The sequence below is a fragment of the Pinus tabuliformis genome, chromosome J, assembly GCF_031772625.1.
Source record: "Pinus tabuliformis cultivar Carrire ecotype Pingquan chromosome J, CPIR1, whole genome shotgun sequence".
Classification (NCBI taxonomy): domain Eukaryota; kingdom Viridiplantae; phylum Streptophyta; class Pinopsida; order Pinales; family Pinaceae; genus Pinus; species Pinus tabuliformis.
Genome location: NC_142295.1, coordinates 1076360562 through 1076648919, shown reverse-complemented (window position 1 = coordinate 1076648919; position 288358 = coordinate 1076360562). Strand labels below are relative to the sequence as shown.

Sequence of the window (288358 nt, the reverse complement as noted above, 5' to 3'; positions counted from 1 at the left end):
ATAGAAATCGTAGTTAAGACTAAACAAGCCAATCCAACAACAATAGAAATCGTCAGGGTATAAACCTTGCAAAATATTGGGGAAATGATTTTTGAAATGATGGATGAGATCAAACAACATAAAGAGCATAATGCTAATCTCAAATATCGATTATCTTATTAAAAGGCCTCTCAACTACCCCATTCTGCTGTGGATTTTGGGTTTTTGTCAGCTCTCGTCGAATGCCTTCTTTCACATAGAAATATTTGAATTCATTAGAAATATAGTCACCTCCATTGTCACTCCTGAGAACCTTCAACTTCTTGTTGGTATCTTTCTCAACTAGTGCCTTCTATTCTACAAACTTTGAGAATGTCTCATCCTTCTTTCGCATGAAGAAGGTCCAACATTTCCTTGAGAAATCAACATTAAAAATAACAAAATATTTATGTCTAGTAGTGGAGGCTATCGAGATACGTCCACAAACATCAGAACAGACTCTTTCCAATAATACATGTGCTTTTCTATCTCGATCATGGAATGTGGATTTTACATACTTCCCCAAGGTACAACCTTTGTAAAATCATGTTGATCAAGCACTCCTTTAGGGAGGCCAGTGGTTATTTGCTGCATAATCTTTAAGGTGGCCTGATACAAATGGTACAATCTCCTGTGCCAAAGTTCACTTACATCACAACTTTTCACTTTCTCTTCTTTACTGCTTAATGTATCACAATATTCCACATCAATTTTATACAGGTTCTTCACATGAGCTTAGATCTTCTTCACCTGTCCAATGGCTATGTGTCTCATTAATTCTTTCCCTTTGTTGAAGATCACATCATAACCACGGTCGTCCAAAACTGCTAAAAACATGTGATTCTTCTTTAGGCCTGGAACAAACATGACATATTTAAGGCGAAGAGGGGATCGCGACTCCCTCTTAAAGCTTACTATACCAATCCTGGTAGCATTGTACCTTCTACCGTTCCTAAGCTCAATATGCATAAGGATATCTTTCTCCTCTAGGTCATTGAAAATCTCTCTACACCTTATCATGTGGAACGACACACCAGAGTCCAAGTACCACACACTCCTGTTGTGGGGAAAAATGCCTATGCAGGACGATCCTATCCACCTAAGGTGTGACAGTGCCTTAGCAACAAACAAAGCCAGCTATTCTGGTATTCTTCCTTTATGAAATGTGAAAGAAGAGAGATAAATAGACTTACCGGTGTCTTCCGTTTGTCCCTCGATCCGGTCTCTCTTCTCTTTGGGAGTTCACAGCTACTTGCCTTCTTGCTCGTCCAGCTTCAACAGGTTCCTGCAAGATCACAAGAGAACAGCTACTTGCGACAAGAGAACAACTACTTGCGACAAGAGAAGAACACTACTCAAAGACAGATATTCACATTCATAACTGATTCAGGATTAGAAATAAACCAAATACACTAATGCAATCATACATCAAAGATACATCAGTATATAGGAGAAACCAAGATAGCTTTATTGATGAATAACAAGGTTCAGGAAGAGATACAACCCAGAGAGGTCCAATCCAGCATCTCCTTCCCAGCAAATGGAATTCCTATCTTTACCTCCTTTCAAAGCATTAAGCACCCAATGATCTCAGTCTCAAACCAGCAGCAATTCTTTGCAATAACAAAATTCCAGCCTCTAGATCTCATGGAGGAGAGATCCATATATAGATGTTTGGAGCGAGGATGAGTCAGCTTGAGATCTGACTAGTGTCCTCTCCCTCTGTCAGTTCTTGATTCCACTTGGAGGTTCTTGCTTCCACTTGGAGATTTGGAACCTCTTACTCATCACCAGTCGAATTCCCTGAGGCAAGTGTCATTGAGGAAGATTCTGGAAGCTTCCTGGGTTTTGACACCTTGTGGAATGAACTTGCCACATGTCAACTCTCGCTCAGCGCAGGTAGCCAGTGTTGGCTTTGAAATTCAGCGCAGACAGCTAGTGGAGCCACTGAATTGATCCTGAATTGACTTGTTTTTGAGCAGTTTCTGGTGGAGAACTTCTGTGAATTGTTGTGGTTTGTTAGCCTTGTTCCTCTAGGGGTAGAAACAACATGTTTAGGGACTTTGGATCCCTTAGATTATGGACATTTCATGCTCAATGCTGTAAGGCACAAAAATGTCTATAACAGTTTCCCCCTAAAGTATGAGGCCGTTTATCGGGTGAAATGCTTTATCAGGAGGATCCGAAGTTCATCCAATGCTGGGAGGAGACCTGTAATAAGATACAATACAATACATTATTTTTCATACTGCTTTCATGATCTAGCTGAGGCGGGCATTCCCATGCTCAGCTTTATAAATTCATTTTTCTGTACATAGAACAGACAATCGTTTGATGGTAGACTGATAATTTTGATGAAATTATCATCCTTTGGGTAGGATGATTATCTGCTGCAATGATGTACATGTCAATGTCTTTATCTTTCCTGAATATATATCGCAGCCCGGATGGATGAAACTAGATCCGGGGTCTTCAAACTCGTTCGTCTTCACTCTAAGTACAAGTCGATCCATGTGAGAAATGTTCTGAAGTCGAACATGGAAAGACATCGCTTGATTACCGGTCAATGAGGTAAACCGTTAACAAGCGCGAGAGGAATCACCGATAATGATAATGACCCTCAAGGTACTGCAGTACAATTCACGTGGTGTGAATAAAGGACTTGGCGTCGAACACCACGCAAAATCTTTCGGTCGAAGGTCATTGATGTATACCTGTCGCCGGAAGTGAGAAACTTGCCATTGAGGCATGCAAGCTTCAAAGTACTGAAGGGGTTGTTCCTAGATCAACTTCTTGGATAATGAGCTGATGTCGACAAGAAGCGATCCGTCAAAGGAGGGCCTTAATGAATCCCACATCAATGACACGGAACGGAGCTAATGATTTTGATGGAGGTGAAAACGATCTGTGACATATGATTCAGGGTGGCGGTCATGAAAGGATGAAGGATAATGTACGGCAGTGGATGGGACACGGTTGACTTCTCTGAATGACTTCTCTTGAACATATGGCGACACTGATGCGATGGATCGGTAGAATTACCCCAAATATGGATGGTATGGCGAGACCATGGTGATGTAACCGGTGAATGAAACAACCCAACCCGATTGTGGTACGGAGGAAAAGTGTCATGTTCAAGAGCGACTTGCTACCATCAAAGTTCTCTTTAGTTTCTCCCAATTTTTCCCCAGTCATTGCTGACCAGTACCTCTTTATTTTTGTCAAGCTTGAGGAGGATAACATATGCTTGTTCTATAACCTGCCCTTCGGGCAAGCCCATCGCTATGTTTTAACGAGCCTAGCGATAGGGAAACTCGTTCTCGTCTAAAGACAAGTTTGTCGCTATTTAATGATTTTAACGAGTCTAACGACAAAGATAACTCGGTCCTTTTCATTTTTAGAGAGTCTGAAAAGGTACATAAAGTTAACTCCAAAAAGTCCTTTTTCGTCATCTAATCCCTTAAGTCCGAAAAAGTATAAAACAATACAGAAGGGATGAGTTTTCGATAGTTTTAACGAGCCGAACAAAACAAGCGCTCAATCTTTTTGTGCAATAATCCCTCAGGTCCAAAAAGATTAAAATCTAGAGGAGGGATAGCACTTCCGGTCGCTTTAACGAGCTGGAAGGCCAAAACTCGGCAATCTTTTCATATTTTACGAGTCAGATGAAAAGAGCTTAAAGAAGACTCGTCTTTTGAGGAACGAGTGATAAAACGGGTTAGCAGCTGATTCCAGGTACAGGTTGGAATTTTCCAATCACGGCAGTGTCACAAGGATGGCTAGTGTAATCACTCTTCGCAGCTGTTCCTAAAAATGGGTAAACAATCATATGGAGGTGAACGATCGGCCAAATGAAAAGTGGAGGTGATGGTGCAAACACGACCAAGGCTTTTAATGGCTGATAAATTACATTCACAGTGGTTATTTACCGGAATAGTTCATTTTTTAACGAGCTTAAACGCGGGTTGAAACACTTGCTCGATCTTATGTTTATTTTTTAACGAGCATGAACTATGTGCTAAAACTGCTCGGATCTTGCGTTTATTTTTTAACGAGCATGAACTGTGTGCTAAAACTGCTCGAATAACCCAGTCATATGATAAGAGTGTCTCATTAAGATTCTATTTTTTATGGAGCTTCATCTCACAAAGCTTTGCTCCGCATCCTTTCTTTATGCAAGTTAGGAAACGGCTAACCCAAAAAACAGATAAATAACCGCTCTTTGCTTGCACTCCAAAAGGTTTGCATGCCCCCAGGTATAAAGTACGATTTCAAGGTTACCCCTACTTCTTTTCCGTCAAAACATTTGTTTTAACGAGAGAGGCTTACCTCTTTCAGGTTACCCAAAGATTGTTCCATTAATAGTTTAAACAGAACACTTCTTCGGCAATGTCTACCGAGATAAACAAGGGTGAACGACGATGCCCGCCAACTCACATAACTTTGACAAAAGAATCTTATTCTAGAATAACCCCTCTTCCTAGACGGACGGGGTACAGACTAGTCATATTCTCCCGCGGAAACCTACCTTATACCCAAAGTTTTCCTGCCGAAGCAGACCAGGACGCATGCCCCCTGGGTTCCAGTCATATCCTCCCGGATTACTCGCGCTCATCAGGAGGACGGACCGTGGGTTGAGACACTTCTTGCATGAAGAGACCATTTAGGGATGGTACATGACTATTTGCGATGCGTGATCCGGGAAATGAAAGTTGGTCCACGAGCTTGACCACTCTTCCTTCATGCGGAAAACACATTACTCTAAAGAGTGAGGAGACGATGGCTCCCATGCAATATATATAGTCTCATCTAAGGAGTAGGTTATAATCCAAGGGTCCTTGAACGACCTCACGTTCATTTGAACGGTCTTCCCTTTCAATGTTATGGGCACATTGGGGAGGATCCCTAAAGGTCGACTGGTTCCTTTATCGAAGCCTGTCAGATTTCTCATTTCAGGCAAAAGCGCTGGTGAACCAAGTGCTTTCCAAGCGATAGAGGAAAGGATACTCACAGATGCCCCTTCATCAATGATAGTGCCAGCCATTACCATTCTGTATATTTGGACAATAATTCTGAATGGAATGCTGGCTGGTAACCGGGGTCTGCCTAGTTGGTTCCAGTCGAAGGACACAACCAGGTTGCTTGGTGGTGGGACCGAATACACGGCCGGGTATGACCCTGACGAAGTTCCTTCCTGCGATAAAGGAATGGGCACATTGCCCCCATGCTCGTCGGAGTCTGTGTTGATGAAAAGAATCTGGATGGTGTCATCCTTATTCTCTTCTGTGATGGTATCATTCGAGGATAGAGCCTCTGAAGGCAAAACCGGGTCAACTGCCGCCTCAACCTTTTGACTTTTGTCAGGTATGGATTCAGACGGTTCATCCTCAATGATAGGTGCTTCGGCTGACCACCTGGGTGGGCCAGCCGGATTCTCAACTGGTGAAGGACTTGGCAGGAGTTTTTGATATCCAGGAGGAAGTTGCGCTCGTAAAATCGGGCGATCTTCCAAAACTCTTTTAGCCTCGTCTAAGAAGGGACAACGGTGGATGGCATGGTCGCCTTCACACAGTTTGCAGGGAAATCTAGCTTTCCCTCTCTGTCCTGTGGCTTCACTTTCACTAGTTGACGGTGTGCTGTCAACATGGCTATCAGAGGTTGACACCACCGAATTGTGCAAACGGGGAGACCAGTCCCTTAGGATCCGAGGGATGCAGGGACAATCTCTGTGGAAGTGGTCTCCCTTGCATATGACACATGGCGATTTAGGCCTAGTCAGTGCTATGTGTGGATTCTTGTCAGACGACACTTGTTTGCCCCCAGTCGCTTTTGGCTCCTTCTTCTTCTTCTCTTTCCTCTTCTTTTCCTTCTTCTCCTTAGGAACTTGGTTTTTTGTTTTACCAGTTCCGTCAAGCGAAGAGGAAGGAGGAGAGGAAGAATCATATGAAGTAGAAGGCTGGTGGGTAACTCTGGTCTGGTCTAACTGTTGACTCGACTGTTCAGGAATAGTGGTGTTCTGAACGACATTGGTTGAAAAGAGCCAGACTGGCAGGCCAATTGTCAGTCCTGGAAGCGACAATGTGGCCATGTGGGGCGCACCAACATCTCCCCAAGAGGAGAAGGGACTAGGATTTCCACCAAGGGGAATTCCTTGGTTGGTGTGCTCCATTTTTTCAACCTAAAGATCAACGCAGGAATAGAGGGTGATTGTTCCGTTTAAAATAAATTTTTAACGACGCTTAGACACAACTTGCTTTTTCAATTTTAAAGAGTCGAGAAAAAGCTAAAGATGACTCTAGTCTCCTTCGATGTTTTAACGAGCCCGAAGTGACAAATGCTCGGATGGACTTTTTTTGTTATAGAGTCTGAAAAAGGCCAAAAGGAACTGCTCTGGAGTTCTAGGCAGAGGGTGTGCCAAACTTTTCGCAAAACCGCAGAATACTTTTTAGGGTACGGGCGGTCGATCTTCCTGAATGCTGTGTTCAGTGCATTGCGATCAGTAGGGCGGCCGACACGGCTTCCTAAGGATAAAGGGTATATGCCTATAGGGGTCCCCTAATATATACACGACGGTACGTGGGAGCACAATCCGTACTGGCGCTATCATCCCTCAGGAGGAATCACCCACCATCAACGAGATCGACAGTCACCAGGCTTTACGACGCCGAAACACGTCTCTAGCCTAGACCTCTATGTTGTGCGTTATGTTGCAAAGCGTTGTTAAGTTCATTCAATTTATTTAGGTTGATCTTTTTTTTAGAAGTTTGCCTTTTTGGATCACCACGAGATGTATGATACAATTCCTAAATGCAGTCTAAAGATGATAAGCAAGCTTTATATCTTTTCCCTAGCTACTAAGGGAAAAGAAAGACACCATCTTTTCTCAAAGAGCAATCAGCACACTCTAATGCACTTTTCCTAAATCAAGCATGCAAACTATCAAGATGCAAATGCACAATGCAAATGTTTGTTTTCCGCTTTCTTAGTATTGATGCCTACAAAGAAAGCTTTTTGCACAACTTTGAATTTGCTTTTAAATGATCACTACAAACAAGTTTACTTTTTCGAAATCAGAAAGGGTAGAAGAGATTACAATACTTAACGATTTTCGAAATGAACTACTTGTTTTGACACTTAAAAGAGACAAACTCAAACCGAAAGCAAAAATGAATGTATAACCAATCTGTAAACAGCCAATGAACTCTCTCCTAAGATCACAATCGACAGATCTGAATCAAGGGCTACAGGATGACTATTTCACTCTTGCAAAAGGAGACTGTAAATGACGCCACAAACAAATAAAAACACTCACAGTATTTTGTACAAAAGGAGGCAGAATTTAAGCAGAGAAAAGGAGTTATCAGACTGGTACCTATGCTGGTTACAGGCTGCAAAAATCAGAGATCAAAACAAGGCAAAACAGAGCAGAGAACCCCAGCTGCACAAGGCCTAACTGGATCAGCGCAACCTCAACACAGGGGTTTTGAAATTCAGCGCAGGTAGCCTTCACGGGACCTGCGTTGAAATGCAGAACCTCTTCACAGGGGTCGCGTTGAAGGAGAAACGAGAGTTTCTCACTGGGTTCTGGGTCACAGATTGCTGATTAATCTACGGTTTCAGGCCAAATAAAAGCAACAAGCAAGGTACAATCAAAGGGATGCTTTGAGGGATGACTAAGATCTATCACAAAGGATCATCAAATCATTTGTGAGTCTATTGTTCAGATCATAGACAAATCCAGTGATTGGATCAAAGCAGCAGCTGCCTACTTTGCATCTGAGCCAAGCAGATGCAGTTCGATTGCTGCTGTTGAGTCTATGAAATAAACAATGATAGAGACACAAATAAAATGACTAAACAGATCTCCCCAGTGGAGTCGCCAATTTGTTGTGGGGAAAAATGCCTATGCAGGACGATCCTATCCACCTAAGGTGTGACAGTGCCTTAGCAACAAACAAAGCCAGCTATTCTGGTATTCTTCCTTTATGAAATGTGAAAGAAGAGAGATAAATAGACTTACCGGTGTCTTCCGTTTGTCCCTCGATCCGGTCTCTCTTCTCTTTGGGAGTTCACAGCTACTTGCCTTCTTGCTCGTCCAGCTTCAACAGGTTCCTGCAAGATCACAAGAGAACAGCTACTTGCGACAAGAGAACAGCTACTTGCGACAAGAGAAGAACACTACTCAAAGACAGATATTCACATTCATAACTGATTCAGGATTAGAAATAAACCAAATACACTAATGCAATCATACATCAAAGATACATCAGTATATAGGAGAAACCAAGATAGCTTTATTGATGAATAACAAGGTTCAGGAAGAGATACAACCCAGAGAGGTCCAATCCAGCATCTCCTTCCCAGCAAATGGAATTCCTATCTTCACCTCCCTTCAAAGCATTAAGCACCCAATGATCTCAGTCTCAAACCAGCAGCAATTCTTTGCAATAACAAAATTCCAGCCTCCAGATCTCATGGAGGAGAGATCCATATATAGATGTTTGGAGCGAGGATGAGTCAGCTTGAGATCTGACTAGTGTCATCTCCCTCTGTCAGTTCTTGATTCCACTTGGAGGTTCTTGCTTCCACTTGGAGATTTGGAACCTCTTACTCATCACCAGTCGAATTCCCTGAGGCAAGTGTCATTGAGGAAGATTCTAGAAGCTTCCTGGGTTTTGACACCTTGTGGAATGAACTTGCCACATGTCAACTCTCGCTCAGCGCAGGTAGCCAGTGTTGGCTTTGACATTCAGCGCAGGTAGCCAGTGTTGGCTTTGACATTCAGCGCAGACAGCTAGTGGAGCCACTGAATTGATCCTGAATTGACTTGTTTTTGAGCAGTTTCTGGTGGAGAAATTCTGTGAATTGTTGTGGTTTGTTAGCCTTGTTCCTCTAGGGGTAGAAACAACATGTTTAGGGACTTTGGATCCCTTAGATTATGGACATTTCATGCTCAATGTTGTAAGGCACAAAAATGTCTATAACAACTCCCCATCATAGTGTTGGCCATGCATACGATAAGGGTGAAGTCAAGCTAGAACTATGAAGCCAAAGCTTCACCTGCTACTCCTATTGAGTTCTTCTTGCTAGACTTTTTGTGTGGACACTTCGTGGCATAGTACCTGAATTCATGACAATTGAAGCATTTTATTTTGGACAAGTCTTTCTTCTTACACCCTTGGTTAGATTTTTGTTTGGTTTGAGATTTCTTCCCTTTTCCCTTCTTTCCTTTCCAACCAATGCAAAAGTTTCTTCATCCTTACCCTTGGATGAACTTCCATCTTCAATATTCTGCCTAATCTCTTCTTGTACCAAATCATACCACAAGCGTTCCCAATTTGGTAATTTCTCCCTCCCATTCATCGAGTCCTCATAGCTATGCCAACTTTTGGGAAGGACTAGAAGAGTTAGACTCATCAGGTCATCTTCCGCGACATTCACACCAACCCATCCAAGCTTGTCTCGAACTTGTGTAAATCTGGTGAGATACTATAGAATAGTATCATTCTTCTACATCTTGATGTTTCGAAGTTTGTCTTTGAGGGCTAGTTTTCGATGATCACTACTATTCTAAAAAAAAATTGTCACTGCATTACACATTGTAAAAGGAGTTTCTCTCCCATGGATATTTGAGACCATGTGGTCTCGCACTCCTTCCAAGATTATTCTCCTCACTTGGCTCCATCTTTATTCCATTGGGTTAGGTTCTAGGCATCAGATTCTGTTGGTTTTGCAACATCTGTCTTGATGTATTCTAGCAAGCCATTGTCATCAAGCACCACCTCCATGTGATCCTTCCATGCAATGAAATTCAAGATGCCTACCAAGGAATACTCTAGCCTCAGTCCATTGAAGGCCATTCTCCCAACTCTAAAGAGATCCTGCTACACTTATGCTACAATTTTGAACCTCCTAAGAAACAACTTCAAAATTCCTATTCCAATGTGAATCTTGCTTTGATACCATGTAGAAATTTGGTGATAGAATGGCAATTGCTCAAGAAATTATAATCTAAGTCAAGAGACACAATTCTACTCTACTGCTCTGTGGAATTCAATTCACAATTTAGAACAACAATTGTAAACATGCAATAATAAATAATGCACATGCACAATATTTTTTTTGGAGGAACCCAACTGGGAAAAACCCCTCAAGTCTCTTTGCATTAATCAGATGAATAAAGATGTATTAAAATTGCTATCTCTGCCTAAGCTCAACCTGTAACATAATAAGATATCTCTCTACTCAATGAGAAGCTATGCCCTAGACGTGAATTTATGCCTCTGCTTGAGCCCCTGTTTCCTTGCGCAAATCTTAGAGAATTAGCTCTTATTTTTAAGTAATTTTCCTACAATTGATTGTGCAATTCTCAAGGTTTGATCATATGACTCCATGCAACACATGTTGTTAAAATTGGAAACTAGGGCCAAACTCCATGTGGGTCACCTTATTTATGGCTGTGATATTTTTCTTAGATTCCTCTCGTCGAGAGGTGTAGGATTGATCTAAAGATCTTCCGATTCCGATAAGTATTTATGAAGATATGAATTTATTTTGATTATGGACAAATTATCAAGTCGACCAACAACTTATGTAGGCTCAGAAGCCCAATAGTCATGTCTATTCAACCTCAACGTTTTGCATATAAATACAAGGAGCATTCTCTTCATTTGGACACTTCACACTCACACACATCTCTCTCTCTCTCTCTTGCGCAGAAAGAGTCTCTTGCTCTTTCTCACACATGTGGCTGAAAGGAAGACGTCCTAGGGCAAAGAGGACGCAGAAACAGGACAGCAAGTCATCTTTGACCAACATTGACCTTTCAAGAAGTGTGGATTTGGTGTGGTTGCCTCTCCTAGGCAAGCCGCAATTTTTGGCACAAAAATCGAGGTGATCTGACCTTTGGTTTGACCAGTATTGACTACCCTAGTTTAGGGCTGTAGTTAACTTTAGAAATCTGCACTTTGACAGAACTTTTGGGGCTGTTCTAGGGTTGTTTCTTCGGGCCGTTTGAGGACAAGTTGACCAGAAATTGACCAAATATTTTAGAGGTCAATTTCATCTAGTTCGACCAAGTTTGAATTTGTTGATCTAGGGTTTGTTGTTGCTGATATAAAATTACAGAATTCAGATTTTGTATTATTTCTCTCTGTTGAACTATTGAAGATAAAAGAAGATTTGATCAAAGGGTTTCCCCAAATTGGGGTTTGTCCCTGGCTAGCTTCCACATCTTGTGTCTCTTGTCTTGACTTGTTTTCGATTGATCATTTAATGTTCTATCTGCACTTTACTTAATGTATCTATGATTGCTAATCTGTGGCTAATAAAAAGAAAAATAAGTAAATTTCTCTAAGCATAGAACATACCATAACTTAACATGGTATCAGAGTTGAGGTGAAGACAAAGCCCAAGCAAAAGCAAGAGCAATCACCAAAGAGAAGGATTGGCAAACAATCTTAAAACATGGGGTCCTCAACACACTTCCCTGCTGAAGACAAACTCAGTGATAATTCTGACTATCACAGATGGAATACGTCTCTCGATCTAACATTAGAAGAGTAGGAAGTATTGGACCATGTGAGAGGCGGAATTGTTGAGCCTCCATCAAATGCATCCACTGCTGCTAGGAACAAATGGACCAAGGGAGTAGTCAAAGCAAGGAAGATCATCTGAGACTCTATCAACAAACGTTTAGTGGCCTATGTTTATGAGTTGAACACCTCCAAGGAAATCTACGATCGACACGTGAGTTTATTTAAAGTTAATGATGCAAATCAGGTCTTGTTTCTTAGAAATAAACTGAAGGAAATTAAGAAGGGCAAAGGTGAAAGTATGCAAGCATATTTCTTAAGGATCACCAAGATCAAGAACGATCTCCTATCTATTAGGGAAGTAATTCCTGACAGGGAAATGACACTCACAACTCTTGGAGGACTACAGTCCGAATGGTATATGTTCAGGACTACTCTTCTGGACAATAATGTAATTCTTAGATTTGAGGAATTAATGGCGAGATGCATTCAAGAAGAAACAAGGATGGAAGAGCAAGAAATTCCCATACTTAAAGGTCATCTTGCTACCTTTACTTCTCATGCTAAAAGAAGAAACAATTTCGGGGCTAAATTCAAAGGAAAGGTTGAATCAAAAGGTGGAAGAAAAGGACAATGTTACAATTGCAATAAAACATGTCGCAATGCAAGGGAGTGCCCTGATAAAAGGGACTCACACCAAGATGATGATCAAAAGCCCTCTCATGGCAATCAAAGGAATGGCAGGTATAATGGCAAAGGCAAAAGAAGTGTCGGAAATCAAGGAAGAGGACAACCATTCAAGAAGGCAAGAAATTCCAAGTATGAATCTAACACCGTTAACAATAAGCAAGATGAATATTATCTACCGGCAGCTCTATCTACCTCTGCTCCCTCGGACTCGCTGGGAAATTGGCTTATTGATAGTGGTGCCTTAAGGTACTTCACTAGTTACAAAGAAGTTCTCTATAATCTAATAGAGAAGGAAACCAACCTGAAAATTGTTCTTGGAGATCATTCAAAATATCTCGTGAAAGGTGTAGGAAATGTCACTCTTAAATTGAATCAGGGTAATACAATCCACCTACAAGATGTATTATATGTACTTGATCTCAAAAAGAACCCAGTGTCCATTTCGGCTATGAAAGACAAAGGCTACAAGGTGGCCTTCAGTGATGGCAAGGTACGTGTATGGAAAAATAATATTAAAGATGCCTTCACTCTTCAGTTTCGAGTTGATTCATTATATCAGATCGGAGGAAGTCCGCTAGTTGTCATGTCTTGTGGCACATCTCTTCAGTCCGAACTATGGCATCAGAGGTTTGCTCACCTTCATTATAAAGCTCTACCCAATGTGAGACAAATGGTGACAGGGATGCCCGAATTCCAAGTAGAACAAGAAGGTGTATGTCCAGGATGTGCCAAAGGAAAGCTCAAAAGGGGACCATTACCCTCAAGCCAAAGCAAGACCTCCGACATATTGCAATTGGTCAACTTACACATATCTGGTATGATGCCTGTGAAATCCTTGGGAGGATATTCATATTACCTCACTTTTACAGATGATTATTCTCGCAAGAATTCGATATAATTCTTGAAAAAGAAGGATGAAGTGTTCTCCTGGTTTCGACACTTCAAAGCCTTGATCGAGAATCAAACTGAGAAGAAGATCAAGACCTTAAGGACTGATAATGGGACTGAATATGAATCCAATGAGTTTCATGACTTTTGTAATGAGGCTAGCATTAAGAGGGAGACTACTACACCATATACTCCTGAGTAGAATGGTATGGCAAAAAGGAAGAACCGTACGATTGTAGAAGTTGTCCGTGATATGCTCCATGATTAAAGACTTCTGAAGTTCTTATGGACCGAAGCTGCCAACACCGCCATATATGTACAAAACAAATGCCCTCATCAAGCATTGGGTTCCAAGACTCCCGAAGAGATGTTCACTGGTAAGAAATCTGACGTATATCATTTTAGAATTTTTGGAAGCCCTGTATATTTTCATGTGCCGAAGGAGAAAAGGAATAAATTGGGTGCATCTGGAAAGAAAGGAATCTTCGTGGGCTATAGCAAAAATACTAAGGGCTATACAATCTATGTGACTGGTCAAAGAGAAGTCGAGATCAACCATGATGTCACTTTTGACGAAGATATGGCTCTTAGAAAAGTAGACAATCTTCCTACTCTAAGGGGATCTAAAGATGCTGGCACCAGGGAACCGAAAGAAAAAGAAGATGAGATGATGCCTGATGTGGAAGAACCTATGGATCCTACTGATCCTCCTCCATCTGAGCCTTCTTATTCTAGAAAGAGGCCTTCATGGCTTAGGGGGACACTTGATGATGCTGAAGGACACATTGCACCCCGAGGAACCTTCCGTGAAAGTAAGAAGCCGAACAATTATTAGGGATAGCTGACCATCATGAGCACGATCATCCAAAATGAGCCTTCATCATTCACAGATGCTGTCAAGCATCAAGTATGGAAGGATGCTATGACCAAGGAATATGAGTCCATTATGAAGAACGATGTCTAGGATGTGGTCCCTAGACCCCAGGACAAAGCAGTTGTCACTTCAAAAGGGCTTTACAAGATAAAGCATGCAGTTGATGGAAGTACGGAAAAATATAAGGCTTGTTTTGTCACTCGTGGCTTCTCCCAGAAGGAAGGTATAGACTATGATGAGATATTTGCGCCTGTTGGTCGATATACCACCATCCGCTCGATCATACCCCTTGTTGCTTCGCAAGGATGGAACCTACATCAGATGGATGTAAAGACGGCGTTCTTACATGGTTCGATTAAAGAATAGGTCTATGTGGAGCAACCCGAAGGCTTAGAGATTTATGATCGAGAATCTCATGTGTGCAGGTTGAATAAGGCCCTCTATGGGCTAAAGCAAACACCCCGAGCATAGTATGAGAGGATTGATAACTACTTGATGAAGCTGGAATTCACTAGGAGTGAAGCCGACCCTAACCTTTACTTTAAGGTTATAGATGACAAGCCTCTCATACTGGTGCTCTATGTTGACGACCTCTTTCTAACAGGTGCAGACCCTCTCATTCACAAATGTAAGAGGGATTTGGCTTCTGAGTTCAAGATGAAAGACCTAGGACTTATGCACTACTTCCTAGGACTGGAAATCTGGCAGAAACCAGGGGAGATTTTCCTATCTCAAGGAAAATATGTGGTGAAGATATTGGAAAGATTCGGCATGGTGGACTGCAAGCCCATAACTACCCCGATGGAGCTTGACTTCAAGAAGTTAAGTGGTAGCGCTGTCAGACTTGTTTTACGAAATTCTACTAAGTATCGTCAACTCCTCGGAGCATTAATGTACTTGGTGAAATCCCGTCGAGATATATGCTTTGCAGTCAACACATTGAGTTAACATATGGTTGAGCCTCACCACTTACATTGGATTGGTGCCAAGAACCTGCTGAGATATCTTCATGGCACAATCACTCATGGGTTGAGATACATTGCTAGAGATGTGAGACTACTTGGGTATACTGATGTTGATTGGGCAGGCAGTGTAGTGGACCGAAAGAGCACTTCTGGGTGATATTTCTCTTTGGGATCTACCTCAATATCCTGGATGAGCAAGAAGCAAAAGTCAGTGGCTTTGAGCACTAGGGAGGCAAAGTACATTGTTGCTAGCATGGCCTCCTATGAGGAAGTCTGGTTGCGAAAGCTCTTTAGTGAGTTGTTTGGATTTACGTTGGATACCACTGTGATTCTATGTGACAACCAAAGCGAGATCCGTTTATCAGAAAACCCATATTTCATGATCACTCCAAGCATATCAATATCAGGTACCACTATATTCGAGATATGGTGCAGCAAGGAGCAATAAGGCTCCAACATATTGGCACAGATGAACAGGTCGCCGACATTCTAACAAAGCCCCTAGGAAAGGTCAAATTCCTGACTTTCCGAGAACGACTTGGCGTTGTTCAGAGACCCTCTTATGAGGCTCGAGTATGATGTATTAAGCTCTGAGAGCTCCAGGGGGGCACGGGGTACTTCTTGGAGTGACATGAGACCACAGGGCGACTCACCATCCCCTTGCGGTGCACTATGTATAGGGTAAAAGTTTAACCTTCCCCTATGACACCCCATGGCGACTATGGAACAGGATGATTAGTTCTCCTATGGGCCAAGATGATTCGTTCTCCGTGGCGACTATGGAGCAGGATGATTAGTTCTCCTATAGGCCAGGATGATTAGTTCTCCATGGCATCCATTGGACAGGATGATTCATTCTCCTGTGGACAGGATGATTAGTTCTCCTGTCGAGGCATCCTACCCATGCAGTATGCGACTCATGGGAAGTACCTCTCATCTAATCAATGAGAAGGGAAATGAGGATAGGGACCATAGTAGTTCTATCAGTGGACACATCGTTGTATCTACCATACTCCCTATGCTAGGATGACCTCCATTGATCTGGGATCAGTGATACTGATCTGGGATCAGTGAGAGTGGTACACACTCTGAGACTGACTTCGGGTCAATGGAGGATGGTATGATACATCCTCGATCATTTCTTCTTCATAGCTCGAGCAGAACAAAGCAGAGAAGAGCAGAGTGGGGTCAAGTTGTACAGGACAATGCATTTGATGGATGGAGAGTAGTGATGGTCTGACAGATTGTATATGAAGTTCTCCCTAATTGAGAGGGAGTGTTAAAAATGGCAACTAGGGCCAAACTCCATGTGGGTCACCTTATTTATGGTTGTTGATATTTTTCTTAGATTCCTCTCGTCGAGAGGTGTAGGATTGATCTAAAGATCGTTCGATTCCGATAAGTATTTATGAAGATATGTATTTATTTTGATTATGGACAAATTATCAAGTCGGCCAGCAACTTATGTAGGCTCAGAAGCCCAATAGTCATGTCTATTCAACCTCAATATTTTGCATATAAATACGAGAATTCTCTTCATTCGGACACTTCACACTCACACACATCTCTCTCTTTCTCTCCTGCGCAGAAAGAGTCTCTCTCTCTTTCTCATGCGTGTGGCTGAAAGGAAGACGTCCTAGGGCAAAGAGGACGTAGAAACGGGACAACAAGTCATCTTTGACCAGCATTGACCAGTGTTGACCTTTCAAAAAGTGTGGATTGGGTGTGGTTTCCTCTCCTAGACAGGTTGCAATTTTTGGCACAAAAATCGAGGTGATCTGACCTCTGGTTTGACCGGTATTGACTACCCTAGTTTAGGGTTGCAGTTAACTTCAAAAATATGCACTTTGACTAAACTTTTGGGGTTGTTCTAGGGCTATTTCTTCAGGCTGTTCGAGGACAAGTTGACCAGAAATTGACCAAATATTTTAGAGGTCAATTTCAGCTAGTTTGACGAAGTTTGACTTTGTTGATCTAGGGTTTGCTGTTGCTGATATAAAACTACAGAATTCAGATTTTGTACTATTTCTCTCTGCTGAACTATTGAAGATAAAAGAAGATTTGATCAAAGGGTTTCCCCAAATTGGAGTTTGTCCCTGGCTAGCTGCCACATCTTGTGTCTCTTGTCTTGGCTTGTTTTCTGTTGATCATTTAATGTTCTATTTGCACTTTACTTAATGTATTTGTGATTGCTAATATCTGGCTAATAAAAAGAAAAATAAGTAAATTGTTCTAAGCATAGAACATACCATAACTTAACACATGTACACTCAAACTAGTTTACAATTGCTTGTTACATTGCCTTAAAATCTCCACCATAGTTGGGAACTCGAATTCTCTGCATGCACTAGTTATTTTAGGCTTATTGATAAGTTAATTGGATGATCGTTGAGTTAGATTGTTGTCCCACTGCAAAATTGACCTTCCACTAGTTCCTCCAAATGCTAGAACTAGTTTAACTGAACTCAAATAGATACAACTGAAGTGGATTACTAAAATTTAGCAATCATGCATGCTTAATTGAACTCCAATCCCTCTAACTTTACTGAGCTAACTGAGTGATAAGATCCATGTCACACATGTTAATTGCCTCCAAGTTGTCTGTTGATGTGGAAACTCAATTTTTTTCAATTTCACTAGGGCAAAGTCAAATTGAGACTTTATTGCTACACTATTCAAGATTTACTACATATCATGTAATTATTTGTAAATAGATGATATACCAAATAGAGAATATGATCATTAGCTCACGTAGTCTTCAGAATTACAAAATTTCGCTTTATAACAATGCAAAGTCTTCTTCTCGAAAAATTGTAATCCTTTTTAGCATATCCTTTGTCTTTTAAATAGTTCCACATAATGAAAGTAAATTACATATTTTATGCAACTACATATTTATTTTGGCATCATCCTATTGGTTAAGTTGTTTGTTATCTCTATATGGATGGCTTGTGTTAGATGACACTTTTTGAACATTGGCTTCCATCGAGTGCTTAATTTTCGATGGAAGGCTTTGGAATTTAATTAATTATTTTTAAGTAGCTTTTAAGATAGTCTTCTTGAGGTGACCACATTTATTCCCTTGCTTGTAAGACTTTTTCTCATATGGAAATTGTTCTTTTATTTCTCTCTGAACATTAACTTACTATATATATGAGCTAAGTAAACAAAAATATGAGATTAAAACTTTTACTTTAGACATACATATTTCTTGAAAGAAATTTTGGAGCTATCGTCACACCATCCCATAATGCGTTACCTTTTATTTTTGCTAGCTTTGAGTATTGGATAAGATATAATCATAGTCACATACCTCTTTTCCTATTTGATTACATAGGTCTCTCAGCTTCTTTGTCATCCTCACTCACAATAAGTTGATGACTAAGAAGATAAGATGGAGTATCTTAAATTCTCTTGCCATAAAGTGTAATCTATAAGCTATGTGTTTCTCACGATTGTCAATTGACATGTTTATTTCATACCCTTTTGTGTGTTAAACTTGGGCCTTTGGTGTCGTAGTGATTCTTGGTTTATTTCTTGATGTAGGTTGTCCAATGCTTCTTATTGTAGCACTGAAACAATAATACTTAGGCTTCATCTTCCATTTCAATTTTGGATTCTGAACAAGAGTACAAATTTCATTAGCTTGTGTTCTCTCATTCATTTTGACTTGGAGAGCATTTAAATGAGAAGAACCCACTACAATTTCTTCTTACTACCGATTGTTGCTTTCAATACAAAAGTAACAATAAAACAACTTGCATTGGATTATTGTTCTTTGTATCTTCTGCAGCTTTGAGCTTATTTAGCCTATATATTTCTGTGTCTTTGGCCTAAACAATGTAACAATGCGAGAACTATGAAGCATGAATAAAAAGGAATCATTATCAAAATTTAATAAGTTTTCATTTGCTTAAGCTATAAATACATGATCATTTCGCCATTACTTTGGTACAAATGTTTATGACATGTCAATAAGGTCTGAGAATATGTCTAACACCTAACTTTTCGTTGTAAAGATGTGATAGTTAATTCCATTTAAATGTTAAATGATCTTCAATATACACATTAACCATAATAAATTTGATTACCCTTAATTATTGATGTTAATACTTAAAGTGCATGGATTAATTCTTTAATTATAAGGATTAACATTAATGTTGTGCCATGACGGGAAGTCACTTTCATTATATAAAATAAGACATTTATTTTTTTTGTTACTACTTGAATTTAACACTCTATGATGAGTTTTTCTAGCTGCTAACATGGACAGATGATATGGACCACACAGTGACGTGTTAATTGGAAAAGGACTAGCATTAATGCTTATGTTAAATGACATAAAGATCCTCATCTCGCAACTTCTATTAGGCCATGCTCCCCACCAATTCTAAATGATACACTATGAATTCGCGTCGAGAAACAAATCACTAAGATTGATGTGGGTACTATACTCTACTCGACACCTCAAGCTTTGTACTACCACATGTCACCTATTTTGGCCATATCAAAATGTATAAATAATTTATTGCAACTACCATGTTTCCTTATTTTGGAGTGATATGTCATCACTCTACACACTATGCTTGCCAAAATGGCTACTGCTAACTTAGGTTAATTAAAAAGTTTAAACTGTCAACTTTCATGTTAGTTGACACATATATTTTACTGTTTTGTGGCAATTATTTGTCGTAATGTCACATAAACTCAATCAACCTCCCATGACGTGGATTAATGCATATTAACAAATTGATTAAAGGCTTAATCCTATGATTAATAAAATCTCCCCTAGCGTTAAATATAAGTTTTTTCGACATTTATTGGGCTAATGGACATGTAATCAAGATATTGTTTGAGTGCTTAATATCCTTTACTCTAAAGCATTATGTAATAATTACTAGTTGTAAACAAATGAAGAAGGTGTAGAGGGCTCCGCAATCAACATTTGTCATAGCAAATTGCGGAAACAGGAGGTGCACCATGTAAAAAATGCATCTTCAAATAAGTACAAAACATGGACCCTGCACTTCCTCAGTCGCGCTATCATACTGATAACTACCAAAATAGGCAGGGACTATGTTGCTATGTAGTTATCCCACTTGTTTAATTGATTGTGTAGAGTTTTGTTTTATTTGAAAATGTGACAGACCTGTCTATATTACTTTTTTTTTTCTTTTTTCTAATAATGTTAATAATTTTTTATGTTTTGAAGATCCTGCTCCTATAGCCTCTGTGTTTGATGAGAAGAATGAGAAGAAAGACTAGATTCCTTATGCTTAGTTTTTGTTTATGTCGGTAGTGTTTAAATTTCATGTTGCATATGTTAGTTATTACAGTTATGTAGTATTTGGACATGGGATTGAGACTTATCTAGCTTTGCTAGAAAGACTTAAGCAATTTTGTTTTTGTATGGCGTATAATGCTGACCGGTGGCCAATAGACTTGGTTTCCCCTTGGGGCAAGTTGAGGCCACTCGGTCAATCTGTGTGGTGTAAATTTGCCTAATATATAATAGAAAATGGATGGACCTGCCAAGTGTAACAAAAAAAAAAGAAAAAATTATGTTTTGAATTATGATTTTTTATTATTATTAAAATTAACTAATAAAAAAGAAAAGAAAAATAAAATAATGTGTAAAGTAACATTTTATTAAAAAATCAATTAATATGAATAAATGAACTAATGTAGTCATAGAAAATATCACTTCATGGAATTGTTTATATATTTAGAGAGAGAGAGAGAGAGAGAGAGAGAGAGAGAGATAATTGCATAAAATTATATATTATTTTCAAATAAAAATATAGTCTTATCATCATTGTTTTGTTGACTTTCGAAATCTTTCGACATAGCTCCTCAAGACAAGCTATGGTAAAGACTCGAATAGATAATGGTTCCTCTCGAGTTGAGGGTTGTTGTGATTTGGCTATACGAGAATGTTGTCGCTAATCTTAAGACCACCAAGGGTTGGTCTAAAGAAATTAAATGCAATATCGGTGTTACACAAGGTTGCCTCCTATCCCATACCCTTTTTGGCATTTACATTGATAAGCTAGAAGAGTGTTTGGAAGATATGGGATGCAATGGCCCCAAGCTTGCTAGTATGGGCATTACTCTTCTCCTTTATGTTCACGATATTGTCCTCCTAGCCAGAAATCATCATGATCTCGACAAGCAACATAAAATCCTCCACGACCATTGCTCCAGGATGGGTATGACTATTAATACGGACAAGACTAAAGTCATGATAATTAAATCCAAAAATATCAACCATCATAATTTCATTTGTGATAACAATTACTTGGATAAGTTTTCTTCATACAAATATTTATTTTTTGACACTAATCATCAACTCAAATGGAATTATAACATTGATAAAAAGATTATTGGAGGATGGAAAACTTATTATGAGCTTGAAAACAATTGTAAGTTGATTGACCTTTAGGTTTGGAGCAAAAAAGAACTCCTCTTTGAGACTCTTGTCAACTCTATTATTTTATATGGTTCTGAGGTTTGGGGTTGTAGTATATCTAGAGAATCATGAAGGAAGATTGAATTAAGAAATTTATAACCTACAGCCTTAAGATTAAAGGAAATACTCCCTATCCTATCATCTTGATTGAAGCTAGCCTTTAGCCCATTGAAAACATGGTTATGTTTAAGTATTTGTTATATAAGAAGTTTTACAACATGGAAGCCAAGAAGTTCCCCAAATTGCTTCTAACTCTAGTCAAAACCCCCACCTCCAGTTCAAGCGAGAATGGCACAAGGATGCCCAGGCTTGGCTCGACCATTATTGAATAAAGGAGGACATCATCTTGGAGAATAAGGATAATATTAAAAATACTATTACTTCCAAATTTAAAGATAAGTTGTGGGATGATAAGGAGCTAGAGGGGCAAAAGAAGTTGAGATATCATAATGAGGCAATCAACGCCACTCTTGCTAACTAGAATTATGTGTCTTAACCAATCCTAATAAGAAAATGAACAGTGCGAAGATCAGAACCAATTATCATGAGTTTTGAAGTGAAACCAAGCGTTGGATTATTTCCATAACACCTATCAACCTTCTTGACTTGTTAAGTCAGCAAAATTATAGTAATTTAGAAACATTTCTTCCCCTTCTTTTTTATCGTAGAAATAAAATATTAAAAAATTAGAATTAATATCTTACTTTTTAAAGATCTAATAAACCACATTAGTTTTAATAGAAGTTAATTATCATCATATGATATATTTAAAAATAAAAAATAAAATATTATTAAATTAAAAAAACAATAATATTAATTAATAATAAATTTAATATGAATTATGAAATGATGTATAGAAATAAAAATAAACTAATCTTTTATAACTTAACATTTTTTCATAAATTAAATTGAAAGTATTATAATAAAGCAAAAAATGCTATATACCATTTAAAATACCATTCAATTTACGATTTAATATTTTATTTTATTTATTTTTATTTATAAATTTAAAATAAAATTAAAATAATAATAATAATAATAATTCGCGATAACAGTTTTCTGCCTTAAAAAAAAGCAAATTCAACCTAGGATTCAATATTTTATTTTATTTATAAATTTAAAATAAAATTAGAAAATAAAAAATAAAAATTTGTGATAACAAGTTTTCTGCCTTAAAAGAAGCAAATTCAATCGACGATTCAATATTTTATTTTATTTATTTTTATTTATAAATTTAAAATAAAATAAAAAATAATAATTCGGGTTAACAGGTTTGCTGCAATAAAAAGAAGCAAGTTACAATAATTAGCTGTCTCTCATACTTCAACGGGGAAATAATTCGTGGGCTCCATTAATTCATAGTCCATAGCACTTACATCTAATCTGCAAAATAGGATGCCAGCGACGGCCAGCTGGTGGGCACACAATGGGAATTTGTAAAGTAATGATTCCTCTGCCACCTGTCCCTCTTCTAGTAAAGTAATGATTCCTCTGCCAGGATGCCAGCCACGGCCAACAGGTTGCTCCTTCCTTCCTCACAGATCTCCCCGCAACTTGCATGTGAATGGGTCCCTTGAAAAGAAAAGCAGGCCCTAAAGTTAGGGGTTGCGTGGAAAATTCCCCATCTCAACGACTTGTGTTTAAATTGCGTGGATAAGAGCAGAGTGAACCAAACCTAATTATGAAAGAAGTGATTATTATTATTTTATTTATTTATTTTTCATTGTTCAATGTATTCCCTTGAAAAGAAAGGCGTGTGATAAAGTGAAGGTGTCGCCTGGAAAATTCCCCATCTAGACCACTAGTGTATAAAATTCAATTATTTAATGTTTGAGCAGTGGGACGAGAACACTAAGAGCTGTGAAAGTATTAATATTTTAATAATACCCCAACGTCTGTCTATGTAAATGGAGGCGAAGAGGTGGGCCCTTCAGGACAAGGGTTGCCTTACATCTAGCCCGCAAAACACGATGGCAGCGACGGCCAGCGGGTGGGCACACAATGGGAATTTGTAAAGTAATGATTTCTCTGCCACCTGTCCCTCTTCTTGTAAAGTAATGATTCCTCTGTCAGGATGCCAGCGACTGGTGTTTAAAATTGCGTGGATAAGAGCATAGTGAACTCAATCTACTTATGAAAGAAGTAGATTATTATTATTTTATTTATTTATTGAAAGAAGTAGATTTATTTATTTTTCATCGTTCAATGTATTCCCTTGAAAATAAAGGCGGGTAATAAAGTCAAGGTGTCGATGGAAAATTCCCCATCTCAACCATTAGTGTTTAAAAATTCAAGTATTTAAAGTTTGGGCAGTGGGACGAGACCAATAAGAGCATAGTGAAGAGGATTAATTGTGATGTAGATTTTATTGTTTTAAAAATTCAATTATTTAAAGTATGGGCGGTTGGACAGGACGAATAAGAGCATAGTGAAGAGAATCTAATTGCAGTGTAGATTTTTTATTTTATTTTTTTTCATGGTGTTGATGACTTTTTCTTTTGAAGTTCAAAAATTTTGTGGAAAACATGAATCATGGTTATCATAATTTTTTTTTCTTTATCATTGGGAAAACTAAAATAGCTTTAGAAAAATAATGATTTTGTTTGCTAGATGGTAAATTCAATATATATATATATATATATATATATATAGAAAATAGGCAATCAAATTTTGTTAGCATTAGTATTGTTATATGCCTAAATTGGTTCCTATCAAGTTCCATAGTGCTGGGTTGATCCTCCTTTTGTTGGCTTTTATCAGGTCTTTCCTCCATGTTGTCATCCTTTTCCTTCTCTACAAGATTGTCCTTCATTACTTGATTTGCTCTTTCATCCCCCTCTTCTTCTTCTAATATCTTGAACCTATTATGACTAGGCTGCTTTTCCTCATAGATTTTTTTTTGGTTCTTTCTCCCTCCTTTTCCTCTGCCTCCCACTTTGGTAAAGCTTTCAGTCTCTTTACCTAAGGTTGCTTTGATACTGCTCTCCATTTTATTTAAAGGGAAGTCTATGAAGAGGTGCCCGTGTTCATGGCATTTGCGACATCTGAAGGGTACATGCTCATAGGCCACCGCCTGCACCCATTCTTCATCATATACTTCTAGAATTATTTCATCCAGCAAAGCCCCAGAAAGGTCCATTTCTACGCATATTCTGGCAAAGGAGGTATATTTTCCGCGCAGTGTGGCCTCTGATATTTTTAAAAAATGCCCTAGTTTATTACCTATGGCTTTTAATGATTTTGGCAGCCAATAATCTAGAGGTAGGGAATATAGTCTTATCCATACCGGCACCGATGTAAATGTTTCTCGCTCCGGGACAAAGTTCATCACCCATGGCTACATATAGAGGCCTGCAACCGCATAGAAGTAAGGTCCTCCTTCAAACACCCTGTCTTTATCCTCTAGGTTTGCAAACACAACTGTGAAGAAACCCTTGGATCCAAGGTGCATATCTATTTCTTCCTTCGGTTTCCAATGGTTCTTTATCCATGTGTGTAGAGCCTTCTCCGTTGGCCATAACCCCATGAATTTGCATATCACTGCATAAGTCGCCATGTGCTCCCTGTGCGCTTGTAGCGCTGGATCACTTAACACCACTTAGGGTGTGATGGATGCCCTAGGTTTACATGGTCCTGTCCGAATTCTGGGGTCAGCTTTCTGACTGTCTACTCCTATACACTTCTCTCTTCTGACTTCCTCCTGTGTTTCTGCTTGCCTCTGTGCTCTGCTGTTTTCCTGTTTTCCTCTTTCTGTACACCAGGTTTCCACTTCCATGGGCTTCTTGAGGTGGTTTGAGACTACATGATTGTAGGAGGGAGTGGAACTCCCCCCTTCTCGCCCCTCCATGGTGCCCAACATTGAAATCCTGCTGCAAACCCTAGTTCTGCGCGTTTTTTCTCCTCTTCAACTCCCTCGTAACATCTGCGTTTAACACATAGTTAACTGTGGTTGTACTAGTGTTATTTTGTTATTTTATTTTATTTTGATTGAGTTAAGATATTTACATAACATTACATTAATATTTTTATTTTATTTTATTTATTTATGTAATTTGATTTAGTCAAAGCGTTAAACATTATATTACAACATCTCTACCATACTGGCTGGAGAGCCTCTTGGTGCAACAACTCTTTGATAATGAGTTGTAATATCAACGGAGCCAACATTGATGTTTTCAAATATTTTCAATTAAAACTAGCTAAGCATATATTCATTTTTGTTTTTTATTATATCCTACATTTTTTTTATTAATTTAGAAAATATTGAATTTTTATTTTAAAAGAAACACGTATCAACTCTAAGTTGAACATAAACGAAATCACACATCACCCTTATATTGGATTGAACAATATACCTGTCGTTACAATCCTAATTTTATGGTATGATAATGCCTCACAATAGCTGTGGTGTTATTGATGTTACAATCATAATTTTATAGTATGACAGTGCCTCACAATAAATGTGGTGTTAGTTGAACATAAATGAAATCACACATAACCCTTATATTGGATTGAACAATATACCTGTCGTTACAATCCTAATTTTATGATATGATAGTGCCTCACAATAGCTGTGGTGTTATTGATGTTACAATCATAATTTTATAGTATGACAGTGCCTCACAATAAATGTGGTGTTAGTGATGTTCGAAATACAATTTATCCATTCAATTTTAGGACTGACATCCTAACTCAAGCTCATAGATTGAGAATTTTTTTAATACACATTTTTTAAATAATATATATTTTTAATAAAAAATTATCAATTACACAATTCTATCACATTGTTGCAAAAGTTTATATTAAAATAACTAACCTAAATACGAAGAAAACTTTATATATGTCTATAATTTTTTTTGGAAACATCCATTTATACAACCAAAAAATAAAAACTAGAACGTTCAAACTAGAGTGTTAAACTACATAAAAATTAAGAAAACTCAAATCATATTATTAAATTTTAACCAACTCACATCAACTTCGATGTGAAACACGACTGTGGAAAAGACCTAAAGAAGCTTGGGAAAAACGAGTGTGTATATTTTGCATGTCTGGGGCTGTGGAATCAGAAAAACATTTCATTTGGAATGTGATGCATTCAAAGACATCACAGAAAGTTATGAGAACATGTTAGCATCAATTTCTTGGCATTGTCTTTTTAGTGAGAGGATTGTTGGAAGGTTGGGTCAACGCATCATCAATTTGAATCGGAAAAGCACTGAATTGCAAAAAGCGAAAAACAGGGAACTAATGGTCTAATAGACTATTTTTAATTTCATGAACCATTTCATTTAACATAAAAAATACTATACTACTTTCGATTAAAAAAAAAAATAAAAAATTTTAAGCCAATAAAATATTACATATATTTACATAAAATTTAAACTTAAAACCTCGAAACCAAAATCCTGGCTCACTCAGCCATCTTAGTAAAAATGCGAACCATCCAGCCTCACGTAGGCTAAAATCAAAGTTCTCTTAAATTCATTTCCAAATTGACGTTGCCAAACAATTTTTGTATGAAGGCACTATATCATCACTATTATGCACACAATATTATTTGCAGCGTATAGAGAGAGCAAAAGTAAAATAACTATTAAAAATAAAATAGGATTATAAAACCAGAATTTCGCTCTTGTCCGGTGGGAGGTTGACTCTGAAGGTTTCGACAAGGATAAACAAAATTTATTTTTATTTAATAAAATTACAATTTTAAATAGGTAAGTTGTGACAAAAATTTTGGAATTTTTTAACAATTAAATTTATATAAATATTAAAAAAAATAAAATAATTATAAAAATTAATAAGTTTATTTTATATAAAAAATATTAATTAAAATTAAATATACCATCATATCTATAAATATTTTATATTAATTTCGGATACCAAATTCCGATTAAAAAATTTAAAAACTTAATAAACCCTTAGCTGACACAGTATCGAGCTCCTAGGGAATGTTCAGCGAATGATTGAGTTTCCACATAAATTTAAAAACTTAATAAACCCTTAGCTCACCCATGAGCCAACTCCTAGGAAAATGTTTAGCGAATGATTGAGCTTCCACATACGAACGGATTAATAAATGCCCCTATTTTACTGGAAGGATAGGAATTTCATATCTGAACCCCTGATAGTTTCTGCCATTCTAGTACCATTTTGATTATTTAACCAACAATGTTGACTAACAGAACAATACTGGACAGACAAATCCCGTCGTGACAGGCAATTTACCCGTCAAATTCCATCCTGCAGCTGACCACCTAAGAACACACGTGACCGTAGTGTCATCCAGTACCCAGTGTCTCCGTATCTTTTGGCCTAAACCTCGAACACTACCTCCGCCAGGATCCTCCTCGGCTGTATAGAGAAGCAGCTCAATGGCTTCCTTATTTCGTCTCGTATCTTCTTTTAAATCCGAGTCGCGTATTCGGATCCTATGCCGTTCTCTGCAAGCTCGGCGTTGTTCGTCGCGTTCTTGTCAGAATGAGCCACAAGTTTCTACTGCGGAGCCAAAATATGCACTCGGGAGGATCGGAAATTTCTCGCAATCAACACAATGGCGATGGCTGTGCGCGTTACCTTTCGCCATGGCTGTCTCTGCCGGAGCCTGTCTGGTTGGATTCGAACCCCAGACATCCGGTTGCGAAGCAAATGAAACTCTGAGGTACACAACTTTGAGCTTAGTCTTATGGTAAAGGACGGATTTCCATTGTCTTAGATGCTGCGCTGTTCATGATTTGCATTCTTTTGTTTTGGTCCAATGCTTTGCTGTTAATAATTTAAATTCGCTGCGCAGAGTTGGCGGCAAAGGCAGCACTGAGCTTGTGGTCAAAGGCTCCCACAAGGAACTTCCTGAAGGCTTTCTTGATGAATTGAAGGCAGTATGCGGGGTATGTCGTCGTTTAACTTCTTTAAAGAAACGATTCCGTGGTGGGAAAATCTACATAATGTTTCTTTTGTTGGCCTGTATTAATATTTCCGGCATTTTGCATAATACCTTGATCCGATTGAAGACATAAAACGATTTGTGTCTTCAAACGATTCTTCTGATCGAATCGTCTCTGTATTGTTGTATTTGTCGATGTATTTGTCATCATCCCTAAAATTAGTAGAATATGTTCAATTGAAAAGCTATTGGCCGTTCCTGGTCCGAATTTTATCAATTGTGAAGACGGGCATCTTTAATTGGCGGAGGAACATTACTGACGTCGGTAGTTTCGCTGGTTAACTAGACTAGTAGCCATATTTCAAGGGAAAAAGCAACAATCAGAAAATTGGTAAATTACAGGGCAGTTTATAAAGGTTTGAAAATACGGTGAAGGTACTCGTACTGCAGAGCAAGATGATCTAGGAAAATCCAGCTTGAAATAATGAATGGCCATCGCTGCATGTTGCATACTACAAGCTGACAGGAATTTTTGTTAGAAGCCTTGATTGCGATTGATACCATCAACATTGATCATTACTGACTATCACGGTATAAACGATTCCTTTTCTAAATCTTTAAATGTTCTCTTTTGCTTAATAGGGCCATGTTAAATTATAGTTACAAGTACAACTTTCAAATACAGAAAAACAACGTGAACATATGCCAGAAAAAGGAAACGAAAGGGAAACTATACAATTTAAAAACCTATAATATCTCACCAATAATTTTAGATCTCCTCAAAAAAAACACATGTTAACAACAAAATTTTAATGTTTAGCATTCCCAAAACTGTATGGCATAAGAAAAAAAATCAAATGTTTTGAACTTTAGTTCGTAGTCCAGTCTGGTCAACAGAATTGTTGACTGAGTTGGCCATCTCCATACAATTTAAAATTATAAAACTCTCTAATTATTTTGCCAATAATTTTAAAAATCGTCATAAGAAACACATGTTTGCAACAAGATATATGCACCAACATATCCATGCCTTGAACAATATCCGTTCTAGATGAAATACTCCATTGTATGCCTCTTACTTGTGTTGCTAGGTTCTTGCACATCTCTGCGATCTGTCCAAAGTCTCTGTCACGCTTGAATGCAAGTCCTTGATCTGCTAGAGGCCAATTGTCTCATTACTGGCACCATCATCAATGTTTCATTGCGCATCATATCTGTTGGGCATGGAATCCCCCCACGACATGTTTTGGGGCTCAAATCCCAAGTTTTGAGTTGACATTGTTGTAAAGACTCCGTGAATTGTGGGCACGGAGCGCGAAATGTATGTTAGAGTCATAGGGGTGTCCGCCCTAAGTTTTGAAGGTAGTGTCGGCCTACCCTAGAGTGAGGCTCTGAGTTGTAAAGACATCATAGAATCTAATGGATAGAATGAGATAGCAAAGCATAAAAGAAGGGTTTAAGTGTGTCTTGGGTCGTAGTAGTAGGAAGAGGCTTTGCAGCTGAGTGCGTAGAGGCCTAGTAGAGTCCGCAAGTGAGTGCGCGGACCCCTGCATTTGAGTGCGCAAGGTAGATTTGAGTCTGTAACCGGAGAATAAATTAATAAAGAAAGGTTTTGTTACCAATTCTGTGCATTTGTTCTGAGTTATTACATGTTTGATATCATTTGCAATTATACTGTTTATTTACTACACGCACTTGTATGAATTGTGAATATTGTTAAGTATAACTGAAAGCATACAAATAAGTTAAGTTAATAAACTAATATTGGATGATTAGTAAGGACTTGGGTAATAACATTGTTCAGCCCCCGAGTAGCGCTGCGCGAAGGCAGTATCTCAGGTTGCGAGGTATAGGAAAGTGCGCGTAGCAACGTGCGCAACCGCGGACCACTTGAAACCATCAGACCCAAAAACTTTTCTATTTGGATTTGAAATAATTTGTAGATCTTATGGCTACGTATTACACATTCAAAAGTTGAATTTGTTTCCAGCAACATTGAAGGATAGAGCTCTTAAATGGTTCATCACTGTAGGAACAAATTCTAAGGACATGGGATGATATGAAAAGAGTATTTTTGGAAAAATACAAAGATTATTGTATAAACCATGACCTTAGAAATCAAGTCTTTAAGATGAACCAAAAAGAGGATGAAAGCTTAGAAGATTTAGTGGAGAGATTTACATGTCATGTCAAAAGAGCTAAATTGCATAATTTGGGATCAGACACATTAAAAAATCTCCTCATAAATGCTATAAGGGATGAATGGATTGATATAGTTAACCTGGTGGGAAAAGGAGATGTTTCACAATTCTCATTTCAAGAGATTTATGAATTATGTAAGAACATATCAAGAGGAAAAGCAAAATATGAAAGATCCACTCAGGATCCTGTTATGGAAAGAATAGGTAAGTCGACAGTATTGGCAAGTCAAATTGAACTTAACAATTTTCTATACATTTTTGGTAATTTAAAAGAACAAATCGATATGCTAAGAATGGAAAACAAGCAAATAGTTGAGAATGTTGTTTCATTTATGTTTTCCGTAAATGAAAAAAAAAAAAAACATGCTTTGCATGAATGTCCACTCAATAACATTAAAATGTATGAAATTTGTGTAGGATCACATACTACTAAAGATTGTCCATCATTACCAGGGTTAAAGGCTGTTTACCAAGGAGCAAATCAAACGTTGGAACAATCTTGTTATCGGTCTCCAAAAAGATCATGGAAACCTCATCAACCTGGCATGATGCAAGATCTTACTTCTCAATTTCAAGGTTATGGACAACAATATCAAAGTAATTGGCAAACACCCTTGCCTTGGCAACCTTGGCCATCTCAATCCCAACCTCAAAACCAATCTTGGAAACAAGGTTGGCAAGGGCCTCACAGAAGAAATCCACCGTATCCTCAATCTTTTCCTCATTATACTCAATGCCAAATTTTAAAAAATTCAATTAATAAAATCTCGAGTATGCTCTCCTCATACACTTTGTGTGACTTGGAGAATCAGAAAATGATTTTTCATGCTAGTATATCTTTAAAAAAAAAAAAAAAATCTCTATTTTAAATAAATTATTTCTTTATATATATATATATATATATATATAAATGGAACACGTAAAAAAAATGAAGAAGAAAAGAGTGTTTCTTTTTAAATTTATATGAATATATTTTAAAGAAAAAGAAGATATATATATATATATTAACAAACAAAAAACTAAAACAATTAAAAAACAAAAATAAATAAAACACCACATGACAATCAAAAAAATCATATAAAAAAACAAAACAAAACACAACAATTAAAAAAACAAAGAAAAAAAAGGAGAAACAATAAACCTAAAATAATGAATAAAACACAACAAATAAACAAACAAAAAAACTAAAACTCATGAATAAAAAAACAACAAACCATATAAAAATAGAAACCTACCAATGCAAAACATATAATAAAATGAGAGCCGAGGGTTGTAAACAATGAAAGAAATGGGTGATGCGATGGTGATTAGTGGCTTTCAATCTAAGTTTTTATGGCTCAGCTATTTGCAATCCACCAGAAATAATCAACTTGCAAATAAAAACCCAAGTGCCACTAAGGCCTTAAGCCCATTAATTTACTCAGGCGCTCATGCAACAAGCCCAACATTCCATCATAATAAACCAACGGCCAACAACAAGAGAGGCATTACAGCATCCCTAACTTTCCTATTCTTACGAGCGCATCAAATCATAAGCCTATATTCATGATTTGAATCTCTTCCTCAGGATATTTTTAAAGATTCTTCAGCGGTGGAATCTACCTGAAATTCTCTGAAAGTGCTTGCTACATTGAGAAGATTTCTTCCAACCAAAATATTGATTTTGTTCCCTGAGCATTTGCCCGAATGCGTAACATCTCTGAAACGTTATTTTTAAAATGCATTTTGTGACCGAATGAAAATGAGTATCAGAAAAATAAAACATGTGTTTTTCTCAAAACGGGGTGAATTATGTTTTTATGAGCGATTTCCTCACATTTGTAACTGTTTGAGAGATTTTCAAGGTTCTTTGGAGCCTTATTTGCCAGGTTGCGTGAAAAAAATGGTTTTCAATTAAATACAGACAATAGTTGCAGCCATGCAAAGATCAGATCCGATTTTGGATGCTAGGGTGGTTTGAAAAATCAAATTTGTGATTTGCTTCACCTAAATCCATGGATTGGTTGCCACAGACTTCGAATAAATTCCTTGATCACATACCTTGCTCCTGCCAAGTACACAGAAAAAGTTTCATACATGGCAATTTCGTTTTATTTTATTATGTTGTTTTTTTGTTTTTATTTTTGTTATGTTATGTTTTATTACTTTGTGTTTTGATTTGTTATGTGTTTTAATGTTTTATTATGTTTTTTTTAATAACACTTGTACCTATAATGTTTGTAATGTTTGATTTTTGTTATGTTTTGTTATATTTCGTATTAATGGAATATAATGCTTGTATATATATTTTTTAAGTTTGTACATATATTTTTATTATATATATATATATATGTTTTGTGATTAGTATGTGTAATGTTTTGTTTTTATTTTTTATTTTTTATTTTTTAGTTTTGGAAATATTTCATTAATTTTTAGATTGTGTGTTTTATTATTTATTTTTATTTTTTAAGAAAATTGTTATGGAAAATTGTCATAAAAATTGATGTGAAATTCATTTAGTGAGTGGAGAAAATTGAGAAAAAGTTGTTGTGATGGTCCACTCAAACACACCTATAGAAGCAATATATATATATATATATATATATATATATATATAAAAGAAATATATTAAATAATAATAATAATAATAATAATGTTTTATTTGCTAATTTTTCTGGAAGAGGTATTAATCAATTTGAATATTGGACTGGTTATTTGTTCATAACAAAAATGCATGGTTGTGTGTACTTAAATGTCTGTTCAAGATTTTCGCAACAGAAACTGCGCAATTCTGTAGCTAAACAACAATTCTACATCGCTATATTTAATTCAATGATTTATTTTGTGACAACACATTCTAATCAAAATTCATGAGTAGCATGCCATCTAATTTGCCTACATCCTTCACATCATCATCATGTTCCCATGCCACACTTAAGCATGACAATTTTCATTATTTCACCCAAATTTCGAATCATCCCAACTTTCTCATACGACATCGGATTTCGACGATTCAAGCATCGTTGGAAAGATCTCGATGAGATCGACACAATGAGAAAGTTATCATCAGAGTTTGAAACAATAAAGAATGAATAAATTTCTGAAAAGACACAACAGGTAACCCGGGACACTAATTTCGAAACAGGTAAAAAGTCATTTGATTTTCTTTCGTGAATTTGTTTTATTAGTACCAATTCGCAGTTTTTTGTGTAAATGTAATAAATAGAGAGATTAATCACCTCCCTCTTTTGATAATATTACATTTCATTGTAGAAAAAGTACTAAGTTTTTGCAGGTTCCGGGAAGATAAACAGATGAACACAAACAAATAGTGTTTCCCAAGGACCACATTTCTTTCAAAATAACATGATCAGAGCAACATCAAAGATGAAATATCCCAGCATTAGCATATGATTTTGGATCAAGAATGTCGAATAAGATCCATTACATCATTTGGAAGCCTTTCAAATACCAATCTTACCATTGCATTCCTACGTATTCACTCAATAAAATCTTCATCTCCTTTCCTTCACAGTCATTTCCCTGTCTCTATTTCACTAACCTATAACCCGCAATAAAACATTAAGCTCCTCTACAAATCTATTTCATTACATTTGCTTTCCATTTTTCAAATAAACCTTGATCCACTGCAAAACTTTTTCATCCATAGTCCTTCAAAATCATTGTTTCATGCTCGCGTTAGATGATGGAGGATTCCTTAAGGCCTCCCTTCTAACAAGTCTTGGACTATCGACATCAACACATTATCTAGTTTCAAGGCTAAGAGTCCTTAGTATTACCTTGAGGCTCGTATGCCTTAATGACAGGCTCTCTCGCCAGAAATCATGGGAATACACCAATGTCCCTTGATCGTTGGATCTTGCAAGTGGCTCGACATCAGCTCATCTATTCGCCCTTCGCAAGATGTACTTAGGTACCTTGGCACTCATTGACATTAATGGTGAGTTGCCTCACATTGGTTAACAACATTCATCAATGGTCGGTAATCCAATGAATTCTCTTCATGCTCGACATCGACACATTTATTCACATGACTAGAATTGTACTATCGATTTTGTAACGATTGAAGACTACATCATTTCAACAGTTTGCAGTAGATCAATTTGTCATAACAACAATAAAGATTCAAACCTTGTCATCAACAAAGAGAACACAGAAGCAGATCCAAATTCCTTTATTTACATACTCCATGATCCGACAGCATCAACAACCACACTCTTCAGCATCCACAACTCATGTACATTGAAGGTAAGTGAAGGTATGTGGTTTTCTAACTTTTAGTCACGCAATTCCTTAAAATGCTAAAATTGTAATTTTGGAAAATTCCTCATTTACACTCCCTTTCTCATAATGTCATAAACTGAAAAGCAACTTTAGTTGGGGGGAAGGGACATCAATTCATATTCACATTTCATACACCATCACACATTTTCATTTCATTCCAACTCGCATATTCATTCGAATCAACTATTATTGCAGTATGATTCCAAAAGATTATATGCTTTGCAAATTATCAATTAATTGATAGTTATTATAGGACTTGAAAAGAAAATTCTCAATGCTTTCATGAACTTTGATGTAGCAAAACAAAAAATCATTGTTACACAAGAACCAATGGTCAAAATTTCGGTTGTCACACAACTGGCTTACCACTTCTGGCTCATTGCTCCAACTCAGTCATTGAGGTTGTGACATTTGTCCCTTTGGTCATTAAGGTTGCAACAACTGGCTTACCGCTTCTGTCCCATTGCTCCAACTCAGTGATTGAGGTTGCGACAACTTGATTACTACTCATTGATGTTAGATTAACATGTTGCTCAATCTAATTTCTTTTGACATCTTGTGGGCAAGAAAATGTAATAGAGTGTCTGCATCCCAAGATGAGAAAATGTGTTAGATGATTGGCAAAGTAGACGAAATTTTAGCTACATCTTTGTAGAGCAATCTTTAGATTGCTACAAGATTCATTATAATCTTGAAATCACACGGTGAAACAACATATCTCTTCGAAAATTACCAAATTTAACGCTTTGGAGTCAAAGAAAAGAAAAGCGCAACAAAAACAAATTCATGCTTCTACAGATTGTTATTCTTGGTTTTACCATAGAACGATTTTCTCCATACTCTGAGATTTTCCATGCAAGAAATGCTTGAAAAGACTTAAGGAGATGCTCATACCTTCACATAACCCCAAGGAGTCATCACTGCCACCGCCATGAATTAAGCAGAAAATAAGAAGAGAAAATGTTTGTGGAAATGCTTAAAGTGAGAAGATATAGCTATGAATAATTTCAATTGACGAGTGTCGACGAGGATGAAATGGAGGTACCTGAGCTCCATTAGAAACCGCCGCAATAGCGCTAAGGTCGAAGGTTGGAGTCGAGCTTTCGCCTGTCGGAACTAATTTTTGAATCTTAGACCTCCCTTTATTTCTTGGCCAGTACATGTTTGAAACAGTTATTTACTAATTCTTAAAACAATTATTCATTGGAAGGTTCACAGAGTGACATTGGAAGTATTGTTCCGAGCCAGGACAGTCGAGCCCCTACTATCACAGAGCATCAAGGTTTGGTTCACTTCGCTTCTACTCCCTTGCCATGACATAATCATGTTGCAGAATCATATTCCCAAGGCGATTGCAACAACTAAAAAAGTAGTGGATGGAAATCGCCTCTTCATCGAAGTTGTGTCTAAAATCCAACAAAATTTACACCCCCATCTTGTGGAGTTACCCGGCTTGAATAAAAAATGTTGTGTTATTACTTCATGCATACATATACATGTCCAAAATTTGTATTTAGTGCTTAGTTTTCCAAGCGCTTCAAGTGATGTGGGATATGTAGACATGCAGAAACTACATGGAATACTTCACCTTTTTTAGATCAAGAAGTACGTTTACAAAAAAAACAAAAAGTTCTCTTTTTTTTCATATGGATTTATATGCATATTAAACCCAGTGCTCAGTCATGTAGAGACATGGAAACACTGAATAACCTCTTATTAATTTCGAAGAGAAAAATATGAACATAACACTGCCAAGATGAGAAACTAAATTTATCACATATGACCAATGGTGTAGTCAGGTGCACCGAAGCCGCATTTTGAACCACTCCACCATGAACCTGGCCACTGGATGCAGTTCTGGGGGCAGAACATTGCATCTGAAGTCGCACAGGAGCTGGCATGCTTGAAGAGACTAGGACGAGAAAGTTGGATTCAGGGTGGTTGTGGTTATGAAGTTTTCACCCATGCCTGTCTCAATTCTTGCATAGGCACCAAGGCCGTAGTTTGAACCACTCCACCATGAACCTAGCCACTGGATGCAGTTCTGGGGGCGGAACGTTGCATCCAAAGTCGCTCAGGAGCTGTCATGCTTGAAGAGACTAGGATGAGAAAGTTGGATTCAGGGTGGTTGTGGTTATGAAAGTTTTCACCCATGCTTGTCGCAGTTCTTGCATAGTCTGTTGTGATTTCCAGTATTGAGGCGGGTAAACAGAAGCTAGTTCTATGGTGTTTGACTGAACTAAGAACTAGCGACCTTCTGCCACGTTCTTGCAAATGCCATAGCCATCCTACAAGCAATGGATGAGCTCTCGCAGGGTGTCGATGTGGACAAGAAACATTGACTGAATGAATGCAGTCCAATATTAAAGATTATTGTACTTTTTTATAACTTCATATGGTGGTTCGTATAACTTCATATGGCAGTTATGTCCGTTTATAGGTTTTCTTGCCAATGCTTTGAAGTTCGAAAGTATTAATCTGATGGTCGACGATACTAACATAGGAGATCAATAACTCACAAAAAGACACATTGAGGGGAGTTGATTTCAAAGGGAAACGCCTTACGACGTAATTATAATATTATTATTCTTAAACTAGTTGTTATAGGAATATTATTTAATCTTAATAATCATTATTAAAATATTATTTTTCATAAACTAGCCACTATAAAATAATAATAATATTAATAATAATAATTATACTCTACCTTTTGATTGCTTTGTTTCAATTTTATTCTCCTTTAATTATTATTTTTGTTATAGGATCCTGACACATTAATCAGGTCTTGATTCCTATTTACTTATTTTATTTTATTTATTTATTTTGATTTTTTTTTACTCTGTTCGTGTATTTGTTTGACTTGGATTGTTTGTTTCTTATTAATGTTTACCTTTTTCGATCTTTCTTAATTATTATTATTTATTTATTTATTTTTATCTTAATTATTATTATAAATTATATTATTATTATTATTATTCTTAAACTAGTCGTTATTTGATCTTAATAATCATTATTAAAATATTAATTTTCATAAACTAGTCGTTATATGATCTTTTGGTCTCTACATCACCCTCTATTTAAGCTTGTGCCATGATCTGCATCTTTATTTAAGCCTATGACCTTTTGGTCTCTATATCGCCCTCTATTTAAGCATGTGCCATGATCTGCATCTTCAGCTGGTCCTAATGATGAACCACACTAGCTGGTTCGAAACCCGTCCGCAAAATTTTCTCCTATGTAATTGCTACTGAAAAGACTCTTCTTAATACTTTGATCTCTTTAAAGTTGGTATAAAATTATGTTAGTTCATATAAATATCCAAATATTTTACTTAAGACTAAGAGTAAGAGTGGAATATGTTTATCACCTTAACTCCAGATGTACCAAGCATCCATCGAACATCCATCAAGGGATCAAATCTCTTTTCACTCTAAAAGAGGTTTGCATCTGAAGAGATTTGATCCTCTCATCGCTTGTTAGATTCAGAGTTAAGAGGGATCTAGGCTGGTTTAATTCCCCCTTTAAATAGGCTATGTTCCACAAGAATACCATGGGCTGTCAATACCATAAGTTACCATGGGCCATTTTTATTTTTATTTTTAATATGTTATTTTTATAAAATTAGATTACAACAAAGTTTGTTAGGTTGCATTCACTTTTAATAAATTTAAAAAATTAGATTCGTGCCAAGTGGGTCCCAACAAAGTTTGTTAGGTTGCACCGACTTTAAATAAATTTTAAAAATTAGATTCGTGCAAAGTGGCTCCCCGCCCACCAATTTCCTAGGGATTTGAGATTATTCCAATTTAGAAATAAGTCTTTCAGATTAATCACATTGTTAGGATTTGGTCAACATTTCGAACCAACCAATGTGTGGTTCATCCTCAGGACAAGGTGAGGTCAATGTTGCATCCTTACTATTTATTCCTTCTAATCAATGGATTTCTCACATTGTCCTGAGGATGAACCACATTAGTTGGTTCGAAATGTCGACCAAATCCTAACAATGTGATTAATCCGAAAGACTTATTTCTAAATTGGAATAATCTGAAATCCCTAGGAAATTGGTTTGAAACGTGGACCAAATCCTAACAATGTGATTAATCTGAAAGACTTATTTATACATTAGGATCACAAAAGTCTTAGATCTAACATTATTCCAATTGTAATAAGTTCCTGCATGATAAATTCCTCATTATTATTTATAACATTCATTTATATATAAGAAAATTTACATTATTCCAATTCTAATAAGTTCTTCCATGATAAATTCCTCATTATTATTTATAACATTCATTTATATATAAGCAAATTTTATTTAACAAACTCGTCCATTACTTAATAGATTTAACAAATTAGATTAGTGCCAAGTGGCTCTGCCCACCCCTTTCCTAGGGATTTGAGATTATTTCAATTCTAATAAGTTCATCCATGATAAGTTCCACATTATTATTTATGACATTCATTTATATATAAACAAATTTTATTTAGCAAAATGGTCCATTTTACAGTAAGATGTAGTTAAAGTTGACCCATAACCTACATGGTTAATCAGGTAAATGTGTGCATTGATATTTTTAATGTGGTTGTACTAGTGTTTTTTTTGCTAAAGTAAGCGTAGGTCCTTCTATTCCATTTATAAGAAAAAGTTACATAATATACATATTGAGGAGCAGTTGCCCAAACAAATGTCGAGCCCCACAAAGCCTTCGTAATATGTCCGTGGGCCCACAAACCGAGACTAGGGCCCATACAACCTTTCCACATTACCATCGTAGAACCAACGATCTACAAGACCGTTCAATCATGCCCCGAAGATCTAATGGTTAAGATGTTATTTCGGGTTACCGTCATGCTCACACTTTAACAACTAACACGGACCTGAAAATAAGAGTGAACCACCTTTAGAAATCATTTCGGATCCGATTGGGGAGATAACCTCCGAGCAGTTTAACCACCCGAAATACACCAGATGCAGGCGATCTTGGAAGGACTGTACAACAAGCGTGGAACTTAACTGCACCTTCGAACCCGAAGCCTGATAAAGACACTGCCTAATTGCATTTCGGGTCCATTTTCAAGGTTAACCGTCTCGCTGTTTGTCGAGCGAAATACATTGGACTTCTGTGATTTCGTTGACTTGCCCACTCTTTAATTAAGAGCTCACACAAAACATTAAAAGGAAACATTTAATGTATTTCTGATACATTCGAAGACTTGTCCTGTATTTAGTTTCCCGCTCGAAAAACTTAGGAATATAGTGTTCTGGGTCCATTTTCCCGCCTGATAACCAAAGTAAAACTTTAGAATGGTCCTTGACCTCCTGCTCATACTTCTTCCCCATGTTGACCAAAAGTCCTCTGTTTTCATCATACTTCATCCTGATTATTTCCTCTGCTCTAATAGAACTCCCTGTCTAAGGTTTCTTGTTTGTGACACTCTTCCCGCAATCGACCTTGTGGAGTCTCTATCTAGTCATATATTTTATTTCTTTTGGCACAGAGTACGCCTTCATTAGCCATAATATCCGCTAACCTGTTGGCTGTTCTTCGCACATGAATGAAACTAAGGGTTCTCATGGTGCGCAGGTGGGATTGAATAAGTTGATAGACTTGCAGTAACCTCCAGTGTTTCGATACTTTGTCTGGTGCTGAGCCATTGCATATTTTCTTGACTGAATTGATTATCAGTTCAGAATCAACTTCAATTATGGTATTATGTAAATTTGAGTCCCTTAAGATTTCTAGGCATTACTCAAGGGCCATGAGCTCCGCCATATTATTAGTGGCTTTACCCAAATGACTATGAAAGATGGCTTTTATTAAACCCTTTTCATCTCTTATTACTCCTCCATAACCAGCAATGCCAAGGTTTCCTTTTGAGGCCCCATCTATATTGCATTTCATAAAACCATGGGGGGGAGGTTGCCAGAAGTCCTTATCAGCTGTTATATGACTTATAGTCTTGATTATTCCCTGGGGGAAGAGCCCCTGAAGGCCCAAATGCAAAAGTATCTGCACATCCTGATCTTGAGGTTGGTTCTCAGGGGGGTTTTTTATAAGGATTCCTACAGTCTCTTTGAGCTGTCTTATAATTTGAGCGATAATGCTCTGGGCTAAACCAATCCTGTTCTTGAAGATTATATTGTTGCATTCTTTCTAGACATTCCAGATTAGAAAGCCTGGAACCAACTCCCAAGCTTTTTTGATTATTTCATTTGCAGAGAAATTTCTCCTCCAATTCCTCAAAGTGTTGTTGATGCTGCCAATGTCCCTGTTAGAATGTCTGAAAATTGAAGCCACCCAATTCCACAAGGTGGAGGTGAATGGGCATAGGTTGAGAAGGTGTTCCATAGTTTCTTCTTGTAATTTGCAAAGCTGGCATCTTGATGGACCAATTACACCTCTCTTCCAAAGGTTTTCCCAAGTTAGATTTTTTTTGTGTTGCACCAACCACACGAACAGTTTGATTTTCATCCAGTTTTGGTTCTGCCATAGGTCCTTCCATACCGTGTCAGGGTTTGGAAAGTCAAGCCCATGGGATATTCGCTTGGCCTCTTTAAGATTAAAGTTACCTTCATTGTTTTTGCCCCATCTCAGTTGATTTGAAGATGTCGATTTCAGAATCTTTCTCTGTTCCAAGATGACTGTGAGAGCTTCTGCCTGGGCCTTCGACGGAGAGTCCTCACTGTAAATCAGGTTCTTCCAAACTCTCCATTTTCCTTCGCTTCTATCCTGATCCTAGAAGTCATTTACCCTGTGTAACCCCTTGTTATCAGTATCCTTCTTAAGATTGTCAAAATCTTCTCTCAACAGTTTTGGTTCCTATTGCCAATTATCTTCCCAAAACAAAGCAAGGTTTCCATCTCTGATTACCTAGAAACTGTGTTTTTGAACGATAGCTCTATTTTCCTAAGTTTTTTTTCCAAATGTGGGAGCCTTTGATGATCCCAGACATTCTGATGTGCTCCCTTTCTTGCCAATTGTTTGCATATTTCTGTTTCCATACCCTAGCCCAAGGGGAGCTGATTCCTTTAGCCATCTCCACCATAGTTTTGCCCCCAAAAATTTGTTTAGGGTTTCAGGGTCATCAAGTCCCAAACCTCCATGTGTCTTAGGTTTACATATCTTTCCCCAGGCTGCCAAAGCCCATTTCTTTTTCTCTTTCCATTTGCCCCAAAGAAAATCTCTTTGGATATTTCTAATGTGTTGCATAACTCCTTTAGGAGCTGGAAGTGTTGAAAACATGAAGATGGGAACAATTTGTAGGATGGCTTTTGTAAGCACTAGGCTTCCTGCCAAATTCAAAGACCTGTTTGTCCATTTCCAGATTCTGTCCTGGAGTTTATTAATAACAAAATCCCAAAGGATTATGTCCTGGAGTATATTAATAATAGGATCCCAAACTATATTTCTTAGAGGTTTGTTTGTTAGAGGAACTCCCAAATATTTGGAGGGCAGCAGATCTCTTTGAAAACCTAGAATTCTGGTGAGATTTCTCTGAATAGCAATATCAGTATTAAAAAAGAAAATCTTTGATTTGGTAAGGCTTACCTCAGTACCCGCAGCCATAGCAAAGTCTTTCAGGATTTGTTTGAAGGCATGAACTTCTTTGACCATAGGTGTACCCTGCAACATGGTGTCGTCCACAAATTGTTGATGAGTCAAAGCATCCCCATTCAGGGTGAGTTTGAGACCTTGAATTTTTTCTTCTACTTTGGCAGCTTTGATCGCATTGCCTAGCCCTTCCATCATGAGAATAAAGAGGAAGGGTGAGAACGGATCTCCTTGTCTGAGTCCTCTTGAAGGCTTAAAGGTTTTGGATGGTGAGCCATTTAGCAGTATTGAAAAGCTTGAGGTGGTAACAAGGGCCGTTACCCATCTTATCCAGTTATGGTCAAAACCATATGCTTTTAGTACTTCCCTGATGTATGCCCAACTTAGCTTATCATAATCCTTTTCTAGATCAAGTTGTATGATCAGACCTGCTTGCTTATTGCTCTTAAGTGAGTGGACCACCTCATGAGCTTGAATGATATTGTTTAGAATTTGCCTACCTTCCACATATCCAGTTTTCTCCTCAGACATTAGAGTTGGAAGAAGGGACTTAAACCTGTTTACAATTACTTTGGAAATAATTTTGTACACCACATTGCATAATGCTATGGGTCTAAATCTTTCTGGTGTCATAGCATTTTCCTGCTTTGGAATCAAGGATATGAAAGAGGTGTTGAGCGCCTTCAGAACAATTTTGTTTTTCCTTGAGTCCTCCACCACCTCTAGGATATCTTGCTTGACTATGTTCCAGCATGCTTTGAAGAAGTCAACATTGAAACCATCCAGGCCTAGAGCTTTCCCATTTTTCATCTCTTTGATGACTTCGCTGACCTCCTCTTCATTCACTGGCCTGTTAAGATTATAATTGTCTTCTCTTATCACAAGCTTAGGAATGTGCTTAGTGAAGTCATTGATGAATTGTGATCTATCTATGAGAGGCTCCTCTGCTATGCCTCGGAAATGTTGAACCAGAGCAAATTCTATTTCTTTGTGGGTATTGAGCTGTTTTCCTTGCGTATCTTTCAGTTTTAAAATCCTGTTATGAGACCTATGATCCATGGTAGACTTGTGAAAAAACCTTGTATTCCTTTCTCCTTCCTTTAACCATTGTACCCTCAATTTCTGTTTCTAGAAGATTTCCTCTTGCTTACATAAGCCTTCCCAATCTCATTGAAGCGAGTCGGCTTGTTTCTTACCTTCCTCGGTGAATCCCTTTGAGATGAGCTCCTGGTTAATTTCCTGTAGCTTCCCCTTAACTACTTTTTTGGATTCAAAGATATTGCCAAACTCATTCTTATTCCAATCTTTAAGCCTAAGTTTGATGTGTTTCAGTCTCTGCTACAGAAGGAACATTTTAGTACCTTGAGCATTCAAATCTTCTGTCCACCATTTTTCAATATTGCTGTTGAAGTCAGGATGGGTAAGCCAAATGTTTTCAAACCTGAAAGGTTTGTTTCTTGGAGTTCCTATAAAGGACACTTCTAATTGAATAGGCCAGTGATTCGAGCCTCCAAAATGGAGTATCACAACTGACAAGTCAAGGCCTGAGAGGATAAGTTCCTCAGAGATAATGAATCTATCTAGTTTAGAGGCCACTTGAGAAGCCCCTCCCCTTTTATTATTCCAAGTGAACATACCATTATTGGTTTCTGTATCTACTAGCCTCATGTTGGTTATGAAGTTCTAAAATGCTATGGAATCTTTGCCTAGAGATTTGATCCCACCTTTTTTTTCCAAGAGAGATCTGATCATATTAAAGTCCCCCCCCCCCAGAATCCAAGGGATGCCTAGATGTCTCTCTCTTAGCTCCTCCAGAGAGGTTAGAAGCCTGAATTTGTCTTCAAGCTTTTGTGGACCATAGACCTTTGTGATAAGATAAACTTCCTTGTCCCCCAAAGGTTGGATGACCACTAATAGGTAGTTCCTGGATGCTTTAACATCTAGGATTCCAAGTTTCTGAGGGTTCCAAAGTGTGAGAATTCCTCTTGTTGCGTTCTCTGCTTTAACTTCTAGATATTCATACTTAATAAGCCATTTGCTATGTATCTCTCTTATTTTGTCTACAAAACATTTGTTTCCTGGACAAATACCAAATATGGTTTTTCTTCATTCATTTTATTGCTGAGATTTCGTTGTTTCCTTTTACTTCATAGACCCCTAATATTCCATGTTGTAAGCTTCATTAAGATAGATTTGTAAATGAGTAACTAGTTAGGTCTTTCATCTTACTTGAGTTGATAATGAGTTTTCCACATTCAATCAGCAACTGATTCTATTTTTTTCTTCCTCTTTTCCTTCCTGGGTTCTTGGGAGCTTGTCCCACTATTGCCTCCATAGTTTTAACCCCTCCGTTATCCTGTCTATCATGGTTTCTTTTGACCCCAGAACCCTTTGCCTGAGTTCTCCAGAGGAAGAGTTGTTGTACTCTGTTAAATTCATCTTGAGGTAGCGAACCACTCCTTTGGTGGTTCCTTCCTCCATGAACTTTTCTAGATCGAGATGATCCCTTTCCAGTATGTCCTACAGTTCATGATCCTCTATTCCCACTTCGCTTGGGGTCATCTATTGGTCCCTATCAAGTTCCATAGTGCTGGGCTGATCCTCCTTTTGTTGGCTTTTATCAGGTCTTTCCTCCATGTTGTCATCCTTTTCCTTCTGTACAAGATTGTCCTTCATTACTTGATTTGCTCTTTCATCCCCCTCTTCTTCTTCTAATATCTTGAACCTATTATGACTAGGCTGCTTTTCCTCATAGATTTTTTTTTGGTTCTTTCTCCCTCCTTTTCCTCCGCCTCCCATTTTGGTAAAGCTTTCAGTCTCTTTAACTGAGGTTGCTTTGATACTTCTCTCCATTTTATTTAAAGGGAAGTCTATGAAGAGGTGCCCGTGTTCATGGCATTTGCGACATCTGAAGGGTACATGCTCATAGTCCACCGCCTGCACCCATTATTCATCATATACTTCTAGAATTATTTCATCCAACAAAGCCCGAGAAAGGTCCATTTTTACGCATATTCTGGCAAAGGAGGTATATTTTCCACGCAGTGTGGCCTCTGATATTTTTAAAAAATGCCCTCATTTATTACCTATGACTTTTAATGATTTTGGCAGCCAATAGTCTAGAGTTAGGGAATATAGTCTTATCCATACCGGCACCGATGTAAATGTTTCTCGCTTCGGGACAAAGTTCATCACCCATGGCTGCATATAGAGGCTTGCAGCCGCATAGAAGTAAGGTCCTCCTTCAAACACCCTGTCTTTATCCTCTAGGTTTGCAAACACAACTGTGAAGAAACCCTTGGATCCAATGTGCAGATCTATTTCTTCCTTACGTTTCCAATGGTTCTTTATCCATGCGTGTAGAGCCTTCTTTGTTGGCCATAACCCCATGAATTTGCATATCACTGCGTAAGTCGCCATGTGCTCCCTGTGTGCTTGTAGCGCTGGATCACTTAACACCACTTAGGGTGTGATGGATGCCCTAGGTTTACACGATCCTGTCCAAATTCTGGGGTCAGCTTTCTGACTGTCTACTCCTATACACTTCTCTCTTCTGAGTTCCTCCTGCGTTTCTGCTTGCCTCTATGCTCTACTGTTTTCCTGTTTTCCTCTTTCTGTACACTCGGTTTCCACTTCCATGGGCTTCTTGAAGCGGTTTGAGACTACATGATTGTAGGAGGGAGTGGAACTCCCCCCTTCTTGCCCCTCCATGGTGCCCAACATTGAAATCCTGCTGCAAACCCTAGTTCTGCGCGTTTTTCTCCTCTTCAACTCCCTTGTAACATCTGCGTTTAACACATAGTTAACTGTGGTTGTACTAGTGTTATTTTGTTATTTATTTTTATTTTGATTGAGTTAAGAGATTTACATAACATTACATTAATATTTTTATTTTATTTTATTTATTTATGTATTATGATTTAGTCAAAGTGTTAAACATTATATTACAACATCTCTACCATACTGGCTGGAGAGCCTCTTGGTGCAAAAACTCCTTGATAATGAGTTGTAATATCAATGGAGCCAACATTGATGTTTTCAAATATTTTCAATTAAAACTAACTAAGCATATATTCATTTTTGTTTTTTATTATATCCGACATTTTTTTATTAATTTAGAAAATATTTAATTTTTATTTTAAAAGAAACACGTATCAACTCTAAGTTGAACATAAACGAAGTCACACATCACCCTTATATTGGATTGAACAATATACCTGTCGTTATAATCCTAATTTTATGGTATGACAGTGCCTCACAATAGCTGTGGTGTTATTGATGTTACAATCATAGTTTTATAGTATTACAGTGCCTCACAATAAATGTGGTGTTAGTGATGTTCGAAATACAATTTATCCATTCAATTTTAGGACTGACATCCTAACTCTAGCTCATAGATTGAGAATTTTTTTAATACCCATTTTTTAAATAATATATATTTTTAATAAAAAATTATCAATTACACAATTCTATCACATTGTTGCAAAAGTTTATATTAAAATAACCAACCTAAATACAAAGAAAAATTTATATATGTCTATAATTTTTTTTTTTTGAAACATCCATTTATACAACCAAAAAATAAAAACTAGAACGTTCAAACTAGAGTGTTAAACTACATAAAAATTAAGAAAACTCAAATCATATTATTAAATTTTAACCAACTCACATCAACTTGGAAAAGGGTTAAAGAAGCTTGGGAAGAACGAGTGTGTATATTTTGCATGTCTAGGGCTGTGGAATCGGAGAAACATTTCATTTTGGAATGTGATGCATTCAAAGACATTAGAGAAAGTTATGAGAATATGTTAGCATTAGTTTCTTGGCATTGTCTTTTTAGCGAGAGGATTGTTGGGAAGCTAGGTCAGCGCATCATCAATTTGAATGGAAAAAGCACTGAATTGCAAAAAGCTAAAAACAAAAAACTAATAGTCTAATAGACCATTTTTAATCTCATGAACCTTAAAATATCATTTCATTTAACATAAAAAATACTATACTACTTTCGATAAAAAAAAAAAAAACAATTTTTTTAAACCAATAAAATATTACATATATTTACATAAAATTTAAACTTAAAACCTCGAAACCAAAATCCTGGCTCACTCAGCCATCTTAGTAAAAATGCGAACCATCCCAGCCTCACGTAGGCTAAAATCAAAGTTCTCTTAAATTCATTTCCAAATTGACGTTGCCAAACAGTCTTTTAATGAAGGCACTATATCATCACTATTATGCACACAATATTATTTGCAGCGTATAGAGAGAGCAAAAGTAAAATAACTATTAAAAATAAAATAGGATTATAAAACCAGAATTTCGCTCTTGTCCGGTGGGAGGTTGACTCTGAAGGTTTCCACAAGGATAAACAAAATGTATTTTTATTTAATAAAATTACAATTATAAATAGGTAAGTTGTGACAAAAATTTTGGAATTTTTTAACAATTAAATTTATATAAATATTAAAAATAAATAATTATATTTTATAATTATAAAAATTAATAAATTTATTTTATATAAAAAATATTAATTAAAATTAAATATACCATCATATCCATAAATATTTTATATTAATTTCGGATACCAAATTCCGATTAAAAAATTTAAAAACTTAATAAACCCTTAGCTGACACAGTATCGAGCTCCTAGGGAATGTTCAGCGAATGATTGAGTTTCCACGTAAATTTAAAAACTTAATAAACCCTTAGCTCACCCATGAGCCAACTCCTAGGAAAATGTTTAGCGAATGATTGAGCTTCCACATACGAACGGCATTAATAAATGCCCCTATTTTACTCGAAGGATAGGAATTTCATATCTGAACCCCTGATAGTTTCTGCCATTTAGTACCATTTTGATTATTTAACCAACAATGTTGACTAACAGAACAATACTCGACAGACAAATCCCGTCGTGACGGGCAATTTACCCATCAAATTCCATCCTGCAGCTGACCACCTAAGAACACACGTGACCGTAGTGTCATCCAGTACCCAGTGTCTCCGTATCTTTTGGCCCAAACCTCGAACACTACCTCCGCCAGGATCCTCCTCGGCTGCATAGAGAAGCAGCTCAATGGCTTCCTCATTTCGTCTCGTATCTTCTTTTAAATCCGAGTCGCGTATTCGGATCCTATGCCGTTCTCTGCAAGCTCGGCGTTGTTCGTCGCGTTCTTGTCAGAATGAGCCACAAGTTTCTACTGCGGAGCCAAAATATGCACTCGGGAGGATCGGAAATTTCTCGCAATCAACACAATGGCGATGGCTGTGCGCGTTACCTTTCGCCATGGCTGTCTCTGCCGGAGCCTGTCTGGTTGGATTCGAACCCCAGACATCCGGTTGCGAAGCAAATGAAACTCTGAGGTACACAACTTTGAGCTCAGTCTTATGGTAAAGGACGGATTTCCACTGTCTTAGATGCTGCGCTGTTCATGATTTGCATTCTTTTGTTTTGGTCCAATGCTTTGCTGTTAATAATTTAAATTCGCTACGCAGAGTTGGCGGCAAAGGCAGCACTGAGCTTGTGGTCAAAGGCTCCCACAAGGAACTTCCTGAAGGCTTTCTTGATGAATTGAAGGCAGTATGCGGGGTATGTCGTCGTTTAACTTCTTTAAAGAAACGATTCCGTGGTGGGAAAATCTACATAATGTTTCTTTTGTTGGCCTGTATTAATATTTCCGGCATTTTGCATAATACCTTGATCCGATTGAAGACATAAAACGATTTGTGTCTTCAAACGGTTCTTCTGATCGAATCGTCTCTGTATTGTTGTATTTGTCGATGTATTTGTCATCATCCCTAAAATTAGTAGAATATGTTCAATTGAAAAGCTATTGGCCGTTCCTGGTCCGAATTTTATCAATTGTGAAGACGGGCATCTTTAATTGGCAGAGGAACATTATTGACGTCGGTAGTTTCGCTGGTTAACTAGACTAGTAGCCATATTTCAAGGGAAAAAGCAACAACCAGAAAATTGGTAAATTACAGGGCAGTTTATAAAGGTTTGAAAATACGGTGAAGGTACTCGTACTGCAGAGCAAGTTGATCTAAGAAAATCCAGCTTGAAATAATGAATGGCCATCGCTGCATGTTGCATACTACAAGCTGACAGGAATTTTTGTTAGAAGTCTTGATTGCGATTGATACCATCAACATTGATCATTACTGACTATCACGGTATAAACGATTCCTTTTTTAAATCTTTAAATGTTCTCTTTTGCTTAATGGGGCCATGTTAAATTATAGTTACAAGTACCACTTTCAAATACAGAAAAACAACGTGAACATATGCCAGAGAAAGGAAACGAAAGGGAAACTATACAATTTAAAAACCTATAATATCTCACCAATAATTTTAGATCTCCTCAAAAAAAACACATGTTAACAACAAAATTTTAATGTTTAGCATTCCCAAAACTGTATGGCATAAGAAAAAAAATCAAATGTTTTGAACTTTAGTTTGTAGTCCAGTCTGGTCAACAGAATTGTTGACTGAGTTGGCCATCTCCATACAATTTAAAATTATAAAACTCTCTAATTATTTTGCCAATAATTTTAAAAATCGTCATAAGAAACACATGTTTGCAACAAGATATATGCACCAACATATCCATGCCTTGAACAATATCCGTTCTAGATGAAATACTCCACTGTATGCCTCTTACTTGTGTTGCTAGGTTCTTGCACATCTCTGCGATCTGTCCAAAGTCTCTGTCACGCTTGAATGCAAGTCCTTGATGTGCTAGAGGCCAATTGTCTCATTACTGTCACCATCATTAATGTTTCATTGTGCATCACATCTGTTGGGCATGGAATCCCCCCACGACATGTTTTGGGGCTCAAAGCCCAAGTTTTGAGTTGACATTGTTGTAAAGACTCCGCGAATTGCGGGGGCAGAGCGCGAAATGTATGTTAGAGTCATAGGGGTGTCCGCCCTAAGTTTTGAAGGTAGTGTCGGCCTACCCATGGTCCGCGGACCATGGGATTGTATAAATAGAGTGAGGCTCTGAGTTGTAAAGACATCATAGAATCTAATGGATAGAATGAGATAGCAAAGCATAGAAGAAGGGTTTAAGTGTGTCTTGGGTCGTAGTAGGAAGAGGCTCTGCAGCTGAGTGCGTAGAGGCCTAGTAGAGTCCGCAACTGAGTGTGCGGACCCCTGCATCTGAGTGCGCAAGGTAGATTTGAGTCTGTAACCGGAGAATAAATTAATAAAGAAAGGTTTTGTTACCAATTCTGTGCATCTGTTCTGAGTTATTACATGTTTGATATCATTTGCAATTATACTGTTTATTTACTACGCACACTTGTATGAATTGTGAATATTGTTAAGTATAACTGAAAGCATACAAATAAGTTAAGTTAATAAACTAATATTGGATGATTAGTAAGGACTTGGGTAATAAAACTGTTCAGCCCTCGAGTAGGGCTGCGTGAAGGCAGTATCTCAGGTTGCGAGATATAGGAAAGTGCGCGTAGCAACGTGCACAACCGCGCACCACTTGAAACCATCAGACATCTCCACGGTGTGGAAACCTGGTTCTAGCGCCCTCTCATACTATTTCGGATGAGACCTCAGTCCGCGCTTTGCGGACTGTTGCCGAAAGGGCCAGTAGTACCGGGATTTGTTTCGCTAAATCACCTCTAAACCTGGGTCAGGCCCCAACAAGCCAACAAATGGTTCCGTTGCCAGGACTGGGATCTGCATAAGGGATGTCCGATGTCGTGTCACTGGAATCCAACAAAGAAAGAAATTGAAGGGTGGTTGGACAAAAAGATTCATGAGTTTGCGGCACAGGAAAACAGGAATCCGCGAGTATCAAAGGAACAGTGGTTAGAGCACTACTTATATACGGAAATCCACGAAATTTTCTTTGCATCCTTCCCCTCTGAGTTGTAGGAGTGTGTTAGGCCCCTACACTAGTAGTATAGGGGCCATGTTAGGCCCCTATACTACTAGTGTAGGGGCCTAACAGAGTGGATCGTGAAGCTAGCAGACAGTTAGGGAAGGTGTAGGCTCGACAAACCAATTGTGTGGACTCCAGAATTGGTGCGTAGACTAAAAGCATCGGAAAATAAGATCACGCGCGCTGTGGACCATTGGCTTGATCGAATTATAGGAGGGTTTATCACCGAGTTCGCGATAGACACGACCGTCAGCTACAGTGAGGCGGAACGACGCTTCCTCAAGGGACCGCGAGGTAAGTACATTAAATCGTTGAACACTTGGATTAAAATGCTATTATGTGAAAAGCGGGTTATGCGAAGAAATTGATGTTTAGGGTTACGCGAAGTGGGAGGATCTATAGAAATGAAGGTAGCGTAGAGACAGAAAATAGACCCTTGATTTCGCCGCAACGGGAAAGTGAGGAAGAGCTTGCGAAATTTTCTCCGTAAAGCGCGATCAGTCTGATAAGGCAACGAATTCCGCGCATACCACCCCCACCTACACCGCCACTGGTTTCACCATCGTCACCCCCATTTCCGCCCACACCACCTCCGCCACGACCACAGTTCAATATGGCGAGCTCGATAAAATTGCCGGTATTCAAAGGAGTAGGGAACGAAAATCCGGACCAATTTTGGTTCGTAGTAAAGGCTGCATGGGAAGCACAAGGAGTCGTAGATGACAATATAAAGAAGGAAACGCTGGTAAGCGCGTTGCAGGATCGCGCACTGACATGGTACATCAAGCGTTCTAATGAGCATCCAAACGCGGGGATCGTAGATATCCAGGCCGCGCTGAACAAGGAATTTAGCAGGGAAAAATCGGAGACACAATCGATTATCGGGTTTAAGGAAATTGCGATGCTTCCAGGCGAGACCCCATGGGATCTGGATCAGAGACTGAAGAGTATGATTCGCGAAGCCAACATGACCTTGACGGATGGACAACACCGCGCATGGTTTGTAGTGTCACTAACGCCGCATTTAAGGACGGCGCTATCACAACAGAAGTTATCCACCCAGGCCGAAGCTTTGGAGATTGCAATGAGACTGCACGAGACCCCAATACAAGATCCTGGCCTGGGAGTCCAACAAATCCACGCGCAACTGCAAAATTTGTGTCTGGAAATGCAGAGTTTGAAACAGGACAGGACAACTTGGCCAGAGGCGCGCGAGGAGGTATGGTGCATAAAATGCAAAGGCCAGGGGCATGACAAGGACCATTGTCCAGTCTTCGCGAACTACTTAGCAGGAGGAGGGCTGATGCCATTAAGACCAGAGGCACAAGCAGGGCCGAGCGCGGTGCCTGCATTATGGTGCATGATTTGTCAGATAGGAGGAAAACATGCTATGGATAATTGTCATCTATTATAGAAGTAAACGCAGACGTCCCAACAATTGTTTTGTAATTTCTGCAGGTCAATAGGCCATGATGAACGCACTTGTAGAAGTTATGAACTGATGATGGATTGAACTCCTGCCTACAGAGTGCAGACTGAAACGCAAGCCCTCGATCCAAATACAGGAATGGCGCGCGCTGGATTTCAGGGGCGCGGACGAGGTCGAGGTGGAATGGGACCAGGAAGGGGTTGCAGACAGCTGATTTGTTACAATTGCAGAGGGCCAGGGCATTATGCCCGCAATTGTACAAATCCGACAAGAGCATCATGTTTATATTGTACCCAATTTGATCATGAGACGGAGGGCTGCCCTACACTGATAGTGAGGTTGTGCGATAAGGGAATACTCTAGCCTCCCCCAACTCAGAACCTACAAATGATGAGGTCTGAGCCGCGCGAAGAGGACCCGAATGTAAACATCGTGCTTCGAAGTGGTATCACGACAGGAGATGACAAAAGTAAGCAGCTTGAAGAAAGTGCGTGGGTTTGCAAGGCTCCTACAAAGGAACATGAATTTGATTTGGAGTGCGCGAAGGAGACATTCATGGAAGCTAAGAAGAGCTTCACGGAGGCCTCCACTTTAGGTAATAAGGATCAACTAGAACCGGGGATGGATCCTTCAATGTTTCCTACCTTTCTGGAGACATGTATGAAGCTGTTGCGCGACAACAAGGCTATGAAGGGACTGCACGAACTCATCACTAGGTGCGTTGGGTCAGGAGAACCGCGCGTAGTTCGCAAACTCAGAAAGCATGCATTGCGAACAGGTAGGGAAATGAGATTGACTACGCAAATCAGAGAATATGAAATAGATCAAGTGATTCTAGATTTAGAATTGGACACGAACGTACTGCCAAAGCAGACATGGGAGCGCATGGGTAGGCCCACGTTGCAATGGTCCCTTATTCAATTACGAATGGTGAACCAGCAGAAGATCCTATTGATGGGAAGATTGCAGGGAATAACGGTAGATATTGAAGGTGCGAGCGCACTTGCAGATTTCGAGGTGATAGAGATTGTCAATGACAACAATCCCTATCCCGCGCTACTGGGAATAGATTGGGCCACTGATATGAACAGAGTGATAAATATAAAGAAGCGCAAAATGATTTTTGAGAAAAAGTCACTGCGCGTAGTGGTACCTTTAGACCCTGCGGAAGGATCGCGCTACACAGAGCCAATGCGTGACGACGAGCTAGACTGTATCTACAAGATAACCGCTCGGGAACAGGATTGGGTAAATCCTACAGCGGATGGCAGGATTTCATGGGAGCGCGAAAGCTCTTGCACATCAAATTTGGATGAGGAAACAGAACGATGGCAGAACCGGTTACACGAGGTAACCACGCTCAATTGCAACATGATGATAAGATCACTGCGCTGCGTGACAACAGAGGTAAGGGATCTGCCTATGTATGACGGGTTGACATCAGTGGATGAATTCCTGAACAAATTTGAAAGAGAGGTGCCGGAACAGTAGCGTTTTGACGCTCTGAAATGGGCGTTGCACGCTACGCCCGCAAGGTGGTGGTGTACGCATCAAAGAAGTATTGAGAGCTAGCGCGAATGCAGAAAGATGATGCGCTCACGATTTGGGAAGACTCAGATGCGGATGGAAGCGAGGCATGATGAACGAAACAGCCTGCGCGCCCACCATTTCAGATGGGTACAGGCGTATGGTACGCAGCCCACATGAACGCACACCGCTCTCACGATAGGCAACAAGAACAACAAGCATAAGCAGGGAAGACAAGTGCGCGAACGACGAAGTATGATAAGACCTAGCGCACCAAAAATCATACGCGGGGACGCCTTTGACAAGGTGTGCGAAGTGCTGAACAGGGTCCACCATGTGAGACGCACTGACTGGGACCTGCGCGTACTAGCGGTTGTATGGGCTTATAGGATCATGTGCAAAACTCTGACCACGCAAGTGCTTCCGAAGCTGAAGTATGAAGCAGGGGCTGTAGTCCCTGTGGAGCATGTGAAGCTGTGTCCGTGCGTAACAACACCCGTAGATACGACGATCCGCACAGACCGGAATGAAGAAATCACACAACTACGGGAAATAGAACATATAAGACTTAAGGAAGAAATTCGACGGGGAAACTTTAGACTTCGCGAACTTTAAAAAGACCCAGTACGACTAAGGGAGAAAAGCGCTTTAATGAATGCAGAGGTCAAGAAGCTGGAAAACGAGATAAAGGAAGCATTTGTCATCGAAAAACCGAGGATGGCAAGGCAAGATGCGTATGATCATACTGACAAATTGGAAAACTATTGTCGTGAACTAGTTAGTTTGCTGGCTTGGCTTGGACTACATATCGCCAAACGTAGTGACCAAGGTAGCGCATTGCAAATAGTAGAGTGTGCGATGCCGATCACCACAATGGAAGATGGGGATTCTCTGTGAACCATGCTGGAGGACGGGATGGAGCCTCGCACGGGTGGTGCGACCACCTGACTAGCCATAGGAAGAACAGTCTTAGCGCTCCAGGCAGCTGAAAGGGAGCACGGGACTATAAAATATTCTGCCTGGGAGCTGCGCGATATTGGAGATGCGTGCAGAATCAGAACGTCACAGGGTTTGCGATCGCGCATGGAGGGCTGTGCTGCCGCGCGGGTTGGCTGGGAAGTGACCGTTGGTGTCACTATTCACGACGGGATGTTCGATTTGAGGCCAAATGGAGCGGGCGACGGGCATTTAAGACATGTGTTATGGGCAAGATTTGGGAAAATCAGTCACCAAGAAAGCATTAATGGCCCGAAATTGGGGGGAACGGTAGAATTTGAATTTGAAAGGCGCTATAAAGCACAAAGGGCTGGCCAGTGAACAACACTTGGTCATTTGAGAATTGAGCGCTTGAGCAGAGCACTGAGCATTGAGAGCCGAGCGATAATTGAGCCCCTAAGTTCGCGAGTGACAGAATACAGCCTAGATACGATGACGACCACTAAGGATGGGTTGGGAATTAAAGAGGTAACCGGCGAGGCCGCGCAGACCCTAATGGTGGAGGATGTTCCGGAAGGCGCCACGGTGGTGACAGAAATCCCCAAATCACCACGAACACCGAGGCCTAAGAAGGATAAACAGGCAATGGGTCCAGTGTGCATGTCCCCCCGGAATCCGCGACACAACAAACTATCCATGGCAGAGAAGGGGAAAGTAGTCACAGAAATGGATGAGGAAGAAGAAGACTTGCAGGTCCTGACTGCCGCAGTAGAAGAAGAAGAGGACATGGAGGAGGACATTCAATCGTTGCGCTTTGCAACAAAACTTCCCGCGTATGTCCCTCCGCGGAAAGGGAAAACCAAAGTGTCGAAGGACCTGGACGAAACGAAGAGTTCACTCGAGACCCCTCTCCTCCTCGATGGCATTGTATTTGAGGGCATGCACCTAGGCCGCGTGCCAACCATGAAATTTGAAGACTGGGACCTCACTGACTGCGAGAAGTTCCCGCACCTAGAGACCGGGAACCTAATGAAACAGAACACTGAGGGGGTAGTGATAACATTAGAGTCGCGGAAGTGGCTGCGTGGTGTGGAAAAGGTCGGGTTGCTGCACTTATTATGGATACCACATTTCCACCGCGCGCCCATCACCATTTTCATCATCAGGCAGCTGCTCTGCTTGGTGCATGATGGGTATCTATGGCTGGAGGAGCCTATTCCCATCATGGCAAACCTCATTCACTGCATCTCTCGGCTCCCCTATAAAGGAAAGGACCTCGCGACTATAGCCGAAAAAGGTAGCGATTTGGCTCTTGCAGAAGCCATGAAGGCAAAATATAAGCTGGAGAAGAAGAAGAGGGGCTACGCCATCTCCAGCATCAAGGACAAAGGGGTGCGCGTAGCAACCCAACTCCTGGCCGACAAAGTTATGAGGAAGTGCCACACCGATGAGGTACCGGTGCCGGTGGTCGCGTTGGCCGAGCAGTGCGCGGAGGGGGTCCAGTTCAACTGGTCTGAATTCCTCTGCGAGGAATTTTTGACAAATTGTTGCGAAGCCCAAGAGCAGGGTAAAACCTTCCACTATGCGTGGTTGCTATTATCCATATTGCTAGTAGCGGGAGAACTGCCGGAGGACAGTCAATTCCCTAACATTGACAGAGAGTTACCAGAGGCCACGAAGTACGCTTCGCTCTGGGCCACAAAGGACGTGAAACGGATTTGTGACACCAAAATTTTCTGGGTGCTCATGGAGGCGAGCATCCGGATGTGGATCAATCGGAGGCCACGCCTGTCACCTACGGTGCATAATAGTCTGCAGAGTTTTGCAGACTTCAAAGCTGATATGCACAACATTTATATCAGGGCGCGAAAGGATCCGGCGAAGCAGTGGATGAAGCTACCGTTTGTAGCCACTAACGATGCGATTTTTACTGTCTTGGAGACATGGCCTCTCGAATGGCGTGCCCCGGATCTGGCAGAACTAGAGAAGGCGACAACACAGAAGAAAAAGGATGATGCCAAGCTGCGTGTCACCCAATTGGCAGAGAAAAGGCGAAAGGAAAAAGCAGCAGCTGAGGTAGGGGCAGCGTGAGAAGCGGCACAGAAAGCCGCGGAGCAGAAGAAGGCTGCAGAAGCAGCGTAGGCAGCAGAGGCAGCAACAACACAGGTAGACTAGGGCCAAGCAATGTCCTTAGGGCAGGAGGCTGAGGAAACAGAAACAACAGAAGGGAGTGTGAACCCAGGGGCCGCGTCCACACAGTTAAAGCGCCTGCGCATTGCAGAGAGATCGAGCCCAAGGAAGAAGGTCAAGGCCTCGAAGTTGGCCATTGACCCGATCACCTTAACCGAAGGTGATCTCCATGACATCAGCGAGACGGTCCACGATGTCACAAGTGAAGCGCTTCAGGAGTTCATGCAGGAGCATTAGACTGTGTTGGGGGCCCTCAGGGCGCAGCTGCAAGAGTTATAGGTGCGGCCCCCTCAGGAAGGTACCCTGTCAACACACGTCGCAGCAGAGCAAATGTTGCGCGCAAGGATGGCAAACACAATAGTGTTGCCAGAAGGAGCTCTAGTGTCGTCCAATGCGATGGATCAGTTGTCGATTAGCATGATGAAAGGCCTTGGCCTTAATCTGGCTACCCTTCCCCGGGAAACGCTGTATCAGTTATAGGAGGGGATAACGGCAGAGTTGCGGGCCAAGGAGAGTCACGCGATCTAAGTTCTTAGCGAGCAGAAAATAAACATAGAACAGCTCAGCTTGTAGCGGCGTGAATTGGTGTCGCAGAATCAACAGTTGGTGTAGATGGTAGGTGACGCTTGCCGACGCGTCCCAGAGTTGGCCATCGCAGTAGATGTACCGGTAGAAGTGCGGATCCACAATTTGGCAACTGGAGTTCGCGAGGCTAGAGAAGAGACGACAAAGGTTCAACTGGAGCTGAATCTTCAGATTGCCGAGCTGCGGTTGAAGGTGCAGCCTTCCACTCCCCCGAAAGTCCGAGAACAACGCGTTAGCGCTATCACAGTAGGGTTGGAAGAAATTGGAGGTGCAGTGCACGACTATACCAACATGTTGGAACAGGCACTTGAGGTCCTTACGACTTTGCAAGAGGACCCCAACATCCAGCACCTGCAGACAGAGGCACGCGAACTCTAGCAACAATATGACAGCGTCAGAGGAACTGCACAAATGGTGGTAGTCCTCACTCAACGACTTGCAAGGATGTAGCAAGCCAAGGCATTAAAGGAGCAAGTGGATGCGGCGCGCCATAAGGAAACAGTTCTCAAAGCGCGCGTCCAGCCATGGATTGACGAGGCCTTCACAATCTCGGCAAATATTGAAGGGAAGCTCGCGCACATTCAGGGGATGCATGCGCAGATGCAAGGCAGCACGCCAAACACAGAGGTCTCAGAAGAACAGATGCAGTAGGTTCAACAAGCAGCAACTCAGTGCGCTTTGGATATCACGACCGTTCGAGACCAGTTGGAGGGACTCTGCACCAAGATCGCCACGCCAATAGAGTGACTCGAGGGCAAGTCACGATGTTTGTGTTGGGGGCCTGTTGGGCATGGAATCCCCCACAACATGTTTTGGGGCTCAAAGCCCAAGTTTTGAGTTGACATTGTTGTAAAGACTCTGCGAATTGCGGGCGCGGAGCGCGAAATGTATGTTAGAGTCATAGGGGTGTCCGCCTTAAGTTTTGAAGGTAGTGTCAACCTACTCATGGTTCGCAAACCATGGGATTGTATAAATAGAGCGAGGCTCTGAGTTGTAAAGACATCATAGAATCTAATAGATAGAATGAGATAGCAAAGCATAGAAGAAGAGTCTAAGTGTGTCTTGGGTCGTAGTAGTAGGAAGAGGTTCTGCAGCTGAGTGCGCGGACCCCTACAACTGAGTGCGCAGGGTAGAGTTGAGTCTGTAATGGGAGAAGATTAATAAAGAAAGGTTTTGTTACTAATTCTGTGCATCTGTTCTGAGTTATTACATGTTTGATATCATTTGCAATTATACTGTTTATTTACTGCACGCACTTGTATGAATTGTGAATATTGTTAAGTATAATTGAAAGCATACAAATAAGCTAAGTTAATCAACTAATATTGGATGATTAGTAAGGACTTGGGTAATAACACTGTTTGGCCCCCGAGTAGGGTTGCGCGAAGGCAGTATCTCAGGCTGCGAGGTACAAGAAAGTGCGCGTAGCAACGTGTGCAACTGCGGACCACTTGAAACCATCAGACATCTCTAGGGTGCGGAAACCTGGTTCTAGCACCCTCCCATACTACTTCTGGTGAGACCTTAGTCTACGCTCTGTGGATTGTTGCCGAAAGGGCCAGTAGTACCGGGATTTGTTTGGCTAAATCACCTTTAAACCTAGGTCAGGCCCCAACAAGCCAACAACATCTCCGACCCTATTTCCCTTCTTGGATTTGTACTTCAATACAAATGTGTAGATTTGCAGAAACTCAAATCACTTCACATGTCTCTGATTCAACTTTGTTTGACTGTTGATAAACTTTAGTTTTGATCATCTATGTACAATATGAACTCCTTTGGCAAGAGCTAATGTCTTCAACGCTTCAGTGTCTACACACTAGCTTAGAACTTAATATCAAAAGTAGAATACTTACATTGTACCTCATTGAACTTCTTATTGAAGAATGCTCTTGGTGGCTGGCCCCTCTTAACTCAACATTGTGTCTGTAGCTACCATGCTTTCATCACAATCCACCTAAAACAATTTGTTGAAATTAAATAATGCCAGCACAATTCCCCCTATTATCTTCTACTTCAACATCTCAAATCTCTTTTGTGCCCTTGTGCTCCATGGGAATCTATGCACTTGTATACATTTTGTCATGGATGCACATTTTTAGTTGAAACCTCTAAGGAAATTCCTGTAAATTTTTTCTACTATGAAAACTCCTAACCTCTCTTACATAATGAAGCATGGACCATTCCAATATTTCCTTAATTTTTTTTCTGCATCCATGCACAATTTGTCGTTGAAAACCATGAACCTAAGGTACACCAACTCCTTGAAGGATTCCCACTTTTTCAAGTTGTTATGCAACTAATTCTTTCGTAGCGCTTCAATGCCAACTTCATATGCTCAAAGTGCTCTTCTTTACTCCTACTGAAAATCATAATGTCATCTAGAGAAATAAATACAAACTTACTAATTTATGGTCACACTAACTTAACTTTTTCTTCCATCTCTATTGTCACTATATCTTTTGAGCTACTTGAATCAATAATGACCTTACAAGTTACAACCTTCCCACCAGATTTGCATTCTGTTTTGAAGATGTTCTTTCTTAGCCATTGACCATCCTTTGGTGTTTGTTGCTGCTTCTCCAGTATAATTTCTATGTGCATGATCAAATTTTCTTCATGTTGCAATTCTTTATCAACACTCTAATGGATCTCTCCACACTATCTAATCTCTATTTCACCTCTGTGCATGCCTTCTCTTTGAGGGCATTGAAAGGACTTCTGACCTTCATCTCCATGATTGTAATAACATATCCACCTTTTGTAATCATGATTTCCTCTTCAATGTCCTTTGGATCCTTTGTCTCTGCATTGACCTCTACTTGATGTGCTATTTTGTTTTGTCTTCCAGAACTTCTTATTTTGTGTATCTTCCACTATTTGTGTGAAATTGTGACTTCTACCACCATTACAACCTCGTCCTCTACCAAAGTTTATCATGTTAGCATTACATGCTAATTTTCCTTCCACTTTCGACACTAACTATCAAACCGTTTCTACAAAATGAAATTTGTGCTGACATATCTCTTTTGAATTGCGGATTTTAAATTATTCGCATACCTTGATACCCACTTATGTTTGTCCTCTTTATGAGCATCTTGAATTGAGATTGTCTAGAATTCCTCTGTGTGCCCTTGTACACTTTGATATTTTTGTTAGAAATTTTGCTTTTGTTTAAACAACATCTATTTGCAATCTACATGCAAGATTTTTTTCTCAGAGTTTTGCAACCATCTTACCGCAGCTATGAATCTTCTCTTTACGTTGTTAAGCTTGCTCATGCTACACAAAATTCCACCATATGGTGTTGTGTCCCTTTAACTTCATGCGAGTGAATTTCACCTTTTTTAGGTCTTCCATTCTCTTGAATTTAAAGTAGAATTCCATCTTGCTTCAGCTTAACTACTCCATAAATTTCTACTTTTAGGCTTTCATTATAACATTAACTTTTACCTTCACTATGTTATGATCCTTGCGCCTTAAAAATGATAAAAAACCAATAATTACATTCCTCTTTGAGGGGGAAACCTCCTTTTACAATTAATACAATGTACATGACAATATTTGATGATCCTAAGACTAGGTCTCCTTAGTGTATATAGATAGGAGATAAATGGTACAATTATAATAAAAGGGAACGATGAGGGGTTCTAGCGTACATAACAATATAATAATATAAACGTAATCACTTAATATATAGGGCTTAATAAGGTGTTTTTGGGATAACATGGGGCTTAATATGCCCCTCCCCTTTAAAGAAGTGTTGTCTTCAACACTTGACTATCTATGTTTCTGCATGAACGACTCATCTTCTTGTGTCACTTGCTCCACTAGTAGGTTCTTCCATTTGATGAGGTACTCAATAATTGCTCAATTTCTCAGCTGCCATTAGAGGAAATTTTAGCCTAAAAGTGCCTATGAAATTTTCACGTAATTTCCATGTCATAATATGTAAACCAATCAAAATACTTTAAATATAAAAAGAGGTACATGTAAATATTTTCAAGGGAAAAGAAGAAAAACTACTTTTTTGATTTTATTTTTGGCTTATCTCCTTATAGGTTTTTACTCAAATTTCAAGAGTAGACACTCATTGGATGCGAAATTAAATTCCGCATCCAATGAGTACCCATCATGCATACCTTTGAGAAGGCTCACATTGATAAAAATTTAAGCTACATTAAAAAAGCATGTTGAACACACTTTTTTAATGTATCTTCAATTTTTATTAATGTGGGTCTTCTTAAAAGTATACATGATGGGTACTTGTTAGATTCAAAATTTAATTCTGCATCCAACGAGTGTCTACACTTGATATTTGAGTAAAGCTATAAGGAGATAACCCAAAAATACAATTAAAAGAGTAGTTTTCTTCTTTTCCCTCCAAAATTCATAACTCTTATTTTATTATTTTAACTATTATTTTATTATTTTTCCTTAGGAGGCCACTTTTACGCTGAAATTTCCTCTAATGTTATTCCTTGTTTCAAAAATTGTTTCTATTTCTACTATTATTTTCCCTTCTTCATTAATCTGCGGTAGAATAGTTTGGACTGAGATTTTGTCGCCGATTACCTTCTTTATGTAAGAAACATGGAAGACTAGATGTACACGTGAAGATGGAGGCAACTCCAATTTGTAAGCCATATTTCCAATCCTCTGCAACACCTTATAGGGGCCATAATATCTTAGAACTAATTTATTGTCCTTTTGTTAATTTATTGTCCAACACCACTGAGATCCGCTCCTTTCATGAGCAGAAATTCGAGGCTATCTCTAAGTTGTGATCTGACCTTAATCCTTGGAACACCATATTGCTATCCAAAGAATTGCTCTGCTCTTCAAACTCTAGCGCAAGCCTTTTGCTTGATCTGCGATGTCCATCAACTGGTCAATCTGGTGTTGGCCTTTATACTGATCTCTGCTCTTATACCATGTTAAATTTCCATGAAAATATGCAACTACTTAGTGAATTACTAAAAACTGAAATCTAGTTAACTTTCACCAAGATACAGAGCTTCTTAACAACTTATAAACAATGAAATGAAAACACAGAGATAAAAACGCATGCACAAATTGACAAACTTGTTTTGTTAGGAAACCCGAGGCAAAACCTGCTTGCTTGATGTGGCTATTTTATTGATTGTTCTTGAGCACTTGGATCTATTACAAAGCAATCTGTCTCTTTGAGAATGTTCTGCTTCTCACACAATTCTCAGTTGACACAATTGATCTCGGCTGTCCTTGATCTTGCTTGATCTCGACCGTCTAGCACACAATTGTTCCTTTGCTGTCTCCTTGACTTGCTCTGCAAAACCTACTCTCTTCTGCTTGATCTCTGCGCACTAAAGGCTCCTTAATCTTTGCACACTAGGTCCCTATTTTCTAGCGCACAACAACCCCTATTCTCTGGCACTGATCAACTCCTATTACATAAGGGAAATCCCTATTTCCTTGCGCACTTCCTGCCCCCTATTTCTTAGGACCCAACTCCTCTTCTTTGCACACAACCAACTCCTAAATCCTAGCGCACTTGTTTCTCCAGTTTCTTAGGACACAATTCTTGCGCTCTTCACAATCAAGGCTCTCTCACAAACTTGCTAGCTCTTTCTTGTCACAAACCTTTGTGTAGAAAACAATGAATTCTTTGTCCCTCCATCCTCCTCTTTATAGGCCCAATTTGAACATGTGAGGAGACCCAGTTATAATTTAGAACTCGAGTTCTGATTGATGAGTTAACTGAGAGTGATACTCTTTCTCTCTCCAATCAACACTGGAGTTCTTAACTCGTCCTTCCTTCAATCAAGATTGAAGGCTAACTCGCTCTAACTGAACTGTTAACTGCCACCTTGTTCTGTAGTCAAACTAATGAAGACTCCTATGTAACTGAAGCTTCAACTCTACGCATGTTAACTTGATGATTATTTCGGTAAATTGGAAATAACTTATCCTAACTTAAGTCTAACTCATGAGGACAATTCGAGGTCTTCACTAGCTAAGGCACAAGTCAAAAGACCTTGACCGCTACATTTTCAACACTCAAACCAAGGTCAAGTATCCTCCCAAACTAAGCCATCCACATGTTTGAGAAGCATCACCAAGTGGCTAGGAGACATAACACTCTCCTAGTAAGGTGAGAACATTTTTGGAGTAACCCCAAAGGCTAATAGTTGATTAGAACAAATTTTCTCTAAATTTAGGATACATAGTTATTTAGAGACAATAACATCTCTATCTTTTGGGCATGAAGTTAAATGGTTTGATTCTATACGACTATGGAATTAATTTATGGTTGTGTGCTTGTTTGTGCAGGATAGAGTCATATTGGATTATGATGACAGATACTTTCATGGAAAGCCTCAACATAGCTTCCATACTGTTGTAAATATCCCTGATGTTGTTGTTTGTCCCATGTAAGACTTGGTTCTCTAATTCTGTAATTTTTTAATTTCTGTATTTCTTAATATGTGCAATTCTTCCTTGTTAATCTTTTCCTTCATTGTGTTAATAATGCTTATGAATTAGCTTTCGTGTGATTTTGTAAAGTTTTGATGACAAATTATAGATTATTTCAACGATGCACTGTTTAGAGCTATTTCTAAAACTGGTTTTGGGAGGTTTAAGCCCAATGTGGAAGCAAAATGATTCACAATAATATGGTGTCATAATGCCTCAAACAGGTTTTTGATGGTTTGTCATACATAGTTTTAGGTCCAAAGCATTTGAATACTATAGTGCAGAAGCATTCTCCCTGAGGTTAAAGATTAAAGTATGTCCTTTCCTTGGTTATAGTTAGTGAAGAGAAAGGATATTATGAACATTGAAAATGTTTAAATGTCTTCATCCTATTCAAAATTTGGTATGCCAGTTTGTCAAAATGATGTCCTTCTGAGAGCAATGAGATTTTCTTTATTTTCTTAGCTTGAGATTAATTTGCCTTTAGAAAAACTTGGCATTGTTTTGGTGTGTATATAGTGGATGAATTAAGAAATTTTCATTAATATTAGTAGGATATAACATTTCATCTTATATATGGAAAAGGAAAATGAAAGTTCCGTAACTACATGATTGCAGTATATTAGATGCCTATGTTTACTATTAAAAGTTAAAAAAGTATAAACCAATCCTAGTATTTAAACCCCCAGTCTAACCTTTATGAAGCAACATTTGAGAAAAATGATATTCATGCTTTTTCAGTTTTTTAAAGGAAATTTTAGGGAATCTAAAACATAAGATCTGAAAAGTTATTGTTTACTTGTCTATTTTGCGTTAGTGTTATTATTATGCATATAATTGTGTGACTTGGTGGGGAAGAATTTTAAAAGCTGTTGTGTAAGATAAAACAAGACAAGAGAAGATAATTATATTAATGTCCAACAGATGACCACAATGTAGTTCAGTGGGACTATTGAGTACAATGATGTCGATATAAAGTAGGTACCAAAATGTCTCCTATATAAAGAGAAAGAAAGTAAAGTAAAGCTTGAGGTCTATGCTAAACATGGAAAAAGCTTGATGTTGAGTGCAGGCAACCAAAGTGGGAGGGGAATGTATAGAGGGAGAGGATCTAAGAACTAGATCATTGTCCATTAGATCTCTCCTAATATCTAAGGCCGAATGAAGAAAATTTAGGATAGAATGTTGTCTTGAAGAAGCACTAGGGGAAGATTTAGACTATCCTCTCTGCTATTGCCTAGAATAGGTAATCCGTCATTGATGTCTAGGTGATCTTGTTTTCCTTCTAATAAGGGATGTTGAAGGATTAACTCCTACTTGTGAATCATGAATAATATGATGGATTTGTAAGAATGTAGACCAAGCATAGAAGTCTACCGAAGAATCAAAGATGAATAAGAAACAAGAGAGGTTAGGGATGAAGATTAGTTGAGAAATTCATGGAGAGATGATTGTGGAGATAGTTATGCATTTGGTTGAACTAGATATTTAATTATGACGTAGCTATTATATGTAGAAAATTGATTGTAGGCCCAACTCAGTTTCAAGTTTTTGTGAAATCACAAAAGTTTAATGCCCAACCCAACATGTTTTATTTTGCTGTTATAAACATGAATATTTTCAAAACAAGAAAGACATGAATCTACTCTACCTTTTCACTTTTTCTGAGAATAAATGCAACAGTCACACAAATTTTTATATAGTTGATTTTTGGTCCAATGACCTTGGAAAAACCCCGAACGGAAAACCATTGAGAGAGAGATATTTTGTTTTAGATCAGAGAATTTATTACAACATTAAATAACAACAGACAGTCAACTTATCTCCCTGATTTCATGCTCAGAACTCCTTGGGAAATGTGCTGTAGCTGTTCCTCAGCAGCTCCTTGATTTCTGTGCACTGACAGATCTTGTTTTTTGTGCCTAGGTTCACTTAGAAATTAGTATCTCAGACACCTCGAAATTTGTGCCATCTGCATGAATTTCCTTGCTAAATTTCTCCCTCGAAATTTGCAGTCCCTGAAAGATTGTGCTGGTCTCTGACAACAATAAATGTGGCCTGATAGCCCTTGGGAATTGGCCCGTCTACCTCAGAAATCACACCTTGACAGCCTGCAATAAATGCTGACAGGCTCCTCTTTTTTTGTGCCTATTCCTTGCCTTGGAAATTGTGCATGTAGGTGCTCCTTTGCTGTTCTCCTGCTGTACTCTCCTTTCTCTGCTGTACTTTTCCTCTCAAATTCCTTCTCCTTTTCGCCAAATCTCATGAAGAGAGTGTGCAAATGGTCCCTTTTCCCCTTTCCTTTTTCCTTTTTGTTCTCTCATTATGAGGAGAGACCTAACCCTAAGATCTAATGGATGATATTAGATCTTAGCCATTTAGATCAAGGGTGGGCATTTAATTCCTCATTAATCCATAAGTCACTTTATCCCAAGTCCCCTTTTCATTAATTAACTAAAAAAGTACTTTATGACTTTATAACTTATAAAGTCACTTTATGACTTTGTCTCTCCTAAAGTCTCATTAACTTCATTTCTCATAAAGTTATATCAAGGTGGTCACATTAGGACACTCTTTCCTAGGCTAGACACCAAGCCTTAGGAACACTTGTCCTTGGTACCCATTTTCTAATACTCCCTCTTATTGAGGAAAGTGTTTCTCACCACTCCCATCTTGTCTCTAAAATAGACATGCTTGCCTCTTGGCAAGGACTTTGTGAAAAAATCAATCACCTGCTCATCAGTAGATAAATACCCAAGTTGTATTGCCCCTCTCTGAATATAGTCACAGATGAAGTGGTACCTGATCCCTATGTTTTTTGACCTGTCATGAAACACTGGATTCTTCATGAGTTTTATGCAACTCTGATTATCACAGTAGATCACTATGGGCCTCAACACCTGACCAAATAAGTCCACCAACATCTTGTGAAGCCAAATGGCCTCACAGTTGGGCTGACTAGCTACCATATACTTTGCCTTAGCAGAACTCAATGCTACTAACCATTGTTTCAGGCTAAACCATGACACTAATGCTGAACCCGACCTGAAACAACACTTGGAATTGCTCTTCCTGTCACCAACACATCCTACCCAATCTGAGTTTGTGTAGCCAGTCAATCTACTCCATTCCTGTAATATACCAAATTATAAATTTCCAGGGTTTTACCAAAAATACGTTAAGCCATAAAGTTTCTTCTTGAACCCACGCAAAATAGCGCACTCGCATTATAAAATTTGTAGCACAATGAGTAAAATTTGCAGTAAAACTAGAAATGCTACAATAACATGGAAAATGGGAATAAATCAACTTTATTATACACTGGGCAATTTACATATAATCCTGCTGTGGAAGATAGTTGCAATGTCGACCATCAGAAGATATGCTATGATGCATGATTGGGCCTCCAAAATGAACTGCGACTGATAAGCACTATGCAAACCTGCTCTCCAAAACTCCATTGAAGCACCATGAAATTTCTGGGTGAAATCTCCTTAAGAGCATTGCAATAGCAATCTCGAGGGTTTCTGTCCCGGGGCTACAGAAGCTAGGAATTATGTTCTCCAAACCTCATCAAACAGAATATACCAACGATACAAGATATCCCAAATAGTTAGCTCTCCCTCCTTTTAAATATTGGATGGAACTCTCTCTGGCCTTCTAGAAGCATTTAATTTTTATTCTAGACGCCTCTCCCTTTTTCTTTATTTTAAGTGACTCTTATTTTCTAAGTCACTTTTCCCCTTTTTAATGTCACTTTTAATCCATGAAAATGGTAAATTCGCCTTCATGGTTTCTTTGGTCATCGAACACTATCCCATTTTGTAGATCTCCACATTCTGGTTCCAACGAGCTATTACACGAAGATGTCTCTCCAAATATCCCACTCCCAACAACATCTTTAGTGCATACAATTAAAATATATTGAAAATAACTCTGTTTTACGTGAGTCGTCATAAGGCAACGAGACCATGAATGAACTGTGCGGAACTGCACCCAATGGTGAAATACAATAGGCGAGCTCCACTGGCCCCCATAAAGCTCCTCCAAAATCCTTCGGTCCTCAGATGATGCAATATTGCTCCTGTAAACTGGCTGCCACCAACTTCGGAAGTCCATCCTGACTGCATCATAAGGGAAACTAAAAATGGGGATATTACAATGCCCTTGAACATAGTCCAGACCATAATCCATTGTCCCTTGCAGATATCGAAGCACATGTTTTGCAACCATCCAATGCACTCTCCTAGGCTCCACCAAAAACTGACTAAGGGTCTTGACTGCAAAACAAATGTTTAGCCTAGTGTTGACTAGATACATCAATGAGCCTATCAACTAACCATACATCATGGGATCGACCAACTCAGACTCAGAAGGAGTGTGAAGCTTCTTCCAGTTGGTAATCATAGGCATGGACATGGGCCTATAGTCCTCCATATGAAATCTCATCAAAATGTTTGCTACATACTTGCCCTGTCCCAGAAAGATATGGCCCTCCTTGCTAGTTTCTGTAGCATTGGATGTGTTTTAGTCACGAAATTTTGTGGAGAGGTTAGAATACATAAGATCTCCAAAACCTAGAAATCGTTTCTGGAAATTCCACCTAGAGATGACTTAATTAGATTATTAACCAATTTTTTAATATTTCCTAAGTCCAAACTTAGGAAAACTGGTTAATTGATCAGAATTAATTAAGTCAAGGTGAGAATTTTCTAAAAACTCACACGGACCGATCCATAAATGATCTAAGCCATCGATTAAGATTTAATTTTGGCCGTTGGAGTCCCAACCGGAAGATATAAGAAGGGATCGATGTGGCGATGGAGAATACACTTGAGTAGTTCGATTTCCTTGGCAGATCGATTTCCAGAGAGTAGCAACAGTTGCCGGAGAGCCAGAGATCGAAGCAGAGACAGTGAGGGGCAGAGACAGTGATCCGTGGGGAGTTTTCCAGATCCAGAGAGGCAACAACAAGAAGGCCGAATTATTCCCAGTGAAGCAGCGTAGAGGACTGCATAGTTGTTTCAAAAGAGCAATTCGATTTGGCTGGAGGAAAAATCGATTCAACTTCTAGAGGCCGGGAAAGTCTTCCAGAGGGCCGAAGAGTCAATTTCCTCTGCAAAGACGACTTCATCAGAGGTAGTTCAGAGGCTAGACGTCATAGGGCGTGTGCAAGCACCGAGCAGAGGCTGACGTAGAGTGTCCAAGAGGACGAGTTTTCTGAAGGAAAGTTGTGTTGGGGTTGGTTGTGGAAGAAGGGTAATTCCCTTAGATAATTTTGGCCAGATTTTCTTGCTATTTGGATTGCTAGTTGGGAATCCATATATTGTACTTAGATTTCACTGCTTCTTAATAATAAAAACCCTCAACTGCTGCATCGATTTTCCCAATTTGGGTTTTTCCGGGGACAATTGTCCAAAAATAATAGTCTTATTTTTATTGTGTGTGTATGCTAGAATTTTCTCAGTTTCCAGTGTTATTTTTCTTCCACAGTTTATTTGTGAAAATTGCAATAGAGAATTATTCGTTGTTTGTGTGGGCAAATAGATTGTTAAATTAAAATTGACAATTAGGAAGAATAATTTCCAGTTGTTGCAATATATGAAATTTTCACATGGTATCAGAGGGTGAGTGATCAGTTGGGAAGCTCAGAAGCGAAGGAAAGAATTTCACTGCTCAGAGGGAGCAGCATGCTAGAGGCAACACAATGCTCAGATAGGTAGGCCAAATTTGTAATGTCCTCAAATTTTGGATTACTAGGTAAGGTCGTTACGAAGGTTTTTCAGAGCTTGTGTTAGCCTGGTCATAGAGCAGGATTACTCCATTGGTGGGCCCAGAGGATTTTAGAGGAGTTTTATGGGTCCAACTGGGATCGCTTACCATATTTCATCATTGAGATCAATTCTGTATGGTTTGCTCTTGGTTCCGTTGCATTCCGACGATTTTCGTAAAATGGTGTTAATAACAGGGATATTTCAATTATTTATGCTTAAGATGTTGTTTCAGGATGATTACTCGGAGAAACACCTTAGTGTAATAATTCGTTGGAATCAGGGTGAAAAGATCTATAGCGCTGAATGATAAAAGGGGGCTTTGGGTGGCCAGTGCGACCACATAGACAAATTAAGCATTTTCCAGCATTAAAAGTGACTTTAATTAGTTTATAAAAGTCATTTTATTAAATAAAGAAAGGAAAAGTGCTTTTAAATATTTAATTGGAGGGAAAAGGTAAGTGAGTTATAAAAAAAACAAAAAGAAAAGAAAGAAGGGGAAGGTGAAGGTGAAAAGACAACCCTAAACTCATTAAATAAGGAAAATGAGGAGATTCTCCTCATTCATGCATTGTGTGTGAGTTTGGGAATAGAGCTCTTGGAGAGAGTTTGAAGGAGAAGTTGAGGGTTTGGAACTCTAGCTGCCATAGCAGGCTTTGGTGTTGCAACAAGACATCCTAGTTTGGTATTTGTGAGTGAAATCACTCAGATTTCACTGTTGGAATACAAAGGAGAAAAATATTTTATAGAGATTTGGACCAAAAGAAGTGTTATCAGTTGCATCTCTGATTTATTGTTCTCCATTTACCATCTTTCAGGTTGAAGTTGAATGTGTGGGAGCCAAAGGCCCAAGCTAGGGTTAAAGTAATTCATTGTTGGGGAGAGAACACAAGTCCCTACCATTCTGCTGATCGAATCTTGAGAATAGAGGTTGTATTGTTGTGAAAAAGAGACAAGGATGAGTTCTGGTCACTAATGGCACAATTTCCTCTTTTTACAGTGGTCCAAGTTTCACATTGAAGAGTAGATCGAGTATTTAGTGGGAGGCACTCATCCTTCTTGTTGTTGGACAAGATTATCTTGCTTTCTGGGCCGTGTGTTAGTGGCTGGGTTGTGCATGGTACTTGGAGGAGCTCAAACACAGTTACAGTCCAGACATATCCTTTCCTAGCCGAGCGTGAGGCTGAATATATTATTCAACTGAGCCTGTGTATTTATTTTCTTGCTGGCTGTGGGTTCTGAAGGTTAGAGTAATGGGTGACAAGTCACTCCTGAACACTTTTTCATTGCTGTAGATTCATTCTGGGCTGTGTGCTACCCCAAATACTAGTTTTGCATGGGATTCTAAGGCTATCACTAAGTGTGGACCCGCATATTAATTCATTGGACAATGTACACTTTAAACTGCTGCTGGAACAATGCTTCAAAGGAACCGTTATTGAAGTCTGTACATTTACTAAATCGCTGCCACTAAAAATCATGTCCTATACTTCTTATTTGTTCACTGCATATTCAGATTTAAAGGAGAACATTTATTTTATGGGTTATGTTGTTATGTATCATTAATGTCTTAATTTCTGAATTGATATAAGAGATGTATGTCTGTTCTTTTGGAGTTGTTGGTACATATGAAGCATTAAATGTATTATCCAACAAATAAAAATTACAGTGAACACCTACAGCAGAGTGTAGACAACATGTTTGAAGAAATTCATCACTGAAAAATCAAACCAAAACTCAGAAATTTTTAAGAAAAACAAGTAGTGTTACAATTTGGTATCTTATAGAATTGATGGGGCAGGAATTCGATTTTTTAGTTGTAGGGTTGCAGAAAAGTTGAGTTGGTCGGGTTAGTGATTCCAACAAGCAGAGAGGGCAGCAAAAACTCAGATTTTCGCTGAGCAGATTCCTTGGTTGGACGTAGAGGGTTTTGCAGCAGTTTGCAGTAGCAGAACTGACGTCGGGTGGAAGAGAAAAACACACACCGAGGGAAAATTTCTCTCAGAGGATCCTAGAGTTTTAGAGATCTAATTTTTCCAATTGCAGATTGGCAGTAGTTGTGAGCAGATCTTCTCACTCCATAAGGGAGTGCGAATAGTAGAGCAACATCCAAGCAGAGGGAAAGAGGGAGATTTTCGGGTTATTTGCTCCGGTTTTGAGTTTCCAGATTTTGCAGCTTTATAGGGATGGCCGTACGAGAATGCCAAAGGAGGCTGTGCGAGTTAGCCAGAATGCAGATCTGGGCAACAGATTGACTTCCAGTGGCTGGAGGCAGATGCCGGAGGAAGTATGAGTTGTCTAGTGTGAGTTGCAAAGAAAGGAAGGGTCCCTGTTAGGAACTAGGCTTGAAAGGAGATAGTGGGGCACTAAATCCAGGAGGAGGAGTATGAGACTCCAGTGTGCCAGATGAGCAGGGTCCAACACAATTGCAACAAGGGGATCAGTTAGATTAGTTCAAGATTGTTGGAGCAGGACCATCACCTTTGCTAGAGGAGCCCACAATATCATAGTAGTAGGTTCAGTGTCAGCAGACGTAGCCAGTCATTCAAATGACAGCTGCCGGTAGTCAGTACCCGAGAGACAGTTGCAGAACTAGTTGCAATGACACAGGTTGCGTGAATTGCCTAGTTGCAGTGTGCAGGTGCAGTTCCAACCAGGAGATTCCCAAAGTAGAACTATGTAGCCCAGTTTCCAGTGCAAGTTGCCAAGAGGGAGCAGAGAGATTTCCCATATGGAGATTGAGACTCAGAGGGAGCAACCCTATGGAAGCTAGTGCTTCATGATCTGAGAGATCAGACTCATTACTGCCATAGTTGCTGCAGCAGTGCAACGGTAGCAGCAATAGTATGAGTACATCAAAGTCCCAGAGTTGCAGGATTGGGCAGGGTCCTTAAGGAGTCCACCACATGGATCATCACCTGGCCACGACGGCCCACAGTATTTGGTAGCAGGATGGATCAGTGTCAGAGATGCAGTCAGTACCAGAGTGACAGTTGTAGACTAGTAGCAGTTAGATGCTGAGGAGCGCAATGCAGTGTTAACAACAGAGAAAGTGGCTCAGTGCAGAGTTGGAAGTAGCGCAAATTCTTCAGTGATAGTGCAAAGGCTAGTAGCAGTTAGGACTCAGGAGACAGATGCATCATACTGAACACAATTGATTCAGTATTTTGGATGCTTCCCAATTGTAGTAGTTGCAGTTGCAACAACAATAGATGAGAGGTTGTTGTAGTGCAAATGCAAAGTTGGCAGCGATATGGCAGTGTCAGTAGCAGCACAGATGCAACATTAGAGTTGCGCAGTGGTCGGTGGGCAGTATGGCCAGAGATCAACAGCGTGACAGGAGGTGATACAGAGATAGGGTGTTGTGACAGGATGTGCAACACTAGAGAGAACACAGTGCTCGCTAAGAGGGAGTGTTAGTTTCTGTAGCATTGGATGTGTTCTAGCCACGAAATTTGGTGGAGAGGCTAGAATACTGTTGATTTGTGGTAGCATCGGATGTGCTCTAGCCATGAAAATTGGTGGAGAGACTAAAGCACATGAGATCTCCAAGACCCATAAATGGTTTGGGGAAATTCCACTCGGTTAGAGAGATATTAAAATAATTAAGATTTTTAATGGAGTTTCTAAGTCTAAACTTAGGAAATTAAAATATTAATGGGTATTAATATAAAACTGGGTGAAAATGTTCTAAATGACATGAATCAAGCCAAATCTAATCTTAGTCGTTGATTAGAGACTTAATCTCGGTCGTTGAAGACTCAACAGAAAAAGTATAAGAGGAGGCTTGAGGGTTAGTTGGAGATACACCAAGATTAATCAGTCAGTTTGATTTTTTGGAGCGGGGTTTGCTGAGAAAATTCGAACAAGTGATCTGTTGCAGCGAGGGACAGTGAGTACATAGCAGAGAGGCAGGGATAGTGCGAGAGGGTTAGCGTAATGACTGAAGAGGCTGACGCAGAGGCAGCCAGAGCTACGCAGAGGCAGTAGGAGCCACGCAGAGGCAGCTAGAGACTGCGCAAAGGCTGAGGGGCCTGCGTGGGTGACGCAAAAGGCCAGAGAGTTGACGCAGAGAGACAAAAAGCTGACGCAGAGGGTTCTAGAGCTATGCTGAGGCTAGCAGGGTTGACGCGGAGCCTTGGAGAAGCACTGGAAGGATTTTCGTGGGGCAGAGTTGCTGAATATCTGTCTCCGAGAAGAGGTATCACTGTTGTGTAAAAATCTTTGTTGGGTGAGCCAGTTTGGCACCCTAGTTGTACTCAAGAAATCTGCATAATAATAAAACCCTCAGAACTACTGCATCGGTTTTCCCGCTTTGGGTTTTTCCGGGGACGATTGTCCAAAAATAACGGTGTCCCTTGTGTGTTTGTCTAGTATTTCAGTTGCTAATCTATATATGAGTTAAGACTGCATTTGCGTTTATTTTCAATATTTATAGGTATAAATAACTTGTTAATGCAATAAACAAGTAGGTGAAATAAACCAATTAATGCAGTAGGAATTTCTGATGTGTCAGACTTAGAAATTTCAACAAATACATGAGATCTCCAAAATCCAGAATCGTTTTTGGAAATTCCACCTAAAGGTGACTTAATTAGATTATTAACCAATTTTTTAATATTTCGTAAGTCCAAACTTAGGAAAACTGGTTAACTAATCAAAATTAATTAAGTCAAGCTGAGCATTTTCTAGAAACTCACACGGATCGATCCAGAAATGATCTGAGCCATCGATTAAGATTTAATCTTGATTGTTGGAGTCCCAACAGGAAGATATAAGAAGGGAACAATGTGGTGATGGAGAATACATTGAAGCAGTTAGATTTCCTTTGCATATCGATTTCCAAAGAGAAACCGTAGTTGCCGGAGAGCTAGAGATCGAAGCAGAGACAGTGAGGGGTAGAGATAGTGACCGAGAGGAAGTTTTTCCAGATTCAGAGAGGCAACAACAAGAAGGCTGAATTATTCCCAGTGAAGCAGTGCAAAGGATTGCGTAGTTGCTTCACAAGAGCAATTCGATTTTGCAAGAGGAAAGATCGATTCAGCTTCAAGAGGCCGGGAAAGTCTTCCAGAGGGCCGCAAATCAGTTTCCTCCGCAGAGACAGGCGAAATGACTTCATTAGAGGTAGTTCAGAGACTAGTCGTCATAGGGCCTATGCCAGCGCTGCGGAGAGGCTGACACATAGGGTCTAGGAGGATGAGTTTTCTGAAGGATAGTTGTGCCGGGTTTGCTTGGGAAGAAGGGTAATTCCCTTAGATAATTTTGGCCCGATTTTCTTGCTGTTTGGATTGCCAATTGGGCATCCATAGATTGTACTTAGATTTCACCGCTGCTTAATAATAAAAACCCTCAGCTGCTGCACCGATTTTCCCAAGTTGGGTTTTTCCGGGGACAATTGTCCAAAAACAGTGGTGTCATTTTTATTTTGTCTGTGCTAGAATTTTCTCACTTTCCAGTGTTATTTTTCTTCTGCAGTTTATTTGTGAAAATTATAGTAGAGAATTATTCGTTGTTTGTGTGGGCAAATACATTGCTAAATTAAATTAACAATTAGAAGAATAATTTCCAGTTGCTGCAATAGATGAAATTTTCACATGGTATTAGAGTGTGAGTGATCAACCGGGAAGCTTAGAAGCGAAGGAAATAATTTCGCTGCTTAGAGGGAGCAATAGGCCAAAATTCTTAGAGGCAGCATAATGCTCAGACAGGCAGGCCGAATTGTTGGGGCAGGAATTCGATTTTTCAGTTGCAGGGTTGCAGAAAAGTCGAGTTGCTCGGGTTAGTGATTCCAATAGGTAGAGGGAGTAGTAGCAACTCAGATTTTCGCTGAGCAGATTCCTTGGATGGACGCAGAGGGTTTTGTAGTAGCAGAATCAATGTTGGGTGGAAGAGAAAAGCACACACCGAGGGAAAATTTCTCTCAGGGGATCTTGAGTTTTAGATATCTAATTTTTCCAATTGCAGATTCACAGTAGTTGTGAGGAGATCTTCTCACTCCAGAATGTAGTGAGAATAGCAGAGCAACATTCAAGTAGAGGGAAAGAGGGAGATTTTCGGGTTTATTTTCTCCAGTATTGAGTTACCAAATTTTGCAGCTTTTCAGGGATGGCCGTACGAGAATGCCAGAGGAGGCTGTGTGAGTTAGTCAGAATGCAGATCTGGGCAACAAATCGACTTCTAGTTGCGGAAGGAAGTGCGAGTGGCAAAGAAAGGAATGGTCCCAGCTAGGGACTAGGCTTGAAAGGAGATAATGGGGCACCAGATCCAGGAGGAGGAGTATGAGACTCCATTGTGCCAGATGGGCAGGGTCCAGCACAGTTGCAACAAGGAGATCAGTCAGATTAGTTCCAGATTGTTGCAGCGGGACCAACATCTTTGCTACAGGAGCCTAGAATATCATAGTTGTAGGTTTAGTGTTAGCAGGCATAGTTAGTCATTCAAATGACAACTGCATAGCTAGTTGCAGTCAATACTTGGGAGACAGTTGCATAACTAGTTGCAGTGACAGAGGTAGCGTGAATTGCCTAGTTGCAGTATGCAGGTGCAGTTCCAGCCAGGAGATTCCCAGCGCAAAACTATGCAGTCCGTTTTCCGGTGCAAGTTGCTAGGAGGGAGCAGAGAGATTTCCCATAGGGAGATCAAGACTCAGAGGGAGTCTAGCTTCAGAGGGAGCAACCCTATGGAAGCTAGTGCTTTAAGATTTGAGAGATCAGACTCATTATTGCAGTAGTTGCAGCAATAGTGAAGAGGTAGCAACAACACTATCAATAGATCAAAGTCCAAGAGTTGCAGGATTGGGTAGGGTCCTTGAGGAGTCCACCTCATGGATCATCCCCTGGCTATGGGGGCCCAAAGTATTTAGTAGCAGGATGGATCAGTGTCAGAGATGCAGTCAGTAACAGAGTGATAGTTGCAGACTAGTAGTAGTTAGATGCTGAGGAGCACAGTGCAGTGTTAACAACAGAGAAGGTGGCTCAATGCAGAGTTGGGAGCAACACAGATTCTTTAGTGACAATGCAGAGGCTAGTAGCAGTGAGGACTCAGGAGAGAGATGCATCATATTGAACACAGTTGATTCAATATTTTGGATGCTTCCTTGTTGTAGCAACGACAAATGAGAGGTAGTTGCAGTGCAAATGCAGAGTTGGCAGCAGTATGGCAGTGTCTGCAGCAACACAAATGCGACATCAAAGTTGCACAGTGGTTGGTGGGAAGTATGTCCAGACATCAGCAACGTGACAGGAGGTGATACAGAGACAGGGTGTTGTGGTAGGATGTGCAGCACCAGAGAGAACACGATCCTCGCTAAGCGGTAGTGTTAGTTTCTATAGCATCGGATGTGTTCTAGCCACCGAATTTGGTGGAGAGGCTAGAATACATGAGATCTCCAAAAAGCAGAAATCGTTTTTGGAAATTCCACCTAGAGATGACTTAATTAGATTATTAACCAATTTTTTAGTATTTCCTAAGTACAAAGTTAGGAAAACTGGTTAATTAATCAAAATTAATTAAGTCAAGGTGAGAATTCTCTAGAAACTCACACGGATCGATCCAGAAATGATCTGAGCCATCGATTAAGATTTAATCTTGGTTGTTGGAGTCCCAACAGGAAGATATAAGAAGGGATCGATGTGGTGATGGAGAATACACTTGAGCAGTTCGATTTCCTTGGCAGATCAATTTCCAGAGAGCAGCAACAGTTGCTGGAGAGCCAGAGATCGAAGCAAAGACAGGGAGGGGCAAGGATAGTGATCTGGAGGAAGTTTTCCAAATCTGGAGAGGCAGCAGCAAGAAGGCCAAATTATTCCCAGTGAAGCAACGCAGAGGAATGCATAGTTGCTTTAGAAGAACAATTCGATTTGGCTGGAGGAAAAATCAATTCAACTTCCAGAGGCCAGGAAAGTCTTCCAGAGTGCCGGAGAATCAGTTTCCTCCGCAGAGACAGGCATAATGATTTCATCAGAGGCAGTTGAGAGGCTAGACATCATAGGGCCTATGCAAGCACTATGCAGAGGGTGACGCAGAGGGTCTAGGTGGACGAGTTTTCTGAAGGAAAGTTGTGCTGGGGTTGCTTGTGGAAGAAGCGTAATTCCCTTAGACCCTCCAGAGGGCTGCAATGGTATATGTAGGGTGTGTGTAGAGAGCCATGGGCCTCCACAAAAACATACAACATTCCATGGATCCCCAAAGTCATTCAGAGATTGCTCGTGGTTCACCTATTGGACGAGGAAGATGCACTTGGTTCACTATGCCCAACCGGTCCCACAGTTACATCATGCACTTGGTCGATGACCTAGGACCTATATGATGATGTGGCATCGTTTATACCATCATTTGAGCCCTTGCAAATGGCCTACCGACATCTTCAATTTGTTTGGAGACCCATGAGGACGCTTGTGTAACCCCACACCCATTTGAGAGCACCACAGCTTTATTAGTTGAAGAACAAGGGACCAACCCCTTGTCCACTACTTTTGGGAGTCCTATTTCACATTATGGCACCTATGGACTTCATTAGGCCTCCTCTAAGGCCCAATGACATGTATTATTGATCATTCGACCTCTTGAGAGGCTTACTCTTTTGATTTTGAGCTCGTTTGGGGGGCTTGTCACAAAAAGCATTGTTATTATGCACATTATTTTATTCTAGGGGCATTTTTGGTCCAAATTAGGCCATTCGAATCCCTTAGAGGATTGTATAAATCAATGTTGCATGGCTCGTACTCGTATAAGACTTGTCACGGCATTGACTCGTCGACTCGTGTAAGACTTGGGAATGATCCTTATAAGACTCGTATAAGATTCGTCAAAATACAAAAAAAAAACTTAAAATATGGTAAATTTTAAGCACAAAAAAGAAACTAATGACAATTCCATTCCTTATAAGTTATAAAAATCACAATATATGCAATAATTGTTAAGTTTAGGTATGTTCTACGTCGAGAGCAAATTTTTACTTCAATTTTCCATATTAGCTCAATATCAATTATAGAGTAGCAATCACATTTAGCATGATAGTAAAAATGCAGATAGAACATAAACATAAATCGCAGAAAACAAGCCAAGACAAGAGGACACAAGATGTGGCGCCAACTAGGGACAAACCCCAATGTGGGAAAACCCTTGATCAATTCTTCTTATGTTCTTTTATAGTTCAGCAGAGGGAGAGAGATAGTACATATACATCAAAAGTCAACATTTTGACTTATCAAAATAAGAGCAAAGATCTTCTCTATGAAGATAACACATGAGGTAGATGATCTGAACTCAGGTGAAGGCATACTGCTTCAACTCATCCTTCAAGGTGACTCCATCACCATGTTGCACCCATCACTGTGCTGCACCTCATCATCATGCTCCACCCGACACCGTGCTACACTCAATTAGTGAGCTGCTCCCATCACTGAGCAGTACTTCATCATAATGTTGTACCCATCATCAACACGCTGCTGCTATACATCCATGCCCATCATCACCATGTTGTACCATTGTGCTGCACCATATTGCATCCATGCTGCACCCATCCTCACCGTCACCTATATGCTGCATATTGTTACTGTGTACTATGCTGCACCATCACACACTCACTGCATATTAGCCTTAGCTGCTTGCTGTGGCTTACAACCTAGCAGAGCAGCTAGGCTATAGTAGCAGACTCCTATAGGTCCCATTCATCCAGTGATTCATTCATCCTTCAAACAACAACCCCATAGCTTCTTCTTATAGGATACTGATGCCTAGGATATCATACCAAAACATAACCATGCTGTCTCCAACAACAAGTGGCTAGATGACTGTGCAAGACTTCTTTCAGGACAACAACCAACTGCTTGTGACCTTCCTCCTGTAAACAACGTGTAAGGTCTACCTCGAACAATCCTCCTCAACTGCAGATTGAGGCCTTTAATGATTGCGTCCTAGTGCCTATTTAAATGCTGTTGTTTGGAGCCTCCTTGAGCTGCCTATACCACCCTCCTTAACTGTGGCTTAGATTCTTTCATGGACTGTGTATGCATCTCTTTCTTGATTGCGTTAGGGCTTGTCAAGGGCCTCCCCTTGCTGCATCTAAACCCTTTATGAATGCGGCCTAGGACAGCGTATTATTGTTGTATATAAGTGTCCCTTCTTGCTGCCTTAAGTGTTGCGGCTAGGAGACTGTGTTTACTTCCTTACTGCGGCTAGGGTAGGATAGATCCTCCATGACAGCGTTTAGCATTAGGATCTCTTCATGATAGCGTTTAGCATTAGGATGACAAATTTTAGCATCAGGACTTCATGACAACGTTTAACATCTATGCTTCATGACTGCGTTTCAATTAGAACAACAGTTAGGGCATATTCTTAACTGTAAGTAGGGCTTCTTCATTTCAACGTTTAGGGTTTATTTCCATGCCAGCATAGGTGTTTCTCCATGATAACAATAAGGCTTCTTCCATGGCTGCATTAGGTTTCTCCATTAGGGCAGCGTAGAGCCTTGTCCATGACAACATAGAACCTTCTCCATCACAGCTTCTAGGGCATCTCCTATTAGGGCAGCGTATCACCTAGGGCACAACCTCTAGATATCATCTTCATCAAACCCAAAACAAAATGAAGAGAGATCACAAGAGTGTGTGTCCATATGACTAGCAAGCCACCTCTTTTTATACTAAAACGTTGAGCACACGGGGCAATTTGGTTGCTTGCTAACCTTGATGAATTGTCCCATAACACAAATAAATTCATATCTCCATGAATACATGTCGGAATTAGATGATCTTTAGATCAATCCTACACCTCTCGATGAGAGGAATCCAAGAAAAATATGAGCTGCCATAAATAAGATGACCCACATGGAGTTTGGCCCTAGTTGCCAATTTTAACATTCCCTCTCAACTAGGGAGAACTCCATTTGCTAATCCATTTGCCAAACTGTACTATCTCTGTCATCAGTGCCCTGCACCGCTGAACTATGAAGAAGAAGAAATGATCGAGAATGTATCATACCATCCTCTACTGACCCGAAGTTAGTCCCATATAAAAGAGAGTGTGTCATACCACTCTTACTAATCCGAAATCAGTTCCAAAAGAGAGTGAGTTATATCACTCTTACTGACCCGAAGTCAGTTCCAATTGATCCCAGATCAATATCATCCTAGCATAGGGAGTACAGTCGTAACACGATGCGTCCATCGGTACTACTATGGTCCCTATTCTTATTTCCCTACTCATTGGCCATATGAGAGGTACTTCCCATGAGTCCCAGACTGCATCAGTAGCATGTCTCAGCAGGAGAAGGATGAACCACTCATCCTACCTACATGTCGCCAGGGGTATCCCAGGGGAAGGCTGAACGACTCACCCAATGACTGTGTCTCAGCAGGAAGAGGATGAACCACTCATCTTGCCTACATAGCAGACCATTAGGGGAAGGCTGAACCACTCACCCTATGGTTGTTCATTGCTCCAAGATGTACCCCCAAGCCCCCCGGAGCTCCCAGAGCTCAATGTCCATATCATACAGGACCCTCAGGAGAGAATCTCTCCACGACTCCTAATCGTTCTCAGAAAGTCAAGAATTTGACCTTTCCCAAGGGCTTCGATAGACTATTGGCGACCTGCACATCAGTCCTAATGCGATGGAGCCTTCTTGCTCCTCGATGTACCATATCCCAGATAAAGTGGTACCTGATGTCTATATGCTTGGAGCGATCATAGAACACGGGATTCATCAACAATCGAATCCCCCTCTAGTTGTCACAAAAGATCACGATGGTACCCAGTATGTTTCCAAACAGCTCACTGAAGAGCTTCCTCAACTAGGAAGCTTCACACAAGGTCATACTCGTAACTATGTATTCAGCCTCAGCGTGCTCAAAGCAACCGACTTCTGTTTCCTGCTCATCCAGGATATCAAAGCGGAACCCAAAGAGAACCAACACTCAGAAGTGCTCTTGCGATCCTCCATACTGCCTGCCCAGTCAGCATTCGAATAATCATGCAGCTTCATATTTTCGGCTGTGTATCTCAATCCATGAGAGATTGTGCCCTGAAGATATCTCAGGAGATTCTTGGCACCAATCCAGTGAGGCTCAACCATATATGAGCTCAACATGCTGACTGCAAAACATATATCCGGACGAGAGTTCACCAAGAACATCAATGCTAGAATGAGTTTATGAAACTCAGAGGCATTTCCCAAATCAGGTCCGACATCACTACCACATAACTTCTGAAAGTTAAGCTCCATCGAGGTAGTCGCGGGCTTGCAATTTACCATTCCAAATCCAGAATCCAACTCCCTCTTACATTTGCAAATGAGAGGGTCTGCACTTGTCAGAAAGAGGTCGTCCTCATAAGGTTCCAGTATGAGAGGTCTATCATCCACCACCTTCAAGTAATGGTTTGGATCGGCTTCACTCCTAGTGAATCTCAGCTTCATCAGACAGCTATCAATCCTCTCATATCAAGCCCGGGGTGTTTGCTCTAAAACATAGAGAGCTTTCTTCCACCTGCATACTTGAGATTCCCAATCATGAATCTCAAACCCCTCAGGTTGTTCCACATCTAAGGTCTTGCTACATGAGGGGAATGGTCCCCTTGTAAGTTTTCCTTTGGTACATCTCGGACATGTACCTTCATGCTCTTCTTGAATTCAGGCATCCCTGTCACCATCTGACTCACATCGGGTAGGGCCCCATAATAAGTAGACCTTTGGTGCTATAGAAGAGATGTGTCAACTGACATGGTCCCCAATGGACTTCCTACAACTTGATACAAATTGCCAACCCTGAACCCAAGAGTAAAAGCATCTTGAAAATTCCTTTTTCAAACACGTACCTATCCATTGATGAATGCCTCCTTGTAACCTTTGTCTTCCATTGCTGAAATGGACACCATGTTCTTCTTGAGATCAGGTGCATAAAGAACTTCTTGTAAATGAATCGTGTTACCCTCATTCAATTGAGGGGTAACATTCCCTACACCCTTTCTGGGATAGGTGGCATTGACTCCAAGTATAATCTCCACGATTGTTTCCTTCTCTATCAAATTAGAGAGAGCTTCCTTCTATCTGATGAAGTGTCTTGAAGCACTACTATCAATAAGCCAGATTCCCAGAGTCTGGAGGACAAGTAGTGGAGAGGGCCAACATAAGATAGTACTTCTTTAGCTTATCAGAAACAACATTTGATTCTACATGCTTGGAGTTCCTTGCTTTCTTTGAAGAGTCGGCCATTTCGTGCATTCCTTTTTGCCATTGTACCTGTCATTCCTTTGATCATTGAAGATGCCCCTGGAATGATTGTTATCATCATCAAGTGATGTGTCCCTTCTATTCAAACACTCCCTCACATAATGGCCAAACTTATTGCAAGCAAGGCATCTGCCTTTCCTTCCACCCTTAGATCTAGACTTCCCATTGAAGTGATCTTTAGGTAGGCCATCAGATGCTTCCGCTGCGCCACTCGGATAATATTCTCTGCTTCGACTTCACCCTTGGTGAATTTGAAGAGGGATGAGGAACCCATTGATTTTGTCCTTTCCAACTGTCTTTGGTGATTTCTCTTTCACTCTTGCTTGGACTTTGTCTTCACCTCAGCTTTGATACCATGTTAAGTTTAGGTATGTTCTATGCTGAGAGCAAATTTACTTCAATTTTCCATATTAGCTCAATATCAATTCCAGATTAGCAATCACATTTAGCATGATAGTAAAAATGCATATAGAACATAAATATAAATTGCAGAAAACAAGTCAAGACAAGAGGACACAAATTGTGGCACCAACCGGGACAAACCCCAGTGTGGGGAAACCCTTGATCAATTCTTCTTATGTTCTTCAATAGTTCAGCAGAGAGAGAGAGAGATAGTACATATACATTAGAAGTCAACATTTTGACTTATCAAAATAAGAACAGAGATCTTCTCTATGAAGATAACACATGCAGTAGATGATCTGAACTCAGGTGAAGGCATACTGCTTCAACTCATCCTTCAAGGTGACTCCATCACCATGCTGCACCCATCACTATGCTGCACCCATCATTGTGCTGCACCTCATCATCATGCTCCACCCGACACTGTGCTGCACTCAATCAGTGAGCTGCTCTCATCACTATGCTGCTCCCATCACTGAGCAATACCTCATCATCATGTTGTACCCATCATCAACAAGCTGCTGCAATGCATCGTGCTGCTGCTATACATCCATGCCCATCATCACCATGCTGTACCATTGTGCTGCACCATACTGCGTCCATGTTGCACCCATCCTCACCGTCACCTGTATGCTGCATATTGTTACTGTGCACTATGCTGCACCATCACACACTCACTGCATACCAGCCTTAGCTGCTTGCTATGGCTTACAACCTAGTAGAGCAGCTAGGCTATAGTAGCAGACTCCTTCAACAGGTCCCATTCATGCAGTGATCCATTCATCCTTCAAACAACAACCCCATAGCTTCTTCTTATAGGATACTTATGCCTAGGATATCATACCAAAACATAACCATACTGTCTCCAACAACAAGTGGCTAGATGACTGTGCAAGACTTCTTTCAGGACAAAAACCAACTGCCTGTGACCTTCCTCCTGTAAATAGCATGTAAGGTTTACCTCGAACAATCCTCCTCAACTGCGGATTGAGGCCTTTAATGACTGTGTCCTAGTGCCTATCTAAATGCTGTTGTTTGGAGCCTCCTTGAGCTGCCTATACCACCCTCCTTAACTGCGGCTTAGATTCTTTCATGGACTGTGTATGCATCGATTTCTTGATTGCATTAGGAATTGTCAAGGGCCTCCCTTTGTTGCATCTAAATCCTTTATGAATGCGTTCTAAGACAGTGTATTATTGCTATATATAAGTGTCCCTTCTTGCTGCCTTAAGTGTTGCGGCTAGGAGATTGTGTTTACTTCCTTATTGTGGCTAGGGTAGGATAGATCCTCCATGATAACATTTAGCATTAGGATCTCTTCATGATAGCGTTTAGCATTAGGATGACAACGTTTAGCATCAGGACTTCATTACAGTGTTTAGCATCTATCCTTCATGAATGCGTTTCAATTAGAACAATAGTTATGGCATATTCTTAACTGTAAGTAGGGCTTCTTCATTTCAGTGTTTAGGGCTTATTTCCATGCCAGAATAGGTGTTTCTCCATGATAACAATAAGGCTTCTTCCATGGCTGCATTAGGCTTCTCCATTAGGGCAGCATAGAGCCTTGTCCATGACATCGTAGAGCCTTCTCCATCACAGCTTCTAGGGCATCTCCTATTAGGGCAGCGTATCACCTAAGGCACTCCCTCTAGATCTCATCTTTATCAAACCCAAAACAGAATGAAGAGAGATCACAGGAGTGTGTGTCCAAATGACTAGCAAGCCGCCTCTTTTTATACGAAAACGTTGAGCACAAGTGGGTGCAATTTGGTTGTTGGCCGAACTTGATGAATTGTCCCATAACACAAACAAATTCATATCTCCATGAATACATGTCAGAATCAGATGATCTTTAGATCAATCCTACACCTCTCGACAAGAGGAATCCAAGAAAAATATCAGTTGCCATAAATAAGATGACCCACATGGATTTTGGCCCTAGTTGCCAATTTTAACAATAATTCATAAAATCATCTCATATCTATAAAAGTACAACATAACATATTTGATTTTTGTAAGCAAAACATTTAGATACTGAATAAGAAAAGGACTCGTGATTCCATAATTAAAATAAAAAATGTCAGCAAGTTCAAAATTCAAATACATGTCATAAATGATAAATGATTGTCTTATAACAATCTTAAGTCTCGTCACTCATGGACAACCACGCCATTAATAAGCCCTCATGGAGCTAGTGGTAACATTGGAAGGCTGAAGCAACTGTGAGGTAGGTGTATTTGGAGTCTCCATTTAAGATGGCAAACTAGAGAGATCCTCAGTCTCTTCATCAAGCTAACTCAAATCAAGGGTCTCCTCCTCCACAACCCAATCAAACTCTAAATCAATAGTATCCAATAAAATTGGATCTGTTTCCTTTGGTTGCACTTGTTTTCTGAGCATTCGAAGGTTGTAGTAGATGAAAACCAACTTCTCCAACCTCTCATGCTCCAACCTGTTTATCTTTTTGCTGTGGATGTTGATTTGGGGTAGCATTGGATGTGCTTTAGCCATGAAAATTGGTGGAGAGGCTAAAGCACATGAGATCTCCAAGACCCAAAAATGGTTCGGGGAAATTCTGTCCTGTGAAGGAGATATTAAAATAATTAATATTTGTAATGGGTTCCTAAGTTTAAACTTAGGAAAATAAAAATATTAATGGTTATTAATATAAAACTGGGTTAGAAGGTTCTGCCGTTGAAGACTCAACAGAAAAAGTATAAGAGAAGGCTTGAGGGTTAGTTGGAGATACACCAGAGTGATCAGTCAATTCGATTTTCTAGAGCGGGGTTTACTAAGAGAAATCGAACTAGTGATCAGAGTTGCAGTGAGGGGCAGTGAGTACGAGGTAGAGAGGCAGAGATAGTGCCGAAAGACGAACACAGAGGCAGAAAGGTAGACGCAGAGCTAAAGGGAGCCACGCAAAGGCCAACAGGGACTGCGCAGAGGCCAGAAGGGCCTGTGTGACCGACGCAGAGGCTGCAGAATTGACGCAGAGGGCCAGAGAGGCTACGCAGAGCCTCAGAGGGCCGACGCAAAGGGTTTCAGGCTGACACAGAGGCCGGGAGGGCTGATGCAGTGCTTCAGATTGTGCTCGAGAGGATTTCGTGGGGCAAACTTTCAGAATATCTGCTTTCGAAGAAATGTATCACTGCCAAATTATTTATCTCTCTCGGTTGAGCCAGTTTGGCACCCAGTGTACTCAAGAAAAGCTGCTTAATAATAAAACCCGCAGAATTGCTGCACCGGTTTTCACAAGTTGGGTTTTTCCGGGGACGATTTGTCCAAAAATAACGATGTCCCTGGTGTGTTGTCTATTTCTTTCAGCTGTTGATCTGTAGATGGTTGAGACTGTATTGTGCTTATTACATTGTTTATATGGTTAAATAACTTGCTAGTAATTAAACAAGTAGGCGAAATAAACTAGAGAATACAGATAAAATTTCTAACGGGTAATACTTAGAAATTTCAACATGGTATCAGAGCGTTGCAGATCACAGGAGAGCTGAAGGCACCAGCTGAATCATACAATTTGTAGCAGAAACAACTGTCCCTAGTGACAAAATCTGTTCCTAAGTAGAAAGCATCAGAGAAGGGTTGATGCAGAGGGCCTGCATCATCAGTTCGAGGTAGAGAAGAGGCCAACGCAAAAGCAGAGGAAAGGCAGAAGAGGCTCATGAAGAGCCATGCAAAGACCAGGAGGGTTGACATAGTTGGCTAGGGGAGCAAATCAGCCTTGTCGGGATTGTGCAGAGCCTAGAGGCTCAATTCTTCAGTTGTTGGGGCATAGGAAGCTGTGGGCAGATTGCAGAAAGTGAAGCTGGTGGGGTGTTGTTGCTGTCGAGGTAGAACAGTGGCTAGCGGGACAGAACCAAGGTAGAGGGAGTCACTACCTAGGCGGATTTCTAGTCAAGAAATCTAGATCAGTGTTGCATGAGCATAGGAGATTAGAGAGGTGCGACTCGACTGTTGGCAGGAGGATTTCCAGGAGGGAAATCGAGACTCAGAGGGAGTCTAGCAGAGAACTTACAGGAGGGAAGTAGAGACTCAGAGGGAGTCGAAGAGAGAACTTTCAGGAAGGAAGTAGAAAGGAAGAGCAAAGAGATGGTCATGAATGGACTGAGGGATCAAGACAGGCTGGACGAGGCATCCAACTTTGTCATCTAGAAGGCCAGGATCCTGTTCGTTTTAGATATACACTGCATCAAGGCCTTTGCCTTGAGAACCGTGGCTATCCGAGTCGACCCAACTGATAACGAAAAGTATGAGGATGCGATGGCCAAGGTGAAATGCATAATCCTTGATGGGGTCAAGGATCATGTGGTCCAACATATTTCCGAGAATGAGACGGCAAAGGAAATGTGGGATACCTTGAAGACATTGTATCAAGGCACTTCTGTGCAAAGGAATATGCTACTGGAGAATTAGCTGCGGTCGTACCAGATGCAGAAGGGGGAGCAGATAGATCACTTCCTTGACAGGTTGCAGGAGATCCGGGACCAACTAACTTCCATAGGGGCCACGCCGGATCAAGAGTTAATGGTGAGGACCACCCTGAACGCAGTCTTCGAGGAGTGGGAGACGTTCGTCCAAAGCATTTTGGGCAGAGCGAATCTTCCAGGATGGGAAGAATTGTGGGCAGCTCTTCGCCAAGAAGAGATCAGACGGCTGACCAAGATGGGAAGTAGCAGGAAAGGAGACTGGGTCAAGAAAGAGGAGGAAGAGGATGCAGCTCTGGCATTTGCGGGGCAACAGGGGAAGAGGAAGAAAAAGGACCTCTCCAAGATTAAGTGCTTCAACTGTGGGGAGTTGGGCCATTATGCAAACCAGTGTCCAAGGAAGAAGAATAAGGGAGAGACGTCTGACTCCAAGGTAGCGCCAGCGAAGGTGAAAAAGGAGGTAGAGGATGATAACGATTGTGCCATGAGTGCTCATGTACCTCTAGAGAAGAGGTGGGGAGACATCGAGCTGTAGTTAGGAGGACTACAGGAGATGAGGGGCAGGATCCTTGAGGTACCCAAACTCTTGGATCATATCCGGCTACGGGAGCCTCGAAGTGACAGTAGCAGGATGGCGGATGTCAGTAGAAGCGGATGCAGATGGACAGGTAGAGAGTGCTAGAGTGTAGTAGTCCTTGGCAGCCCACAGAGGCTTCCAGCAGTGTGAGAGGCACAAAGGAGGTTGCAGCAGTGCAGGAAGGCACAAAGGTGCTTACAGTAGTGCGAGAGGCACAAAGGTGTTGCAGCATCACAGACACAACAGAGGGAGCATAGGATAGTAGCAGAGAGAGCTGCAACATCGGGAGGGTTTCTAGTCTGACAAGGATGTCAGTAGTTGGGTAGATCAGTTACTTACTTCTTAGTAACTGAGTTGCAGTGCAGTAGTAGCAGTGGTAGTGCTATGGGCAACACGATGCAACATGATGAGAGAGAACTATAGTGCAGATGTAGTGTTGGGAGGAAGGACTAGCAACAACACGGATGTAGAGGGAGTTGTCGTACAGATGTAGTAGTGGCAATGGTAAGGCCATGGGCAACAGTACAGGATGCAGTAGTGCAGAGGATGTTGGGCAGGTAGGCTTAGCATTAGCACAGGGACTGGTGCCGTATAATCAGGGTGATGCTCAGTGGTGGAGTATTACTAGAGCACATTCCTCGCTAAGAGGGAGTGTTGATTTGGGGTAGCATCGGATGTGCTCTAGCCATGAAAATTGGTGGAGAGGCTAAAGCACATGAGATCTCCAAGACCTAGAAATGGTTTGGGGAAATTTTTCCTAGTGAAGGATATATTAAAATAATTAATATTTTTAATGGGTTCCTAAGTCTAAACTTAGGAAAATAAAAATATTAATGGGTATTAATATAAAACTGGGTTAGAAGGTTCTAAATGACATGGATCAAGCCAAATCTAATCTTAGCCGTTGATTAGAGATGTAATTTCGGCCGTTGAAGACTCAACAAAAAAAGTATAAGAGGAGGCTTGAGGGTCAGTTGGAGATACACCAGAGTGATCAGTCAGTTCAATTTTCTAGAGCGGGTTTTGCTAAGAGAAATCGAACCAGTGATCATAGTTGCAGTGAGGGGCAGTGAGTACGAGGCAGAGATAGTGCCAGAAGACCAGCGCAGAGGCAGAAAGGTAGACGCAGAGCTAGAGGGAGCCACACAGAGGCTAGAAGGGCCTGCGTGACAGATGCAGAGGGCCAGAGAGGCTACGCAAAGCCTCAGAGGGCTGACGCAGAGGCCAGGAGGGTTGATGTAGTGCTTCAGATTGTGTTGGAGAGGGTTTCGTGGGACAGACTTTCAGAATATCTGCTTCCGAAGAAAGGTATTACTGCCAGATTATTTCTCTCTATCGGGTGAGCCAGTTTGGCAGTAAGTGTACTGAAGAAAAGCTGCTTAATAATAAAACCCTCAGAACTGCTGCACTGGTTTTCCCAAGTTGGGTTTTTTCGGGGACAATTTGTCCAAAAATAATGATGTCCCTTGTGTGGTTGTCTATTTCTTTAAGCTGTTGATTTGTAGATGGTTGAGACTGTATTGTGTTTATTTCAGTGTTTATATGGTTAAATAACTTGTTAGTAATTAAACAAGTAGGCGAAATAAACCAGAGAATACAGTTAAAATTTCTAACGGGTAATACCTAGAAATTTCAACAGTGGATGTGCTCAAACACTGACCAATTGCGCTCACAAGAAGAAGCACTATAGGGTTGACTCAGAACTCTGATGGCGAATTCTTGTAATTGTGGTGCCTCAGTGCCACAATCTATCCACCAATGAGCTGTAAAAAAATAACAATAAAGATTATTAGTTTGCAATGCCAAACATATAAAAGAGAACTAACAAAATTACAAGCTAAGTTCTAACAATTTGCACTTACAAGGCATTTTCTTGTCCTTGAGATGTTGGCTTGAGCTGAATCCAAACATGCCAGATGCTTCCTTGTACATATCTCGTTGTATGTTGATTTTGTCCTGAATATCTTGATCCAGGAACATCTTCTCAATGCATATCATGACACCTCTCATCACCTCGGGATCTCTTTGAATGCTAGACCCCTCATTATAGAATAAGCTCAGATTGAGATATGCTCCTGCTGCATGCAATGGTGAATGTAGTTGCCTGTCCCACCTGGAATCAATAATTTTCCATATAGGGAGATATTTAGATTCATTTCCCTTATAGAAAGTCTTGATGGCCTCTTTGGCCTTGTCCATGCCCTCATAAATATATCCCATTGCAGGTTTCTCTCCATCCATCAATCTCAAGACTTTCACAAGGGGCTTAGTGAAGTTGACAATCTCAGTGACTTTGTCCCACAAACTATCACCAAAGACAGATGCTTTCACAGACAATGCTTCTGGTTTTGTGCCATCTTTGCAAAATACCCATTACTGGCTACAGAGGTTCTGAAGAGATTCAAAATGTAGGATTTCCGACCCATGGCTATGTCCATGATCACCAATTGGAAGAAAATAGATGCATCAGGAGACAAGGAGGTGGACCCCACCTTGTACAGAGAACTCATTAGGTCGCTCATGTATTTGGTCAACACTATGCCAAACATTTCCTTCGCTGTCAACACCCTTAGTCAATTAATGGTAGAACCGAAAAGGGCGCATTGCGCAACAACTAGGCATAGTCTTAGATATGTGCGTGGAATAGTCAGATATGGGTTAAAATACACCCGAGGAGATGACGTCAGATTGAATGGATTCATAGATGTGGATTGGGTAGGTAGTTCAGCAGACCGGAAATGTACCTCCGGGTATTGCTTCAGCATTGGATATGGAATGATCTCTTGGTGCAACAGGAAGCAGAAGTTGGTAGCTTTGAGCTCAGCAGAAGCAAAATATATGGCGGCCAGCACAACTACGTGCGAAAACTGCTTGTGAGTTTGTTTAGGAAAAGGATGGAAGCGACCAATATTTTCTGCGACAATCAAAGTTGTATTAAACTCTCTGAGAATCCAGTATTTCATGATCAGTCGAAACACATTGATATTAGATGTCACTTTATCAGAGACTGTTTTCAGTGTGGGGCAGTACAGTTGCAGTATGTCTCCACAGGAAATCAGGTAGCAAACGTACTCATCAAAGCTCTAGGAAGAGTTAAGTTCATCCAGTTCAGGGAGCAGATGGGTATGGTAGAGAATTTGTTTCAATAGCAGAAATAGGTGGTTTCTTAGTTGCAGTGGCAGGAAATGAGAGGGAGTTGCAATATAGAATCTAGATGCAGTGTTGGCAAGGGCAGGGCCAATGGCAGTACATATGCATTGTTGGCAGTGGCAGTGCCAACAACAGTATAGATGGAACATTTGTGCAGGAGTTGATGGACACTGGTGTCAGACGTCAGCAACACAGAGGGAGATGACACAAAATTATTATGATGTTTCAGCGGGTTACATTACTAGAGCACATTCCTTGCTAAGAGGGATTGTTGATTTATGGTAGCATCGGATGTGCTCTAAGCCTCAAAATTTGCAGGGAGGCTAGGACACATGTATTCCACAATACCTAGAAATTGTTTTGGAAAATTCCACCCGAAGGCAGTTTTATTAAAATAATTAATTATTTTTAATGGGTGCCTAAGTCTAAACTTAGGAAATTAAAATAATTAATGGGTATTAATTAAACTGAGGGTGAAACTTCTAGAAGAAGATGAGGATCAAGTCAATATGATCTGAGCCATTGATTAGAATCTAATCTGGGCCGTTGATTACACAACTGAAGGATTATAAGAAGGACTTCAATGGGCATTTGGAAAACACACCAAGGCAGATACTCAGTTACCCAAGTAAGATTGATTTTCTCACTGGTCGAAGTTCGGCAAGAGGAAATCGAATCAGATGGAGAGTTGCAAGTGAAAAGGAGAGAGGGCATCAACATCAAGTCCGGAGTGCAGGAGAAGAATGAAGACGTAGAGTAGAGGAGGGACAACGCAGAGGCTGTGACGTTGGGACTGCGCAGAAGATGACGTAGTGAGACGTAGAGGGGGTAGCAGGTCCTCTCCAGAGTTAGAATCTCACTGAGAAGCGAGAGAATATTGTCTGTAAAATTTCTCATAGAAATTCCTCTTCTATTCTGCTAGTTGTATCTTGTACATGAAATTTTTGCTGAAGATCAATAAAGAAACCTTCATCTGCTGCACCGGTTTTCCCACATTGGGTTTTTCCGAGGACAGTTGTCCAAAAATAACTGTCATTGTGATTATACTTGTGCTAGTATTTTTCCTTGCATTTACTTTCCGTAGTATTTTAATTGTGAAGGCTGCTGTAGAATTTATTTCGATATTTGTTGTAGAAACATTGTGAATAACTTATTTCTGAAATAATAAGTAGAAGAAATAATATCAGTCACTGCAGTTGGATTTCTATCTAGAAATTTTCACAGTTTAGGCACCGCAATGCCATGGACTAGATACCTGACCAGGGTAGTCTATCCATTGGTCTCTCAACAATTTAGGCACCGCAATGCCACGGACTAGATTCTGGACCAGGGAAATCTATTCGGGTGGGAATAAGATGGACTCAAGCTTTCAGCCTCTCTAGGTACCATCAGGCTTACTTGCTAACCATCAACGTAGGGATCCAGGTGTGTTTCCAAAAACGAAGCTCTATAACCAACACCACCTTTCCAACTTCGGGATCTAGACACCAATACAAAATGTCAACAAGATGTCCTCCCAGGCAATGCTTCACTCACATAGCCTCTCCTTGATCCAGAAGATCAAGGACAACAAATCTCTCTTGACTGAATGGATCAGTAACCAACATGCTATCAAAACCTTCGAGAGATTTACACAACTCCAATCAATATTATAATTTCACATATTCATAAATAAATACAAACCTTCGGGGTTTTCCTGATGTTTCTTTTCAAACTCGATAGGCCCATCAACCAAATCTTTCCCTTTCAACTACACACACAATAACATATCCTTCAAACTCCATTCTCCAATCAAAACTATGCTCTCCCTCTCAACCAGGGAGATTTTTTCTATCCAGGCTCCCTCTTAACCTAGGGAGATCAGCGTTTATTCTTTTCGTCTTCGGAGAATCTTTCGTGGCTTCCATCCTTAGAGTCAACATCACTGTTCATATCATGCTTATCACATCAACCTTTCTTTCAATCATCTTCACCACCTTGAAGATGATGTACGTGCACAACTTAGATAACAAGTACAACCAAAATTATAGAAGCATGAAGTTAGCCATATCAAAATCTTATAACAACAAAAGCATAATCAACAAGAGATTATATTTCAATACTTCAACTTCTTGCCCAATTTTAGTTACAAACCTTAACTCACATTCATAGCTCATCAATCAAACTCATTATATCTAGGGTTTCAATATTCTTTCAATGACAAATTTCTTCATATAGCAAACCCTAAAACAAATCAAATCAATGAATCTAACAACTTTCAAAATTCATATGTTAGACTTGTCACTAAAATTTCATACATATCCTAGATTTCATACATGAGCTTCAACAATCAAAACCAATCACAACTTAATCAACATCATGACTAGCGTCTACTAGGGTTTGATATTCACCCTAGATTTTCTCATTTACACAATCACAACAATCACTATGTAGATTCATAGAATGTCTTATCACACATACTTAGAGAGGTTAACTACTACAAGGGTTTAGCTGTAAGACCCTAGATTTTCCAAACATCATCCTAAACCATCAAATTTTGACTAGGGCTTGTTTCCAAACATCATCCTAAACCATCAAACTTTGACTAGGGCTTGTTTCCAAACCCTAGGACTCATGACCATTAATACTTAGGTCAACACATATATCTAGATATTCATCAACATATCATAAGCACATCATATGTGAGGCAATATTAATATGTTACTAACCTAGAACAGGCTAGGGTTTCAACCAAATGGACACATACTTAGGGTTTCATTCCTAGGACTCTAAATACATAACAAGGGTTTCATAACATAGCAAACCATACTATTCCAAAATTTCAAAGGTTCAAGATCTCAGACAAACATCATTCAACCCTAACAAGTTAGGGTTTTCATGATCATACCAAAAGCCCAAACATGACATCATTAAGAAAACTTCAAATAACATTTCTCAATATCCCTAAGCAGTTTTAGGGTTTTAGACATTGACATTAGCATACCCTTAGGTTAGGGTTTTCCAGAGAACTTGCCCAGGGTTCTATAAAATCAATTAAGAATATGGGGGGAGTAGATTTATCTAGTGATGAATCACCCAAAACAAGAATCATTATGATTCAAGATAACTAGACATAACGATGTTAGTAACACAAATTTCAAAATAAGATAAAGAGAATTTTACAAGATGTATGGTCTAAGACATACCTGGAGATGTTTCTTGACAAACCTTGTAGGAATTCCTTTAAGTGTAATCCATGGTCTTCTATACCCGTAATACATACTTTCAAGCAAAGCACGTGATACCATGAACATGATTTAATTTCTTAAGTTAAATCTCCTACATAACCATGGAGGATGGAATTCTATGAAAAAAATATTCTTTCTTTCAATTAAGGATTTTTGCTTGGAATCGTAGATTACTTGTAAATCCTAGAGGATTAAGGTTCTAATATGTTAACTAGAAAGTGCACTCTAAATCCTAGACTAGTTAGAAACAAGGATTATGTGAACCATTAATGATAATAGAAATTCAAATTTTTATGAGCATACGTACCTTGTGAATTACATACCTTTGTTTTATTAGACTAGCTGTATGTGTTTGGGTACAAAGTACTTACCATTGTGGTAGCACCAAACTCCTTTTCTCGTTGGAAGCACCAAAACTGTGTTATTGTTGATTTGGGGTAGCATCGGATGTGCTCTAGCCACAGAATTTGGTGGAGAGGTTGGGGCACATGAGATCTCTAATACCCAGAAAGGGTTTGGGTAGATTCTAAACAGATCAGGAGATATTAAAATAATTAATATTTTTAATGGAGTCCCTAAGTCTAAACTTAGGGAAAATAAAATAAATGTGCATTAATATGAATCTGTGTTAAAATGGTTCAAAAGACATGGATCAAGCCAGATCTAGTCTTAACCATTGATTAGGGACTTAATCTCGGCCGTTGAGATGTCAACAAAAAAAGTATAAGAGGAGGCTTGAGGGGCACTTGGAGAACATACTGAGGGAGACCAGTCAGTTCAATTTTTGGAGCGGGGTTTGCTGAGAAATTGAACCAGTAGTCTGGAGAGCAGTGAGGAGGCAACAATTACGGAACAAAGAGACGGGAGATCAGCGCAGAAGAGGTAGATGCAGAGCTAGAAGAAGCCATGTAGAGGCAGCAAAGATTGCGCAGAGCCAGAAGGGCCTGCGTCATCCACGTAGAGGCTACAGGAGTGACGCAGAAGCCCAGAGAGGCTGCACAGAGCCTCAGTAGGCTGACGCAGAGGGTTTCAGGCTGTAGCAGAGGTCAATAGGGCCTACACTGGGTTTAGGAAAGCGCTGGAAGTTTGTCTATCTGTGGGTAAGCCAGTTTGGCACCCTGTTGTACAAGAAAATTGCTGAATAATAAAATCCTCCCTTGCTGCACTGGTTTTCCCACATTGGGTTTTTCCGGGGACATTAGTCCAAAATAACTGTGTCAATGTGTGCATATTTTTGTTTCTGTATTACGATGTGATATCTACAACAGTATTTATTTTAATGTTTGTTGAAGTAATTCCATGAATAACTTATGATGAAATAAGTAGGAAAAGTAAATTAGTTGTTGCAATGGTAGAATTTTCACATGGTATCAGAGCAAGTAATCAGAGACAAAGGGAAAATCAGTTATGGGTCGAGACCACGATGTAGAAGCATCCACCTCAGGGGACTCACGCAGATTTTCAGAAGATTGCACAAGAGAGAGAGATTTTGATTTCTCTATGTTGGCTTCCAGGTTGGAAGAAGAAGTGGTGTGCATGACTAGTGCTGCATCATCAGAAGTATGGTATATAGACAGTGGAGCCTCGTGGCATATGACGGGAATCAGGGAGTGTTTCTCAAAATATCGAGAAGAGAAGATGAACTTTCAGATCACCATGGGGAACAAGGCAAAGTGTACTCCAATAGGAAAGGGTACCATAGTTTTTCAGACAGAATCGAGAGAGCGGTTCCGTGCCACAAATGTGCTGCATGTACCAGGATTGGGGATGAACTTACTTTTTGTGTCACAACTACAAGGCAAGGGCTATGACGTCTACTTCATCAAGGAAAAGGTATACGTCAAACACCCGAGCTGGAAAAAGAAAGTGCAGATCGGGATCAAAAGTAATCGGTTGTACAGATTACAACTAGAATATCCAATGGCACTAATAGGCAGTCATGGGGACAAAGACTTGAACGAACTATGGCACATAAGGATGGGTCACTTGCACCATGGAGCTATGAGAATTCTTAAGAGCACTGTAACAGGAGTTCCGGATCTGAGTACGGAACGAGATGATGTATGCAGGGGATGCGCTCTAGGAATGTATGCCAAGGCAGCATTTCCTAGGAGTAACCACAGGGCCAAGAGTGTACTAGGATTGATACACTCAGATATTTGTGGACCTATGTCCGTCAAAGCTCTCAATGGTGCCGAGTATTTCCTTACTTTCATTGATGACCACTCGAGGAAAACTTGGATCTATTTTTTGAAAACCAAGAATGAGGTTTTCTGCCGATTCAAGGAGTTCAAGGCGCTAGTGGATAATCTGACAGGTAAGAAAAGAAAAGTCTCGCACTCAGATAATGGTGAAGAATATGTCGATAAGGGCTTCACTGATTTTTGCGCTAAGGAGGGCATCAAAAGAGAGTGGATAGCTCCCTACAATCCGGAGCAGGATGGGGTGGCAGAAAGGAAAAACAAGACTATTGTAGAAGCAGCTAGGACCATGCTGTATGATCAGGATATGCCAAAATTCCTGTGGGCAGAAGCATGCAACACAACTGTCTACGTTCAGAACAGGACTCCTCATCGGGCATTGGGCAAGATTACTCCAGAGAAAGTCTTCACTGGGAAGACACCTGAAGTCAGTCATTTCAGGATATTTGGGAGTTTTGCATATTGTCGCATAACCGAAGAAAAGAGGAAGAAGTTGGATTAGACTGCAGAAAAAGGGTATCTGGCAGGATATAGTGAGAACGCTAAGGCATACAGGATCTATCTTCTAGGGAGCAGGAAGGTAGTAGTACGACGAGATGTAAAGTTCATGGAGGACAGAGCTTTCAGAAGATCTCGCGAAATGCCTTCCAAGGAGCAGTCGAAAGAGGATCCGTTGGTCATGCCTCTTCAACCAACGGAAGTGAAGAATCCTTCCTCAGATCAGGAAGATTCTCAGGATGAGGAAGAGGAGCAAACAGAAGCACCTGTTGGCAGAGGAAGAACCAGCAGGGAACTTCGTCAGATTCTGCGTGATGCAAAGAACTTCATTGGAGAGCCAAGGAACAGTAAAAGGGAGCGAAAACAACCAGACAGGTATCAGGCATTAGTAGCTCAGAATGGAGAGCCTGCCAACTTCAAGGAGGAATCTCAACATCAGGTCTGGCTAGATGCCATGGTGGAGGAGTATAACTCCATAATGGTAAACAATGTCTGGGAGGTGGTGTTAAGACCTCAAGACAGATCTGTGGTAGGTTCAAGATGGATCTACAAGATCAAATATGTTGTGGACGACAGTATTGAAAAATACAAGGCCAGGTTTGTGGCTAAGGGGTATGCTCAAAGGGAAGGGATTGACTATGAGGAAACCTTCGCCCCGGTAGCTAGGTATACATCTATTAGGACCATTATATCTCTTGCAGCCTAGATGGGATTGAAGATCCATCAGATGGATGGGAAGACGACATTTCTGAACGGGGTAATAGAAGAAGAAGTATACATTGAACAACCAGAAGGCTTTGAAACTCATGAGAAGGAGTCTCATGTATGCAGACTGAAGAAAGCCATGTATGGGCTGAAGTAGGCACCAAGAGCGTGGTATGGTCGAGTAGATGGATACTTGTAGAAGATGGGGTTTGTCAAGAGTGAAGCGGATCCAAATCTCTATTATCTGGTCATAGAGAGCGAGCCCCTTATCTTAGTATTATATGTGGATGATCTCTTCCTGACAGGATCATCCAAACTCATTGAAGATTGCAAGAAGAATCTAGCCACAGAGTTCGATATGGAGGATCTGGGATGAATGCACTATTTTCTAGGGTTGGAAGTTTGGCAGCAGAAAGGAGAAATCTTCCTTGGGCAAGGAAGATATGCTACAAAAATTCTGAAAAGGTTCGGGATGGGAGACTGTAGACCTATGGCTACGCCAATGATCACCAACTGGAAGAAGATTGATGCATCAGAAGACAAGGATGTTGATCCCACCCTATACCGACAGCTCATAGGGTCCCTGATGTATCTAGTCAATACCAGGCCAGATATTTGCTACGCTATCAACACCCTCAGTCAGTTCATGGTGGAACCAAAGAGGGCTCACTGGGCAGCAGCCAAGCACGTTCTCAGGTATTTACAGTGAATAGTTGATTATGGGCTATTGGACAACAAGGGAAAGGATATCAGGTTGAGTGGATTTACTGATGCAAATTGGGCAGGAAGTTCAGTGGATCGGAAAAGTACCTTTGGTTACTATTTCAACATTGGATCAGGAATAATCTCCTGGTGCAGTAGGAAACAAAAGTCCGTGGCTCTGAGCTCGTCTGAGGCAGAATATATGGCAGCAAGCACAACTTCGTGTGAGGCCATATGGATTAGAAAACTGCTGGTAAACCTATTCAGAGGAAATATGGAGGTGACCAGGATCATGTGTGATAATCAGAGTTGCATCAAACTCTCTGAGAATCCAGTATTTCATGATAGGTCAAAGCATATTGATATCCGGTGTCACTTTGTCAGAGATTGTGTCCAACGTGGAGCTGTACAGTTGAGCTACACTCCTACAGGGGAACAAGTGGCAGATATCCTCACCAAGGCCCTTGGAAAGTCAAAATTTGACTACTTCAGAGAAAATATGGGGATGGTAAAGAACCCCTTTCAGAAGTAGTGTGTTAGCAGCACGAATGAAGAGGGAGTTGCAGTGCAGATGCAATGTTGGGAGAAAGGACCAACAACAGCACAGATGCAAAGGGAGTTGCAGTGTCGATGCGGTGTTGGGAGAAAGGACCAACAATAGCACAGATGCAGAGGAAGGTGTAGTGCGGATGCAGTGCTGGGAGAAAGGACCAACAACAGCACGAATGCAGAGGGAGCTGTTGTACAGATGCAACAGTGGCAGTGGCAGAACCATGGGCAGCAGTACAGGATGCAGCAGTGCAGAGGATGTTGGGCAGGGAGGCCTAGCATCAGCACAGGTATCGATGCCGGATGATCAGAGTAATACTCATTGAGGAGTATTGCCAGAGCACAGTGCTCGCTAAGAGGGAGTGTTGATTTGGGGTAGCATCGGATGTGCTCTAGACACGAAATTTGGTGGAGAGGTTGGGGCACATGAGATCTCTAATACCCAGAAAGGGTTTGGGCAGATTCTGAACAGATCAAGAGATATTAAAGTAATTAATATTTTTAATGGAGTCCCTAAGTCTAAACTTAGGGAAAATAAAATATAAATGTGTATTAATATTAATATGTGTTAGAATGGTCCAAAAGACATGGATCAAGCCAGACCTAATCTTAGCCGTTGATTAGGGACTTAATCTCGGCTGTTGACATGTCAACAGAAAAAGTATAAAAGGAGGCTTGAGGGGCACTTGGACAACATACTGAGGGAGACCAGTCAATTCAATTTTTGGAGCGGGGTTTACTGAGAAATTGAACTAGTGGTTTGGAGAGCAGTTAGGAGGTAGCAAGTACAGAACATAGAGACGGGAGATCAGTGCAAAAGAGGTAGACGCAGAGCCAGAGGAAGCCATGCAGAGGCAGCAGAGACCGCGTAGAGCCAGAAGGGCCTGCGTCATCCACGCAGAGGCTGCAAGAGTGATGCAGAAGACAAGAGAGGTTGCGCAGAGCCTCAGTAGGCTGACGCAGAGGGTTTCAGGCTGTAGCAGAGGTCAGTAGGGCCTACGCTGGGTTTAGGAAAGTGCTGGAAGTTTTTCTTTCTGTGGGAAAGCCAGTTTGGCACCCTGTTGTACAAGAAAATTGTTGAATAATAAAATCCTCCCTTGCTGCATTGGTTTTCCCACATTGGGTTTTTCCGGGGACATTAGTCCAAAATAACTGTGTCAATGTGTGCATATTTTTGTTTCTGTATTACGATGTGATATCTGCAACAATATTTATTTTAATGTTTGTTGAAGCAATTTCATGAATAACTTATGATGAAATAAGTAGGAAAAGTAAATCAGTTGCTGTAGTGGTAGAATTTTCACAGTTATTGTAATAACACCGAAACCTACTCACTGTTGGGAGCACCGATCATAGCACCGAAGTCATCTCGAAAATATTAAAACTTGTGTCATCACTGAAAATGCTAGGATTGTATCATAAAAAATGCTAGGACTGTATCATAAAAAATGCTAGGATTGTATCATCATTGAAAATGCTAGGACTTCATTCTAGAAAAGATCCGAACTGTGGAAGCATAGAGATTATATAGACACCCTATCTGAGCTCCTTGTAATGACAATGAACTATTTGTTCTCTTTAAACTTGATATCTCTGTTATTATTCTTCACGAGATCATATCACTTCAATGGCACCAAGTCCGACTCCTTTGTCACTGTGGAGGCAATGACCTCTGGACTTACTCACTGAAATATGTTCACATCGAATTTTATCCTTTAGTATTACAACCATACCACTATGATAGCATTAGCATTGAGACTGTGATAGCACCGAGATACTGGAGAATCAAGTCTTCATCACTGTGATAACAACGAGCCATTCTCTGTGGTAACACCGAGATAAGTTCATGTGATGTGGTCATTGCAATATCACTGAAAATATAGTAGTATTGAAATTGTCCACTAAAATTGTCTAGCAAGATCATCTATGTATTAACTCGAGCTCTTATAGTAGTACTAAAACATATCATTGAGATTTTATGTGAGTTTACTTCTATGACATATTACTGAAACTTGCTCTCTGGAAATCCGAACTTGTGATGTCTGTTGTTGCACCGAAACTAGCTCTCTGAAATCCTTATCCGAAATTTTGTGAATGTAATGCGAAGTCCTCATCCTTGCAATGGCACTGAACTTGTATCACTGTGCCTTTCAGGATGCTTTTGAATTCCTTTAGACTTGATCTTTAATACAAATGCACCCAAGAGATTTTCAAACTGTCTTTTGACCATAGCTCTGAAACCATGTTGGGAAATCCAAGGAGTTGGCAGTTAAATGATTTCCCTTATTAATGACATTACCTTGTGATGTTTTCATTATTATTATTAGTTCTTTCGATTTATCGTTTCTTATCATCAAGACTAATGCCAAGCGACAAATAAAAGAGTACATAAGATGTAGGCATGCTGCCAGGGAAAAACCCCACTCTTTGGGGAAAACCCGGTCAAAATTCTTTCTTCAGTAGATTCAAGATGAGACGACCAAGACCCTTACAAACTGGACTAGACTCCCTCCATCAAGTCATCCTTCATCTCTGTGTTTGTTCCATGTCACTGTGTGAGTACCGAGTCCTTGTTTCTGTGGCAGCATTGAAAACTTATCATTGTCATCAGAACTTGTTCCGAACCTTGATTCATTGAGAGAGTACCAAGATCTTCATACTGAGATCTGAGATAACATGATGTCGAATTCTTCTACCAAGGCAATGGTACTGTGGTAAGACTTCATCTTTGCAATTTACACTGAAATATACCAACACTGAGATGGCAGCGAAATTGTAGTAACATCGAAAATTTTACTGTGATCATCGCAAACTCCTCTGAAAATGCAAATTCTGAGTTAGTGTAATGCGAAGATTCCAGACTTGTATATATAGTGGTATGCTCATCCTGAATGAGACGACGTGAATCATGAAGAGTTATGTCTTTGTTTTAGGACGACATGAGTTCACTTGATAATTATTCCTTTGAGGCCGACTTTGAAGAAGCTGATTTGAAGACTTTGATGAAGAGGCCGAGTTGATGACTTGATGACTTGATGGAGGTGGCCTTGATCCAACAATAAATGACTTTGACAATAACCTAAATCCTACAATGGAGGCTTGACCTATAATTGACCCAAGCATGACATCCATGCTTTAATAAGTCAATTCAAATTAATAATAATTTTTTTTTCACTTTCTTTTGAAAAATATATTACATTTGACTCAAGTACAATGAAGATCGAACCTAGTTACATTGTCCAACAAGAGTACCAAGTTCTCGGAGCTTGCTTCAAGCCATATAACTCCTTCTTCAACCTGCATACATGGGACTCCCTCCCATGCACCTCAAAGACCTAAGGTTGCTCAATGTACACCTCCTCCCGAATAATCCCATTCAGAAAATGTGGTCTTCACTTCCATCTGATGGATCTTCCAACCCATCTTTGTTGCTATAGAGACCACTGATCTAATGGAAATATACTGAGCTATTGGGGTGAATGTATCATCATAGTCAACTCTCTCTACCTGTGAGAACCCCCGTGCCACAAATCGAGCTTTGCACTTCTCAATGTTGCCATCCATAACATACTTGATCTTGTAGAGCCATTTGGAAGTCACGATTGACTTCCCCTCAAGTCTCTACACTATCTCCCACACATCATTCTTCATGATGGAAGCTTAGTCTCCGCCACGAATCCCTCTAGACTTGCTGGCTTGCAACCTCTTTGTAGCTAGATGGCTTAGTGTCCACAATTCTACTCACCATAGTTAAATAACCACCAAATCGCTCTAGTTGCCTGCTCTCCCTGACTGATCACTCAGGCTTTCCCACCAACTCCTATGCTTCCTTCAAGGTATCATGGAGCCATTTTGGCTTCCTCTTCCCTGAAGTAGCCTCCTGAACTAGTGTGGGAATATCTTCTTCTAAAGTCGGTACCCTTGATCATGATGCCCTTATGGTTGGTGGTGAAACTGTACCCTGGGAACTTGTGACCTATGACCTTGTAACCTATGGACCTGTCACCCCTGAAGCATTTCATCCTCCAAGCCCCTATGAACTTGTATCTGGTGGTCCCGTACCCTGTGATGGACTACCCTGCTGAAGATTTTGTTGCTCTACCTGATCCATGTCTCGTGACGTCCTCAAGGCTCTCTCCAACACAAAGCTCACATGCCACTAACAACCTTCCTATTGGCAGGAATGTATATATAATAGGCCTTGGAGGTCTTGCTATACCCCACAAAAATACCCTTCTCTCCTGTGGTAGTAGGTATCAATAGTGATGGGATCATTGGAGATCAATTCGAAGAGTTCAGGTGAACAAATTCGATGCAGTAACAGCAAGGGTGCAATGATAGCATGGTAATAGGTATCAATAGTGATTGAGATTGATTTGCTGGAGGCAAATTCTTCATAATGATTCAAATTTTCCGAGAGCAAGGAAGAGGCCGAAATATTTTGTAGGAGGAAAGCTGATACAAGCAGTGCGAGTAGCCAGTTTATTCAATGCGAGTTGCCAAAAGCTCGTTTCAATTGCTTGTTGCCGGTATAGTTACTTGGAGGCAGTGCGAGTTGGTCTATCAAGTTGTTGGAGGCAGTATTTACTCACGAGATTGATTTCCGGAGATAGTGCGATTTTATGGAGGCCAATTCGTATTTTCCAGATAGCTAGTGCGAATTGCAAGAGCAGGTGCGAATAGCTCGGGAGAGGCCGAGTTGGTTTGCAGAGGGAAAATCTTGTTTTCTTAGTTTGATTTGGTCAGTGGAAGTGAAGAAATTAATTTGCTGGAAGTTTGCTATTACATGAAAAACAATTGATGTAAATTTCAATTACAAATTTGCTAAAGAATAATAAAATCTCTCATCTGTAGAACTGGTTTTCCCTTCGAGGTTTTTCTAGGGCCAATTTGTCCAAAAATACCAATGTCATATTTTCATGTGTGTAATATTTTCTCAGTTCCCATGATTATTTATTTGTGAAATTGCAGTTGTGTTATTTCCAATATTTGCTGTGAATTAATTTTCCAGAAGACAAATAATTTGCAAAGATAAAAGATTAATAACCAATAACTGCAATAGATTTTTCGCAAGCTGCAACCTGCTTCTTCTTGTTTGGATAAGTCACCACAGAACGTCCCATCTTATGACAAACAAAGCATTTCACTTTGCTCATATCCTTCTTCTGTTCACCCTTTTTCTTGGCCCCATCCTTGGGCCCCTTCTTTAATTTCTTCTTGCCCTTGGCAGAAAGGCCCACATTCTCCTCCTCCTCTCCATGTAGCTTGCTAGTAGAACTTGAGCCAAGTCTCAGCTTCTCATGCATGAAATCATCTCAAAGTCTTACCCAATCAGACAACTTCTACCTTGCAACAATTCCATGTACAACGCTGTCCCAAGGTTTAGAGAAGTCATTTAAGGCTATTGTAACCAGCTCATCATCATCTATTTGCTCTCCAAGAGCCTCCAATTTATCACGAACCTGAGACACATTGGTGAGGTGTGAGGTGACTGTATTTGTTTTCAACTTCTTGGTGTTCCTCAATTTCTCATTCAACACCAATTTCTGATTATGATTTGAACTCTGGTACATCTTGCAAAGAGAATCCCACATCTCCTTTGCATGAGTCTTACTAGTGACATGAGGAATATCATGGTCTTTGATGGCATCAAGGATAATTCTCTTGGCTTTCACATTCTTCTTATTATAAGCAGCCAACAATATCGCATTTGGAGGAATAACATAAACCTGATCAAGGATGTCCCATACTTCATTTTCCTCCAGAATAAGATTCTTGCTTTCCATGGGCAGAAATTACTTGCTCTCTCCAATACAAAAAATCTTCCTCCTTTGATGAACGGAGCTGATTTCTAATCTCGATGTCCTACTGCTGATTCAATTTGAGCAACTAAGGTCTGATACCATGCTAGAAAACACCCTCAGAAATTAACCTACAGTTCAAAAATTTCTTCTTGTAATTTTGTCAAACACTTTGTCTACACACAGGTAACTGTTCCAATAAAATTACGTAGAAATCTTGTGTACTAAGCAAAACAGAGGTCTGATTTTATGAACAACACAAAAGATAAACTGAACTTGAAATTGACAAATTATAACCAGCAAAATCATCAACAAAACTTAGAATTTTGGACAAATTGTTCCTAGGAAAACCTCAGAGTGAAAACAAGTGCAAGAGGGAGATTTTATTATTCTTAGAGCTCTCAGAAAATTCTTTACAACAGAGAAATTCAACAGAATTAACAACTTATCTCAACCAATTTGCAGCCCCTTTTCCCTTGAAATTCATGCCACAAAAGCTACTCAAATTCTGCCCAGAATTTCCTACAACAGTATGGTCTGCTACAACAATAAGTGCAACAGCTCCTCAAATTTCATGCCCAGAAAGCAGCTCAAATCTGCTTCAAAAATGTGCCAAGCCCACTCAGAAATCTGCCTCAATTTTTGTGCATAAACAATATATTAAATTGACAGTACAACCTACAATAAATGCACTGTAAAATGCTGCTATACTTTTCTCTCTGCCTGTTACTTCTTCCTCGATTTGTGTGCAACTTCTCTTGCTTGGAAAATAATGGTCGGCTGCTTTGGAAAGTTTGCCTCTTGCTGTCTTCACCTTCTCCTTAGGTCAATCTCTCCTCTTTCCCTGTTGTGTTTCTCACACCAAATGAAGAATGATCTCTCCTTGGGATTCATGCCACTTAAAAAGTCAAATGGGTGTGTCTCTTGACCTTCCAGCTAGCCTCCAAGATCAAAGGCTGAGATTTGATTTTAGACTGTCATGATCCAATGGCTATGTTTTAATCTTTCATTGACTTCACTTAAAGTGCACTTTATCTCATAACCTTATATCTCAAAAAGTTAATTTATTTCCCAAGTCACTTTAGGATATTCTCCCACTTGCTAGCCCCAAGCCAATGTGGAAGACACTTATCCTAGCTAACTTTAACAAAAATATCTCATGCATTTATAGAAGTTGGTTGAACAGTTGATTTATGACCTAAAATTTGGTTTTGCTACTCTCATTTTGGATGAAGTAAAGGATTTATTCTAAGTTACCAGATCCGGCTCTCTAGTGTCCAGGATCCACAGATCTGCCTAAATACGTCCAAGAACCGCCAGCACGGCGAATCCATGATCAACAGAAACAAATCCCTCGCCTTGGAAACAAATCCTTCAATTTAGAAATAGATCCCGTGTAGAATTCCGAATTTCAGATTCTATTCAATGTGGTTTTGAGTTTTTTGACTTTAGTTTTAGGTTTTTTTTGTCTTTATTGCATGTGCGGTCCCTCATTGTTCCTTTTTTATGAGTTTGTCAGCCATAAAAGACGCTGAGACAGTGGGATTTCTTCAGACAGTGCAGATAGCAACAGGTTGAGATTTCTTTAGACAACGCAAAGTTCTGAGGGCGATTAACCAGGCAACGACCCCACAGATTTGGTATGTTGGATAACATTGCGGATAGCGACATTTCTTTATGGGTTCCAACTTCCCTCAGACTGTAACGACCCTCCTACAAATTACAATTACAAACAAAATGTGAATATTAGCATGCATACGAGGCATGCATATGATAGCTACATATGCATACATCGCATGCACGGCACTAGCATACATACCGTCTAATATTGGAAAATATCTAAATTAGGTTAATAAATCAATTATCGAAGTAAATTCCTAACTTACCATAATATAATAAATATATCAAGTGAGGCCTTTGATACATACCACCCATATACGTATATATCTATATATATAATTAAAGGAAATAAAATGTAAATAAAATTTAATTAAGTAAATAAAATAACTTATTTAAATATTTAATAAAGTAAATTATTAAAAAATTATGAATAAAACAAATGAACACATTCATGCGACATTATATTAATTAAACAAGACAAAATAAACATAAGATAGGACTTATGAAATTAAAAGGGAAATAATAAAGGTAGCAAGTACAAAAGCCATGTGTCATGTAAGATATAAATACACTTTAAACGCAAGGGAGTCAGAGAGTCTAAGGCATTGCAGGTGGCAAGTAGTAAGGAGGAGCTGAGAAGATATTGTGCAAGGGTGGTGGAGAGATGGGGACGGTCGAATGGAGCATATAAGGGAGTTGAGGAGGCCATAACAGGGGGAACAAGTTTTTACAAAGAGCAAGAATTTTGAACAAAGTCAATACAAAGCGAATTGAGCTTTCATTGTTCTTGAAATTTTGGGCACGGGGGCCAGAGTACCTCAAATTTGAAGTGCTTTGCAGCTGCGTACCGACACTGTGCCCAGTTTGCCAGGGAGGTTTTGATTGTTTGGTAATAGGAGCAGGAGCGGGAGCGAGAGCCCGGTAAATCAGAACCATCTTCAACCACATAAACCCTAGGTAGGTACTCAACATCAAATTGATAAATTATGATATTCTGAATGCTTATACCCTGTTAAAAATTTTAAATTTAGGGCTTTTCACAGACAGCGTAGAGGTTTGAGGACGATTCACGGGTTTTTAATTCGTTTATTTTTTTAAATTTTTGTGGGGTGGCCATTTATCTATGCCTGCAGCCTGTGGTTCGGCTTAGGGAATGCTGCATGCGTTATGGGCTCACTAACCGTGATCAATCAATTTGCTGCCCACCTGTGACCAATCAATTTGCTGCCAGTTCTGTCTTTGCAACACAGTGACCAATCATGGATGAGACACTCATTTTTGTACTTAATATTATCATTTTTGTTTTTGTTTTGTTTTGTTTTTTTTTTAAATATTATTATATTTTTTGTACGCGACGTATCCTTGCCGTATCTGGATCCTGGATTTTCAAAAATCTAGCGAATCTGGATCTGGATCTGTTTCTGTATCTGAATCCGTATCCAAATCCTGGTAACTTAGGATTTATCATAGTGGGGATTAATTTTTTTTCATAAAATAGACTTTTAGAACAAAAATTGTTTAGTCATAGATTTTGATAAATAATATGATTATTGAGTTTATGATGAGAGGGTTTCACATGAACTATCAAAAGGCATATTTGAACCCAAACTTTTAAATACAAAATGAATTGTTGAAGTATAAAAAGTTATAAGTTTTTTATTATTCTCTCCATATGTATGGAAATTTTGTTCAACATCAAAGAGCACAATTGCCTATGTTTTTGTGAAACTGTAAAATATATTGTGTTTATTAAAAGTTAACGTCATTTATCTTCATGTGCAGGTCCACAGAAGAAGTGTCCAAAATTGTCAAGGCATGCAATAAATACAAGGTTTGTTGGTTTTGATGCTTTGTTGTTCTATGACATTCTAGTTATAGACAAGGGTACTTGAGATAATTCAGACGAATAGTGTTTTTCTTAGACATTCATTCACATCAAATTTTATGAACAATTCATTTGCAATCAGAATTGGTATTACCCTTTTTCGCATGGGATAATTTGTATCGGTCACAAGGTGATAATTATTTAGTATTTTGGCAAGGATATTTCCAAAATAGACTTTCTAAATATCATCATCGGATTCAAATATTTTGCTATTTTCTTATGCAAGAGATTACACTTTGTTCTAGTAGTGGAGTTGTTTCCAAAGTCTCCAAAGAAACTAAATTCTTTAGTGTAGTAAGTAATTTATAACAGTAATAGGAGATAAAAAAGAATATTAAACATTGAAAATGAAAGTATGTGTTTTTTCTTTTAGTTTCCATTGCTCATGAGCATCCACAAAGATGAAATGGAAGTTAACTAAAAAGAACAAGTTGATAAAATAAACCTAAAATTAATAAAGCAATTCTAAAGGGAAACTTGTCACATCTAATTTTCTAAACAACATAAGAGACAGAGTTATAGGTTTAATATGGACTAATCTTTGTTAGTTTCATCCATGTTTCTAGTTTTATAAAGACGCAGTTTACCTTCTTGTGTAGAATTTATGTCAATAGCTATCCAAATAGCTTTGCTGTTGGATTTTCAGTGCCTTAGAAAGTGTCTACTATAGCACCATTAATGGTACTATGAAGCAGAGAAGTTATAGGTGCGTGTAGAGAAGGTACGGTGGCAGATACTCCCACAGAGATTTTGTACAACCACCTTAATGAAAATAGTAATAGTACAGTCTCCTTTAATAGTTTCTTAAATAGTAATGACAGCATAGGGGCATTTATGGAGAGAGAGATAGAGGGTGCATGCATGCCGAAAGGATGCATGTGCCATCCTCAGTCTAGTTTCAATGTATCTTTTATATTTAGTAGTTTATTTCTGAGTTTGCATTAGTTAGTAGTTGCATGCACAATTAGTTAGGGTGCTTTGCATGCGGAAAGGTCTCAATAACAGATGTGGTGTAGGTCCTTAGAAGAGAGAGATGCACGCGTGCATACTTGCACTCTCCTATAGTGGGCACACCTTCGTAGCAATAGTTCTTTCATGCAAATTGAGGGTACTAGTCCCAAGACTAGGAATGGTTCATGGGTTTAGGTTTATTTCAGTTAGAGCAATGTTGTGCCTGTGTCCAAATTCATTGTACCACCTAGTTTATATAGGAGAAGGCAATGGTAAAGGTTTTATTTGGTAATTTTATTCAAAATAGGAAGCAGTTGGTGAAGTGTCGAGTTCAAAGCTTTTCTTATACTTCTTATTTTCCGGAGTTATAAACAATGATGTGATTTGAGCTTTAGATCATGTACTTGCTGTGATTTTGTTCAGTTTGATGTCTCTTAGTTCCCAGTGAAAATCAGATTATAATTTTCATAGAGATTTCATTATTTTGTTTTCTTAAGTAGTTAGGTTTGAAATCATACTAGGATTGTTACCATTTGTTGAAGAAGTTCAACATGGTATCAAAGCAGTGTATTTGAAGCCTTCTAGAATTTCATGTATGGAGTGTGAAAATTTTTGAATCTACACATCATAAATCCTACTGCAATCACTGGTTTATCAGCTCCTACTTGTTCTTTACATTCAAAAAGTTATTTAATTATTTAAACTACGATGAAAACACTATTGCAAACTACACATGAAAATCATGAACTGAAATAAAATGAGACAAATACACAAGGGACATCGTTATTTTTGGACAAACGTCCCTGGAAAAACCCAATGCGGGAAAACCGGTGCAACAACTCTGAGGGTTTTATTATTAAGCAGTAGTTTTGGATACACTCTGGAAACCTAAGTGAGATTACCTCACTTCACCCGGCAAAAATCTCTCCGTTCCGGCAACTGGACTGATCGTCCTCGAGTACAACTGCGCTACCCCTATGCAGTAGCTGTGTGGAGCACACTGGGACACTGTGTCAGCACTGCGCTGCCTCCTCTGCCTCCTGAAGCTCTGACGTCAGCCTTTCCGGCTGATTCTGCTGCTCCCCAGGTTGAATTCGGATTTTTGCTAGAGGGTGGCTCTTCCCTTTTGCTAGAAATGCGTGGGCCCTTCCTGGCCCAGCGTCAGCCTCACAGGGTCTATGCTGCCTCCTCTGGCGTCTCTCTGCCTCTCTCTGCTGTGTATTCGAGGTCCTGGAGAAGATCCTCCGACCTCAACTATCCCTGCCCCTCTGCTGCAACAGATCACTTGTTCGATTTTCTCAGCAAACCTCGCCCCAGAAAAATCGAACTCTTTGATCTCTCAAGTGTATCTCCAACTGACCCTCAAGCCTCCTCTTATACTTTTCCTGTTGATGAATCAATGGCCGAGATTAAGTCCCTAATCAACGGCTAAGATTAAAACAGACTTGATCCTCGCCTCTTAGAAGCTTCTCACCCATATTTTTATTAATACCCATTAATATTTTTATTTTCCTAAGTTTAGACTTAGGAACCCATTAAAAATATTAATTATTTTAATAACTCCTCATCCAGGTGGAATTTCTCCAAACGATTTCTGGGTTCTTGGATATCTCATGTGTTCTAGCCCCTCCACAAAATTTCGGTGCTAGAGCACATCCGATGCTACCCAAAATCAACATGGAGATTCGTCTTGGAGGAAAGAGAGTTGTTGGAGGTTTTCTCTGGGTGGTATGTCTAAGGTTCAGTGACTATAATAGATTTGTGTCAGTGATTGTCATGTGCACCTAAGAATGGTTGTGCGGTGTAAAACCTTAGTTGATCCAATGGATGGAGATTGAATCCTGTTTAGTGGAGTTGTAGTAGTGTCCATTCCTAGCATGCCAAAGAGTTACTTGTTGGAAGGTGCCTCTAACTTTGTTTCGTGGAAGTGCAAACTACAAAACCTCTTGTCATTAGAGGAGATTTGTGGCTAAAATGGGTCAAATAAGAAAAATTGTGCTTGTTAAGTTGTAAATTCAATAAGCAATAGGATTTTAAAGATTTGAATCAATGATAATCATCAATTTGGACAGATAAAAGTCAAGGATGGTTATGTGGTATTTTTGCATTTGACAATACTTAACTATATGCACACTTTACCTTGGGTAAGATGTTGGTGAGATTGTCTTGGGATATGATAAGTATCTTGAAATAATAAATATGGAATATTTTATATCATTATACTTGTTATCACACAAAATCAAACTTCTTGAGATAAAGTTTGAAACACTCAAGTGTGATCCAAGGGAAAATTAAGAGGAGGCCATAGTCACTGTTACCCACCAAAAGTAGGTAACCCATGGGAGAAAATATTCTCCTCATTTGACAACCAGTGAGCCAATAGCCCCATGATGATCAACACATAACACTATGCTAGAGTCATCCACCTATTGTTCAGGTCCATTTGGCATTTCTTCTTGACGGAAGGTGGGTCATCTCTTGGCAGGTACTCCAACAATTCTTGTAATCATGTGCTTTCATTTGATGTTATGCACACATTAATATGGATCACAAGGAAAATTGGATGATTGACCAACCTCGATTATAGTCTTGTTCCACACTTCACCTAGGAGGTTAGTCTTTGACTCTAGTCTAGTGGGACCTCCTTTGAGGCCGTAGAGTTTAGGAGGGGCACTACTGGGGAGGCACTAATTGATATAGTGTGTCTAAGGTAATCCGTACATATGATTTTCCATCTCTCGTGATGATCCATATTTATTCTTCGGGTTGATAGTCATTGGTCATTGGGATTGGCACACTTCATCCACAACCTTGTGTCAGGTTCCAGAAACTTGGCCTCAGAGGTTGATGCAACTGAAAGAAAGTTGACAACATATAAAGCCACAATGAAAGAAAATGTAAAATGCAAAATATGGCTAGAAGATTATTTAGCGCGTCGGTAAAAGGCTAGCATGAGTTCTATTGCCCTCATTAACCATCACCCAGTTCCTTAAGCATTTAATGCTTCTTCTAAAGAAAGGAACTCTGGAAAGTACCAACCTTAATGAGCGAGAAATTGGAAAAAAATAAAAGCAAGCTTGGGCTGCCAAGCAATGCACCAAATAGAGAAAAATCATTAAAGTAAAAGGCACATTGGCGGGGTGAAAAAGGCAACAACGAGGAAAGGGGTAACTCATGACTCCACGGTTGCTCCCTCCTTACATTAGCACACTCAAGATGTTGGACCCCCATTAGCTGGTCTCATGGCCATGGCACATGCCTTGAAGTCTTTTTAACTCATGACTATTATTCTCACACACATATATGGATTGATGGGCTAACCTGGGACATGTCCCCTCCCCCTCGGGGTTGGAAACACCTAATAGGGTTGACCGAATCATCCCTAACATAAGTGAGGTAACTTGTTTACAAATTTTAATCTAGTTAGACATTGAGAAGTATTTTTGTGCCCTTAGCACTAGATATGGTCCACTATGATGCTTTAATGGTTTTTTCCCCTAATGATTGTTGATCTCACTTGATCTTAAGCGGTTTGTGTTAGGTGGCATTATCACAACAGCAAAGATCCCTTGAGGGATGCCCTTGACCCTCTTCAACTCCACTCCAAAAGATGTTTTATCCCATTCTAAGAGTAGTTGTGACTCTAGTGCTTCAATGTTGCCTCTCCAGAGATGAGTGTTGGGATTTTAGATGATTCCACATGATACTACATCCCCTCATTGATCCCTAGATGATGAAATGCTAAGCCATAGAACTTGCGCATTTGATTACTTAATGATGTATTCAGATGGACCTAGTATTGATTTGGGTAGTAACGGATGTGCTCTAGCCATGAAAATTAGTGGAGAGGCTAAAGCACATGAGATCTCCAAGACCCAGAAATGGTTTGGGCAGATTCTAATCGGTTTAGGAGATATTAAAATAATTAATATTTTTAATGGAGTTCCTAAGTCTAAACTTAGGAAAAATAAAATATTAATGGGTATTAATATAAAACTGGGTTAGAAAGTTCCAAAAGTCATGGATCAAGCCAACTCTAATCTTAGTCATTGATTAGAGATTTAATCTCGACCGTTGATGGACCAATGAGAAAAGTATAAGAGGAGGCTTGACAGTCAATTGGAGAATACACCAGAGTGATCAATCATTCGATTTTCTAGAGCGGGGTTGCTAAGAGAAATTGAATCAGTGATCAACAGCGAGGGGTAGTGAATACATAACAGAGAGTCAGAGTTAGTACCAGAAAGATAGTGCAAAGCCTGGAGAGGTTGACGCAGAGGTAGCTGGGTGCTACGCAGAGGCAGCTGGGAGCTGCACAGAGCCAGGAGAGGCCAGCGTGGGTGACGTAGAGGGTCTAAGGGCTGACGCAGAGGCTTCAGTAGCTGCATAGAGGCTAGCAGAGCTGACGCAGGGCCAAGAGGTAGCGCTGGGAGGATTTTCGTGGGACAGACTGGGTGCTGGTGAGCCAGATAGGGTGGCGCAGTCCCTATTAGAGTGATGCAGAGCAGTGGAAGCTGCAATTGTTGCTGTGGGATTGTTCATATGGTGATTATTCAGCTGGAATATTTGTCTCTGAGGAGAGGTACTACTGCCGAGGGCATTCTCTGTTGGGTGAGCCATTTCTGGCACCCTAGTTGTATTATGAAAACTGCATAATAATAAAACCCTCTAAATAACTGCACCGGTTTTCCCGCATTGAGTTTTTTCGGGGACATTGGTCCAAAAATAATGGTGTCACTTGTGTGCTTGTTTTCTTTCAGTTGATGATCTGTAGATGTTGATACTGTACTTGTGTTTATTTTTAGTATTTACATGGTAAATAACTTGTTAAGTAATTAAAACAAGTAGGAATAAATAAACCAGATAGTACAGGAAGAATTTCTAACGGGTTAGACTTAGAAATTCCAACACCTAGGACACCCTTAGGCTGGCCTTGACTCTTTTCGATCGATGCTTCTTATTCCAGAGCAGAGATGAGGATGATTTTTTTTGGGAGGGCTTGCACATTTTGTTGCCTTGCATGATGCAACATCACCCCCACAAGCCCTAGAAAGGTGACGCAGGCCTCTTCATGGATGATGTCATGGTTGGGGAGGCACTTTTGGAGATATACCCATGCATTTTGAGGATTCCTTGGAGTGAGGAGCACTCATGAACCTACTCATCACCTACTTGATGGATCTTGATACTTTCTAGATGATGACATAATGGTGGATATATTTATTTCCCACATGTGTGGCTTGTGGGCTATTGTTGGCATTTTGTTATCTTTTTGAGTCGTTTTAAGGTCAACTGGTGACCTTTTGAGCTTGTTGAATGCTTAAGTGAACTTTTAGGGGTTTTGCTTGTAAGATTATGAAAATGAGACTTGTTTGCCCTCATATAAATAGAGGGAGGACTCATTTCACTTTTCTCATCATTCACTCATCACACTTTCCTCTCTTTGGAAGTGTACATTAGCTCCTTGTCTCTTATAGGCCACAATGTGATCTCTATGGTGCAAATTTCTCTTGGAGGTGGAATTTTGCTTGAAGATGGTTTCTTGAGATTGATTGAAAGATTCTTGTGGAAATTTTGTAAGTTCATTGCATAATTTCTATATTTTGCGTGTTATATTCTTTGAAGTAGGGTTTCTACCTAAGTCACATGGTTCAGGTTTGACACTAATTAAATTCAATTCGGATTCGAATTTTCTAATAAGATTCGAGTGTGGTTCAACTTTAGGTTCAACTATATACATTTTTCTCTCATATACATATTATATTTCATTATAAAATTTATAATAATTTATTTATATGTATTTATTATTTATGTTCCATTTCATGTTTCAATTTATTAATTGATTTTATACAATTTATCATTTTTATTAATAATTTATAATTATTAAAAATATATATACAACTTATCCACTGATAAATTGATATTTTAATAGATAATATAAAGTTTATCTCACACATAGAGTAATACAATATATATATATATATATTTAAAAAATCATAAATAACCACTTGAACCACTTGTAACTGTGGCCCGTAGCCTATGAGCAGACACTCGTTAGCTATGATGGTGAGACCATTATCACAACCATTGCCACAGGCCCACAGGGAGGAAGGCACAGTCACCCAGTGCAACAAATTAACAACGCCACAATATAGAGACGAGGCCCGAAGATTGAAACTAGTTTGGCGGTAGCATGGAGAACACATGCAGAACTTGTAAAAGCACATAAACCCACAACCACAAATGGAAGTGGCTAATGGTAGAAAACCTTGTCGAACCCTTCATTGAACCATAACGAATTTGGAGTTTTCTTTGGGGTTGTCGAATTTCGAACTTCAAACTAGAAGTTTGACGAACCCTGTGACTTAGGTTTCTACATGTGCCATGGTTAAAATTGCAAAAAATTATCTAGAAATCTTGCTCATGTATGGTGTGCACAATTGTTTTCCTTGAATCCTTTAAGAAAACTCCAAGTTGTGCTTTTTTTAAATTTAAAATTTCCCTAAAAAGGAAGCAGCTAGGGTTTGTAAATATATGCCCTTCATATCTCATCCTCTTCAATAGGGCCGTTGTCAATGAATTTTCCCTAGATGACTCCATTTCCCATTTATATCAAGGCACTAGTCTAGGTTGTGGTGATTAAACCCTTTAATTTTACTAAATTTTCTCTTCCCTCTCTAAAATTCTAGATATCTAGGGTTGGGTTTCTATGAAATATTGTTAAAAAGGTAATTTTATTTGATGTGTCATTGCTCTTAAGTAGGAATTGCATTACTTAATTTTCTAAAAGCAAAATATAACATTTATTGCATTTAAAATCCTATTTCTAGGGTTGACACCATCCTCTTATTGTTTTGTTATGCATGTTTCAGCCATAAAAACTCCATTGCAAATCCTAAACTCTATATATCTAATTGATAGCCTTGATCCCTTGTTGATTTACAGTTGTAAGACTCTTTTTTCTGGCTGTTATATGACATTGCATGCCCTATTATTGAAAATCTGTAAAACCTAACTTATAACAACCTTCTAATTGTCTTAAATGATCTAAGGATAGAGTGCTTGAGCTTTGGTGAAGATTATCTTAGCCTTCCTAGCTTTGCTAGTGCCTTACCTTAGTCCTTAGACCTCATCCATCACCTTGAACCATTCTTATTGAATATCCTCTAAGTGATCTTTGTAAGAAAGCCTACCTTGTGGTTTAAATACCACTAAATAGCTGGAGAAAGGTTGTTGAGGTGATAGTGCTAGTCAATCTCTTGCTTTCTTGTCGTCGATCAACCCAGTGGGCCTTTGCACTAGGCTTGCTAGATTTTGTGATGGTCACCTCACCAACCCTCTTCTCACTTCAAGCCGACTCTTCTCTAGCTTGTTACCCATCCATATACAAGGTTAACAATAGGAGGAAATTTTTGCTCATTTGATGCAAATTTTTAGCCAGCAGCTACACATGTTCCTCATTTTTCCATAGTAGTTCCACATTGTAGAGATGATGACCAACATTCTCCACTTTCAATAGACCCCTAGATAACTTTTATTCCTCATATGCTCAACTTATTTTCCAAATCAAAACACCTAATCATGGTGGTTCAACACACTGTTGGAAAATTCAAGGTTGCAACTTATTAATTCAAATTTTTCTCCACCTAAATATTTGCTTGTGAAATTTGTTAATCTTCTTTATGTTCTTTAGTTAGATCTTTTCATCAAACAAATATCAAGTGTGAAACACCAACAACAAAGGACACATAAATTAGGCTCTCAACCAAGGCAAAGCCACTCCAAGGGGAAAACCCGAAAAACGCTCTCTTCTTATAGAATCTGCTTCAAAATGAGATACAAAGACCCAAACCCTAGAGCAAGTCCTTCTCCAAGTACCAAGTCATCCCTTCAACAAGTCTTTCCCTGATTCTGCACCAACGAACTTCAAGCTGCATCTTCGGCTTGCCAAATTCAATAGTGCAACTTGTCCTACAACTTCGACCCTGTAATTTCAGTCATGCAACTACTATAGAAACCCTAATCTAACTTTCTCTTGAGATCTTCCTAGAGCAAGAAAACTCCTCTCAAGGTCAACGAGGTCATGATAGAGTATTCTTCACTCTAGCTACAAGATATTGCACTTCGTCCTCCTGCAACTCAGATTTGCAACTTCAACCTCTTCCTGTAGCACCAAAAACCCTAGAACTTCGCATGTATGAGAGATATAGAGCCCAAAAACAATATTCTTCATCCTTCCTTGTTCTCCTAGACCTTTGCTCTTCCTTTTTCGAGCTTCCCAGCTACAAATCGAATTCTTTCTTGAGAGATCGAACTTCTTAAGTGAGCCAGTACTTGATGAGGTTGAACTGCTTCTATATATAGTCTTTCCAAGGGGTTGAATTCCCTCCTTTAGGTCGACTTGTAACTGCCAGGGCCGGCTTGTACTATTGGAGTTTTGAGGACTTTCTGGACTCAAAATAAATTCTTTTTCCGATTACATTTTGCCCAGAAGGGTCTTATAAACATGATGTTGACTCCTTTGACTAAAAACAATAAATTCTAAGACCTAACAAACCCTAGAAGCATGAAGAACATGCTTATACCTAGAAGACCATCAATAAAGAGCATAAAACCCATGCTTTAGTAATAATAACTTTTTCTTTTCTTTTCTTGTTTGTTACATAGGATACATATTGAAATCAATACAACAACAATTATGAAGACATAAACTAGTTACATTCTTCAACACTCCCTCTTAATTAGGGAGGTATTCATAATTGTATGCCCAATACAACATCATTCTCAAACTAAAGAGTTCTCATAAGAAAAGTCAGATTGATAAGCCAAAATGTAAGCATCCTCATTATGACCAACACTGTCCTTGAGGCCTGACTAGATAAGCTCAACTTCATTCGAGAGCATTATGCTGGGAGGCTTTACGTGTGATACCGCACTACTTCTACAAGGTACATACCCCATCCAAATGTCACAAGGTATGTCCTTTTAGGAATATTGTTATCTTGGATCTCCAATTCTAAGTCCTCAAAGAATATCGGTCCTCTTCGACCACTCTTATCTTGGATACCTATCCCATCCTCAAAGAGTGTCGGTACTTTTCCTTTCTTGAATGCTTTATCCTCAAGGAAGCCACAAATGCTTATCCAATCCTCCACCATTCTCTCTTCATCACCTGAAGAAGAGAATGCACATGTGATGTCCAACATCACTTCCTCTCAATCAGAAAGGATAACCCTATTCCATTTTGATTATGGAATAGATCCTTGTTCCTATCAAGGAGACTCCTTTACTCCCTCTCAAAACCAAAGAGGATTCTCGATTTCCTTTCTATTTGGGAAGTCAACACTACAAGCCTTATAGCTTGTCTTTGTAAGAGTATTAGCTACTTGTTCTTCATAGGTACATGGCTCCCTCTTTCCTTCGCATCTCTTGCCTCAAGCTTGCTTCCTTCCGAGGTATCATGGAGCCATCTTCACTTTTCGATCTTGTGACAGGATCCATGCCATCTCTCTTGCTTATCACTTTCATCTTTGACATCTTGTAGATGGTGCTGGGATCTCCCTAGTAAGAAGTCCCAATTAGAGCTCAGACGGTATCGCCTTTGACCACGGTTTCTCACAGAGGCAAGTAAGATGTCCCTGTTGGTAGCAAGGGTGTGACATTTGCGGTGAGTCAAGGAAGGTGCATGAATGGTTCTAACACACGGAAAGTGGGGTGAGTGCGCCCCATGGAAACCTGCGATAGCACGCGGCTTGGAATGGAACACACGAGCGAAGATGCATCACAAATTGGAAAGCAAGTTAGCTAACAATCCAAAGTGATGGTTAAACCAATCAACACATTTCAGTAAGATTCATACATACTTATACGGAATAGTCCATACATGCATGCGTAAGCAAACAAATACATATATCATTTAGAGTAAGCAAGATAGTTGGAATACAATACGACATATGCATGAAACGTGCTGGCTCTGCTATATTAAGAAGTGTAAGTTCCAGTCATACAATACATCCATGAACAACCACTAGTTCCGTCAGCGGAATCTTACAGTCACAACCACTTGCTCCTCTAAAGAGATATACTAGCTCTGCACAGTGGAGAAGCCAAGGCTCGTTACAATACTGTCGAAGTTCTCTCTACGACAGTCTTATCGGAAGCTTGGCTAACCAAAAGCCTATACAGTGAGTTATGAGGGACTATTTATAGCAAAGGGTGGGGTGGCCCTCGACATTCTCCTTTGTGACAGTTCATCTACCCTCATGACTCTTCATCTACTCTATGACTGTTACATCCAACTATCGACACTTGAACTTACACTTGACAAGACGTTACATTATGATGCACATGTACCCATGTGAGACAAAACGGCTTGAGCAAACCATGCAAGACATCACTATGACTCGGACAACTGTTGGAAGACCAACTCTTCGACATCCTAACAGTGGTCGACAGTAACGAACTGATGCCAAGCTAGGTAGGGTGCGATGGTGTACGTGTACTCTGAGGTGACATCTTTTTGGAAACGAACTCTTGCCTCCATAGCATCCAGGTACACTGCTCGGGCTCCTCTGTCCAACTCGTCTGATAGCATGCGCATCATTGTCTTGAGTGCAGCTGGACCAACAACATACTTGTGCATGGTTTCTGCACTGATTGAAAAGTCTGGGCTGGTGGCTATGCGCATCAACTTGTCAAAGTACGAGTCAAGCTCTAGTCAGACCTGTGCCTTTGTCTTCGCTTAGGTGAGTGTCCCAATAGATGGGATCGCATGTGCGTGCACAACAACATCCATACTCTTGAATACACGTGCATGGGAAGCCTGTAGACTAGTGATGAGCTACGAGAGATCTTCATAGTTCCGGATCTGACTCCGGATGCGTGCCTTCAGCTCGATCGCTTTGGGCTTCATCATCTTAGGCAAGTGAAGCGGGGCTCACTTGTATCTCATCGTCCATGTTTGCATGTAATCAACAACAGCATGCACGTTCGATAGGATACATGCTCTTCTAGCACATCGCTGCTGCCAACCATTGAGATGGACGACTGCCTTATGCACAGTACCAAACTTGGAATACAATGCCCGCATGACTGTGTCAAGAGACAATACTTCATCTAGTATTGCCTTCTTCAATTCTGCTCGGGCAGATGCTGTAACCAATTCTCCTCCCTGCTTGGTCGTCTGTAGCTCCTTAGCCATTCGCTCGTTCTCAGCTATCAGGAAGCGAACACTCGAGCTAGTGGCTTCGACATATGCTCTGGTAGCATCGACCAATGCTGCTGGATGTTTGCGCACGTCAGACACGATCACTCGTTCTTCAAACCAATGTTGCATTAATCGTTATCGGGATAATATCGACGCGAGGAAAAAATCGGAAAAAATCGTAATTATCGGGAAATAATAAGAAATAATCGAGAAAAAATCGTTTGGTACAAAAATAATCATTTTTTTTCATTTTTTTTAATATCTAAACCATCTACAACATATAATAAATACATTGACACATAAATATGATAAAATAACTAATATATAAGATGTTTAATATCATTTCTAGTGCTAAAATCACACATAACATTGAATCATGTCCTGAATAGTAAGTCTTGACCCTTGAGTCCCAACTCAGCCTCAAAATATAAAAACAAATATAATAATGTATCTCATCATGTCATAATGTCATATAAAATAAAATGAAGAAAATAATTGAAGTCTAATCCTATTGATTTGCTCTGCCCCTCTTGCGAGAAAATGCCACAGCTTTCCCTTTCCCTCTAGATGTAGATGCTGGTGCTGGTGGAGTTGGCAGTGGAGTCTGCTATGCTCTAGAAGCTGAAGAACTAGAAGTAGGAGCTATAGGAAGTAGACCACGTCCTCTACTGGTAGCAGGGGTAGCCCGGGTAGGTGGTGTCACCTGGAAACATTACAATCTCCCAATCCTGAAATCCTGAAAAATTGATAAGTCTGTTGGATTTTGAATGAAATCTAAAATTCTACTTTTTCCATATGAAATCCAATGAGGCCGGAACCACTCTCAAACATCCAGAGTCATTTCATGGTAATGTTAAAAATTTAAGTAAAAGGATGATGAAAATGAAAATTAAGGAGAATGTCACTTTGACTTTAAGAATTTAACATTACCATGAATAGCATATCAATACTAGGGCCTAGACTTGATCATTAAGCTGCTCCACTCAAAAATTATTTGTTTCTTTAAAAAAAATTGCATTTCGAACATTTAGCATCCCTTATAAAACCTCGCTGCCCGACCACCCGCGATAATTTCCGATTTAATCGCGATAATTTGAAAAACTCGCGATAATTTCCAAAAAATCAGGCAAAAAAAAAATACCGGCGATAATTTCGAATAAAACTTGCGATATTTATCGTTCTGCTGAAAAACTCACGATAAAACGATAAAATCGCGATAATATTGCGATTTTCACAACACTGCTTCAAACTGCGTAGGAGATGTAAGGTCATCCGAAGTCGACACTTTGCGAGATTGCACAACTCTATGTTGAGACTTGTCGAATGAGATGTTGTGCATCTCCTCCTCCGGATTGTCTTCAAGGATTTCAGTGTCTCCTTGGTTGCTTGGGACTTGCTCCTCTTCTGGATGCAGTGAAGCTAGTGGATCGACCTATTGGTGGTGAGGCATGAGGTTGATGTCTTGCTCTAACTCCTGTTGCTCCATAATCGTATCCATCCGTTCAAGTGCTTGCTCTATCTCCTGAGCGAAGTCCTGCTCTTGCGATGGTTCACCCTGTCTGCCTGGTGCCAGCTGTTTTGATGAGTCTACTATCTGTACGGGCGCAGTTTCATTTGTCTACACAAGTTGCGCCCCCTGATGTACCTGTTCCTGCTGTGCTTCCTTCTCTTGTCTGCGCAGCTCCTATTCCTTCCGTAGTTGCTCCTTCAATTCATGTAACTCTTTTGTTTCCTCCATTCTCCATTTCTCTCTTTGCCTTTGCGCGTTTCTCTTGTTGCACTGTTGCTTCTTTGCCTCTATGGCCAAAACTGCTTTCTACACAAGTGGGTCTGCTCGGAACTTGCAGCTTTGCTCTTCCTCCATGCTATCGACAATCTTCCTCTTGCCCTTGTCGCGCACTGGTATGTTTGCCTCTGCTGCTGCTGCTGCTTCTAGTGCTCTCAGGGGTGCTGCTTTGTTATCCATTCCACAGCGAGGCCGACCGGTTCATTCAAAATGGATGAGTTGTAACAATATCTCCATGGGTCTTCCTCCACCCAATGACATGCCCCATGGATCCAGTTGAACTGTACTCTCGCGTAGTGATCTTTCACAAGACAATGCAGGTCATACGGGTCGTAACTTCGGAGGTCGAATGGATATTTCTTCATCTGATCTGCTTCAACATCCGCATGCTTGAAACTCTGTATCTCGTATAACCCGATCCGCAACGAAAGAGCAGGCCAAGGTGCCTTCTTCTTCCAGTGCAGCCTAGCTGTCAATCCTTGCCGAGATGTGATATGATACTTCCTGCATGACGAGCTTGTCCAAGGAAAACTTCGGTAGAACATGCGGAGGCTTCTCCGCATTGTACATCCGTCTGAAGGTGCCGGACTGTAAGGCATAACAATCAGCTATGTTTATCAGTGCCTCCATTGCTGCCTTCGACATGCCGAGTGGATCCTGTTCGAAAAGCATCTTGTAAACCGGGGTGACAAAATGATCGGACAACTATGTGATAACTCCTCTGAAGCTGCATTTGGACAACATCTTACAATAAGTGTTCACAACAGTCTTCGCCAGTGTCCATGCCCACTTCAAGCTCGGGAACTCTTGACGAGCACAAATTGCATCCAAGATGTAAGCAGACATGTAGATTTTTGCTTGCATACCTTTGGGCAGCTGTAAAGCCCTTGTTACCTGTTCATTCAGCTACTGAGGCAACATGTTGGACGAGTTGCATGCTTTGCCTTCTCTGGCCAGTTGGTCCAACACGATCACCCAACTATGTGGGAAGGTTTCCGTGCTTTCTTGGCCATACAGTCGACATGCAAAGATGACCAAGTATTGATACGCCTTCTGCAGTATCTTTGTCTTGTAGACCTGGTTGGGTGTCATCTTGAATTTAGCCGGCTCCTTCACCCAGTTCTTCAAAATGTCTCTGGAGTTGGCATTGCTGCTAGGTATGCTGAAGGGAGTCTCCATGATGATCACGGGCTTCGACATTTGATACATCTCATCATAATCCTGTGCCCTGAAGGTAGAAATCTCCGTCTCGCTGACATTGCTTAATGTCATCGTCTCAGGATTAGTGTGCAAGACAATCCAATGTATCATGTCCGCGCATGGGAGCACGGGATACCTGCATGCAATCTGGTACAAGCCGGACTTGTGGATGTTCACATAGACTTGGTGATCTTCGAGGTCTTCCCCAAATGTGCCTGCAAATGCATCATTGACCTCTTTCCATTTCAGCTTGATGTCCTTGTCTACAATCAGCTTGGTATCTTCATAGATCGGTAGACTTGCAGACACTCGCTCAACTGTTGCTCCAGTTGCACTTCCGTCAGTGTCCTTTGATCCTGCTCTCTTGGAGGCCATTGATCCTGAACTGTTAAGAGGCGGACGAACACCTGCTAGATTTGGAGACAAAGTGACATGAATGGCAAGAAATCTGTTAGTGAAATCCAAAGCAAATTGAGGAACGACATGCAACATACCTGGGGATTGACTGGCAGGGATTGCGCAATTTTTACTCGGAGGCTGGGACACTGGCTGCCAGAACTATGCAAAAGGCAGTCTAGGGAGGTTGGCTGGCTGTTGGAATTACGCAATGCGCAATCCAGGCTGGCCTGCTCGCTGCTGGAACTGCGCAATTTCAGTTAGCAGTGGTTGTAGGCCCAGTGACTGCATTCCGCAATTTTCTGGGCCAGCAGTCACTGTCCCTTAGAATTGCGCAATGTAAGACCGGAGGACAGTCACTGGGCAGAAATGCACATTTCCTGAGTGGAAGACAGAGCCTTCCCTCTCAGGATTGCACAACGCTGTCTTGGTGAGGCAGAGTCCAGGTAAGGCTGCCCAGACCCCGACGGGCAAATGAAAGCAAATGTGAATGTGAATGCATGGTGATACTGAGTGTAAGTGGGAGTGAATGATCGTGCATGCAAACAATGAATGAAAGATTCGAAAAATGGAACAACATGCATGTGGGTGAAGCATAGTTTTAAAAACCGGCCTAGCTAACCGGTTATCGGTCTAACCGGCCGGTTAGCAGGCCCACCGGTTGGAACCAGTGAAAAAACCCGGTTTAATAGGCTGTGTGGCGGAAAATTTGACCTAACCGGTCCTAAACTGGCCGGTTACCTGCCATGCCCACCGAGGACCCACAGTGCGGCTTTTCCAAGGTAGTTTAGGGGTTTTAGAGGGAAATTAAGGGTGCTTTCCCTCCAAAAACACCCTCTCCAAGCCTTTAAGGAACAAAAACGGTTAAATGATCTTGTTTTCGTGCAATACAACCTTCGACTGAGGAGGAACCAAATGATGAACAAAGCACCTGATCTAGATCCCATTGTGTTGGACGATATTGATCCAACATCAGAATGGGTGGAGGAGACTGAAGATCCTGTGTTTGAGGCTGATTTTGATATCAACATGGCTTTAGCGGGGGATGAAGCAGATTTTGTGGCCGCATCAGAACCAAGATCAGTAGCGGCATCAAGAAAAGGCAAAGAACCAATGGAAGGCACTAGTGGTGCAGGTCGACAAACTCGTGCTTCCATTAGGCCCACTTCTATTGTTATTGGTGGCATTGCTACTGAGGTTGCAGATCAGGCTGAGGCACAGGGAAAATTTTAAGAACCCCCCCTAAATTTATAAATATAATAAATGGGCGAATCTCCATGGTATATAGGAAAAATGGAAGGCGATTTTATCAATAATATAATATGTATATATAATTTTTTGGCGAATCTCTCACCAGGCATGGCGAATATTTTACTCAATTATAAAATCTTGTAAGATCTTGGTATTACCATGGGTTATCATAAACCTGGAGCTTAAAAATTACTATTAGTAATTTATAAAAATTAATAAAATTAATAGTTGAATTTTATTTTAACCAAGCTAAAATGTTTAACATACATTAAATTACAACATCCATTTTTACACTTGATTTACCAAGCCCCAAGAGGGATCAAATATTTTTTCACTCTATGCTAGTTTACATATCATGATATTTGATACCTCTCGGGGGTTAGTAGATCCAGAGTAAAGATGGATCTATGCTGGTTTAATTCCCCCATTTAAATAGGCTACATTCTATGTGAATACCATGTGCCATTTTGGTGAATACCATGGGTCAATACCATGTGCCATTTTGGTGAATACCATGGGTCAATACCATGTGCCATTTTTATTTTTATTAATACTAATATTAGGGTTAATAATGTTTTTTGGCATGGTATTAATAACAATCTAGTCCATGGTATTTGTCCCATAGTATTTTGCCCATAGGTTTCACCTAAATATAACACATTTTTTGAGTGTTCTTAAATATAAGGTGACTTATGGAGTAAATATAAAAAAAAATGTTTTATTTGTTTACCATACCTCTCGTTTATTTATATTTTTATTAATTTACCATACCTCTTTTACAAATATGGTATTTGGCCCATAGGATTCACTTAAATAAAACCTCTTTCTTGAGCCTTGATAAATAGAATGAGGGTTATGGACTAAATATAAAAAGAGGTTTTATTTATTTACCATACGTCTAGTTTATTTATATTTTTATTTATCTACCATACCTTTTGAGTAAGTATAAAAAGACGCTTTATTTTTTTACCATACCTCCAGTTTACTTATATTTTTATTTGTTTACACCCTTGCATGTATATAAGGTGACTTATGGAGTAAATATAAAAAATGTTTTATTTATTTACCATACCTCTCATTTATTTATATTTTTATTAATTTACCATACCTCTTTTATAAATATGGTATTTGGCCCATAGGATTCACTTAAATAAAACCTATTCTTGAAAATGGGCGAATGGATTCACTTAAATAAAATCTATTCTTGAAAATGGGCGAATGGAAGGTTGTAACTCCTAATTTCAAGGGCTAAATTTACCTTTTTTACCCTCTCCCTTAAAATAAGGTGGGCTATTTGAGGTGATTTTTAAAAATGTACTATGATACAAAATATTCGCCCACTAAAAATTTAAAACCCCTTAATTTCGCCAAAGGGCGAACATTCGCCCCTAAAATTTTCTATGCTGAGGCATCTTCAGACTCTGAACCATATGATGTCTATGTAGCTCCTAATGATGATCCTGTGGCTAGTAGTGGTGATGAACTTGATGATTGATCATGTGTACACTGTAGACTTGTAGTAAGCCAATGGCTCATAGCTTGCAACATTGTTTTTGGAATTTATAGGCCATTTAGAGCCTCTTTGCTTATGTATTTTGCTATTTTGTCGATGATATGTATTGCACTCGGTGCCATTTTGATATATTGACCTTTACATAGTATATACATGAGCAAACTTTGCATATTTTGTCTCTATTGGCTTGGAATCATGGTTTTAAATCTTAAAAATAGTTTTGCTTCATTAAAAATTAACTATTTAATGTATTTTTCTAAAACCGTTTCGTTTAGACCAAACCAGTCCCGGTTAGACCGGTTCCGATCGGTAAACCGGTTCATTAGGTGGACCGGTCCGGTCACCGGTTCCAGTTTTAAAAACATTGGGTTGAAGTGAGTTGCTGGATCGACGACCATTCGTGCAAAACAGTTTCATGCATGTGACAACAGTGAGACGCTAACGAAAATTGAAACGGTGCCAGTACAAGCTAGTATGCATGTAAACGACAACAAGTGTTCATAGAAATCAAGCAAACAACACTCACACAAGTGAAAACACAAAAAAAATGACAGAAATGCTGTAAAAGACAAGTTAAGACAACTTACCTGTGAATAGCTGAGCTGGATGTGTCAAAGGCTCCTGGATGTGTTATGGGATGTCAGAGCTCTAAGATCGATGTGAATAAGTGAGCTCTGAAGCTCGAATAAATAAGTTTGAGGCTCATGACGCGCATGCCACAAATCTAGGAAAAAGTGACAATTTGAGGAAAGATTCTAAAATGATCTTTGCATCTAACCTCCATCTGCTAAAAATAGCTCCCTACAATCTAGGGATGCTTTTCAAATGTTTCTTTTTTCTATTCCGAGAAAAAGAAGCCCATGCATGCAATTCAAGTTTTCTCTGTCCTGGGTGGAACTGGTCAACTCAATGGCACATGCAACAGCCTGCTCAGTTGAGGGAAAAAAGTGTGCATTTCTGGGAGGGAGCTGGGCTAGCTGCCCAGAGAGATTGCGTAATTTCTGGGTAGAGCAGCTGACTACTGCACAAAATTGCGTAATTTCTGGGTTGAGCAGCCTCGCTGGGAGGAATTACGCAATTTTCTCAGTGAAGCTTGACTGGCAGATTTGCACAATTCTGGAGCCCAGCAGGCTGCCAAACAAAATTGCGCAATTTTTGGAAGGAAGGCTGGTTCCCCTCCAGAATTGCACAATTTCTTGAGGGAGTTGCTTAGCCTGCAGCTGGACCAAGTCCGGAGAAACAACCTATGAGGGAGGTGCAACAAGCCATGATGCACAGGCTGGCAATTTGCTAGAAAATCACTGAAGCTTGTGTACTTGACAAGGCAGGACATGTTGCTGTGAAAGGTTGTTAGGGAGGCTCCAAAACAAAGCTAAGGCAAAATTTTGGAGGGTGGTTGTAGGCGCTACAACACTTGGCGACACACTGGTAGAACTCCAGCTCTCTGAATGGACCTTGTTCGTGAAAAGAAAGTCTAACACCTCTGGCAGTGTTGTTTAGTTCTCAGTTCGTCTCGGTTTCCACACTTGCTTGATTATAAGATGTAGCATCTGCCAAGCTCTTGGTCGATTGACACACATTTCAAGCCAAGGCAACACAGTTGTTTCGATTGGGGTTGAGGGGTATACTGGTGCACAAGCAGTATAGTCGTCAGAGTCTTAGTTTCATCTCTGGTGTTGCTCCGCTGCCAGCAGGCATGGACAGTACTCCGACGGAGTCATGTAGGAACACAAGCATCGCTCCGCTGCCAGCGAGCCTGGTTAGTATCACGATGGAGTTACTTGCATCATCTCTCTGTGCATGAAGCCTTTCTCTTCTTTCGCCTTATTCTTTTTTCATTTTTCACATTTTTTTTTTTTTCATTTTCATAATTGTGCATAGCACTTATTCATTTTAGAGGCGGAAGAGGGATCCTGACTTATTGAGAGCATAAGAGGTTGTTCCTTCAGAGAAGTAGTTTATTATATACCTCTGACGTGCTTGTTAAGGTTTTCTTCCTCACCTTACTCTACTTGACTGAGCGGACAAGGGTTAACCCAAAAAACAACCGACTAGAGTAGGTGACACTAGTTAGTGCACAAGCATTGTGTTTTCACCAAGGTTCACTTTGAACAGTACGTATTTTCCATCGACGTATCATGGACTGAAAGTAACAAGTTCTTCATACAGAGGCAAGATGACAGATAACCAAGTAGTGATAGCTGCACAAGGCCTCTTGTACTTTACCCAGCTTGTTTCAAGAGTCGCGCACGGTTTCATGCGAAACTAACCTACGAACAAAACAAGCAAACAAACAAAACAAAGCAAAGTAGAAGCAAAAGTAAATGCGAAAGCAAAGTGAGTAAGCAAACAAGCAAGCAGACAAACAAACATGCAAAGCAAGTAAGCAAACAGGCATGCAAGCAAACAAACTGAAAGCAAACACTACTCCTACTCCTAAGCTAATGGTGCATGGGCCTGATCACGTGAAGTGATACTTCCAATGCAACCACCGACGCATTGGTTGACCCATGTTGGTGAAGGCTTGGTTCGTGAGCAACTTGGTTGTGCGAACCAACAAACAAGAAAGATATAACAATGAAGACAAACACACTTCATGTTTAAAAGTGTCCACAGGACATAAGTGAGTGCAAGTACATGACATGTGGTCTGTGGACTTGTCACGGTGCTGTGCAACACTGTGTGCAGCTTTGAAGCATACACATACTCTTGACTGTGACATGCAAGCAAACGAAAGAAACAAAGACAACTTGCGTCGTGCATGTGTGCTTGCAATGTAAGATTCCTCCAATGCATGAGCGATGGGATTGTGCAGTTCGAGTGGAGGAAGCATGATCTGTGTGTGAGATTGATCTTCAATGCATACATATGAGTGATGAGGAGCCTCAGGTGATTGAACAATTTCCTGATCGAAAGCGAAACCAACCTCAGGACAGCGAGGGCTTGACATAACCATCATCTCGCGTTGAAGTGCCTCGACAGTTTGGGGTGTTTTGACTTCATCGTTAGATAGATCATCATAAACAGGTGGCTTCGAAAGACCAACTGCGATAGAATCATGATCGTGATCGAACATGAGAGTAAATGGATCGTGACAACCACGATCAGAAAATCCAATGTTTTCATCGGCATCCTCATGATCTGATAAATCAAACAGAGGGGTAGATGAGAAGTGAACAAATTCATCCTCTGTGTTTCCGGAAAAGGCAGATGAAAGATCAAGTGGAGTTTCAATGAATAATTTATCCTCTCCATTGTCGAATGATGGACTGACATCCGGAGTGTCCTGCGAGTGATCAAAGATGGGTGCATCCGTAGATGGAGATACACATGCGAAATCATGGATGGCATGTTCACCAAAGATGTTAGGAAAGAATGGAGGAGGCTCGGACAGAAGGGAGTCACCCTTCACCGAGTGTTGTGTTGAAGTTTCTAAGTTTGCTTAGTTAGAAACCCTCCATGCACTTTATCTGATTTATTCCTACCTACTTGTTATTTTCCGTAACAAGTTATTTACAATGTAAATATTGAAAATAAACACTAGTGCATTCTCAACATATTACAGATTAGCAACTAAAAGAAACAAGAACAAACACACCATATGACACCATTATTTTTGGACTAATGTACCTGGAAAATCCCAATGTGGGAAAACCGGTGCAGCTATTTGAGGGTTTTCTTATTAAGAAATATCAAAGTACAATCTGGGTGCCGAAACTGGCCTACCCAACAGAGAATTTCCTTGGCAGTAATACCTCTCGGTTTCTGACGAATCTACTGGCTGAAACCCCAGATAATCCTTCCGGCAGCTACTCAGCACTAATCTGCTCCAGAAACCCCAACGTCTGCCCAATCTGGACTGCGTCAGCCTCTCCTAGCCCAGTGTTGGCCCTGCGTTAGCCTATCTTGGCCCGCGTTAGCCCCATGAGGCCCCGCGTCAGCTCTCTGAGTCTTTGCGTCAGCTATGCTGGCCTCTCTGGTGCTCTACGCAACACTTAGCTGCCTCTGCGTGAGCACTGGCTGCTCCCGCGTCACTCTCTCTGGCTGCTCTGCTGCTCTCCCGACACTATCTCTGCCTCTCTGTCTCTCTGTACTCAATGCCCCTCAGCTGCTTTCCGATCACTGATTCTATCTCTCTTAGCAAACCCCTCTCTAGAGAATAAGATGACTGATAACTCTGGTGTACATCTCCAAGTGACCCTCAAGCCTCCTCTTATACTTTTCCTGTTGACATATCAACGACCGAGATTAAGTCCCTAATCAATGGCTAAGATCAGATCTGGCTTGATCCTTGTCTTTTGGACCACTCTAACACAGATTCATATTAATACACATTAATATTTTATTTTCCCTAAGTTTAGACTTAGGGACTCCATTAAAAATATTAATTATTTTAATATCTCCTGATCTATTTAGAATCTGTCCAAACCCTTTCTGGGTATTGGAGATCTCATGTGCCCCCAACATCTCCACCAAATTTCGTGGCTAGAGCACATCCGATGCTACCCCAAATCAACATGTTGATGCTCAAGCTCCCAACCATACTCTTCATGAATGACAGTGCATGTTGGTTGTGCAACACCAACTCCGTCGATGGCTTGATCCTCGTTCACAACAAGTGTAGAGTCCGGAATGGAAGAACACAAGACAATATCATCCGGAGGATCATCCGAGTACGAAGACGGAGGTTGTGGTACAAAATGCATATGACAACTTAATGGACTCACAACCAAATCTGCACGAAAATTAAGCGAAGTGATGTTGGGACTAAGTTGCAGGAAACGTGGGTCTACAGGGCGTTTCGCCTGGGGAAATGAAACGAAACGCGTTTCCCCGTACCGTACGGCCTGGAAACGCGTTTCTGGCCGTACGGCCATGTTTCCTGAAATGGAAACGTGGCCGTACGGCCGGAAACGCATTTCCAGGCCGTACGGGCCCCGTTTCCCCAAAAAAACACTTGTTTATTATTATTTTTTTTTTCTAATTTGTTTTTAAATTTTTTTAGGGTTTCCAGCCTGTTCTAGAAACCATTTTTAAGTAAATGTATCATTAATGCTTTATGATTGCACATATATATATTAATAATTTTTAAATATTTTTAATATATATATATATATATATATATATATTATATTATTATATATATTCGCGTTTCCCCGTTTCCAAAATTTGGGGAGGTCGCGTTTCGTTTCGCTTCCCGTTTCGGAAACTCGTTTCCGTTTCCCCGTTTCGTGCAACTTAGTGTTGGAAGGATGTGACAGCTGAACAAATGTGTGAGCATGATATCCCGCACCACTCTGCAGTGGTGGAGTTGTTTGATTAGGATATGACGGACAATCACTTGTGATAGTGACCATATCCATCTGTGATTGCGCAGCTCCATCACTGAAGTATGCTGAGCGAGGCTTGAGCTCAAACTTCTTCTTGGGATGGGCAGATTTCTTAAGACAATACTCAAATCTATCCCAAAGATAGAAAAATTTCATCTGGCTCTTCGAAGCTTGAAACTGCAAATCACGGAAGCATTGCCAAAAATCCATAGGCGATTCATGTGGAGCCTTCCGTTGTTGTAACAGTTTTTGGTCAAGATGTTCTGGATCAAAATGATAGAAAGTGTCTTCAATGAGATCACAGAAGTGCTCAAGTGAGTGCACGCTGTCAGTCGGTAGGCTGCACAACCACCGATGTGGAGATTCACGAAGTGTGTATGCAAGCAGCAGACTAGCATGTTCGTCAGAACATCCATCTTCCTCATGAAGCATGGCAAGGAAGTCATGTAAGAACTCAGGCTAGGCCACTTCGCCTTCACCATCATACGTGTATGTGGACAAGAGATCAAAAAACTCCCTTGAGATGGTGACAGATTCGACATGCGAAAAACATCGTGGAGGGAGGAGAGTGCAAGACTCCATGATAGATATGCAAAGGTTCAAAACAGGATGAGAGGACACAGCTTGTCATCTGACCCTCCTTCTAGCGCCAGAAATGTTGACGGTGTTGGACCCACCAACATGTCAGGGGATCTCCCTGGTAAGAAGTCCCAATTAGACCTCAGACCGTTTGGTGTAGGAGTCCCAACAGTGGGTCGTACGGTATCGCCTTGACCGCGGTTTCGCACAGAGGCAAGTAAGATGTCCCTGTTGGTAGCAAGGGTGTGACAACTACGGCGAGTCAAGGAAGGTGCATGAATGGTTCTAACACATGGAAAGTGGGGTGAGTGCACCCCTTGGAAACCTGTGATAGCACGTGGCTTGGAAGGGAACACACGAGCGAAGATGCATCACAAACTGGAAAGCAAGTTAGCTAACAATCCAAAGTGATGGTTAAACCAATCAACACATTTCAGTAAGATTCATACATACTTATACAGAATATTCCATACATGCATGTGTAAGCAAACAAATACATATATCATTTAGAGTAAACAAGATAGTTGGAATACAATACGACATATGCATGAAACGTGCTGGTTCTGTTATATAAAGAAGTGTAAGTTCCAATCATACAATACATCCATGACCAACCACTAGTTCCGACATCAGAACGTTACAGTCACAACCCTCTGCCCCTCCAAAGAGATATACTAGCTCTGCATAGTGGAGAAGCCAAGGCTCGTTACAATACTGTCCAAGCTCTCTCTAAGATAGTCTTATCGGAAGCTTGGCTAACCAAAAGCCTATACAATGAGTTATGAGGGACTATTTATAGCAAAGGGTGGGGTGGCCCTTGACATTCCCCTTTGTGATAGTTCATCTACCCTCATGACTCTTCATCTACTCTATGACTGTTACATCCAACTATTGACACTTGAACTTACACTTGACAAGACGTTACATTACAATGCACATGTACCCATGTGAGACAAAATGGCTTGAGCAAGCCATGCAAGACATCACTATGACTCGGACAACTGTTGGAAGACCAACTCTTCGACATCCTCACGGTGGTCGACAATAGCGAACTAATGCCAAGCTCGGTAGTCCACGATGGTGTCCGTGTACTCTAAGGTGACATCTTTTTGGAACCAAACTCTTGCCTCCATAACATCCAGGTACACTGCTCGGGCTCCTCTGTCCAACTCGTCTGATAGCATGCGCATCATTGTCTTGAGTGCGGCCGGACCAACAACATACTTGTGCATGGTGTCTGCACTGATTGACAAGTCTGGGCTGGTGGCTATGCACATCAACTCGTCAAAGTACGAGTCAAGCTCTAGTCGGACCTGTGCCTTTGTCTTCGCTTGGGTGAGTGTCCCAATAGATGGGATCGCATGTGCGCGCACAACAACATCCATACTCTTGAATACACATGCATGGGAAGCCTATAGACTAGTGATGAGTTGCGGGAGATCTTCATAGTTCCAGATCTGACTCTGGATGCGTGCCTTCAGCTCGATCGCTTTGGGCTTCATCATCTTAGGCAAGTGAAGCGGGGCTCCCTTGTATCTCATCGTCCATGTTTGCATGTAATCAAAAACAACATGCACGTTCAATAGGATATGTGCTCTTCTAGCACATCGTTGCTGCCAACCATTGAGATGGACGACTGCCTTTTGCACGGTACCAAACTTGGAATACAACGCTCGCATGATTGTGTCAAGAGACAATACTTCATCTAATATTTCCTTCTTCAATTCTGCTCGGGCGGATGCTGTAACCAATTCTCCTCCTTGCTTGGCTGTCTGTAGCTCCTTAGCCATTCGCTTGTTCTTAGCTATCAGGAAGTGAACACTCGAGCTAGTGGCTTCGGCATATGCTCTGGTAGCATCGGCCAATGCTACTGGATGTTTGCGCACGTTAGACACGATCACTCGTTCCTCAAACTGCGCAGGAGATGTATGATCATCCAAAGTCGACACTCTGCGAGATTGCACAACTCTATGTTGAGACTCGTCGAATGAGATGTTGTGCATCTCCTCCTCCGGATTGTTTCCAAGGATTTCAGTGTCTCCTTTGTCGCTTAGGACTTGCTCCTCTTCTGGATGCGGTGAAGCTGGTGGATTGACCTCTTGTTGCTCAGGCATGAGGTCGATGTCTTGCTATAACTCCTGTCACTCCATAATTGTATCCATCCGTTCAAGTGCTTACTCTATCTCCTGAGCGAAGTCCTACTCCTGCGATGGTTCACCCTGTCTTCCTGATGCCAGCTGTTCTGATGAGTCTACTATCTGTACAGGCGTAGTTTTATCTGTCTGCACAAGTTGCGCCCCTTGCTATACTTGTTCCTGCTGCACTTCCTTCCCCTGTCTGTGCAACTCCTATTCCTTCTAGAGTTGCTCCTTCAATTCATGCAACTCCTTCTCTGTTTCCTCCATTCTCCATTTCTTTTTGCCTTTGCACGTTTCTCTTGTCGCACTGTTGCCTCTTTGCCTCTATGGCCAAAGCTGCTTTCTGCACAAGTGGGTTTTCTTGGAACTTGCAGCTTTGCTCTTCCTCCATGCTGTCGACAATCTTCCTCTTGCCCTTGTCGCACACTGATATGTTTGCCTTTGCTACTGTTGCTGCTTCTGGTGCTCTCCGGGATGCTGCTTCACGCTGCTTCGCTATCCATTCCACAACGAGGCCGACCAGTTCATTGAGTCTGGAGGAGTTGTAACAATATCTCCATTGGTCTTCCTCCGCCCAATGACATGCCTCGTGGATCCAGTTAAACTGAACTCTCGCGTAGTGATCTTTCAGAAGACAATGCGGGTCATACGGGTCGTAACTTCGGAGGTCGAATGGATATTTCTTCATCTGCTCTACTTCGACATCCACATGCTTGAAACTCCGTATCTTGTATAACCTGATCCGCAATGGAAGAGCGGGACAAGGTGCCTTCTTCTTCCGGTGCAGCCTAGCTACCAATCCTTGCCGAGATGTGATATGATACTTCCTCCATGACGAGCTTGTCCAAGGCAAACTTTAGTAGAACATGCAGAGGCTTCTCTGCACTGTACATCTGTATGAAGGTGCCGGACGGTGAGGCATACCAATCAGCTATGTTGATCAGTGCCTCCATTGCTGCCTTCGACATGCAGGGTGGATCTTGTTCGAAAATCATCTTGTAAACCGGGGTGATAACTCCTCTGAAGTTGTATTTGGACAACATCTTACAATAAGTGTTCACAACAGTCTCTGCCGGTGTCCATGCCCACTTCAAGCTCGGGAACTCCTGACGGGGACAGATTGCATCCAAGATGTAAGCGGACATGTAGATTTCTGCTTACATACCTTTGGGTGGCTGTTGAGCCCTTGTTACCTATTCCTTCAGTTGCTGAGCCAACATGTCAGACCAGTTGCATGCTTTGCCTTCTTTGGTTAGTTGGTCCAACGCGATCACCTAACTTTGTGGGAAGGTTTCCATGCTTTCTTGGCCATACAGTCGACATGCAAAGATGACCAAGCATTGATACGCCTTCCGTAGTATCTTTGTCTTGTAGACCTGGTTGGTTGTCATCCTGAATTTAGTCGGCTCCTTCACCCAGTTTTTCAAAATGTCTCTGGAGTTGGCATTGTTGCTGGGTATGCTGAAGGGAGTCTCTATGATGATCACGGGCTTCGAAATTTGATACATCTCATCATAACCCTGTGCCTTGAAGGTAGCAATCTCTATCCCTCTGACATTGCATAATGTCATCTTCTCAGGATCAGTGTGCGAGACGATCGAATGTATCATGTCCATGCATGGGAGCACGGGATATTTGCATGCAATCCGGTACAAGCCGGACTTGTGGATGTTCACATAGACTTGGCAGTCTTCGAGGTCTTCCCCAAATGTGCCTGCAAATGCATCATTGACCTCTTGCCATTTCAGCTTGATGTCCTTGTCTACAATCAGCTTGGTATCTTCATAGATCGGTAGACTTGCAGACACTCGCTCAACTGCTGCTCCAGTTGCACTTCCGTCAGTGTCCTTTGATCCTACTCTCTTGGAGGCCATTGATCCTGAACTGCTAAGAGGCAGACGAACACTTGCTAGATCTGGAGACAAAGCGACATGCATGGCAAGAAATCTGTCAGTGAAAACCAAAGCAAATTGAGGAACAACATGCAACATACCTGGGGATTGACTGGCAAGGATTGCGTAATTTTTCTTGGGAGGTTGGGAGACTGGCTGCCAGAACTACACAAAAGGCAGTCTGGGCTGTCTGGGGAGGCTGGCTGGCTACTGGAATTGCGCAATGCGCAATCCAGGCTGGCCTACTGGCTGCTGGAACTGCGCAATGCACAATTTCAGCTAGTAGTGGTTGCAGGCCCAATGACTACATTGCGCAATTTTCTGGGCCAGCAGTCACTGTCCCTCAAAATTGCGCAATGCAAGACTGGAGGACAGTCACTGGGCAGAAATGCGCATTTCCTGAGAGGAAGACAGAGCCTTCCCTCTCAGGATTGCGCAATGCTGTCTTGGTGAGGCAAAGTCTGGGCCAAGGCTGCCCAGACCCACCGACGGGAACTGAAAGCAAATGTGAATGTGAATGCATGGCGATACTGAGTGTAAGCAGGAGTGAATGATCGTGCATGCAAACAGTGAATGAAAGATTCAAAAAATGGAACAACATGCATGTGGGTGAAGCGAGTCGCCGAATCGACGACCGTTCGTGCAAAACAGTTTCATGCATGCGACAGCAGTGAGATGCTAACGAAAAACTAAAACGGTGCTAGTACAAGTTAGTATGCCTGTAAACGACAACAATCGTTCACAGAAATCAAGCAAACAACACTCACACAAGCAAAAACACAAAATGCGACACAAATGCTGCAAAAGACATAAATTTCACAGCGTAATTTTCTTTAAGAGAATTCCCAAGAATTTTAACGAAATATTAGAACGGGATATTACAGGGTACATTAGTCATTGTTTCATACGAAGTGTTCACATTTAATGTATTAGGTATACAAGTAAGGATCATGGGTTTGATCACCACCATTTGTTACAAGTGCTAGTATCTTACAAAGACCCCTTTTTATGTTCATCCAATAATCATGTCTGTTTCTCATGTGAGTAACTAAAGACGCTACCATTGGATTGATAAATAATATTATACTTTTGAGATTGATCACATCTAGAATGACAATCTATACCTATGCTATACAATCTCTTCTTAAATTAAAAAATGGGGAGTCAGTTTTCTCACTGCAAAGACTCCACTTCTGCTTCTTAAACTGCCAAATGAATACTTTAGTTAAACAGCACACCATAAACCTAAAGGATTCTTGAAAAGGCATTTGCAAGGAATAGTGTTGGCCTTGAAGATGCTATCCAAACCACTATCTTGGTCAATGTTTGAAAAATATTTCGTAGCTTAATGATGCCAAGTTACTTATTTTATGATTGATTTGTATGATTTATAGGCTTCCTCAAGTTTTTCTGCAACAGTTAAATGCCTAAATGAAGTTTGTACGGGATAAACTTTAAAGTTAGACATGTTGAAACATTGAAACTTCAAAGTCCTGAAAAATAAAAAAATCCTATCCTTTTTGGGCAGAGTCAATAATTTAGAACTCACTGATATTTAGAATTTTGGTTCCAAATTGCAAATCCAATTTTGTGTAGATATATAGAAAATATAGATGCCTAAATAGATGGAAGTGGATGCGATATGGATGAGTTCAGATGTCTTTTACATTTGTCATGGTTGCCTTAACAATGCTTCTTAAGGGTTAATTTTTTATCAGCTTAATATTTATGCGCAAACTTCAAGGGCATTGAACAGTGGGTGTCAACTTTCAAGTAACCCACAGATGTGTGTTCTTTCATATTGTTTACACACAAGTTTCCTTGAATTTTGGACATAAAGAATTAAAAAATTGTAAGCCACTTGTCCATGTTCATCCTTTGGTCACAATTATTACAACACCTGCTTGGTTGATTGATTTTCCTTTGTTTGACTGATGGACACATTACTGTTATTATGGTGGTTTTATTTTCAACGGATTCAAGTATTTTACCCATCTAGAGTTGTCTTAATGACTATATATCTGTTTATATAAATTTATCAAATTTTGGTAGGCAATGACTCAGATTGTTGAGAGATCTCTTGGAATCTATTGCAAAGCGTGAAGTATCTTTATTAATAAAGTGTTGACTCCCTTTCCTCTTGGAGATTTTTTTTATCGTGCAACTTGGACTCATATAAGAACAATGAAGGGGTTTTTAGGGTGGGTCACTATTCTGCAAGGAAGAAATAATGACAAACCTTGATTCTTTATTCTTTTTCAATGTCAGATTCCTATTGTACCATATGGCGGGGCTACCTCGATTGAAGGACACACTTTAGCTCCCCATGGAGGATTGTGCATTGATATGACATCAATGAAGGTATGATTTATATGTTTTTCTCTAAAATATTCATTTTATATTTTTGCATTTCTAGTTCTGATACACAATGCTATTCACTCTTTTGTATATAAGTCGGTTGGTGATTGCTCATCATTTTTCTATATATAACCTGGTTGGTGATTGTTTGTGGTGGATTTTTACATTGATAAACACACAATCACTTAACAACTTTGCTGGTGAACCCATTCAATGAAAATGGAAAAAATTAGAGAGAAGTACCATATTGTATAGGTGCTTGCAGTCTTAACAGTTGTATCAGAGCAATTATTTCATACGATGATGGGAATACAAAAATGATTACTTGAGTATGTCTTTATACAAACTCAAAAATAAGGTGCCCTCCCCAAGATGGGTTATGTGCCCACATAAGACTATCCAGGTCAGCGTTAGGCATTGCCCCAAGTGGACTGTTACTGAATGTGAAGAGTACACCGTTTCCAACATCCTCCATTAATTTGAAGTTTGAACAGGAGATCAAGAAGAAGAATGATGAACACAAATGTCAGTGGGTTTATAGATACCTAACTTGAACACTATCGAGTGTTTAAACTTTATAGATACTTGACTTGTATACAACATTGGTTGTAGCCAAAATATGAAATGAGCAGGTTTTTGGATACCCAACTCGAATATCACTGAGAGAGATTGAACGCTAAGAGTGGGTTTATGGATACCTAAGTCAAATATAAGATCGTGCTTAGTCAAAATATGGAGAAGTGTAGATTTATAACTACTTAGCTCAAATAGAGGTTGGCCTTGACCAAGATAGAAAAAACTGAGTGGGTTTAGGGATGTTGAGAAATCAAGATGTTTACAGATTAGGGTAGATTTCTCTTAACTTGATAATTACTTGTGAATGTTTGTTGGCTTCTTATTAAATTGATATTCTCTTCATCGAGCAATTACCAAAATGTACAAAACATGAAGATCACAAGAGACAAAGAACGCAAGAAATTAGGCTCCAAGCCAGGGAAAAATCCCACAAGGGGGGAACCCAAGAAAATCCTCTTCTTATAGAATCAGATCAAAGTGAGATATCCAAGACCCAAGACCAAGACTGCCACAAAGACCCAAGTCAACCCTCCTCCAATCCATCTCCAGCAAGCCATAGTCAACAGAAGTCAATGCTGGTCAAATCTCAAAAATCTGGTCATCTCTTGAAATTTCGGGCTTGTAGTAGCACAAGAATTGCCTTAGAAAAACTTGCACGTGTGAACATAACTAGGGTATAAATCAACTCGTCCTCTCTCTCCTTTGACTTCAGCTGGTTTTCTTCTTCATCTTGGCACAAAAATCAATGTGATAGATAGCTGAACTGATTTGTCATGTCCCTTCTTAAACACCTTTGTAACAGGGTGCTGCTACACAATTTTGCACAATTTTGGCTAAGGAAGAGAACCCATCATTTTTGACTTAGGGACTTAGGAGGCAATTCGACCTAATTTGGTTGTTAGTGGAATGTGGGGGCCACCCACATGGGAATTTGAATTGGCCTATTTGAATAGCTTGGATGGAAAGTCGAATAGGTGGATGGAGGGGCCCACATGAGGCAAGGGAGGCCCAAGCAATTATAAGGAGAGAGCAACGCTCATTTTGGGATTCATTCATACATCTTGCAAACAAAATCACTTGATTGTTCACTCTGTTGTTTAGCTGAGTCAACCCCCTGTTTAGCCACAAATCTCTCAAGTGGGAGATTCAACCTCTACTTCGGGGGACCATCTGTGCCCGCCCTAGAGAGGCAGCCCTACAAGGATTTCAGGAGTTCCAGGGCAGTGACATAGCACCACTGACCAGCGCAGAGCAGGGAGTGCGTATTTCTGAGAAGCCAGAGAATATGCAGAGGGAGATAGAGGCTAGTAGAGATCAAATTGTTTGCCAAAGAGTTAGAGCGCTGAGGTAGCAGCAATAGATCAACATTCTTGTTGAGTTTTACAACCATAAGAGCCATCATTCCAGCAGTACGAATTGCTGGGCTAGGGGACAACGTAGAGACCACTTAGCAGTTTTTCATGGAGCTTAGGAGCAGGTGTCTTAGGCCAAGAGCTCACCCAGGGAGTCAGGGATTGGATAGAAAGGGTCAACCCAACCCTTTGGGGGCATTTCCAGGAGGATTTATAGGCAGCTTCCAGTAGGTCGAGTTTTGCAGTTGCAGCTGAGGTTGGGCTCAAGGGGGTCGAATTTCAGAAATCTAAACTAGCCAAAATCCTTTTTTGGTTTTTCTGGGTTTTTGACAAGGATACCAAATATAAAGTTTCATAATTTTTTGGGCATTGGAGGTGGGGTTTTAAGCCGTATATTTGCAACAGACAATGTAGAATTGCTGGGGATTGAATAGTGCCTTTGGGGGTCGTTTTTGGGAAGTCCAAATTGGGCCAAACCATTTCTGGGTTTTTATGGGTTTTGGCCAAGGAGTTTGTGGCTGAAGGTTCATCATTTTCTGAGCACCAGAGGAGGAGTTTCTTGTAGTCCCTTTCCAGGCAACAATGAAGTTTTCCTGGCAACGCAGAGCATTAAAGGAGTAGTCATTTCCAACATTTGAGATCATTGTATTATCACATGGGTTTTGTCATGCTTGCCATTGAGGCAAGTCCAAGTGCATTCCTCCGTACTATTGTACTTGCTCCATTCATTAATAAAATGGCTCAGTTGGTTCTTAATTCCAGAGTTTTTATGAGCATTTACTGATTGTTTAAAATTTTTGTGCTGTAAATCATTTTTGCTTTGCATATCACTATCTATTTAAGTTTGGAACATTACATGATTGGCTACTCAAGTGGTCGAATCGCCTTATTTTAATAGCTATCCAGGAGGTCGAAAAGATGCCTCTTAGGCTGACTTGTCGGATGTTGAGAAATGTAACTAGTTTTGGTCTTCATAATTGTTGTATTCATTTCAATATGTATCCTATGTAACAAACAAGAAAAGAAGAAAGAAAAATTATTATTATTAAAGCATGGGTTTCATGCTCATTATTGATGGTCTTCTAGGTAAAAGCATGTTCTTCATGCTTCTAGGGTTTGTTAGGTCTTAGGATTTATTGTCATGAGCCAATGGAGTCGACATCATGTTTATAAGACCCTTCCAGGCAATTTGTAATAATTGTAAAAAAAAGTTTTTTTTTTACAATTAGGGTTTGTTAGGTATTAGGATTTACTGTCATGAGCCAATGGAGTCAACATCATGTTTATAAGACCCTTTCGGGCAATTTGTAATTGTAAAAAAAAATATTTTTGAGTCTAGAAAGTCTTGGAATCTCCAAAAGTACAAGTCGGCCTAAAGGAGGGAATTCGACCCCTTGAGAAGGCTATAAAAGGAAGCAGTCCGACCTCATTTGGATGCAATTACTCACAAGTTCAATCTATCAAGGAAAGAGTTCGATTCGTAGTTGGGAAGTTGGGAAAAGGAGAGCGAAATTCTAGGAGAAGATGGGAGGAAAAAAATTGTTGTGTCTGGGCTTTATCTCTCTCACACGTGCAAAGAAGCTAGGGTTTCTGCAGCCAGAAAAAGGTTGAAGTTGCAGGTCTGAATTGATGGGGAGCAAAGTTGTTGCAAGGAGTAGAATTGTAGGAACAAGTTGCTGGATAGAGCAAAATCCTTGTCTTGACCTCGTTGACTTTGGGACCGCTCTCTTGCTTTAAGTAGGATTCAAGAGGAGGTTGTATTAGGGTTTTGCAAGAAGATGAAAGGACGAAGTAGTTGGGCTGCAGTTGCAGGTCGAGTATTAGTGTTGAAGTTCGTAGGTTGAAGTTACAGGAAGTAGCAGTTTGGTGCAAATTCAAGGACTTGAGGAAAGGGTTAACTTGGTATGGGGAGAAGGACTTGGTTTAGAGATTGGGTCTTTATATCTCATTTGAAGTAGATTCTAAGAAGAGAAGAGTTTCTAGTTTTTCTCCTTGGAGGGGTTTTTCCTTGGTTGAGAGCCTACATCTGTGTCCTCTTTTGCTGTTATTTCTTCTTGATATTGTTTGATGAACTAATTTATTTAAAAGAACATAAAGAAAATAACTAAGATTGACAAGCAAGTATCAAGGTCAAAGAAAAATAAGTTTAATAAGATGCTACTTTACATTTTCTAACATGGTATCAAAGCCAAGGTGAGCTGTAACAACCCACCCCGAATTACACACAGAATAAGCGTATTAGCATGCATACGAGGCATGCATATGATAGCTACATATGCATGCATCGCATGCATTGCACTGTTATACTTACGTATTGATTATGAAGGATGTATAAATAAATGATACTTACTAATTGATTATGAATGATGTCTAAATAAAGGATAAACGAATTAATTATTAAAAAAAGAATATACTAGGTTGAATACCTAAACCATTAAGAAGGTAGATCGTGCCTTGAACATAATACTCTCAAAAATAGTAAATATCTCATTATTATTATAGTTATTGAATAGAATTAATAATTATCATTTTGCTACTTAATTATTCTGATTAATAACCTATGGCATTAATGTATATAAATTATTTGTTTGAAATGATCATATAACTAACCAAAAGCTTTAAATAAATTATTTGTTTATAATTTGTTTAACATAATATTAAAACAAACAACCGAACATCCCACTGAATATAATAAGATTTCAAGGTAACGGTGAAAGATATTTGTCTCAGCCATTTTTAAATTCGTTGGACAAATTGTCATTATTACACTTTTAATACATCAACATCGATTTGGTGGTTGTCAACTATAATAACTATGAAAATATTTTATTAGTTTTGGGATATTTTTGAGGCGGTCAATTAATGGTTGGGAAATATTATTTTAAAAGAGGGTTGTCACCGAAAGAAGGGGGAAGAGATTATTTAAGGGGGAAGGAGAAAAACAGAGGGGGAGGAAATTTGGTTGAGGGGTAATGAAGTGAAGGAAGAAGGGTTTTATTTTGGTGGATTATGGACATAGAGGAAATTTTTTTAATAGAGCCATAGACAAAGATAAATATTGAGCTTGATTGTTCTTGGAGTTTTGGGCACAGGGCCAGAAGACGAGTCTTTTGGACCTGGGAACTGGATAGGTTGATCCCATATAGGCTGGGAGGAGACGGTCAGTTTGGTAGCAAGAACAGAGTGACAACTGATTCAGAACATCTCTAAACGAAATCTTCAAGTAGGTATTTACTAATGATTTGTTAACTTATGTTTTGAAAACTTACTGTCTGGTCAAGTTTCTTTAAATTTTGTTAAATTTTAAACTCAGAGCACTACGTGAGCAAGGAAGGCAGTCAAAAGGACACACGAAAGAATTGTTGATCAAGGGATAGGAAGCTCTCAAGGTCTAAAAGAAAAAGATTGTCTCTTGAAGGGATATGGTTGAAAGCTCGTTGGTAGAAGACCCTTCTGATCTAGGGTTTCTACATTGAAGTGTAGGTTTTAACCTTGTACAGAAATTACCTGCATATGAATTCTAAAACACAAAAAATAAACAATGCGAGAGCATAACACATAAAACACATATACATAGAGATTTTCCCCTGGATCCCAAAACCGGGACTACCAGCTTGATTTTTCATTATCTTCCTTTCAATGTTACAATACATATTTATACATGCCAAAGCATCCAATACCATGGACCGAAAACCATCGTGTCCAAAACCATGGACCGAAAACCATCGCGTCCAAAACCATGTGCAAAAAACTTGCACAAAACCATAGGTAGGTTTGCCTAACCTAATATAGGGTCCAAAACCAAAATTTTCTGGGGCGCTACCCCGGACCCCATAGAGTGGGGTTACTTGCACCCCTCAAACGCCCTATGACCCCCACCCGCTATGCAATCGACGCAACGAAGGGGGGGCTTCGCCCCCTTTCTAACCCCCCAGTTAACTACGTGGGCTAGTCGTGGAAAGAATATAAGACAACCCAACATTCTCCCACTTGTTGTTTTCTTTCCACAGGGGGCCACAAGAGAGCTTAGTCATTTATCCAGCCCTGCAACGCCCATTGTTTCTCTACACCTAGAGAACTTCCCCCCCTTCTAACCCCTCAGTTAACTACGTGGGCTAGTCGTGGAAAGAATATAAGACAACCCAACATTCTCCCACTTGTTGTTTTCTTTCCATAGGGGGCCACAAGAGAGCTTAGTCTTTTATCCAGCCCTACAGCGCCCATTGTTTCTCTACACCAAGAGAACTTCTCATAGCTCACAGATTTTGTCAATGCATCTGCAGTATTCTTCAAAGTGTCCACCTTTACCATCGACACCTTTTTGTCTTCTATCATATCCCTCACAAAGTGATACTGAACATCAATGTGCTTTGTCTTTGAATGATATGCAGGGTTCTTTGCCAAGAAAATTGCACTTTGGCTGTCACAGTCTATCCTTATAGCTCCCTGTACTAACCCTATACTTGAACACAATCTTTGCAACCAAACTGCTTCCTTACTTGCATGAGTGGCTGCCATGTATTTTGCCTCTGTAGTTGATAGTGCCACTACAAATTGTTTCTTACTCATCTAACTGACTACACCTCCAAATAGGTTAAACACATACCCACTTGTAGATTTTCTCTGATCCAGATCTCCAGCCTAGTCTGTAGCGCCCTACTTTCTTATTACAGCAACCATAGAAATAACCATAAAATTCAAAAAACAGTAATGCATAGAACTGAAATCTGCACCTACCTGTACTGCTGGTTGACCTCCGGTGCTCCTGCTGAACTGGCAATTCTGAACTGTTGGCTGATTTGATCCAATTTCGGGATGGCCAATACCACCCTACCAGACAGAGCAACCTGGTTGCTCAATCCAGAGAAGCTCTCCACAGAGGCTCTCTGTCCCTCCGTGCCCAGAACTCAGATCACTCAAGACTCTTCCACTGCAAAGTTACTTCTCCTGGTTTCTGCTGATCAATCCACAATTCTCTGGTTTTTTTCCCCCCTTCTTCAGGTTCAGACCCTGCTATTTAACCCCTGGTCTGGCGGTGGCCGCCCTCCCACTTGCAGCCACCGCCTTCCTTGTAGTGCCCTGTTTATGAATTTACAGTAACCAGATAGACACGCATATAAATTTGAAAACAGTAATACATAAAATTGAAATCTGCACCTACCTGAGCTGCTTGCCGACTTCCGATTCCGCTGCAGAACTGGTAATCCTGAACTGCTGGCTGATTTGATTCAATTCTGAGACGGCCAATTCCACCCGACCAGACAGAGCAACTTGGTTGCTCAATCCAGAGAAGCTCTCCACAGAGGCTCTCTGTCCCTCCGTGCCCAGAACTCAGGTCAGTCAAGACTCTGCCACTGCAAGGTTACTTCTCCTGGTTTTTGCTGATCAATCCTCAATCCTCCTCCTGGGTTTTTCCTCCCTGCTCCCGGGTCAGGCTGCTGCTATAAATATCCCCCCTTTGCCTGGCGGTGGCCGCCCTCCCACTTGCAGCCACCGCCTCTCAGCATTGAAGTCTCTCGCGATATTTCCAGTAATAAATTTCAGTAGGTAGGGGGTCTTTATGAGTTCAGATATTTTTTATACGTTTGAACAAATGTGATATCAATGTTGGCACGCTGTTTCCATAGTTCATAACTTTTAATTTATATATATTCATAACATTCCTTAATACATGGTATATCTTAAATGATATTTCTCATAACCTTTATTTAATATATTTTATGAAGATTAAACGATTTCTACTTATAACATTTTATCAAATGTATGTTATAATTATTTAATGTTATATATATACTTATAACATTTCAAAATATGTTTATAATTATTTAATGATATATATATCTTTTAAATTATAGTTGTAAGGTCTAACTATATATCATAAAGTTTAATGTATAGATATATTCATATATTATAAGGTTTAACATTTTTATTAATGGGTCAATTAGATGGGTTGTTACATACATTCCCCCTTCTGAAAACTTCGTCCCGAAGTTAGAGCTCCAGGTTCAAGGTTTTAACGGACATGCCCTTTCTTATCCAGGTTCCCAAGCTATTCAAACTCATCCTATCCTTCCTAATCTCTTCTGCTCCCATCCTATCCGTCCTCTACTAGAGTATGCCATGGCGTCAATTTACTGACCTAACCATTCATAACACAAAGGTAACAGCGTCGACTACACCGACCTGATTACTAGTAGGCATCCGGCAGTCATCATCACACGTCTAGGGGAGCGTGACTCGCACAGTCCTCCCATGACTCCAGGTTTCGGAGGATAAACGGTGGGTAACACCTCCACCCCTCCAGTAGTATCAGGGCTACTACCCTATCATAGAATCACTTTGAGCTTAACTGATCTGAGTTCTGTCATCACGTGGCCATCTCGAAAATTGGATCAATTATCTGCAATCATAGTTTATCTGCCAGTTTACCTGCAATCTTACACTTACCCAGCATTTGTAAAATGTGCATCAGCATATTCGAAATAACTTATGTATTATCTACATATAACAGAATTTTGTTTATTTTCTATGCATGTATTCTGACTTTTCTATAGGTGTACTCACTTCCTGTCTTTTATTTCAGTTGCTCGTTTTGACATGCATAAACTAAAACAGATTTATATTGTTTAATTTCTATCCGAAGTAAACTCTTTTGACGGTCTTAACTTTACTTCAACATTTATAATTTAGTCATATAATCACACATATTGTTTTGGTATCCATGTACCAGCAGGAATTGAACACATATTATTTTGGTATCCACGTACCAGCAGGAATTGAACACACATTATTTTGGTATCCACGTACCAACAGGAATTTTTAAACATATATTATGCCGCAAAGTTTCATGTTTATCACTAATCATTCAAATGTTTTTGGTTCTCTGACAAAGGTGAAGTAAATATATATACTAAACATAGTGTAAAGTTCTTCAAAATGGACATAAACTAGGGTATTTTTGACATATGTCCTCTGTATCCTCCCAAGTCGCTGACCCAGGACTATACTTGTCCCACTGGACCTTAACTTGGTCCACCAGGCGGTTCCTCAGCTGTCGAACTCTACGTTCCAGTATACGTAACGGTTCGACCGTTATGACTCCCTCGTCCGAAACCTGCAATTCTTTCCACTGGATGTTATGAGATAGATCAGCTACATAATGCCTTAATACAGAAACATGAAATACATTATGGATTCTATGCAGGTGGGATGGCAGGGCAAGACGATAGGCAACAGGTCCAACTCTTTCCATGATTTTAAATGGCCCTATAAATCGGGGTGACAACTTTGTCCCTTTTCCGAATCGAATAGTACTTTTGTTTGGTTTGATGCGGACGAAGACCTGGTCCCCTACTTCATACCTCCTATCAGATCGGTGAGCATCAGCATAACTCTTTTGTCTATCCTGCGCTTCCTTTAATCGCTGTCTAATCTGTCTGACCTGCGCTTCCATTTCATGGATTAATTCTGGTCCTATTATCACTCGATCTTCTAACCTGTCCCAACTTAACGGTGTTCTGCACGGTCTGCCATATAGAGCTTCAAATGGAGGCATCCCAATCGAACTGTGGTAACTGTTGTTGTAAGCGAATTCAACCAAGGGTAAATACTTTTCCCAGTGGGATTGCTGATCCATTACATACATCCGCAACATGTCTTCAAGTACTTGATTTACTCTTTCAGTTTGCCCATCAGTCTCAGGATGGTAGGCAGTGCTTAAATTTAGCTGAGTACCTAAGGCTGTCTGCATGCATGTCCAGAATCTGGAAGTGAATCGCGAATCTCTATCGGATATAATCTTCTTAGGTACTCCATGATATCTGATAATCTCGTTTATGAATACTCGAGCCACGTCAGCAACATCATAAGTATCTCTTACCGGAATAAAATGGGCGCTTTTTGTTAATTTATCCACCACTACCAGAATGGCATTGTGTCTTTGAGAAGTAAGAGGTAGTCCAGTGATAAAATCCATAGAGATGGTCTCCCATTTAGACATAGGAATGTCGTGGGGCTGTAAGAGACCTGCTGGGTGACAATGATCTGCCTTTACCTGCTGACATTCCAAACATTTTGCAACAAATTGAGTGATATCCCGCTTCATGCCTGCCCAAAAGAAGAGTTTCTTGGTATCCGCATACATTTTTCCTACTCCAGGATGAGCACAATATACGGCTTTGTGAGCTTCCCTGAGGATGGTATCTCGGAGATCTTTATCATCAGGAATGTACATCCTTCCATGGAATCGCAAGATCCCATCGCTTTCTAATTCATAACCCTCGAACTTAGATTCTTTCGCCTTAATCCCCTCAAGACTTGCCCTCACTTTTAAATACCAGCTGTCTTTTATAAGGCGATCCAGCACTCGCTGTCTTAAGTCCACCTTAATGGGTATGAGAGAAAATATCCGGGGTCTCCTGCTTAAGGCATCGGCTACCACATTTTCCTTTCCCTTAATATATGATATTCCGAAGTCATACTCACTTAGGAATTCACTCCATCGCCTTTGCCTGGCATTTAAGTCTCTTTGGGTGAACAAATATTGTAGACTTTGATGGTCGCTTTTAAGTGTAAACTTTCGTCCTACCAAATAGTGTCTCCAGATCTTTAAAGCTAGCATCACAGCGGCCAATTCTAGATCGTGAGTAGCATAGAGTTCTTCATGAGGTTTTAGCTTTCTGGAAGCATAAGCTATCACTCCCCTATCCTGCATCAATACTGCACCCAGCCCTTGCTTGGATGCATCAGTACATACTGTAAAGTCTTTGCCCATATCAGGGACTCTTAGGATTGGTGCGCTGGTGAGTAGTCTTTTGAGTTCAGAGAATGCATTATTACATTCCTCGGTCCACTCATACTTAACACCTTTACGCTGGAGGGTTGTGATTGGCTTCGCGATTTTGGAGAACCCTTCCACAAATCTCCGGTAATAACCAGCTAAGCCCATAAAGCTTCGTATCTCATGCGCATTTCTCGGTATTGGCCAATCCATGATCGCTTTTACCTTCTCAGGATCTACTGAGATTCCTTCACCTGATATGATGTGACCCAAATAATGAATCTTTTCCTGAAAGAAGGAGCACTTGGACAGTTTTCCATATAACTGACGTTCTCTAAGGCAGGACAATACTAACCGCAAATGCTCCTTATGCTCTTCTTCATTCTTGGAATAGATGAGAATATCATCTAAAAAGACTTGTACAAATTTATCAAGATACTGACGGAAAACACTGTTCATAAGATTCATGAATACGGCTGGCGCATTTGTTAACCCAAATGGTACCACAGTAAATTCATAGTGCCCAAAACGTGTCCGGAATGCTGTCTTAGAGATATCATTTTCAGAAATCCTTAGCTGATGATATCCTGATCGAAGATCAATTTTTGAGAAGACAGAAGCTCCTTTCATTTGATCGAAAAGATCATCGATCCGCGGCATAGGGTATTGATTCTTTACTGTAGCGCGATTCAAGTCCCGATAGTCTATGCATAATCTTAAGGATCCATCTTTCTTCTTCACAAAAATTACAGGAGCGCCCCAAGGTGAGGTACTGGGTCGAATAAGCCCTATATCGAGTAGTTCCTTCAACTGGATTTGTAATTCCTGAAGTTCTGGAGCTGTCATTCTATAAGGCGTTTTAGAGATCGGTTGGGTACCTGGCTTTAATTCAATAGTGAGATCCACTTCTCTTACCGGGGGTAATCCTGGTAGTTCCTTTGGAAATACATCCGGGAACTCGGCTAACACCGGATATTGTTCTAAGGACGGTCCCTTTTCCTGGCTTACTTCGTGAATTGCATAAGCCTGACAACCCTTCCTTAAACAACGCTTCACCTGCATTGCCGAAATGTAGCGTAAAGAGATTTCTCTCTTAATTCCTTGAATTTGGATTACTTCTCCCTCATCATTTAAGCCCAAAATCCTTTTTCCATAACAATCTACCCACGCTTGGTGAGCTTCCAGCCAATCCATACCTATGATAAGATCATACGTCCCTAGGGCGGTAACGTACACTTTTAGTTTAGTCGAACAGACCCCCAGGTCAATTTTGCATTGATCCACACTCAAGCCCACGGTTTGGAGTTCTCCTGAGGCCATTTCCACTTGGTGGAAATCATTTTGTCTACGAGCTGCCAGCCCACATTTGTTTAATGCATATGACGAAATGAAACTATCTATGGCACCAGTATCAAATAAGATTTTGAGTTTTACACCATTGATAATACCTGAAGATTCCACTACAGTGGATTGATGGGCTGCTTGGTCATGGTTGACTACTGCATGAATCCTATGATTACTTCGCTTGGCTGATATCGGCTCCCTCCCATTGCTTTGCAGTATGTCCGAGGACGCTTCTGGGCAGTTACGCTGGAAATGCGGCCCCCCACATCCCCAACAATTGAGCTGTGCTGATCCTCTTGAATCGGGGTGTGAATTTCTAGAGAACGAGCCACGTCCTCCCATGTTGGTTCCTCTCGCACCCCTTCCTCTGCTGGTAGTCCCTCGCGATGCCCAAGGTCTGGTGCTGGATGATTCCGCAGCTATAGTGTTTACAGCCATGGGAACTCTTGTCCCCATACTTGGGGTAAACCTGTTACCGTAAGGTGGCCTCGAGCTACCTCCTCTGAAAAAGTTCCGTGGAGCCTTCCCTGGGAGTCCTGATTGTAAAGGCCCTGCTGGCCCTATATCCTTTTTGATTCCAAGGTGATCTTCTGCATAACGGCTACATTCGACTGCCTCGGCTACCGATGATGGTTTCCACATACTTACCAAGGCTCTGATGCGGGGGTTTAACCCAAATATGAAACGTTCAGCTTGACGTTCATCAGAGTCTAAGTAGGGAATGTATTTTACCAGCTCCATAAACCTTATTTCGTACTCTTCCACCGTTTTACTTCCCTGAATTAGTGTATGAAAGGCTCTGGCTTGCTGTTGTTGAAAATATGGAGGTAAATACTTCGCTCGGAACCTTTCCTCGAACAGATCCCAAGGAACGTTGTCTGATGTAAGGTGTAGCTGCTTTTCCAGGTTTCCCCACCAAATCAGGGCACTTTCCTTTAGTTGAAACACGGCAATTTTTGTCTTTGCTGAAGGCGAATATTCTCTTAACCTAAAGCACCGGTTCATCCCTTCCAGCCATGCCTCAGCGCGTTCACCAGCTCGACCTCCCGAAAATTCTGGGAGTCTAATTTTCTGAAGCTCTCTAGAGATGTCTTCTCTCGATCCTCTGGGCTCCAAATTATGTGGTTCCGCTGAACTGGTGGCTGCATGCTGAGATTCCTCTTTGTTTTTAGCCTTAGTTGATTCCTTTAATGTTTCCAACAAGGCCTGCAAAGAGTTCATTATCACAGCCAACTCTGGCGCTTGAGCGTTTGATGTTGATTGCTGCCTTGGTGGTGACGAGGGTGAGGGGGATGGCGACGGTGGCGGTGGCGATGGCGACGGTGGCGGCATTAATGGTGATGATGCTGCCTGGTCACGTCGTCGTCGCTCATACGTCTTTACCATAGTAATGGTTCCTGAACACAAAATAAAATGTATATATATAAAAAAAAAAATGGGGCGGATAACCGAATTTTAACACACCAATTTCCTTGCAACTTCACATTTAAAACGGGTATAGTTTTGCTATTTTTACCCGCTAGGCGGATCTTACTGGTACCGAGGTCAAGGAGGGTGGCCACGCGACCTCCTTGTCCTAAAGCAGGGTTTTCTAAAAATAAATAATACAGAAGTGTATGGTTATTAGCCCCTAAGGTAGAACATCCAAAGTTTATTTACCTAACAACATCCACAAAATGAAATGTTAGATGTCTCGATCACAAGGTACATCGGTAACATACCCGTCATACCTTAACCTGACTATTACATTTAAGGGTTCATATATATTTATGTCTCGAATATATTACTGGGATGAGGATTTAATCCATAAAAGAAGGATTGTTTCTCTTTCCTAGGTTTTAGGCATATACTTTTAACATTTTGCTTAAGGCATTATTTAATTAGTACATTTTCTATGTAAAAGGTATATTTTAAAATATAGAGATAGTAGTGAAGTTTAAACAACTACTGGGGCTTTATTACTTTTAAGATATTGAAATTTGGGAAAATGGGATTGAAATTTGGGAAGCTGGGAGGACAGGATCATTGACCAGGAAAGAATTCTGAAATATGCTAGGAACAAAGGAGGCATATCAAAGAATATTGTAGAATATCAGAGCAAGAGAGATATATTGCAGAATATCAGAGCAAGAGAGGCATATCGGAAAAGGTAGAGTATGAAGGTATCAAAGAAGGGCCTTGAAAGACATTGCCAAGCCAGAGGAGCCACATAGGAGCAAGAGGAGCAAACAGAGGAGCAAGAGGCCAAAACCCATCTATATATGCATTAACAGCGATCAGAGGCCAAAACCCATCTATATATGCATTAACAAGCTATCGGAGGCCAAAACCCATCTATATATGCATTTAACACAATCGGCGGCAAAAACATATATATACGTGCATTTACACTATCGGGGGCAAAAAGACTTAGTTATATGCAAATACACTATTGGAGCGGAAAAGGTAGAATTTATATAAGTATGCACAGAATACACTATCGAAGGCGCTAACGGAGGCCAAAACATATATATAGGCAAATACACTATCGGAGGCGGAAGATTGAGTTATAGTGGAATACATTATCGGAGCGGCATATATATATATATATATCGGCAACAGTGAAATTGGCGGTTCGGCTATGTGCCATCACCCCAAACCTCCAATAGCGATACATATATGCGGGCCTTAAGTAATTGCAACACACACACACACACACACACATATATATATCTATTATATAACGGACCCGCTGCGCATTATGAAACGTTGTATTATATATCGCGTCCGCCTATCGGACCTTGCAAAGCGCCGATTGCGATAAAGCATGTGGACCCGCTTAAACATTGTAACATGGCTTAATATAATATCGCGTCCAGTGGAGGATCGGCCGTCGGCCATCGGCGATGCCATGGTCTCGATGTATAAAGGACCCTCAGAAGTCTTGAGCGCTGATTGCGATTATACTGCGGACCCGATACAGTATAGATGCGGGTGTATTGATTCTTGAAGTCCGCCCTTTAGCCTTTTTGCCTGTTTTTGCTCATATTTCCTGTGTAATTGAATATTTGGCTTGCGCGGTGTTTGGAGGTAGAAATACACTAAGGAATGCTCCCGATAGTTCAGGAGGCCTGAACGATAGTTCAGTAGGCTAAATCATGGCGATTGCGATTTAGACGTGGCAACTTCGTTAAATGATAAAGCCCTGTGTATGTCAATAATTATTGATAAAAGGAGCGCTGTATAGGTTTTAACTTGTAATATGTATTCTCTGTGTATTATTCGGTTCTCGTGGTTGAATCGATGTGTCTCAGGAGAGTTGGTGAGCACGAAGAGACAGAGGAAGCCACAACGACCAAGGAAGGAAGCCGAAGGATCAAGTGATGCAGAGGAAACCACAGAGACCGAGGAGGAAGCCAAAGAGCCAGCAAAAAGAGGAAATCGATAGACAGAGGTATGGGGAATGAATAAAACAGGAAAAACAGAGAACAAAAGTGTTGTTGAACATTGTTGAAATAAGCTGGAGGAAACAGAGGCAGTGTGAGGTTCCAGCAGAACAGGAAAAGGCCAAAGGACCAATAGGAAAGGAGGCACTCAAAGGATGAGCATCTCTACTGATCGTATCACCTTGTGAAAGACTCAAACCTATGATGAATTAATCAGGTATACAATGGAATGCGAAGAATAACTCTGTTATGTAGTGAAAAAAGGTTTTTGTCTAACATTGTTTGAAGGGAGAAGTAGCCAGCAGAGAAGGAGTCTTGCTGAAGCATTCACTGTGACATTAGAATAGATGCTTGAACAAAAAGTTGTTCTTTATGCAGAGCTTAGTGCAGCTAACAGTGGACTGACTAAAGTTGTGTGAAGACATTATTAGAGGTCATGAAGGCTATTGGACACTTTGTGTGGGCAGTATGAAGAGTTGTAAAGACTTCTTCATAAGAAGACTGAGTGTCATTGATGCTATAGCATGGAGACTACAGTGAAGCTATAAACAGACAGAACTCAGCAGAGAAGAGTTTTGAGAGAAAAACATTACTATCAAGCATGCCTTGACAAGATTGGGTTGGAACCCTTGGGGTTGGTGCCTCAGAAGTTAGAAGGATTGGAGTCCTTGGGGCTGATGCTTCAGAAGTAAGAAGGATAGGAGTCCTTTGGGATTAGTGCCTCAGAAGTAGGAAGGATAGGTGTCCTTGGGACTGGTGTCTCAGGAAATGGAAGGATTGAAGTCCTTGGGAGTTGGTGCTCCTAAGTCCAAGATTGGTATCTTGGCGAAATAGAGTTGGAGCTCTGGAGGTTGGAGCCTCACCAAAGTCCAAGTTGGTGCTTGGCAACAGATTGCAACCATCTATATATATTGTATTTATTTTACTGCAAAGTTTATTTTAATAAAAGCATTTATTTCTGTTGTACATCTTGTGTTCTGAATATAAATGTTTTAACTGGATAAACACTAGTCGGAAAAAGATACACTGATTCAGCCCCCCCCCCTCTCAGTATTTCCGACAATTGGTATCAGAGCCGGTACCTTCATTCAAAGCTTAACAACTTGAAGGTTGACCTCTAGAACACAAATGGTGAAGTCAAGGAAGAAAGTCTCCAATCCTCCTAAGGATGTGTCTCCCTCTACTACTAAAATAGAAGACAATCAATTTGAGGAGGCTCAAAGGCTCAATGAGAACTTTAATATATGGGAAGCAAGAATGAGCAATTTTTTACAGACTCAAGGCATTGAAATCTGGAAATCAGTGATTGGTGATAGCAGGATGGATGGAGAATCCAAGGAGAACAGTGCAAAAGCAATGAAGGCAATCTTGAATGGACTACTTGATTCTATAAAGAAAAATCTAGGAAAATATTCATCAGCAAAGGGTATATGGGACAAACTTCATGACCTTCACTCAAAAGGGGCATTGACCATGACCATCAGTAAAGAAGATGATGGAAATCAAGAAGGAAATCTAGAACCCATCATAGAAGCTGGAAATGAGAATGATGACATCAAGGCTAAAGCAGACCTAGAAGATGAAGAGAATGAAAAAGATTTTGTAGAAGAACTCCTCGCTCAACTTATGACTGCCATGGAAGAGATTAACAATTTGAAAAAGGAAAATGAGGCACTTAAGAAGATAGCACTAGTTGGTGACCAAGATCAAACAAGGAAGAAAGTTGACCTCATCAAGCTTCAAATACAAGAAAGGGATGAAGAGCTTGCCAAGCTTAAGAAGGAATTTCATCAAAGCAAAAGAAAGCATCATGAAGAAGTCATATCCATGACAAATCAATTGAATAAAGCAAAGAAGCAGGAAGATACCTTGTCAAGTCAACTTGAACAAAGGCACAAGAGCTTGAACAAACTTGAAGAAGAGATTGGTCAGTACAAGGTAGAGGTCTCCTCTCTCAAGTCTCAACTACAAGAAGCAAGGAAACAAGCACAAGGATCTGAAAAGACCATGGAAGCATTGGAAGTCATAGAAGGACAGGTTGATGAAGCAGGAAAGGAAAGAAACACCATGATCTGCCAACTGAAAGCAAAGGATAAATCTTCAAATTAAAATCTAACATCAAGCTTCTCAAGGCTGAAACATGTAAAGCTACAAGGATCAAGGAAGAAATGGAGAGCAATCAAGCAAAGAATGAAGAAATCTTCAAAATGAAGTCAGATATCATCTCCCTTAAAATAGAAGCAGATGAAGCTACTCATATCAAGGAAGAAACTGAGAAACAACTTGCTAAGAAGAATAATGAGTGTGAAAGATTGGAAGAAGAGATTGTCTTTCTCAAAACAAAGGTTGAAGGGATGAACAAAATCTTGAAGAGCTCTCAAGCCTTGGATGACATGCTCAGCTATCACAGATGTCCATTTGATAAATTAGGTCTCGGGTATGTAGGTGAATCCTCAAACAAGAATGAAAATGCTTTAAACAAAAAGGATGTGAAGAAGCCCGAAAGAAATGGTGATGCTCCTAGTTCCAACAAAGGCAAGGAGAAAAATCAAGGCTACAATAGAAGAAATCCTGCTCCAAGAAGAATTCTTGCTCCAAGAAGAAATGTAGATGATGTCAAAGATGCAAGAGGCAATGGTTATCATCAAAATATCTCAAGGCAGAAAGGCTTCAGAAGTACATCAAGGAAATCTCCATCTCCCAGGTACCAAAGCTCATTTTTTGGTTATTGTTATTCTTGTACAAACTTTGGTCACATGGCAAAAGACTGTAAAGCATATCATAAAGATAGATATTATAGTCCCCAACAATATCCAAGAAACAATTTTGCAGGAAGAAATCATGAATTTTTATTCATGAACAATGTAAAATGCTTCAAGTGTCATAACATTGGTCATATGGCACATGATTGTAACTTAACATGGGCTCTTACACAAGCTAGAACCATGCAAAAGAAGAAAGTTACACAAGTATGGAGAAGAAAGCAAATACAATCTGAAAGTCCCTTGAGCTCTCCAGCCAACAACATATGTCATTGGCCTGAATTTTGACAATCTAAGCATTAGATGGGAAGACTCTGCCAAAAGAGATGATGCATACAGTTAGGGGGAGCCTGTGATTCTAGATCATTGTTGCTGAAGCTATTAGTGAAAGGGTCCTTATGAAATCCTTGTTGAGCTATATTAACAATTATTCTTTGATGAAGATCATTTCTCAGGAGTACTCCATTGAAGAACAAGATCCTGTAACCATTCTTTGGACTGTTGTTAAAGATGCTTTCCACTTAATCTCTAAGTAGTATTTGGAACAACAGAGAATGTCATCTAACACTAAAGAAATAGGGCAAACAACTATGGTGCTGTTATCACAAGAAGGTTATGTCTTGACTCAGGGATTTAGTGTGAGAACAGATAAATTCTGGACACTAATGGAGGCAATCTTCAAACAAACAGATACATCTGGAATGGAGTATTGAAATAAGAGCAGCTGGCAGCATATAACAAAACTGAAGCATTGCATGAAGATGCAAATCAGCGATTGTATTTAAAAGACAGTCATAGATTGGATATCTGAATCTGCTAGGGAAATAACATGCAGAGATATGTACAAGAACACAAGGACAAGATGGCTCATAGAAAGGAGAGTGTGGTGCAGTCAAATATAACTTATGCTAAGACTGGTCACTGAGAAAATATAGCAACAGTAAGGCACAACCTCTCACTTTTTCATCCAAATGCAGTGAAGTCGAATCCTGGATGGCAGTCACTCAAGGAGAAGAACAGAGACACAAAGGAACTCAGATCTGAAGAAAGATAGCAAGAAAGACAATCTCAGTGGCATTTTCTCTTGATTCGGACTATGAAGGCCTCTCAATTCTGCCTGTGGAGACAACAATATGGATTGAAGCATAAAAACCTGGGTTTGGACACTTGGTATATGGCTATTTGCAATTTGATTGAAAGCATTGAAGTAGAGCATCTTTAAGCATTGTTGAAGCCATGATAGAGTAGTTCTGAGACATGAAGAAGGAATAATGTGCTAATTGATGATAAAACATCAATCCTTCTATCTTGAGTAAAAAGAAGGGCCATCCATCCGTTGCCATACTCCTTCGCTGTCCAAGCTGCCGTTGAACCCTTCCGTTATCTGCACAACAACAAAGAAAAACAGATACGTTTCCTTTTTTTCTAATTTGTATACGTGTACATTAGTTTAGGTTAGGTAATCTTAGGTTCTTTTTTGTATATTAGTGGTTCAGGTTTTAGTTAGTTCCCCTTTTAAATTCTTTTTGTTATGTTTCAGTTGGGTTTTTAGATATACGTTTTCATAAAATCAATTTTTTTAGTTAGATTCCTATAAAAAAAAAATCGATTTTGTTTTCTTTTGATTTCATTTTTATTTTTATTTTTAATTTTGATTTTGATTAAAAAATATAAAAGTCTTAAAAAACATTAAAAAAGTTTAAAAAATCCAAAAACATTTAAAAAATATAAAATTAGAAAAGTTTTAAAACATAAAAAATTTCTAGAAGATTAAGAAAATCTCAAAATATTTTGTGACTGAGAATAAAATAAACTAAGGGGATTTGCGCTTTTACATTTAATATTTTAATGTGGCCTATGGCCCATTAAAATCTTAAAATTTTTAACCCTTTGATTAATTTTAACTTTGATTCATTTTTCCGTCACATAAAAGATTTTGATTTCTTCATTCAACTAGTTGCCTAAGGAATAATTAAAATTCTAATTTAAAGTTCCTTGGTGTTATTTGGTGATTAAATGCAAATTTTCATGATTTTTCTATGGTCAAGGCACGATAAATCATATTGACTATTCTAGATCTTGGTCATTAACGATAACCATTTTAAATCTAGAATATCTTGTGTGATGCGGTGTTCGACATTTATATGGATTATTTATGATTGTCACTTTTCGTCAGATATTGAAAATCGTTCTGGATAACTTGTTTTATTGATGGTTAATTCAAGTATCGAAGGCACTGGTCTATAATTGTTTTTATCTTGTGGTCGTGTCTTGTTTACGTTGGCGTTTAATCTATGAATCTGATTTAATCGTTTAGATTTATCAAGTTGTCCATCATTAAAATCTCCTAAAGCCTGTGTTTCACAGGCTATCCTCATCCATTTACCTTAGGGACTACCCCGCTTGACTTTCCTAGGAGAGAGTCTAAACGGAGTGAGTAAGGATTAAGAGTGACAGCCCTTACTCTGAGCGTTGTCGTGCTGCCTAGACATTTTGTGCGACAACATTTTTGGCGCCGTTGCTGGGGATAGAGTTTTTCTGTCCTTGGTCCTCACGACATTCATCTTTCAGCTTTCTCATCTCTCATTCGAGCCGACAAAGTCAACACTCCTTGGCACATCTCATCTTTTCTGCCATTCATTAGCTTGTCAAGTGGCACAACATTTCTTGGCATCATTTGATCTTTTCATCGCCTTATCTTTTGTCATCTCATTTATCATTTCATCTGCACTTTTAGCACCTGGACATTTCGTTTCGTTTCTTGTTTGGGTGGCGACTCCACTTCTTCCATTTATTATTTTTCAGACAAGAAGCCCTCCCTTATTTCGGGTTGTTTGTTGCCTTTTGGATCCTAGAGTTAGATTCATGTTCAAGTGGCGACTCCACTTCTTTCATTTCTTACAGGAATTTCTACTAGAAGCTCGCTTCTTGTGGATTTCTTGATTTTGTTGAACAGGGGTCTCTCTCTACCATCCATGTGGTTCCTCATTATTCCTTTAGGCAATTCATCATGGATGATTCGTTTACCCCGTGTCATTTTACTGATCTTCTCCATGATATTTTGGAAGTGGCCATTCATAAATTGTCTTTGTTCTCGGGTGGTGATTCAGTCGCTGTTAGAAAGCATCTATGCAGGTTTACTCGTAAAATGCTCATATATTGTAGTTCTCCCTAATATGATCATGAAGATGTCAAAATGCATCTATTTGCCTTTTCTTTAGAGGGTGATGCTTTGAATTGGTTTAATAATTGTCCTGAAGATTCTTTCGCTTCTTTACAAGACATCGTCAATGCTTTTAAAAATAGATATGGTTATCAAGATAGCTCACCTTGTGCCCCTAAAATTATGCAATAGAATGAAAGTGATCTTGTGAAGGATCTAGCTATCGATGAAAGATTTCAAGACAATTCTCCATATCAGAATGTGCCATCCACTTGCACCGTTACAGATCAAATCCATGACAGTGGGAAGACAGGGACAAGTTGTCAAATTAGTGTTGATAATGAAAGGGAAAATGATAAGCAAATTATTGAAGAACTAATGCCGCTGGTAAAAAATATGGAGCTTAATCAAGAAAAATTTGTAACTGATTACATCAAGGATATGAGAACTTTATACACCCACCTGGAAAAACGTGATAAGGAGATGGAAATCATGAAAATTAAACACTCTGATCACGTAACCACCGTAGTAGAAAAGTGTGCTCAGAATATGGAGGATATGAGGACCGACATGTACAAGGAAATGGAAACCATGAAAGCTAATAATGGCAGAGTAATTAATTCTAGGCAAAGCAAGTTATTAGCCCTAGAGGAAAATATGACGATCATGGAATTCAATCATTCAAATCAAGTCAGTGCCATCGAAGCAAGTTATCAGGAAGAAATAAGTTCGATTCAGAACAGATTGTCGACTATGGATGAAGAAATGACCATCATGAGATTCGATTATAATAATCAGTTAGCTATCATATAAGCAAATCATAAGAAAGAAATAAACTCTATGCAACATTGCTTGATGACCATAAAAGCAGATAATGACAAAGTAATAAAAGATATGGAAGCTAGTCAGATATGTCTTCAAAGTAAGTTATTGAGCATGGAGGAAGACCATGCCAAGGAAGTCAATGCTATGAAGGTTGAACACTCTAACCAGATGGATGCCATAACCATACAGGTACAAAAACTTTAGCATCAGTCAGAGGATGAAAGAAACAAGGAGACGTCAACAGATCATAAGCCTCCCTATCTGCTGCAGCAAGCTCCATCTTATTATTAGGTCCTTTGTTCCATTGAAAAGTGGCTAATTGAAGATGACCTGGATAAAATGGAAATTAATAATCAGGTTGATGCTCACACGGTTGATCCACCAGTCATAGAAGATCTAGTTATAACTCACGACACCTGTGAGACTGATCCATCATTCTTGACAGAGCAGATGCAGAATTAAGAGAGACATGTCATGCATATCTTACGAGTTTTGAAACAGAATTTTCCACATCGTCAGTGATACAGCGTGCCACAAAGAAAAAGCGCAATAGAAAGAAAGTGAGAAAGTGATTTGATGCATCTAATGGCTGCGAGGAACTTGATTTTCGGATAGGAAAAAGTCCTACCGTATGCAGGATTGGACATGGCACATCCGAGAAACAGCTGACGGACTTGCCTGAAAGCAGGCAAATGCTTTATGCACTATATTGAACGTATCTAATGCCATGGGGCATCTTTGTATTGTATTTCTAACCTTATGCCCTGTTATTTCAGTATTTCATTTTGTAGTTAGATTTGGTTTTTCATGTTGTTAGACTAGTTAATAAATGAAGAGATTATATCTTTCATGTGCTTAACGTTATATGATGATTTTTGGATGGACGCTACTTATGTTTTGTTGTGTGTTGCATGGATGCAGATTCTGGATTCTCACATTCCTCCAGTGCAGCAACGTGTCCCCAAGTAGAGCCAGATGTTGACCACTACGTGTCAACGACCCATAGCAGTACACCTCATTTTTCGCAAAAGCACCTGATTGATGTGTTATTGCCATCTAGCTATCATCATCAGCCTGAGGATCATCTTATAATGTAAACCCAATCTGCATATGTATAATGTAAATAATCTCAGCAGATCCCTGTCGTGTATGTAATCACCTAGGTAAACCTACTTTTCTGGTGACGATCTACATTCCGGGAGGTTTTTTGTCTCACCGATCCATTCTCGAATGGTCGGCAGAGTTTTCTTTCAGCCTTACCCCAAAAGCCGGAATGAATTTTGTCACCAGGATCTTAGGCGAGTCCTAGTGTTATAGATCGAGTCTGTGTAAAAGTGATTTGGGAATAATCCTAACTATTTGGTTAGGTTAGTTTATTACAAGTTGCTTAGTCTGTTGCAGAGTTGCGAGGGAGCGCTCCCCCCCCCTCGAACCCGCTCCTAATCCGTGCTCCGGGCGGGAGCGGGTCGGGAGCGCGCTCCCGATAAAAAAATTTCCGCTCCCTGCCAAAATCGGGAGCGAGTTCGGGAGCGTCGCTCCCAAACTTTTAATTTTCGCTCCGGGAGCGACGCACGCGACGCCAGGAGCGATTCGGGCGAAAAAATTTCCGCGGACGCGAAAAAAAATTTCATTTTAATATTTTTTTTTAAACGATTTTGGGGGCAAAAAACATTTCATTGTGACTTGAATGAGTTGAGGAGAGAAAAAAAGATTGAGCAAAGGAGCGAGCGCCGAGGAGCAAGGAGCAAGCCTGCAAAGAGGTTAGTAACTTAGTAATTTAGTATTTTAAACCTTAGTTAGGTAGTAATTTAGTTTAGTTTAGTTAGTTTAATTTAGTTTAGTTTAGTTTAGTTTATTTAGTAAAAAATCATGAATCTAAATAAAATTAATTAATCTAAATAAATTAAATTAATTTTCTCATTCCTATTCCCATTCCCATTCCCATCAAATTTTGTAGATTCAAAAGCCTACAAATATCAAACATCATGGACCTGGCTATATTTCTTGGCATTTTCCTCTTCTTGGTCCCTTTTCTGGTTATTATGGTGCTGGAGAGTAGGAAACGAAGGGGCCAAAATGAAGAGGGGGATGAAAAAGCTGGAGAAAGTGGATTTGATGAAAACCTCGGTGAGGAGGAGCTGGAGGAGGGTGAACATGACTCTCAAAAAACTAAACAAGACCAAACCCCATTGTGGAAATATGTTAACAGGCCTGAAGCAGGGAGAGGGGGTGGAACCACTAAATTTCATTGCCCCCATTGCAACAATAATTACACAAGTTCATACACTCGTGCCAGAAAACACCTCTGCGGGAAAAGGCCATGGGATGGAGATAAACAAATAGGAATCAAAACTTGTGCAGCTGTGTCAGCAACAGATAGAGCCAAATACATAAGGGAAGAGGAGGAAGCCCAATACAAATCTAAAAAATCAAGGGGTTTCTTTGAACCAAGCTCACAATCACAAGCACAAAGAACTCCTTCAGCATCCTCCCAAGGCAGTGGATATGGAGGCACAGGGTCACCAGCTTTAAGGCATAGAACCATATCAGATTTCCTTGATGAGGGGTGTAGGAATGATGTGGATTCAAAGGTTTACAGGTTTCTCTATGCATGTGGGATACCATTCAATGTTCTTCGCTCAGTGTATTGGCACGAAATGGTTTCTGCCATAAATGATGCCCCTAAAGGATACAAGAGCCTTGGGTATGACAAGGCAAGAACCGTTGGACTTGATCATGAAAAAGCAAAAATATCACATTCTTTGAATAGAATGACAAGTTCTTGGACTGACCATGGGGTGTCCATTGTATCTGATGGATGGACAAATGTAAAAGGCAAGCCATTGATAAGTGTTCTTGCTGTGTCTGTTAGTGGTGCCATCTTTCTAACTGCATATGATTACTCAGACAGGTTCAAGACCGCCATCAACATTACAGAAGCATTACATGAAACAATTGACCGTATTGGGCCATACAATGTCATCCAAGTCATCACTGATAATGCTCCTAATTGTAAGCCAGCGGGAGCAATTATTGAGGATAAATACCCAGACATATTTTGGTCTGGATGTTTGGTTTACACATTGAACCTTCTGATGCATGATGTTGTCAAGAACAAAAATGCACAATACAAATGGATTGGTGATTTGTACAAGAAAGGCAAACAAATAATAAAATTTATTACAAATCATAGCAATACCCATGGCCTTTTCCGCAGTCACTCAAGATTGGAGTTGTTGAAAATTGTGAAGACTAGATTTGGTAGCTATTACCTCACCTTCAGGCGCCTTTTGAAGGTATGAGAGTCATTGGCTAGCATGGTATCAAGTCCACATTGGCAGGTATTAAAGGAAAGGGCTACAAATGCAGCTGACAGGCGAGGTTTTGAACTGGTGGAGGAGGGCGCTCTTGATGGTTAGTTTTGGTCAAGTGTGAGGCAAGTATTGGATTTCACCAAGCCCATTTATCACATGATTCGGTTTGCAGATATAGATAAACCAGTGATTGGCGAGGTGTATGAGTAGATGGATACCATGTTGGGGCAAATAAAAGATATTGTTCATAACAGAGATCCCGACTTGTACAAACTGATTCACGATTTTGTGTGTACGGTGGAATAAACTTAATCTTCCACTACATTGCTTGGCGTATATCCTTACGCCAAAATACTACTCTACATCTTGGTTGAGCCAACCTGTACCAGCGGGTGGGATTAGGACCAAACCCCATTTAGATGCAGAGGTAACTAGAGGATATTTGGAAGCATTAGAAAAGTTGATACCTAACAGGGAGGAATGTGCAGCTGTGCGCCTTGAAATAGGCAAATACTTTAGTGGCACTGGTTTGTTTGGTAACTTCCATGCAATGGAAGACAGAGACAGATTTGATTCTCTCACATGGTGGGAAACATATGGCGGCCAGGGACTTTTGCCAAAATTGGCAAAAAAAGTTCTATCACAGGTTGTAAATACTTCTTCTGCAGAGAGGTGTTGGAGCACCTACAACTTCATACATAATGTGAAAAGAAACAGACTCAATGAAAACCGGGCAGAAAGCTTGGTTTATGTGCACTACAACTTGAGGTTGTTGAGTCATTACTGTGATTGGGCTTATGAGGATCCCACATATAAAATTTGGGACAACCACCCAGAGGATGACAATTTGGAGGATGGCACTATACATCTTGAAGAATTGGAAGAGGAACTTATAAGGGATGAAGATGAAGCAGCTGCAACAGCTATGCCACCTCCACCATCCAGTAGTAGTGCTCGAGTTTCGAGTCTTGTTCCTTTGCTGTTGCCACCTCCATCTACACCCTCACGTGGAGGGCATGTGCCTTCTAGTTCTGGTCGTCGGTCTGTGCGAGAGACTCCTAGAAGACCACCACGACTTGCTTATACAGGAGACTCTCATGGCAAGGGCCACATGTAAATTTACAGTTTACTTGTCTTTTCTAGTTTCTATTAGTTTTCATAACTGTTGAGTCTTGAGTCCTTGACTCTTGACTCTTGACTCTTTCATATCATAATGATATTTTTTGTAAACAATATATGACTGTGACAATGAAAGTTTGAAGTTTGCAATTATAACTCATTGGTAATGATTGTGAATTATGAATATGATGCTTCGTGAAAGACTAAAGTTGTTTCATTTCATTTCATTATTCATGTTTCATTTTATAACATTTCATTTCATGTTAACAATTAGAAGTTAGAACTTAGAAATATCTAAGATATTATTTCTTGTAATGGTTAAACTTAGCTTACAAGTACAACTTTGGTGATCAATGATGATAAATGTTATATATTGAATTTTCAATTTTGAAAGCTTGAAGTTGAAACTTTAAGATTGAATTTGATGAATCATGATTCACGAGACTCAATATGTTGCAGTTGTAATATGTATGTTACTAACTTGTGGACATGGTTGATGAAGATTATAACTTCTAGATGATTGATGTGATATGGTTCAATGATCAATCTATGTTTTTTTATATCTAATTCATCATTCTACATGTTTTTGTTGACATATATGTATCAAAAATTAAAAAATATATATATATATATATATATTAAAAAATCGCTTCGGGATTCGCTCCCAAACCGGGAGCTTCTGAAAATGTCGCTCCCGCTCCCGTTTTCGCTCCCGCTTCCCGCTTTCGCTCCCGCTCCCAAGTAACATTGGTCTGCTGGATTATATTTGTGTCGCAGAAATGGGTAGTCTGTGAGGGTCTTTTTCAAATGGGTTTTCCCCCTTGAGATGTAAAAAATGTAAAAAATCATGATGTAAAGTGTCTTGAGGGTTAGAAAAATAATTTATCCCCTCATAGGTCCTAGGTCCTAGGTAAATTTAAATTTTCCAGAGGCAAAATTCGTGGGTCCTTTAAAAAATTAAATCTTAACAGGTCCAGGGACTAAGGTTAATTGATTATTTTGCTAAATTTTATGCCTTGGGTCCCTGGGGTTAAGTCAAAGTCAAAATTTTGAGGAAATTAATGCAAAATTTTAATTTTTGAATTTATTAAAATGCATTTAATTGAAAAATTCGAAATTTCCTCAATATTTAAAATTTCGACAGATGAGATTAAAAGAAATTTTGATCCTCATCAATGGTCGAGATCACTTTGACAAGGATCACTCGAACTAGCCGTTGGAAGATTTATCTTTAAATAGGAGGTCATTTGTCAGTTGAGAGTCATCCTATCTTTTGATCGTGTACTAAGCGAAAAGCTCTTTTGTAATATTTTTTATGAGCAATAAAAAAAGACTTTGGGGTTAATTTCTGTTGGTGTTACTCTTCATGGGAATACTATAAGATGTGTCATTTTCATGCATAGATTTCTTTTTAGCCATTGATGATAGCTTTTTGAAAAGTGATTTGAGTACAGGTATCTTGCTCAGTCGTTGGGGTTTGAATGATAATTTAAGTTTAGAATATAATAGCAGGTATCTCTATTTATTTGAATTTTATTATTGTTTTCTCGCTCCATGTTGATGGTTAAATTGAGTTTTTGCAGGAAATCCTTGATTATTAGATCATCGGGTGTTCGGGGAAGTTCTCGGCTGAACCAACCAACTCCCGATCCGTGTTTTCTGAAGAGCCCAGCTTAAATTTGATCCCGGGCTCATCATAAGATTTTTTTTTTTAATGAGTGATGCATGAAGGGTTTTGAGCTCAATACCTCCTCTAAAATTCAAAAAAAAAATTAATTAAATTTTTCTTTGCTAAATAGTTAGATCTCGCTGTTGAGAGCCTCAGATTATCAGATCTGGGAGCGGAGTTGGACTCACACTCCCTAGATCCAATAGATCTGCCATTCATGTATATAGATCTGTAATTAATTTTAATTTTCTGACTTGGGTTTTCTGGGTTTTCGTTTTTTTTTTGTCATTGTATGTATCGTTTGGGTGTTTTATTGTTGTTTTGTTGCTACAAATCTGAGGAAGAAATTTGCATAGAGTCCAGATCTAGGCCCTGGAGGGTAAGATGTGGATCTATGGGGTTTGTCCATATCATTTTTGCAGGGATCATATCCAGATCTTGCAGTCCAAGAGTTTTAAATAATTTAAATTTAGATCTGGAAATTTCTTAATGGTTTCAGGGTTAAAACTGAAGCAAAAGGATTTAAAATTTTAAATTAAGATTGTTGGAATTTTTTTTAGAGGTTCTGGAGATTTAAAGAAGGTCTGGGCCACCATTTTGCAGATCGATTTGTTGCCTGGTCTTAGGATTTACTTTGCATTTCGATTTTATTTTTTAACAGAGCTCACAGTCTTTTGCTGCTGCCTACATTCTCTATAAATCTGTCTGCTATACTTGTGGCTCCCTGCTCAAGCTCCGTCCTCCCTCTGCGTTTCATTGGTTGTCCACCTCTAACCTGCAAACTAAAGCAGTGACTTCATTAAATCCATTCCCTTGCTGCCCCCTCACTGCCTGTTCGTTGAATGTTATTTGCTACTTGCTCCCTTTCAAGCCTGCAAAAGAGAGAAGAAAGCCCACGTCCTCTCCTTCTCCTTTTTCTCCAACATCTTGCTCGCTCCTCATCACTTTCCTCTTCAAACCCTGCGGCAGTCCCTCACCCTAATCCACTGTCCATCTCTTCCTTCACGCGTGATTGCCTTCTCCCTGCGGCTAGCCTTCCCTTCCGTCCATTTTCGCAGCCCTATCTGCAACCTTCCATAACCCCGCATCTCCCACTCCTCACGCTGTCCTTCAAGCCCGAGAACCCTCGCTGCCTATCCTCGTTGTATGCTAGCCTGCGTTTTCCTTCCTCTTTGCCATCCATCCGTTGCCATACTCCTTCGCTGTCTAAGCTACCGTTGAACCCTTCCATTACTTGCAAAACAACAAAGAAAAAAGATACGTTTCCTTTTTTTCTTATTTGTATACATGTACATTAGTTTAGGTTAGGTAATCTTAGGTTCTTTTTTGTATATTAGTGGTTTAGGTTTTAGTTAGTTCCCCTTTTAAATTCTTTTTGTTATGTTTTGGTTGGGTTTTTAGATATATGTTTTCGTAAAATCAATTTTTTTTAGTTAGATTCATATATTTTAAAAAAAAAAAAAAAAAAGAAAAAAATCGATTTTGTTTGCTTTTGATTTCATTTTTATTTTTTTTAATTTTGATTAAAAAATATAAAAGTCTTAAAAAACATTAAAAAAGTTTAAAAAATGCAAAAACATTTAAAAAATATAAAATTAGAAAAATTTTAAAACATTAAAAATTTCTAAAAGATTAAGAAAATCTCAAAATATTTTGTGATTGAGAATAAAATAAACTAAGGGGATTTGCGCTTTTACATTTAATATTTTAATGTGGCCTATGGCCCATTAAAATCTTAAAATTTTTAACCCTTTGATTCATTTTAACTTTGATTCATTTTTCCGTCACATTAAAAGATTTTGATTTCTTCATTCAACTAATTGCCTAAGGAATAATTAAAATTCTAATTTAAAGTTCCTTGGTGTTATTTGGTGATTAAATGCAATTTTCATGATTTTTCTATGGTCAAGGCGCGATAAATCATATTGACTGTTCTAGATCTTGGTCATTAACGATAATCATTTTAAATCTAGAATATCTTGTGTGATGCGGTGTTCGACATTTATATGGATTATTTATGATTGTCACTTTTCGTCACATATTGAAAATCGTTCTGGATAACTTGTTTTATTGATGGTTAATTCAAATATCGAAGGCACTGGTCTATAATTGTTTTTATCTTGTGGTCATGTCTTGTTTACGTTGGCGTTTAATCTATCAATCTGATTTAATTGTTTAGATTCATCAAGTTGTCCACCATTAAAATCTCCTAGAGCCTGTGTTTCACAGGCTATCCTCATCCATTTACCTTAGGGACTACCCCCCTTGACTTGCCTAGGAGAGAGTCTAAACGGAGTGAGTAAGGATTAAGAGTGACAACCCTTACTCTGAACGTTGTCGCGCTCCCTAGACATTTTGTGCGACAACAACTTGCATTTAAGAACTTACCTCCTAGAATAGGCTAGGTTGATAGACTCTTAGGGCACCCCTTTTCCAATTAGCTTGAGGGATTCAACTCTTCTTAGTGGTTAACACAGTGACCTTGTAGTCGTCAGAGCCACAGTCTCTGCAGTGCCAGAGGCATTGGGTGGGTGGAACAAAGGGGTAGGTATCGTTAATCAAGGCGCTGCCTGTCTCCCGTTGGCTTCCATTTCACAACCTACTCTGAGGACTGTTTCTCAAAATAGTTAAGGGAGTTGTTCTATTTAGATCAGACATGTATTTAAAAATAATAAAGATCATTGCATCACACAAATTCTAGGATTTGCATATCATACAAGTTAGTTGATCATTCAAGCAGCGGGTGTCCATCCAATTACTTGGCAATAATTTATATTAAGCAAGAATTGTGACTCCATAAGGCATTGGTCTCATATTTGAAAAATCTAATCTAATCATTAATCCTGCTAAGATTTTACCAAGTAGCTAGGCCACTCATCTGTGTCTCCCATGCAAGTTGGTTCCCAAGTTGTTTTCCTTCATTTCATTCCATAGGGACTACCCCCCATAGCCTGCTGTTAGGATATAGCTAGAATGGAGTGGGCAGGGGATCAGAGTGACAGCCTTTGCCCTGAGTGGTTGTCACAGTGTCTGTACAATCCGGGCGACAACAAGCCCCAAGTTGATGCTACACTAAGCATGAATGCCACATGGGTCATGACACAATAGGGTTTGTACAATCCCAAGGTGTTGCATCATCCAAGCTCAAGTGTTCACATGTCAGACACTCCTCTAAGCAAGATGGTGCATTCTCCAACAATGGCTTCTCAACTAAGCATTTCTCCACAACATATGTGCAAGGTGGCTTGAGTGCTGCTAAGGTTACGTGCCCAACTTGAAGTGCATATTTCCCTCCTCCAAGGTGGTTACCTCATGTCTCCTAAGTGTCCATCCTTCTCAACAAGTGTTCCCATGTAAAATATCTCAACTGCCACTTGTATACTAACTATCAAACGAAGAAGTGCACCTCTGTAGGACTGATCCCAAAGTAAGCTTGCACCTGCCAAGCTCTCCAAATGTAAATCAACCAAAATACAACACATTTTCTAGTGTACCTCAAGTCCTCCACATCACATTAAGTGCTCCCCTAGCTAGGCATGAACACTTTCAGAGAAACCAAAAGCTAATAGTGTGAAGTGCATCTCTAGCAAGGTTGTCTCCACCTGTGATGACAGAAAAATTGGGTGCTTTGATGTTTGATTATGTGTGTACATGGAGACAATTAGTTCAATCTTCAGCAATTCAATAATAATAATAATAATGAGCTGATATAACTTTATCACCCCCACATCTTCAATTAGTCATTACGTCATAACGATGACCTCATATGACTTTATAATACAACCGATAATTAGTCATTACGTCATAACGATGACCCCATATAACTTTATAATACGACCGATAATTTTTCACTGCATGTGCTTTTATTACAATGCCAATAAATACAACAGCACTAGAAACCAATTAGATTAAAAGACAAAACAAGACTTCACATCAAAACTGTGGCTAAAATGATCCCGATGATTTATTGTGGTATTCATGAATTCCTGATGGGTTTGAGAATTTGCTGGAACATAGAATAAGACAAAGCAGTACTAATAATCAAAGCAAAAGATTTACACTAAGATTAAGTCAGTTTGCAGTGCACATTTTGTCATAGGTTGTCGCTCTTATTTGTCAATTATAATCCAGAACAACTAATAGCTGAATAAGGATGGTGGCTTTGTATACCTTACACAGAATTAGATCAGAAGGTCACACAAATGATGTGAGGTCATGACGGTTATGGGAGAGGTTGGACGAGCGCTTGTTTGTATTACCCTATCACAAGCATATTTGAATTACTTTGTCTTGTCTTGTGTTAGTTGTTTTATTTTTTTCCGATTTATTTGTACCTGTTGTATATACTATACACTCAATTATTAGTAGAGTATGTTGCATATATTTCTGAGGGTTTTATTAAATTTCTGTTGTATTCTAAAGATGACATGCACACTACAATGCACTAGTCAAAATAATTTCTTTGCTACGTTTCATTACTTCATGCTTCTTCCTCAGAGTAACTTTCATTATATGTTGGCAAGAGTAGTGATTTTTCTTGTTCCCGAGGTCTAAAATGCAGAATGTCAAAGCATTGCATCTTGAAGATATGGATGTTGTAGTTGAGCCAGGCATTGGATGGATAGAGCTAAATGAATATTTATTACCCTATGGTCTATTCTTCCCTCTGGATCCTGGTAAGGCTATTTATTCCTTTTTTATGATCTTGCATTAACTGTGTGATGTTCAGTGGAATGTATCATTGATTGGATTAGAGTTTATGCTTGTTCAGGTGGAAATGTTAAAATCTTATCTCTGCAGATGTATAACTATCTTCTACGAGTGAATGATTTTTATTTTTCTCACACAAGACAGACTACCTATGTCATGAGAAGGAAAGTTTTTTTGGTTGAAGATCCTATTCATTGTTTAAGCCAAATCCAAGAATTCTTTATCAAGAACATACATGCCTGATTCTAACTTCCAGCTTCTTTCCCAGACTTAGACTTACATAGTTCTGTCCCACTCCAGTTTGTAATTGTCTCTATTGATGTAGGTGCCTAGGGGTCTTGTACCTTCTGTTTGTTGTTCAAATGCAGGCTTCACTTTGCAAACACATGATGTATACATAGCCATAACATATTCTGTGTTAATAACTATTGACATTGTTCCATTGATGTTCAAACTTTCTATGTTATATATGGCTTCCTTAGCCATTTTAATGATATCCTAAAAGGAATATTGTCAGAGTTTAAGTTGCTTGCTTTATTTTGTTGTCAACCAAATCAGGATTTCAGAACTTCCAAACTGTTTTCATGGATACAAAATTACTGGAAGACGGCTACCATAATATTGATCAACATATGAAGACTGCAAACCTGAAAGGGTATTGTTGTATGTATTATTTTTATTTGATTCTTACATAAGGCTATCCATCACTATCCCTCTTTATGCCTTCTCCTGTGAAAGTTGGCAATGTTTGGATTTCAATAGCACTCTAAAATCCTTGCCTGCACATCTTTGATATCGAACCTTACCCCTGCCACAAAGGAATCTAATCTGAACTATAGATGTATAACTAACATTAATGTTTATCTGAAGGTGGAATTCTTACCTATTTCATGCCACATTAGAGCTTCACAAACAACATAAATATATCTGTCATGCAAGATGTGAAGTCCAAATGCCAATGTTCAGGCATTGTCTTTGACTTCTTGAGGTAAAGAATGAATTGTTGATTTAGAATCAACGGATGATATGGTTAACTGACAAATTTTCTTCATGAAGGTGAGGCAAAAATTGTCAAGTGATCTTAGTTAAGTTCTTACTTCTGTTAAAAACCTCGGAGTTGAAGCAATCATACATTTAGTGGATGCCAACTGAAAAGAATGATTGTGGATCTTGTTAAATAAACATTGATTCAATGCTTCCCTTGTCTATAAAAATGAAAGTCATTGATAAAATTTGTTTAATGATATGCAGAACAGTGCTGACTGTAATTTCTCCAGCCAATTTACATGGTTTGGAAACACAAGATAAAACACGATAATTTTATCATCATCCAACAAATGACCAGAAAAGTGGGCAAATAGGAGTAAAAGAGTACACATCTAGTGTAGGTGAAAGTGGGAGTGTGGAAGTACCTCCTACTCAATAGTGAAAGAAGAAAAAAATAAAGACTTAAGTGTCTAGCTAAAAGCTAAATGTTAAGCTAAGAGAAGCTGTGAAGTAAGGTGCAACTATAAGAAAGATGCTAGAAACAATGCTATTAGAACTGGACCATTCGTCAAACTGGTAGGGCTCAAAAAAATATGTGTTGATTTGTGGTAGCATCGGATGTGCTATAGCCATGAAAATTGGTGGAGAGGCTAAGACACATAAGATCTCTAGGACCCAAAAATCGTTTGGGGAAATTCCACTCGGTTGGAGAGATATTAAAATAATTAATATTTTTAATGGAGTTCTTAAGTCTAAACTCAGGAAAATTAAAATATTAATGGGTATTAATATAAAACTGCGTGAGAATGTTCTAAATAACATGGATCAAACCAAATCTAATCTTAGCCGTTGATTAGGGACTTAATCTCGGCCGTTGAAGACTCAACAGGAAAAATATAAGAGGAGGCTTGAGGGTCAGTTGGAGATACGCCATATTGATCAGTCAGTTTGATTTTCTGGAGTAGGGTTTGCTGAGAGAATCGAACCAGTGATCTGTTGCAGCGAGGGGTAGTTCGGCACGAGGCCGAGAATAAATAGCAGAGAGGCAGAGATAGTGCTAGAGAAACAACGCAAAGCCTGGGAAGGCTGACGCAGAGGCAACTGGGAGCTACGCACAGGCTGAGGAAGGCCAGCGGGGGTGATGCAGAGGGCCAGAGGGCTGATGCAGAGAGCCAAGATGCTGAGGCAGAGGCATCAGTACTGAGGCTAGCAGAGCTGGTGTAGGGTCAAGAGGCAACCCTGGGTGATTTTCGTGGGGCAGACTGAGTGCTAGTGAGCTGGGAAGGGTGACATAGTCCCTGCAGAGTGACACGGAGCAGTAGAGAAGCTTGGAGCATCTTTCGCTATCTAGCTAAGGAACTGCCGTAGTTGCTGTGGGATCGATCATCCTCTGACTGATCAGCTGGAATCTCTGTCTCTGTGGACAGGTACTTCTGCTGTGGGCATTCTTTGTTGGGTGAGCCATTTCTGACACCCTAGTTGTATTCAGAAACTGCATAATAATAAAACCCTCATATCTGTTGCATCGGTTTTCCCACATTGGGTTTTTTCGGGGACGATTGTCCAAAAATAACAGTGTCCCTTGTGTGATTGTCTCAGTTATTTCAACTGTTGATCTGTATATGTGTTAAGGCTGTATTTGTGTTTATTTTCGGTATTTATATTTATAAATAACTTGTTAATGAAAAGAACAAGTAGGAGAAAATAAACCAGATAACGCAGTAGGGATTTCTGATGTGTCAGACTTAGAAATTTCAACATGGTATAAGAGCATTGCAGATCACAGGAGGATTGAAGGCACCAGTAGAAATTTTAAGAATTTGCATTAGTCGCAGCTGTCCCGAGAGACAACGTTGTTCCAGAGCAGAAGCAAAAGAGAAGAAGGGACGCAGAGGGCCTGCGTCATCATTTCGAGCCAAAAAGAGGGTCAGCGCAGATGCAGAGAGGGGCAGGTCAGACCTACGCAGTGCCCAACCATTGTTGATTTGGAGTAGCATTGGATGTTCTCTAGCCACGAAAATTGGTGGAGAGGCTAAAGTACATGAGATCTCCAATACCCAGAAATGGTTTGGGCAGATTCTAAACAGTTTGGGAGATATTAAAATAATTAATATTTTTAATGGAGTTCCTAAGTCTAAACTTAGGGAAAATAAAATATTAATGTGAATTAATATAAAACTGTGTTAGAAGGGTCCAAAAGTCATGGATCAAGACATAATTAATCTTAGTCGTTGATTAGGGACTTAATCTTGGCCGTTGAATTGTCAACGAGAAAAGTATAAGAGGAGGCTTGAGGGTCACTTGGAGAACACACCGAGTTGATCAAGATTTCAATTTTCTGGGGCAGGGTTTGCTGAGGAAGTCAAAAGAGTGATTAGAGTTGCAGCTGAGGGATAGTGAATATAGAAGCAGAGAGGTAGAGATAGTACCAAGAGGATTAGCGCAGAAGCTGGGAGAGAGGGACGCAGAGGCAGCCAGAGGTTCACGCAGAGGCAGCCAGGAGCTGCACAGTGCCTCAGAGAGCCAGCGTCGGTGACACATAGGTTCTAAGGGTTGATGCAATGCCTCCAGAGGCTGATGCAGGGAGAGCTAGTGTGACGCTGGGCCAGAAAGGGCTAACGCAGTCACTAGAGGCTGACGCTGTGGTTTTCATGGGGCAGATTGGAGCTGGGGTTTCAGCTGGAACATCTGTCTTCGACTGAGAGGTACTACTGCCGAGATTATTCTCTATTGGGTGAGACGGTTTTGGCACCCAGGTTGTATTCAGAAACTGCTTAATAATTAAAATCCTCAGATAGCTGCACCGGTTTTCCCACATTGGGTTTTCTGGGGACATTAGTCCAAAAACAACGGTGTCACTTGTGTGCTTGTTATGTTTCCTTTTGTTGATGATCTATAATGTGTTGAGCATGTACTTGTATTTATTTTCAGTATTTACATGGTAAATAACTTGTTAATTAATTAGAACAAGTAGGTAGAAATAAATCAGAAAAGTACATGAAGGGTTTCTAACAGATAGAATTAGAAATTCCAACAATCATCTTTCTCATCCAGACAGGATCGACGTTGTGCCCAGGAGGAGCAGATTCTGCCTTTGCCGGGATTTCGCAGAGCCTGAAAGGCTCAATTTCTTCAGTTGTCGGGGCTTGGGGAGCTGTGGGCAGATTGTGATTGAGAAGATGGTGGGGTGTTGTTTCTTTCAGTGTAGAACAATACCTAAGGAGATAGAACCAAGGTAGAGGGAGTCGCTACCTTGACGGATTTCTAGCCAAGATATCCAGATCCGAGTTGCAGTTGCAAGGAGTGTTGGGCGCGGGATCCCCCAAGGAAAGTTTTGGGGCTTAAAGCTCAGATTTTGGTCACAAATTGTAACTCCGATGTAAAGACTCCGCATTTTGTGGGCGCGGAACGCATAGCTTGTAAAAGAGTCATAGGGTTGTCCGCCCTCAATTTTGTGATGTAATGTCGGCTATGGAGATCTACCCATGGTCCGCGGACCATGGGATTGTATAAATAGAGCGAGGCTCTAAGTAGTAAAAACATTTAAGAATCTAAGGATGGAATAGAAGCATAGCGGAAGATCTAAGGGTAAAGTCGAGTCTTTGGGTCGTAGAGTAGGAGAAAGCTCTACACTTGAGTGCGCAGAGGCCTAGTAGTCCGCAGCTGAGTGCGCGGACCCCTGCAGCTGAGTGCGCAGGGCGAGTCGAGTCTGTAATAGTTGGAAGCATTAATAAAGAGAAGTTTTATATCATTCCTGTGTATTTATTTCTTGTTTTCTGCATTGAATGTATTGGGTATGAATTGCATTTCTACTGTTTATATGATGCGCGAACATATGTGACTGTGATAATTAAGTGAATGTGAGATAAAGTATCTGTTTATGCGAAGTTAACTAAGATCTTTAAGAAGATAAGTAAGATCCGCGATATAGTTTGGGGAAATAGCGTAAATCGCTGCCATAGTAGCGCGAAAGCACCTCAACCCCTAGTTAGGGCTGCGCGAAGGCGATTATAACAAATCACGAAGGTCTTGCAGGTTAGCACAGTGCGCGAAGTGACCTGCGCGAAGGTAGGCACAGTTGGACTAAATTGACACCTTAGACATCTCAAGGGTGCGGAAACTTGGTTCCAGCATCCCCCCATACTGCTTCGGGTGAGACTTCAGTCCGCGCTCCGTGGGCTGATGCTGAAAGGGCCAGTAGTGTAGGGATTTGTTTGGCTAAATAACTCCGAACTTGGGTCAAGCCCCATCAAGCCAACAAGGAGGATTGGAGAGAAGCGGTTCGACAGTTGGCAAGAGGATTTCTAGGAGGGAAATCAAGACTTAGAGGGAGATTTCCAGGAGGGAAGTCGAAACTCAGAGGGAGTCAAGAAGAGGAGCTAAAATGGCAGTGAACAAACTAAGGGATCAGAACAGGTTGGACGAGGCTTCCAACTTTGTCATCTGGAAGGCCAGGATCTTGGCAATCCTGGATCGACATTGTATCCAGGACTTTACCTCGAGAAACATGGCTATCCCGGTCGACCCAGTTGAGAATGAGAAGTATGAGGATGCAATGGCGAGGGCAAAATGCATGATCCTAGACGGGGTCAAAGATCATGTCATACCACATATTGTTGAAAAGAACACAACAAAGGACATGTGGGATACCTTGAAGACCTTGTATCAGGGCACTTCCATGCAGCGAAAGATGCTATTGGAAAATCAGCTGCGGTCGTATCAGATGCAGAAGGGAGAGCAGATAGATCCATTCATTTTCAGGTTGCAGGAGATTCGCGACCAGCTTACTTCCGAGGGGTCTACACCGGATCTAGAATTTATGGGTAGGACTTCCCTGAATGCATTCTCTGAGGAGTGGGAGACATTTGTCCAAAGTATTTTGGGAGGGCCGCTCTTCCAAGATGGGAGGAGATGTGGGCAACTCTTTTCCAAGAAGAGTTCAGGCGAATGACCAAGGTGGGGAGTAGTGGCAAGGGAGGTCGAATCAAGAAAGAGGAGGAGGAGGATGCAACTCTAGCATCTACGGGACAACAGGGGAAGAGGAAGAAGAAGGACATCTCCAAGGTGAAGTGCTTCCATTGTGGGGAGTTGGGACATTATGCATCCCAGTGTCCTAGGAAGAAAAACAAAGGAGAGGCTTCCGATTCTAAGGCAGCTCCAGCTAAGGCGGAGAAAGAGGTCGAGACTAATGATGACTGTGCCATGAATGCTCATGCACCTCTAGAGAAGAGGTGGGGAGACATCGAGTTGTAATCAGGAGGACTACATACTAGGGGCAGGATCCTTGAGGTGCCCAAACTCTTGGATCATATCCGCCTACGGGAGCCTTTCACGTTAGTAGTAGGATGACAGGGATTGAGTGGAGCAAAGTGTAGTGGAGCAACAAAGGAGTGCTTGGGTGCAGAAATCTAAGGCAACGCAGTGGAGGTTGCAGCAGTGCGAGAGACACAGAGGTGTATGCAGCAACGCAGTAGCAGCAGAGGGAGCACAAGATGGCAGCAGAGGCAGCTTCAGTTTCACGAGGCTTCCAGATTGACTGGGATGTTAGTAGGTGGGAGAAGTCAGTTACTTACTTCTCAGTAACTGAGTTGCAGTGCAGCAGTTAGCAGTGACAGTGCTAGTGGAAGCATGGGCATCATATTGAGAGGGAGCTGTAGTACAGATGTGGCAGTGGTAGTGTCATGGGCAACAGTATAGGAAGCAACAGTGCAGATGATGTCAGGCAGCAGGCCAAGCATCAACACAGGTACCGGTGAGAAGGATCAGTGTGATGTTTCCATGGTGAAGCATTACTAGAGCACATTCCTCGCTAAGAGGGAGTGTTGATTTGTGGTAGCATCGGATGTGCTCTAGCCATGAAAATTGGTGGAGAGGTTAAGGCACATAAGATCTCCAAGACCAAGAAATCGTTTGGGTAAATTCCACTCAGTCGAGAGATATTAAAATAATTAATATTTTTAATGGGGTTCCTAAGTCTAAACTTAGGAAAATTAAAATATTAATGGGTATTAATATAAAACTGGGTGAGAATGTTCTAAATGACATGGATCAAGCCAAATCTAACCTTGGCCGTTGATTATGGACTTAATCTCGGCCGTTGAAGACTCAACAGGAAAAATATAAGAGGAGGCTTGAGGGTCACTTGGAGATACACCATATTGATCAATCAGTACGATTTTCTGGAGCAGGGTTTGCTGAGAGAATCAAACCAGTGATCTGTTGCAGCGAGAGGTAGTTCGGCACGAGGCCGAGAATACATAGCAGAGAGGCAGAGATAGTGCTAGAGAAACAACGCAGAGCTTGGGAAGGCTGACGCAGAGGCAGATGGGAGCTACGCAGAGGCTGAGGAAGGCCAGCGGGGGTGATACAAAGGGCCAGAGGGCTGACGCAGAGGCATCAGTAGCTGCGCAGAGACTAGCAGAGCTGACGTAGGGTCAAGAGGCAACCCTGGGTGATTTCGTGGGGCAGACTGACTGTTAGTGAGCTGGGAAGGGTGACATAGTCCCTGCAGAGTGACGCAGAGCAGTAGAGAAGCTTGGAGCAGCTTTTGCTGTCTAGCTAAGGAGCTGTCGTAGTTGCTGTGGGATCGATCATCCTATGAGTGATCAGCCGGAATATTTGTCTCCGAGGAGAGGTACTTTTGCTGAGGGCATTCTCTGTTGGGTGAGCCATTTCTAGTACCTTAGTTGTATTCAGAAATTGCATAATAATAAAACCCTCATATCTGCTGCTATGGTTTTCCCACATTGGGTTTTTTCAGGGACGATTGTCCAAAAATAACAGTGTCCCTTGTGCGATTGTCTCAGTTATTTCAGCTGTTGATCTGTATATATGTTAAGGCTATATTTGTGTTTATTTTCGGTATTTATATTATAAATAACTTGTTAATGAAAAGAACAAGTAGGAGAAAATAAACCAGATAATACAGTAGGGATTTCTGACGTGTCAGACTTAGAAATTTCAACAATATGAACTACATTGGAACTGGAAAAAACCAGACCAAAAAGTACATAAAATATATATTTTTTAAAGAAAAAAAATATATTCATGTGTATCCATATGAATCCAAGCCATTTATACACAAATATGCAAAAGTTCTCATTCATATAGCAAGTAAGAGTGCATATAATGAAAATAGCACTTAGTGCAATACATCTCTCAATCAAAATACATCAAGAAACATGCTTTAAATGGCCTTTAGACTCTATAGTCCAAAAATAAGCATAGTATTGGACTATAATACTACTAGTACTAATGGATATCATCAGAATCACCATCCTTCTCATCCTTAGCCTTAGAATCAGTAGACTGTGTAGTGGGATTTTGAGTCCAGACCCACTTGGGAAACTTAGCTCAAGAATTTCAAGAAGCTCAAATGAATAGTGTGAGTGAAATAGAGGGGAGGGGAGGAGGGTGCCATTAAATAGGTTTTAGGGGGGCCTAGGATTGTTTTGGAGGTGGCCAACCCACAAGAAATATTAATTTAAAAGAAATTGACGTCTTTTGGGTCTCGAGTTGCACTGTATGGAACTTGAAGGTTCAGTATAAAAAGGCTAATTCGGTACTGAATTGGCCTTTTCCATTCCGCGACCATGGTTCAAACTCTTTTTTTTCCTGAAACTAGTCAGACTGATTAGTTCAGTCCAATTCAGTTCGAATAACACTAGCTAGAAATTGATGAGCATCAATGTGGAAGATAAGAGAGGATGTCAGGACCCACTAGAGCTGAAGCTAGCCACCAAGGATCACTGAGTGGATTGTTACCCCTCATTTTGCATCAGTTGTACTTGTGAATTTCTTCATTGCATTTGTGATTTTCATCACAAGATCTTTGGAGGGTTTGGGAATTCACTTGGTTTCGTGGATTGTTGATGACTTGCATGGTGATGTGCCAAAGGTTTTGATGATATATTGATTGATTTTATGATGTTCTACTCTCAACCCTTTACTAGATGGTTGTATATGAGAATGTGAAGTTCCAATTAGAATATTGAAAACACGCAGAAACATATAACAATATAAACAAATCAGATCTTTACTAATTGTTGTTTTTCCACGATATTGGAGTCTAGGTTAGAATCTTACAACTACTGACTCTACCAATCCAAGTATCACAACAAACTACTTTGCACAGCGGAACAAAATACAACAGTAAATCCACTGGTGCACAATATAGACAACTTTTTACAATTTTCAATAACCCAACTTCGTTATATTAACAACTTTAATACAACAGTCTAGGGCTCTCGTACCAGGGATAATGGCCCTCATACATCCACTAATACAAGAATACAAGAACAAGATACAATGATGGTCTAGCTAATGTAGTCGATATTCACAACTCCTCTTGAAGTACCCTAAACACAACTGCTGGTCCTTTTGCTCCGAATCCATAGCTCCTGCCTCTATCAATGGTCCCTCTCCTTTAGGTCACTAAACACGCCTTCCCAACTGCTCTCTAGTTGATTGATAGTCCATCAATGTATCAAAACATAGAGACTCGTGTTGAGTTGTTCACAACTCTCAACTGCCCACTGCTGCTCCTCAACTCCTTTGGGACTTCTTCCCTCTAATGTCTTCCTGCGTTGCTCCAATGAAGACAAACTTCGGGCCGGAGGGTTGCCACCTATCATTGCAAGATGTACTTCTCTTCAATGAACATGGGCTGATGTAATCTACTCACTTGACCTCCTTCCTTTATCCTTCATGGATTAGTCCTGAGCTTACTCAAACAACCTGCCTCTCCTAGCAATCTAAGTGTCTTTCCTTGCATTGCACTTAGGGCTCCCTTGAGCACCTCCTTGCTGGCCTCCAACAACCTTAAGATGCCCACCATAAACCATCCAAACTGATCCAAAATTGGACCCAACACCTAGCAACAAAAGAGGAATAAACTACCTTGCAAACTGTTGTGCATACCTCTTGAAGTCCGATCACTGGTTAGGGCAAACCTATAGCCCACGTCAGCCCTCCATCTTTGGTCAAATCTTCTTCAAAAATCTGCGACCTCCTTCCCTCTACAAGCTTCTGCAACTGGCTGCCTTAGAAGATTGCTACAACCACCTATTTAGGCTATTTCGTCCCTCCCAAAAAGTCCTACAGGGGCTCGACCCTCTCTCGTTAGGTAACTGTGCTTTTCAGTCTATTTATACAAGGAAAACCACCTCAAACCATGGACAAAACAACTCCCTTCTCCACGACCTAGTCTCCTACCCAACTCGGCTTACTCTGTCATGAGAGATGAGCCCTAAAACAGATCCATCCCTCTCATTCGCTGAGCTCCAAGGTCTTGCGGTCAAAACAAAGATATTGCTCCCTATTCAAGTTGCTTTTGTGTTGCACTTGGATGCTTCTTCTAGCCTCACTGAACCTCATATTTATATGCTTCCTTTGGGTGCCAAAGAATTGTCCTTGGGGCACATTTCTACCCTAGCCGACTTGACTTCTTCTTGTGCAAACCCAACCAACACACAAATAAATTCATATGTCACAAATTACTAACCGTTTCTTGGTGTTCTTTGCATCCCCTAGCTCCTTTTAGGGTCCTCTACAATCCCCACGGGTTAGGTCATCAAATCTCCTTGTAGTTTCATACCCACAAGCTTGGGTGCAAAGCCCACACCTTGGGTTCTAAGCCCACAACCACTTTTGTGGTGCCCATTCCTCCAAACCCCGAACCCTAGGGCTTGGAGTACCTCCCAAGCTACAAATCTCAACACTAATCTAACCTCCTATAAGCGTAATAACAACATTTATTCAAAAGAAAGGAGACGAAAAAGGAGAGGACACACTGTATTTACGCGGTAAAAACCCAATTGGAGAAACATCCACGGGAAGGTAATAATGTCTTTACTATCTTTAGAAATCTCCAATCTTACAAGAGCACCACCACAAATGCTTCACCACTTTACAATGATAAGACTATCATATGTCTTCTTGTGTATTTTATGAGACTCCCTAACCTATATTATATACCAAGAGGTATTGAGAAATTACATTCCCATAATACATATGGGATAATGTAATTTCATTTTTTTATATAATAAACTATTACAAGTGTAATTTACTACATGATGAATGTGGGATGTACCTCATTTACATAAAATTAGAGTTTCTTTCGACATAATCTAGACGTTATTACCTTCAAAACTGACATATTCCAATGCTCCCCCTTAATAATGACTAGGGAGATGGAAAATTTATGCAGGAAGATGTGATTACATCAACACTCTCCCTTGATGACAATATCTTGTGTTCCCAAAAACTGTCGAAGTCATACAAACTTCACCTCTGTCATCGATTTAGTGTAGATATCAGTTTGTTGTTCAGTGGGACAATACCTCAAATAAATAACACTATTCACAACAAGATCTCGAAGATAGTGAGTATCCAAGTCAATGTGTTTGGTTTTGGAGTGATACACTGGATTATATGCAAGTTGAATGGCACTTTGATTGTCACATCTTGACTCGATAGCTAATTCATGAACCAAGCCAAGCTCGGTAAGAACATTCCACAACCAAACTGCTTCTTTAAATGCTTCCTTAGCTGCCCTGTATTCTTCTTCATGTTGATTTTTGGTAGCATCAGATGTGTTCTAAGTCTCAAATTTTGCAGGGAGGCTTAGGCATATGTATTCCAAAGAACCTAGAAAGCATTTTAGGAAATTCTACCCGGAGACAATTTTATTAAAATACTTAATTATTTTTAATGGGTCCCTAAGTCTAAACTTAAGAAATTAAAATAATTAATGGGTATTAATCTAATCGTGGATGTAACTTCTAGAAGAAGATGAGGATCAAGCATAATGATCTTAGCCATTGATTAGCTTCTAATATGGGCTGTTGAATGTCAACGAGAAGATTATTTAAGGAGGCTTGAGGGTCATTTGGAAAACACACAAAGAGTTGATCAGTTAGATCGAATTGCTGAAGCTAGAGCAGTGCAGTGATTTCGTAGTGATCACGCAGAGAGGGGCAGAGAGAGTTTTGGCTGGAGTATCTTCTTCGGAGCCAAGAATACTCAGCAGAGAGGCAGAGAGACACATAGAGGAGGCAACGCAGTGCCCAGAGAGGGTGATGCAGAGCCAGGAAGGGCTCACGCAGAGTAGCACAGAACCTTCACACAAAAGTTCGAGATTTTCTGGGGGATTGACGTTCTGAGCCGGGGAGGGATGGAGTCAGCTCCTGAGAGCAAATTGATCCAGCAAAGAGGTGACGCAGGCCCACGCAGTGACTGTGTAGGGGCAGCGCAGAGGTAGCCAGGGACTCGTTGGTTCAACTGTCGGATCAGCCGGGACTTGTAGTGTAGAGTGAGGTAATCTCACTAATTTCTTCTGCCGAGTGATATTCTTTGTACTGGATTGCCAACAAGGCATCCAGAGGTTGTATTCAGAAATAACTTCTGCTTAATAATAAAAACCCTCAGATCTGCTGCACCGGTTTTCCCGCATTGGGTTTTTCCGGGGACGTTTGTCCAAAAACAACTATGTCATTTGTGTTGTATCTTTTTCTTGTTCAGTTTCTTGTTTCAACATATTTAAATGGTTTAGACTGTAGTGTATGTATTTCAATGTTTGCCATAGGAAACTGCAAATAACTTGTTCATGTAAATCTAACAAGTAGGAGAAATATCATCAGTTGCTGCAGTAGGGATTCCAGGTTTAAGGAATTTTCACACTTCACAAGAAGAGAGAGAAATAGTTCTCCACTTCTTACTGGACCATGAAATCAGACCTGAACCAAGCTGAAAGATGTATCGTGCAGTAGACTGTCTATCTGAACTATCACCTGCCCAATCAGAATCTGTATAACCAAGAAGAGAAACTGTATCTCTGCTTGAGTAGAAAACACCATAATTCACTGTCCCTTGTAAATATTTGAGAATTCTCTTTGCTTCCTGCCAATGACTTTCATGAGTCTTGTGCATAAATCTTGAGACCATACTGACGGCAAAAGACAGATCAAACTTGTTGTGTGTCAAATAAATCAAGCTTCCGAGTAGCTGACGATAAAGAGTAGCATCAACACGAGTAATGCAATCAACAGTGAAAATTTTACATCTGAGTGATATGGTGTTGGTGAAGGCTTGCAATCACTCATACTGAACCGAGCAAGTAAATCTGTCACAAATTGAGGCTGCGAAAGAAATATAACTTCAGACATATGCCAAATTTCAAGACCCAGAAAATAGTGCAAGATGCCTAAATCCGTCATTTCGAATTCATTCTGAAGTTGATTATTCAGTTCCTGTAATGATGCAGGCTGGCTGCCAGTGATAATAAGATCATCCACATATAATACAATAATGAGGATTTCATCATCAAAGTGCTTTACATACAGATTCAGATCAGATCTACACCATTTGAAACCATTCTTCAAGAAATAAGTATCAATTTTTTCATACCAAGCCCTAGGTGCTTGCTTAAGACCATATAAAGACTTGTTTAATTTGCATACCAAACTTGAAGTGTCAGCAGTGATAAAACCAGGTGGTTGTTGCATATAAATGTCTTCATGAAGATCACCATTCAAAAAAGCACTCTTGACATCCATTTGGTGTAGTTCCCATTGATAAGATGCAACAAGAGAAAGAATAGTTCTTATAGTGTTGATTTTTGTGTAGCATCGGGAGGTATTCCCACATGCCAAAAGGCCTCCCAAGTCGGCCAAAGAAAATTATGGAAATGAAAAAATTAAAATTATGTATTTTTGGGCTTCATGTAGGCCCCAAATGGTCAAGTCGGCCCCACCATGAAGGGGTGTGACTTTTGGTCAAAAAGTCACCCATTTGACAAATATAAAAACACAAGTTGACCTCCTTATTTGGACCAATTCAAAAACACACATTATTCTATTTTCTGATTCACGCTTGCGAAGTCAAGAGGAGATCTGAAATTTGACTGAGATTAAGAAGCTTCCATTTGACCTAATTTGACTTGCTCTGACCAAGAATCTGCTATTTGACCGAGACCTTGACTGAATTTGACCACATACAGAGGGGCAAGTTTGACTGCAGATTTTGGCTGCAGTGTAATGTTCCTTTCTTGGAAAATCCCACAGAAATCTCTGAGTTTATATGGACTGGTTCATATAGTTGTTTTAACAAACAATTTGTGTGCTTACTAAGTGAAAATTCAGAATAATGACTCTGTTATTCCAAACAACTTCAAGCAATGTTTCCAAAAATGTTTAAACATTTGGCATGCAAAAATCCGGAGAATACCCTCAACAAATAGTTCAGAAAATTAGTCAAAACATTTCAAGAGTAAACTAAGGAAATAACTCCAGCCCAGAATATGAGGCAAAATCTGAATTCATTATTGGGACTGTTCTTCAATTTTTACAAGGCAAAGGGGAGGGCAACACCTGGAAATTCGCCACAGCTGATGAAAGAAAAATGCCATTAATTTCTGCCTGGAAATTAAAATCAGATTCAGCTCCCTCAATAAACAACTTCACCCTTCAATTACAGGTGAGTCTGCTGCAGCAGAAATAATACAGCAGTACTATGCTCTGATGAGGACTCTTTCTGCTCCACTGGAAACACAAAATTCAGCCTGATAGTGAACTGAACTCGGCCTATAGAAAGTGAGAACTTCACCCTCTTCCAAACTGTTATAAAACCACTGTATTGTGCCTAATAATTCACTTCTCCTCTGTTGGATTAATTTCAGTCTTTGATCTGTGCGTATATATCCTTCCTGTGGGTGATTTGGCTGCCCTCTCAGTAGTGGTATCTTCCTTTGATATCATAGTAGATGGGGCATTGGAAAATGAGTTCCTCCTCCATTTATGGCTCCTGTAAGTGGCATAACAAGAAAACATTGTTCGATTAGAGGATGTGGTGATTTGTCTCAAATTAGAGTTTGTGGAACTCACGTGAAATTAACCAAGGGGGATTCTAAGGAATGGCATTTAGTTTGTGCATGTGACTGGAGGTCAGACAATGACACCATATCTCAATTGTAGAAAGTGGTGAAAATCGAAGGTCATCTTTGGGCCAAAAAGCTGTAAGGGTGTGATCTAGGTAATTTGGATATATTGTCTATAAATATCCTGTTTGATTGCTTGATTTAGGTCCCACTCAGATGAAAGAAGGTTCCCTAGCATATGTAGGGAGCAGTGAAAGGGGGAAGATGGCCTGGAGAGATGGGCACAAATAGAGTGCCAATGACGTTCATAAATCTCTCATATACATGAACATAAAATATTGCTAAGAAATGTACTTTAACATGATATTCATATGCATAGGAGTTGGTCATGATGATACATTTCAATTTTTTAGGGGGGCTCTTTATACATATGAGGCAACATACCCTTTGGCACTATGAATATCAATAACACCAAACATAAAAGACACAAGTGCCGTATGCACATAATGCACATATGTATGCTCATCCCCTCATAATTGCTACATGACTTGTTAATGCTCTCATTATATCACCACTCTTATCATGTACATAATTACATTATTCATGGTAATAATCATTTTGGGATAGGACAAAGCAAGTAGATGCCTTCTAAAAGTATGGAGTTATTTTATAGCATGTGTAAACAAGCTATGCCTCAAATCTTCTATTGTTTTTCAAATTTTTATAAGTCCTTTCTCATTATTTGAGGGCATCTCCTTTTTGACTAGTAGTAGTTTTTTTTCTTGAAAATGCATCATACATGTTACCTCCCAAACCTACATTTCAAATCTTTATAAAGTCTTGTAACCAAGTGTGGTCCAAAGGGGATTTAGGAGCCCAATGTCACCACAATAATGCTTTCTCTTGCTCTAGGCTAATCTTTTCTTTTGGCACAAGGGGGGAAACCCTAGGAAGGATTGCTTAAGATATTCTTTGAAATAAATGGTGAAATAATGGACAACTGTCAACTCAGCTGGGGGATGGAGTCAAGATCAAAGTCAAGAGGGTTCAAACAATATGGAAGGAGTCATAATTAGTATGTTATTAATATGTTCTAATCAATCGCATGGACTTCATAGAAATTAAAGGGGGAGGACCCTTCCAAAAGTGCGCCTCTTCAAAAATTACAAATCAACTAATGTGCAACCGTGAACAATAAAAGATAGGGATAATCTCTCAACATACATAAATGACTATAAATAATCAATTATTGAAAAAAAATAACAAGAAGCGACAAGGAGGGTTTCACTTCAACATTATTTCTTCTTCTTGGAGTAGAATTTCCCTTCTTCAAAGGTTACTTCAATGATCAAATTCATCCATGAAAAGATAAGATAAGACTGTGAACCTCACAGAAATTTCCCATAACGTCCTTTCTCTAGTTAGACATTTAAGTAAGCCCTTGGAACTTCTTCATGCTCCTTTGGCCCATTAGCTTTTCACTTTTTATATGCACATTCTGCTATTTATGTGTATCGAACCTAGGTCAAACTCTAATTAGGGTGCTCCTGCAAAAAGCCCCTTCTTTTTCTCACAAGCTTTCCAAGAGGCCAAGATTCAACTTTGAAGGCTAGGGAACACCTCCAAATGCTCCTCTAAACCATTGCACACCACTTCTTTTCTCTACATGAGTGCTCTAATGATCTAATTTTTCACCTATATGGAGCTTATACTCCTTTTTGTTCATTGGGTCAAGGTTATGTTAGCTTTTGGGGTTACTCTGTAAGTGTTTTGATTTTGCTAGGAGAGCACTATGTTGCGTAACTCCTTTTTGATGCTTCATCAACATATAGATGGCTTGATTTGGGGGATGTTGGACTTTCTTAGAGTGCTAGCATGGCTCCATTACTTAGGAGGTTGTTATCTTACTTAATTGTTGACTAGCCCATGGGTGCACACATTTGGGGAGTCGGTTGCTTGATTAGAGGAGCTACCTATCTAGGAGGAGGAGCATTGGGCACTTGGAGAAGGGAACTCAGCTCTTGTAGCTTGGGACTGTTACCTCTCAAACTAGCAGGGGTCCTAAAAGGGGATCCTTGAAGGGTTACTACTAGGCTAAGGGCAACAATGGAGCGATAGCCCACTGTCACCTCGGCTAAAGTTCCCTACACTTTATGGACTTTCACCGATGGGAGGAGACTCGTTATGAGAAGGATCACGAAATGGATGGACTAATGATAAGGCGAGGGGTGATCCTGGAAGCCTATTCACAAGAGAGGCTCAAAGGTGACTGCTAGCCTGGCAGTTTGGAGCTCGAGAATTAGGCCTACCTAGAGAGCAGATTGGATCAGCTCGTGTACATGCTACAGAAGTGACTTGCAACAGTGTTAGGTGGCAGCCCTCTTGGAGTCTCAATGTGTTGTCCTTTGAAGGACTAAGGGGCAACTAGTGAGCAGTACGAGAGCAAAGGACCGACATGATAAGATACGACATAGAAGCTGCAACGACGTTTGTCATTGTATCTTGTATACCATAGACTGTTGTATTATTCAGATTTGGTTTAACATAACGAAGATTGGGTTGTACATTATTGTACAATATTTGTTAAAAATTGGGTATCTTGTGCATATGTGATTTACTGCTTTATATTTTCCACTGTGCAAAGTAGTTCTTGTTGAGATTCTTGGTTTGGTAGCATCATAGATTTTAAGATTCTAACTTGGGACCCAAGATCGTGGAAATTCAACACCTAGCCCCTAAAGGGAAGGACATGTCCAAGGTACATCCTTCAATTGGTAGGTTTCTGTTTCATGTGGATAATGATGAGGTGGATGGGGGCACAAGGGTCTCAAGGCCAAATGCCATGGGCTCAAGGGTGGTAATGGTGAGGGATGTCCACATATTTGGGTGTATGAATGTAGGAGGGAGCAATCGTGCTACATGAGTTACTTTGACCTTTGTTTTTCCACCCTTATTTATATGCCTTTTTGCCTTTTATTGATGTGTATGATATAACAGTGATTACCCCCTTGAGGTGGGGCAATTCATTGCCCACCAAAGGTTGGGACATACATGGGTTTCTTAATGATGCAAGGGGCACTCGTAGGGTCCTTAGGAACCAGGGTGACGACCATAATGATAAGGGGTAGAGCTCATGTTTGGCTTTTTCCCACACGCTAAATTTTATTGTCTCGACCATCTTTTGCATTTTGTGGTATTATTTCCTTTTGTATGTGGCCATGATATGCTTTTATCTTTTTTTTAGCTGCATCAACCTCTGGGGCATCGTTCCAGGCCCGACCTAGACATGTGGACAAGGGGAGGGGGAGTACTAGAGCCTTGTGGACCCAGTGGTCATGTGGACCCAAAGAGGGAAGATGATGAAATAGGGCATGTAATGTGTGGAGGGGAGTGAAAAATGTGGAACGGGAAAACGGGACCGCGCTACCAAAATCGGGGTTTCCCAAGTAGTGCCCATCCTAAAGCTGCAAGCCAGTAGGGGAGATCCCACGGGACTAGGGTTGAGGATTAACCCCCCAGTTAAGGTAAGGGAACAAGACTACAATCAAAACCCTTCCTCCTTCCAAGTCGCCCAATAATCCATACCCAAGCGTGGCCAAGAAAAACAAGCATAAGCACTTGATTGCATAATGAAAAGAAAACCATACCTTTAGGATTGGATGGCCCACCTTCAAATATACGATCTCGACAGATGGGTGAGGGGACATATGACTGGCTCAAGAAGTGGAGACTTCTGCCACAATATTGGCTACACTGTTGGCTGTCAAGGGCTTCCGGCTGAAAACTGTTGAATTGGATGTGCTCTAGCCATGAAAATTGGTGAAGAGGCTAAAGCACATGAGATCTCCAAGACCCATAAATGGTTTGGGCAGATTCTACCCGGTTAAGGAGATATTAAAATAATTAATATTTTTAATGGAGTTCCTAATTCTAAACTTAGGAAAAATAAAATATTAATGGGTATTAATATAAAATTGGGTTAGAAGGTTTCAAATGACATGGATCAAGCCAGATCTAATCTTAGCCATTGATTAGAGATGTAATCTCGGCCGTTGAAGGACCAACAGGAAAAGTATAAGAGGAGGCTTGAGGGTCAGCTGGAGAATACACCAGAGTGATCAGTCATTCGATTTTCTAGAGCGGGGTTTGCTAAGAGAAATCGGATCAGTGATTAGTTTGCAGCGAGTACGAGACAAAGAGGAAGAGATAGTGTCGGAAGACCAACGCAGAGGCAGAAAGGCAAACACAGAAGCTAGAGGGAGCCACGCAGAGGCTAACAGAGGTACCACAGAGGCCAGGAGGGCCTGCATCATCCACGCAGAGGCTGCAAGAGTGACGTAGAGAGCCAGAAAGGCTATGTAGAGCCTCAGATAGATGTCGCAGGGAGGTTTCAGGCTGACAGAGAGGCCAGGAGTGTTGACACAGTGCTTTAGTTGTGTTGGAGAGGGTTTCGTGGGGCAGACTTGCTGAATATCTGCTTCCGAATAGAGAGGTATTACTGCTGGATTATTTTCTCTGTTGGGTGAGCCAGTTTGGCACCCAGTTGTACTCAAGGAAACACCGCATAAAAAAATAACCCTCAGAATTTCTGCACTGGTTTTCCCAAGTTGGGTTTTTCTGAGGACGAGTTGTCTAAAAATAACGGTGTCACTTGTGTGTTTGCTATTTCTTTCAGCTGTTGATCTGTAGATGGTTGAGATTGTATTGTGTTTATTTCGATATTTATATGTTTAAATAACTTGTTCATAATTAACAAGTAGGAGAAATAAACCAGAGAATACAGATAAAATTTCTAACGGGTAATACTTAGAAATTTCAACATGGTATCAAAGCGTGGTTGTAGATCACAGGAGAGCTGAAGGCACCAGCTGAAGCAAAGCATTTGCAGCAGAAACAACTGTCCCGAGTGACAGAAGCTGTTCCTTGCAGAAAGCGACAAAAGAAGGCTTGACGCAGAGGGACTGCGTCATCAGTTCGGGCAAGAGAGAGGCCAACGTAGAGGTTGAGGAGGGCAGAAAAGGCTAACGAAGAGCCACGTAGAGACTAGGAGGATTGATGTAGTTGGCTAGGGGAGCATTTCAGCCAGTGCCGAGATTGCGCAGAGCCTAGAGGCTCAATCCTTAGTCGCTGGGGCATAGGAAGCTGTGGGCAGAGTACGGGGAGTAAAGCTGGTGGGGTGTTGTTGCAACTTGCTGCCGAGATAAAACAGTACCTATTGGGGCAAAACCAAGGTAGAGGGAGTCACTACCTAGGCGGATTTCTAGCCAAGAGATCTAGATCAATGTTGCAGGTGCATAGGAGATCGAAGAGGTGCGACTCGATGGTTGGCAGGCAGATTTCTAGGAGGGAAATCGAGACTCAGAGGGAGTCTAGCATAGAACTTCCATACGGGAAATAGAGACTTAGAGGCAGTAGTAAAGAGAACTTCCAGAGGGAAGTAGAGACTCAGAGGAGTCGAAAGCAAGAGCAGAGAGATGGCCATGAATGGATTGAGGGATCAGGACAGACTAGACAGGGTGTCCAACTTTGTGGTCTAGAAGGCCAGGATCCTGTCCATTGTAGACAGACATCGCATCAAGGCCTTTGCCTTGAGAACAGTGGCTATCCCAGTTGACCCAGCTGACAATGAAAAGTACGAGGAGGCAATGGCCAAGGCGAAATGCATCATCCTTGATGGGGTCAAGGATCATGTGGTCCAACATATTGCCGAGAAGGAGACGACAAAGGAAATGTGGGACACCTTGAAGATGTTGTACTAGCATACTTCCGTGCAGAGGAAGATGTTACTTGAGAATCAACTGCGGTCATACCAGATGCAGAAGGGGGAGCAGATAGATCACTTCCTCGGTAGATTGAAGGAGATCCGGGACCAACTAACTTCCATAGGGGCCACGCCGGATCAGGAGTTGATCGTGAGGACCGCCCTAAATGCAGTATCCGAGGAGTGGGAGACATTTGTCTAGAGCATTCTGGGCAGAGCGAATCTTCTAGATTGGGAAGAATTGTGGGCAACTCTTCACCAAGAAGAGATCAGACGACTGTCCAAGATGGGAAGTAACAACAAAGGAGTCCGGATCAAGAATGAAGAGGAAGAGGATGCAGCTCTGGCATTTGCGGGGAAGCAGGAGAAGAGGACGAAAAGGGACCTCTCCAAGATAAAGTGCTTCAACTGTGGGGAATTGGGGCATTATGCGAACCAGTGTCCGAGGAAGAAGACTAAGGGAGAGGTACTTGACTCCAAGGCAGTGCCAGCGAACGCAGAAAAGGAGGTAGAGGAGGATGACGATTGTGCCATGAGTGCTCATGTACCTCTAGAAAGGAGGTGGGGAGACATCAAGTTATCGTCAGGAGGACTACAGGCGATGAGGGGCAGGATCCTTGAAGTACCCAAACTCTTGGATCATACCTTGCTACGGGAACCCCGAAGTGAGAGTAGCAGGACTGGCAAATGTCGGTAGAAACGGATGCGGATGAAGCGGCAGAGAGTGCTACAGTGCAGTAGTCCCGGGCAGCGCAGAGAGGGCTGTAGTAGTGCGAGAGGCACAAAGGAGGTTGCAACAGTGCAGGATGGCACACAGAGGTTTGCAGTGGTGCGAGAGGTTGGGAGTTGTTGCAGCAGTGCAGAGGCAGTAGAGGGAGCACGAGATAGCGGCAGAGAGAGCTTCAACATCGGGAGTGTTTCTAGATTGACAGGGATGTCAGTAGTTGGGTGGATCAGTTACTTCTTAGTAACTGAGTTGCAGTGCAGTAGCAGTTGGTAGTAGCACAAGGGCAGATGCAGTGTTGGGAGAAAGGACCAGCAACAGCACGGATGCAGAGGAAGCTACTGTATGGTTGCAACAGTGGCAGTGGCAAAGCCATGGACAACAGTACAGGATGCAGCAGTGCAGAGGATGTTGGGTGGGGAGGCCTAGCATCAACACAGGTATCGGTGTCGTATAATCTGAGTGATGCTCAGTGTGGAGTATTACTAGAGCACAATCCTTGCTAAGAGGGAGTGTTGATTTGGGGTAGCATCGGATGTGCTCTAGCCATGAAAATTGGTGGAGAGGCTAAAGCACATGAGATCTCCAAGATCTAGAAATGGTTTGGGCAGATTCTACCCGGTTAAGGAGATATTAAAATAATTAATATATTTAATGGAGTTCCTAAGTCTAAACTTAGGAAAAATAAAATATTAATGGGTATTAATATAAAACTGGGTTAGAAGGTTCCAAATGACATGGATCAAGCCAAATCTAATCTTGGCCGTTGATTAGAGATGTAACCTTGGTCGTTGAAGCACCAACAGGAAAAGTATAAGAGGAGGCTTGAGGGTTAGTTGGAGAATACACTAGAGTGATCAGTCATTCGATTTTCTAGAGTGGGGTTTGCTAAGAGAAATCAAATCAGTGATCAGTTTGTAGTGAGGGGCAGCGAATACAAGACAGAGAGGCAGAGATAGTGTCGGAAGACCAGCGCAGAGGCAGATGCAGAAGCCAGAGGGAGCCACGCAGAGGCTAGCAGAGACAACGCAAAGGACAAGAGGGCTTGTGTCATCCACGCAGAGGCTGCAGGAGTGACGCAGAGAGCCAGAAAGGTTGCGCAGAGCCTTAGAGAGCTGACACAGGGGGTTTTCAGGCTGATGCAGAGGCTAAGAGGGTTGATGCAATGCTTCAGTTGTGCTGGAGAGGGTTTTGTGGAGCAAACTTGCTAAATATCTGCTTCCGAATAGAGAGGTATTACTACTGGATTATTTTCTCTGTCGGGTGAGCCAGTTTGGCACCCAATTGTACTCAAGGAGAGACTGCATAATAAAATAACCCTCCGAATTGCTGCACCAGTTTTCCCAAGTTGGGTTTTTCCTGGGATGAGTTGTCCAAAAATAATGGTGTCACTTGTGTGTTTGCTATTTCTTTCAGCTATTGATCTGTAGATGGTTGAGACCTTATTGTGTTTATTTCGGTATTTATATGTTCAAATAACTTGTTCGTAACTAACAAGTAGGAGAAATAAACCAGAGAATACACATAAAATTTCTAACAGGTAATACTTAGTAATTTCAACAAAAACAAATCTAGGAGAAAAATTCTCGTATGGGGTCACCCATAGGTGGTGGGTGACATAGCCCAAGGTGTGGATTAGGCGGCAACACTATGAACAATGCACCTTAAAAATGATGAGAAACAAATAATTGCAGTGCACCTCAAGAGGGAAACCTGTTTTTACAATGAATACAATGTATAAGATAAGATTTGATAATTCTAAGACTAGGTCTCCTTGGTATATATATATAGGAGACAAAGGGTACAATCATAATGAAAAACGGTACAATGAATGTTTCTTGCCGAAACATACAATATAACAATAGAAATGTAATAACCTGATATCTAGGGCTTAGTAAGGGGTTTTAGGGTTAACATGGGGCTTGTCTAGGGATTAACAGAATTTCTGCAATCAATAAAAGAGACAGATGCCAAAAATATTAAAAGAAGAGGGCTATTGCATCTCTGCTCTTATATATAGCTAATCTCTCTATTAATGACCATGTATGTACAATGGTAGGAATGTGAAAGAAGAAAGTATTTATGGCTCTTCTGCTATGCCCTAGGTGGTCTCCCATTGATGCATTTGGCGTTAAATTTTTGCTTACTCCTCTGGAGCCCTTCGTGTCAACAGTTTCTAACTATTAACCACTTTTACGTGCAGTTTCCATACCTGTACAAGAAGCACATACCAGTTACTGTTGTCAGCGAAGGTGGCCTCTGAGTGTAGGCTGCAGCTAGTTACTGTGGGAATCTTATTGCATGAAATGAATTTTGTGATCAATGCCTGTATGAATCAGAATCATTGAGCTAAAGTCTGAAACTGCTTTTGGATATTTGCCAAAAGTAGCTTAATCTTCACCTTACTGGTCCATGCCCATTAAGGCTTAATGATTGATGCTAAGAGCCAAAACCCATGTGCATGCTTGTATGGGGTCTTAGTCCTTTTTGCAATATGGACTAAGAGTGGTTGTTTGATATAAGCAGGTTATCTTAAATTTGATGCATGTGAAATATATGGTGTCGAATTTATCATTGTTCCTCTTTTAATGAATTTCTAAAGCTCCAAATACTTCCAAATTGATATCTGGCAAAAATTTCAAAACTATACTTATTAACGTAGTCTTAACTGTGTATTGTGGGTTTGAGGTAAAACTTAAATTATTTTCATTTAAACTGTCTTTGGAGGTGCCCTTCTTAGTGAAAGACTTTTCTGCTTAAAAATAGGACCTGGAGCTACAATTGGAGGCATGTGCGCAACACGTTGCTCTGGCTCTCTTGCAGTAAGGTATTAATCTTATTTTAAAAAGTGTTGCAAACTAGTAACATGCTTTTATCTGGGGTTGAAAATCAATATTCAGTAGTGCTAAACTTGAAATCAATAAATGCAATATGGATGTTTGGTTATTGTACTTACAGTTGGCACACCCAATACTTCAAATTTTATGTTTAAGTGCTGCTTAATTAGTGGGAATTGATGGTTAAACTGTGCTTTGCAAGGCATTTGTTACTTTGTTTCAATTACTAGACAGCAAGAAAAGCGTGCAATTTCTTATCTAGTACATTGGTAATGATTGCATTTCAAAACTCTCATGATTGCAGATATGGAACTATGCGTGATAATGTTATTAATCTCCAGGTTGGTTTTCTCTACTTCTAAACAATTCTTGCTCGGTATTTTTCAGAAACCCTTTCCAAAGTGCTCAACATTTCTGTCACATTGACAGGTGGTTCTAGCAAATGGGGATGTTGTTAAGACGGCATCCCGTGCACGCAAGAGTGCAGCCGGGTATGTTCCATTCTGATTTCTTCATGAATTACTCATATGAATACTTGCAGAGGAAATAATTGTTGAACATGTATCCATGTTAGGCTTCCAAAACTTTGATATTTGTTCTGGGAGAAAATTGTAGGTTAGAGAACAAGAAAAGATGAGAATTGAAAAATAGGTCATGGTAATTATTACCCCCCGAAATGCAGATGCATTTTGAGATTCCTTACATCGGTATAAATCTGAAGAATATTGGCATTCTTGTGTTCTTGAATGCATTGTTGACTGTGAAAATAATAGCGACTACTCCAGCTTTACCTTTTTAGTCCTGTAGCTTATGCTCAGTGGTAAGGGTGCCCAGTTTGAAGATTTCTTTCAAGCATGCATATGAACCCTTAACACATCATTTACACTGGAAAATGAGGCTGCTGTTATTAGTTTTTGAATGCTGACTTGAAAGCTGGCCGCTGCATCAAGGACAGCAACATGGGCATCAGATGTAAAGACCAAAGGTTACATCATTAGATGGAAATGGCATTGATGACTGCCACTGAATTTATATCTACAGAGTCAGTTTGATGATGCAAGCTAATTCAGACATAGAAAACAAGTCAGCAAGGAGAAGAATACAGATGGAGTTCATTTCTACGTTTGGTCATTGACATTTAGAGTTCAAAAGGCATGGAACATCAACTGAGAAGGTGCCTCATCTGAGGTCTTGCTCAGATTTTGCTGGATATGTTTGTGACTATGAATGTTTTCAGTTCTGAAGAGCAGTTCGGTGTTGCAAATTGAGGATGTTTGTTGTTGATTCCATGAGGAGCCAGCCTATGCACAGGGCAATGCTCTTCATTGAATTTTGTTAAATTATGGTATGTTCTATGCTTAGAGCAGTTTACTTCTTTTCTTCTTATTAACTACTGATTAGCAATCACATATATACATTAAGTAAAGTGCAGATAGAACATTAAATGATCGACAGAAAACAAGCCAAGACAAGAGACACAAGATGTGGCGGCTAGCCAGGGACAAACCCCAATGCCGGGAAACCCTTTGATCAAATCTTCTTTTATCTTCAATAGTTCAGCAGAGAGAAATAGTACAAAATCAGAATTCTGTAATTTTATATTAGCAGCAGCAAACCCTAAATCAACAAAGTCAAACTTAGTCAAACGAGATGAAATTGACCTCCAATATGCTTGGTCAATTTCCTGATCAACTAGTCTTCGAACAGCCTAAAGAATCAGCCCTTAAACAACCCCAAATACACAGTCAAACTGCAGTTGACTAAAGTCAACCTGCTGCCCCAAACTAGGGCAGTCAACGCTGGTCAAACCTGAGGTCAGATTGCCTCAATTTTCGTGCCAAAAAATGCGGCCTGCCTAGGAGAGGCAGCCACACCAAAACCACACTCTTCTAAGGTCAACGCTTGGTCAATGCTGGTCAAAGAGACCTTCAGCAGCTTCTACGTCCTCCTTGCCCTACTGCGTCCTCCTTCCCACGTGTGAGCTGCTCCTTGTGTAACCCAAAGCTAAGGAGAGAGACAGAAGAAATGAGTGAGATGAGATGATGATAAAATGAATCAACCTCACTTGTATTTATATGATTCACTGGGCATGTGTGCCACACATTTCACTGCTGGCCGACCTTTACCATTTGTCAAGTAAATACAAATAAATTCATAACTCCATAAATACTTGTCGGGATCGGATGATATTTAGATCATTCCTACACCTCTCGACAAGAGGAATCTAGGAAAAATATCAGCTGCCATAAATGAGATGACCCACATATAGTTTGGCCCTAGTTGCCAATTTTAACACTCCCTCTCAACTAGGGAGAACTCCATCTGCTAATCTGTCTGGTCGTCGGTACTGTCCCAGCCATCAAATGCACTACCTTGCACTGCTGGCTCTGCTGAACTATGAAGAAGAAAAAATAATCGAGGATATATCATACCATCCTCCACTGACCCGAAGTCAGTCTTAGAGTGTGTCATACCACTCCCGCTGATCCTAGATCAGTATCATTGATCTCAAATCAGTGGAGGTCATTCTAGCATAGGGAGTATGGTAGATACAACGATGCGTCCGTCGATAGTACTACTAATGGTCCCTAACCTCATTTCCCTACTCATTGATCAAATGAGAGGTACTTCCCATTAGTCCCAGACTGCATGGGTAGGATGCCTCGATAGGAGAACTAATCATCCTGTCCACAGGAGAATGAATCATCCTGTCCAATAGTCATCGCAGGAGAACTAATCATCTTGGCCCACAAGAGAACTAATCAATCCTGTCCCACAGTCGCCACGGGAGAACTAATTATCTTGGCCCACAGGAGAATTAATCATCTTGTCCCACAGTGGCCACGGGGTGTCATAGGGGAAGGTTGAACCTTTCACCTTGTACATAGTGCACTTCCAGGGGATGGTGAGTCGCCCTGTGGTCGCATGTCGCTCCAAGAAGTACCCCGCGCCCCCCCTGGTGCTCCCAGAGCTCAATATATGCATCATACACGACCCTCATAAGAGGCTCTCTCAACGACACCAAGTCGTTCTCAGAAAGTCGAGCATTTGACCTTTCCTAGGGGATTTGTCAAAATTTCGGCGACCTGTTCATCTGTACTGATATGTTGGAGTCTTATTGCTCCCCGCTATACCATATCCCGGATATAGTGGTACCTGATATCGATGTGCTTGGAGCGATCATGAAATACAGGATTCTCTGGTTGTCTCACAGGATCACGGTAGTATCCGATGTGAATCCAAACAACTCATTGAAGAGCTTCCGCAACTAGATCGCCTCACAAGAGGCCATATTAGCAGCCTCGGCGGTGCTCAAAGCCACCAACATCTGCTTCCTGCTCATCCAGGATATTAAGGAAGATCCCAAAGAGAAATAACACACTGCCTGCCCAATCAACATCGGTATATCCAAGTAGTCTCACATCTCTGACATTGTATCTCAACCCATGAGTGATTGTGCCACGAAGATATCTCAACAGATTCTTGGCACCAATCCAATGTGTGTGGTGAGGCTCAACCATATGTTGACTCAACGTGTTGACTGCAAAGCATATATCCGGACGAGAATTCACCAAGAACATCAATGCTCTGACGAGTTGACGATACTCGGTAGCATTTCGTAAAACAGGTCCGACAGCACTACTGCTTAACTTCTTGAAGTCAAGCTCCATCGGGGTAGTCACGGGCTTGCAATCCACCATACTGAATCTCTCCAATATTTTCACCACATATTTTCCTTGAGATAGGAAAATCTCCCCTGGTTTCTGCTAGACTTCCAGTCCTAGGAAATAGTGCATTAGTCTTAGGTCTCTCATCTCGAACTGGGAAGCCAACTCCCTCTTACATTTGAGAATGAGAGGGTCTACATCTGTTAGAAAGAGGTTGTCAATGTATAGCACCAGTATGAGAGGATTGTCATCTTCAACCTTAAAGTAAAGGTTAGGGTCGGCTTCACTCCTAGTGAATCCCAGCTTCATTAGGTAGCTATTGATGCTCTCATACCATGCTCGGGGTGCCTGCTTTAGCCCATAGAGGGCTTTTCTTCAACCTGCATACGTGAGATTCCCGATCATGAATCTCAAATCCTTCGGGTTGTTCCACATAGACTTCCTCTTTGATCGAACCATGCAAGAATGCGGTCTTGACATCCATCTGATGTAGGTTCCATCCTTGCGAAGCAGTAAGGGCTATGATCGAGTGGATGGTGGTATATCGGGCAACAGGTGCAAATATCTTGTCATAGTCTATACCTTCCTTCTGAGAGAAGCCACGAGCGACAAAACGAGCCTTATACTTTTCTGCACTTCCATCAACTGCATACTTTATCTTGTAAATCCATTTCGAAGTGACAACTGCTTTGTCCTGGGGTCTGGGGACCACATCCTAGACATCGTTTTTCATGATGTACTCATATTCCTCAGTGATAGCATCCTTCCATACTTGATGCTTGATAGCTTCTGCAAATGATGAAGGCTCATTTTGGATGATCATGCTCATGATGGTCAAGTAGCCCTGATACCTAGCCGGCTTCTTACTTTCCTGGAAAGTCCCTCTAGGTGCAATGTGTCCTTCAGTGTCATCAAGTGTCCCCCTAAGCCATGAAGGCCTCTTCCTACAAGAGGAAGGCTCTTGCGGAGGGGGATCAATACTATCCATAGGTTCTTCCACATCGGGCATCGTCTCATCTTCCTTTTCCTTCGGTTCCCTGGTGTCAGCTTCTTTAGATCCCCTTTGAGTAGGAAGATTGTCAACTTTGCTAAGAGCCATATCTTCGTCAAAGGTGACATCATGGCTAATTTCGATTTCCCTTTGACCAACCACATAGATTCTATAGCCCTTAGTATTTTTCGCTATAGCCCACGAAGATTCCTTTATTTCCAGATGCACCCAATTTATTCCTTTTCTCCTTCGGCACATGAAAATATACAGGACTTCCAAAAATTCTAAAATGAGATACATCAGGTTTCTTACCAGTGAATATCTCTTCGGGAGTCTTGGAACCCAATGCTTGGTGAGGGCATCGGTGTTGCACATATACGACGGTATTCGTAGCTTCGGCCCATAGAAACTTCAGAAGTCTTTGATCATGGAGCATAGCACAGACAACTTCCACAATCGTACGATTCTTCCTTTCTGCCACACCGTTCTGCTCAGGAGTATATGGTGTTGTAGTCTCCCTCTTAATGCCAACCTCTTTGCAAAAGTCATGGAACTCATTGGATTCATACTCAGTCCCATTATCAGTCCTTAAGATCTTGATTTTCTTTTTGGTTTGATTCTCGATCAAGGCATTGAAGTGACAAAACCAAGTGAACACTTCATCCTTCTTTTTCAAGAAGTATATCCAAGTCTTGCGAGAATAGTCATCTGTAAAAGTGAGGTAATATAAATATCCTCCCAAGGAGTTCACAGGCATCATACCAGATATGTCTGAGTGAACCAACTGCAATATATCAGATGTCTTGTTTTGGCTTGAGGGGAATGGTCCCCTTTTGAGCTTCCCTTCGGCACATCTAGGACATACACCTTCTTGCTCTACTTGGAACTCGGGCATCCCTGTCACCATTTGTCTTGCATTGGGTAGAGCTTTATAATGAAGGTGAGCAAACCTCTGATGCCATAGTTCGGACTAAAGTGATGTGTCACAAGACATGAAAACCAGCGGACTTCCTTCGACCTGATATAATGAATCGAATCGAAACCCAAAAGTGAAAGCTTCTTTAAAATTCTTTTTCCATACACGTACCTTGCCATTGATGAAGGTCACCTTATAGCCTTTGTCTTCCATTGCCGAAACAGACACTAGGTTCTTTTTGAGATCAGGTACATATAGGACTTCTAGCAAATGAATTGTATTACCCTGATTCAATTTAAGAGTGACATTCCCTATGCCTTTCACGGGATATTTTGCGTTGTCCCCAAGAACAATTTCCAGGTTGGTCTCCTTCTCTATCAGATTAGAGAGAGCTTCTTTGTAACTAGTGAAGTTCCTTGAGGCACCGCTATCAATAAGCCAATTTCCCAGCGAGTTCGGGGGAGCAGTAGTAGAGAGGGCCACTGGTATACAATATTCATCTTGCTTATTGCTAACAACGTTAGATTCATACCTGGAGTTTCTTGCCTTTTTGAAGGGTTGTCCTCTTCCTTGATTTCCGGTATTTCTTTTACCTCTGCCATTGGACCTGCCATTCCTTTGATTACCTTGAGAGTGATTTTGATCATCGTCATGGTGTGAGTCCCTCTTATCAGGGCACTCCCTCGCATAGTGGCCCATTTTGTTGCAATTGTAACATCGTCCTTTTCTTCCACCCTTTGGTCTAACCTTTCCTTTGGATTTAGTCCCAGTATTGTTTCTTCTATTAGCATGAGAAGAAAAGGCAGAGAGATTGCCTTTAAGTGCGGGCATTTCTTGCTCTTCCATCCTTGTTTCCTCTTGAATACATCTAGCCATCAATTCCTCAAATCCTTATTGTTGAGAAGAGTAGTCCTGAATATATACCATTCAGGTGGCAGTCCACCAAGAGTTGTGATAGTCATTTCCTTGTCAGGAACTACTTCCCCGATAGATAGGAGACCATTCTTGATCTTGGTGATCCTTAAGAAATATGCTTGCATACTTTGATCTTTGCCCTTCTGATCCAGGTGGATATTGGTGGCCACTTGCCAAGTCCACTTGGACCCTGTTGTAGCTGTTGCGACAACACCTCCAAAAATCCCAGTAAACATAGAATTTTTGGACCCCCTACATCAAGCCTAAGCTTCGGCCCTGTTAGGCCCTTCCCGAAGTTTTGTTAGTGTCAGTAAATCCGAGGGAATTCCACATTTTGGCTAAGTTAAACCAATTCGCAACTCCATGAGACAAAATCGGGTCGCATAATCGCAACGTGACTATAGCATATACCCGTGACCAAGACAACCCTTGTGACCTCAGCAACCTGCCAGTCGCAAGGTCGCAAAGTCGCACTCTCGACCGCCTATATTCCATGTGACCATGTGACTCCGCGACTCGCAAGGTCGCAAGATCGCATTTCCGATTCACATCTTCCAACGCGACTTAGCGACCATGCGACTTCGCGACTCGCAAGGTCGCAAGATCTCATTCCTGATTCACATCTTCCAACGCGACCATGCGATTTTGCGCCCCTTGAGTCGTAAGGTCGCACTTTACCTCCTCGTGACCTTTGCGACCTCCACACTTGCGATGATTTTTATAAATAGGAGGGCACCTCGGTCGCATTTTACAGAGCTCTATTGGTCGCACTAGAAGGCATAGATCCCTCCGACCGACTTCGCACGCGCGTCCGACTCCGGTAAGTAATGGTCACCCCTCTTGCAATGATTATTTTCTTCCAAATGGCATAAACTGCATCCCCTGACCTCCGGTTGACCTCCTGCCCTATGGTTTAACTCGTTATTTAGCTCTCCTCCCCGGTTGTGCCCCATAAATCATCCTGGCCTTCCCCTACTCTTTCACTCTTCCTTACACCTGTTCCTCCTGGTTAGATCAAGAAATCGAAGTCTTACCTTTTTTTTGAAAGTGACCTAGGTCCCCCCTAAGTTGTCCAGAGGCCTCCTCTGGGACAATCTGAATCGTAGTCGCACGCCCGCGGCCGTGATATCCTTCTCGCTGCGACTCTGCGACTCCGCGACCTCGCGACTCCCTGTTCCCTGCGACCTCCTACCTCTGCGACTTCCCTTTCCCACGACTCTGCGACTCCGCGACCTCGCAACTCCCCGTTCCGCGCGACCTCGCGACTCCTCTCTCCCCGCGACCTCCTACCATTGCAACCCACAGTCTGCCCCTTCGCATCTCGACCTCACGGTCGCACCCGACCTGTGGCCTCAGTCGCACTATCGCATCAGATACCTTGCGACTCCCTCATTCCCGTGACCTCCCTTTCACTGGCTAAGTTTTCTTTTGGTATTTTCAGTTTATGGTTATGCCCTCTCTCTCATCGTGGGATTGCATTTTTGACATGCCAGGTGACGTCGAGCTCGAGTGCATATCCATTTCCTCTTTTGAAGACGAGATGGGTCATCCAACTACTAGAACAGCTCAAGGTGCATCGGGAAGCGGGACATGGGAAACAGATCCAGACGAACAACCGCCTATCTTCGCAGATACAACGTGCAACATAAGTAAGACCACCAGGCTCTCCTGGTATGAGATCTACGAAGAATTTGCTAAGAGGGATATCCCAGAGACACAAGAGGACTTTCACGTATATATCAACGTCAAAAAGTCAAGGTTACATAAAGTGGCGGCTCATCCACCAATATTCCCGTGCGTTGAAGTCATCGAATGGGTTTTACAGTGCACAAGCACAAAAGATTGGATGATTCAGGGTCATGATGGGGTGCCTATAGCTACCATTGCTTCCTTGAATATCAACGCCTACTATAAATTGCCTGAAAAGCAACAGATTTTTAACACCAAGTGGCTCACTGGATTCACTACCCCGACGAAAGACATCTTGAGGAATTGGTGGCAAGAACTTGCGAAGTTCCAGGTTAGGACAGATCAGGAATACAAGATCAAAGGGCTACATAGGGTGTATCAGTTAATCGCTGCAATGATGTGTCGACTATATGGCAAGGCAGACTGCGATGTGTTTTATGGCACGTGGGTTCCACTCATGTATGCCATCGCCACTCAGGGAACTATTTTCAATTGGGCGAGCATCTTGTCATCATCTTTGAGAACCAACATAGCCGCCGCTCAGAGCCCAGCTCCGAACAACCCCCAGAATTTTATATGTCTTCGTACCTCCTTGACGCTGTTTGTTCAAGGTGCCACTTTGAACACTGGAGCTGCAATTGGGACTCATCAGCACCCCTACCTGTCCACTGCCACTACAAGGTTTTCTGGGACACGACTTATAGAGCCACGTTGGATATAATATCTGAAACATTTATCATCCCATTATACCAATTGTTGTTCGGGGAAGATCCACCTTGCATGTCCCAAAGAGCCATGAGGACCGTGGTTAAAGTAGCTCACTGGTTCCCTATCGATGAGGGAACAGTAGTCAAGGTGTTTGGTACTCACAGACCTCCGCACGCTCTGCCCAAGTTCGCCACAGATAGGACTCTTCTACGAGAGGTCTGCTACTAGATGACACAGGGTTTCTCGAAAGTGTTGCACAAAGGTAAGAAGAAACCTTGGCTGCCTTTTCCTCTTACTATTGGGGCGTACGTAGTAGAAAACTTCAAGCAGGTGGAAGCAGAAGTTGAAGAACTCGAGGGGAGTCATTTCGTGACCCTGAATTACAGAACGTACGACCCCGAAAAGATCGTAGTTGCCCACTGTAAGAAGGCAAAATTCAGTTGGTCTTACACCCACACTAGGAAGGACCTCGAGGACGGAATTAGGAACTGGTATAACTCCACAAGGGAGATCAGCCCCAGTGAGCAACAAGCCATAGAAGATGAACTCCTTGATGATTTCCAGGATGATGAAAACCCCAGAGAAATAACACCGAAGAGAGCCGAAACATCAAGGAAATGAAAAGGAAAAGAAGCGGAAGATCCTCTAAGCGACAGCGAGGAAGAAGAAATTACACTCATACAAAGAAACGCGAAACTGGCAAGAAAGAAGCGAGAACTGAAGAGATGGAGAGAACTGGAAAGCAAGTAATCGTAGGAAGAGAAAAGAAGGGAAGAAGAGGCCGAAAAGCAGAGACAAGCAGAAGAAGCTGCGAAGAGAAAACAAGAGGAACAACAAAGGTTAGAATAGGAACTGAAGAACATGGAGGAAGAGCTAGAAAGGCAACGAGCACTAGCAGAAAGGGAAAAGAGACAACAGGAAGAGGAGATTAGGGCAAACAAGGAGAAGGAAATGGTAGCAGTTGAACAAGCAGAGACGAGCAGGGTGGTCGACCCAAGCCCAGGACAGAGTGAGCTTCCTCCTTTGGACGTACCTCCCATTCCTCCCCTCACTGGCGGACACCTACCCCTCCTAGAGCTAGGCATTACAGAAGATTAGGAGGAAGAGGTTCTAGATCTGACTAAGATCACATTTGATGAAGTGAACCTCAAGATTATACAGGAGAGGAAGAGATCTTGTAGCAGAAACCCAGCTGACCCATTATCGGTAACTATGGCGACAGACATTGTGCCAAATATCACGTCAAACCCGCTAATGATCGCCTCTGCTGGTACAACATTCGTAGCCGCCACCGAACACAACGTAGCTCGGATGAGTAGACAAATTGTAGATTTGCAAAACAGGTTATACGCATCCGAGCAAAGGGCCAATGTAGTGGAACAAGGGAAGAGGAACTTGGAGGAGGAAATCGCGACACTCTGCTTGCTACATACAGGATCAACTGATTTCCAAACAATAGTCGCATCAGAAACAGAAATCCTGGGAGAGACTATGGTTGTAGTTTATGAGGAGATGGCAAAACTGCACCACACTATAGCTCCCATAGTGGCTATTCAGACTCACTCAAAGGAAAGGGTTGCCATGCTCAAAGAGGCCATGACCGCCCTAGATAAAATACATGAGTGGTTTGAAAAGTACCTCGAAGCCCCGACAGTAGTACCCAGGAAAGATTGGATTGCTATGCAGAATACTAGAGTCCAACTTCGTATCAAAATGCAGTCCAGAGATAAATTGGTCAAAGATGCAGAAAGGGTGTTGGCTTCCTACAGGCAATTGTTCAGCAGTTTGGAGTCAGTGATCCAACTGCACGGGTCCCCTTCTATAGGAGAAATCGGACAGAACAGGAACCAGGAGGAGATCAACAATGAGGTGCAAGCATTCATGGAAACATATAGACAAGCTGCCCGCACAGGAGATATGCCGGTCTCAACGGAAAATATCAAACGTTACATTGTGGAACCAATAAGGCTCTACACCAAGTTGGGCACCCTGAACAATCATGTTGGGTCCCTATAATACTAGTGATTACCCCATCACTATTGTAGTTATACCCCTTATTTATATTGTTGTGCCCCTATTACCCCCATATTGTTATTTCTGTGCCCCATAGAATCCCTCTATTGTTATTTTTGTGGCTTTATATTATTATTGTTAGGTCGGCTGGATTATATTGTGACTCCTTAGACTCCTATATATAGAAAGGAGGTTTTGTCATTTGTATCATCCAATAATTGTTCATTTATGTAATGTAAAGGAGGTTCCCCCCTCGAAGAGGCTGAATTCTAAGGCGTTGATCTATCTTTTCTATCTTTTCTTGAGCTGGTTTCATAACATTTGGTATCAGAGCTTTGGATTCTAGGGTTTCGCTGCTCCAAACAGGTCATCGTGGCATTTTCGCTATAACTTTTTTCTGTGACGTTTCAGAAGTCGCAAAAAAAACCCATTTGAGAAGAAATCGCATTGAACCTTGGGTCCAAATTTCAGAGCTTTTCGCGCGATATTTGCGGAGATATGATTTGAGGAAGTTGGTCTTTTTGCAGACTCCTGAATTACATTCAAAACAGGTGACCTGGGGAAAATCGTCATAACTTTCTCTCTGGGAATCAGATTGAAATTTCGTAAGAAGGTACAGAAAGAGGACGGACTGTAGTTTCTTGTATATCTTTTTCAGAACCAGAGATCGAAAATTGTACACGTGGCACTTCATACAAGTTCGCTCTTCTGGAAAGGTCTATAATCAGGTCATCTTGGGAGATTGTGCATAACTCTTTCTTGGAGAATCCAATTTGGATCAAACTGGTGGCATTGGAAAGAGGACACAGAGAGCTACTACAGGTCACAAATTCAGAACTAGATGATTGGAAAGTACAGAGATACATCAGAGGCAATTTCAAACTCCTACAAAGTGAAAAAAGGTGTGTAGATTTTTTTAAATTTTCGCTTAAGCTTGGTTTGAAAATTTATTTTGAAGGAATTCAAAGGGCATAGTAGAGCATTATTATTGGTAACTGATGCCCCGAGGAAAGAAAATGCAAACACCTAGTAAGGAACCTGAAAGCTCTAGCATGACTCATGAAGAAGAGGAAGAAATGCTACATGATATATCAAAATTACAAGAACAAGTGCAACAAATGTCACGCTCACAAAAGTTAACAGAAGCTAAGATAAATGGCGTGGAAGCTAAGATGAATGGCATGGAAGCTAAGATGGACAATTTGAAGATAGATTTGAACACAAATTTGAAGACAGGCATGGCAGATTTGAAGACAGATTTGACAAATTTTCTACAAGAAATACTTACTAATGGTGAAAAGGTAGTAAAGGAAACTCATGATGAGAAAAAAATAAATGTTAATCATGATTCCATAGATGCTAATGTTGGATCGAAGAATCACCATATTCCAAAAATCGATATGAGGAAGTTTGATGGCAAGGATCCCGCCACATGGATATTACAGATGGAGCAATTCTTCGATCTCAATAATGTGCAAAACGCACAAAAGGTACGTATGGCAACTGTATATTTGGAACCAAATCAGTTTGTATGGTATCAATGGCTTTGTTCTCGTAAACAATTTATCACTTGGGCAATTTTTACGGAAGAATTGATAGCACATTATGAGGATACAAAAAGCAACACTTTTTTTAGCCAATTGATAAGTCTCAAACAAAAGGGTTCAATAATGGAGCACATTGAGGAGTTCCAAAAATTGAACATAGGGTAAAAGATATTCCAGAGGAGCATAGGATTGATGTGTTCATAGGGTCTTTAAAGGATAATATCCAACATGATGTTCGCCTTTGGGAACTTGATTCATTAGAGAAGGCATTCAGGTTAGCAAGAAAAATGGAAAGCAAAATTATGGCAACTAGGAAGCATACCACTCACAACTATAAAGACGGAAGTGTTGTTGCCCCTAGTCTTCCACAACCTACAAGGTTGACACCACAACAATTGGAAGAAAAAAGAGCAAAAGGGCTTTGTTACAATTGTGATAGCAAATACACAAAAGGTCATAAGTGTGCTGAGAAGAAATTATTCTACATAGATTGTGAAGAGGAAGAAGAAAAGGAGCAAGAAAGGTCAAAAGAAGAGGATATACTCCAGGAACAAAGCCTAGATGAAGAACAAATAAATCCGACCATATCTTGTAATGCATTGGCGGGAATTACCACTCCTCAAACCATCAAGATAGAAGGACAAATCAAGAAGAAAAAGGTAATAGTGTTGATTGATTCAGGAAGCACCCACAATTTTATTCATTGTAGGGTAGCAAAAGAATTGAATTGCTTCCTATATCCAGCACCAGAGTGTCAAGTGATGATTGCAAATGGAGGAACAATAAATTGCTCTGGAAAGTGCCATAATATCAAGCTATCCATGGGAGAATATGTATTGACTAGCCCAATGCTTTCCATTCCAATGGGAGGTGCTGATGTTGTACTAGGAGTCCAATGGCTACAATCCTTGGGTACAATAGCTTTTAATTTTCAAGAACTTTTCATCAAATTTTCTACGGAAGGAAAGGAAGTTGAATTAAGGGGTATTGCAGGGAAACCAGGAAAGATAATCAGCTTTAATGGCATGACAAAGCTTCTAAAAAAGGAGCAAAGAGGTGTAATTGCACAATTATGTTCGCTAGATGTTTCCACATTGGAATCATCTATTTCTCCAGATCTCCAAAAAGTCCTGGACAATCATTCCAAGGTATTTGAGACTCCCAAAGGTCTCCCACCTATGCGTGATCATGATCATGCTATTCATCTGATTCCAGGAAGTGTTCCTCCAAACATCAGGCCGTACAGATATCCCTATGTCCAAAAAAGTGAAATTGAACGTATGGTTGCAGAAATGCTAGAGGCTGGTATAATTCAACCGAGTCAAAGTTCTTTCTCAGCTCCAGTAGTATTGGTGCACAAGAAGGATGGATCATGGCGCATGTGTCCGGATTATAGGGAGCTCAACAAGCTCACTATTAAAGATAAGTTCCCCATTCCTGTCATTGATGAATTACTGGATGAATTGCATGGATCAATTTACTTCACCAAGTTGGATCTTCGTTTGGGATATCATCAAATCAGAATGAAGATTGAAGACATTCCGAAAACGGCATTTAGAACTCATGAGGGTCATTATGAATTTTTGGTCATGCCTTTTGGCATTACCAATGCACCTTCAACATTTCAAGGTTTGATGAATTCAATTTTCAAACCATTCCTTAGAAAATTTGTGTTAGTATTTTTTGATGATATACTAATCTACAGCAAGTCTTGGAAGGATCATGTTGAACATGTTGACAGGGTGCTACAACTATTGGAGGAGAAACAATTATATGCAAAAAGATCCAAATGTTTCTTTGGAGTCCAGGAGGTGGAATATTTGGGTCATATTGTATCTCATGAAGGAGTTAAGGTAGACCCTAGCAAAATTAAAGCCATTAAGGAATGGAAAATCCCCACATCCATAAAGCATCTGCGAGGATTTCTTGGGTTGACAGGGTATTATCGCAAGTTTGTTAAGAATTATGGGAGAATAGCAGCACCTCTAACAACATTATTGAAGAAAGATTCATTTTCATGGACTCCGGAAGCAACAAAGGCCTTTGAACATCTTAAAGAGGCAATGTGCCAAGCACCGGTCTTAGCTACACCGGACTTCACAAAAACCTTTATTGTGGAATGTGATGCTTCAGGAAATGGAATTGGTGTTGTTCTAATGCAAGATGAAAGACCCATTGCTTTTGAAAGTCGTCCAATCAAGGGAAAGTTTTTAAGCAAAGCTATTTATGAGAAGGAAATGTTGGCAATACTCCATGCACTTAAGAAATGGCGACCCTACCTAATGGGAAGACACTTCAAGGTAAAAACGGATCATGATAGCCTTAAATACTTTTTAGAACAAAGATTATCCTCTGAAGAGCAACAAAAGTGGGTCACAAAGATGTTGGGTTATGACTTTGAAATCATCTACAAAAAAGGGAAGCAAAATGTGGTGGCAGATGCACTCTCAAGAAAGGATGAGGATGTGGAAGCATTGTTGTGTGCCATTTCTATTATCCAACCAGATTGGATAAACGAAGCAAGGGAGGAATGGAAGAATGACGAAGAAGTGTGGGCACTTATTCGAAAGCTACAACAAGATTCCAGTACTTCTGATACATTTAGCTGGCAAAATGATTCGTTATGGTACAAAGATCGCTTATACCTCTGTAAGAATTCCCAGCTAAAACAAAAGATTCTTATGGAATTGCACACTTCTCCCTTAGGAGGGCACTCAGGATTTTTAAAAACTTACCACAGGGTTAAGAAGGAATTTTTTTGGGATGGCCTTAAATCAGATATTCAAAAGTTTGTGGCGGAATGTTTGGTTTGCCAACAAAATAAAGTTGAAACAATTAAGACACCGGGTCTATTACAACCTTTATCCATTCCAAGCCAACGTTGGGAGGAGGTTTCAATGGATTTTATCACAGGTTTACCCAAGTCTGAGGGAAAGAGTGTCATCATGGTGGTAGTTGACAGACTTACCAAGTATGCACACTTTTGTGCATTATCACATCCATTTAAAGCCAGTACAGTTTCTACTGCATTTATGGAAACAGTTCAAAAGCTACATGGAAACCCAAAGATTATTGTAAGTGACAGAGATCCCATTTTCACTGGAAATTTTTGGACAGAATTATTTTCTTGTCTTGGTACTCAGTTAGCTCATAGCTCATCTTATCATCCTCAATTTGATGGGCAAATTGAGATGAGTAGATAGTAAACAAATGTTTGGAAGGATATCTTCGTTGCTTTGTATCTGATAAACAGACACAATGGGTCAAATGGTTGCCTCTGGCTGAATGGTGGTATAACACTTCCTTCCATACAGCAACAAAAATGACCCCATTTATGGCACTTTATGGGTATCAACCACCATCCATCACATCATATTTAAGAGAAAATTCTAAGGTTCAGGCAGTGGAACATCACATCGAACATCAACAACAAGTCCTCCAACTCTTAAAGGATAACCTCGTGTTGGCACAAAATAGAATGAAACAACAGGCAGATCAACATCGCAGTGAAAGAAGTTTTGATGTAGGTGATTGGGTATTCCTACGGCTACAACCATATAAGCAAATGTCCTTAAAGCAAGCTAAGAAGGATAATAAATTATCACCAAAGTATTATGGTCCGTACAAGGTGTTGCAAAAGATTGGTACTATGGCATACAAATTGGAGCTTCCTGCAGCTTCTCGATTGCACCCAGTTTTCCATGTTTCATGTTTAAAGAAGGTTATAGGCGACAAGCTCCCAATTCAAACAATATTGCCAGAACTTGACGAGGAAGGAAAAATTATATTGGAACCAGAAGCAGTCACAGAAACAAGAACTCGACAGCTACGAAATCGATCAATTTCAGAGTATCTTATCAAGTGGAAGAACTTATCCGCTGAAGATTCCACATGGGAGGATGAGAATTTTATGCAGAAGTATCCAGAACTACTCAAGCGTTGAGGACAACACTTTTTTGAAGGAGAGGGGCATGTTGGGTCCCTATAATACTAGTGATTACCCCATCACTATTGTAGTTATATCCCTTATTTATATTGTTGTGCCCCTATTACCCCCATATTGTTATTTCTGTGCCCCATAGAATCCCTCTATTGTTATTTTTGTGGCTTTATATTATTATTGTTAGGTCGGCTGGATTATATTGTGACTCCTTAGACTCCTATATATAGAAAGGAGATTTTGTCATTTGTATCATCCAATAATTGTTCATTTATGTAATGTAAAGGAGGTTGCCCCCTCGAAGAGGCTGAATTCTAAGGCGTTGATCTATCTTTTCTTGAGCTGGTTTCATAACAACTCATATACGTGCCAAGCGAAATACTCTTATCTCGGACGCGTTGGAATGCTTACATAGACATGATGAAGGCCAACCGCCAATCTCCCCCATCGCGGCAGAATACAACATATGGCGCACTTACCTGACCGAAAAGCTCGGGCTCAGCATCCCGAAACTCGCCATTTGCAGCTTAGTCAACTAGGATGATAGTCATTTCCTTTTTTCCGTTTGTGTGTGTGCTATGGTAGCACGAAATACTCTATGAACACGAAAGGTCACATAGAATGCTAAGAGTCATGTGGTTGCCGAAAGGTCACTTGGAAGTCCAAGAGTCAAGAGTAGACCAAAGGTCTCTCTCATCCTATAAATGTAACTTCACGTCTCATTTGAAAGAACTTTTTTGAGCGAAGTACTTTTGGATAGTAATAGGACAGTTCTTAAGAGAAGTGTGGTTCTTCTAGTCAATACAAGAGTTAATTGTATGTTTTCACTATTGAATGCTTCAAATATCTATGTGTTGGTACCATGAGTATTTTCTACACTTGACGGATCGAATGTTCCCGAAAGCTTCTTGATGTGCAGTCGCTCCACATGCTATTTCGTACCCCGAATCTGGTTTTGCTACGTATGAATTGTATTTGGTTTATTTCACTTTATACGCATGCTAATGAACTATTTCTTTAGGTGTTAGTATAATCTCTCTTTTGACTGCACGTTTTTGTATGATGGTAAATGGTTGATTATTGTGAACTGATTTTGCAATCGTTAAGCAGTATCTATTTAATTTGCACAAGTCTTGTTTAAAGTCCTGCTAACAATAACTTTACGTGAGACTGCGTGGCTTATCTCTTGCTATTCATGGTATATATGTATGACACAGGATACTTGTCAATTATTCTCTTGTGTTTCTTAAAACTCACACTTTCTACTAAGTTCATATCACACCTCTATCCGAAGCTAGCTCTGCAAAACTGAGCGGCAGCCAGGCCCACATACCGGAAGGGATCTCCAACACACCCAGTGCAGGCTCTAGTTGGGAACCTACACCGGAGAGATCCCCTTGACTGTTGGTGATAAATTCCAGCACATCAACAGATCTGGCGCTAGAAGGAGGGCCATGGCAAGCACTAAAATCCCTCCTCACACAGAAACTTCCCATCAAGGAAGTAATCAATTGCGGCCTCGCACGCCCCCTGAGGTACGGTATAACCCTCTGTTCGGGCCGCCCTTCACAAAACACCTCCATGAAGAAACTCCTATTCCCCCTCTTGAAGACACCCTTGGGGGGGAGGAACTTCCCATGTATGAAGTCACTAATGAATAGCTCAGGGCTTTGCGCCCTATCACACGCCAATTCGCTAGGGGTTTAAGATGTATCCCCGCCACTAACTCCCTAGCCAACTCTCGCACCTCCAACCTTCAACATACGCGTCAGGGCGTCCTAGTTAACTCTGTATCACAGTTAATTGGCTTAGCCCTGGATGATTATGCAGATGCTGTCGAAAGACTATCTATCAAAGGATTGGAAAGCCAGCCGGAAGATGAAGAGGGGGAGCCTAAGAATACCTTTACTGGTGAGAATAACCAGACACATAGGAGGGAAGTGCGCGGGAACAATCGAAGAATCACTGAGGAAACCCCTGCCAACGATCAACCTCTCACCGAGGGCACTCATGGGATCTTGGGACAAGAGGTCGGGGACTACCTTAGAGACCGAATAAACTTTTACAACAACCAACGTCTCCTTAGGAACCTAAGAGACAACTGGAACGTGAGAAACACGAGGGATATGGGACATCCTAGAGTGCCGAGGGGAGAAGCCCGCCAGCGGCATGTCACGCATGGACAGTGAATGAGAAAGCAATGATTGCCGCCCCTTTTTCAACCCTAGAACAATCCGCTGTCCCCCGCCGCTAGCTTGGATGGCGCAATCCCATTTAAACCTTAGGGGCTTCCTACATGATATGCCCCTACATTTTGAGAAACACCTCCCAAAATTCGATCCGGAGAAAGGGACCTCAGCTAATGACCACATTAGCAATTTCTATCTAGCTCTGCAAATGATGAAGGTCCAGTATGATGACGTATTATGCCGCTTATTCCTGCATACCCTTGAAAATAAAGCGGCCACTTGGTATCGATCGCTACCTATCTCCTCCATCCGAACATGGGATGAGTTCTAGAAATCCTTTCTGGACAAATTTTCAGATGATAAGACACCTTCCATGCTTCTCACCGAGCTCAGCACGTTGAAATGCAATAAGAAGAAGAAGGTAAAGGATTTTAATCAACGTGTCACCACTATTTTAAACAAGTTCCCGATGGATGTAGCTCTTGATGATTCCATCATGATTGATTACTACACAAGGGCCCTACCATGGGACATTGCTGTTTTCGTTAAGCGCGAAGTAAAGCTCACTCTAGTAGAGAATTTTTCCGCGGCACTTGAGGTCGAAAAGGATCTTCTTTCAATTGGCGCCCTAGAACACGAGTCGCGAGAGGATCCAAAGTCCTCCGGTAAGAGGAACCAGGGTTCCTCGAGTAAAAGAGCCGATAAAGACAAAGATCCTTTTGACTTTGAAGGACTAACCAAATTGCTAAAACAACTAACCAACGAAGTGTCTGAGCTAAAGCGAAGAACCAATGATGCTTCTGGAGGGTCCAAACCCACTAAGCCCTTTTTTCGATAAACCAATATTTCCCCCCTAAAGTTTTGCAAAACCCTAGTTCTACCTTCAACGTAGAAGAATTAGGCAAAGACAACTTCTGCACCTTCCATCAGGCTTCACACTCCGTGAAAACCTGCCCGCAATGGTTACATAATATGACTGTCTAGTCACCCAATTATTAGAAGACTAGAACACCGGCGAAGAGGAGGATGAAACAGACGAATCAGGAGAAGATGATTCCCCCCTTGGTGAGGATTCCCCCTGTTAGCACTTGAGATTTCACCTCAGGCTGAGAAAGGCAAACCTCAAGGCAACATCAAACCATTCAGCCCCGTAGCTAGCCCTACGGGGCAGGAGAAGGCTCTCTCCGGTCAATCTCGGTAGATCTTCAAATGGATGAGATGACCAACAAGGTAACACTGATATTAGGCTAGTAAACTGATTAGGAAGGTTGATTTGGGGTTTTTGGAGTTTTTGGTGGCAAACTGAGGAACTGCAATTTAGGGTGTGGGGATTTGACACAGTTTCTGCAGGGGGTTCTTTGGGGCGAGGTAGGAGCCTGTATTGATGCCTTTAGCTGAGATGGATGATCAAGAATGAAAGAGGAGGAGCTAAAGAGAGCAAACAATGTCTTTGAATTCTCTTTAGACAGCAGAAAACATAGAAATTAAACAAATTTAAAAGCAGAGCATGGCAGGCATGAATTCTTACTTTAACACTTCATTTGTTTAATATGCAGAAGTAAAGAAAGGAGATGGATCACATAAACACACTTACAAATACATTAGGAAACACACCATCAACACATGAGTCCACAAGAATCCCAAAGATGACTGCAAAACCCTGGTCTTCCTTAGCCAAAAATTGCAGAGATACAAGTGAAATAATACAATGATAGCTTCTCCCTCAAGAGTCCAACCATGAAAATGAGCAAGAAAGTACATAATATAGATGATCTAACCTCTTTCCCTGCCTCCATGGGTCGAGCTCACTATCCTAGGAGCTGTTTGAACCACTTCTAAACTAAGCACTACAAAATAGGCAGTTAAAACAACTTGCCTCTATAAACTTGGAAACCAGTTCATACATTAAATATTTACCCTTTACATGAGAGAATCTTCTAGAAGAGTTTAACAAGAGTAAAAGTATCCAAAAAGTGTCACAATTACATCCAAGAGAATCACCATCCACCTCAAAAAGTCAAACTGGAGCCAAACTGCATTTTCTGGGCTGAACTGGTCAAATCTGGCAAAATTTCCTCAACGGGTCGCGCACATTTTCTCAACGGGTCGCGCACATTGGCAGCTCTATTTGGAGGCCTTCTCGGTGTCAGAATTGGGTGCAGGATAGCTCGTTGGAAAGGTCTACGAGTCTACTTTCCAACCCAACTGGAATTTTTGAATTTGGAGGTCATTTGCCCAGTCAAAACTCAATTCTCCCAAGACTGCTTTCTGCAACTCAAAAAGGGGGCAGAAAGTCAAATTTTGCATGTATTTTGACCTTCTGGAGGCCCAAAACCCCATAAAAACTCAAGTCAATGCATGGGCATTTGTAACTTTGCATGACAAATCAGGAAATGTTGAGTTTTCGCCAAACGGAGTTGCCCTGATGAAGGGTCGCGCGCGGGGTGAGACCCGTTGAGGAGGCAAAACCTGTAAATTTCCAAAAATCATCAAAATTACCCAAAATTTTCAGAATTTTTTGGGATTTGAGCTGTGGCTAGGCTAGTGGGTGCCATGATCCTTGAGTGAAGCCTCAGCCAAGATACGGAGGGGATTTGGTCTTCTTCTCCGTTTTAGTGCCTCGGTCAACCTTCTTTGAAAAATTTTCATTTTAGCCTTGCAGACATGCATCCTTGCCCAATAGTGATTTTTCATGTTTCTTAGCAGCTTCTTCTCTTGGTTGGCCTTAGCCAACAACCTCTCCAAGTGGGCATTCTCCTGGATGAGCATGGACTCTCGTTCCGCAAGCAATAGGTCACCGGCCTCCTTCTTTTCAAGATTCGGTCTCCTCGAATCCTCCATAGCTCATCAAGGACTTTCTCATATCTCCCCAACATTTGGAATCCCTGTAGCCTGTGCAATCACCTCGGGTGTCAAAGTGAAATCCACCCCGGCAAGGTTGACATGTCCTTCATGCAAGTGCAAGACAAAGAGGCGGGCATTTGCACAATTCAACTTTTGCACACAAGCATGAGAGCCATCAATCATGACAAACCACCAACTGAAGTGTAGAAGGCCTACCTCAAACAAATTTGATGATTTGGAGGAAGATTGAGCAAGTTTGTGGTCACTTGGCAGCTCACTGGCAAGTTTTTGTGGAGAAATCCCCAACGGGTCGCGCCCCTCCCAACGGGTCGTGCACGTTGATTTTTTGCACTGCAGGAGGGCTCTCAACGGGTCGCGCACCACCCAACGGGTCGCGCTTTTGTAGGAGGCTTTTGGAGGCCTTCCCGGTGTCAGAATCAGGCGCAGGACAGCTCGTTGGAAAGGTCTTTAAGTCTACTTTCCAACCCAAGTGGAATTTTTCAATTTGGAGTTGATTTGACCTGTCAAAAATGAAATCTCCCAAGACTGGTCAAAAAGTGCCAAATGAGGCTGCCTGAAAGAAGAGTGCTGTTGCAGTCAACTTTTGAATGCCTTCCTCAACCCCAAATTGAGCTCATGATAGCTCATTGGAAAGCTCTTTGTGTCTAGTTATCATTTTACCCATCAAGCAAATCATTTGGCCAACCCAGCTAGGAGAAAACTTGATTTTCCCAAGGTCACTTCAGAGGTGTCTTTGATTCTCCTGAGGCAACGGAATTCTTGACATTTCTCTAAAACCATGACACCTGTGTAAAAAGTGAAGGAGGTTTTTCTTCCTTGGCATGTTGTGAACAATAACCTCTCTCAGTTTTCCAAAATTCATCTTTGATTTCTCAAAAACATCATTTGAGTGAAACTTGTCCCGATGTGTGAAACAAGGAATTTTGTCGAAATAGAGCGAAATGAAGGGGATAGGGGACTTCTAAATTCTTGGGGAAATTTTGGGGAGTAGGGAGGGATGTTAGGAAGTAGGGGAAAGTGGAATCTCAGAGATTGAGTGAGGGGAAGGGGTCCAAAAGGGCAAAACACGGGCCCAACCTAGAAAATTGCCAGGTTGTAGCTAGAAACTAGGGTTTGTGCAAAAATGAGGAATTTGGCGGATCTAAGGGATGGGAAGTGTTTGATAAGGTACTTTAAGGATATGGAAAGGTGTATGAACATCAGGAAACAAGTTTTGCCGGTGATTTGACCATCCAAGAGAAATTGCCTTCAAAACCCTAGGAGAGGGAAATGACCTTGCCTGGGCGCAACTGAAGCATGAACAAGGTGTAAAATGACTCATTAGACACTGACATGATAATGACAACCCTCTGAATGATGATAGGCTCAGCTGAATGATGACATGGACTGACATTTGGGCAAACCCTAGACCTAATGCCTAGTGACCAAATTTTGCTTGAAGACTCACTGAAATGACAAAATTTGACCTTGACACTCTGAGACCACTTTGTAAGAGCATATTTGATCACTGTAGGAAGGCTGGAAAGACTGACACTAACATTGGCTCCAATGGGGATGGTAGCTCCTTGGAGGTGCCAAGAACCTCAGACCTCTGGGAGAGCAGACCAGTGCTTTTCAATCATTGGGCAATGGAGTCAATATTTACACATGTGACCTAAAACTTTGACACATTTATTGAATGGAAACTTGACTGAAAACTGACTAAAACTTAACTGAAGCTTGAGTCAAACTGATTCGATGGCAAACTGAAATAACTTGACAAAACTCACTCAACAGACCACACACAAATGACTCATGACTGACTTAAAACAAGACTTTACAAAGCTTTTTGGAGGGCAGCAGTCCACAAGATTTGACATCATGACGACAACCACCTGTGTTTCTTACAAGACAATATACATCAAACTATATCAAAATGCCAATGTAACCAATCAAGCAGATGCCTTCTTGATTGATTCTCCTGATTAGATCTCTTGGTCAACAATACAAACCTATCACTGGGCATCCAAAAACATAGCTGACCATGATCTCCTTCATCACTGAATACTGCAATAAACACTATCACTGCTGGCTGCAACAAACTTGCTAGAGGATCGTGAAAAACATAAAGATTTGCCACTGCCACCTCCTGCTGAAAGATCAAGGTGTCCTTTGTTTCAAATTCTGATCTGCCTTCCTCATGTGCTTCGGTGAAAGTATGCTCATGGGCTTCAAAAAACTCTGAACAAATGGATGAGCCGATCTCTTCTTTGAAAAGCATTTCAGCACATGAAACATATGAAGAATCTGAAAGGTAATCCTGTATGCTCTGATCTTCTATAGTTTGACAATATGGCAGTTCATCGTCATATGATATCACAACCAAATTATCAATTTCCTTATTACATTCTTCAATAGTATCAAGCACAACATTATCGTTTAGATTGTCTGCCACAAATTCACTCAAAGAAACTTTTTCACTTGCTTGAGCAAAGATCTCACCTTGCTGTTCATGAGCTGGCTGAATTACCTCTTCATGTAGGCTCTGTTCTGATGGCATAAGAACATCTGGATCAAAAACCTTGTCTATGATCTCAACAACAAAACTCTCCTTTTCAAGATTCAACACAAGGTATTCTTGGTCATCATGATCTGAAATGGCTGACTTGACTGCATCACATTCTGAAATTGAATCTTGACTACCCTGCACGCTGTCTTCTTCTGTGGGCAGATCTGAAATAGAACCCTCTCTTTCATCATTTTCAGCCATATGGCCATCTTCAACCTGCTGATCTTGATTCTGCTGCAAAATTTCTTGATCATCTTGATGGGTATCCACTAGGTTCTCTTCATGTTGCTGAAATGGATTCTCATACAGAGCCTCCATGATCTCTTCATCCATGAAATTATCATCTTCATAAAACTTCTCAAGGCTTTCAATAAAACTATAGGCATGCTTGCAACAGTCTTGAACTAAATTTAATGATGGATAAGAGTCCTTATATCTTTCAATGAACATAGCATGAAAATCCTTTAAACAGTAAATACAAGCAGGCGGCAAACTTTCATACCATGATTGAGCTGCACCTTCCAGAGTGGCCAAGAATATCTTCATCAAGCAATCTTTAGGAAAATCAACCTTCAACTTGCGAATATGCATGTGAAATCTAACTAGATGTAAAGCAGCATCCTTCTTACCATCATCATTAAATATAGGCAAATTCCTTGACCAATCTACCTTCGGAATTTTATTTGGAAAACCAGGGATGTGATCTCGGCTCAGGGGAGCGTATCTTTTTGCTATCCGATCCATCTTGAAAAGCTCAAAGCTACTGATCTCTCTGCAGTGAAGTCACCATGAAGTATTGATCTCTGAAGTTTTTAGTGAAGGAGTCGCCAGTGAATGATTTCAGCCTTTCAAGTGTCTGATCGTTGTCCACCATCAACAATCAGATCTGAACTTGATACATGTACTGGGGTAAATTGCAGATGAAGTGTTACATTCACTAGCTCACGGAGGTCGACTGAAGCAGCATTTATCTACTCACGCTGATGTAAAACAAGAGCGTTTTCGAAGGCTACCTGGTGTATCTTCAGACTCCGTCTAAGCTTATGAATTAAACACATCAATGAGCAAACAATCAATTTGTTCTCCCCAGTATGGTCGCCAGTATGTTAGCACTTGAGATTTCACCTCAGGCTGAGAAAGGCAAACCTCAAGGCAACATCAAACCATTCAGCCCCGTAGCTAGCCCTACGGGGCAGGAGAAGGCTCTCTCCGGTCAATCTCGGTAGATCTTCAAATGGATGAGATGACCAACAAGGTAACACTGATATTAGGCTAGTAAACTGATTAGGAAGGTTGATTTGGGGTTTTTGGAGTTTTTGGTGGCAAACTGAGGAACTGCAATTTAGGGTGTGGGGATTTGACACAGTTTCTGCAGGGGGTTCTTTGGGGCGAGGTAGGAGCCTGTATTGATGCCTTTAGCTGAGATGGATGATCAGGAATGAAAGAGGAGGAGCTAAAGAGAGCAAACAGTGACTTTGAATTCTCTTTAGACAGCAGAAAACATAGAAATTAAACAAATTTAAAAGCAGAGCATGGCAGGCATGAATTCTTACTTTAACACTTCATTTGTTTAATATGCAGAAGTAAAGAAAGGAGATGGATCACATAAACACACTTACAAATACATTAGGAAACACACCATCAACACATGAGTCCACAAGAATCCCAAAGATGACTGCAAAACCCTGGTCTTCCTTAGCCAAAAATTGCAGAGATACAAGTGAAATAATACAATGATAGCTTCTCCCTCAAGAGTCCAACCATGAAAATGAGCAAGAAAGTACATAATATAGATGATCTAACCTCTTTCCCTGCCTCCATGGGTCGAGCTCACTATCCTAGGAGCTGTTTGAACCACTTCTAAACTAAGCACTACAAAATAGGCAGTCAAAACAACTTGCCTCTATAAACTTGGAAACCAGTTCATACATTAAGTATTTACCCTTTACATGAGAGAATCTTCTAGAAGAGTTTAACAAGATTAAAGTATCCAAAAAGTGTCACAATTACATCCAAGAGAATCACCATCCACCTCAAAAAGTCAAACTGGAGCCAAACTGTGTTTTCTGGGCTGAACTGGTCAAATCTGGCAAAATTTCCTCAACGGGTCGCGCACATTTTCTCAACGGGTCGCGCACATTGGCAGCTCTGTTTGGAGGCCTTCCCGGTGTCAGAATTGGGTGCAGGATAGCTCGTTGGAAAGGTCTACGAGTCTACTTTCCAACCCAACTGGAATTTTTGAATTTGGAGGTCATTTGCCCAGTCAAAACTCAATTCTCCCAAGACTGCTTTCTGCAACTCAAAAAGGGGGCAGAAAGTCAAATTTTGCATGTATTTTGACCTTCTGGAGGCCCAAAACCCCATAAAAACTCAAGTCAATGCATGGGCATATGTAACTTTGCATGACAAATCAGGAAATGTTGAGTTTTCGCCAAACGGAGTTGCCCTGATGAAGGGTCGCGCGCGGGGTGAGACCCGTTGAGGAGGCAAAACCTGTAAATTTCCAAAAATCATCAAAATTACCCAAAATTTTCAGAATTTTTTGGGATTTGAGCTGTGGCTAGGCTAGTGGGTGCCATGATCCTTGAGTGAAGCTTCAACCAAGATACGGAGGGGATTTGGTCTTCTTCTCCGCTTTAGTGCCTCGGTCAACCTTCTTTGAAAAATTTTCATTTTAGCCTTGCAGACATGCATCCTTGCCCAATAGTGATTTTTCATGTTTCTTAGCAGCTTCTTCTCTTGGTTGGCCTTAGCCAACAGCCTCTCCAAGTGGGCATTCTCCTGGATGAGCATGGACTCTCGTTCCGCAAGCAATAGGTCACCGGCCTCCTTCTTTTCAAGATTCGGTCTCCTCGAATCCTCCATAGCTCATCAAGGACTTTCTCATATCTCCCCAACATTTGGAATCCCTGTAGCCTGTGCAATCACCTCGGGTGTCAAAGTGAAATCCACCCCGGCAAGGTTGACATGTCCTTCATGCAAGTGCAAGACAAAGAGGCGGGCATTTGCACAATTCAACTTTTGCACACAAGCATGAGAGCCATCAATCATGACAAACCACCAACTGAAGTGTAGAAGGCCTACCTCAAACAAATTTGATGATTTGGAGGAAGATTGAGCAAGTTTGTGGTCACTTGGCAGCTCACTGGCAAGTTTTTGTGGAGAAATCCCCAACGGGTCGCGCCCCTCCCAACGGGTCGCGCACGTTGATTTTTTGCACTGCAGGAGGGCTCTCAACGGGTCGCGCACCACCCAACGGGTCGCGCTTTTGCAGGAGGCTTTTGGAGGCCTTCCCGGTGTCAGAATCGGGCGCAGGATAGCTCGTTGGAAAGGTCTTTGAGTCTACTTTCCAACCCAAGTGGAATTTTTCAATTTGGAGTTGATTTGACCTGTCAAAAATCAAATCTCCCAAGACTGGTCAAAAAGTGCCAAATGAGGCTGCCTGAAAGAAGAGTGTTGTTGCAGTCAACTTTTGAATGCCTTCCTCAACCCCAAATTGAGCTCATGATAGCTCATTGGAAAGCTCTTTGTGTCTAGTTATCATTTTACCCATCAAGCAAATCATTTGGCCAACCCAGCTAGGAGAAAACTTGATTTTCCCAAGGTCACTTCAGAGGTGTCTTTGATTCTCCTGAGGCAACGGAATTCTTGACATTTCTCTCAAACCATGACACCTGTGCAAAAAGTGAAGGAGGTTTTTCTTCCTTGGCATGTTGTGGACAATAACCTCTCTCAGTTTTCCAAAATTCATCTTTGATTTCTCAAAAACATCATTTGAGTGAAACTTGTCCCGATGTGTGAAACAAGGAATTTTGTCGAAATGGAGCGAAATGAAGGGGATAGGGGACTTCTAAATTCTTGGGGAAATTTTGGGGAGTAGGGAGGGATGTTAGGAAGTAGGGGAAAGTGGAATCTCAGAGATTGAGTGAGGGGAAGGGGTCCAAAAGGGCAAAACACAGGCCCAACCTAGAAAATTGCCAGGTTGTAGCTAGAAACTAGGGTTTGTGCAAAAATGAGGAATTTGGCGGATCTAAGGGATGGGAAGTGTTTGATAAGGTACTTTAAGGATAGGGAAAGGTGTATGAACGTCAGGAAACAAGTTTTGCCAGTGATTTGACCATCCAAGAGAAATTGCCTTCAAAACCCTAGGAGAGGGAAATGACCTTGCCTGGGCGCAACTGAAGCATGAACAAGGTGTAAAATGACTCATTAGACACTGACATGATAATGACAACCCTCTGAATGATGGTAGGCTCAGCTGAATGATGACATGGACTGACATTTGGGAAAACCCTAGACCTAATGCCTAGTGACCAAATTTTGCTTGAAGACTCGCTGAAATGACAAAATTTGACCTTGACACTCTGAGACCACTTTGTAAGAGCATATTTGATCACTGTAGGAAGGCTGGAAAGACTGACACTAACACCCCCTTCGCTATGCTAACTCTCGAGATCCTCCGGGGTGGAGACGTGTGCACTACACAAGAAACCTGTGTCGGAGAGGCTCCCCAAAAACCCCCCAAAAGTTACAATCTTAGGAGTAAAGGTGTAGTAACGGACTCTTCCTTGGAAGAAAAGAAGAAAACTTTGTTGCGTAGGATCTTGCCCCCGACTGATACCAGTCAAACCTCTGCCCCCTCGCCCAAAGGAACGGATAATTTACACCCGACAAATCACCTGCCTGCGTGAAAAGGAACCCCTCCACACCTAAGGATGCATACAAAGGGTTTATTACTAAGACTACCACGGCTACGCCACGCGTAACGCCAGAATCTTTGCCCGCCGAGTTAGATTACAATATTATCGAAGATTTAAAGAAGACGTGAGCTAACATCTCGTTATTCGAGTTGTGCAAATTGGCGACTCAGCGGGAGCTCATAGCCAAAGCCCTCACTTTCTCCCTTGACCCAGTTAAACCCATCGCTTCGAGCAAGGGAAATCCCGTAAGCCGATCCCCAGCCATAGTCGACCTCCAAGCTATAGTTAATGCCACCAACACCAACTCGAGAGGCTCAACCCCCCCATTCCTCTTAACCTTTGAGATGTTTAATTTCAACGTCCACAACTGCCTCGTCGACTCTGGTGCATCTACCAATGTTATGCCCTGGTTGGTATGCAAGAAACTGAATGTTCAACCAGAGAAAACCGATGCCAAAATTATCCAACTCGACAGATCTCAAGTCCCAGCCATTGGGGAATTAAATAATGTCATCATTCGGTTATCCTTTGATGCCCGAGTGCACCAATGCATTGACATAATCGTTGTAGACATCCCGGAAGCTTATGGTCTTCTTCTCAGCAGAGATTGGTCTTGCAAGTTGCAGGGCTACTTTGCCACCGATTGGTCTCACTTATGGTTGCCTTACAAAGGAAAAAATAACCAGATCCGGGTAAATAGTGAACCTTGTATGAAACATACTGTTTCCGACCTTGAAAGCTCTAACGAACCAATCAGTTACGCACAACAAGATCTACGAGTATGCCTCCTCGAATCTTCATTCGGGTGCTATCAACCTCAAACCTCAACCATCTCCTCGGATACCCAGATTGAAATCCCCATGCAAACCCCAAGCTGCGATGATGCAATTCTTTCTTTAAACTTGCATACGTCAGGTTTACCCTTTCCCAACATGGAGACATGGACGCTGTACTATGACGGTTCCAAAACCCACGATGGAGCAGGGGCCGGATGCGTCCTGCTAAATCCCAAAGGAGAAAGATTTTTGATCTCTTGTAGGTTAGAATTCCAATGTACCAACAATACTGCTGAATATGAGGCATTGGTGATCGGCCTAAAAAAGGCCATTGACTTAAAAGCAGACTGCCTGAAAGTCATTGGGGATTCGGAAATCATCACGAGACAGGTACGCAATAGCATCCATTGTTTGTCTCCACATCTAAAGAACTACCAACAAGAGGTATGGCGTCTCATGAATTCCTTTAAAGCTTTCAATATCATGTTTGTTCCTAGGTTTAACAACGCTGCTGCTGATACTCTAGCTAATGTCGTAGCTTGGTTCACACCCCTTAGAGATGGTTTTTCTATTGAAATTTATATAAACCAGATGTATCGGATAACGTAACTAATTGACGTGTGTTTAATGATGACCAACAGATTCTGGAATTCATGGCAAATGCTGAATTATTCAAAGATGCAGCTATTGACGAAGAGGAACATGAAAAAACATTACAAGATGAGGTGGATTCCCGGAAGGGAAATACCTTACCGAAAGGGGTGGTGTCATTGGAAAAACTGTTTGACCTTCATAATCGCTTCAGAGGTCCGCCAAATGCCAAGATGCATAGTTCCACCCTCTTACATGAGCAAATCAATCTCGGGACTGAGTGTGACCCCAAATATGTTAATCTGGGAATAGAATGCACCCCAGAGGAAAAACAAGCTTTCATCAGTTTGTTTCGAAAGTACCGAGATGTATTTGCTTGGACTTACGATGACCTGAAAGCGTATGATACTCGGATTATTCAGCATGTCATTCCTACCAGAGAGGGGGTCAAACCATTTCAGCAGAAACTGAGGAAGGTGCATCTCGCCTTAGAACCCCTCATACAAAAGGAGTTAAAGAAATTGTTGGACGCCCGCATTATTTTTAAGGTCAGACACTTGACATGGGTATCTAACCTGGTACCAGTAAGGAAAAAATCTGGAGAAATACGCCTCTGCGTCGATTTCCGGAACCTTAATCAGGCGTCGGACAAAGATAACTACCCTATTCCATCCATGGAGCAGATCCTTCAAACTGTCTCAGGTTCCGAGCTCTTCTCTCTACTGGATGGGTTCTCCGGTTACAATCAGGTCCTGGTCTCAGAACCTGACAGGATTAAGACCACATTTTGAACGAGGTGGGGAACATTCGCTTTTCGTCGCATGCCATTCGGGCTAATAAACGCTGGGGCAACTTTCCAAAGGGCTATGGATATCGCTTTTTGGGGGTTAATGGGGCAGAGTGTGGTGGTCTACTTGGATGATGTCACCGTTTTTTCAAAAAAAAGAAGTGATCATCTCCAACATTTGAAGCAGATTTTTGAAAGATGCCGAAAATATGGGATCTCTCTCAACCCCAAGAAGAGCATATTTGCAGTCTCGAAAGGCAATCTGCTGGGCCACATCATCACCAAGAAAGGGATCACAGTCGACCGTGACCGCGTGAAAGCCATAGCGCAAATCCCTCAGCCAAGCACCAAGAAAGGTATGCAATCTTTCCTCGGTAAAATTAATTTCCTACGCAAGTTTATTTCAGATTTTGCACAAATTGCCAAACCTCTGCAAAACATGATAAAAAAAGATACAGTTTTCAAATGGGACTGGGAAGAAAAGGAATCATTTGATCGGATTAAGGCAGCAATCGCGGAGGCACCTTCACTCTCAAGCCCCGATTTCGACAAAGATTTTATCTTATACACTTTCGCTTCAGATTCATCACTGGCCGCGGTCCTCACTCAAAAGGACTGCGACCATGACGAACGTCCTATATCTTTCATGAGTACAGGACTCCAAGGGGCAGAGCTGAATTACCTAGACATCGATAAGTAGGCTTATGCTGTCTACAAAGCAGTGAAACACTTCAGGCCTTACATCCTAAAAAATCACGTCACCGTAATGGTCCCCCATCCCGCTGTTAGATCCCTCTTCGTACAACAAGAGTTGGGGGAGAGAAGAGCCAACTGGATGACATCCCTCCAGGAATACGACTTAGAATTTAAGCCCTCGCACACTGTAAAAGGGCATGGTCTTTGTAAGCTGGCCGCCAAAGCCACGGATCTGCAGGGCATGGAAGTTGACCGATTGGCCCAAGAAATAGAAGGATGGGAGCATGAAATCGAAATGTACCACAACGAACTCATCGGCTCACATGACTCCCCATCATGGTATGCTGATTTAAAACAATACCTAACACATGATTCGTTGCCCGAAGCAATGTCCGGTAAACAAAGAAGAGCCATCAGATTGAAAGCAGCCTCATATCAGATGGTCCAGGGGAACCTTTTTAGGAAGCATCACCTTGGTGTGTTGCTAAGATGTCTAGAATATGACGAAGCACAGTGGGTGCTCAAAGATCTACATGACGGATCGACAGGAGCTCATTACCCGGGCGACACCATAGCGCACAAGGTTATGCAGGTAGGTTTCTACTAGCCCACTCTATTCAAAGATGCTCATGACTATGTACGAAAGTGTTCGATTTGCCAAAAGCATGCTGGCAGGCAGGCAAGGTCATCGGCCCCCTTGCAACCCATAGCAGTTGAGGAACCTTTTCAACAATGGGGTCTGGACATCATAGGCGAGATCATTCCTCACTCGTCAAAGCAGCATAGGTACATACTCAAGGCCACCGACTACTTCACTCGATGGGTAGAGGCAATCTCGCTTCGAAAGGTTAACGACGACGAGGTAATATCTTTTATTAAGCAGCACATCATCACCAGGTTCAGCGTTCCAACTTCCCTTGTTTTTGATAACGCTACTTACTTTTCGTCTTTGAAATTATATAATTTCGCTCTTGAAAATAGCATAGTTTTAAAACATTCCACTAATTACTACCCTCAAGGGAACGGCTTGGCTGAATCGACCAACAAGAACCCCATTCGTATCATCAAAAAAACCTTGCTTTCGCAGTAGAGGAATTGGCATAATGCCCTTAGTAACGATCTTTGGGCCGATCGGGTCACTCCCAAAACCTCAAATAAGCACATCGCCGTACTTCCTGGTCTATGGGAAAGAAGCCATCTTACCACCCAATCTGTACCTCCCTACCCTTAAGCTAGCCCAAGAGTCGCGAGGCACTCCTTGCCCATCTATACAAAGCCGGATCGATACCCTGGTGAAACTAGAGGAGGAAGGTTCAAAACTAAGGAGAAGTTTGCCATTCACCAAGCCCAGATCAAAAGATGGTTTGATGGGAAATCCGTAGGGCCCCACAAGTTTGAGGTAGGGACCTAGTGCTCAAATGGGACCGAGCTCATGAAGACAAAGGCAAACACGCAAAATTTCAAGCCTTGTAGTTGGGCCCATTCTAGATTGTAGAAAAAATTGGTCATCACACTTTCAAATTACAAACCCTGGGAGGACGGGTGGAACCCCTTCCAGTGAACGGCCATGACCTTAAACATTACTTCACCTAGCAACCCCAGAGTTGCTAGGTCCCACCTTGTACTATAGTCTACCATTGCTTTCATAGATAGTTGTCATTTACTGCCATTTAGTTTCAATCTCTAGTTTAACAGTTGTTTGTTGTTTTCTGGAATAAAGTAGAGATGGCAAGTCAATGTTTAAGCAGCCCTACACTTTAGGTCCCTCGGACGCTCTCCGGATCTGTTAACAGACCAAAGTTTAAGTACGACAAGAGTATAGTACGAAAGATAGGTCCTCATTCTCACCCACGTCGGTCTATCCATGCTGCTCGTATGATCAAAATTTTTGAAGTCGTTCTAGCTCACCTACAGTCTTAGGGACAAAAGGGGAGCCGAAGGAACCAGCAATGAGTATGCACATATCTTGGGAAAACAATAAGGACTCTGTAAGCCAGAAACAACCTCTTTGCAAGTCAAATAAGTCGGGATCCCTCATCCGCCTAGGTTTTAAGCCTACATTAAAATAAGTGCAATATACGCACAGGCAAAATAAGTGCTCATGAGCACCTACACCTTTCATAATAAGGGCTAAAGGACTGAGAAAGGCTTCCTGCGCAAAGAGGTGAAGCAACGACTCCGCCAGGGTACTGTTCAGGCTCGCTGGCAGCGGAGCAACGTTCGCGATTTCTAGGTAGTGACTCCGCCGGGGTACTGTTTAGGCTCGCTGGCAGTGGAGCAACACCAGAGTACCATGACCACTATACCGGGAATACTCTAAAACTCATGCTGTAACTTCGGTTCTCCCTTTCAGGCCCTAGGTAGTAGAAGGTAGTGCCCCCTTTTCTTTTGTATGTGTAAAGATCATGTTGAGACAAGCAGGATAACTCACCAAGTTTGAAAGGAGAACCTGGAATATCATACCTGGGACCCGCAGTCCAATCAAGAAATATCTATTTCAAGTCCCCTTAAGCGAGGTTCGTAAACGTCAGAGATCCTGGGATCTTCCAGGGAATCGCCAATTGTTGTAGCTGTTGCGAAAACACCTCCAAAAATCCTAGTAAACATAGAATTTTTGGACCCCCTACATCAAGCCTAAGCTTCGGCCTCGTTAGGCCCTTTCCGAAGTTTCATCAGTGTTAGTGAATCCGAGGGAATTTCACATTTTGGCTAAGTGAAACCAAGTCGCAACTCCATGAGAGAAAACTGGGTCGCATAATCGCAACGCGACTATAGCATATACCCGCGACGAAGACAACCCTTGCGACCTCGGCAACCCACCAGTTACAAGGTCGCAAAGTCGCACTGTCGACCGCCTATATTCCACGCGACCATGCGACTCTGCGACTCGCAAGGTCGCAAGATCGCATTTCTGATTCACATCTTCCAACGCGACTTAGTGACCATGTGACTCCATGACTCGCAATGTTGCAAGGTCGCAAGATCACATCTCCGATTCACATCTTCCAACGCGACTTCGCGACCATGCGACTTTGCGACCCCTGAGTCGCAAGCGACCCTTGAGTCGCAAGGTCGCACTTTACCTCCTTGCAACCTTTGCAACCTCCACACGTGCGATGATTTTATAAATAGGAGGGCACCCTAGTCGCATTTTACAGAGCTTTGTTGGTCGCACCAGAAGGCATAAATCCCTCCGACCGACTTCGCACGCGCGTCCGACTCCAGTAAGTAACGGTCACCCCTCCTGCAATGATTATTTTCTTCCAAATGGCATAAACTGCATCCCCTGACCTCCGGCTTACCTCCTGCCCGGTTGTGCCCCATAAATCACCCTGGCCTTCCCCTACTCTTTCACTCTTCCTTACACCTGTTCCTCCTGGTTAGATCAAGAAACCGAAGTCTTACCTTTTTGAAAGTGACCCAGGTCCCCCCTAAGTCGTCCAGAGGCCTCCTCTGGGACAATCTGAACCTTAGTCGCATGCCCCGCGGCCGCGATATCCTTCCCGTCGCGACTCCGCGACCTCACGACTCCCCGTTTCCCACGACCTCCTATCTTTGCGACCTCGCGACTTCCCTTTCCCGCGACTCCGTGACTTCGCGACCTCGTGACTCCCCGTTCCTCGCGACCTCCTACCTTTGCAACCTCGCGACTCCTCTCTCCCCGCGACCTCCTACCATTATGACCCATAGTTTGCCCCTTCGCATCTCGACCTCACGGTCGCACTCGACCTGTGGCCTCGGTCGCACTATCGCATCAGATACCTTGCGACTCCCTCATTCCCGCGACCTCCCTTTCACTGGCTAAGTTTTCTTTTTGTATTTTCAATTTATGGTTATGCCCTCTCTCTCATCGTGGGATTGCATTTTTGACATGCCAGGTGACGTCGAGCTTGAGTGCATATCCATTTCCTCTTTTGAAGACGAGATGGGTCATCCAACTACTTGAACAGCTCAAGGTGCATCGGGAAGCGGGACATGGGAAACAGATCTAGACGAACAGTCGCCTATCTTCGCAGATACGGTGTGCAACATAAGTAAGACCACCAGTCTCTCCTGGTACGAGATCTACGAAGAATTTGCTAAGAGGGATATCCCGAAGACACAAGAGGACTTTCACGTATATATCAATGTCAAAAAGTCAAGGTTACATAAAGTGGCGGCTCATCCACCAATATTCTCGGGACAAACCAGCGACAGGTTTCATCAGGAGAAGGGTATAGTGGAGAACACCTTTCTTGCTAAGAGGGAGTGTTAGTTTTTGATGGATATGGTAGAATTGGACTGGTGTTCTAGTCTCAGATGATGCTAAGAGGCTAAGGAACACTAGATCTCCAACAACCAGGAAAGGTTTCGCGAGATAAGCTTGGGAAACACCTTAATTAAATTAATTTTCCATAATTCAATTATTTCCAAAGTCTAACTTAGGAAAAGTGGTAAATTAAGGTTAATTAATTAAGGATGTTCAAAATTGCTCTAGAGGCTTCTATTGATGAAGTCTAAATGATCTTAGCCATTGATGGAGATTAAATTGTGGCTGCTAAGAATCCAAAAAGAGATTATAAGAGCAAGACGAAGGGCTTGGGGATAACATCAGTGTGATCATTGAGTGCGAGGTAGATCGAGTTGCAAGAGAGCAAGGCAAATCGAGCTACCCATTTCGCATTTTTCAGTGAGGGTACAATTCGCCAGGGAAAGAGCATCAAAGAGAGGCAACAATAGAGATTTGGGAAGAGCAGGATTCTAGAGATATTCCCAGTGATTTTCCAGTGTCAGAGAGATAGGAGAAGGGAGGCCAAATTATCTGCAGAGAGGGCCACTATGGCTAGAAACCCCAATGCGAGTTGCCAGAGGCCGGATCTAGTTCCAAAAGGAAGAGCGAATCCATTCCAGAGTCAGAGGGACGCATGACGTTTCAATTAGAGGCAGTTTCGGGGTTGTGCGAAATTATTCTGAGCAATAGTGCAAATTCTTGGAGGGAGTGCAGAATCCAGACAAGGGTGCAAGTTGCCCAGAGAGAGGCCAGATTAGTTACAGATGAGACAAGATTGTCTCCAATATATTTTGCCAGTGTATTGCCGTAGGTTTGCCAGTTGGGCAACTAGTTGTAATAATTTTCCCAAATTGCTGCATAATAATAATAGAAATCTTATCTGTTGCACCAGTTTTCCCTTCAAGGTTTTTCCTGGGACTATTGTCCAAAAACAACTGTGTCAATTTTATGCGTGTGTGCGCATCTATTTCTCAATTCCTATTTTATTTCCACTACATATTTTATTTGTTGTAGAATTGCAGTGTGGTTTATACGCTATTTGCTGTAATAATAATTATAGAAGACAAATAAACTGTTAAGTTAGAAGAATAATACTTAGTTGCTGCAGTTCAAGGAATTTTCACAATTCCCTCTACAAGTGACATATGTCAAGGTCTAATGTGAAGACATGCAACAAGCAAGGCTCCAAGGCGAAGGGTTGAACGCTGTACCTCCACAATCCTCCAAAGCTCCAACACTCTTCCTATGCCACGTGCTCCTCTAGATCCACCCCACCTACATGATCACTCCCTCAAACTTATGTCAAGCACAAGCCTTCATGCAAGCAACTAGGTGTTCCCATGTCATTTAATGTTCAATGCTCTCCTCCAAGATGCCCATCACTCTACCTCTAAAGGAAGTCATCCTCCCAAACAAGTGACCAACCTCCATGTAGCCATCTTGAGGAAGTCACCAAGCTCCTTAGGTTTCCAACTCTCTAAGGAAGGAAGCCACACAAGCTCCAAGATGAGGTCTAACTATCAATGATCAAGTTAATTCCAAAGTATATGTCTATCAGGGAAAAACCAAGGGTCATCCATACACCATGGACTCCACAACACATGAAACATCGCCAAGCATGTTATAAATGCTTTCAGAGCAACCCCAAAAGCTAGCATTATAATTGCATTTGTCAAGGTTTGGCACCCTCTGAGCATGGAACATCCATTTGGCAGCAAGGATGCTCCCTAGGGTGGCCCGTTGATCAATCCTTGCCCCGCTCATCGTTTCGCATGATATCTATGTCTTATGGGACCATTGGAAGACCCTTCTCTCCACCAAACTTCAATCATGGAAGCTAGCAATGCAATAACACCTGTCAATGTTTGGTACCCTTTGATCAATGGAACACCCATTTTGCAGCAAGGATGCTCCCTAGGGTGGCCCTGCCAATCAATCCTTGCTCTGCTCATCCTTTGGCATGGTATTTATGTCTTATGGGACCATTGGATGACCCCTGTCTCCACCAGACTTCAACCATGGATAAGATCTCAAAATCTGGTCTCTCCAAATGAACCTAGATAACCGGATTCGTCCTATAGGCCCCACGAATCCCGAATCCATCGTGTCCGACACGATTCTCTCGAGATTTGTGTCCAAAAACCATGACACGTCGTGTCCTATTTTGACACGTCGAATCCGACTACGTGTCACGATTTTGGCAGTATGTCCTGTTTTCCAGGACTCGTTAGGTGGCAAAAGTGACCTGCACGGGTATGAAAAGGCCGCATTTGGTCATTACAGCCACACATATTTTCATTTGGCAAGCGTTTTGGCAGCTTAATGATCAAGTCTAGGCCCTAGTATTGATATGCTATTCATGGTAATGTTAAATTCTTAAAGTAATATCACTTTTACTTAAATTTTTAACATTACCATGAAATGACTCAGGATGTTTGAGAGTGGTTCCGGCCTCATTGGATTTCATATGGAGAAAGTAGAATTTTAGATTTCATTCAAAATCCAGCAGACTTATCAGTTTTTCAGGATTTTAGGATTGGGGGATTGCAATGTTTCCATTGAATTTTGTCATGTATTAGGGTATGGAACTCGTATTTAATCAAGAGCACCAATCCCTCTATGTACCTTGATGTTAGTGACATTGGTTGTCGAACTCCTGTATCATGACCCTCCTAAAAATGTACGCATCACTCAAACAAAATCTTGACTTGACATGTTATGCTTGTTCTATCTTATGTTAATGCTTAAAGGGTGATATTAATGACAAAGATCCCTATACAGATATAGAGGTAATGACAAAGATACCTCTAGATATTAATGCTTAGAGGGTGATATTAATGACAAAGAACCTGTTTTTCCAACAAGACTAAAAAATTAGACATTTCTCGTGGTGGCAAGAGGGCCAAGCATAAGAAATAGATAATAGATTGACATGTATTTGAATTTTGTACGTACTATGCATGCTAATAGCTATAGATGAAGATCTATATTTGAAATCAATAAACTTGTATCATTAATTAAAATTTGTGTAAGAAATATCTAATTTTTAATATATATATATATTTTAAATATATATATATATATATTTTTAATAAAATAATATATAACGAATCCTACGTTTCCTGTTCCGGGGGGTCAACGTGTCCAAATCCGACACCACGAATCCTGAATCCTACGAATCTCGAATCCCCATGTCAGGTGACTTAGAAATGAACGTATATATAAAAGTAATACATACATACATACATACATATGGTAATTTTTTGGTGATTGGGTACTTCCCGGGGAAGAAAGTCAGCCTCCCTCTCAGCCCGAAGGCAAAAGAGAGGTTGCTGGTACTAGGCCAGCTCTCGGTATAGACTCACTTAAGAGCGCAACAAAGTTACTGTATTCCAGAGCGTCAACATGTCAACTTATGAGACTTGAACATGGATGGGAAGGATAACAACTATTCTGCCCAACCAACCAAGCTTAACTCAATATATATATATATATATATATATATATATATATTGAGATTAAATAAATAATATATAAACACAAAGATCTATTATTTTGAACATTTATAAAATAGAAATGCATAAACACACATTGAGAAGGTTTTTGACTTGTCTAGACACATCTTTATGCATTCTTTTTTGAAAACTTTTGAACATTTTTTGGTGTGGGAGTCATGACATGCAGGGTCTGAGTGTCGGACACGTTTGTCCCATGCATGTCTGATGCTTGTATGGCATGTCTCCAACACGTTAACTTGTTGGGCATGGAGACACACGACACACAGTCCTGGAAGGACATGTCACGTGATTTTGTGACTTGGTGAGAAAGCATGAGCTACTCAGATTTCCTTGAAATTTCCGTTTTACCTTGTTTCTCTAGTGCACTCTTAAAATAGTTATATCATGCACTATATCTTTGTTAGTTTTGTTTACTTTGTTCTTTTTTGGTCCTTTCTGATATTTCTTTTATTTGTTGCTGTCAGATATGATTTAACACGGCTACTCATTGGAAGTGAAGGGACGCTAGGTGTAATAACACAAGTAACATTGCGTCTACAGAAGATTCCAGAATCAACTGTGGTACACTTCCTTTATTAGTTTGTTGTCTTAAAAGAACAAGATAAGATTTCCCTTAGTGGTCTTTCACGGTATCAGAATCTGTAATGAAGAACCTCTTTTAGGTGACAAAACTTTACAACATTGGTGCATGTCAAGTGCTGTGGATGGGATCTTAGTTCTGGGTTATTTTGAGAAGTTTCATTACCAATATTGTAAATATAAGGGGTCAATCACTTTCTAAATGGACTTGTACACTGTCACAACCATTTCTGTACCTATTCACATAATTGTGGAATTCGGGCAAGGAGCTAGTGGGGATATTCGGATATCAAGTTTTCAATTTTTTATAGACATTTACATGTTAATAATAGGCAAAATAAGTATTGCTGTAAATGATCCGAAATCTTGCTATAAACTAGCACTTTCAATTTGTATTGCTACTAAAACAATTTTTCTGGTCGCAGAATTGTGCTTGCTAAGATTATCATGCCACTTGATGCCCTCTTTCATTGATTATCTGAAAAGAGGACAATATAATTAAACTGAAAAGGCCAATCCTTCTTTTCAGGTTGCAATGTGCAATTTTCCTACTATAAAAGATGCAGCTGATGTGGCTATTGCTACCATGCATTCAGGTATTCAGGTAATGTGGACACCATGTATCAAATAAAATGGCAATGGAAGAGAATTTCTCCATGTCTGTTTATTGTTCAATGAGCTAGTTGTGAGTCACTTTCATGTCTATAATGATGTGTATCCATATGCGACCTGTATTTTAACATATTTGGGGTGATGAACTATTTCAGAATATAGTCTTAATAGGTAACACCATTTAAGAATGCTTGACACAATAAAACATACTATATTTTTGTACAGTATTACAAAATTAAATCCCTTACATATCTTGGTACTTCTGTTGGTTTTATGCTTATAGTTTGTCTGAGGATTATATTTTCGTATTTTATTTAGCAGGAACTCATAGTTGTTATTATGTATAGTAATTTTTTTTGTCATAAACTATCGTAGATTACCATAAGTTTAGGAGAAATAAAGAAATATGACAAATAGAGGTTACAATTTTAGCTTTTGTGGAAAAGATTCAAGATTTCCAAATTGCTGACTTGCTTTCTTGTATGTTCAATTACACTAAAGTGAAAACCAGTCAGTTGTTTTATCATCCCATTAGTGTTTATACCCGTAAGTGTTGTTTGAATTAAAACGTATTCTAGGATCTAAATTCATCTATGAATGCTGCTATTATTTATTTCAAATATTCCTATCATGTACTTATGCGCTAAGATGTACCTTGTGGAAAGAGCATCGAGAAAGAATAAAGTAAATTTAACTTTATCAAATGTATATTTATCACACTATTTTCCTTGTGTCAAAAGAATTCTGTATTTTCTGACATCTGTCATTTCTAAAATACACGGGGATCTAATTTCTCCATTTTCGGCCCTAATTTTCTCTCCTTAGGTGAGTTTGTCCTAGTAAACCCTAATTTTTCTAAGCTTCAAATTGAGGGTCTTTTGAAGGTTTCTTATACCATAGGCTTGCTAATATTCATTATTGGAAAGCTTTTCTTGGCTTATTGATCCTAGGATATCCCTTTAAGCTTGCTTTCCCTGAATCCCTAGGTCAATTGTGCCTTTCCTTGGTCTTATTAGAGGATGCAAATTGCCTCTCTTAGATTGATTAAGCCTTGTCCCTAAGAAGAGTCATCCTCTATAAGCCATATGTAACCTTATTCCCTGAACCTAGCATATCTTACATAGGTGACCTATATATTGAGAAGCCTCCCATTGGTGAAAGTCCATAAAGAGTAGGGAGTGGTGGCTGTGGTGACAGCGGGCCACACCTCATTGTTGTCACTTGGTCTAGTGCTTGCCATGTAAAGGTACCCCTCTATAAGACCTACTAGATTTTGAGGCAACAGGCCCCTTGAAATGTTGAGGGTCTATGTCAATGGCTCTCACCAAAAACTGCCAATAGCAATATCCAACCATGTTAAAAGTGATACCACAGCAATGATGGTTTTTCCCCTCTTGTTTGAGTTTACTCTCTCCCTTGTTTGTTGAGCATTTTCAACAATCTATTATCTTTAGTTGCAATTTTAAGTTTGGATATTTCTTCTTCTACTTGTATGGCCCTCCTCTTCCTTGCATCATGGACAAATCTTGTCTCATTGCTAGCACCCAAGTGAAAATTTCTAGTGCTGCCCATACCAATTTTCCATCTTTGATCCTTCAAATTGAGTATCATTTTTCTCTTTTTTGAAATGTAACCCTCACCTCCAGATTTCTGGTATGTGCACAAATTTCAATGCCCCTTATCTCTTCATGCAAAATGTGAGTGTTGGCTATTGTGTAATACCCCTTGTGGGTCCTCTCACATTTACATAAATTGCACCTCCATTCACATGAACCCCCATCACCCATTTACTTGAGCTTGGTAACATGCTTGCAAAGAGGATAGTATTCTAGCTGCTTGTTTGTTTGAGGATCTCTAGGGGCATTAGAAATGATTATGAGAAGCCATGAATGCAGCGAAAATAGTAAATAAATCTACTCATCAAATAAATCTGATGCCCACATCTTACTTTTTTCTTCCCACAGTTGTCCTCTTGCTGGAAATGCACCAATGTTTTCTCTCAATGGTCTAAAACACAAGTAAAATGCTTGCTGCTGCTGTAGAAAGATCTTCTCACTGAAGAAAGTGTGAGGATTGAGTGGATGAATTGCTTTCTTATAGAAAAGGAGAGGCTGTTAGGGCTTTTAGATAATTGTAAATTTTATTCTTTTCAAATAAATGTGAAGATGAGTTAATTAGGTATGTGAACTGATTATCTTTTTTAGTGAATTAATTTTCTTTTTGCCAGAGTCCCACACCCTTCTTGGGCACATGAATGGGCCCACAAAACAAAAAAAATATGCTGAAATGATTCATATTTGCATTGAAACAGTTTGGAAACATTGTCGGCTTACTGCATTGCTTTCCAAATCATGAAATATCATTTGGTAAAGCCAATGATGTTTTCAGGCCATTTTGTACGAGTTTTGTCATTTCTAGCTATTTCAAGTACTAGTATATTGGTTTTGGGGGTGTTTCTTTCAACATAGGTTTTTCCTCAACGTATGTGCCAAAGGGGAAGTGCCTAGACTCATGTATACCACATGGACTTTAAGCTATAGTGCCTAGTGTTGAAAATAGTGTAAGTAGGTTCGGTCTTCATTATGTCAAATGATGTAACAATGTAATTCTTGTATTTTTATTATTATTATTTGAGCATGCGTTTCATGCTCAAATGTTTATTTTGAAGTTTAAAAGACAACTGTGAGTTGTTACACTCGTAAAGTCAATCATTGTCAAAGAGTCCTTCCAGATCATCAAATGAAAACCACCGAAATGTACCCGCCGAATTCATGCCCACCAAAATCAAAAGAAATGGTATCCGCTTGGAATGTCAGCCTAAGAGAAGGAATCACGTCGGCTTGGAGAAGGGGATACAAGCCTATAAATAGGTCACTATGATCTCACCTTGACACATAACTCACTCACTCTCATTCTCGCATCAAGGACGAAGAGAAAGAGATGAAAAAGTGGCAGCCGCAGGCAGTGAGGAAGTCTGTTCCCTCATCTGAGAATATCTTCAAGTCTGTTCACACGTGCGGAGGTCAGATCCAAGCTAGGGCATCCATGCATATTGTTCATTGATTGGGTTACAAGTTCGATCAAGCTACAATCTGAAGAGAGGATCCATTATCCAAGAGATTGAAGCAGTGAAAGGGCTAGAAGAGCCCTAAATTCTTCTCGCATGTGGACCCAGAATCTGAAGGAGACTGTCATGATCTTGCTATTCTTGGACAGTCACTGTTTCGGCATTTAATACAGTGGATCAAGCTCATGTCAAGGAGCTATCTCTTGTGTGACTAATATACTTGGAAAGAAAAGGAGCAAAGAAGCTAAGGGGAGCTGTTCTCGACATCATTTTGTTGACTGTCATCACCTTGGTGCAGACTTGCTATACTCTGCGAAGTTGCAGAAGAAGATTCAGTGATTGGGTACATTTCGGCAGGTTTGTCATCTTAATGTTGAAGGCTATATTGTGTCATGAAACTTCTCAATATAGATTCTATAAGAAAGAGTTCAAAGGGTTTTTCCTCTCAAGGTTAGGAGAGGTTTTTTCCGTGGTTTGGTGCCAATATCTTGTGTATGTGTGTATCTTGATCTTCTTGTTTTGGTAACTATTTGAAGATAATAATACAAAAGAAGCAGAATCTAAAGAAGTAATATCTCAAGCAGCTACCATAGTTAAGAGAAATTGAATAATTAAGATTGCCCTTAATTTCTCAACATGGTATCAGATGGAGGTTCCTGCAAAGGGCATGAAGAAGATCAGAACTTCACATTTTCTGTCTGAAATTTCGTGTGAGTATTGGGTGCAGGTATATGCAATCTAGAAGGGAGAGATCTCACATAAGAAGGGACAGTTCTCGCATATCTCTGAGATCTGGTATGGAGCAGATCCACATTGAAAAGGGTTCAAGGGTCTGTCTGCATCTCAGATTGGTATAAGGGCAGACAGACCAGGTCTCGGATCTCATAAAGAAAGATGGAGAGGCATGGTTTATTCCAGAGCACAGTCATGAACTCGACATATATATATTCGTGACATGAGTCTGTTGAAAGTAATTTCAGTGAAGACAGTAACTACTACAATCTGGGCGAACAATGATCTGCCTGCGTCATTGGATGGGCTTAAGGTGCAGGCAGAAAGGATTTCAAACATTTCGCATTTTCTCTCTGAAATTTCGGATGGGTTTAGGAACAGAAATCCGCATTACAGAAAGGCAATGGTTCAGGTCTATGGATGGTGTGTTATCACAGTCATCTTTGCATGGGTAAACACAAGTATAGTCTCGGTATTACAGTGAAGAGTATTTGGTCTCCTAGCAGCCACAAGATATATATGTATCTCGGTGATCTCACAACAACCCATTATCTCGGCACTTATTTCATACGCAGTCACCCATGATGGATCAATCTCGACATATATTTGTATATACTATCTCAGTCATAAATATTGTTTCGGCTTACATGTATTCTCAGCATAATCATGTTGGAAGGAATTTTGATAATAACTGTGAATACTGCAGTCTGGGCATAATTTGAAGAAGCAGTAAATAGAACAGTCTTGGCATAGTGATAAGTCGCAGAGATGATCAGTCTCGGAGGATACAGTCTCTGCATAATGAAGAGCCATTACAGTCTCGGCATATATGGGATAGTAAGGATCTCAATGCAATAAAGAATAGTATCACATCTCGATGGATCTATTTCCTAACAGTCACTATATATATATGTGATGGAAAGATCTTCGGATCCCTCACTGCCTTTGCATAGTCTCACTGTCTCGGTTTAAGAAAGATCACAATGATCCTACAGTCACAATCACAGCTCGGCATACTCGCAGTCACAGTTATGATGATTCCAGATAGACGCAATACATATAATGACTAAGGTCTCAGGTATATTCGCGTGATATAAAGATCTCACAAAGTGACTCACCTAGTCTCGACATATAAATGCAGTAAGCATATGTGGAGTTTTTATAATGATACTCTGTCTTGTTATATATAGTATGGTCGATGGTAATCATGATCTTGGTCAGATTCTTGATGAAAATCTCTGTATAGATCTCTGAAATTTTGAGGCAGAAAATGTTATGCGAAGAAGCAGTGCTGATTTGGATGAATGTGCAGCAGTTTAGTAGTGATAACATCGATGATACAGGCAGTGATGATATCAGCGATGCAATCACAGGGACCTCAGTGTAGTATCAATAATGATGATGATCTCAGCAGTCTCTGAGAAAGGGATTGATGATCTTGGTCTTGGAGTGGCAGAATAAGTCTGTATCATGATCTCGGTCTAGTATTGATTATGAGAAGATCTTGGTCTTGGAGTGGCAGAATAAGTCTGTATCATGATCTCGGTCTAGTATTGATTATGAGAAGATCTTGAGATCTCAGTGTTATAGCTATGGTTTCGTTAAAAGCACAGAGATTATCTCAGTAAAAGAACAGTAAAGTTCTCAATGAGAATGTTACAGTAAAACAAGCAGTCATGATCTTATTCTGTTATGAAGACAAGGTCCTGAGCATGATCCTGGCTATGATGAAGGTAAGGTCCTAATCCCTATCTAGGTGTAGCTATCATAAAGACCTCATTGTTATAAAGGTTTGGTACTCAAACAAGACAATTTAGTATAGCTAAGACTCAATGCTATGGGAAGGTTATGAAGAAGAATTCATATCATCTGAAGGATAGAGGAATCTTAAGGAAAGAGGGAGTAATAAATCTCCAGTATGAATGAGATGGTATCCCTTTCGATAGGATCCTATCAGAAGTCCTTGCAGATATGATCATGGTAAGAAGATGCATCATGGCATCATGGAAACAAGAGCTCGTATTGGAATCATGAAGAACATAGCTCTTGGGAATCTCATTGAATATTAAAGGAAAGGAAGAAGTCATCCAAGACAAAGGGAACATTTTCCAGATAGGGATAGACTAGATCCTTAAGAGTCTCTGATAGAAACCTCAGCGGAGGATCCCCTAGTCTGTGTAGGCAACAAGAGCTTCATTAGGAATTCCAACTTATGAAAATCTTGAGATGAAGGACTGATGACATGATGAAGCAGATCAAGGGATTGAAGATCCATTCAATCAAGAAAGCTGCTGAAAGAAGCCTGAAGGAATAATGAGGTATGAATGCTTGTATTTGTTTAATATTGTAATGTCATGTCATATGGTTGCAGGTAATATGAATCAAGCATGATCAAAAGGGAAAAGATCTCCTCCTCTGAAAGGATGCTGAAGGACATAAGTCACATTAGATGAAATCAACATAATATCCTCATATGAAGTATGAGATGGTTGACTACGATTGAAGAACTCTGATTGATAGCTCTGGGATGGAAGGTGTGAGGATGGAAGAGACCGTGAATCATGCAACCATGATGAAGGCAATCAACATCCAGAGGATCAGGAAGACTTCACCAGGAAATCTCCCGGAACGATGTAAAGACCCTGATGGGAGTCAACAGATATCATTGGGAGATGTGTCAACATGTATACAGGATGTTGATACCTACAAGGAGATGTCATTGGAAAAAGGCCATCACCAAAAGGTAACTTGTGATTTGTTTTTGGTGTCTGAATCTGGGAAAAGTCTGGGTTTGTGTGCAGGATCAAGGAAAGGAGAGTTGTGAAGGATGTCACAACTATGTACCTTGTGATCCAGAGCAATCACTGTTGAAGAAGAGTGAAGACAGATGAGCTTATGAAGGAAGCCCCAGATATGAAGCCAAGGAGGATACTTTCCGGGAAAGAAGGAATAACATGACAAAGGAAAGTGATGGATGGATGACCCTACATATGAAGAAATTGATGATATCGAAGACTTGAATCATCAGTCACCTAGAAGACCCTATAAAGCACTTATGATAGAGTCCCTGGGTAAGGGGGAGCTCTGGGAAGTTTCTATGAGTAAAGGAACTCGAGCAAGTTTCTGAGTGAAGAGAAACTTGGAACTCGTCCCTAGTTAAGAGGGAGAGTTAGACATGACATTCTTGTCTTCAGTTTGGAAGAAAGAATGGAGGATTGTGTAGTCATCTGGCATCCGACACTCTTTGAGGATGTGGTAGGGCATCCAAGACAAGAGTGGGCAAGAGGACCGATATTCTTGAGGGCTGGGAACAATGTTGCAGAAACCGTCCCCCCACAAGGATCCAAAGGCAGATCCGTGTCTCGTATGGATCCACCACCGATCCTTTGGCAGAACCGCGGATCAGAAAATCGGATCCGCGGTTACTCCTTTTTTTTTTATTCTTGCAAAATTGGATCCGCGGCTCCTACTACCCGATCCGCAGATCCGGAAAGGATCGCGTGTGGATATGTGGAGGTTCGGACGTGTATCCACCGTGGATGCGAGAGAAGGTAGAGGATTCCACGGGGCTTTTTTTGTTTTTTGGAAATTTCGAGCTATTCTATGAGGAACTACACTTTCCGAATACTCCCAAGGTGCCCCTTCATACTCCCTAGATGCTTCCTAGATTCTCCCTAATGGTAATGTTAAATTCTTAAAGTAAAAGTGGCATTCTCCTTTATCTTTCATTTCCATCCTTTTACTTAAATTTTTAACATTACCATGAAATGACTCAGGATGTTTGAGAGTGGTTCCAACCTCATCAGACTTCATATGGAGAAAATAGAATTTCATATCCTATTTAAAATTCAGCAGGCTTAACAGTTTTCAGGATCAATGGGATTGTGGCATTTCCTTGGATTATATCATGTATGAGGGCATGTGATTGGCATTTAATCAAGAGCAACAAGCCCTATATGTACCCCAATGTTGGTGTTATTGATCGTTGAACTCCTTTGTCATGGCCTTAGCAATTATGTACCCTTCAATCAAGTCAAAATCATTTATCAGGCATGTTAAGCTTTCTCTACCATATTATAAGGTTTGGATTGAGCTGTTTGATCAAAATTAGGCAATGTTGACTAAAATCCCTATAGAATTGAAGTAGAGGAAAGGGCTAGACAAGAGAAGAGGAATCTAGATTGTAGATGGTTGATGCTGGAATAATTAATCATTGATGTACAATGGATGCCATATCTATCTTGATTTATGTAAAAATATGCATATTTTCATGTCTTCTACAACTAATTTGGTATTTGGGATGTTTGTTTTGAATATAAATACAAATATATATATATATATATATATATATATATATATATCTATAGATGCTTCTGAGACGCTTCGCTTCCTAGATTTTTGGAAAATGACGCTTCCGCGTCCCCGCTTCGTGCAACATTAGCTGGGAACCCAAGATGAGAATAGTCCTAGTAGGGCATACTCGGAGAACCCCCGGGTGGGTATGACCCTAAGAGAGACAATGATGATGCGTGTCTATCAGTCATTGGTCTCTCCAACATTGTGTGCTCTGATCTAAGTGAGAGATAGAGCTGTTAGTCAAGGCCTTGCTAAATAGAAACAATGTTGGTTGAAACGATGCTATAACAGATGGATAACTAATTTGACTCTTTGCTTATGAGAACTCTTGTATTGAGAATGTCCATGTACCATGTATGTATGAATACCTCCCTAGTTAAGAGGGAGTGTTGAAAATAGTGTAACTATGTTCGGTCTTCATTATGTCAAATGATGTAACAATGTAATTTTTGTATTTTTTTTATTATTATTTGAGAATGGGTTTCATGCTCAAATGTTTATTTTGAAGTTTAAAAGACAACCATGAGCTGTTACACTTGTAAAGTCAATAATTGTAAAAGAGTCCTTCCAGATCATCAAATGAAAACCACCGAAATGTACCCGCCGAATTCATGCCCACCGAAATCAAAAGAAATGGTATCCGCTTGGAATGTTGGCCTAAGAGAAGGAATCACGTTGGCTTGGAGAAGGGGATACAAGCCTATAAATAGGTCACTATGATCTCACCTTGACACATAACTCACTCATTCTCATTCTCGCATCAAGGATGAAGAGAAAGAGACGAAGAAGTGGCAGCTGCAGAGAGTGAGGAAGTCTGTTCCCTCATCCGAGAATATCTTCAAGTTTGTTCACACATGCGGAGGTCAGATCCGAGCTAGGGCATCCATGCATATTGTTCATTGATTAGGTTACAAGTTCGATCAAGCTACAATCTGAAGAGAGGATCCATTATCCAAGAGATGGAAGCAGTGAAAGGGCTAGAAGAGCCCTAAATTCTTCTCGCACGTGGACCCAAAATCTGAAGGAGACTGTCATGATCTTGCTATTCTTGGACAATCACTGTTTCGGCATTTAATATAGTGGATCAAGCTCACTTCAAGGAGCTATCTCTTGTGTGACTAATATACTTGGAAAGAAAAGGTGCAAAGAAGCTAAGGGGAGTTGTTCTCGACATCATTTTGTTGACTGTCATCACCTTGGTGCAGACTTGCTATACAGTGCGAAGTTGCAGAAGAAGATTTAGTGATTGGGTACATTTCGGCAGGTTTGTCATCTTAATGTTGAAGGCTATATTGTGTCATGTAACTTCTCAATAAAGATTCTATAAGAAAGAGTTCAAAGGGTTTTTCCCTGGCTTGGTGCCAATATCTTGTGTACGTGTGTATCTTGATCTTCTTATTTTGGTAACTGTTTGAAGATAATAATACAGAAGAAGCAGAATCTAAAGAAGTAATATCTCAAGCAGCTATCATAGTTAAGATAAATTGAATAATTAAGATTGCCCTTAATTTCTCAACACCTAGTGACTAATTATCAAGTAAAACTTTAGGAAAAAGGCCTCAATGAAGGATTAGAACAATAAAGTACTAATAGGCCAATATTAGGAACTCAACACAAGGCTTAGGATTTTAAGTTGTAATGAGAATGTCTTAAACTAGTTTAGTGTGTTCACACTGCAAAAAGTGGAAATATGGGATTTTAAGGGTTAATATGTAATAGATCTGACCTGCAAATATATGAAAATGATACCAATATACCCAATAACTGTAAATAATCACCAAAAATAAAAAGATTTGAATATAGATAGAAATGCTTCTTTATTGATCAAACCCTTAAGGTAGGGCAACACCATACGTTCACTCCTTAAAGAAGGAGAACACTCCACAAGCCATATGCTTGTCCATACAATATTCCTTGACATCTCTCAATGGGAGTCTCTAGCCTCTCTATAGGCCTCATACATACAATACCATGGGTCATTACCATGGTTCCCTCAATACCATCTATCTAATACAATGGGCTTATTACATTATTGCTAACTACTTGTGGTTCCTTACATGATACGAGTTAACCACCTTATTTATTACTATGGCCCATCCCATTATTACATTATTCCCTTGGGTACCTCCCTCTGTACCCCATACTATCCCCCTAGGTATGCTACATTCCACCCCCCTTAAACATGTTTCGTCCCCGAAACATAACAAGAACACAAATAATAAGACCTACTCAAAAGAGTAGTCCACTGGTACCATGCATGTGCATCTAGCCATCCAAGAGAAAGGTGAACCCTCAATCTAGCTGGTGTCTCACTCGCTTGAGGTGGGAGTTGACCCTGGCGGCTCTTCTGTGTTGATGTGTAGTAGGTGGATTGTCGCCCCTCTCTATCTGTCATGCGGGGATTGTTGTCCTTGTGGCTAATTTGTTGCCATTGTGTTGGTTGTTTTCTTGCGGGGTGATGTGGGTGGTGATATGCTGAAGTTTTAACCAACGGTGTATCTTTTTTTAATTCACCACCTAATGGAGCCTGATTGGTATCTGGTACATGTTGTGGCGTTTGTTGTTGTTGCTTATCTTCCAATATTACTTCAACCACGGATTCCTCATCTGATGTATCTGTACCTGTAACATTTTCTGCTTCAGCCTCCTTGGACTCTACCTGTTTTTCTCATACCTGGTTTGATGTTTGTGTTTGGTTGTTGACCATCAAGGGCTCATCATCTGATGTGTCAGTCCCTGGAACATTTTCTGCTTCAGCCTCCTTGGACTCTACCTGTTTATTGATGGAAATATCCTGTAATGTAATTTTCTTCTTTTTATACCAGAGCTTCAGGAATTTCTTCTGCACATTAATATTGATAGTACCCACAGATTCCATCCAAGGGTATCCCAAAACAACATCCACATTAGCCATATCTGAAGCATAAAAATCAGAATGCAATACATACTTGTCCATAGAAATCTTCAAATCTTTATAAACTTGCACCTCCTCATTATTAACCCGTGCTCCATTTGTATAGCTAGAATTTGCAATCATTTTGCCAAATTAACATTTATAAAATTTTGCTTGCAACTAGGATTTATAGACACAATGATCTTCTCCTTCTGAATATATCCATGAACCTGTAATAAGGAGATACCATTAGAAAATAACCCCTTACATGTGTCATTCCCCTGTTTTCTAGTATGAGACCATTTGTCCAAAAGGACTTTTTCAAATTCTTCATTTGAAAATTTGAACACCTGGGTGCCAAGTGAGTGCCACCATATGGCAGCCTCTTCTTTCAAAGTAAGCCATAGGAAACTTGTCTAAGATTTCGGATGGTTTTTCTTAAGATCTTTTATGAATTCTTCAATAGTAGGACCATTATCTTTTCCTGTAAAAATAAGATCTTTGCTAGGTTTTTTGGTTGTCTTCTTTCCAATATGAGACCATTTGTCCAACAATAGTTTTTCAATTTCATCAGCACTACATAACTTTAGAAATTCGCTGTCAGGTGATTTCCACCATATAGTAGCCTCATCTTTCAAATAATACCCTATGGAGTCTTTCCAAAAGAATGACCTATCACACTTCTGATATTGTATAAATTTTTCAATAGTCGGCCCATCATTTTTTCCTGAAAACATATTGCTAGAAGCCATGGAGAGGGTTTTGAAAAAAATCACTTGGCGAAAAATTAAAATGGCCACAATTCAGTCAATATTGCTAAGAATCCCTATTATGATTTGTTTTCGGAAATGGAAAGACCATTCCGCAGCTTCCCATGTGATAGAAATCCTGATCTAGGCACTGGAATTTCAGATTTGTGTTGCAGCTGTCCCGCCGTAACAAAAATTTCTGAAAAAGGAGCTGATTTTAAATCAACGCTATCTCCCTCATCCAGACTCCGATTCGATCGATTTTTTTTTGAAATTGGGTAATTTTTCGCAAAGAACCTAGATCTGCAATTAGATTCTGCAAATGTTGCCCTAGAACGTATAGATCTGCTCTGCAAACTCGCCGCCCTGAAAAATATTTGCAACACAACAGATTTTTAAATCAGCGACATCTCCCTCATTCGGACTTCGATTCGGCCGATTTTTTTTTGTTTGAAATTGGGTATTTTTCACAAACAACCCAGATCTGTAATTAGATTCTGCAAATTTTGCACCAGAACGTACAGATCTGATCTACAAACTCACCGCCCCAAAAAGTTCCTGCAAAAAAAAAAAAAATTTCGCTTTGCCCAAGAAAGTGCTATGATACCACTTGTAATAGATCTGACCTGCAAATATATGAAAATGATACCAATATACCCAATAACTGTAAATAATCACAAAAAAAATAAGATCTGAATATAGATAGAAATGCTTCTTTATTGATCAAACCCTTAAGGTAGGGCAACACCATACATTCACTTCTTAAGGAAGGAGAACACTCCACAAGCCATATGCTTGTCCATACAATATTCCTTGACATCTCTCAATGGGGAGTCTCTAGCCTCTATATAGGCCTCATACACACAATACCATGGGTCATTACCATGGTTCCCTCAATACCATCTATCTAATACAATGGGCTTATTACATTATTGCTAACTACTTGTGGTTCCTTATATGATATGGGTTAACCACTTTATTTATTACTATGGCCCATCCCATTATTACATTATTCCCTTGGGTACCTCTCTCTGTACCCCATACTATCCCCTCTAGGTATACTACATAATATGGTTGAAAACTTAGGGAATTATTGACAAAAGGTACCATGTGCCTTTTAGGAGACGGAGTGCAATGAAATGTAGGAGTTGTTGATTTTTGGTATACTACATAATATGGTTGAAAACTTAGGGAATTATTGACAAAAGGTACCATGTGCGTTATAGGAGATGAAGTGCAATGAAATGTGCTCTAGCCTTGAAATTTGGAGGAGAGGCTAAGGCACATGAGATCTCCAAGACCCAGTAATCATTTTTAGAAATTCCACTCGGATGAGGAGTTATTAAAATAATTAATATTTTTAATGGGTTCCTAAGTCTAAACTTAGGAAAATAAAAATATTAATGGGTATTAATAAAGATAAGGGTGGGAAGCTTCTATGTTGGATCATGTTTGTTTTAATCTTAGTCGTTGATTAGAGACTTAATCTCGGTCGCTGATTCATCAACAAGAAAAGTATAAGAGAAGACTTGAGGATCATTTGGAGATACACTAGCAGGTACTCATTATCTCAAGGAAAATCAATTCTCAAGAGAACGAGATCGATTTCAGAGGGAGAGTTGCAGGGTGGAGGAAGATGAGGGCATCAACAGTAGTCAATGACTGAGGAGGAGGTGACGCAGGGACAGTGAGAGACAGTGCGGAGAGAGACGCAGTCCAGAGGGGAGACGTAGCGCTCACGCAGGCTGACGCAGAGGGATGCAGAGCCACTCAGAGCCACGCTGAGTGACGCAGGAGTGGGAGAAGGGTCTCCAAAGTGTCAGAAAGTCTCAAAGGGAAAGTCTTAAGTGTTTTCTTTCAGTTTCTATGTAAAATCATTCCTTGTAAAAGCAGCTGTTGTTGAAGATTAATAAAACCCTCATCTGCTGCACCGATTTTCCCGCATTGGGTTTTTCCGGGGACAATTGTCCAAAAACAACTGTCTTGATGTGATTGGTTTTGGTGCATGTATTTTTCTCTGTGTAATTATGTGATAACTGTAGTAGAATTTATTTTAATATTTGTTGAAGGGATTTTCGTAAATAACTTATTGTGAAGAATAAGTAGGTGAAATCAATGAGTTGCTTCAATAGAATTTCAGTTTAGAAATTTTCACATGGTATCAGAGCAGAGATCTGGCAATAGGAGAGAATAATCGACCATGGGTCAAGAGCATGATGTAGAGGCATCAACTCAAAGGGACTCACGCAGATTTCTAGAAGAATGCACAAGGGACATGGATCACGATTATTCTATGTTAGCTTCCAGATTGGAAGAATAAGTCACTTGCCTAGCAAGCTCTGCCTCCTCTAAGGTTTGGTATATAGACAATGGAGCTTCCTGGCATATGACAGGAATTTGAGAATGTTTTTCAGATTATTAGGAAGAAAGAATGAATTTTCATATCACCATGGGAAATAAGGCAAAGTGTACCCCAGTAGTAAGAGGAACTGTAGTCTTTCAAATCGAAGTAGGAGAGCGGCTTCGAGCAACCAATGTGCTGCATGTGCCAAGATTGAGGATGAATTTACTCTCGGTATCTCAACTTCAAAACAATGGCTATGGCGTTTTCTTCATTAAGGAGAAAGTATATGTCAAACACCTGAGTTGGAAAAGGAAGGCTTAGACTGGAATCAAGATTCAAAAGTAACAGGTTGTACAAATTACAGCTAGAATCACCAATGGCACTGATAGGCCACAATGGAGACAAAGATTTGAATGAACTATGACACAGGAGGATGGGACACTTACACCGTGGGGCTCTGAGAATTCTTAGGAAAATAGTATCAGGAGTTCCAGAACTAAGTACCGAACGAGATGATGTATGCAGAGGATGCGCTCCATGCAAGTATGCCAAAGCAGCGTTTTCTAGAAGTAACATTAGAGCTAGGGGTGTGCTAGGGTTGATACACTCAGACAATTGCAGACTGATGTCCACAAAAGCTCTTAGTGGTGTCGAATACTTCATCACCTTCATCGATGACCATTCCAGGAAGACTTGGATCTACTTTCTGAAAACCAAGGATGAGGTTTTTGGTCGATTCAAGGAGTTCAAGGCTTTACTGGAGAATCTGACAAGAAAGAAGATAAAAGTGTTGTGCTCAGACAATGGTGGAGAGTATGTTGACAAGGACTTCACCAATTTTTGCGCTAAGGAAGGCATCAGAAGAGAGTGGACAACTCCCTACAATCCAAAGCAGAACGGGGTAGCAGAAAGGAAAAACAGGACTATTGTGGAAGCAACTAGGGAAATGCTGTATGATTAGGATATGCCCAAATTCCTGTGGGCAGAGGCATGCAACACGACAATTTTTGTCCAAAACAGGACTCCACACAGGGCATTGGGAAAAATTACTCCGGAAAGGGTCTTCACCGGGAAGACACCTGAAGTCAGTCATTTCATGATATTTGGGAGTTTAGCCTTTTGTCGTGTACTCGAAGAAAAGAGAGAAATTAGATCAAACTGCTGAGAAAGGATATCTAGTGGGATATAGTGAGAATGCTAAGGTGTATAGAATTTATCTTCCAGGGAGTAGGAAAGTACTAGTTCGGCAGGATGTAAAGTTCATGGAGGACAGAGCTTTCAGGAAATCCCGAGAAATGCCTTCCGAGGAGCAGTCAAAAGATGATTTGTTGGTCCAACCACTTCGACCAACAGAAACTAGTACCAAAAATTCTCCTAAAGACAAAGCTTCAGAACAGGAGGAATCTCAGGAAGAGGAAGAGCTGATAGATGTGGCCACTACCAGTGGAAGAACGAGCCGGGAACTTCGACAGATTCTACGGGATGTAGAGGACTTCATTGGTGCACCCAGGAATAATAAACGGGAGCGAAGGCATCCAGACAGATACCAGGCCCTAGTAGCTCAGGTTGGGGAACATTCTAGTTTTTAGGAGGCCGTTCAGCATCAAGTATGGGTAGATGCTATGATGGAGGAATACAGTTCTATAATGGTCAATGATGTCTGGGAAGTGGTACCTAGGCCTTAAGACAGGTCAGTGGTAGGTTCGAGATGGATCTACAAGGTCAAATATGCTGCAGATGGTAGTGTGGAGAAATATAAAGCCAGGTTTGTGGCTAAGGGGTATGCTCAGAAGGAAGGGATAGACTACGAAGAAACCTTCGCCCTAGTAGCCAGGTATACTTCTATTAGAACCGTGATATCTTTTGCAGCACAGATGGGGTGGAAGGTTCACCAAATGGATGTCAATATGACATTCTTGAATGGGGTAATTGAAGAGGAAGTATACATTGAACATCAAGAGGGTTTTGAGACACATGAGAAGAAATCTCATGTATGAAGATTAAGGAAAGCCTTGTATGGGCTCAAAACAGGCACCTAGAGCATGGTACGGTCTAATTGATGGCTACCTGCGGAAGATGGGGTTCATCAAGAGTGACGCAGACCCTAATCTCTACTACCTTGTCGTAGAGAATGAACCTCTAGTCCTAGTGTTATATGTGAATGATATTTTCCTGATAGGATCATCCAGGGTCATCAAAGACTGCAAGAAGAACCTAGCCACAAAATTCGACATGAAGGATTTGGGATAGATGCATTATTTCTTGGGGTTGGAAGTTTGGCAGCAAAAGGGTGAGCTATGTCACAAGGTTCATCGAACTTCAACCTTGAGGTTCGAATTTTGGCAAACCTTAAAAAAATTTGAGGTTCGGCGAACCTCATCGAACCTCATAGCCATTGACCAAGTCCATAGATCAAAACTGATAACTTTGTGTCGCAACTCAAGCTTGTAATTTATCCTTGCAGTTTCCATGTCTGTGATAGCATTTTTGATGTTTACCGATGTTGATTTCTTACTATTTTATCGTATAATTCATTTTAAATTAATATATATAGGCGAATCTAATGACGAACCTCATCAAAACATTCGAACTCAAATCGAACCTAATCATTGTCGAACCCGAACCCGAACCATGTGACATTGAGGGTGAGATCTTCCTTGGACAAGGGAGATATGCTATAGAGATCTTGAAGAGATTCAGGATATAGGACTGTACACCTATGGCTGCTCCAATGATCACCAACTAGAAGAAGATTGATGCATCAAAAGAGAAAGACGTTGATCCCACCTTGTACAGGTAGCTTATAGGGTCCCTGATGTATCTGGTCAATACCAGGCCAGACATTTGTTACTCTGTCAACACCCTAAGTTAGTTCATGGTGGAACCCAAGAGGGCGTACTAGGTAGCAGCAAAACATGTTCTCAGGTATATACAAGGAACAATCGAGCATGGACTATTGTAGACCCAAGGCAATGACATCAGGCTAAGTGGGTTCACTGACACAGATTGGGCTGGAAGTTCAGTAGATCGGAAAAGTACAACTAGGTATTGTTTCAACATTGGATCAGGAATGACCTCCTAGTGTAGTAGGAAACATAAATCCGTGGCTCTGAGCTTAGCTGAAGCAAAATATATGGCAGCTAGCACAGCTTCGTGCGAAGCCATATGGCTTAGGAAATTGCTTGTGAATATATTCAGGAGAAGGATGGATGCGACCAGGATTTTGTGTGATAATCAAAGTTGCATCAGGCTCTCTGAGAATTTAGTATTTCATGATCCGTCGAAGCACATTGATATCAGGTGCCACTTTGTCAGAGACTGTGTCCAACGAGGGGCAGTACAATTGAGGTACACTCCTATAGGAGAATAGGTGGCAGACATCCTCACCCAGGCTCTAGGAAGAACAAAGTTTGTTTATTTCAGGGAGAAGATGGGGATGGTGAAGAATCCATTTCAGTAGCAGAAATGGATAGGTGTCAGGAGTTGCAGTGCAACAGTTAGCAGTGGCAGTGCTATGGGCAGCATGATGTAGCATGTTGAGAGGGCGCTACACTACAGATATAGCAGTGCCAGTGGTAGTGTCATGGGCAGCCGTACAGGAAGCAACAATGCAGGGGATGTGAAGTAGCAGGCCAAGCATCAACACAGGTACTGATGCGGAAGATCAGTGTGATGGTTATATGGTGAAGCATTGTTAGAGCACATTCCTCGCTAAGAGGGAGTGTTGATTTTTGGTAGCATCGGATGTGCTCTAGCTTTGAAATTTGAAGGAGAGGCTAAGGCACATGAGATCTCCAAGACCCATAAATCGTTTTGGGAAATTCCACCCAGATGAGGAGTTATTAAAATAATTAATATTTTTAATGGGTTCCTAAGTCTAAACTTAGGAAAATAAAAATATTAATGGGTATTAATAAAGATAAGGGTGAGAAGCTTCTATGAGACGACGATCAAGTCTGTTTTTATCTTAGTCGTTGATTAGAGACTTAATCTCAACTGTTGATTCATCAACAGGAAAAGTATAAGAGAAGACTTGAGGATAATTTGGAGACACACCGATAGATACTCAGTATCTAAAAAAAATCGATTCTCAAGAGAAGGAGATTGATTTCAGAGGGAGAGTTGCAGGGTGGAGGAAGAGGAGGGCATCAACAGCAGTTAGTGACTGAGGAGGAGGCGATGCAGGGACAGTGAGAGACAGTGTAGAGAGAGACACAGTCCAGAGGAGAGACGTAGCCCTCTCGCAAGCTGACGCAGAGGGACACAAAGCCACTCAGAGCCATGCTGAGCCATGCAGAGTGACGCAGGAGTGGGAGAAGGGTCTCCAAAGTGTCAGAAAGTCTCGAAGGGAAAGTCTCAGGTGTTTTCTTTCAGTTTCTTTGTAAAATCATTCCGTGTTAAAGAGACTGTTGCTGAAGATTAATAAAACCCTCATCTGCTGCACCGACTTTCCCGCATTGGGTTTTTCCGGGGACAATTATCCAAAAACAACTATGTTGATGTGATTGGTTCTTGTGCATGTATTTTTCTTTGTGTAATTATGTGATAACTGCAGTAGCATTTATTTTAATATTTGCTGAAGGGATTTTCGTAAATGACTTATTGTGAAGAATAAGTAGGTGAAGTACATGAGTTGCTGCAATAGAATTTCAGTTTAGAATTTTTCATAGGAGTAATTTAGGATGTTACCTAGAAAAAAGGTTAAATGTGATGTGATAGTGATACACATATCATCTAGGTAAAATGGTGAGAAGTGGTGAAAATGTATGTAAGAAGTGGATTTTACCTATAAAGTCATACTATGCTTGCAATAAACAACTTGCCTTCGGAAAATTATGGAATTGACATAAATATAAATGGAACTAGGTAAGTGCATCACAATGCTAGAGATTAACCTTGCAACACTAAGTGAAAGTGACCAAGATTTGACCACCATGATGGAGACTTGTGAAGAAAAAGATATACTCTTGAAGCAACTTCACCAACATTCCAACACTTTGGAAGGCTAGAATGATCCGTCAATATGCACAAGATCATGTTTGCCACTCATGTCAATATGAGGGGTGATGGTTCCCACCGTACATTCAACAACAGAGGACCATGTCGAATGCCCCCTTTTAGTGACATCATTTATATAACATCACCATCACTAGGATTCACTAGGAAAAATGACATATGAAGTAGCATGCATCCATATGTCAAGAGAGTGGCCCGTCAAGCAAAGTTATGAAAGTAGCATCAAAACCATCAAATGAACATCAACCATGATAGAGAAATGAAGCTCCTCCACCAAGGTTATGCATAAAATAATCCACCACGATGAAGAGAAAAAGGCTCCCTAATGGTGTATTACCCCATGTCCATCCAAAATCTCGAAAGGTACCAATACTAAACTCTTTCAATGTGATGAAAGTCAAAATGTGAAACCTCATACAATATGAAGTGCAACACCCCCTTTATAATAGAGAAGAGCTTGCCTAAAGTGAGGAAGAGTTGCTGAGGTGAAGGTGAGCAGCCTTCTTGATCCACACAAAGCTACCACCTGGGTGCTTGGGACTCTACACTTTTGTGGCTGCTAGTGTTTGTTGTAACAACCCCAAGCCATTCTTCATCCTTGGGCACAATACAACATCCAAAGGAACCATAAGGAGACCTCGAGGTGCATTGTACTTGGCCTTAAAGTATGACTAGAGGAGCTGCTCCAACTGATGTAATTGATTCCTACGAGGAAGCTAGCAAGACACATAAGATATATGAGAAGCTTGGAGGATCCTTCCCACCACAATCAACTTGGCAACGAATGGGAGGTCATTTTACCATCAAAAAAGGAGTTTACTCTACAATTGCTCAAATCCCATATGGGAACCAAAGAAGGTCCCGACCCAAATAGGATGCCAAGATATCTCATGATAGCACTTGGGCAGACAAAAGTCAAAGCCAAAGGAATCTATGCAAGGGCCTCAGCAAGACCAAACAACCAATAATCAGTCTTCACTCCATGATCCTGCAATTGTTGAAGGTCCGTGGGACTTGACAACTATATTGTACTAAGGTTGAATAAGAGGGCCTTCCTCCTTGTGATTGAGACACCATTATGCCTCTAAGGTAAAACAATCTATGAAGATATTTTATGCTTAGACACAATAGCACTCTCTCCACTTAAGTAGAGGTGCCAATTTATCATCTAATAATATACTGTTATTAATATTGTAATTTACAAATGCAATTGTTTGTGAAACCCTGGTGTCTTGAAAACTTGTATTTGTTTCTTCGTTTTAAGTGATGCATCTTTTGAAGCATTGCAACTTAATTATTTCTTAATTAAATATTTGGTATTTGATCCTTATGGCATTGTAACAGATCTAATGGTCATTGCTAGGAGCCATTATAAAATGAGGAACACACCCATATATCCAAAATGAGGATTAAAAATAGTGATATAAAATTGGATGATAGATGATTGCATTGCTTATGTGACCACATTTAAATACAACTTGGAAACAAGGTCACATGAATAGACATTTCCTTTGGTAATAAGTTGACTAACATTGATAATATTTATTATTATGAGCTAATTTTATGATCTTTATGGTAACTATGCAACTTAATGATTTATATGATAACTAGGTAACGTTGAATTTCTTTTATTTTAACCTTGATTCAGGTTTCAAGAGTGGAACTTTTAGATGAAGTTCAAGTACGTGCTCTCAACAATGCAAATGGAAAGGACCTACCTGAATTTCCGACATTAATGTTTGAGTTTGTTGGAACAGGTATTGTAATTTTTTTTTGACTTTGCTTTGATGTTTTAAGTGATTTTATTGCTTTAGAAACTGCAGATTTAAGACTTTGGAGGCACATTCAAACAACACATAAATGGATCCAAACCATGAATCATTTTATAATATTGCAGTCATAAATGTACATGTGGTAGTAGTACAAATTGATAGGCTTGGGGAGTGGAACATATCCTCAACTACATCAAAGCCGTCTCTTGAGAGTTTTTAGGATGATTCAATACTTGTATAACCTTTTGTAACATATTTTTTTCCTGCAGAAAATCTTGTGAGGAAATTGAAAGGATGTTTCTCCACCTTTGTGGATGGCATCCCTGGTAAACTCGTTGATGTGGATTAATGTGCCTCACCTAAGGCGATTCAAGATGGGCATGTGTTGCCATGGAACTAGTTAGATGCCCAACAACATTGGCAACAGCTAGTTAAGCTAACCCCTTGGGCTTTGAACTTTTTGTAATAGATCCATTAACAGAAATAATAAAAATATAAGTGAATAATAATAGTATATATTGTCACATATTTACATAGCGATGTGTCCCTAAATATTTTTGTAGAATAAATAATAAACAATTGTATTCTTCACATTCACCAATATCTGATATATAATTCTTATATTTTCTATATTTGCATGTTTTCTCCACCAAACCTAGTCTCTCCTTCAACATCTTGAACTTCCCCTTTGCTTGGGGGTTAGTTAAGATATCTGTAACTTGCTGATCTGTTTGAACATTCTCTAGAACCGTTAGTTCCTTCTAAATACTTTCTTAGAGGAAGTGACGCTTGATGTTATTGTGCTTGGAGGGTCATGGAATATTGGATTCTCAAAGAGTTTGATACAATTATGATTGTCACAATAGACCATAATAAGCTCCAATATCTTACTTGTTAGTGTTGCTTTCAACTTATGGAGCCATATGGTTTCACAACTTCTAGTGTTGGTTGTCATGTACAATATCTCTATTAAACTCATTGCCTCAAATTCTTTCTTCCCATTGACCCAAGATATCGCTCTTGAACCCAAAATGAAGCAACAACTTCAAGTCTCTTGCTATGAATTGCATACCTTTCCTAGTCAAGACCAACAAATTTATGCAACATCATTTCACTATATCATGCATATCTTAGACCATAATGTACTATGGCTTCAAGTATCGTAGCACATGTTTTACTGCTCTCTAGTGAAACTATGTTGAATCAACCATATATTGGCCCAAATTGTTGACTACAAAACATACATAGAATTTGTAATGAACATGTTGTCGCTTAGATTGTACAGGCACGGTGCAACAACGACTCAGGTCGGGGTTGTCGCTCTAATCCCCGACCTCTCCATTCTAGCTGTCTCCCAATAGTAGGCTATGGGGGGTAGTCCCTATGAAATGTGAAAATGTAGGACTCATTGGCGACCAACAAGTCTAGGAGACACGATTGAATGGCCTAGCCACTTGGTTGATTTAAGCAAGTTTTAGAGATTAGGTTAAATTAATATGTGAGACCAGTGCCTTATGGAGTCAATTACTTGCTTTATATCAATTAGGTACCAAATGACTGGATGAACAATCGCTGCTTAAAATGCTTTGCTAACCTATGTGAGATACAAGTCCTAGGAACTAGGTGATATGCAAAGAATCTTGGTTTACTTTAGTTATATGCCTAAGTGTATCCCTTAATCCTTAGCTATTTTGAGGCTAGCCTCTAAGGTAGGTTGTAGAGAGAAGTGAAGGCGAAACAAGCAAATGCTTGGTTAACAACACCTCCCCTTGAAATCTAACAACCTGGTGCCTCTGGCACTGCAAAGGTGTGGCTCTGACGGTTGCAAGGTCATTGTTTTAACCACTAGAGAGGGTCTAGCGTTCACAAGCTAAGACATGAAGGGTGTTCCTATCTTTCTATCAACCAAGCTTATGCTTGGAGGTACGTTAATTAATGCAAATCTAGGCCTAGGATGCAAATGCAAATTTCTTTTAAGTGCTCTTGGGTTAAGGTTGATTATGATCTTAAGTACTTAATTACGATTTATCTTATCGCAGAGAGTACTTAACAATGAATGAAGGACAATCTTATACACAAGACAAAGTGCTCAATTTTACTAGTGCTCAGAAGATTTACCAAATACAGCCAAGAGATAATTGCTCAATTACAAAACCAGAACAAGATAGATGCGCTTAACAATAAATCACCAATATGCCCAAGATAGAATTATCATTTACCAATAGATATTAACCATGAAACAATAATGACAATGATGGCAAGCAAGAAATAGGAGCACTTGAACACAACATCACTTGAAACAATAAACCAAGGCTCTTTTAGAGACAATGCAATAAACAATTACTCAAGAGATTGGCAATTAGATGATTTACAATTAGCAATTCTTCAAGTGATGTCAATAAGATATAACAATGCCAATTGTATGTAATTAGATCTTCAATGTTAATTGTGAGAGATACCAATATGCAATAACTCCTTTGATTACCATCTTAAGCAATATTATCCATTCAACCAACAAGGTATTAGATCTCTTGAGATTTAAGTGCTTGTGTGAGTGAGCTTATTAAGTGCAAATTTGTGACTTTGGAAACTATGAAACTCACAAGAAAACACAATGTTAGATCTCTTATTATGAAATAATGAGGAACTAAACCAAAATCTAATATTACCAATGCTAACAATCCTTTCCACAATAGAGCATTAAAGCAATCCAAGAAACCTTATGTAACTTATGTTCCAATGACACCAATGAGCAATAGTTTAAACTTTTAGGACAGAAGTATGCAATCTTATGCCAAAAATGCCAAAAACAGTCCCAAAATTATCTCTTTCTCTTGTTTAAATGAGAGCACTTTAGATGAGAATGCAAATAGTGAGAAAATGCTTATGAATGCAAGCATGTAAGAGATGAATGCTTATGCCACTGTTATGTATATCACAGACCTTATGATGCTTCCAAAACAGTATGACAGTCATCCAAGATTCATGAAACAAGCCAAATAATGATTATCCAATTTATGCAAGTGACTTAGCAATATGTTAGGAAACTTGTCAATTAATTTTATGTCACTTGGATATTTTACCACTGTTATCAAATGATTAGATGGCTGTAAGAAAAACAGTGAGGGAGTGAGTGTTTGAAGAAGCAAACCACTTGGCTTTTTAGGCCTAGAAGATGGCTAGAAGACTTGTGCAAAAACGTCTTCAATGGAGTAACCACCTTGTTAATTTTAGATAACAATGGTATGTTCTATGCTTAGCACAATTACTTCAATGTTCCTTTAGCAGCCCAATGACAATTTCAATTTAGTCTTCCAATAGAAATCACATTAACCATTAATCACATTGACAGTGAAAGTAGATAGAACATGAAACAAAATGCAGAAGACAAGCCAAGACAAGAGGACACTAGATTTGCCGGATGCCAGGGAAAAGCTGGAAATGCCGGAAAATCCGAAACTGCCGGCAAAGCCGGAACTGCGGGAAAATCCGGAACTGCCGGAAAAGCCGGAATTGCCAGAAAAGCCGGAAAAGCCGGAACTGCCGGAAAAGCCGGAACTGCCGGAAAAGCCAGATAAGCCAGAACTGCCGGAAAAGCTAGAACTACCGAAAAAGCCAGAAATGCTGGAACTGCCAGAAAAGCCGGAAAAGCCGGAAATTCTGGAACTGCCGGAACTGCCGGAAAAGCTGGAACTGCTGAAAAGCCGGGATTGCCGGGACTCCCGGAACTGTCGAGAACAACCGGAACTGCCGGGAACAGCCGGAACTGCCGGGAACTGCCGAAACAGCCGGAGCATCTATCTCCGAAGGAGAGCAACATGCAAGGGAGAGCTAACTAACATTGGGACAGTTGTATGGTACTTAGTAGCAAATACACCAAGCATGCAATGTTACAACTAGCATGCAAGGGACAACTAGCATGCAACAAGAAGCATGCTAAGGACAACAAGCATGCTAGGGACAACAAGCAAGCAAGGTGCCGCCAACACATAGGTCAGGATGGCAACATGGTGCAGCAATGGCACATAATGCAGTACAGTGATGTGTACAGTCATGATTAATAAAGCGTGATGAGATGCAGCATAGTGATGATGGGTGCAGCATGGTGCAGCGCGATGAGGTGCAGCATGATGACGAAATGCAGCACAACGATAGGTGAAGGAGTCACCTTGGAGAATTAGTTGAAGCAACATGTCTTCAACTGATCTCATGTATCATCTTCTTAGAGATGATCTATGCTCTTATCTAGATAAGTCAAAGTGTTGACTTCTGTTGTAAACGTACTATCTCTCTCTCTCTCTGCTGAACTATTGAAGAACATATAAGAAGAATTGATCAAGGGTTTCCCCACATTGGGGTTTGTCCCTTGCTAGCGCCACATCTTGTGTCCTCTTGTCTTGGCTTGTCTTTTGCGATTTATGTTTATGTTCTATTTGCAGTTTACTTTAATGCTAATGTGATTGCTAATTTGGAAAAGATATTGAGCTTACTGTGAAAATTGAAATAAATTGCTCTAAGCATAGAACATACCTAAAATTTAACATGGTATCAGAGCTGAGGTGAAGACAATGCCCAAGCAAGAGTGAAAGAGCAATCACCGAAGACAGTTGGGAAAGGACAAAAGGATCAGTGGATTCCTCATCCCTCTTCAAATTCACCAAGGGTGAAGTCGAAGCAGAGAATATTATCAGAATGGCGCAGCGGAATATGGCCTACCTAAAGATCACTTCATTGGAAGACCGGATCTCAGGGTGGAAGGAAAGGCAAATAACTAGTTCGGCCATTATGTGAAGGAGTGTCCGAATGGCAAGGACACATCACTTGATGATGATAACAATCATTCCAGGGACATCTTCAATGATCAAAGGAATGACAGGTAATGCAGGTCATCAAGGAAACGGCTGACTCTTCAGAGAAAGCAAAGAACCCCAGGTATGAAGAATCAAATGTTGTTTCTGATAAGATAAAGAATCGTTATCTTGTATTGGCCCTCTCCATTAGATTCTTTTGGAATCTGGCTTATTGATCGTAGTGCTTCAAGGCACCTCATCGGATAGAAGGGCGCTCTCTCGAATTTGGTAGAGACGGAAACAACCGTGAGATTATACTTGGAGTCGATGCCACCTATCCTGGAAAGGGTGTAGGGAATGTTACCCCTCAATTGAATGAGGGTAACTGGATTCATTTATAGAATCTCTTTTATGTACCTGATCGCAAGAAGAGCGTGGTGTCCATCTCGGAAATGGAAGTCAAAGGTTTTAGGGTGGCATTCATCGATGGAAAGGTACGTGTTAAAAAATATAATTTTCAAAGATGTTTTTTCTCATGGGTTCAAGGTTGGCAATTTGTATCAAGTTGCAGGATGGTCCATTGGGGATCATGTCAATTGACATATCGCATCTATAACACTGGAGGTCTACCTATGGGGCCCTACCTGATGTGAGTCAAATGGTGATAGGGATGTCTGAATTCAAGTAGAGCATGAAGGTACATGTCTGAGATGTACTAAAGGAAAATCTTATAAGGGGACCATTCCCCTCATGCAGCAGGTCCACAGGTTTGGAACAACCCGAGGAGTTTGAGATTCATGATCGGGAATCTCATGTATATAGGTGGAAGAAAGCCCTCTATGGCTTGAAGCAAAACACCCCGGGTGTAGTATGAGAGGATTGATAGCTGTCTGATGAAGCTGAGATTCACTAGGAGTGAAACCGATCCAAACCATTACCCGAAGGTTGTGGATGATAGACCTCTCATACCGGCACCTTATGAGGACGACCTATTTTTGACAGGTGCAGACCCTCTCATTTGCAGAAGTAAGAGGGAGTTGGATTCTGGATGTGGAATGATAAACTGCAAGCCTGTGACTACCTCGAGGATCTTAACTTTCAGAAGTTATATGGTAGCGATGTCAGACCAAATTTGGGAAATGCCTCTGAGTTTCATAAACTCATTCGCGTTGATGTTCTTGGTGAACTTCCTTCCGGACATATGTTTTGCAGTTAGCATGGTGAGCTTGGTTGAGCCTCACTGGATTGGTGCCAAGAATCTTCTGAGATATCTTCGGGGCACAATCTCTCATGAATTGAGATACATTGCCGGAAATATGAAACTGCATGATTATTCGAATGCTGACTAGGCAGGCAGTGTGGAGGATCACTAGAGCACTTCTCAGTGCTGGTTCTCTTTGGATTCTGCTTCGATATCATGGATGAGCAAGAAGCAGAAGTCGATTGCTATAAGCACTGCTGAGACCGAATACATAGCTACGAGTATGATCTCGTGTGAAGCTGCATGGTTGCAGAAGCTCTTAAGTGAGCTGTTTGTACACATGATGAATACCACTGTGATTCTCTGTGACAACCAGAGGGGGGATTCAATTATTGAGGAATCCCGTATTCGATGATTGCTCCAGCAGATAGACATCAGATACTGCCTTATCTGCGATATGGTAAGTCGATGAGTGAGGAGGCTCCATCGCATTGAGACTAATGTACAGGTTGCAGACATTTTGTCAAAGCCTCGGGGAAAGGTCAAATCCGTGACTTTCTCGAATGACTTGGAGTTGTTGAGAGACCTTCTTATAAGGGTTTTGCATGTTGCATGCATTGAGCTCTTGGAGCTTTGGGGGCTTGGGGTACTTACTGGAGCAACATACGACCACAGGGCGAGTCACCCTCCCCTGGTGGTGCGCTATGAACAGGATGATTAGTTCTCCTGTGGGCCACGATGATTTGTTCTCCGTGGCGACTGTGGAACAGGATGATTAGTTCTCCGTGGCATCCATTGATAGGATGATTTGTTCTCCTGTGGACAGGATGATTAGTTCTCCTGTCGAGGCATCCTACCCATGCAGTCTAGGACTCATGGGAAGTACCTCTCATCTGATCAATGAGCAGGGAAATGAGGATAGGGACCATAGTAGTACTATCGATGGACGCATCGCTGTATCTACCGTACTCCCTATGCTAGGATGACCTCCATTGATCTGGGATCAATGAAACTGATCTGGGATCAGTATCAGTGGTTTGAGACACTCTCTTGTGACATTGATCTGGGATCAATGAAACTGATCTGGGATCAGTATGAGTGGTTTGAGACACTCTCTTGTGATATTGATCTGGGATCAATAACACTGACTTCGGGTCAGTAAGAGTGATGTGACACGCTCTCTTCAGATGAAACTGACTTCGGGTCAGTAGAGAATGGTATGAGACATTCTTGATCAATTCTTCTTCATGGTTCAGCAGAGCAGAGCTCAGCAGATCAAAGCAGAGTAGAGCAGAGCACTGTAGGGCATTGATGGCAGAGATAGTATAGTCAGACATATGGATCAACAGATGGAGTTCTCCCTAGTTGAGAGGGAGTGTTAAAATTTGCAACTAGGGCCAAACTCCATGTGGGTCATCTTATTTATGGCAGCTGATATTTTTCTTGGATCCCTCTCATCGAGAGGTATAGGATTGATCTAAGGATCATCCGATTTTTATAAGTATTCATGGAGTTATAAATTTATTTGCGATAAGATAATTCGTTAAGGTCGGCCAGCAACCAAATAAACCCCACATGTGCTCAACGTTTTAGTATAAATAGAGGTGGCCTTCAAGTCATTTCAACACACTTGGGATCTCTTCGTCTATCTACTTGTCTTTGGGTTTTAGTAGGAGGAGAGATCCTAAGGAATAACGTTGCCCTGATCCAGAGGGCAGAAAGTCGGAACTATTGGAAAAGCCGGAACTGCCGGAAAAGCCGGAACTGCCGAAAAAGCCAGAAATGCTGGAAAAGTCGGAACTGCCGGAAAAGATGGAAAAGCTGGAAAAGCCGGAACTGCTGGAAAAGTTGGAAAAGCTGGAACTGCCAGAAATGCCGGAAAATCCGAAAATGTCGGAAAAGCCGGAAAAGTCAGAACTATCTGAAAAGCCGAACTGTTGGAAAAGCCGGAACTGCTGGAAAAGCCAGAACCGCCGGAAAAGATGGAACTGTCGGAAAAGCCGGAACTGTCGAAAAAGCCAGAAATGCCAGAAAAGCTGGAACTGCCAGAAAAGCTGGAAAAGCCGAAAAAGCCAGAAAAGTCGGAAATGCCGGAACTGCCAGAACTACTGGAAAAGTTGGAACTGCTAAAAAGCCGAAACTGTCGGGACTGGCGGAACTGTCGGGAACAACCAGAACTGCCGGGAACAGCCGTAACTGCCAGAATTGCCGGGAACTGCCGAAACAGTGGGAGCATCTGTCTCCGAAGGAGAGCAGCATGCAAGGGAGAGCTAACTAACATTGGGACAGTTGTATGGTACTTAACAGCAAATACACCAAGCATGCAATGTTACAACTAGCATGCAAGGGATAACTAGCATGCAACAACAAGCATGCTAAGGACAACAAGCATGCTAGGGACAACAAGCAAGCAAGGGACAACAAGCAAGCAAGGTGTAGCCAACACATAGGTCAGGATGGCAACATGGTGCAGCAATGGCACATAATGCAGTATAGTGATGGGTACAGTCATGATTAATGAAGCGTGATGAGATGCAACATAGTGATGATGGGTGCAGCATGGTGCAGCGTGGTGAGGTGCAACATGATGACGAAATGCAGCACAACGATAGGTGAAGGAGTCACCTTGGAGAATTAGTTGAAGCAGCATGTCTTCAACTGATCTCATGTATCATCTTCTTAGAGATGATCTATGCTCTTATCTAGATAAGTCAAAGTGTTGACTTCCGTTGTAAACATACTATCTCTCTCTCTCTCTCTGTTGAACTATTGAAGAACATATAAGAAGAATTGATCAAGGGTTTCCCCACATTAGGGTTTGTCCCTGGCTAGCGCCACATCTTGTGTCCTCTTGTCTTGGCTTGTCTTCTGCGATTTATGTTTATGTTCTATCTGCAGTTTACTTCAATGCTGATGTGATTGCAAATCTAGAAAATATATTGAGCTTACTGTGAAAATTGAAATAAATTGCTCTAAGCATAGAACATACCTAAAATTTAACAACTGGCCTACACACTCCCTGCTTGAGCTTGTAGATCTGCCCCTCTCCACTGCTATTCAACAAGTGAGAATTTAGACTCCTTGGCTGGAAGTCCTCTGAGGAAGAATTCTCTCAACTGTGTCTCTCTCTTCCCTCTGACGTCTTTCTGCCCAACAATTGCTTGTAGAAAACTGCGTCCCACCAAAAACCCCTCTTACCTGAAGCTTCTGCTGCGCTGCTCCATCTGCCGTTGACAAATCTCGATCTGGAAATTCTACCTCTCTGTCGACTCACTCAGAGAGAGATTTACCATGAAAATATTGCCCTCCTAGCCTGACTGCGCAAACGCTCTGGGGATTCAAATTGCTGCCTCTGCAGGAATTTCAAACTCCCTTCCTCCTTCAACACTGGGCTCTTTTGACACTGCTCTCTTGTTTCACCTGTAGCTCTGATACCATGTGAAAATTTGGATGCCCAAATTCCTACTACAAGAACTGATTACGTTTCTCCTATTTGTTAATTACTGAACCAAATTATTTACTGTTTCCTACAGTAAATACTGAAACGAATACACTGCAACCTTCACCATTTAAATAAAATATGGAAACAAGAAACTGAACAAGAAAGAAATAACCAACACATCTACACAATTATTTTTGGATAAATGTACTTGGAAAAACCCAATGCAGGAAAACCAGTGCAACAGTTGAGGGTTTTATTATTATGTAGTAGTAATTTCTGAATACAATTTCTGGATGCCTTCCCGACAATCCAGCTACAAAGAATATCACTGACAGAGAGATTTGTGAGATTACCTCACACTATCATTGGAAGTCTTGGTTGATCCAACCCTTGAATGAACAACCCTTGGTTGCCTCTGCGTAGTGTCTGTGTCAGCCCAGCGTCACACTGTCTAGGGCTTGCGTCACTCTTCCCGGTTGAGCGATTTTCCTATGAGATTCTGACTTCTGCTCTCCCGGCCTCACGCCTCGGCTTCCAGCTACAGAAATCGAACCCTCCAACAACTTTCGGACTCCCTCAAGGCTTCTGCGTTGCGTCTACGTCAGGCTACGCTGCCTCAACATGGCTCTATGTCAAATTCTCTGGCTCTGCGCTACCTCTACTTGATCTCTCTCTCTCTCCTCTACTGAGTATTCTTCCACTGGGAAAGATTTCCCTTCAGATACTATCCCTGCCCCTCTCTGCGAAAGATCACTATAGAAAATCTCTTAGGCAGTTGCTCTATTTCATAAAATCAAACTTTTGATCTCCCCACTGTGTGTTCTTCAGGTGCCCCTCAAGCCTCTTCTTATATCTTTCTATTGGACAACCAACGACCCAAATTATTAATCTAAACTGTAGGTGTAACTTCTAGAAGAAGACGAGGATCAAGCCAAAATGATCTGAGCCATTGATTAAATTCTAATCAATGGCTCAGATCATTTTGGCTTGATCCTCGTCTTCTTCTAGAAGTTACACCTAAAGTTTAGATTAATACCCATTAATTATTTTAATTTCCTAAATTTAGACTTAGGGTCCCATTAAACATAATTAATTATTTTTAATAAAACTGTCTCCGAATGGCATTTCCCAAAACGATTTTTGGGTATTGGAGAATGTATGTGTCTAAGCCTCCCTGCAAATTTTGAGATTTAGAGCACATCTGATGCTACCAGAAATCACCATTGTTAGCACGACTGAGGTTGAGTATATTGTTGCTAGCATGGCTAGCTACGAGGCAGTATGGTTGAGGAAGCTCTTTGGAGAGCTATTTGAGCAAGTACTAGATATGATTGTGATATATTGCGATAACAAGAGTGGGATCTGGTTTTCAGAGAATCCCATGTTCCATGACAGGTCCAAGCACATTGAGATCAAATATCACTATATTTGAGATATGGTGCATAGAGGAGTCATAACACTCCATCACATTTCAAAAGATGAATAGATAGCTGACATTCTTACTAAGTCTTTGCCGAAAGGGAAGTTCTTGGTCTTCAGAGAGCAGCTTGGACTAGTGGATGTGACCTTTCTAGGAAAGGGTCACAACTGATCAAGAACACTGAGCTATGCTCTTCCCCTTGTTTTATCTCCCAAGGTGGGAATGGAGTTGGAGAGCTCCTGGGGTTGAGGGAACTTTGGACAATAGGTGTGTGTGATCCCTACCCTTTGTGGTAGATTGGGTATCTCCCCTATTGTCACTATAGGGTGTGTGATCCTTGTCATTTATGGCAAGTTGGGTATCTCCCCATATCAAGTATGGGACTTGACAGAGTATAACCTAGTATGCACCCTACCCACAAGCTGGCCTTGTTGGGATTGCCACCCATTTGGCCAATGGGTGAGGAAACATGGGTGTGTGTGATCCTTACCACTGGTAAGTTGGGTATCTCCCCCAAGATAGAGGATGCAGGTGTTCTACCACTTGATTCTTGAGGATCAAGGTGGGAAGATCAATGGACAATCAAATGGTTGTGATCCTTACCTCTCATGGTAAGTGGTATCTCGCCTATTGTCGTTGGACAATAGGATGGTTGTGATCGTTAGCTCTCAAGGTGAGTGGTATCTCGCTTATTGTCATTGGATATAAAGCGGTATATTTATCTCCCCTATGATGATTCTTCTTCTTTAAATCAAGAGTGTTCAAGCAGATGAGCAGAGATGAGCAGAGACGAGATATGATACGATACAACAATGATGATGACGAGATATCTGAGATTAAACTTATGATGTAGTCGAAAATTCCTCCTTAGCTGAGAGGGAGTGTTGAAAATTGGCAGTTTAGGGAGAAATCCCCTCCATGGAGAAGCCCTTCTCACTCTAAGGAGACCCTTCTAACCCTTGGGAAAAATTAGATTTTGTATTTGGAAAAATATTATTTTTAATGTTGGTCTATGTCACATCAAAAAGTACAAGTCGGTCTGGAAGAGGAAATTCGTCCACCAAATCCACATATAATTAGACATCACTTGGCATCACTTGGAGGCATCATCATCACACATCTTTCTTCTTCATTTGGTTCATACATCTCTGAAATTGCAGGACCCGAGTTCACACGCGTGAAGGAGAGAGAAAGCTTTCTATTGACTTGTGTTTTCTTCTAATTTGGCATTGTTTGAACAACGTTGAATTTGAAGGATTTGACTTCGTTTAACATGAATTTGGATTTTTTTTGGAAGGTCGAGTTTAGGAGAGAGAAGACTGAATTTTTCTGGGAACTTTGACCCACACTGACTACAGTTTCCAAGCTAGGGATTCCACAGGTCAAACATTGACTTTGACAAGATTTTGTGGGCAGACTTTTGGGACAGTTTTGATTGATTTTGACCAAGCAAGGAAGGCTGCATTCTTTGACAGGCTGACCAAACTTTTTGGAGCAGATTTGACCGTTGACTTGTGATTTGTTAGGGCTGCGTTGACTACTGTTTGACTTTGAATTGCAGAAGTGAAGTTTGACCAGATTTGATTTTTATGCTCATAATTGATTGGATATTGATTGGTTGACTTGGTTGGTCAAGGCTTTGACATTTGAGTAGTTGCTAATGTACTTGGACTATGTATCTCTCTGCTGAACATCAGAAGACAATCTAATAGAAAAAGAATTTGGAAAGGGTTTTCACCCTTTCGGGGTTTTTCCCTGGTCTTTGGCCAAAATCTCTGTCTCTATTGTTCTTGGCTGTCTTCTATTGTGCATATGGTTTTATGTTCTATCTACAATTTCTTACTGTTATTGGGTGATTGGAAATATATTGGATAATTAATTGTTATTGGAAGAAAAAATGTTACAACATAGAACATTGAAAAAATAACAGTTGCTTTAAGTAAGAGGATACAAACCTCATTGTATATGCCTTTATGTTTTCATTTTTTTTTTCAGCTGATATAAATGATTTTTTTCATATATAAGGAATAATTTTTATAAAAAAATGAAGATAAATAATTTCTTTGTAGGTTTTTATATAAATTGCAGATGCCTTAGTCACTCCCTTGTTGTACTAAAGTTATGCATTTAGCATGTTGGTTGATGGAACTTTTGTCACTGATGGACATCAATAAAGATTTTCTTTACCTCTTTCTGTTCATAATCAGTTAAACTAAAGTTTGTGCATACTTTTGAAGTATGTTTAGGTCAGATTACATATAAGTTTTAATGTTAACATGTGAAATGATTCATGTTTCAATGGTTGATTTCAGAAGCTTATGCCCGTGAGCAAACACTCCGTGTGCAAAACATTTCCAAAGAGCATCATGGATTTGACTTTGTATTTGTTGAAACCCCCGAGGAGAAAGAGAAGTTATGGAAGGTATGTTCTTTATGCACATTGGGAGATAGTGCCATTGATCTAACTTGATATCTTAATTTTGAAATCCGTATAAGGTACTACTTATGATATCTTACAGTATTATCTCATTAAAATAGAGTCTTATTTCAGCTTGTGCTGTTTGTAAAATATAAAAGCAACATTATACAAATTGAGTCTTTTCAAAGTTTCATGATTTAGTTAGCTAAGGTATTTTCCAACAAACATTCTAAACCACTATTTTCTAGCAAGAGATCATGTAAGTTCTAGTACACAGGCTAGATGTATTTGCTTAAAAAGCCTATTGACACTTCACATTCATGATTATGATTTCCTCACGGTGAGTTTTATTTAGGATTTTCTTCGATGCTCAAAGTTCTATTTAATTATTTCTAGGTTTTAGTCTGTTGCTCGTCACAATATTTTATTTCGTATCTGCTATCTCTTCTTCAGACCCATCCTTAGAACAATGCCACTAATAACTAATAGAAATTCAGGTGGAAAAGAGAGAACAGACAAAATATACAATTTAGTATTATTGATCTTTTCATTACAATAGATAATGTAACAGCCAAACTGTGTTATATCTCTTCCTAAAACCAAACATATTTTGGATGTTGAAAATGTAGTGAGTAAATGTCTTGGGCACTTGAGGATCTTTGGCTTCCCTGTCTACTTTCATGTGCCAAAGGAAAAGAGGAACAAGCTGGAAGCTTTAGGTAAGAAATGTACGTTTGTCGGTTATTGTGAAAAATTCTAAAGCTTATAGAATATACGTGTCCAGTCAAAGAACTATAGAGTTTAGCAGGGATGTAACATTTGATGAAGATGCAACTCTTGGAAAGGCAAGAGACATTCCTCCTCCTATCTAATGTTGAAAGTCAGGATGATGCTTTGGATGCTCAAGAAGATCCTGAGCGTGAGCCTGATCTTGCTGATGAACCCATGGAGCCTATTACCGACCACCTATGGGTAGTGTATATAGGAGAAATTTTTTCTCCTAGATGGTCCTCAGCTGGAAACCGGTAGCCCCTTTCAGCGACCAGATAGCTCAATGTGCCATTGTCTCCACCACCTAAGCCAACCATGTGGTCCCTCAACCATTTGTCATGATTGTATGTTTGAAGGTGGGCCTCCTGATCCCAAAGGTATAGCTTTTCATTGGTATATTTGAGTGATTTTTCTTACTTGTCATGGGCAATTTTGGGCATGAATTGGTGGTGGGATTTGGCCGAAAGAGTGGGTTGGGTTTGTATTCTTGACTCCACTGCCCAATTTCGTGGTTATCCTTGTATTCTAGTCCCTTGGGATCTCCTTTACTAGCCATTAGCTTTAGGGTTGGCACTACATGGGAAATCCCGATTTTGGTTGCGTGGTCCCGCTTCCTGATACCACCTACATCACTCCCCTTCCACTCATTTTAGCCCCATTCATCTATTTTCCCATCAAGGTCCACATGTGTCCACTAGGTCCACATAGGGTTAGCCTCCCCTTCCCCCTGCCCCCACAACTTGGGTTGGGCTTGGAATGATGCCCGAGAGGTTGATGCATCTAGAAAGAAAAGAAAAAACATAATTTGGCCACTCTCAACAAGGAATGTACCACAAGATGCAAAACATGGTTGGGACATACAAATTTAGCACGTGGGCAAAAGCCAGACATGAGCTCTACCCCTTATCCATGGACATCACCCTGGTTCCTAGGGGCCCTAAATGAGCCCCCTCCATCATTAAGGAACTCATGATTGTCCCAACCCCTAGTGGGTGATGAATTGCCCCACCTTAAGGGGGGTATCTACTGCCACATATTACACATCATGCTCTTGTCACCTGAAGCCCTGAGCAGTTATGAAGAAAAATCAATCAAAGGAAAAGGGCATGTGAAGAAGGGTGGAAACACAAAGGCTGGGGTAACTCATGTACCACAATTTTCTCCCTCCTACACTCATATACCCAAGTGTGGGCTTCTCTTATTATAGCTACCCTTGTACCATGCCATATGGTCTAGATGATTCCCTTGACCCCCACTTTGTTCTACCTCCATATTGTTTGCCACCTACCACTTGGGGGATGTACCATGGGCATGTCCCCCTCTTTAAAGGTTGAAACCACCTAATAAGGTCCTTGATTAACCCTCTTATTGAACTTGGAGACACTCGTACATGCCAAATCCCACTATGGAAGGGCATGCCACCATGAAGTGCCCCATTGATTCCATAACTTGTAAGGTCTTTTACTTGATTGTTCTAATGATTTGTTGTATTGGAGGGCAAAGGGGACGCATTGGATCTTATGCAAGTGTTGTAGCGACTACAACCACCTTCCAAAATTTTGCCTTAGCTTTGTTTTGGAGCCTCCCTTCCAACCTTCATAGCAGCTTGCCTTGCTTCGTCAAGTTCAGGAGCTTCAGTGTCTTTCTTGCACAAAGGCAGCCTGTCGATCACAGCTTGATCCATTCCCCTCAGAGGCTGTTCACAGGGACTTGGTTCAGCTGTAGGTTGAGCAGCTTCCCCAAGAAAATTGCGCACTTCTGGAGGGCAACCAACCTTCCCTCCAGAAATTGCACAATCCTGTCTGGCAATCTGCTGGGCTCCAAGATTGCGCAATTCTGCTAGTCAACACTCTCAACAGGAATTGCGCAATTTTCCCCATCAAGGCTACTCAGCCTAGAATTTGCGTAACTCTAGGCAGCAGTCAGTTGCTCTGCCCAAAAATTGTGCAAATCTCTTGGGCAGTCAACCCAACTCCCAGCTCGAAATGTGCATTTCCTTCAGGCAGTCGAGTAGTCTCCTGCATATGCAGTTGAGTTGACCGGTTCCCTCCGGGACCGAGCAACACTGACTTGCATGCATAGGTTGCTTCTCCCAAGGCAGCGTGCAAAGGCATCCGTTGTTTCAAGGATCTATGTTTAGCAGTTGGAGGTTACATGCAAGGATCATTTTAGAAGCCTCCTACCAAGTGTCGTTTTCCCTAGATTTGTGGCATGCGTGTCACAACCTCGATGTTATCAAATCTCATCAACTGGACGCTGCATAGCTCATTCCTCACATCAACCTTGCACCTCTGACATCCCACATCACATCTAGGAGCAATTGGCACATTCAGCTCAGCTGTTTTGGGGTAAGCCCGCTTCCCATGCCTTGTGTTGCATTTCTGTTGCTTTTTTTGTTTTCTCTTGTATGAGTTCTGTTTGCTTGATTTCTTTCAACGCTTGCTATTGTTTACATGTATATTAATTTTTCCTAGCATCGTTTCAGTTTTCGTCAACATCTCACTGCTGTCGCATGCATGAAACTATTTTTCGCGAACGGTTGCCGATTCAGCAACTCGCCTCACCCACATGCATGTTGTTCCATTTTCTGAATTTGTCATTCACCATTTGCATGCATGATCATTCACTTATGCTTACACTCAGTATCAACATGCATTCACACTCACATTCACTTTCAGTTGCCCGTCGACGAGTCTGGGCAGCCTTGGCCTGGACTTTGCCTCACCAAGACAGCATTGCGCAATCCTGAGAGGGAAGGGTTTGCCTTCCTCTCCAGAAATGCGCATTTCTGCCCAACAGCTGATCCCCAGGCCTGCTTTACGCAATCCTGAGGGACAATGACTACTGGCCAAGAAAATTGATCAATACAGTCACTGAGCCAGCAGCAATTGGCAGCTGAGATTGCGCATTGCGCAATCCCAACAGTCAGCAGCTAGACTGGACTATGCATTGCGCAGTTCGAGCAGTTAGTCAATCTCCCAGCAGCCTAGACTGTGCCTTGTGCAGTCTTGGTAGCCAGTCTCTCAACCTCCTGGCTGAAATTGCCCAACCTTCCTGATCAGTCACACAGGGATGCTGCCAGTCATTTCTCAAGTTCATTTTGGTTTTTGACTGACAGATTTCTTGCCATGAGTGTTGCCATGTCTCCAGGTATTGTAGGTGTTCATCTGCCTCTCAGCAGTGCAGGTACAATGGTTTCCAAGAGAGCAGAGTCGAAGACATCGTCCAAAGCACACCTGGAGATGCAATCGATCAGATGTCTATGAGCTTGCCTTCTCACGAAGATATCAAGTTGTTCGTAGACAAGGACATCAAGATATGACAACAACAACATCACAACAAGCAACATCATGAACAACAACTGAAGGCAGCATATCGAATGCAGCGGATGCAACAGATGTAATGAATGCAATGAATGCAAGAGGAAGGTTGTTGACAACACAGAGGCGGAACAAAGTTGCAAGCTCAAGCAGATCCACTGATGATGAAAGCAACTTTGGAGACTCAGGCTATGAGGTGACGGCGTGACATGAAGATTGCGTGAAGACAGGGAATGGAACAAAGAAGGAGTTGCATGTGTTGAAGCAGCAACTCAAGGAAGAACATGAAGTTGCACAGATAGACGAATGAGTTGTAGCAGGATCAGGAACAGCAGTGGGCACAACATGCACTCACGGATGAAACTGCGCCCGTACAAGTTAAAGATCCATCCCAACAGCTAACACAGAGTAGACATGGTGAGTAGTGCTGGTGATCGCATGCAAGGGATTCAGCAACATGCATGTCTTTATGTGCACACATGCAACCCAACCCATTCAACACACTCACCAGGGCGAAGACAAGAAGCAAGTCCAATTGAAGCTGAACATGTACTTCGACAAGTTGATGCACATGACCACCAGCACACTTCAAGATCAGCACAAACATTATGCATTAGTGTGTTGCCTGTTTAGCCGCACCCAAGAAGACCATGTGCATATTAGCAGACGATTTGGATGAAGGGGCCAAACCAATGCACTGGTTGCAACATAGGCAAGAATTCGCTTCAGCAAGATGTCACCATGAGGTGCATGCACACCATCACGGATGACCAAGCTTGGCATCAACTCACCACCTTCACCATCACGAGCATGTCAAAGAGTTGGTCTCATCATAGTGGACCGAGTGTCAGTGATATCTTGCATGGCTTGCTCAAGCCATGTTGTCTCACATGAGTACATGTGCATTGTAATGTTGAGTCATGTCAAGTGTAAGTCAAGTGTCAATAGTTGGATGTAACAATCATAGAGTAGGTGAAGAGTCATGAGGGTAGTTGAACTGTCACAAAGGGGAATGTCAAGGGTCACCCCACCCTTTGTTATAAATAGTCCCTCATAACTCATTGTAAGGGCTTTTGGTCAGCCAAGCTTCTGATAAGACTATCTTGGAAAGAGCTTGGACAATATTGTAACGCACCTTGGCTTCTCCACTACATGGAGCTAGTTCATCTCTTTGGAGGAGCAGGGAGATGGGGTGGGAGATTCACCAGATGGATGTCAAGACTGCGTTCTTGAACAAGGTGATAGAAGAAGAAGTATACATTGAACAACCAGAAGGTTTCGAGACACATGAGAAGAAATCTCATGTATGCAGGTTGAAAAAAGCCTTGTATAGGCTTAAACAGACGCCTAGAGCACGGTATAGTCAAATTGATCCTTACTTGCAGAAGATGGGATTCGTCAAGAGTGACGCAGATCCCAACCTCTACTATCTAATTGTAGAGAATGAGCCTCTAACTCTGGTGTTGTATGTGGATGGACTTTTTCTAACAGGTTTATCTAGGCTCATCAGAGATTGCAAGGAAAACCTAACTACAGAATTTGACATGAAGGATTTGGGGCAGATGCATTATTTCTGGGGTGGAAGTTTGGTAGCAGAAGGATGGAATATTCCTTGGACAAGGGAGATATGCTACAAAAATTATGAAAAGTTTCAGAATGCAGGACTGTAGACCTATGGCTACTCCAATGATTACCAACTGGAAGAATATTGATGCATTTGAAGATAAAGAAGTTGATCCCACCTTGTATAGCCTGCTCATAGGGTCCTTGATGTATCTGGTCAATACTAGGCCAGACATTTGTTACACTGTCAACACCCTCAGTCAGTTCATGATGGAACCAAAGAGGGCGCATTGGGCGGCAACCAGGCATGTGCTCAGATATATACGAGGAACAGTCGAGCATGGACTAATGTACACCAGAGGTAATCGCATCAGGCTGAGTGGGTTCATTGACGCAGATTAGGCTGGAAGTTCAAGAGATCGGAAAAGTACCACTGGGTACTGTTTCAACATTGGATTAGGAATGACCTCCTGGTGTAGTAGGAAACAAAAATCCGTAGCTCTGAGCTCAGCTGAAGCTGAATATATGGCAGCTAGCACAACATCATGTGAAGCCATATGGCTTAGGAAGTTGCTTGTGAATCTATTCAGGAGAAGGATGGAAGCGACCAATATTTTGTGTGATAATCAGAGTTGCATCAAGCTCTCTGAGAATCCAGTTTTTCATGATCGGTCGAAGCACATTGACATCAGGTGTCACTTTATCAGAGATTGTGTGCAATTGAGGGGCAGTACAGTTACGGTACACCCCGACAGGAGAACAGGTGGCAGATATTCTCACCAAAGCTCTAGGAAGAACAAAGTTTGTTTATATCAGGGAGAAGATGGAGATGATTGAGAAACTGTTTCAGTAGCAGAAGCGGATAGTACAGGAAGTTGCAGTGCAACAGTTAGTAGTGGCAAAGCTATGGGAAACATGATGTAGTATATTCAGAGGGAGTTGCAGTGCAAATGTAGCAGTGACAGTGGCAGTGCCATGGGCAACAGTATAGGTTGCAGCAGTGCATAGATGAGGGGCAGCAGGCCGAGCATCAGCAGCCCAGAGGACCGATGCCATGGATCAGTGCGATACTTCTATTGGGATCTATTGCTAGAGCACATTCCTCGCTAAGAGGGAGTGTTGATTTTGGGTAGCATCGGATGCACTCTAGCTCAGAAATTTTGTGGAGGGGCTAGAAGACATAAGATCTTCAAGACCCAGAAATCGTTTGGAGAAATTCCACCCGGATTGTGAGTTATTAAATTAATTAATATTTTTAATGGGGTTCCTAAGTCTAAAATTAGGAAAATAAAAATATTAATGGGTATTAATAAAAATATGGGTGAGAAGCTTCTAAGAGATGAGGATCAAGTCTGTTTTAATCTTAGCCATTGATTAGGGACTTAATCTCGGTTGTTGATTCATCAACTGTAGGAATTTACAGGTTAAGTTCCTCAGATGGAACACCAAAACACACCGCTCACAAACATATCACAGATCAATACTCTAGTATTCTTGACATGGTTAAAACCCTCAACGAGGGAATTAGTCCACGTCTTGAGCCAACACAGCCACTTCAGGCAATTTATTAATAAAAGAAAGAAAATTTACATAAGCTTCTCTCCTGAATGGTCACCTTACAAATGACCCTCCATGCTCTTTAAATAGAGATCATGGACCAATCGGGGGTTAAGCCACGAATCAAGTGTCAGTAATATCAAGGAGAGAATGAACCGTCGGATCACTTCATGTCTAGAACATATCGTGACTATCCGATTGTAAGTTACAAAAGTGCATAGTAAAGAAACACACTTTACCTAACTCTACACTAGACCAAGTTATACTTAACTATTTCCTATGTGTCAGAATATCCTAACATCCCCCCTTAAGAACAACTTGGGATAGGATTGAAGGATGTACAAATATGACACAATAGGAGAAGGAAGGAGGCATTAGAACCTATCCCCACTTAGTGACAACTTCCTGAACTACAACCATAAATCGAAGTTTAGTAAACTTTGCCTCTGTGAGAGCTTTTGTAAAGATGTCTGCAAGTTGATCATCGGTTGAACAATATTGCACTTCAAGAACATGGTCATGAATGAGCTTTCTGATGAAGTGCATGTGTAGTTCAATGTGTTTGCTGCGCTGATGTTGGGCTGGATCTTTGCATAGTTGAATGGCACTTTGATTATCACACCAAAGTGTAGTCGGATGCTGTTGCTGAAAGCTAAACTTTGACAGGATCTGACGAAGCCACGTGGCTTCCTTACTAGCTTCTACGACACAACGATACTCTGCTTCTGCTGAAGAAAGAGAAATGGTACTTTGTTTCTTGCAAGCCCATGTAATAGGTCTAGAACCAAGTGTGAAGACATAACCTGCAGTAGACTTCCGATCATCAGGGTCACCAGCCCAATCAGAATCAGTGAAACCAACCAATAGAGGAGATGCTTCTGCACTGTCATGAATCGCAAATTGAACTGTACCTCGAACATAACGAAGTATTCTTTTAGCTGCGTTCCAATGACTTTCATGTGGGTTTTGCATAAACCGAGCAATAACGCCAGCAACAAAGGAAAGGTCAGAACGGGTATGGGTAAGATACAAAAGTTTTCCTACAAGCTGACGGTATAAGGTAGCATCAACTTCAGGGGAAGTACAAGTGGCTGAAAGTTTGGCTCCAGATTGAAAGGGAGAAGCGGCTGGCTTACAGTCTTCCATGTGAAAGTGGTGTAGAAGGTCACATGTATACTTGGACTGGGAAAGGGAAATACCTTCCTTGGATTGCAAGCCTTGAAGACCAAGAAAATAATGCAAGTGTCCTAAATCTGTCATTTCAAATTGATTTTTAAGGCTGGACTTCACATGGTTTTTAAGGTTGGGATCACTACTAGCAAGGATAAGATCATCAACATAAAGAACAAGAATGATAAGAGACTTACCCACTTTCTTGGTGTAGAAAGTATTGTCAGAATGACACCTAGAAAAGCCATTATCTAAAAGAAAGCTATCCATTTTGGCATACCAAGCCCGAGGGGCTTGCTTGAGACCATAAAGGGATTTCTTAAGCCGACATACAAGGCTGGAGTCTGTTTGTATAAAGCTAGGAGGTTGTTCCATATAAATTTCTTTATGCAAGTCCCCATGCAAGAAGGCAGATTTAACATCCATTTGATGGACTTCCCATTTGAAAGAGGCAGCAAGGGAAAGAACAAGGTAGATAGAGTTCATTTTGAAAACAGGGGAGAAGGTTTCAGTATAGTTAATGCCTTCAATTTGTGAAAAACCCTTAGCAACAAGACGAGCTTTATATTTATCAACTTTTCCATCTGGTCCAAACTTGGTTCTGTAAACCAATTTGCATCTAACAAGTTTTCGTTCCTTTGGAAGAGGAACAAGATCCCATGTATCATTTGCCAATAATGAATGATATTCTTCGTTCATAGCTGCGTCCTAATCTGGATGGCCTGAAGCTTCTGCAAAGGTGTCAACATCATAATCGCTGAAGCTTGAGCTAGTAAAGAAGAGGCTTTATCGAACTGAGAACGTGTACATCGCTGATCTGTAGGATCACCTGCAAGAGCACTTGCTGCATCCTGAGTAGCACGGACCCATTTTGGAAGCTGAGGAGCTGAAGGAGGATCCTAAGAAGGTGGGGGAGGATTGTCATCCTCACTGTCATCATCTGAAGAAAAAATATTTTCAGAAGTAGAAGGGATAGAGAGAGGTGGCACATCCGCCGAACTAGGCTCGTAGGTCGATATATTTTCAACAAACTTTACATCTCTTCTAATGATAACATTTTTGGATTTAGGTGAAAGAAGTCTATATCCTTTGACATCTTCAGAATATCCAACAAAAATACATTTTTCACTCTTAGGTTCTAAGGCTTTATGTTTCTCATCGGGAATATGGGCCCATGCTTGACTTCCGAAAACACGAAAGTGACTTATATCTGGTTTAATTGAGCTCCATGCTTCTTCTGGAGTGATATTCTTTAAAACCTTAGTAGGAGTGTGATTTACTATGTAATTTGCATAGTTAATTGCTTTTGCCCAAAAATTAAGACCAAGTCCTTTAGATTGAAGCATACAATTAGCCATTTCCTTTAAGGTGCGATTCTTCCTTTCAGCTACACCATTTTGTTGTGGAGTATATGGAACAGTATGTTGCATTTGAATTCCATGCTCAGTGCAAAAATTGATGAATTTGTTGTTAACATATTCTCCGTCATTATCAGATCTTAGCTTAAGAATTTGATGTCCAGATTGTTTCTCAACAAAGGCCTTAAAGGCCAAAAACATGTTAAAGACTTTGCTCTTGAGTTTTAAGAAATATACCCAAGTGTGTTTGGAGAAATCATCAATGAAAGTTTAGAAATACTTGTAGTCAGAGAATGAAACAATTGGAAGTGGACCAAATAAATCACTATGTACAAGCTGTAAAGGGGCTGATGTAACGACCCATCCTTAAATACTCATATTATATGCCCTGTATAAATATATATTAATAAATAAATAAAAATGATATTTATAAAATAGAATAAAAAAAAAATCAAGTAATAATATAAAAAATTAATTAACCTAAAAATTCTAAAGTTTATATTAAAAGAAAACAAACATACATAAAGTGATAAGGTACATACTCAATATTATAAAGTTATAAGGTGAAAGGCTAAAGTTTATAAACCTGAATACTCCCCATAAACACCTGTACGAGAGGATGACTCATGCTGGAGGAAGCTGTCACCACGGGAGGAAGCGGTGGAGTCGCTGGTGTACAGGGCGGCCACCGCTTAGCCCAGGCTATAAAACCGCAGAGATGAGGCTGAGAACAGGGGGGAAAAATCGAGAGTGGAGGGCAGGAGCTGAAAATCAGGAGTACAAACCAGAGGGATAAGATTTACCAGTGGAAGAGCTTTAATCGGTCTGAGGTTCTGGGCACGGGGGCAGTGAGCTTCTGCGAGAAGCTTACTGGATTGAGCAGCCATCTGCTCAGTCTGGCTGGGAGGAATTGGTCTCCCGGAAATTGGATCAAAATAGCCACGACATCATCAACGACACCAGTTCAGTAGCAGAATCAGCAACAGTTAGCAGAATCAGCAGCAGTTAAGGTAAGTACAAACTTAAATTCTTCATGCTTACTGTATTTCTATTATGGTTATTACCGTATATAAGTTTATGGGTACTACACATGGTATCAGAGCGTTGGTTCAAACCCTTTCGACCTCATAGGGCCTGCGTTGTGGTCTGTGTAAGCTTCACTTCATCGTAACAGGGTTGTGTTGCTGCCTTATCCATTTCGCTTTGGCATTTTTAAAGCTTCCGCATCACTGTTGGTACAGGTTAAGTATCTTGTACCGAGGGTTTTGCATACCACCAATGCGGGATTTGCGTCCATCATGGCTGCATCATCACTCTGAGACTCCTCACATCAAGCCGAGTGTTCTTTAAACAAAATCCGACCCACGGTTATTCTGTGTGTAAGATGATGTAAAACCCTACCCAGCTATTCACATCAGAGAAGATTGGCCAGCCTAAATTAGTAAATTCAGACCGATTTACCGATTCGGTTTCAACTTCTACCAATATTAATAGTATAAACCCTAGCAGTTTGCAGATTCACCGGCAAATTTCATTTTGAGGGACACCTGTAGTGAAATTCATCGCCAGACGCTGCCAAATACGATTCAACACTCTCATGAACGGGGGCTTTTCGATTGGTTGTTAGAAGACGGATCAATCTGTCAAGAAGCAACGGGTTACGACATTAATGGTTGGCGATCTGCATGTAAAGTGCGGGTTATTATAAGAAAATTCGAAGATACGGCGTCCGAAGTTATTTCTCGTGTTAAAATTGTTCGCCATGGGTTTTGAACCGCGGATGGGATGAATACGCGTAACAATAACCATATAATATCACCATTTTACCAAGCTTGCCTCCGCATTCTTTACTGTGTTAGATTTGACGCCAATGTCGGGGATGGGGTAGAGAAACAGAATACGCGGCATATTCGAGGTGTCTTCTCAGTAAGTTATTTGGAACAGTAAGGCTGTCGGCTTCACATTTAGTGAACAAATTTGTTACCGCAGATTCGGTGCCAAACTGGGGGTAGAAGGAGGAGTAGGGCGCTTCGTGCGCTTCAACGAAGTGCCGTCGCCTGCGCACCAGATGGCGTCGGATATCAATCTAAGTCCTGCATTGAGCGACATCGATGGCCAGCTTAGGGATCATTTCCGTGCTCTCTCGTATGTAATTATACTTATCTGCCATTTATTTTGCTTGCATTTGGGTTAAATTGCATAAACTCTTTCTTGTTTTGTCTGCAAACTGAATGACTCTGCGAGATTCGAGCCTGGAAACATTGATTAGCGTTTTTCAGACATTAACGTCTAGAGACGCGTTTTTCACGGAGTCTAGTTTTATCATGGAGGAGCCTTGCTACTATTTTCTTTGTATTTTTTTTTAAAGTTTCTCGATAATTTTTTATATTTTATTTTAATTTTTCCCCAATATTCCTGATAAGTTAAATTTCAGACCTTCGACGTTAAATTGCCAATAGCAATAAATGTAACGTTATTTTTAGCATTGTGTATTGGACTGTGTGAGAGTTACATGCGATAGATAGATATCTCTTTGCCATTATGGTTCCATAGCCCAGCTTTGGGGTGGCATCTATAACAGACATCTTCAGTTGGGTTGTGAATTACTCTTTTGCATCCGAACTGCTCGGACAACCTGGCTAGCACATGTTATCCAGCTCAGATGCCTATGGTTGAGTGGTGAATTACTTATTTGCAGCCAGTTTGGTGATCAATTTCCAGGAAAAGATAAGTGTTAAGTATTTACTCATGTTACTAGTTATTTATTTGTGTTATGTATTTTATTTACTCATCCGCGCTGCTCGTGATCGTTCTATTTTGACATGGCACAGGATGGACTTGACCATGCGTCTCCGCTAGAAACAAGTCCTAACTCCATCGATAGTTACCATTAGACAGCGCCGAGGTTACTGCTGTTTTGAAGTATTTTTAGTCTGTTTATTTTGTACCGTGTATATTTTATTTGAAAAATATACAAAAATGCACCTTCAGTCATGTGCATGCAAACTGTTTGACAAAACTAAGCAAACGCAGAAATTTTAGTAGGAAAATTGAGATATTCCTAGGGGGATCTCTTATATTGATCATATCACTATGCCATGTATGAAATTAGTATTCACATGTCTCGGCATTATTATAACAGCAATATAGCATGATTGCTCTCAGTTATGATTGCACTGATTGTCATCTCAGCATGTGTGACATCAAGTTCTTAACCAAGTGAAGACAAATACATTGTGCTTGCAATGAAATCTCTCAACAGTGATGTAAATCTGTCCACTGAATCTAGGAATTGCTACTAAAAGATTCTTGCAAGTCTGTAAACTGAGTTATGTTTGAATAGAGGAACAATGGAAAGAGCTATAATGGTAATTTCCCGGTTAGAGATAAAAACCTCCATCCACTGTGGGATTTATCTATCCAACCACATGAACATAGTGTTATCCTGGTTCAACAATATATGCATGCAAGGACTCAGGAGTATATTGTTTTCACTAAGCCTAACATTACAATTAGTTAAAGTAAATTAATAAGCCCTTGAAATAATCTAGCACGCAGCCTTTATGAACCACTTATATTACAGGCAAAAATAGCATTACATCAGCAAGCCATCAGATAAATAGACAATATTGCTATTGTTCCCTCTACTATCATAAGGGAGGAGAGCAAGTGTGTCTGCCTTAGCTATACAACTTCTGTCTGGAAAGCTATCTTATATTATAGTAAAAAGAATGATTACATCAGCAAACTGCAAGACCATCAGTTGCCTTGTATAATACTGCAATTAACTCTCCCTCCCAACTTTCGTGAGCAGAGCCAATGCATTCATCTTAGCACCAGTCTGGACAGAGTCTACATCTTTCTATGCACATATATTGTGGTTGTTATCTGTTCTGCCAAACCAATTTTAAATACAGTCAACTGTCCAAGACAAGCATTAGACTAGTCATCATTGCAAGTTGTTGTACACCTCTCCCAGGGGAAAGTGAACCCTTCTAACAGGTTCCTTTTATGTTTCTTAACAGTAATCAAATCTAACTTGATAGGTTCCCTGTTATGTTGTTTGATCATTCATAGTCTCCTAGAATTGCCAGTTTCCAGTTGAAAGGAACAGCTAAGAGGGGTGTAATTTGAGAGACCCATACCCAATAGGTTCAAGAAGCAATACAGTTCCCAAAACACCTATTTTACAGTTTCTTCCTTTGGTGTTTCTCTCAGTCTGCAACTTTTGAAGAACCATGCATAAAGTACCCGGGTATTATTAATTCATCTCCTGGAGTACAAGAACACCTCCCCATCCTTCCTTTGGAGGACTTAGTAAATACTAAATACTAAACCATGTCATAGAAGGAATTAATAAGTAAAATATATATGATATTAAGAAAATTACAAAAGTACCCATACATTATTTAGTCACATAGACAGTAGACCTCTTAACTGGTGAAGATAAAAAGAATCTACTCAATCATTCGCATCAGATAATTTGTCTACCACGACTGGAAATAATAATCAAAACATGATTTCTTTGTTGGATTCTCATTTTTACCATCGTTGTCAACATACTCAGGGTTATTTAATAAAATAAATATGTATGACCTTCTTTAAATGTAATAGTCAGATTGAGGTATGACAGGTATGTTACCGATGTACATTGTAACGAGACATCTAACATTTTCATTTTGTGGATGTTATTAGGTAAATAAACTTTAGATGTCTTACCTTAGGAGCTAATAACCATACACTTCTGCATTATTCATATTAGGATAGAATACCCTGCATTAGGACAAGGAGGTCGCGAGACCACCCTCCTTGACCTCGGTACCAGTAAGATCCGCCTAGCGGGTAAAAATAGCAAAACTATACCCGTTTATGAATGTGAAGTTGCAAAAGAAAATTGTGTGTTAAAATTCGGTTGTCCACCTCAAAAATTTTATGGAATTTTATTATGGGTTCAGGAACCATTACAATGGTAAGGACGTATGAGCGACGACGACGTGATCAGGCAGCATCACCACCATTAATGCCGCCACTGTCGCCATCATCATCCCCATCACCATCGTCACCGCCAAGACCATCATCAACATCAATCGCCCCAGCGCCAGAGTTGACTGTGATAATGAATTCTTTGGAAGCCTTATTGGAAACATTAAAGGAATCAACTAAGGCCAAAACCAAAGGGGAATTTCAACATGTAGCCACCAGTTCAGCAGAACCAAATAATTTTGAGCCCAGAAGATCGAGAGAAGACATTTCTAGGGAGCTTCAGAAAATTAGACTCCCAGAATTCTCAGGAGGTCGAGCAGGTGAACGCGCTGAAGCATGGTTGGAAGGAATGAACCGATGCTTTAGGTTAAGAGAATATTCGTCTTCAGCAAAAACAAAAATTGCCGTGTTTCAACTAAAGGAAAGTGCCTTGATTTGGTGGGGAAATCTGGAAAAGCAGTTGCACCTTACATCGGATAATGTCCCTTGGGAACTATTTGAGGAAAGGTTTCGCGCAAAGTATTTGCCTCCATACTTTCAACAACAGCAAGCCAGAGCCTTTCATACATTAATTCAGGGAAATAAAACGGTGGAAGAGTACGAGATAAGGTTTATGGAACTTGTAAAATACATTCACTACTTAGATTCTGATGAACGCCAAGCTGAACGCTTCATATTTGGGTTAAATCCTCGCATCAGAGCCTTGGTAAGCATGTGGAAACCATCATCAGTAGCCGAGGCAGTCGAATGTGGTCGTTATGCAGAAGAGCACCTTGGAATCAAAAAAGATATGGGGCCAACAAGGCCTTTACAATCAGGATTTCCAGGGAAGGCTCCCCGGAACTTCTTCAGAGGAGGTAGCTCGAGGCCACCTTACGGTAACAGGTTTACCCCGAATGTGGGGACAAGAGCTCCCATGGCAGTAAACACTATAGCCGTGGAATCATCAAACACCAAACCATGGGCATCGCGAGGGACTGCCGGTAGAGGAAGAAGTACGAGAGGAATCAACATGAGAGGACAAAGCTCGTTCTCTAGAAATTCACACCTTGATTCAAGAGGATCAACGCAGCTCAATTGTTGGGGATGTGGGGACCACATTTTCAGCATGACTACCCAGAAGCTTCATGACTGCCCAGAAGCTTCATCGAGTATATTGCATAGGACTGGAAAGGAGCCGATATCAACCAATCGAGGTAATCATAGAATTCATGCAGTAGTCAACCATGACCAAGCAGCCCATCAATCCACTGTAGTGAAATCTTCAGGTATTATCAACGGTATAAAACTCAAAATCTTATTTGATACTTGTGCCACCGATAATTTCATTTCGTCATATGCATTAAACAAATGTGGGTTGGCAGCTCGTAGACAAAATGATTTCCACCAAGTGGAAATGGCCTCAGGAGAACTCCAAACCGTGGGCTTGAGTGTGGATCAATGCAAAATTGACCTAGGGTCTGTTCGACTAAACTGAAAGTTTATGTCACAGCCTTAGGAACGTATGATCTTATCATAGGTATGGATTGGCTAGAAGCTCACCAAGCTTGGGTGGACTGTTATGGGAAAAGGATTCTGGGCATAAATGATGAGGGAGAAGTAATCCAAATTCAAGGAATCAAGAGGGAAGTTTCTTTACGCTACATTTCAGCAATGCAAGTGAAGCATTGTTTAAGAAAAGGTTGTCAGGCTTATGCAATTCAAGAAGTAAGCCAAGAAAAAGGGCCATCCTTAGAACAATATCCGGTGTTAGCCGAATTCCCGGATGTATTTCCAAAGGAACTACCGGGATTACCCCCGGTAAGAGAATTGGATCTCACTATTGAATTAAAACCAGGTACCCAACCGATCTCTAAAACGCCTTACAGAATGACAGCTCCAGAACTTCAGGAATTGCAAATCCAATTGAAGGAACTACTCGATATAGGGCATATTCGGCCCA

The 288358-nt window shown here is 40.7% G+C and overlaps 2 protein-coding genes across 2 annotated transcripts; both read left to right on the top strand.

The window, feature by feature from the left end:
* Window positions 1-27534: 27534 nt before the first annotated feature.
* On the top strand, window positions 27535-28457 carry LOC149230683 (uncharacterized). Its single transcript, XM_089381385.1, has 2 exons — window positions 27535-28102; window positions 28235-28457. Exons 1-2 carry the CDS (start codon window positions 27816-27818, stop codon window positions 28455-28457), a joined length of 510 nt encoding a protein of 169 aa, XP_089237511.1. The 5' UTR covers window positions 27535-27815.
* A 19656-nt stretch (window positions 28458-48113) lies between these two features.
* On the top strand, window positions 48114-271745 carry LOC149230682 (D-lactate dehydrogenase [cytochrome], mitochondrial-like). The gene is made up of 13 exons (XM_089381384.1): window positions 48114-48728; window positions 48861-48954; window positions 64251-64351; window positions 109053-109101; window positions 139666-139758; window positions 172645-172759; window positions 196866-196965; window positions 197280-197316; window positions 197405-197466; window positions 236767-236863; window positions 237411-237485; window positions 258299-258407; window positions 271588-271745. The coding sequence occupies exons 1-13, from the start codon at window positions 48442-48444 to the stop codon at window positions 271743-271745; spliced, it is 1377 nt and encodes a 458-aa protein (XP_089237510.1). The 5' UTR covers window positions 48114-48441.
* Window positions 271746-288358: the final 16613 nt, after the last annotated feature.

Coding starts and splice junctions, on each gene's coding strand:
- LOC149230682 (XM_089381384.1), top strand. CDS start 48,442: ATGGCTTCCTCATTTCGTCTCGTATCTTCTTTTAAATCCGAGTCGCGT. Junction 109,102..139,665: donor AGGCATGCAATAAATACAAG/GTTTGTTGGTTT, acceptor TTTCAATGTCAG/ATTCCTATTGTACCATATGG. Junction 237,486..258,298: donor CCATGCATTCAGGTATTCAG/GTAATGTGGACA, acceptor ACCTTGATTCAG/GTTTCAAGAGTGGAACTTTT.
- LOC149230683 (XM_089381385.1), top strand. CDS start 27,816: ATGGCTTCCTTATTTCGTCTCGTATCTTCTTTTAAATCCGAGTCGCGT. Junction 28,103..28,234: donor GAAGCAAATGAAACTCTGAG/GTACACAACTTT, acceptor TTCGCTGCGCAG/AGTTGGCGGCAAAGGCAGCA.